At 38.8% G+C, this 288,358-nt stretch overlaps 6 protein-coding genes across 29 annotated transcripts; 4 read left to right on the top strand and 2 right to left on the bottom strand.

The window, feature by feature from the left end:
• Positions 1–286: 286 nt before the first annotated feature.
• On the top strand, positions 287–44,359 carry shtn3 (shootin 3). Of its 9 annotated transcripts, none has more exons than XM_041990889.1 (20): positions 287–528; positions 10,619–10,679; positions 26,912–27,006; positions 27,370–27,541; positions 27,818–27,886; positions 28,266–28,319; positions 30,144–30,241; positions 30,370–30,451; positions 33,264–33,358; positions 33,920–34,066; positions 35,372–35,525; positions 38,613–38,781; positions 38,869–38,939; positions 39,070–39,173; positions 40,441–40,455; positions 40,810–40,872; positions 41,329–41,458; positions 43,050–43,076; positions 43,295–43,574; positions 43,725–44,359. In XM_041990889.1, the coding sequence occupies exons 1-20, from the start codon at positions 457–459 to the stop codon at positions 43,840–43,842; spliced, it is 2,076 nt and encodes a 691-aa protein (XP_041846823.1). In that variant the 5' UTR covers positions 287–456; the 3' UTR covers positions 43,843–44,359. The 9 variants fall into 9 exon arrangements, with proteins under 9 accessions (XP_041846823.1, XP_041846824.1, XP_041846827.1 ...); XM_041990890.1 differs by having other exon boundaries at positions 40,813–40,872; XM_041990893.1 differs by lacking the exon at positions 43,050–43,076.
• Positions 44,360–50,474: 6,115 nt separating this feature from the next.
• On the top strand, positions 50,475–56,047 carry thoc3 (THO complex 3). The gene is made up of 6 exons (XM_041991226.1): positions 50,475–50,701; positions 52,769–52,925; positions 53,006–53,210; positions 54,871–55,032; positions 55,146–55,246; positions 55,673–56,047. The coding sequence occupies exons 1-6, from the start codon at positions 50,522–50,524 to the stop codon at positions 55,834–55,836; spliced, it is 969 nt and encodes a 322-aa protein (XP_041847160.1). The 5' UTR covers positions 50,475–50,521; the 3' UTR covers positions 55,837–56,047.
• Positions 56,048–86,645: 30,598 nt separating this feature from the next.
• LOC121643022 (complexin-2) lies at positions 86,646–169,852 on the top strand. 3 transcript variants are annotated; one of them, XM_041990177.1, is made up of 4 exons: positions 86,646–86,805; positions 141,180–141,334; positions 157,701–157,876; positions 164,194–169,852. In XM_041990177.1, the coding sequence occupies exons 2-4, from the start codon at positions 141,304–141,306 to the stop codon at positions 164,389–164,391; spliced, it is 405 nt and encodes a 134-aa protein (XP_041846111.1). In that variant the 5' UTR covers positions 86,646–86,805; positions 141,180–141,303; the 3' UTR covers positions 164,392–169,852. The 3 variants fall into 3 exon arrangements, with proteins under 3 accessions (XP_041846111.1, XP_041846113.1, XP_041846112.1); XM_041990179.1 differs by lacking the exon at positions 86,646–86,805 and adding an exon at positions 86,935–86,959; XM_041990178.1 differs by lacking the exon at positions 86,646–86,805 and adding an exon at positions 130,151–130,238.
• Positions 162,524–190,742, top strand: LOC121643020. 3 transcript variants are annotated; one of them, XM_041990175.1, is made up of 6 exons: positions 174,560–174,569; positions 175,315–175,317; positions 187,897–188,335; positions 189,033–189,243; positions 189,350–190,012; positions 190,662–190,742. In XM_041990175.1, the coding sequence occupies exons 3-6, from the start codon at positions 188,060–188,062 to the stop codon at positions 190,691–190,693; spliced, it is 1,182 nt and encodes a 393-aa protein (XP_041846109.1). In that variant the 5' UTR covers positions 174,560–174,569; positions 175,315–175,317; positions 187,897–188,059; the 3' UTR covers positions 190,694–190,742. The 3 variants fall into 3 exon arrangements, with proteins under 3 accessions (XP_041846108.1, XP_041846109.1, XP_041846107.1); XM_041990174.1 differs by lacking the exons at positions 174,560–174,569; positions 175,315–175,317; positions 190,662–190,742 and adding exons at positions 162,524–162,538; positions 178,132–178,135 and having other exon boundaries at positions 188,036–188,335; positions 189,350–190,575; XM_041990173.1 differs by lacking the exons at positions 174,560–174,569; positions 175,315–175,317; positions 190,662–190,742 and having other exon boundaries at positions 189,350–190,575.
• On the bottom strand, positions 175,883–229,978 carry slc25a48 (solute carrier family 25 member 48). 12 transcript variants are annotated; one of them, XM_041990162.1, is made up of 19 exons: positions 229,110–229,978; positions 226,986–227,029; positions 225,979–226,050; positions 225,221–225,473; positions 222,893–223,180; positions 221,066–221,199; positions 208,409–208,524; positions 207,481–207,594; positions 207,255–207,368; positions 206,759–206,872; positions 205,642–205,720; positions 205,281–205,503; positions 204,546–205,163; positions 179,106–180,282; positions 178,843–179,016; positions 178,309–178,482; positions 177,998–178,171; positions 177,235–177,281; positions 175,883–177,112 (listed from the first exon to the last, which is right to left on the bottom strand). In XM_041990162.1, the coding sequence occupies exons 1-19, from the start codon at positions 229,192–229,194 to the stop codon at positions 176,532–176,534; spliced, it is 4,581 nt and encodes a 1,526-aa protein (XP_041846096.1). In that variant the 5' UTR covers positions 229,195–229,978; the 3' UTR covers positions 175,883–176,531. The 12 variants fall into 12 exon arrangements, 11 of the variants coding, with proteins under 11 accessions (XP_041846096.1, XP_041846095.1, XP_041846094.1 ...); XM_041990161.1 differs by having other exon boundaries at positions 179,106–179,910; positions 204,174–205,163; positions 229,110–229,977; XM_041990160.1 differs by lacking the exons at positions 175,883–177,112; positions 177,235–177,281; positions 177,998–178,171; ... (1 more) ...; positions 178,843–179,016; positions 179,106–180,282 and adding exons at positions 195,408–196,461; positions 197,567–197,613; positions 197,751–197,924; ... (1 more) ...; positions 201,430–201,591; positions 203,097–203,270 and having other exon boundaries at positions 203,366–205,163; positions 229,110–229,344.
• LOC121643021 lies at positions 190,579–194,555 on the bottom strand. Its single transcript, XM_041990176.1, has 4 exons — positions 194,493–194,555; positions 192,464–192,514; positions 192,232–192,340; positions 190,579–192,149 (listed from the first exon to the last, which is right to left on the bottom strand). Exon 4 carries the CDS (start codon positions 191,875–191,877, stop codon positions 190,624–190,626), a length of 1,254 nt encoding a protein of 417 aa, XP_041846110.1. The 5' UTR covers positions 191,878–192,149; positions 192,232–192,340; positions 192,464–192,514; positions 194,493–194,555; the 3' UTR covers positions 190,579–190,623.
• Positions 229,979–288,358: the final 58,380 nt, after the last annotated feature.

Raw genomic sequence — 288,358 nt, forward strand, 5'->3', positions numbered from 1 at the left:
GTCAGTTTTCAGTTGACTTTCAGCTAAAATTAGATGTTTTTGTGGGGGTCATCAGCACTTGAACGCACCATGGATCCCCCAAGCTTTAGCTTGCATACATTTGAATACAACAGTTTAATCAATTAGCCTATAAACTGGTATTGGGCCTTATGGAATGGCTGTAAGACTATAGGCCACTATTCAAAATAAGCTCTACACACATGCGCACATGGTTTGACCATGAGGAAGAGGAGGAAGCAGGGATTGAGAAGGGGGGCAGACGATGCTGTCAGTGAAAGGAGGAGGAGGAGGATCCTGTCCGCCGGTGTTCCGGCAGCAGCTGCGCTCCATCCCATGTGTTTCACACCAAATTTAGACATGTGCTGCCAGACTAACAGCCCAGCGTAGATTTATTTCTTTTTAATGAGATTATTCGGTGTATAGAGTGACAGTCGTTGGGCTATTTTTTTCCTGGAAATGCTGCCCTGCTCTTCATCCGCGCAGATGGAGGGATGCGAGGAGGAGAGGGAGTCACACATGCAAACAGAGGTAAATCCGATTTTACAAAGAGAGAAAAAAAACTAACCATTTTCTTTCACCCCCGTGATATCGGGTTTTTATGCGTGTGAAGCGTGTTAATGTGTCATAAAGGTCCGTTAAAGCGACTCTGTGGCTTAGATGGGACATTTTACTCTAATTCACCGGTTTCTGCTGGAGGTTGTAGACATGAAAGAGCCGGACCCCTCCCTGAATTTGTCTCCCTTCTCGCCATTTAAACGAAGAGAGGATGAAGGTACAGGTTGAATTTCTATCACAGCTGCACTCATAGCTTCATTTGACGGATAAGTTTCAAGATTTATCTGTGGTTTCAGTCCCTGTGGTAGAGAGAAAGATACTGAATGCAAAGAGCCGGTAAGTCATGTTTTGGGATGTAATGTCTGACTACAGATATTAATAGACAGAAAGAGGCATGCTTCAGGTTTTAGATTTAGCTGGGATGCATATATGTACCTCAGGTGTATATATATATATATTTTATACAAACACACATAGACGTGTCTTTACTCAAATATTATTTTTGTTTATAACATTAATCATTATTTTCATTTAAAAAGAAACTGAAATGAGTAAACACAAAAGTTTTTTTTCTCATTTCATTAAACATAAAGTAATAATAATACTAATACATTTTATTAATTGGGTGCTTTCAGGATGTTCAAAGAAGCTTGACAGCAGGAGAAATAAAATGCAATACATTTAATAATAAAATCAACTAAATCAAAAATATTTAAAATTCGAAGGATACCTCCTAACTAAAAATCAGTGAAGATTATTGAATATATATATATATATATATATATATATATATATATATATATATATATATATATATATATTTAAACAATGTTAGGTCAGGCTAATCACGGATGTCTTTGGGGAGTGAGTTCCAGAGAGTAGGGGCAGCATTTGAAAGAGCTCGGTCCACCCAGGTTCTGTACTTGGTCATGAAGAGAATAGAAAGAAGGTTGGTGTGGTGATGAAGTCAAATAGGAGGGAGCCAGTTTATTGAGGGCTTTGAATGTGAGGAGAAGGATTTTGAATCGGATTTGTTATGGAACAGGAAGCCAGTGGAGTCTCTGGAGGACAGGGTGATGTGGTCACAGGAAGATGTGTGAAAGAGGAGGCGAGTGGTAGAGTTTTGAGTGTACTGAAGGTTGTTTTAAACACGATGAGCTGTACAGGATGCTATTGAAGAGGAGTCTAGAAGTGACAAAAGCATGGATGAGGATTTCAGCTGCAGAAAAAGGAAGAGATGGATGGATAAGGGTGGTGCTCTTTAAGTGGAGGAATGCTGCTCTGATGATTTGGTTAATGTGTTGCTCAAAGGAGAGGGTTCTGTCAAGGATGATACCAGTGTTGTGAATATAAGGGGAAGATGGGACAGAGGAGTTTTCAGTACAGACATTCTCTGTAGTTTTGGTGATGGATTTAGGGCCAAAAATAATCATGTCACTTTATTGAATTTGAGGTAGTTGGCTTGCATCCAGAATTTGATTTCAGTCAGAGAGCTGGTCAGTGTGGAATGAGTTGAGGGTTATGGATGTAGTAGATATGTAGAGATGAATGTCGTCAGTGTAGCAGAAAACATGGAGACCATGGTGATGGATGATATTTCCAAGGAGGAGTAATTGAAGTATGAACAGTAAAGGACCAAGCACAGAACCCTGGGGGACACCATGAGAGAGTGGGGCTATAGATGATGAGCAGTTGTTGATGTGGACAAATTGTTAACGATTTGTGAGATAAGACCAGTGATGTTTAGTGAGGATTCCAGATGGGAGTGGAGGATGGAATGATTAATGCGGCAGAGCGATACAAGGGAGTGACGATAGCCGGATGTCCAGAGTCAGCGGAGATAAAGACGTCATTCATCACAGGTTCTGTTGAGTGTTTTGTACAGAATCCAGACTGAAACTGTTCAAAAAGGTTGTTGAAGACGAGGTGGGTTTGGAGTTGGGAGAAGATAACATGTTCCAGAATTGTCCACAAGAAATGTAGATTGGAGATGAAAGGAAAATGAATCTTGTGATCAGGGTTGAGACCGGGCTTCTGAGAGTGACAGCAGACACTCTGAGGTCTGGTGGAACTGAGTGAGAAATAAATGATAGTGGGCAATAAGGGGAAAGTCAATATTTTAAGTACAAAGCAAATGTGAGCAAATTAATTAGACTATTTAATTAGATTATATTTCTCTAAAATCTCAAAAGCCATTAGAGGGCAGCAATACGGCAGTATGATACCATTGCTGCCTGATCTCAACACAAGAAGAAGAAGTGTATGTGCAGCTGCGGCGAGGACGTCTTTTTATGTAACTCTGTACTTTCTGCCCGGGATCAATTTAAAAGTTTTGTGATAAGTCTTTTTTTTTTTTTTAAATCAACTGTCATGTAAAATGTTTTCATTTCACATATATTAATCTGTGAAAAAAGGGGGTAATTTTGGACAAACCTGATTCTAAAGAGTTGTGAAAAAAGTTCTTGCTAGCTAGCTTTTGCTGCATGATGCTTGGGAAAAGCACAGGGAGGTTCTGTAGTGATGGCACTATATAATTTTACTTGTAGGGACATAGTATGTTTCTTTTTACAAATTAAAGTATTTTAAATAAAAGATAACTGAAGATTAATTTTCTCTTAACTCCTTATGCATATAAGGGTTTGCCACAGGCAAGGTGAGCCGTGGCTCTGAGGGTGGGTAGCGGTTCTTTCCTATGTACTTTTTTTTAACTTTTCTTCCTCACACTTGCAGTTCTGTCAGGTCATACACTATTTATTTTACCATTGACACTTGCAATAGGCAGCATCTCTTCTGTCATATAAGGTGTTGCTAAATCTGCACTGCTACCATATTAACGGTCATAACTACTGTATGAAGCAATGATACAACGTCTTCCCACTGTGTTTATAAGAAGTGTAAAACAGCACAAAGTCCCACAGAGGAAGTAATAGAACTTAATATTTTTAGAAGTAAATAATAATAATAATAATAATAATAATAATAATAACAATAATAGAAAAATAATACTAAATACTTTCGTATATCTGGAACATTGTGTTGGGAAACCCTGAGAAGAAGATGACTATTTCTCTTTTTATACATACACACATCATCTTATTTCAGCCATAGTTTAGGTGCAGCAGCATGGTACTTAATTGACACTATAGTTTGTATTCTGTGTTGGCACGTAAATACATATTATGGCATTAAAAGTTTGCCTTTATAAACAGACTTTAGCAATATGTGAAATTACATATTTGCCATATTTTCTTATTCTTTCAGTTGAGCATGCAAATGAATTTGGGATTGTGTAAAGTGTGCAGGGAAATCAGCTGGAGGTATAAGTTGCTACAATGTGTCTCCAACCATTTTTAAAGTATGTTTCAGATGTTTTGTACAAGTTCTGACATGAATGCCTGCATTGCCTTTGCACATAATCTGCCTTGCAAAAGAATTCACCCCCCTTGGCATTTTTTGTGTTTTGTTGCCTCACAACCTGGAATCGAAATGGATTGTTTGGAGATTAGAATGATTTTATGTACAGAACATATAAACATTAAATATGTAATTTTTTTATTGTTATTTTTATTGTGAAGCAAACAACAAATATGAGAAAATAACAAAAAACATCAATGCACATAACTAACTTCACCCCCTTCTAAAGTCAGTGCTTTGTAGAACCGCCTTTTGCTGAAAACACAGCTGCAAGTTGTTTTTGATAAGTCTCTATAAGCTTGCCACATCTTGCGTCTGGGACGTTTGCCCATTCCTCAAGGGGAAACTACTCCAGCTCCCTCAAGTTTGGTCTTTAAGTCTTTAAGTCATACACCCAAAACTCACATATGTAAAGTCCTCTGAGTTATCTAACTTTCATGCTAGTTGTGCACATGTCACACGGTGTTAAATTAAAGCAAAAATGTAAGTAACTCAAATGAACATTCAATGACACAAAACGGCACATTTTAAAACATGTGCATTTAACAATTAAAATTCATTTCACACTAATAAAAACAGAACCTAATCTCCATATTTTAGATGATGAATCCACAAAAAAAGGTTTATCTACAGTGATGTGTCATTTAGTTAGCATTGCATTACTATTAGCTCACTGAGGATATTGACGTTGGAAAAAGTTCTGTCATCTGGGCTTATTTTGTGACGTCATCTAAGTGTGAAAATTATATTAAATGACATGACACCTTTCAGTGGCATGGATTTCTGTTAGCTATAGTACGTCACACAATACACACTAAAAATAGTTGTTTGCAAAGCTCATTAAATGCTTGTTTTTGAGGCCTTGCTCTTTTTTCTAACCACACCTCTTAAGTTTTTATTCTATATCACCACTTCATTTGGTAGTGCTGTAAACATATCCCACGCAAATAGTTCTACAAAGTCAGCTGTGAGGAGGTCACTTTTTGTTTAAATGGTCAGACTAAAATTTGGTAAAGCAATATACTAATTAAATATGACAATTGCAGACTTTACATCATTTTTTTTATTGCAACTGAATATGCAATGCCTTCAATTTCACCTGTGGGATTAAGATTGCGTTGTAACATTTATCTAATGAAACTGGTACCTGACCTTTGCATCTTTTTACTAAACAAGTTCAATGATCTGGAAAAATCTATAGCCTTGATGAGTGCTTTCATAAACATAATTGTAAAAAATGACTTTTCAATATTTTGTTTTCTTTTTAACATACATTTTCATTTCTTATTGCATAAAAGTTTAAATAAAAGTTTGGTCAAAGGCAACTTTTTACATGGAATGTGTGTAGTAATATTGGATGGAGACTTCACATGTAATAAAAATCCATAAAGTCAACCATTTTTTGCCTGTTTTTTTATTTAGTTTTTGTAGCTGTGGACAGGCAGGACTTAAGTGTGCTTAAGGGTCTTTCTAAAATAGAGGCTAATTTTGGCCAAAATATCCTAGAGTCACAAAATATTCTAAAACAAAACACAGTGTGACAGTGGTTATGCAAAATGAATATTATGAGGCACAAAACAGCCATAAAAGATGTAAAATGGTAACAAAGTTAATCCAAATTGTAAAAAGCACCAGTTCTCTTTAGCAATCATGAGACACTTCATGTGTAAGATACAGAAGTGGGAAACAATAATAACTCAAATATAGGCAATTAATGTGGCCACATTGTTAGCCTCACTAGTAATTATGTTGGATGTGGTAAATCAGCTCAACTTCCATGGTGAGCAAAGCATTCAGTTGCTCTGCTCCCCAATAATTGAACTGACTTCCCCCTGACATCTGCAATATGACCTCACTCCCACTCCTCAGATCCAAACTCAAGACTCTTCTTTTCACACTCTGCTACTTTCTGTGATCCTCTGGCACTTTTATTTTTTTCTCTTGTTCCTTTAACTTATTGTATTTTACTGTATTTTATGTAATTTTATTTATCTCTTTTTGTAAGGTGACCTTGAGTGTCATGAAAGGCTTGCTTTCCTGTTTCCTTCACTGGAAAAAACAAAGCCTTTCAATTATTCAAATTATCCAGTAAGTGGTATTTTTATATCAGATATTTAGTGGTTTGTAAAGCTAAAATACAAATAAAAGTAATCTTGATAGCTAAATATTCAGTCACGATTGAGAGACAACACACACTTACATTAGCCCTGCTAACAGTTGCTAACTAACAAAAACTGCTCATTTGGGGCTCATTTGTATTAATTTAATCACAATTAGATGACTAAACACCCTCTTTAATTATGTTGGATTTTAAATAGTTAATTTTTTGTATTTCTGTATTGTATTTTGTGTTTTTTTTTTGCACCGTGTTGTGTGTAATTTTGGCTGTTTTATGTTTCAGAAATGTGTTGTTCAACAGTTTGTGTGTGGTTAAGCTACCTTTAACTCACGTGTTGGAACATGAAAATCCTTATAGAAAAAAAATAAGCAGATTTAAACAATTATGGGTTATTTTGGGCTTACAACCTGGTACATTTCTATTTGTTGATTCAACCTCTTGTTTTCCTTGATCGCATGACTGAGGCAGAAATTATGGCTTTCAGCAACATTTTACAGTTTTCTTTCTTCCGTGAAAAGACAATTAGCCACTGTTTTAGCAAAAACAGTAACTTGTGGTTGAAAGGTCCAACACTGTCATTTACTGAATGTTTAAGGGCTAAAAACATATTGTGCACACTGTATTTTTAGCAAATGACCAAGGTATTGCTTTATTGGTATTATTATTTTGCAGCTTGGAAAGCATCAGCATTACATGCCTGCTTGAAGATCTGATAAGTGGGAGGATTGTTGTATGTTTTATATATTAAAGAACAAAGTGTAGTTCTCACCGGGCAGCCTCAATGTCTTACTGTGTGCCGGTGAACCCGCCGTCCTCGCTGTGCTCCTCAGGGAAATCTAAACTGACAGAGTGAGACTGCAGGTAGAGCTGAGCAGAACTGGGCCAAGAGTTTCCTGCAGCTGCAAGAAAGAGTGCAGTGAGTGCTGAAAGTCCTTTTCATCAGCTTATACCGGCTTAGTTTTGCTGCACTTTTACTGTTTCAGAAACTTGAATTTGAATGAACATGCGAGTGCAAGCTACAGCTTGCTTGCATGGAAAACAATATCAAATTCAAACATTTTTTCATGAAACATTTTTCATGCTTTTGATTATTTTTGTTGCCCAGTTTTTGCTCAAAGCAGTCAGCTTCTTAAAATCTGTTTTTTTGTCAGTCTTCATTCAGATAGTCATTTGTATCAATGCACATATATGTTATTGTGTGAAGATCTGACTTTAGGATCGCATGTCAGTCAGGTAGGCTTTACAAATGCAGCTACTCAGACCAAAGCTAATATGTTATTTGGATTCTCCATGGACTCATAAAGTCAGAAGTTTATCACTTGGAATTTGTCATCTAATAGCAGTATGACTTATTTGTTCTTGTTGGTCTAATTCTGGAGCTGCTATTGGATTGGTCTGTTGGTGGGATGTATTTACCATTGACTGATCACCACCTGACCACAAGCCCCTGATAAATACAGCATAGTCACTGTGGGACTCTTTGCTGACAGCCCAAATGAATCATGGCACAGCTGATGAGCCTGTGGCAAATACTAAAATCCCACTGACTCTATTTCTCATTTAACAGTGTTTTAATGAAACTTGTTTAACTTCATAGCAGTGCTAAAGAAGATTAAAACAATGCTCTGCCATGGGTCTGAGCTTGATGAACTGTCGCTGGTCTGCAGCATCCGCAGTGCTTGTTTTTTCCCCCTCACTGCAATGGACCTGAAAACAAGCTTGGAGATACGAGTGCTCTCTGGAGGTCATTTGAACCCAAAGGGACAATTTTCTTTGTCTGCACTGTTGTTTTTACTACGCAGGAGGTCACTGAATTCTTTACGAGTTCCAATTACCATTTGAAATGAAGCATGTGGAGAGCTCAGGAGCGCTGCAGATGTCCCACTATTGACTGTGGTCACTCAGTTTCATTCTGCATCTGTCCTGCAAAGAAGAAGAGGCGCTTACTTGAATTCTGGTCATAAACAAGAGGATGACGTTCACTTGTTAAGCTGACATTGGATGAGTGATTGCAGTCACATATTCAAGTTGAGGTTGGGCATCAGCAGAAGAGATTAGTCTAGTGAAGGATAACCAGCCCACTTTTATAAAACTGCATCTTGTGATTTAAAGCATAGGACTCCACTGTCATCCTAATCTATTTTGAAAGCACATTACAAGGTTTTTGAGTTTCTTGGGGAAGCAAGCTACATCTAGAAAGACTTTTTTTTTTTAAACAGACTAGAATTACTAAGAATAATGAACTCATTGACATGTTCAAGAAACCAGTTGGAGATAATTTGAGCTTTGTGACATGGTGCATTATCCTGCTGGAAGTAGCCATCAGGATGGACATGGTCAGCAACAATACTCAGGCTGTGGTGGTTAAACCACGCCAAGTTGATACAGGCCAATAAAATATCCCCTACATTACACTATTCACAGCAGCAGCCTGAATCACTGATACAAGGTAGGATTGGACATGTTTTCATGTTGTTTCTACCATCTATCATGTGATTGAATGATTAAATACTGTATTTGTGTTTACAAGGAGTTATATATTCTAAGATGGTCAATTCTCAGCAGTAGAACAGAGATTTCATCCCACAAAGTCAAGTTAATAATGGTTATAAATCTACTGGGAGTGGACATAAACATTTGACAATAATTCCAATGATTTGTCTGTTAGTTATTATTTAAGAAATATTTATCTTAAATTCTTCTTGCAGTATTTCCTTTTAATGTGTGGTTATTTGGGTCACGTATTCATCTCTGCTTGTGTCCATGTTATCTTTTTGAGGTACCCTAAAGTTGCCCTAGCTTACATTTAGAAAGTACTTATTAATTAAATTTAAAATTAGTAAAGCTTAATCTTAAAGCAGCACCATAAACTAAGCTTTTAATGTTTGCTGAGCTAAAAAACTTGCAGCTTGGAGACCTGCACTACCAATGAAGTTATTTGGGCAGCATGCCGTTAGGTGTGTGATATATAACCACCTCGTTCCCTGGAATGGCTCTGAACAGAGAATAAGGGCAACCAGCTGCTTTTTAGATGCAAAAGCTGCTGATTTTAAAGTCTGAATGATGCCTTAGATCATATATGATTGGATACAACCAGAATTAAACATTATATATGAGAAAATGCACAATTAAGATATGACTTTGGCTCGATGGAAGATAAAATTAGGTTTCAGTTTTGACTATCTGAACTTTTTCAAAGTTTCATCATTTATCCAGACTAGTTCTGATTACAGCCAGCAACTTTGTTCCGGTTCATTTCATTGTTGACTGCAGCTGTTATTGGATTCACTGGGTTTTATTTCTCCAACATCCAAACTTCTACACTGCTGCCTCTAAATATAGAGCACAAAGGCATGCATCAGATCCTGAGAATGAGAAAACAAGCGGTTCTTCTTGTCGGGCAGCATCAAGTCAGCAGAATCTGACTGAGTCAGTCTGTTATCAGTTGTGATGGGCTGTTGGTTTTCTTACTGAGGCAGAGGGCTGCATAGCCCTCAGAAGGGAGGAGGATTTGGAAAAATGAATTCTGCTTGTTCTGCATCTTAGTCTTTGTCTAGATAGGAAAACAAACTGAAATTTTGCTGTTGTGGATGTTCACCCTGTTGTTTCTTTTCCACCTTGAGTTATGTTTCTAGTTAGAACAACTGCTTTATATATGTATGTATATATATATATATTTATATATATATGATTTTCTTTCAGGATTGTCCTACATTTTCCTGCATACATCTTTCCTCTGTCCTGACTAGTCTCTGAGCCCCTGTTGTGGAATAACATCCCAACCAAATAAAGCTGCCATCACTGTGTTTGACTGTAGAGATTGTGTTAATGTGATGAGCAGATCCTGGTTTCCTCTTCATCAGCTGTTGTCAATTGTTAAGTCTTGTTTATTGGAAACGGAGGATTTTGTGGTTACTGTGTGGATTTTAGTGAGGAATGTCTTCTATCTGCCTTCTCGATCACAGCTGGACTGCTACACAGTTGGTTACCTCATCTCCACATAGCAGTTCTGTTTAAAACCTTCACCTAAAGTAACATGTTAAACTTTTTTTTTTTCTGAAGCTCGACTTCACCCAATGAACAAGCTGACTGAAGCCTTTCCTGTTGCAGCAACTCTTAATTGTGTTCCCGTTGGCACTGAGCTAAGCTGGAGCTGATTACAACTTGCACCTACGACAGGGTCATTTAACCCTTTCACACTTCACTCAAGAGCCAGATGTTTGAGCAGTAAGACCGGCTGCTGTGTCTGCTCAAAGCTTTTCATTTCTAATGACTTAGCTTTGGTTCTAGACATCATTTTTATAATTTCCTCAGTTTCTCAGTGTATGGCACCCATACACTTTCCTCTTTAAAGTAATGATCTGTTGGCACGATTGTGTATTTAAGTTGTACTTGTCAGTTTTTAGCATCTAACAGTGTGAACAGTGTTGGTGTCAGACTCACCGAGCATCAGTGTAACTGTATCTGCTGGTATCAGTGACCTGTTGAGGAACATACTCTAACGCTTTGACCTGCTGTCTGCTCCCGCAGTGCAACAGACTGACGGAGGAGAGGGACGAGGCCCAGAGACAACTCAAGCATATCAAGAGAGGTGAGTCCTGCTTATTTCCCTCTCTGACTCCTCCATCAACGCAGTCGATTACATTTGCAGCAGAAAGAAGATTTATTTGGACTTATTGGATCCATCACCAGACTTCCAGTAACTATTCTTCGCTCTTATCTTTCAAGTGGTCTTACTTATTTACCTGTTAAAATACTTCTAACTGAAATTGTCCTTTAAAAGAGACATTTTTATTATCTTTAAAGACACATTCACTCCAAAGCAGACAGACACATCATCGTCTTTACAACCTAAAATCCAACACCTTCATTTCCTCCCCCCATCTCACCCCTCACACCTGCCCTTCTCACCTCTGATGTGTGACATCACCGACACCTATTCTTCTGAATGGGTGTGTTTAAGCGAGAAGAGGAGGGCAGGGTTTCTTTGTTTCTATGGCAACTACCAGGTTAGATTGCTAAGTGCAGCAGAGCGTTTGTGTTTAGTAGAGTTTAACCTCAGACAAGAGCACAAACTAGGCTGATTGCACAGCAGCTCCGGTCACCATGACTATTCACAGAGGTAAGATGGCTAATGGGTTGCATCAGATATTAGCAGACATAGAATGTAGTCAGATGTTCGGGACAGCCAGCCTGTCTAAAATACGTTTTATTCTACAGAGGACATAAACAAAATATTAAGTCATAATAGTTGTAAATATTTATAATCTACCTGGCTGTTAAAGGAGAAATAATTCTTTCCACCATCTGCTAAGCTTTCAGCTAGCTTCTAACAGTAATAATAGTAGGAAGTAGTTATTTAGACACCTCAGAAAAAAAATTATTGCTGCCAGTACATACAGATGTAAACTATTTCCTCTATCTTTATATTTCTTATCTTTTCCGTATTGGTGGAAACTTTCCAGTGGAGTCAGTAAATTCTGTGGTTGAGTGAGCCGTTATTGTTCCCAAGGTAACCAGAGAACCAGATAGTCTCCATCTGGAGCTTCACCTCAGTGTGACATTTCAGATGCTTTCTAAAAACTGCTCCCCAACTGGCTGGAAAGAAGGAAAACCGCCTCTACAATTACAACAACTCCACCCTAATCTACTTATTTGATTGACTGCAATGTTTGTTTGTTTGTTGGTTTTTAATAAGCACCATTAGGTTTATTTTATGGGTTTGGGTTTATAACTAATTACTGTCTGAAGGTCCAGTTTAAGACATAAGTTTTATTTACAACTGACCTTATTTGTTTTAAAGTAGATAAATTCCAGTTGCCTAAATTAAGCCATCTTTCCCATATTAGACACCTGAGAATCGAATGATCTATGAAGCATTTCACTGGAAAAACATGTGAAATTGTGAAATAATACTGGGGGAAAAATCACTAAACAATAAACCAGTCTTCAACAATCTTTTTTTTAATTATGCTAAATTTATATAAAAAATCATTTGATAGTTAGCTGCTACAGAAGTACACCAAAATCAGAGACATGAAGCCTGGATGAACTTGTTTGTTTGTTTGATATGTTTATTGCTGCCTGGTACCTGAAAAATAACCTTAGTTCTTAACATTTTTATGCCTCTAATGGTTGTTAATTTCACCTCCTCTAGAAATGACTCCTTTTAAAATTGCTGATTGTGGATTTTCAGGAATTGATTGATCAACCAAATCCTTCAGCTGTTTAGCCTGGACGAGTCCCAGGATCTTAGGACAGGACTTCTATACCAGCAACATCACAACCCAGAAGCAGAACTTTAAATTACTGCATGTTGTAGCTTATAAAATCTGTTTCAGCTGATGTGTTTGTGCTCAAGTAAAGAGTATGGCTCAGGAAATAAGGATGTAGGTCTGAAATGACTAATTAGATGGATTGTTTCATTCTCGGTCTTCTGAGAATGAATCTGATTAATTTTGTGGAAGTCCAGACTTTCTGTGCCACTGCAAAGAAGATGTTTCCTTGTTTTGATGTTTTGACATTTGATGGAGACATTTGATTGTTTTTCTTGATCCCCAGAGGATGAAATACAATCCTACTGACTTTATCTCCAGCACCACCAACAGCTCAGACTTTTTACCAACGCTTATGAGATGGAGAAATGAGGTTATGTTGTGTTCACTTACTGGATGAATTGTGGAAAATTTGTAGGTTTATTCAACGGTTAAAGGATGCAGAGCTGTTGTTTTTTTGTTTGTTTTTTTTTTGTTTGTTTTTTTTGGTAGAATGAATTCAGTATATAATGATGACAAAGTTCATATATATACAGACCAAACTCTAAGACAAAGCAAGTTTATTTGTTTAGCACATTTCATTTACAAGATAATTCAAAGTGCTTAACATAAAACATTAAAAGCCTGGTGGTGGTGCAAAGAAAGCATCAAAAAATAGTGAAAGCAGCAACAAAAAGCAAAAATCACAATGAAATCATATTAAAATCCTAAATTACATTAAAATAATTAAAAGCCAGATCAGCTAAAAGTTAGTGTGCAGATTTCATACATAGGTGCATGAGAAAAGAAATGTTTTTAACCTGGATTTAAAAATGTCTACATTTGGGGAAAGTTTAATCTCCACTGGCAGTTTGTTCCACTTGTTTGCAGCATAACAGCTAAATGCTGCTTCTCCATGTTTAGTCTGGACTCTGGTCTGGACTAGTTGACCAGAGTCTTTGGATCTAAGAGCTCTGCTAGGTTTATATTCTCTGAACATATCACAGATGTATTCTGGGTCTAAACCGTTCTGGGATTTGTAAATGATCAGAAGAATTTTATAATCTATTCTGTGACTGACTGGAAGCCAGTGTTTTATGGTTTGATGTGTTCAGATCTCTTAGTCCTGGTTAAAACTCCAGCAGAGTTTTGGATGATCTAGAGGTGTTTAAAGCTCTTTTTAGGAAGTCCTGTTAAAAGACCATTACAGTAATCCAGCCTACTGAAGATGGATGCATGGATGAGTTTCTCTTGGTCTTTCTGGGAGACTAAACTTTTAATTCTGTTGATGTTTCTGAGCTGGTAAAAAGCTTCTTAGTGACAGCTTTGATGTGGCTGCTGAAAGTCAGGTCTGACTTGATCAACCCTAAATCCAATGACTGGCTGAAACTAAGGCTGAGATCTTCGATGCACTCAGCAGAAATACTGATCCACTTTTTCATGGCGAGTCTCGTCACTTCATGCCCCCACTCTTTCATTCATGCACTCATTTATTCATTCACCGTACTCCCCCCAGAGAGAGCAGCGGTCGCTCTTGTCATGTTATTTCCATGAATTATTAAAAGCTCCAGACATGAATTATTCAACAGCAGAAGATGAGTGTGTGTTCGGGGGGGTGGGGGGGTTTACTGCTCCTGCCCGCCTATTTGTGCTCCTTCATAGAGCCCCTCCACCTGCTACTTATCTGATGGCCATATTTTAATGGCTTTAATGAGGGAGGGGTTTACTGGCAGGCAGGTACTTGATTTCAGGCTGGTTTGAATCACAAAGGCCACTCGGAGGGACTCCAGCAGAGATTAAGTGGGAAAAAAAGTGAGAAAACTTCACCTTTTTATCACCCTACAATATTATTTTTTTCATATATATATATATATATATATATATAAGTGGGTGTGAGTGTGTGGGTTAAAAAATATATAAAACCTATATTTTTTACTAGTAAATCACAGACAATGCTGTTGCAATGTGCATGTATAAACAAAAACCTATTTAGATTTATCTTGATTATAAATTTATTAGAATCTTCTCTACTTTCTACTTTTTTTTTCCATTATTCTGATTTTGTTTATTGTGTTTTTTTTTTAATCTTCCTTTTTGAAATCTGGACTTTATAAATAAACAGACTAGCCAAGAAAAAATTATGCTTTCATTCAGTTACATTTTTAACCACCCAATTTGTCAAAAGAAAGAAAAAGAAACTGTAATGAATGATAATAGGTACAAAGATTAGACCATACTTTAGGTGGACAGTGATCACATGACCTTACACACTTTTACTGGTCATAAATAAGGTGATGGTTACATAGTTGTGGAGTTGTGGTTCCCCAGCTCATTTCTTTTTGACGCATCTCGTCCACAAACACACTTAGACTTTATTTTCTGTATGTGTATAAATCTAATTTTGAACAGCTCTGTGAAAACATGCACAGCTCTTTACTTTCCACTGGGAATAAATTATAGTGGGTGATATGTGAATAAATCGTGGGTTAACCTTTTGATGCATAGTGTCCCCTACAGAGGATACATATTTAAAGGCTGTTTTTAAATGTATGCATGGGTGTGGATTGTACATTAGCAACCTCATTGGACATTAGTGAGTCACCAATACTCTGCCACATATAAAGAATAAATATATTTAATATAGTATATATACACACATTGTAATTACCGAGTTTGCCTCAGTGATAAACAGGACAAGAAAATGATCCAAGTGTTTTTATAGAAAATTTATAATATATTAATATGACAAGATATTATTTTATAAATATTTTCATAGATAAAATAGAAAAATCAACAAACTGAGTAAAAGTTAAAATAAGATTAAAATATCTAAAAGCATCAATGTGCATGTCTGTAGAAGTAAAGTATTTTATTTTAAAAAATGTGGTACTGTTTTGTAATAATTCATGCACCAGAGAGTTAGTGTGACTTCACCAAGTTTCACACTGGACTGTTCATCAACATGGGTGCTGTGTGTGACTAGAGGGGAACTATGGACCACTCGGCTTGGCAAACTGATCCCTGCTGCACTGATATATTTCACAGCCCAGTTATTCAGTCCACTGTACGCTGATAAAAGCCTGTGGCTGCACTTTCCCTGCATTCACGTGCTGACAGAAATACAAAGATTTCATGCCGAGAGCAGACAAAGGTCCAGCAAGCTAGTAACATGTGACCAGGAACTTTCACCTGGCAGTCGTGGTGCTGACAGGGTGTAGGATTTTGAGCGTTATATGAGTATAATTTTATATTGTAGAATGTCTCATATTTGTGGGGCTTTATACAGATAGAGTTGGCCATAATGACTCGGTCTGAAAACCACTGACGTCTACATGGTGCTGGATTCAGATCATCTCAGGATCCAACAAATTAATATTTAATACATTTTAGGCTTGTTTTTAGGCAGATTTTAGGCAGTTGCATATATTTTGTCCAATCAGCTTTCAGATTACACTTGGTCTTGCACCACCTTCTTTTTCCAAAGTTGTTCACTGACTAGCTGCATTCATGAGGGCAGGATTGCTGGCATGATCAGTATTATTAATTAATATGATGACTTATCACTGAATTATTTAGCCTAAAAATGAATAGTAATGTGTAAAATGCCCCAATGAGGCCACAAAGCACTGGGTGACATTTTTAAATGGCAGAGTGTAATATCTGAAGGTCTAAAAGTGGCAAGCTTTTGACGTTTTCACTTCTTGAATAATTTAAATGTTTTTTGTTTCAGAATATTTCAGAAAATGCTCTATAATGCTATATAATTAATTTTTTGAATAATGGTTTCTGTATTACAGTTTATCCCAGTAAACACTTTAAAATGTTTTTATTAAACTGAAAAGATCATGAATGATAAATACAAACTGGTTATGGTGTAGTCTGCATATCTATGAGGACTGAAAGGTAGAGAGAAAATTGTAGCAGTGTGCAGTACGATACCACCTATAGACCAGTGATTGTATTTGTTAATAAAACATCATAAAGAAGTGCATCATATTTTTAGTGACCATGGCTGGATAAACCTCTGTGGGTTATTCGGGGCAATTATTTATGGTTTTAACTCCCATTGACCCTCTCTGTTCATGTTAGTTTTACTTTTTCAGAAACCCAAAGAAACCTCTGCTCTACAGCTGAGACGGTTGCTCTAACCGGTTAATGGATGTATTGTCAGTAGGCCTTAAATTGGCAGAAAAGTTCCTGCTGATTAATTATTGAAGTTATTGGAGCAACATTTGACCCCATGGCCTTCGTAGAGCGAGCGCTGATATTTATCTAAAACAGATCATATTCCACCCACTTTGTGTGAGCAGGTGTTGGACAGACACTCCCACATGGAGTGTCTCCCAGTCATTGATAATACTTGGAAGTTGTGTACAACCACCAGAGATGTTGAAGCTAAACATCCCCCCACACCACTCCACAAACTGGGAGCATTTCTTTTACATGGTTTACAGAAAATGGCAGAACTAATGAATGAAAACATGAATCCTGAAGCTTGAATGACTCAGCTATTGATTATTTAATCCTGAATCCTCTATGATTAGTAATATAACATCTCAAAGCTGCTTTAGCTTGATAAAATTACCAGCTATTTTATTAGATTCACTGTTTAACTGCTTAGTAACAAAAATTAAATCAATCATATGGCAGCAACTCAGTACATCTACTTCCAACTTCCTGAAGTTCAAACTGAGCGTCAGAATAATGGGGATAAGGAAGGAAGGGAATTTAAGTAACTTTAAGCATGGAAAGATTGTTGGTTGTTAGAGTATTTCAGAAACTGATTGGGATTTTCACATGCAGCCATCTCTAGGGTTTACAGAGAATAGTCTGAAGAAGAGAAAATATCCAATGAGCAGCTGTCTTCTGGACCAAAATGTCTTGTTGATGTGAGAGATCGGAGAAGAATGGGCAGGCTGGTTGGAGATGATAGAAAGACAACAGGGACTCAACCATGAATGCAGAATATAATCTCTGAACACACAACACACCCAACCTTGAATCAGATGGGCTACACAGCAGAAGCACACAACACAGAGGAACAGGAAACTGAGGCTACAATTCACACAGACTCAACAAAACTGGACAATAGAAGATGGAGAAACGTTGCTGGTCTGACGAGTCTCCATTTCAACTGCAACATTCAGATGGTAGGGTCATAATTTGGTGGAAACATCATGAAAGCATGGATCCATCCTGCCTTTAATTAACAGTTCAGACTACTTTTGGTCCTTAGTACCAACATGGCCTGGTTTAACCACTACAGCCTGAGTATTGTTGCTGACCATGTCCATCCCTTTATGACCACATTGTAGCATCTTCTGATGTCTACTTCCTGCAGGATAATGCACCATGTCACAAAGCTCAGATCATCTCCACCTGCTTTCTAGAACATGACAATGAGTTCACTGGACGGTGTTTCCACAGTCACCAGATCTCAGTCCAACAGAGCAGCTTTGGGATGAGGTGGAACGGGAGATTCTCACCATCAATGCAGCCGACAAACCTGCAGCAACTGTGTGATGCTGTCATGTCAATATGGAGCAAAACCTCTGAGGAATGTTTTCACCACCTTGATGAATCTAAAACTCCAAGAATTAAGAAAGTTCTGAATGAAAAAAAGAAGTCTTACCAAGGTACGTGGTAGGAATACTAGTAAGGTGGACCTGATAAAGTGGCCTGTGAGTGCGCGCTATGAGATCTTATCATTGAGACAACAGCGAAAGGCCTAAGATTCCTTGTCAAAGATAACTTCCCGCATTAAAATGTAGCCTTGTCAAGGTGAAAAGTGATGATTAAAAAGCTGAGCGGACTTTAAGCTGAACTGAAAATATGCCTCCACTTTCACAAGGATTTATTTTGTTAATATTTTTAACCAAAAGCTCGCATATGCACAATAAATCATATCTACTCTAAGTCTCTGCTGCAGAAGCTTAGTTCGGATTTTGTCCGACTATTGTTCACAGCTTAGCCTGTTGTTATTTTTGCAGCTAAGCACCACTTTCATGACTATGTGCTTATTAATTTGAACTTTTAGCTGTAAAACCTTCATAGGCAAACTAGTGACTTTTTTGTCAGCAAATTCTTTTTTTTTTATTTTTTATTTTTACATACAGACATCAGGCTAAAACAAAACCACTGCAAGCAGCCATCAGCTCTTATTTTAATTCCCTGTCCAACTGTTTAAACACTGCTTTTGTTACTGACAAGTGTACAAACCGTTGGCTAATCCAACAAATGATCTGTTAATAACAAGCTTCGACACTTAAGCGGCTTTAGCCAGCTGGTGAAAAACAAAAGCAGTGCTCTTGTTTTTTTGCCTGACAGATCTTTATGCAACGGGTTTAAAGGGAAAGTCATTTATCTCATGATGCCTGTAACATCATCTCATTATATATGCTGCTGTAATGTCCCTAGAAAAGCTGAAAGTGACCACAGTCTACATTGTCACACAAACGTAGTGAAATGCAATGATGGACAGAATTTCAGCAGAAAGTCTTTATAGTAAATTTAAAGGTTAAATGCCAAAAATTCCTGTTCAATATCTTTGTTTTATATTTTCTGACATTAAACCGAGTTGTTTTAGGATTCCTTGTTACACAAATGCAATAAGATATCTGGATATGTTATTTATTTATTTATTTTTTTGGTGTTAGAGGTCTAATCAGGGCTCAGGGGAGACTTATTTTCGCGTATGCACTGCAACTTTGCACATCACGTGCATATATATTAGTGCACATAACACGGTCAAAAATATGGTTACTACCAAAAAGCCCCTCTGCTACTACTGTATGAAGCTTGTTTAATCAGAAACAGGGATGGAAAGTTTGAACAGCCACAAAAAGAAGCATAAGAGTCAGTTGTATGGAAGCTCACAGCACACAACAAACAAACAGTGCTGCTAACCACGATGCTGAGGGGAAACAGAACAAATCGCCTGCGTGGTTTGGAAGATTTATTTAATTAAATTAAATAAATTAATAAACACAAAGCTGACAAATGAATGTTATTCTTTTCAAGAAACATCAGGAACCTCTTCAAAAATTAAATGTGACTTGTAAGTGGATTTTTTTAAGGCTCTCTTTTAAAGTATCAGCTGAATGTTTTTAGGGGAGCTCCCTGCTTTTTAGGGGAGCCGAGCTCCCCTTAGCTCTCCTGTAATTTAAACCCTGGGTGTAATGTTACTTATAGGTTATAAGGTGCTTCTCAAAGTTAGTTAGTTTTATTGTAATGGGTACTAAAGGATGTTAGCCATATCGCAGCTACAATAGAAACACTTTAGCTTTAATAGAGAGCCAGTTTCTACTAATTCTGGCATCCAGAGAGGACAAAATAGTTAGCTAGCTGGGTTTAAGATAGATTTTAGCATTTAGCAATTTTAGCTTTTTTTTTTTTTTAAAGAATTGAACAGTCACACTAATGACTGTTTGTTTATTTTGTTTTGTTTAATTTCTCTTTTTTTCCAGGTCAAAACAAAAATTAAATGAAGCAATATTGGCATTTCACCTTGACAACTGTTTTCTGAGCACCAGCTGTTTCCCTGTGACTTACCAGCTGTTGGCGTCTGTAGTTAAGCAAGTCAAATAAAACCAGAAGCATAGATAGGAGAGAATGACCAGCTCTCCACCATCTCTGCCTCCTGACCCAAAGAGCTGCAGTTGAACTGCAGTGCAGCCGAGCAGAGGAGGATCCATTGTGGCATGTGGGTAGAAGCACTGTTTGAAGCGACTGAACGCTTCTCCGAGAGAGCGCTGAGGGTTTATATGAGTCTACACCACCTAGGCCCATCCATGAGCGTTAAACTTTGAATAAGGATTAAAAATAGACCCAGAAGCCTTCCCCAGCCTCCTCTCTTATCATCTTTTCTTTTCTTACTTTTCCTCATTTAAACCCACAGCCTCACTGGATCTAAAGTGATGATGGGAACTGGGTCCTTGCCGATCTTTTTTCTCTAAATATGGGATGTAAGGTTGTATTTATGTTATAGAAAGTAATAACTTATACACTTGCAATCAGCAAAAGCAGTAAAAGACATGGGAATCGGCACTGATTGGGCTGAAGGCAACAACGTTTGCACTGAAATTGGATTATCTTGAACTTCGTTCTGCATCATTTTAAACTTTTTTATTTTATAAGTTGCTTCAATTTCCAGATGTCTTAATGAAATGTTCGTAAGACACTTTGGTCAAAATACCACAGAGATACAGTACACGTTTTTTTACTAGTGTTTTCACAGCTCTGTTCACAGTAGCAGGTTTTAGGGGGTGGAGTTAACCACCTCAGTCTATCTTCTGTTTGAGGTGTCTTTTATCCTATTACTACTTTCCCTTTGAGTAACTAAAAAAACTTAAATTTTGGCACAAATTATACTATATACAATAATTCTTGAAGAACATTGTTACAAGATAGTATTCCATAATAATTATGAGAGCTCACACTACCACACACCAAAATGATAGAAATATACGTCCTCACGGTTTTATTCTGAAAAACTTACAATGAAAAACTTGAAAAACTTCCCTCATCTGCTCAGCCATCAATGGTTGGTACTGATTCCTCTTTCAGGCACAGTCTTAGTGATCACGTATGTACATAGAGGAAACGCTTTAGAGCTAATATCTCTATCAGATATGGACGTTTTTATTTGTTTTTGACTGCTTTCTGTTTAATTGCATTTGCTATGTAGAAAATAAAAAACTGACTGAAGCGTTAACCGAGGCTCATCTTAAATCAAGTTAGTAGTCATCAAAACATACTTGTGAATATTTGAATGAAACAGATTTTTACATTTCATTGTATCTGTCATGATGGATAATCACACTTGTCTCATTAGGGTTTCATTTCTGCATCATGACTCTCTGTTGTAACATCAGTTGCAGAATTTATTTTCATTTTATGCTCCTCTTTAAATTTTTGCCTATGATTTTTTTAGCTAACCTCTTTGTGGACGGTCATCTTCTTGGGTGTCTGTCGAGAGGTGATAGCAATAATCTTGCAGATATGGAGAAAAAACATTTACTTTAGGCTTCATTATGATCTCTCTTTAAATCTCTCTCTCGCATTATAATTAACCTGCCCTTTGTGCTGAGTTCTTTATCTGCACTGTGTAAATGTTCTTTCCTGCCCTCTCCAACCAGCCTCATCAACATGGCCCGGGACCACCCTATGACTCTGACACTGGTTCAACCATAAACAGCCCACCCCCCACCCACCCCACCCCGCCCCGCCCCCGCCCGTTACATTTACGTTGAATAAATGCTGCCACAGTCTGAACATCGCACATCTTCAGTTCAGATTGTGCTACTAATTTCTTTTAATTTTTTTTTTTTTTTTTGTATATACAGTATCTGCTCTTGTTGGCACCCATGCACCAAAACAAATTCTCTGTACGTGTAAACCTACTTGGCAATAAACCTGATTCTGATTTGGATTCATCATCAGGTAGACCTTCAACAGGTTGCTGGTTCTCTATTATTCCTGACAGGAAGTCACTCAATTTTGCTTTGTCATGGTGGTCCACCACCAGTATTAAACTCTCCTGTGGTTTTTGCCTTTTATTTCTTTTTATGCCAGATTCAGGTTCTTCCAAAAAATTATGAAAGCAGGCATCATGTAATGTAAGTGATGTCAGAGTATAATTATGAAAAATGTGGAACAGATATTAGTGACATACCTGAAGTTGTTCTGGTTACATTTTCATTTGTGTTGTAGTCACGGCATTTTTTTCAACTGCTTTTTTTTTTAACAATTACAGAAAATTCTGTTTTGGGGAAAGCTTGGTTTGGGAGATCATGAAAAAAAAAAAAAAAAAAAAATTATTAAACCCAGAGGGAAACTGCAAAAAGATCAGATCTGCCAATAGAAGAGGCAGAGTCCATGCCCTACACTGCATCCGGATGTTCTGAGCTATTCTTTCAGCATGTTATCCCACCTTGGCTTCTTGCAGTTAGTTTAACTTGAATTAATACAAGTAATATCCCGCATGCTTAGCCTGAAGTCAGTGGTACTGGTTCTGGAATCGACTAAGAGAAAAAAACACTTAACCTCTCTGAAGACATATTAGGTCAGTGTTTCAGCGTGATGACTCACCAAGAAAAGATAGTGAGCAAGTCATCTTTCTCGTTGGTTTGTGTACAAATTGTACAGCATTACACAGCATTACACAACATTACACAGCATTACACAGCAGTACACAACATTACAGTAATACAGTCATTGCAGTAATTATAGTTGTGTTTTTTTAAGAAATGGTTCAGATGCCACTTTATGGTTAAATCATATTTTTAAATAAGTCATGGCATCACATGCTCTACTGACATTACATACCTAACTCAAGTAGTGGAGCTGACTCAGGTTTGCTTCCACATTTGATAAAACAAAGTTCCAATAAACTGTAGAGCAGGACATTAAGGGATTAAAATTAGGTTGTCTATGCTTTAGAAATGAAAATAATATTCCAACAAGCTGTGGTTGTGCTGTAGCTGGAGTGTGATGTCCTTATTGGTGAAAGTGTCCCTGTTCACAGCCACTCACATTAAAACCAGCCATGCTCATCAGTGTGTGATTGTGTAGGAGTTATTGCATCATGGACGGAGAAGCATTAGTCATGTTGGCTGAAAGCTTCACCTGAGTAACATGTGAGGTCAGGTCAGTGTAATGGGCTCAGACGGCTTCAGGCTATCACTGACACAGATGCAAGTTTTGGTTGTGGTCACGGATGTCATAGTGACCGTTCTGTTGTTTTCCCCTTCTCAACATGATAAGTTAATAGCAGGTCACAGCAATGTGATCTGACATCTGACATTTTCTGGTGCTTCTTTTCTCTCTGGGAGAAAAAGCTGAGATAAATCGGAGCTGTATGAATCACACAGGAATTTTCTATCATTTCCGCATTACAGAGAGGCTGGATGTGAGAAAGCAAACAGTCTTTTTATTTCTCTCTCTCTTTTTTTTCTTTTTTTTTTCCTTTTGGAGTTTACCTGGTGAGAAGTCTGTGTGTGAACACAACAAGTCATCATCCAGAGTGTTTATTAAGACTGAATCTTCCTCATGGCAACAGTTTCTGCTTTACACTCGTCTTCTTCTGTCATGTTAGTTTCTCTCCACTGGCCCATTGGTATTGTGGGTAAATCTAGACACATGTAGTATTTATGTTAACACAAAAACATCATTTTGGAGAGGTAGGTGGACTCATCTACCCTTCTTTTCACATTTTAGTCTGCTTCCTGCAACAGTACATTCTCTTTTTCCACTCAGCACACAACAAGAGGCCTTACTGTCACTTTTCAAGGCATTAACTGCTCTATGGTTGCACGTTTCCAGTTATCACTCTGCATTAATAGTTAACAGAAACAGGAAATGGCATCCTGTTGTACAGAGTTAACAGCTAATATCATCCACTTAAGTAGGTCAACAGGGAGGAAGGGGACAGACGTCAGATTCCCAAGTAAGAATAGTATTTGAGACAAAACATAATTCCCTTCAATTTTACTTAATTTGCTTTAATACTGCTTATTTTTCTTATAAAATACAAGTACTTGGTGAAGGTTCAGCAATAGAATTGCAGATAATACATAATTCTTTGTAACACTTGAAGATTTATATCTTGATATGCGATCACAAGCAAATTTCTCAACAAATTTCTTAACTAGTTAAACTAATCTGAACATGGAGCTTAGTTTTCTTTTATAAAAACATGAGTGAGGCAGAATACAGTAAAAGTCTCCATCAGGAAGATTAATAGCTACATTTCAGATCTTCTTGTTGTCACTTTGAAATGGGACCATGTGCTCAGCAGCACAAGAGTTTCAGCAGCCTAAAAACCAGTCTGGAAAAGGTCTGACAGCCTGTCATTAACAGCTGAGCTGATGTTTGCGTACAGAACAGACCGTTACTCATGATGTGAATATGCTGTTTGTACATTCATGACATAACCAATCACCAGGCCTTACAATCAGGTAAATGCAACCTCAGATGAACATTAACACAACATATTACACTGTCAAACAAAAATGAAGCCAAAATGAAAAATCAGTGTGTAAAAAACTGTCCACCTTATGATCCAGCCAGCAGTGAGTTGAGGTAAAGGTTTTCTTTATTATGTCTCTTACATGCAGGGGTGTTGCTAGACATGGAGCTCTAACGAGATCACGTGGTGTTACGATTTTTAGGTCTGTTGCATTCAGTTTTTCAGATCTTCACAATCCGGAGAGCCTGAGATTAAACCGGGGTACAGATCTCTTCTACCAGGGCACGTGCCACCTATGCTCACATGGTTGTGGAGGAATTTTGGTCTGCTCTTCTTTCCTACGTTGCCAGATCATTGACGTTTGCAGCATTGGTTTCTGCACAGCTCTCTGAAGGTCCCAGCATTTTAATCAGGTTGAGGTCTGCAATTTGACTGGATCATGTCAACACTTTGGTTCTTTTCTTTTTCGGTCATTTTGTTGTAGATCTGCTGCTGTGCCTCTTATTTGACTTATCTGACTTTAAACAGAGGAGTTCATGATCCACTCAAAAACTGCAAGGTGTACAGTCGCCTGCAGCCCTTCATGTTCAGCCTTTTTCTAAGTGTACTGTGACAAACTTAAACATTTAACTTGGTATATGAAGCCTAACAGACTTTGTAAATGAGTACATTTGGTTGAAAACCTGCAACAGAACACATTGTAGGAATTACAGTCATGAAGTTGCCTGTTTGAGGCAGAAGCTGCTTTTCTTTTGCCCTCAGATATGTGAGCATATTGTGTAATCAGATTTGGGGCTTGTGCATCGACCATGGGAAACTGTGTTAATGGATCAGGGATGCTGGCGGCAGCTTCCTGCCAGCTGTAAGAGCCAAGGATTGATGTCCGTGTAGATTCTCAGTCATTTGATAACCCTTTGTCTTTTGAAAGAAGGCAAATGACTACTGTACTTGGTTCTGAGGGACAGCAAAATTAGAAAAATAATGTGAAACAGAGGTTGAGACTCAGCCAGTTAGTTTCTGTAGTAGGACTTTTATGGTGACATACTGGCAACAATTTTGCTATTAACAAAGTATTTTAAATATCACATCTAATAATCTAAAGCCAACATTAATTTAGGTAGCCATACAAATGTGTCGGTTCAACCACATACGGCTGTCTCTTGATTCTTTACATTAAAAGCAAAAAGGCATATTTAGTCTGTTAAGTAAGAAAGATAAACTCCTCAAAAAAATTTGGAAATGTTATTTTGGTCCATTATTTCTACTCTTTTCTAATGCCAATTGATATTGTATTATATATTGTTAGAAAGCCTGATTAGTCACCTTTACAACGAGGTGTAACTTGTGAGGATTGTACATTTGAGGACCAGGCAACACAGCAAAACACATGATTAGTGCCTCCAAAACTATGAATAAATATCTCAAGACTTGTGCAAATTACTGTGCAATAACCAGCTGTGAAAATTATTTATGGTACCTTAACTTGGACATGAGTGATATTTAAAAAAATATTGGTGAAGGCTAACAATGTGTAAAACCTTTAAGAGAAGTTCAGCTGTCTTCTGTTGAAGCTTTTAGTCAAGGACTGACTTTGGCATTAAAACCATGAATGATGGGATCCAGTGAGAAAAACTTTCAAGGATTTAATGTATTCATATGATTTGCTAAAAATCAAACTAATCCCTTAATTTTTTTTATTTATCTTGAAATGGCAAAGCTACTTATTCACATGGAGTTTTTCTTTTCACTCAGTTTTCCTGCAGACTCCAAATCTGGGTTATTTTAAAATAACCAAGGAGTATCTGAGCTCTGAAGACATGTTCTACAACTACGAAAGCCTGACAGCCTCAGGCTCACTCTTTTTTTAGCCGCTGGTCTTACTCTAAAGCACACTGCTCATCATCCGCACGATAAATCACTTCACCTTTGAAGGAAGGTGGTTTTTCACCATGAGTAACAAGTAAATCTCTCTCCTTGTTCTTTTTTTATCTGAGCAAAGTAAAAATAAAATAAAAAAACTTCCATTTATCTGAGACCCATGAGTGAAAAAAGATGATATAAAACTTAAAATGTCCACTAAACTGATCTTTGTTTTGCAAAATTAAAAATTTTTCTTTGGTTCTCTTGGAGATGCTTTGTGTGCTTTTTAAAATATATGCTTGCTTGATTATTTTGTAATATTTAATGAAATTAAGTTCTTATTTCACTTGGTTTCTATGAAGAAAACTGCAGTTTACAGCCTATCAAGAAATCCTATGAAGAAAAAGAAGGAAACGAGACTAAATTAGGTGTTTTTGTGTTACATTGCAGACATTTTTATGAATATAAGTAGAGTTAAAAGTGAAGTCAACCATTAAATACTGTGCTGGTTACCAGGATGGGCTCTGAAATGGGAGAAAGACGCTGAGAGTGAAAGAAACAAACAAGCTGTTTACTTTGATGTATTGATGACTTGGACCACAAAAAGGAAAATAATCCGGTTAAAAGGTTTAGATGAGCTTCCAGAAAATTAATGTTTGACAGGTCGTAACTGCTGGAGGATGGACACATGACTTACAGTTTCTGTGTGTATGTGTGTGTGTTTGTGTGTGTCCTCAACAGTGTCTCAGATGGTGATTGAGGAGGTGAGTGTTCTGCAGACTCAGCTGGAGATTGAGAAGTCGTGTCGGGAAAATGCAGAGGCCCTGGCCACCAAGGTCTGTCTATCTTTCTCTCTCTCACACACACTTACACACACACATGCAATAATCAATGCAATAAGATTAGCATTATCAGCAGGGGAATAGGGGGGAACAGCGGAGTCAGGAGAAATCTGCAGAGACAAATTGAATACATAATCTCTGTGTCTATAGGAACTGTGTACTCATATTCAACTTTAAGAATGTATAAATGTAGATTTTACATATACTTAATGTATTTATATCCTAAAATTAGAGAAACCACACTGTATACAAGCTCTACTAGGGTTTAAACTGGTAGATAATAGAAAGGGAGTAAAATTAGTGTTCAGTCTATAAATGACGATAACAGGTTGTGGCTCTGATGCGTTTGACCTCCAGCTGAACTGTGAGAACAGGAAGTTGAAGTATTTGAGTTTGTCATCACGGCCATGTTTGGACGACCTGCTTCCCAGCATCTCAGACTGCATCCCGCTGGAGGCGGACAGAGATGCTGCAGACACTGTGGACAACAGCCCTGATGCCTTCACACAGTGCCAGCAACAGGTCAAAGGTACAGCACTAAGACTGCACATTATATTCAAAATGTTTTCATTTTCACAATATAATCATGACTGACTTAAAGAAAAGGACATGCAAAGCTGCCTCGATGAAGGTTGTATTCCAGTTAGAGGGAGCACTGTTTAGTTTTTTTTGTTTGTTTTTTTCCTGACTACACTTTTGAACCATTCAACTTTTCCTAAAATCGCTCTTTTTGCTATACTCATTTCCCAAGTCGTCCGATTTTCTGAATTCTTCCTGTCTGTCTCATATCCTGGTGCTGCTGAAGATTCACATGCTGTAGACAACAGCCCAGATAACGTCACATTGTCCCAGCAACAGGTTTCAAGCTTTGAAGGTATTAAGTTAACTTTTTACATCCGTTTTCCATATCTTGATATTTTTGAGTCCTTCTGTTCCCCCACCATGACCTAAGCACGTCCCGTCCTCTGACCTCTCCTGATGCTGCTGACTCTCCGGAAGTCATCCCACTTTATGAGCTTATTGCCACCTCTAAACCCTGAACATATTTCCCAAACTGTCTTAAACTCACAACTTCTCCTGTTTTTTGTCCAAATTCTTGAACTTGTCCGGAGTCAAAGAGCCAATCCTCTGAACTCATCCCTATAACTGTCCTGAAATTCTCCTGTTTTCCTGGCTTATCTTGAACTTATTTAATCTTTTTAATTCCTCTTATCGCCTAAATTCATGCTGTTTGTCTAATCTTTATGCTGCAGACTCTGTAGACAACAGCTCCAACACCTTCTCACTGGACCAGCATCAGATGAAAGGTACAAAGGATGAAATTGTTTCACTTAGCAAGAACAAGATGCGAACTTTGTGCAAGACCGACTCGAAGTTTTATCCTTTCTCCTTAACCTACTTCATCTCCTGAACTCTTTCAGTCTATTTAACTTACCTGGAAGGTTTTCTACTTTCTACTTTCACTACTTTTTTTTAATCATTTGGACTTTTCGTCCACATGAAACCAGCACTTCTGGAGCCCAAAACCCCCATATTTTTAAACCAGTTCCCAAAGTGAATAAATCTGAAAACGCCACTATTTTGTTTGCATGTTTACAAATCTTTTCTGAATCAATCTGTACAAAATCTAAAATCCACAGTCTTCTTTTTAGCTTGATATTTTGTACATTGTTCCACTTAAAGAGGCAGTACTAAAGTTTTGCACCCCTCTCACTGGCACTAATTTAGCATCCATCTTGCATCTTACCTGTACTATGAGCTCTCTCCATACAGTAAAAAACAGTCTTGACTTCTTTCTTGCTTTTTCTCTGGCTCTCTTTTGTTTCCTCTCTTCCTCTGATAATGTCTTCTAACGTGTCTTTGCTGAAGCAGCCACAGTGTGTTCAAAATGGCCGGTTTCTTTACATCAGCTTGTTAAAGTGTGACACATGCGCAAATCAAAACTCAGCTGCAGCATCACGCAGCATCCCAAATGAAAATGGTATATAGTGCATTTTCTCAGCTACGGGATGCTGCTGGGCAGCGATGGCTTCAGAAATGGACATAATAGCTGTCAGTGAACCATCAAACGAGTCTGGAATGAAGAGTTTTTAGGTTGAAAAGTTACAGAGAGAGAAAACTAAATCTGTTCCACCTCTGTCTAGATGTATCCCAACTGCAGACTGTATATATTTGAGTTTGTTTATTATGGCCCCATCGCATGGAGACAAAACTGATTAAATTTTTAAAGTTTTTTGTAAAGACAGACTAACTTCAAGAAATGGGTGTGTCCACACAAACCCATTAAAAATGCTTTATTATACACTACCGTTCAAAAGTTTGGGGTCACTTCCCTATTGAATCCCATGGCAAAGTGACCCCAAACTTTTGAACGGTAGTGTATATGCCAGGCCTGTAAGTGCTGTAACACTACAAGAGATTTAAAGTAAAAACATGTAGCATATGCAGAAACTCGTGTTGGTGAGGTTTGCATATTAATGGAGAGATATGGGGCAATGGCATCATCAATTTAGGAAAGAAGTGTTCAAATTACAAAACAGATTAAAGAAATATGTTTTCAAATTTAACCACTTTGGGACCCTGTTTTAAAAACTTGTATTTTTGGGGGTCCCAAGACACTGTTCCATTAAAAAAACAGTGAGTCTACCTCAGCTTGTCTCCATGTCGACATGGCCTTGTACTTGTCTAAAACCCACAAGAATCAGATGTCGAAAGTGTGAGTGAAACTAAATGACAATTCAGTCAGAAAACCTTTAACTAAAACTGAACCAAAATTTGTTGTCAGAATTTAACACTGCTCCCAGAAGCCGACTGAAGCTACGACAATTAGAATTATTTTTTTACTCTTAAACTCATAATTATTTTTTAATCTCCAACAAACCCACAAATTTTCAGGCGGAGTGACATTAAATTTGAATTCCGATCAGTCCTCAGGTTTTCTAACTCCATCTACTTGACACCTCCTGTTTAGTAATAAATTCCTAGCCTCAACTAATATTTCAAACTTTTTCTGACCGTGACCCAACTTGTTTAATAAGTATGATGATTAATATTAAAATGTGAAGTTTATATAGGCTACTAAATTGAATGTATATTGAATAAAAGTACAACTTTTCACTTTCTTTCATCAGAGCTGAGGGAGACAGTGAACAGTTTGTTGGAGGAGAAGAAAAATTTCGTCTGTCAGATTCACGAACAGCAGCGACGGATAGAAGAGCTGACCACACAGGTGAGGGCAGAACAGCAGAAATCACCACAAACTGTCACATGATATCATGTCATGTCTTTAAATCAGTGAACCTTTTTGTTTGTCATAACGGCTCCTAATTTTGTCTCACGTTTCTTCGCTGTCGGCAGTCAGAGAAAGACCAAGTGGAAATGAAGCAGCTTCGAGAAACAGTTGAGCAGCAAAGCAAAACCATCAAAAGATTTAACAGAGGTGAGTTAAAAACCAAGAAAACTTTTATTCTTTATATTACACAACTCAGTGATATAAAAATCTAACGTGTCTCCCAATTTTAGGCCCATTCATCATGTGATAAAATAACTATAAAAGGCAAAAACGTGCAGTTTAATCTAAATTTATAGAACATCAACCCTTTAACGCCTGACCCAAAAAAAGCTCCTTTTTTTTTTTAAATCTGAGGTCTTTACTAAAGTATTTGACCGTTTAACAAAATTTTAAGGTAAATAAACAAAATATTTGCATGTATGCCTGCTATACTGTGTGATATATTCAGAATAGTTGTAGTGCAACATGTATTCACCAGGATGCAACAAGTATAAAACAAGGTTTTTAACAAAGGGCAGTGGTTCCCAAACTAGGGTATGCCCTCCACGGGGGACCCAGAGTCATGACAGGGGGGTGCAGCAAGGCTAAATAAAATTGATTGTTTTTGTACTGGTAGGAAACCATGGACACATTTAGTACCAATGGACAAACGATGATAAATCAACAACAGAGATTTCAGCTATCAAAATAAATATATATATCAACAAAATATGATGAGGCGTGTCTTGCCCTAGGCATGGCCAAGGTAATAGTCAATGGTGGGTAATGAAGAGAGAGTACAGTGTGTTGTATTTCTCAAAATATTAGCATCTGACAGTATGAACCCCATCAAGTTGCAACGCTACTTTGGGACACAGAAAAGCCTGTTGATTACTTTAGAAACGGGGGTGAAGTGGACAGCCTTAAATGGGTCAATTTGAACAGAGGTCGAAATTCATGCTCAGAAAGTGACCTGTTGTAATGTCTTTCTTTGATAATTTGAAACCTGTCACAGACATTTCATTTAGACCCTAGAAGGGTCCGGAAAACAAAAAGACTTATTTGGTCCACCTTAAAGCACTAAAACTTTGCATCAAATAAAAGTACATTTTGGATGCAAAGGCAGTGCAACACAGTTGGGGAGGCTAGCAGAATTATGGCTATAAACCGCTTATAACTGTTTTCAGGTCATTCTACACTAACAAAAAACAAAAAATGAATGTTGTAAACAAAAACTTTTAAATATCCAAGTTATGACATTTAAAACTAGCTTTAAAGAGCTCGCTAACATTAGCATGTTGCCTACACTCCAAAAGGGACAAACCAGTCACAGGCACCAGAGTGGACCTTTAAATTTGATGCAGCCACCTGATGTAGAGGTGTTGGAGGTATTTAGTTCATTATAATTTTTTAATGGTTTGTGCTAGCTGATGTCACTATATTTGTACACAAAGGTCTTCTAACGCTAGAACTGCTAGAGGGAATAATTTTGACCAGCATAAAAATTATAAACATTTTAAACATAAAATAACATTTATAGAGTTAGTATTTTGTTTCTTTGCAAAAAAATAAAAATAAATAATGTAATTAAATAATTAGCATGTGGGATATATTTGTCTCAGACTCAAAATAGAAAATGTCAAATAGGCCTATTTACCAACATACATCCAACTAACTGAAATTATTTTTAATGCTTTTTTTTTTTTTTTTTGTAAATTATTCTAGGTGAGCAATTTAAACATTGATGCAAAAAAAAGGATCATATACCAGAGTAACAAAACAGAGTGATGTCAGCTGTGATTATCACACATTGAAAAAATATGAGGCATCAACAAACACTGAAGGAAACATTACATTTAAAGATTATTAAAAAGACAGACATCTAATTTATTGATGTATTGCAGCATGACACAATCAATGAGATACATAAAGTCTCTGTGAGGGTTTTCAGTCCTGTGATGGGCTCATGTGGTTGGCCAGCTTTCTCCATGAGGATGTTAAGTGACTGTGCCGGCTACGTAAAACTTTATCCTGTTCTCTATTCCATCTTTGACAGACTCAGACAGACAGGAACTGATCCTCAGGAACAGACACTGAGAACATAGTTATGTTTACCTGGTTGTGAAGTTTCCAAGAAAATAGCTAAACTACAACTGAGTGTGTTTCATACTGAGTTGACCCATCAGATTATCCATAACCAGCTAACAAGGTACTGCTGTGTGGTCCCTCCCTGTTACCTGAAACCTGGGCCTTTTTGGGCACATTGGCTCATCATCTGAAGTGGAGAAATTCTCATCTGAAGAAAATATATGTTACTGACAACGTCTGGTTCTGAAAAGTTGAGAATCTATCCCCCTTTTGAGTTATATAGAAATTTTAGTCAAACATTTATAATTCATCTAAATTTGTTACTAGTAAAAAAATCAGTAGACTAAATCAAATCTACTGAACTCTGTCATATGTCAATCTCTGTCATTTATTGCAATCACAGCACAGTTGCCTAGTAATGCCGACGCTGTGGCATCACAGCTGATCGCAGCATCGTACATTGTTTTCTATTGTTGCTACTAGGATCTGTCACTACTAATGATCATAATTCTTTTATTTTGTATCATAGACATCTCATAATTCATAGTATGAAAAAATTGTCATTTTAGAAGAAATTGTGAAGTATGAGATGAGAAGGGTTAAATTTAACAGAGTTACCTGACGTTGAAACTGCAAGTGGGTAAAAATGACCCTCTCTGCGGTTCTAGTGTGAAGGGACCTGGGAATTTCTCAGACCTCCATTGGCCTCCATATTGGTTCAAACCCAGCAAATATCAACTTTTCTGGTTCATGTGGAAATAAGTCATTTTCATTCAAGTGATCAGACACCCATTCCAGTTTATTAACACCTCTGGCAAAAGGCTGACTATCAGACAAAACACAGCATAAATGAATGCTTAGTTTTAACCTATGTCTTTTGTTTTCTCTGCAGTCTCCATGATGGCTGCTCAGGAGTATGAGGGGATGAAGGAGCAGCTGGACTTGGAGCAGAACCTCAGAGTCAAAGCTGAGACTTATGCTCATGAGGTGTGTCTGTACTTTGGGCGAATGTGGTTCTTTACCTGCAAAATGTTTTGCTGTTTTGAGAAGCTAATCACCTTCTTTTAGGTTTCAAAATAGCATTTTGTGTCTTCCTTATTTTCCTGGTGAAATTAAATGCAATTACCACTTTTTATTGAAGCAAACACCATGTTTCTGGCTTATCTTTCATGTGATTAATACCTAAAAGTTGCTCATTATATTTCTTATCTTCACATTTTAATAACCTGCATGCAGAATTTCTTTGATTTTACTGCCTCGGCTCTGAAGTCAGATAATATCACTAATTTCTTCCTACAAACTGAAAGCTGCAGAGAGATGCCGCTGTGACCTGCATTAGCGTGTTGAGAAATGATGTGTGAGTTAATAACCTGATTAGTAAAATGTCCTGAATCTGCTGTTTACTGACCTGAAAAGTGAAAAGCCTGCAGGATTCAACCAGACTCTGTGTTTGACAGACTATCCAGGCTGATTTGTTGAAAATGCAGGCCTACTTCTTTTCTATTATTTGTTTTTCACTCTTCCTTCTTCTTCCCCCTCCTTCATCAGATGCTGGTTAAGCAGAAGGAGGCCAACAGACAGAGCATGCTGCTGCTGCAGAGTGCTGAGCCCAGCATTCAGCTGCTGAAAGCTCTGGAGGATGTTGCTGCCATCACAAAAATCCTGGAGGAGGAGCGTCTGCAGCATCAGCAGAAGGTAAAACACCAAAACAGTTTTTATTCTGCAGCCTCACTTAAACTCTGAGGAGAGTGGTTTTCATATTGGCCCACTTTATGGTTTGGATTTCCACCCAGTTTCACAGACAACATTTTTAAAACTCAGTGGAATATTTAGATGCTTTAGAGCTTGATCTGTTTTCCTTCATGAGATTCCTAAAGTTATCAGCCAGTCAGGACTGGGTGATGGATAATCCAGTTTATAAATCCAGCCAAATGCATTTAATCATGTTTTTCTTTAAATTGACTTTTCATTGACTACATCCTCTCAATATAACAATAAACAAAACCACACAGCCAATGGATGGAAGATACATTATGGAATCGTGTTCATGGGAATTCACAGGTGTTAACTTAAAGCCCTGGACTTGACATTGAGGAAAGCCAGTAGCTTTCTTATTCGTTTTCTTATCATCGTTTTTACCTGTCATTAACATATATATATATATATATATATATATATATATATATATATATTTATATAGTTTTTGGTTTTTTTTTTATTTGAATTTGAATTTGAAAGCTTTACAAACAAAAGCAAAAACAAAGCCAGGTTTGGCAGCTCAGCTCATGCCCTAAAGAAATAACACATCAGACAAAATAAAGTCATTTATTCTAAAAAAAATGGATTTTTATAAACTCGTGTGAAGCTCATGAAAAAGAAGAGTCCACACCAAATACATTTTCAACAACAAAGCTGATGACTTTTTAAACATTTGCATTGGCTCTGAAATTGAGTTTAAGTTAGTTCAACATAAGTTCTCAGCAGCAGAAGAAAACAGATGATGTCAGGTTGGGAGATGAATCAAATCCAAACGTTGCAGGTGTGTCGATACTAAAGTCAGACTGAAAACTTTATGATTGTAACTGAAAAATTACCCTAAATCTTATTTAATATCAGAAGATTCCCCGAGAGTTTTATAAGCAGCTGTCACCACTACAGAAATCTTCATCTTTGCTGGCAGTGAGTGCTCTGAGAGGTGAATGGCACTTTGCACTAATGGCTCAAATTAGTCAAATACAATTGCTTTCAAAGGTTGTGCAGTTTAGTTTGTTTTCTCAAAGAATAAAAAAATGCATGTATTACTATTTGTTTGCAAACACAAATATGCATGTCTCATTCAGATGTTGCCTTTAAGACCTGCAGGTTATTATAGCTATCCAAGGAAGCATTTCATTATAGCAACTGTTTACATGTGTCACAGTTGCCATTCAGACTCTGAGGGTTACCAGTCAGATAAAACTTCATTCTGATACACTGACCTGCATCTGTGTGTGTGTTTAGGTGCAGAGCCTGGAGGCCCAGCTGGAGCAGAGCTGTGTGAAGAAACAGCTGGAGGATCTTCAGAGGCAGCTGGAGCTGCTGGAGGTGGAGAAGAAGGAGGTGGAGGGTCGACTGGAGCAGGCAGAGAAGAAGAACAAGGAGCTGGAGAACAAAGGTGGGCAGTGGTGCTAGACACACACACATAAATAACAAAAACAGCAGCTGGATGTTGAAACAGAACAGTACAGATGTATCACGTAGCAACAAGAGATGCTTTTTTAGAAAAAGCAGATGAGGACTGAAATTATATCTTTTCTGTGGTAAAGAGAGTTTGTTGAAAATAAAACTGTCAGATCTTCATTCGTCTTTTCACCGGAAATTTCAATACAGGCAATAAAAACAAAAACAATCATCATTTATACAGTAAGAGTCATTGTACTGGTCATTTTGGGAGCTTTGAACCTAATCAACTGATGCATGCAAAGATACATGTTTATTTATGTATTTATTTCTTCCAAAAAGCATCCATGAATTATGCAGAGAAAAAAGCAGAGCTAATGTGCTGCCAATTATACACAAAATAACTAAAAGTTGGAGGCGTAGGAGGAGGATATGGTGCATGTAGAGCAGCTGCAAATAATAAATGAAGGTCAGGAAGAGAAAACAGTTACATGGAAGAATTTACCCATCGCAGCCCTCAGACTGAAAATACAAAAATACAATTTACAGATGCACATTGTCCAAAGATGTGCATTGTTGCAGAAGCTGTGGCTAATTTCAGTCTTCAAACTTACCACTAATGTGGTGTTTTTACGTGATCCGTGGAAACACAGGAAGCTTTTCATGTCCGGCATCAATTGGACCCTGTCCAGCAGCTACACTTATTAGATAACTTCATGGAGAAATTTGCTTCCCTTTACAACTCTATAGTCTCTACAGACTGTTTTTGTTATTGATAACACAATCATATATTTATAACCTTAGTGTTCACTTCCCTAGAAATATCTAAATATTCCTTAAATTCAATTAAACCATCTTGTATCGAACAAAGAAAAAAAAACAATATGGAAAGCATTTATTTCATATATGACTGTTATTTGTTGTGTTAATTTTACTAGCACAAATCATTGACCCGTGTACTGCAAAAGCTGCACATTTCTACTTGTTTCAACATAGCATCTGTCAAACGTTATTTAAATGGGTCACATACAGGGTCAAATCCACCAACTTATTTCAAGAAAAGCTGTGATGGTTTGTGTCTCCAAGCCAAGCCGACTTTAATTTAGACTACCTTAAAAACAGTAACATAATAATAAAATTAGGTTTTTCCGTGAAATAAAATGTGTGAATGGTAAATGGTCTGTACTTATATAACACTTTTATCCAAAGCGCTTTACATGTACATCCCTTTCACCTTTTCACACACACATTCACACACTGATGGCGGAAGCTGCCAACCACGACCCACCAGAAGCAATTAGGGGTTCGGTGCCCTCGCTCAGGGACACCTCGAAATGAGCTCTCCGAGCCGAGATCGAACCGGCAACCCTTGGGCTACAGGACAACCACTATACCCACTGAGCCTTTAGTGGCATGAAATTGTTAAACTGAACAAAAAACAAATTAATAAAAAAAAAAAAAAAAAAACAAACAGATAACCAAGCTTTAAAGGTCCAGAATGTAAAAAAAATGATAGTGAGTGACAGAAACATTTAATATATTATTAAAAACTGTTTTTCAATTGGGATCTAATCACTTTACTAAAGTGACTTTAAGGTTTTTATTCTGTTAGAATGAGCCATTTATATCTACTTACTGTTTATATTACCTACATCGCAGCTGCTATATTTGTGCCTTCATTTTTAATACAGTGTCTCAGAATGGACAAATATCAAGAAAGAACCCTCTGAGCATTACTGCAGTACCAGCTTTGTTTCATAGGCACTAGAGTACTGTTTAAAATAAATAACACCCCAAAAGGCACATAGAACTGTTTGAAGTAGTTACCTGTACTGCAGTCATCATTGCACCTGAGGCCACTGGATCCACTTGCATGATGAAAACATTGTTTTAATCGAGTAGACATCTGTATGTTTTAGGAGTACATAAACTTCACTATCATCTGCATAACATTGGAAAGCAATTGTGTGCTTTCTAGAAATGAAACCAAGGGGCAACATATACAGAAAAAAAGCAGAGGGCAAGTATTGACCCCTGCGGGACTCCACATGATAATGAAGCAGGTGAGGATGCAAAATCATTTAACATTACAAAAAAAGTTCTCTGAGCCAACTATGATTTAAACCAGTGGTTCTCAAACCTACATTCCTTGGGAACCGCCCACTCATGCAACTGCCAAAAAGCCATAATCCCCATCATGTTTGGCTCTATGCTTTTATTAGCTAGCTTCTTACTACAAATGATGCATTCTGTCTTTCTGTCCTTTGATAAAAACCAAGGTTAAGGTAACTAAGAACATATAGCCTTACATTTTTTTCTTTACTTTTTTAAATAGGGATGATGCATCTGAACTGAACAGTGCACCAAATCGTACTATTCGTATAAGCAGACCATGGTCCATTTAAAAAGGACCAAACAGCTGTAGTGTGAACTCGCCATTAGATAATTGAACCATTGGTTCCTTTAGTGATCTCAGTTTTTTTGTGCTTCTTCTGTAAGAAACCTGGGTTTTATATTTGATTCCTGTTTTAAGTTCAGTAAACAAATTAGCTGGGTGGTCAAAGCAAGCTTTTGTCGTGCAAGACTCTTGGCTAAAGTCAAGGCCTACCTCCTTTTATCTCAGCTAGAAACAGTGATCCATTCTTTTATTTATTTAAATACTGGCTCCCAAAACCAGGTTGCACCTAAACGAAACATCCAAATGATAAAACACTTAAGTTGACACTGACAGAGCTGTGCCATGAATGCCTACATAGTGCTCTAAACAAGAAATTAAAATATTAACATCCACAGTTTCAAAGGCAGCTCTTAAGTCTAAAATAACTAAGATGACATATCTGTAGCCAGAAGGGTGTTATTAAAAACACTCAACAGCATAGATTCAGTGAAATGGTGAAATTTAAAACCAGACTGAAAAACTTCCAGAGCATCATTTGAAAAATGCTTTCAACTGAGTTTCCAGAGATATTTTGAAGGGTTAAAAATCTGGACTCTACAGGATTATTTCAGAAAGCGCCACCTGAATGTAACGATTAAATCTGATCTGTCTGCAGCATTAACTGTTTTTATTTGCTCCCCACAGTCCATGAGCTCGAGGAGATCCAGGAAAAGATCGCCAAGACAACCCACGAATGCACCCCAGCACCTGGGGTCGCCCCGCCTCCTGCCCCTCTCCCACAACCACCTCCTCCCCCTCCTCCTCCCCCTCCCCCACCTCCTCCACCTCCCCCCTCCAGATGCAACCCCCTCAGGTGAGGAAGACAAACCAGAAATGCTTTGTGATGAAGGATTCCTACAGATAGTTTCTGATCCAGGTACTGTTGTGTTCTGTGGTACAGCTCTCTGATAGCCATCATGAAGAAGTCCTCAAAAGGCTCCAAAGCTGCTGTGAAGGTCGAGGAGCCTCCAGGTGGGTGTCTGTTTATATTCAGATGTTGTAGAGAGAAATGCTCGACCTCATTCAGCATCTTTAGACCTTTACTAGAACCTTTTAGATGTCAAAGCTAAATTATAATTATATTATTTGTTTCACTCTGCAGCTGCTGAGGGCGTGGACGACGTGAAGGTGAAGGCTGTGAACGAGATGATGGAGCGGATCAAACATGGCGTCGTCCTGCGACCCGTCAAGAGTCAGGACAACAAGGTGAGGACCAGCTGTTTCTTCTCCTTGATCACAAAATCTGTCCATTCATCTTTTTGTGAAGGATTCAACAGTCTGACAACAGGAATTATAGGATGTGGGTTTGAACTAAGAACATTTAATATGGTTTTCTGTCAAATTGCCGAATTTGATATAAAAAAACTCAATTTCCTGAGAATTCAGGTGAAAAAAATCCAGATACTGCTTCACTGTATTCACTGTATTACTGACTATATAACACTGTTACTTGTTCTTTTCTGTCTCCCAACTACTTCTTTGTTTAATGTCTCATTATCATAAAATTTTGATCAAATTTCAGATTTGTTTATATTTTGTAAATACACAGGATTTTCTCAATTAAGACTGAAAATCATCTCTTTCATTTGTGCTAATGAAGGTCAGCACAAATTAACAGATTACGTCAGATAACTTCCTAACTTATCTGGAGACGAGATTTGTATAAGAAATTTATCAAAAAAAATTATATATGTATATATATATATATATATATATATTCTTTCTTTATTTGGGTCTTTTTTCTTTCCTATTTGTTGTATTGGGTCCTATTTGTCTTTTTGTGTTCGTTTTCAGGTCGTCGTGTGTTTTTCATCTCTTTGCATGCTAGTCCAGTGTGTTTTGTGGGTCATTGGTGTTTCTGTCACATTTCCTCTTCGTTACTTTTTTTATTTTTGGTCATGCAAAGTCTTTGTAGTTGTTTTACGGGTGTCTTTCTGTCTCTTATGGTCATTTTTAGGTGTCTTTTTGTGTTCACTTTATATTTCTTTCTTGTCATACTTTACCAGCTTGTAGTTGTTTAACATTTGTCTTGCATCTCTTCATGTCTGTTAAATGTTTCGTGTCATTGTGTGTCTGTTTGTGGTAATTAGTATCCCCTCAGTCAGAAACCTCGGGGTCAGTATTCAGTGATGCATCCATTGGATGTCACAGCTGACAAACTCTGTGACCATGTGTGTCGATGAGAGGAAGAAAACAGGTCTAAAATGTCATATATACCTTCCTTAAATTTGGGGTCATAAAGACAATCAGTTGTAGAATTCCTCCTTTTTTTTCTAAACCTAAAACAACAGTAAGAGGTTATAAGTCAGAATTCTGTGACCTTAAAACAGTATTCCTGCTTCATCATTCCTCTTCCCTCCTGGCTCCTTTCCTCCTGTAAAGACCAGGAAGTCCAGTGACTCTTTCAGGCCTTAGTATGTCTCACAGTCTGCTTGCTCTTTCCTCTTCACGTCTCTTCTTTGTGCTGCCACAGAGAGTAGCAATAAAAGTGAGTATATTGACATCTGTGTTCATCATGTCAAGTCATTGTCCCTCCCTGAAAAAACAGACCTTTCCCTCCCTCTGATCTCACTAAGCCAACACAATAACACAAACTGTGGACTACTCAGTTAAACACACTTAATCTAAACATCGGTTTCAGCTGACATCACCAGCTGGACCCTGAACTGACTGCGTTATTCCTGTCCTAACAGTCTGACACTAGGAAGTTACAGTGCAGGAAGATTTAAATGTGAAAGTCAGGAAAACATGCTTTCATAATCCTCTGTTCTGTCAAAGCTGTACATTAGGAATATCTATACAATAATAAGGCCTACTCATGATAAATATTCTGTTTTTCCAGCAGCCTCCACCGTGTGAGGAGAAACCACAGGAGAGCGCTATGGATGAGCTGAAAGGAATCCTGGTAAAATCAGATTTGTGGTTACAATGAGTTCTGCTGTGTTTTTAATGATCAAACTGCTGCTATAACAAAAAAAAAAAATATTACTGACAAGTCCCACGATGGGAAAGCTAGTTTTCTTGCATCCATAAACACTTTTTTTCCTGTATAATTTTGGTCTAGCTTGAGCTATAAAACCAAAATGTTTAAGATAATTTATTGTTACACTATGCTTTTTGTTTTTTTATCTGATCATTTTAACAATCTTTATAGTTTTGGGTTGATTTCTATAAAAGAAGAATCATAATATACTTCGTTTAGAGCTTTAACTGATTTATTTGCTTATTTCTAGCTCGAATGTAAAAACTGAAACTTTAAAACAGGTCCCGTCAGATTGTTTTTGTTTTTTGTTTTGTTTTTTGTTTTTGTTTTTTTTTTGGTTCATGGACTACTCATTGTGACATTTATGTCCTCCTCCAGGAGACAGTAAAGAGGAGCCCCAGCCGCGGCTCCCAGGATTCAGGGCCGCCCCCTCCCGGAAAGAAGGACAGCGAGTTGGAGGTCATTCTGAGACGTCGACGTAACAAGGCTGGAGAGGCGGGATCGGGAGGTAAAAAGCCAGCAGAACGCCCTCATCTCTAACAAATTCAATAGTTAATCAGCTAAAAACCCTGGACTCTGATGAGGTCGTCTAGTGTAATGTCACGGGTTTGGGACTATCTCTCCAGCAGTCTCATTACATCAAAAGTGAAAATAGCATGGCAGCAGTTCCAGTTTTGGAGGTCAGATCCACCTTCTGCTGAACTTTAAATCAAATCTGGCTCCATAATTCCTACAGAAATACACATCCCGGAAATAAACAGAAAGAAACTGTCTGATGGAACAAAGTAAGTGAGGATTAAAGTCTCTTGCAGACAGCTGTGTATCAGAGGAACAGCAGGAGGTTCTGCTCTTTATTCATCATGTTACAGTGTCGGTCAGTTTCCAGAACATGTGGCCTGAACACCGCAGAGATCAGAGCTTCCATGTCTGCTGAGGCTGCAGTCAAAAAGATTTCATGCTTCAGGCTGACTCTGAGCTGCTCTGTGTGTTGGTGTCCAGCAGAGGGCGAACTGCACCACATGATGTTGTAAGAAACTGCTGCAGATTTTCTGACTGATTACCTTTAATGTCAGAGTGAACAACTATACAGACAATCTAAACTGTGAACTGATCTTAAAAAATATCTGAACAAGGATGTATTAAAGGCAAAAGCCGTGTAACCAAGAAAACAACGAGTGAGAAAAGTAAAATATGTGGTGAATGAATACATTTTACTCACTGGACTCGTTATTAGGTCCACCTTGCTAGGACTAGGTTAGACCTTTTATCTTCAGAATTGCCTTAATTCTTGGTGTCAAGGATTCAACAAGGTGCTGGAAACTTTCCTCAGAGGTTTTGCTCCATATTGACATGACAGCATCATACAGTTGCTGCAGGTTTGTCGGCTGCATCCATGATGAGAATCTCTCGTTCCACCACATCCCAAAGCTGCTCTACTGGACTGAGATCTGGTGACTGTGGAGGCCGTTGGAGTCCAGTGAACTCAATGTCTTGTTCAAGAAAGCAGTTGAAGATGACTTGAACTTTGTCATATTATGCATTATCTTTCTGGAAGTAGCCATCAGAAGATGCTACACTGTGGTCATGTTCTTTCCATCTAAACGTAGACTCAGACAACATGTTTCCACCATCTATTGTCCAGTTTTGGTGAGTCTGTGTGAATTATAGCCTCAGTTTCCTGTTCTTAGCTGACAGGAGTGGTACCCGGTGTGGTCTTCTGCTGCTGTAGCCCATCTGCTTCAAGTTTGGATGTGTTATGTGTTCAGAGATGCTATTCTGCAGACCTTGGTTGGAACCAGTGCTTATTTGAGTTCCTGTTGTCATTGTGGTCCAGACAACTGCTGCTCACTGGATATTTTCTCTTCTTCAGACCATTCTCTGTAAACTTTAGAGATGGTTGTGTGTGAAAATCCCAGTAGATCAGCAGTTTTTGAAATACTCAGACCAACAGCCATGACATGTTCAAAGACACCTAAATCCTGTTTTTCCTCATTTTGATGCTCAGTTTAAATTTCAGCAAGTTTTCTTGACCATGTCTACAGTACATGACTAAATGCACTGATTTGCTGCCATATAAGTGGCTCTTTTTTGTTGACCAGGTGGACCTGATAAAGTGGCCAATGAGTGTAAATTTCTATATTTATTATATCACTATAATAATTTAGTGTCACATCTGATAGTCTGATTTGGTGCATTGAGATTTTGTTTAAAAAAACAGATTTTACTTTTTACAACTTTGCATCAAAACCAGATTTTTTTCTTTTTTATTAAAAGCCAAAAAGAACTATATGAAAGTGAAGTAAATCTTGAATCTGGATCTTTCCTTTCTTTCCTTCCTCTTCAGCAGAGCAGGAGGGCCAGCTGAGCCACGTATCGTCCTCTGACAGTCTGAACGGAAGACGCACCAGCAGCGACTCAGGCAAACATCCAGAGGGAGCTGGTGGGCTGGTCGTCCCGTCTGACCACGTGGGGCCCAGGGTCAGCCCGGAGAGGCGGGGGTCTGGGCCAGGACCTGTGCTGGCCTGGAGGAAGAGCTCTGACACGGGCAAGGAGAAGATGCCCTGCAGCTCTCTGTCTGAGAAGAAAACAGCAGAGCCCCCAGTCAGCAACGGCTGCATCAACAGGTAAAGCATCATCGCAGAGTGTAGAGAAAATAATCAGAGGCTTCTTGTTTCTATCATGTTTCAGGCTCCAGAGGCTTGACTCTAAGCAAACAAACACTGCTAGACAGTTTTGGTTGTTTTAGGTCTGACACATTTGTTTCTCCCCCACAGTGTTGGAGAGGAGGATCAGATCAAGTCAAACGGTGTCAACCACTCAGAGGCTGGGGGGGACACACACACCTCCATCTGCACCGACCCGGTCAACGGCAGCACTGATGCTGAATGCTGAGATGGATTCTGAGGATCCTAATTTCTTTCCTGCAGTCTGATCTGTCCGTTTATTGATTTGAGAGAGATCAGATCACATGATTTAGGGAGTGATAACCTTTTTGCCTTTTTTGCTTATTGGATCAAAACCAGAAAGAAAAAGTTATTTGAAAGCATCTCAAACTAACCTTCTAAAAATAAACCACAGTAGAACTTGCAAGCAAAACATTCAAGTTAAAGAGTAGTTGTAGCTCATTTACTGGACTAAGATATTTCTGGTTTAAATGCACTGATGTGGATTTCAGATAAAGACTTCAGAAAGTGATCAAAGAGAAAACAAACTGACATTCAGCCGCTGCAGAAAGCCCAATAACACCTGAAAACTATCATTCAAAGAACACTGGAGGATAAAATACCTGTTAAACTTAAATTTGTTGAAAAAAATCAAATGTTTCTAGAGAAAAAGTCTACATTTTACAATTATTTTTAAGGATGTCTCTTTTATTTCAACTTGTGTCCCTCGCCTCAAACCTTTAGCAAGCAAAGAAGAGACCATTCTTAACTGTGTGCGCATTTCCTTCTTTCCAGAACTAGTTCTGGAAAGCTGGAAAGTTCAGCTGCACGGTCTCATTAAAGGTTAAAATAAGCAGAATACTGAAGCTTAATGACAACAAAAAAAGAAGAAATATCACACAGAAAATGTTAAAATTTCAATCTGTTACATCACAAACAAACATTGGCGATAATATTTTCATCCAGACTGTTTACACTTAATGAAGAGAATGTAAAAGTCATAAAACCATCAGATGTGACGTCCGTGCAAAGTTAAACAGTCGATAATGCTGAAAAGAAACCGACTATTGGTTTGGCCAAAGCAGGTTTATCTAAATATCAAAAGCTGTGTTTCAATTCAGGGTCTGCACACTTCCTGAATTGGGTCATAGCTAATAAGTGTTTGTACAGCAGTGATTAAAGTTATACAATACAGGATCATCATTAAAAAACAATTGTTGGTTACAAAAAGAAGAAATCCTTTGCTTTTTGCTGTTACAAATTTTGAGTGACTTTTTACATTAGATGACCAATGTAGTTGTAATAATAATCAGTTAATCACTCCAAAAAATAAATAATTAAAGGCTTCATATACATGTGCTGCCCCTTTTCCCAGTTGGTGCCCCTGCCTGGCCCCCATCAAAAATGTTCTAGACATGTCCCTGGAATTTATAAATCCAAAATGTTTCACTCCGCGATCATTTTAATGTTTTAGAAAATTTTCTTTGGAGATTGTTGAAAAAAGAGCAATTTAAGAAATACATGACATGACTGGATGAACTATCTGTCACAAATATACACCAGTCAGATCAACATACCAGCTAAACTAGGCAGTACAACACATTTTTACTGAATCTAGTGAAGATTAAAGCAATCTATCATCTAGTTATCATCAAGAGATCAAACTTTTATCCATCTGTTTAATTAAGATGATTTTCTCAGATTTTATTCATCTTGTTTTACTGATGTAGGCAAATTAGAATTTAAATTAGTCCAAAACACAACTAAATTGGTAATTAGCTCAAAGAACGAGACAGTTATCTTTTAGTGCTGTTTCTTTTACATCCAAACTTCTTTCAGTGGTGACTAAAACCTCCTTTAGTAAAACTGAAAGGGATTGTTTTTTGTTTTGAGGGGTTTTTCTGCAGTGGCTGACTGAACAGAAGGATTTATCATCGGGGGGTTTCTGGATCCAGAAAGAAAGATTGACTGAATTGGACGAGGGAAGCTGCAACTATTTGCACAGAACCTCACTTTTCTTCAGACACTTTGACTTGTTCGATTGCAGAGTTTTAGGTTTTTGTTTTGTTTTGTTTTTCTGTTTGATGCACAATGGCCGTGCTCCGGTCACTTTGTGTCATCAGAAGGAATGCACTATGCTGTTTTAGCATCCAGCTTCTGCTTCTCCACCTTTTTTCCCAGTGTGGGTTGCACAGTTGTTTAATGTGTGATTGTGCTGCAGTTTGCGTCCCGATGACAGCACTGAAGCTCATTTAATGAATTTTGCAATGAGCAAAGGGCAGTTCATCGTCTTTTAGGGTTGACTTAAACTATTTTGCTGGGGTTCATTTTACATCTAGCATGGTTTCCACTGGAATGTTCTAAGTGAAGAAAGTATGCTACACTAAAATGATTGTTGTTTTTAATTAGAGATGAAAAAGGAAATTAGTCTTTGGGCCAAGTGGTTCTGTCAAAGGAGATTTTTTTAAGTTTCCTTCATAGTGGTTACATGCAACTCCTTCAACTAAGGTAGTACTCATTTCCTGTCCAATCAGGTGTTACTCAAAGGCTAATTTTGCTGTTCAGAACACTGATAGACCAGTTCTGTTAAAACTACGTTCACATTACCAAGCTGAACTGACTCAAAAACAGACCTGGATGCAGAAATTATAATATTTTAAAATTTCACATCAGGTTTATGTTACTTAGCGTGCGGTCCAACATACCTGACACATGGCTGTGAGTAATGAGTGAGGACATTTATATTGCTTGTATTCACATGAGCAGTTCAGTCCAGGCCAGTACAGTTGGAAAGTTTTAGAATGGTCCAGCTAATTCAGATGAGCATTCCTGCTCCAAGTTGGACCGCCACTGGGCCTGCAGGATTTAGACCAAATGTCTGCCTTAACTGTACCATAGCATTTTCCTATAGACCTACAACCGAAGGGGGTCCATAAATGGTGTGGTCTGGTTCGGTTGTATGGACCCCTTTTATAATGGAAAAGACACAAAACAGCGTACTGGACCGATGTCACATCTGCTTTATCAGTTCTGTGTAACATGAAGTGGTGGTCTACCAAGCTCATCGTAGACAAGAGCGTGTGTGGTAAACATCGTGATTGCTAAAAATTGCCTTATGTTGACAGTATTTTGGCTGTTCCAGTTGCATTTAATTGCATTTCAGTTCCAAACAATAGAATAAAAAATATCAAATATTCCTGCCAAAAAAAGAACAGACCTAAAGTTAAAGTGTCATTTTAAGTACTTTAACTAACAGCTCCAGCTGTTCTCTAATTAAGAGTCTACAACATGTTACAGTACCTTTAACTTTTTTAAAGTTTTCATTCAAACTTTTCATTAAAAGGCATTAATATTTGACGGTAGACCAGGGAGGGATCAACCAGCAGCAGCTTTACACGTTTCATTTTCAGTCTGGTCATGGAGCAGAGGTGAATGTCTCCTGCTCCGACTGCTGCTGTGAGCGCTAATGGACGGGGGAGGGGCGGAAGCGCTGCTCATTGAGAAGAAGTAAACATGCTTTCATGTGAGTTTCCAAGTGTCTCAGATAGCAGCAGGAAAAAAAATCACTAGATTTGTCGCTAGTTACTTCTCTGAAATAGTCACTAGATGAGCCTAAAAACTCGCCACCAGAGTAGTTCTATTGGCAACACTCGTGCACTGACAAATGTTCCGCATTGTTTGGAATTCAAACTGCAATTAAATACGTTAATTTTAATGCATTAATTTCTTTGGAATTAATTAATCATAATTAACTCATTAAAGTCCAACCCCTAATTAACATAAAAAGAGCAAACTCATTTGGACAAATAAGAAATTGTGATTTTTTTTTTAATATAATTAATGTCTATGTCATTTTTACATTTTCCAAATTCATCTTGCAGGGAAAATTGGACCCTCTGGCAGGCTGGTTTTGGTCCCCCAGCCCTAAGTTTGACACCTCTGCTTTACACCAAACATGCATAGCAATGTGTACTTACAGGAGCAGAAAGAATACAGGATTTATCATGAGGGGTCTTAATCCCAACTGCTTTCACCTATCCACACACCAAGAAGTTTTTTCCATTTTTCCTCTGCTTGGTCCTATAGAAGCTCCTCTGAAGCATCAGATAGTTCCAGATATTAGAGAATTGATGGGTATTTGTCTAATTCAAAACAATTCTTTCTTATATAGTGTTGTTTTAAGGATCTATGAAATCACAAAGTTCCACTTTTTAAAGGTGTTTAATATGTGAACTCATACCCAAAACATCGGGCATCTTCCTTGTTCAACATTAGCCATTTTAGTTTGTTTGACCAACACTTCATTCACTAGACTGAGCCTTCCAACGTTGTGTGCCAAGCTGTCTATGCAGCTTTTTTGATGCTTAGAAACCTGCAACACTTTCTACAGCACTGATAACAAGAGCGGCTAAACTTTAAAAGCTAGCTGTGTAGCTTTTCTTGTTCTCAGTCTTCTTCTGCATAACTGGACAATTGATTGCTGTCCTCTAAAGCGAAATGTTTACTATTTATTGTCTGAAATGGTCTCACTAATATAAAGTTTTCTGTTATTGACACTGAATGACCAGGAAAGATGATCTAATGTACATGCTGTTTCAACAAGCAGTTGTGTTCATGTGGAAATTAAATCAAAACCATTTCCAGTTCTGAAAATGAACCATCAAATCTGATCTGTACTGGCTGAATAGAAGTTAAAAAATGCGGCTGGTAATGTGAACGTAGGCTGCGTTTTTACTTATGAGCAAACTGCAGCCACTAATAAAGATTGTGGCTTTCAGAAAGGTCCAAATAACAATGAATTTTTTTAATCTTTCTTTGAAAATGCCTTCACGTGTAAGATGCTCTAATTGTGCAGCCCTGACAGTAGTATGATAATGAACTTCCTTTCTAAATCAGCCTTCTCCTGGGTCTAAATGGAGAGAAGCGGAGTGAAAACATCCAGTCCAGGGTCCAGCGTGATGACTATCAGTGTATCATAAGCCTTGTCAGGTGGGAAACATGGAATCAAATATGACCAATATTTCAGGGTTTAAGAAACACGCCAGTTGTAGCACATCTAGCAGAAATGTTCTCAGGGTCCGCAGGACAAACTTTCAGCATGTCAGGGACCATAGTGAGCAAACACAAAGCCATTCTTCTGGTCAAATGAACAGCAGAGTAGAAGTGCTTTGGAGGAATGAGGTGCTTGTGTATTTTTCCTACCTCTCCACAGACAGCTACCTGCCTCTATACCTAAATGTACTGAATATGATTTTGTGGCGTTAAACTCATGAGACACTGTCATAGTCCCTCCACCAGAAATAAAAAGTCTTCCTGCACTGAATCAGCACTGAGCCCAATAACCTGTATGCACACGCACCATCACCGTTTCTCACTGTCACAACTCACCGTGCATTCCTTGACTTTTTCTTTTGTAGGATCTACTGTTCACAACATAATTATATAGCTTTCCTGACATGTGATGCAGCAGTATGAAGTTTTGAACAGTATGCAATTACATAATGCATATTTATATGATGCTTTCACACTTGTTGTTCCTTCTTAAAACACAGACTCACGTTTAAAACTGCATTTGGTTTTGTCTGTTAGGTGTATTAACTGTCATGCAAAGGATGCAACACATAGAAAATCTGCCACAGGCCTGAATATTATGCATACTGAGGCCTTGCACAAACCTCCAGATGGCAGAATAGTTGAGTTGCAGCTGGGGGAAGTTTTCTGGTCCTGTCATTGATTGCATATTTTTCAACCAGGTGGCTACTTAAAGGGATTTACTGTGTCTGACTGGGTAGATATTGTGTGATTTTGGATATAAATGGAGTGTTAAAGGTTTTCTAAAAACATGGATTTTCATCTTAGCAACACTTGAAATAAACTACAATTATAAAATTAAATCAAGTGGTCTTTGCCTTCATTTAAAAAAGAAATGAATGTACTGTTGTCATGGTGCCTTGGCTATGAAGATTAGGAATGGTGAAACCTTTCTAATATTCTATTAAATTTATGAATGATAACATTATTAAAAAAATAAAAAAAGAGGGGATGGCATGTGGGCCTTTTTTCACTTGGGAAATCTTATATCTCTGGTGTTTTTAATTCCCCCAAACAGATCTCTAAGCAGGTGCAAAGGTGCAAGCAAATTTGTATGGATGCTGTATGACCATATTACTTTTTCTTTGCCATCTCAGTCTGGAAACATGACCGATGTTAGGTTATTTCCTATCACATAAAATTTGTATTTTCAGCTTTTCATATTTTGCAGTGTAAAACATGTTGGGGTACTAGCTCAGAGGGACAAACTTTGGCCTCTAAGCTTATATTGGCAACTAACGGCTCATTTACAGCAGATGTTATGGACCAGATGTGTCCCAGATATTAGCTAGTTTTGACAAGGCGTATACTCCCAGATGCTGCCCAAAGAAAATTTAGATTTGGGCCATATCTAGTGAATACTGAGCTTAAAGGCAACCACACTCACCCTCTGCAATTTGTGGTAATGTGGATTATAGGAAAAATAAACATGCCCATATTTAGGCCAAATTCATATGAAACCAGAGCTTGTAATAACAGGTACATCTACATAGCTGTATGGCCTTACAAGTTGTTTATAAGTACCTACATACAATTTGTGGAATATAAAAAAGGGTCAAAGACTACAATTTTTAACAATAAATAAATTTAAAAAAATAGCTAAAACAGCTTTAAGTAAAAAAAAAACCTGAAGCAATTAAGACTAGCAAAACTGGAAAGATTATGAATGTTTAGCATACACTTCAATAATATGGATTTCCAAGGGACATGAACGTTTTAGTCTCATTAAGTACTCCGAGACACAAGATGGCGGTAACGTCCACTTTTCCCTCCGGTTCAACAACAACCGCCGCGAAGATTTGACGTAGAATTTCAAGATGGCGTCGCAATACTACCTGGACATGCAAGAAAGCTTTAGAAATAACAACAAAAGTCGGGAATTTCCTGCTCACACAGCTAAAGTCCACTCAGTTGCGTGGAGTTGTGATGGCAGAAGACTTGCTTCCGGGTCTTTTGACAAAACAGCCAGCGTTTTTGTCCTCGAAAAGGACCGTTTGGTGAGTCGCGGTGCGGTACTCTGATAGCGTGCTAACGTTAGCCATGTTTCAGCGAATGAATGGCTGTGTTTTGGGCTAGTTTGACCAGATAACTTTGTTTAAAAATTAGGCATTTTTCTCTACATAACTCATTGATTACATTATACACACTCTTTGTAACAACAAACTGCTCCAGCTTATCTTATAATGAGAGTCAAGACATTTAAGCATGTAAAATGCACGATTTAGGGGAGGTATGCTAACATAAATTGAGATTATTTTAAATTAGATATAACAATTTTAGAGTCTAATGAATCACGATGTAAACTGTTAGAGGAAGCAGATTGTAGCTAATTACACGTGATGTAAGTCAACTTCAATTTAAACGTCAAATTTAACGGTTGTGGTTTTAAGCTTCTATCAAGTTTAAAAATGGTAAAATGAACACAATAAAATGTTCAGCACAAACTAGTCTTAAACTAATAGTATGACCTGTGATCAAATTATTAGAAACGCAACAGCATTTTAACACCATCACTGTTCAAATCTAAAGCAATAATGGTCTTCTTTTCAGAATCTTTATTGTCCATTATACTTAAAACGTTTAACGAAATTAAGCGCAGTTTCAGTGTAAAATCATATGTATAAAGAATATGAAGAAAAAAAATAAAAGAATAAACTAAAATGTATAAAGATGTATCCAAATATTAAAAGAAGCATATTTGTATAACACAATTTCTATATGTAATTATTTTGTCATATTTTTTTATTTGTTCCTAATTTAAGCCAGTTATAAGTGAAATGTCTTTTTTTCTAACTTTTAAGTGTTACAGTTTATATATATATATATATATATATATATATATATATATATATATATATATATAAACTTGAGTGTTGGTGATGTTGATCCATTATTTTATGCTTCACAAAGTTTTTTTTTGCAACATTTTATTGATGAATCCCTGAAAAAATCAGTCTCTATAAGGCTAAAGCCTTTTGGAGTTCACATCAGGTAACTTCTTAGTTTGTATATTTTATATTGCCAATTCACAACAAAACAACAAGCATCACAACTCTAAGCCAGGGATAAATACTGAGAAAGAAAAAGAGAAACACAAATTAATGATAATAATGTCATATAATTACATATGGTGAGTAAAGAGAAAAATTTAAGAAAATGTCACCACGCCCACCCTAACTATAAGATTTATCAAAGAGGAAAGATTGAAGGATAATCTTAAAGGGAGATCTTACTCTCATAATCTTACTGCAGGACTTTGGATCAGATGAAGGTGTTTCAGCACAATCCCAATTCCTCCTCCTTCGTTCTACCCCTCCGTTTTGCAGGAATATGATTTTCTGGAGAGCAAGGAATTGACAAGCAAGGCCTTGAACTGGGTTTTGATGGTCAGTTAGTTGGCTATTTAACCAAGTTCTTAAAAAGGCTTTAGAAAAAGTTAATTCTTTCAGCTCTGTTTGAAAAGATCTGTATGTTAATAAATACGCTGAAAATCTTTTCTTTCTTTCTTTCTTTCTTTCTTTCTTTCTTTCTTTCTTTCTATTGTTTCTCTTTAATAAAGGTTCATTTGAATTGGCAGATAACATTAAGTTTTTTCTATTTCATAGAATTTCCCAAAATTTCTTGATGGGTTTTTACTTTCTATATTCAATTTGTCCTTTAATTTATGTGGAATATTTATGGTCAAACAACAGAATCATAAACAGCCCATAAAAATGTAATTTTATTCATTTTTAAATTCAAATTTTATATAAATTATTCAGGGTTTCTTCCAGGATATTTTTAATATGTGGGTGATGGCTTTATTATGGTTCATAATTATGCACAAATATAGACTTTATATTAATATGGATCCAAGCATACAATACAATTTACTTTTATAACATCTGAGAAAAAAAAATAATTCTGAAGGTATGGGGAGTTTTATTTTGCCATGGCGGTGTGCCATGATCCTTTACTTGTAGCAAAACCCTTGTTATTTCCTGCCTGTGCTGCTTGTTATAACACTTAGTGTCATGGCATCTGTTACCTGGGTAATTTAACTGGACTTCCTTTCCTGTCACCAGGTGAAAGAGAACAACTACAGGGGTCATAGTGACAGCGTGGATCAGCTCTGCTGGCATCCCACCAACCCAGACCTGTTTGTCACAGCATCAGGAGACAAAACCATCCGCATATGGGATGTCCGCACCACCAAATGTATCGCCACCGTCAACACGAAGGGTAGGGTCATACATCCACCGATGCCTTCTGTAGTACCAGCAATGCTCCAGTTAGAAAATTTCTAAAATCTTGTTGTTTAGGTGAAAACATCAACATCTGCTGGAGCCCCGACGGTCAAACCATCGCTGTCGGAAACAAAGATGACGTGGTGACCTTCATCGACGCCAAGACGCATCGCTCTAAAGCAGAGGAGCAGTTTAAGTTCGAGGTGAACGAGATCTCCTGGAACAATGACAACGACATGTTCTTCCTCACAAACGGCAACGGCTGCATCAATATTCTCAGGTAGGACCCCGACGGGACATGACGGGAGGAGGAAAGTGGTGCTGTGACTGCTTGTGAACGCTGTTCTGTGCATCAGGAGAGATTCACACGATAAGTGACGATAAAACATGAGTAAAGAGTGTGAGCCTGTGTCTTTCCACTACTGTTTTAACCTCATGTAAAGGTTGACCCTCAACTTTTTGGTGGAGGAAGGGCATTCCACTGCGTCTGGCTTTTTTAAAATCCTTGTACTCGCATAGATTTTATTTATCATAATTATCCAGCCCTTGCCGTAAGAGAGTCTGTGCTGCTCTGAACCGGTTTAATTGGCTAAGACACAGCATCCATCAAACTTCATGTGTCTGTTTTAAGATGAGAAACTGAATTCAGACTGAACAGTTCAGCAGCTCTGTGGAGTTTAGAGGAGGATAACATACCTTTAGGAGCTTTTTCTATGTTTGTAATCACGCCACAGATGGGGAGACTCCAGTGATGTAACAGCCAGCTGATGCACATGACGAGTGAAAATCATGCTTCAAAAAGACAAACAAAAAATGAAGAGGTTTCACTGTAGCTCCAGTCATGTGCCTTAAGTTTTTTATTTGCTAATGTAGGTCCCCATGATTTCCACAATGTGGTAAACATAGACGAAATGGCTGAATTTGACAATGAAAGTGGAATACTGTGGAATTTTCTCATTTGTTGGTGTGATCTGTTATCCACACCAGTTTAAGAGTTGTTGTGTGCCTGAGCCAAATGAACAAGAAATGCTAGATGAGAGTTGAATGCATTTTGACTGTTGCAGCATCAGTGTAACATCACCCCTCGGCAGAGCTGAAGTCTGCATGAAACTCACCCCTGTGTGCTTGAACTGCAGCTGGACGCTGTTCTGAAGATAATCAGTGAGAAAATAAATGACCAATTGTTATTTGATGAAACTACTGTACTGTCTGGTTCTGCACACGTCTGTTTGACTCATTAATTTGAATTAGGTGTGATGCAGCAGGAAAACATCCACTACCTGCACAGATCTTTGAGGAGCAGAGTTGCTGATCCCCGGAGTAAAGTCTACTCCGGCTTGTTCTCCTGTCTCAGCTGCACTCCGCAGGGATCCAGTAGCCTATTTTCAGCATCTACCTAACTTAGAACATGAGAAACTAACATGTCAAACTGAATGGAACTGAACAGCTCGGAGGAAACAAAAGCATCTTTAGTTTGGAAGAAGTTAATAATGCTTGTTTGTTTTTTTTTTAATTGATTTAGAAAACTCTTTTTTTTTGAGGGGGGATTATCAATCAAATTGAGAAAAACTGAGCTTTTTTTCTCGTTTAATTCAGAAAAAAAATTTTTTTCTATTGAATGCAGTATGCTTCCATAGAGACTCCTGCTTTAAAAAAAAACAAAAAAAACCTTTATTTACTGCTGATTGAACAGCCCCCCCTCCCCCCAATCCTAGAACAGCACAGTTATTCCTAATGGAAAATCAACCCTGGTAAATAGTTGCCTTCAGGGTTCTTAGGGAAACTTGTCATATCTTTCATCTGTTTTGGAGACATGTTTCGTAGCCGTGTGCACCTGATGTCAGGATGCGGCTTCGTTTCATCTCTTCTCTGTTGCTGTCTGTGTAAATGTTGTCTTTGTGTTGTTTGGAGTTGAAATGAAAACGGTGTGTTTGTTCCAGTTATCCGGAGCTGAAGCCCATTCAGTCCATCAACGCTCACCCGTCCAACTGCATCTGCATCAAGTTCGACCCCACAGGGAAGTACTTTGCTACAGGAAGTGCCGATGCCCTGGTCAGTTTGTGGGACGTGGAGGAGCTGGTGTGTGTTCGCTGCTTCTCCAGGTTAGTCTGTGTTTCTGTTCATGTCGATTTATATGATATGGGAAAACGGTCCCTTGTGCAGACTCTGCGAGGTCGTCTTCCATGGATACTGAGTATTTATTTTTTTGCTGCAGACTGGATTGGCCGGTGAGGACGCTGAGCTTCAGCCATGATGGCAAGATGTTGGCCTCGGCATCTGAGGATCACTTTATTGACATTGCAGAGGTGGAAACAGGTGAGCATCAGTTTGATTATTCACATTGGAAAAACCTTGTTACAACAGTTTGTGTGTCATGAAATAAAGTTTTAAGATTGCAGTATGTTGAACTCCCAGGGCTGTTCATTTAATGACCATCACTACAAAAAGAACAATTTGATCTGCAAATTTAAATTAGCCTGAATCAAAGTGGGGATTAAATTAATTCTAGTTTATTCAAACCAGTGAATATTTATAAGATTTTCCCCTCTTTATGTTGCATGTTTTTGGATTGGGTTGAATTATTGTTTTTTTTTTTTAATTATTATTAAATGTTGCACGTTGTAGCACTTTGGTCAACTTTGTTGTTTTTAAAGTGTGTGTAAATAAAGTTGCGGTTACATTTTATTTTGTTTTTTTTTTCATTTAAAGCCTTTGACTCCTTCTTCCCCTCACATGTTTTAGGAGAGAAGCTGTGGGAGGTGCAGTGCGATTCTCCAACCTTTACAGTGGCCTGGCATCCAAAGCGGCCCCTGCTGGCGTACGCCTGCGACGACAAGGAAGGCAAATACGACAACAACCGAGAGGCGGGCACAGTCAAACTGTTCGGCCTCCCCAATGACTCCTGATGGACATCTACTGTTTTGTCCTGGAAATAATGCAGGGAAATCCCAAAGCGGCTCCTACTGCAGTAACCTTCTGTCACCAGCAGATGGCGCCGCTCTCCTTAGCTTCCTTTGAAATGGCTGACATGGCACCCTGGTTTTGATCACAGATAAAAACATAATTCCCCATACTGTAAGATATTTTTATGTAAAATAGTGTTTTTTTTTATTATTATTATTAAACTGATGTCTTTATAAATCTTTTGTATTTTCTGATTATTTCATCTTGTGATAAAGCAGTGGAACTATCTCAGAGGTTTGGGGAGATTTAACGTGGTGGTTTATCAAGATTTACTGAGATCAAAGTCAGAAACACATTCTAAAAGTTTCTAAAAGGTTAACATCTTGTTAAACTTTCAGTACTTCCGAAGCAAAGCTGTGGAAGGACGCCTGCTTCGTCTTTGTGTTGTAGCATCAGAGCAGGTGAATACTGGAGGCTTTAGGCTCTCTGGACTTTGAACCGTCACAGCAGCGTAGGTCTGTGTACAAGATGAAGAAATGATGTTAAGGACATGAAATCTACAGTAACTGAACATTCCCACATCTGCTGTTGCCCTTGATTCAAACAAACTGATTCATTGGTTGGAATCAAAGGAAGAAAAGTGTTTATGAAATGGTTTATTGTTTTTCTTTTGATGCTTCTTTGAACAGAAAAAAATGGCTGCTGGAAAAATGGCAGCAGTAAATTGGATTGACTTGTTAAACTCTTTTCCAGTTATGCAATTCACAGGAAGTTTTTTTCCTCCTCCCTACACCACATTTAGACTAAAACAGACATTATCTGACAGTCCTCTCTCCTGTGATCACTTTATCTTCCTCCGGCCTGACATACGTACACAGTGTGAACCAACATGTGAGGACATCAGTTTGGGCCAGTGGCAGCTGGTCGCTCCCTGTCATTGGAGCCTGAGAGCAGCAGGCTGCAGGATGTCTCCACCTCGCAGCTTCCTATCTCTGAGCCTCCCGCTGTCCCCCTTTAATTTATTTTAATTTGGTTCAACCCTACAGGGGTAATGTGCCGTCCAAGAAAAACAAAAGAGCCCAAATGTTCCTGCGGAGTGAAGACCCTCAGCTGACTCATCCGACTGTGCTAGGCCTGAAATACACCACAAGTAAATGCTTCTATTTTTAAGGGAAACTATTGGCTGTCACAAGTGCTACTTTAACCAAAAATCACATTTTCACCTGTTACAGCTTCATTCATTATGCCTAAACTTAATCAAGTCATAATTAACAGTTTGGCGGTCGTGCCGTTTAAAGTTTGTGGAGTTGTGAAATACTTCTAAAGTAATGGAATTTATTTTTATTATTTATTTTTTGATTATTTTTTTTTCCTTTGTGTACTGTGAACTTGGGTATTGAAAGGCGCCAAGAAATAAAATTTATTATTAATATTATTATAAAGCAGAGTTCATGTTCAGCCAAATCAGTCCAATCTAACAGAACACTGTTAGATTGGACTGCCAACAAATGTTGCACCTTCCTTTGGGTCTGTTTGCTTTCACACTGCACTTTGCTCAAGTGGACCAAACCACCTGAACAATGTCATAGAGTTACAACAAATAATCAGTGTTTCCCCCTATTGACCAAGGACAAAGAAAATCTGGCTAATTGATTAGCTAGGCCCTAAAAACAATGGAGCAACACCAAGTTTATGTAGTCTGGTGGTTTCTGTTTTTACTTTGGTGTTCAAACCTAATAATAATAATAATAATAATGGATTAGATTTATATAGCGCTTTTCAAGGCACCCAAAGCGCTTTACATTGTGTGAATCCATTATTCATCCACTCCTCACTCATACCTGGTGATGGTAAGCTACGTGTGTAGCCACAGCTGCCCTGGGGCAAGCTGACGGAAACGTGGCTGCCAGTCTGCGCCTACGGCCTCTCCGACCATCACCGAACATTCATCCACACATTCATACACCAGCAATGCCAACACTGGAGGCAAGGAGGGTTAAGTGTCTTGCCCAAAAACACAACGACAGATGACTGCGGGAGCGGGAATCGAACCGCCGACCTTCCGATCATTGGACGACCTGCTCTACCGCCTGAGCCACTGCCGTGCACACTAATGCACTTTTTACAAGAAGCTTCCCAGTATGACCAATCAGAAGGGGACTCGATGTCACTTCCTCTCTTTGATTTACTGGATGGTTCATTTCCAAGCAAACTGCCCCAGAATTCGCTTGCAAGTGAACTGAGACCCCCAGTTTTCTAAATATTAAGAAGCCTGTCTAATAAAGAACACTTAATTAAGTATACCTGTTCTACTGCTTAACACAAATATCTAATCAGCCAATCACATAGCAGCAAGTCAACACATTTAGACATGGTGACGACGACTGGCTGAAGTTCAAACTGAGCATCAGGATGGGGAAGAAAGGGGATTTAAGTAACCTGAACGTGGCATGGTTGATGGTCTTAGTGTTTCACAAACAGCTGGTATACTGGGATTTTCACACACACCCATCTCTATGATTTACAGAGAATGGTCTGAAGAAGAGAAAATATCCAGTGAGCAGCAGTTGTCTGGACCAAAATGTCTTGTTGATGTCAGAGGTCAAAAGAGAATGGGCAGACTGGTTGGAGATGATAGAAAATCAACAGGAACTCAAATAAGCACTGGTTCGAAACCAATGTATGCAGAACAGCATCTCTGAATACACAACATGTCCACAGATGGGCTACAGCAGCACATATTAGCTAAGAAAAGGACTCTGAGGCTACAATTCACACAGACTCACCAAAACTGGAAAATAGAAGATGGAAAAGCGTTTTCTGGTCTGATGAGTCTCTATTTCAGCTCATCATTTAGATGGTAGGGTCAGAATTAGGTGAATAAGGCAGTTCTGCAGGAAAAAAGGGCAGTCTAACCCAGCATTAGTAAGGTGGACCTAATAAAGTGGCTAGTGGATGCATATAAACTATAAAAACAGTGCAATATTTCAGTCAACATGACCAAAAAAAAAAAAAAGAAATACTTAAGTTGATTTGTCCAAGGATCAACATTTCAAAGCCAATATGCAAATGAGTTGAGTAAAGTACCTGGGATTGAATTTAGCTTTGTGGCCCTGTGCAGTTGGATGGCCCTTGAGCGCGTCATCCCATCAGTCTCCCTGTGATCCCAGCTGTTATTTATGTCGCTGTGTGGAGCTCGGTCAATATTCATGGATGTGATTGCCTGTGAGTGTCATGGGACAATGAATCAAATATAGCTGCCTGCAGGGTCTCCTTCATCTGCCTTTTTAGTCGTGTGAGCGGGAAGGTCTATCTCATTTGACTTTTAATGGTCTGATTTACATTTTATACCTCACCCTTGCATTTACCCTTGGCCTATAAATCACTGTTGTTTTGGCATTTTTATGCAGCTCCACAGCCTGGTAGACAGAAAACAGTGTTACTGAATAATACACTTAATCGTCTCTAGTTTATGAAAAATTGTCAAGGAGGTAAACAAATTTGTTAACAACCTAATCGTACTGTTGATAAATGCTCTTCTTGTTGCCATATGACAGCAAGTAAGTAAGCCTTCTGTAAAGCTCATGGACACAGAAAATCTGTTTTAATGCTACTTTTAACTGTTTTAATGTCATGAGATGTGAGATTTAAGTATAAAAAAGTTGGCCTTTTATGTCTGGTTCTTCTTGTATATCACAGAAATGTTTTCTCTTTTTTTGTCATTGTTACAGCTTTTCCAAAGCTTGTGGAAGGCTGATTTAAGATCTGTTTTAAATTTGAAATCACAGTGATGAGCCATTTTAAAAACAAACAAACAAAAAACTAGCTAGTTTTGTCTAGTTTACCTAATCTATGGGACATCAATGGGAGAAAAAATAGAGCTTCAACATAGACTTAAAATCAAAGCAGTGATTTTAGCAGAGGGTGATGTACCTCTACAGTTACTGTCTGGTTATTCTAAAACCAAACTGGTTCTTAAAAATTCCAACCATGAATTGGATCTGATTGGAACTTATATCAGTCCAGCCCTTGATCCAAGTAAAAATCTTTCAGTAAAGTATATCTATTTTTTTAATGAAGGGTTGCAGGAAGGATGGGGCCTGGACAGCCAGCAAGCTACTAGCACACTGGGATGTAAGAGACTCACATATAAAACAGTACAAGTCTAAATATCATAATCATGTGGTCATGAGATATATCAGACTCACATTTTATATGCCACACTGGATTTATTTTAATAACTTCTTTACAATGAATTAAAGAACTTTCTGATCCATAGCTAAACTCTGACCTGTACTGTGATGTTATTTTACATATTTTGTCAAAGCCCATGTCTGGTTGCGACCAGCCTATGGCTGCTCAGGCATCAATCTGCACTGCTGCAGCCAACTGGATGATGCCATTTAACCTCTGTGTTCTTCAATCTAATTGATACAGACTGTAGCTGTGATTTTGCCTGCAGCTATCAACTCTTTTATGGGAGCTGTACTTCAGTTTTGAAAAATATAGCAGTAGCTTCCATGCTGACGTGGCCCTCAGTCTTTTAACATTTGTTTCTTCTTAACAGTGCAGGAGGTGAAATGGTGTCAGGGTTGAGCTCGCAGCAGATGTCAGGTTTCACTTGGATCAATATTCTCATTCATTGAACAGCAGCTTTCCCCGAGGTGATCGTCCTCTGTTTAATCAAAGCGAGCACTCAGATTGTGCTGCAGCATGCTGATCAATCCATTCACATACTAATGCTTCCAGACATGGTGTGTTCCCGTGTGTGTGCACGTGTATCAGGGATCTGTGGTCTTAGTCTCTGTGTGTGTGTGTCAAGGAAGGGCAGCTGCATGCAGAGAGATAATCAGACACACCCGTCCATTTGTTTCAGTCAAAACGAATTAGTCTCCAGATCCGTTAAAGGGCACTTCCGCTGTTGTGGATAATTGCTGGGCTGCATTGATCAGAAGTTTCCTGATTGATATGTGAACTTTTGATGAGGTGTGATCTGGTGAAACTCAGACACTTTACAAAATGTTCTTAGTTTCATCTGAACAATAATGATATAGAAAATATATTTCTATAAATATATGAAGCTTTTAAATTGCTTCATTTTCATCTCAGTCTTAACTAGAGATGTAAATAAGTTTGATCATGACATAATATATTGATCCTATGAATAACTCAATGTTTGTTGCTGATATGACAAATAATGTCATGGTATGACTTTGATTTAATATGATTAGATTTGATTTGCATGTACCAAATGACTACTGTATCACTGTTTAAAGCTTTCTGGTGTATCCGTGGTGCTGGCTCATTGATCATTGAATTGATACGATGATGTAGATTGACTCAAAGTTGAAAAACTTGATTTTGTCCAGGGACACAACTTACCTTTTGATTTTTTCCTTGTGCATAAACAAACAAACAAACAAAAAAACTTCTCAACTATAGAAGAATATAGACATATAGACATTCTGGGAACTGGCCCAGCAAGGAAAGGTTAAGGTTATTGTGTGATATATTTTTAAGATTCTTAGTTATTGCTGTTGCTTCTATTTTCTTTGTATATAGCATTATCTCAGTGGCTGATACTGGCTGATTTTGAGTTGTTAAGCAGATTTCTTTATTGTTTTTATTCTCTTAAGCAGCATCGCTAACTCCAACTCCCTTAGTTCTGTTTTTCACGTTGTTTGTACCACATCCCCTGCCGCAAAAATTAAAGCAATATTGTTTCACCTTTAAAACCTTGCCACAGTTCTCCTTTTCGTCTGTTAAGTTCTCAGGAACCCCTGTACAGGTGGTCTGGACTGGCTCTCCACCTATGAGGGCCCAAGTATTAGACCCACTAGAGCAGTACCCAGTTGGGTATGGCCTAAAGCCTGGCACACACAAAGATTATGGTGCTGTTTTTGTCCCGATTTTGCCTCTTCCCGACCAAGGACAGCAAGCGCCAGATTATCATGAGTATTAAAAGATTTTCCTGTACAGTTATCGTTTAGTCTGAGGTGTGTTACGAGCAGATTTGTCCCAATCATCGGCTCCGAAACGGGTCGTAGGCGAGAATGGGAAACATTAAACATGTTCAATATTTACGACCCGATATCTTCATGGGTGTGAGGAAAGCCGACGACTCATGAATTGTGACTGCCTGGATGGTGACATGGAAAGGAATGTAGCCAATCAGAGAGCGACCTGGCAGGGGAACAAGAAAGGACATAAAGTTCGTGTTCACACTGTTTCCAGTCTGTTATTTTTTTTTTTCCAGTTCTGGCTTTTTCTCTAGTCCCAAGACCACAATCACTCCCCCGTCCTGTATGTCCCCTTCCATGCTGTGCTGTGTGTTCTGATTGTTGCCAGTTGTTTCTATGGTTCTTCTTCTACGTTTTTGTCACATTTGGTCACGTGTGATCTCTGCCTCGGAGGACTAGATTGTAGATCAGTTGTAGGACAGCATCATTATGTGTGTGTTGTTCTGTGATCAGATTATTGGAGCACACCACACACATTATGATCAAAACTGTTTAATGCCTGATTTTCTTTTCTTGACGTGTGATGTCTCTAACTGATAAAAGATCTCATAAGATAGATGTGAACCAGGCTTAAGACTACTTTAAGCTGGTGATGAGGAGACATAACCTCTAACAGTCATCATCTGAGTATCCATCTTCCTTTGGTAACACACCCTGCTAAGTGACCCTTTTTGGTGTTAGGTGCACCTTTTAATAGCAGCTCTCCTCTCACAGATCTCATGCACTTGTTGGTTGCCAGGAATCATCTAATGGCCTGTAAGAACGATGTGGAGAGACGTTATCAATAAACCACTTAACGTTTTAAAGCCCTACAAGGAATCATGAAGTTAATGGCCACATTTCCTCTGACATACCTGCCTTTAAAAGTCATAAAAACAGAAAATGCACAGTTTGTGTCATGATGAATACCACAGTTTCAATTTAGTGGCTATTTTACATTTACTATGAGACCAGGATGGTACACAAGTGTGAATGTCCTGTAATAAAAACCTTGTGCTTAAAATTGTCCTTGAAGTAAAATCCTGCATGTCTGATCAGAAAATGTGACATTAGCAGTATATATTACATCACTGAACAAGGAAATATGGGGATGGTATGGGAAATTAAATTAAACATATATATATATATATATATATATATATATATATATATATATATATATATATATATATATATATATATATATAAAGATTCAAAATTCAGCTCAAAACAATTTTTTTTATTATACACATATTTTTATACTTTATACAGCCACACATTCCACAACAACTGGGACAGTCAAACGTTTCCCGGTCTGTAATGTTTCCATTCCTTCTCCCAACACGTAGACATTTTTGCATTTATATATGCGGACATACACTTTCCTTCATTATATGCTTCATTCTGCATAAGTTAGACCCTTTCTCTTTAAAAGTGGATCGTTTTCTTTAAAAGTATGCTTGTATGTTTTCATCAGTGTGTCTAAAGAAGACTTTGTGCTGAAATGTGTTTAATTATTTTTATCTTTGGTGTGAGCTGAAAAATAATTCAATTCTGAGTATCTTTGTTCTCCATTATTTGTATGTTGAGATTTGCTACCCTTCATTGTCACCTTTGAAACCTTTCTGACGTTCTCAGTCTAAGTAGTCCTGTGCGGTACTGAGTAAAGGGCTGTTCAGTAGAATCTCGTGTATGGTGTGGGATGTAATTTTTTCCTGAGCCTGCAAAAAAACGTAGCTGATCTGCAGCATTTCACACTTAGCTTCATACTTTGTTTCACACTGGCGACTTTCTACTTTTATCTTGTAACATTGATCCATTCTCCACATATCTTTTTCTCAGAAACTATTATTTATATTTATTAAATTTATTATGCACATATTCTTTTCAAACATCATGGGAAAATGAAAAATGCACAGAAAGAGGACACTAAGTGATGAAGAGTTTTAGTTATTTCGTCCATTTTTTCTGAAAACATGTCCTAAGCTGTTAAATGGTGCTGGGTTGTGACTATTTCTAAATTCTACAAAATTCCTAATAAGAGAAATACTGGAGCTGCAGAAAGGCCAGAGTAGTATCTGTACTCTCTTCTTCCTCAGCCATGCCTTTGTAATGTGTGCAGAATGTGCTTTTGTATTCTCTTGTTGAAAAATGAATGGACAACCCTGGAAAAATGTGGTCTTGAAGGCATCATGTGACTTTTCTGCGTCAATGCTTCCTTTACAGAAGAGGAAATGAGCTTTACCAAGGACACTGATATAATCCCATGCCGTCAGAGAGCCTGGCATTTGGACTTGTCTGGACTCCTTTCTGTTGCACCTTTTTCTGATTTTGAGTTGCAGATATAATCCTAAACTCCCAGCTCGACAGCAAACAAGATCCAGAATCAGAGAGCAGCTGTAAAACACCTCTGACAATTTAATAACTACATAGACTCTGATTTTTTTCTCCAGGAGCTTAAAAACAAGTTGTAATCACAACTTGTTTCTGCTGCTTTCCAACTAGCCAAAAATAATTAGTTTACATGGTGAGTCCATAAATCCAAACATTTGTTTACTGTCATGAAAGATAGAGCTGCCTGCCTGATACAACTAAATTCAAGTCTCATTATTTTTGTGTTTGTTTATAAGCAGCATTAGTCAGTGCAGCTCATTTTCTTCTTAATGTAAAAGCTGCCTTGATAATTGATTACCTTGTTCATTACTGATGAAACTGGAAGCTGAAACCTGATCATAGCAGAGTCACCAGCTTCTCACAGGCCTTCAAGGCACTTACCACAGGGAGAGTTAATCGTCTGCAGATTGAAATGATTGACATTTTGGGGGAGGAAATTAGATTAAAGTAAGGTTTAATTTGTATTTGAAGTCTTATTATAATTTTTTTTCTTGCAAACTTCTTTTCATAATTTGTTTTCATATTAATAAAATTATATTTTCACCAATATCTCTATTGGATGAATCGCATTATCATTTTTGTTAATACTTTGGGGTCTTGAAGTGTTACCGTACAAACTGAATAATAACAATCCATTCTCCAATAAAACACGATCAAGGCTTATGAAAGCTAACAAACTGATTCATTTTAACATCAAAAACATTGTAAATGTGCTAAACAAGATGATTTTGGACACTTGGCCACATTCCAACCTCAGGTTTATTTACTGTTTTCCAGTAACCGTATTAGCTTCTTGCTTCTACATGTCACTGGTTAATTAGTTTTTAAAAACTGACATGAAATCAGATCTAAGAGTGTAGTCCAGAATTAAGAAAAAAAATATCTTTTTCAAAAAGCCAATTTGATTAATGGAAAGACTTTCACACAATAAAATGGCCTGTTTTACTATTTAGCAACTCAGTTGTTATAACAGAATATTTGGAAGTTGGGTCGACATAATGTTTGGCCGGGTCTCATTCACTTTAATTCAGTTTTTGGTTTGTCAAACTCATTTTACAGCAAACAAAACACTGTTACACTGATGTGATACAATAGGATTTCTTTTAGTGAGACCAGCTTAAAGTGTTACTAGCCTCACTTGTACTAATGTGAAATAGTTCAGCTAACTAATTAATGACACTGAAACAAACCTAATCTTAGTAAATAAACTGTCAACAGTGCACACTGTAAACTACCTACTAGTTTTTAATTTTTGGTACACCAAGCAAAACCAGAGTTATAATAAAAATGTAAGGGATACTTTTTTGTGTCTGCTACTATCTTATTTGATGTGTGTTTGGTGTAGGAAGAAACAGTAAAAACGTCAGATTCTAAGGAAAAACCTCCTCACACCCCTTTTCATATTGGCGGAAAATGCATGAAATCAACCAATCAAAAGATTAAGACAACATAATACATTTAGTTGCTGAGAAAGAGGGGAAGTTGTGGGAATGATGGCAACCAAAATCCAGCAAAGACGGATTAAAGTGCTGCCTCCTGGCATGGCCTGGTAATGCAGTCCAGTGTACAAATAAAGACTTTGTGGCACCAGTGGATGTGAATAAAGCAGGCTAACAGAGACATCCAGACTTTCCAGGCAGCTTCCAGGTGTAAATACCTGACATAATGTTAATGTGATTCAACAACAGCTGAAATAAACACAGGTGTAAAGACAATGGCAGAATTTTTCTCTGTGAAGATAAGCTGTGCTCAGCAAACCCTCCAGGGAAAAATAAAATGTGCTGCAGGCACAGAGTTTATCACAGACAACAATATGACAAGTTTGAGTTTCTAATTTGTGGCTTTGACCTCGAGGGAATAAGCAGCTGAACGCAGATTACTGCTTTAACTGAAAGTGCAGGAGTCAGGAGTTTTTTCAGCAAACTGCTGAAAACCAGCTCGGCCAAATGCTCCAGATAAAGACAAGAAGCATGAGGATGCACACACAAGTGAAAGCAGGGAGGAGACAAAAATGCAGCATTGCACATTAAAATAAAATGTCATTTTTCATTTTTATTGGTCAAGAGCTCCTTTGTTTTGCAGCACATTCATTCAGTCGGTGCACTTAAGATCATCTGAATTATTTCAGACTGAATAAATAAGTACACCCTGTTTAATGCAAAGGAAAATGGGCTTAAATATAACACAGCTTGTCTACATACAGTATATTTTCAACTTGGTGAGTTTCCACAAAGAACATGATCTGCATAATCTTTCAAGTAAATTATAAATCGCTACAGAAAAAAATTGTGCTAGTTTATTTGATTTTAAAGAAAGACAATGGCCTGCAGGGAGAATGCCAGACTATTTAAATGACATAACCTGTTTTATTTTTACACATTAAATATCCAGACACTAGGGATAATTTAATTTACTTTCTATTAAATTCACCATTGATTCAGAATAAAGTCTAATATACGTTATGCACCAGTTTCAAACAAGATTAGTGTTTTTTATTAAATGTTGAGAATTTGTCACCATCAGTCTAAACAGCAGCATGTTATCATGCTGATGTTGTTATTTAGCCTGAAGCCCTGCTGTTAATAAGTAGAGCCTCACTACCAAAACTAATGACTCAATGCAGACTTAATGATGATTAACTCACTATTATCATTGCTATATTTTCTCGTTCTAGGAGATTTAATAATCTGTTACACTGTTTTCTGAGTATAAGTAGATTTTGTTTCCATAGATGAATACAGAAAAGAAATGAATTTGTCAATGTTTCTGCCAGGCCGCACAATGGTGTGGTGGTTAGCACCGCAGCCTCACTGCAAGAAGGTTGCTGGTTCAGCTGGGGCCTCGGCTGGGGGATGGTTTGCATGTTCTCCCCATGTATGCAGGGTTCTCTCTGGATACTCCGGCTTCTGTGTGAATGGTTGTTTGTCTCTCTGTGTTGGCCCTGCAATGGTCTGGTGACCTGTCCAGGGTGTACCCTGCCTCTCACCTGTTGCTCCAGCTTCCCCGTGATGGATTTATATTTATGTGGCGTCTGCGTAGCTCCGCGGAGGCTCGACACGCACCTCTTCCAGACCTGACATGCACCCCTGCTACGCAGATGTTATGAGGAAGTACTCCTTTATGATTGGTCAATTGGGATTATGAGTTTCTGGATTTCTGGCTCTTCTCGCTGAATTTGTGTAGTAACCGCCATTTTAAAAACAACACTCAATGTACAAGTTGTTAAGAGGCTGATTGAATTATTTGTTTTTCTCCACAAGCTAATAAAGACACTGAACCAAACTGGATGCTATTGTTGTTTTAAAACAGAAAATATGTACTGGAACTGAAGTGAACCATTAAAAGAACTCCGACATAGTGAGTTTACCGGCCGGTACCACCCCTGCTGCCACCTTCAGATTAGGAGGAGAAACTGCAACACAACACCAAAATGATGTGTAACCCCTATGGTCGAGTGCGAGACCAAACTCACCTGCGTCAGTTACGCTGTAACCAACTGCACGCAGGCGCTGCACGAGTATAAACTGTACGAAGCGGTACAATGAATGAATTAATGAAAATTTATGCCCTTAATTTGGTTGTGCATTTCTATATGGGGACATTTTTTCCATATTTTAACTTAACTGTTGGTTAATTTCATTGAACTTTTACTCAACAGATGCAAATTCTAAAGAAATTATTTACTGGCCAACTTTACTGTGTTTAGAAAAACATTTTATGAAACACACTAAAGAAAAATAAAGTGATAGAAGCACGAAACAGGAACATTTTTTAAAATATCCATCCATCCATCCATTTTCTGCCGCTTATCCGGAGTCGGGTTACGGGGGCAGCTGCCTAAGCAGGGAAACCCAGACTTCCCTCTCCCCGGCCAAGTTCACCAGCTCATCTGGAGGGATCCCGAGGCGTTCTCAGGCCAGCCGAGAGATGTAGTCTGTCCAGCATGTCCTGGGTCTTCCCTGGGGCCTCTTTCGGGTGGGATGTGCCTTTACCAGGGAGGCGTCCAGGAGGCATCCTAACCAGATGCCTGAACCACCTCATCTAGCTCATCTCGATGCGGAGGAGCAGCGGCTCTATTCTGAGCACCTCCCAGATCACCGAGCTTCTCACCCTATCGCTAAGGGAGAGCCCGGCCACCCTGTGGAGAAAACTCATTTCGGCCGCTTGTATTCGCGATCTTGTTCCTTCGGTCACTACCCACAGCTCGTGACCATAGGTGAGGGTAGGAACTCAGATTGACCAGTAAATCGAGAGCTGCAGAGGCCGCATCACTGCAGATGCTGCACCGATCTGCCTGTCCATCTCCCGCCCCATCCTTTCCTTACTCATGAATCAAGACCCCAAGATACGTGAACTCCTCCACTTGGGCCAGGACGCTATTGCAGACCCGGAGAGAGCACTCCACCCTTTTCCGGCTGAGGATCATGGTCTCGGACTTGGAGGTGCTGATTCTCATCCCAACCGCTTCACACTCGGCTGCGAATCGCTCCAGTGAGAGCTGAAGAACACGACGCGATGAAGCCAACAGAACCACATCATCCGCAAAGAGCAGAGACCCAATCCTGAGGCCACCGAACCGGATCACCCAAGCTGCGCTCTGCTTAGCCCGCCAATATCCATCAGCTGCCTCTCGTGTCCCACAGGCCAAAAAGGCCCGATAGGACTCCTTCTTCAGCTTGACAGCATCCCTTACTGCCAGTGTCCACCAACGAGTTCGGGGGTTACCGCCACAACAGGCACCAACGACCTTATGACCACAGCTGGCCGCCTCGACAATAGAGGCACGGAACACAGCCCACTCAGACTCAATTTCCCCCGCCTCACCCGGGACATGGTTGAAGCTTTGCTGGAGATGGGAGTTAAAACTCTTTCTGACAGGGGACTCTGCCAGACGTTCCCAGCTGACCCTAACAACATGCTTGGGTCTGCCAGGCCTGACCGGCTTCCTCCCCCACACATCTGCGCCAACTCACCACCAGGAAGTGATCAGTTGACAGCTCTCTCCTCTCTTCACCCGAGTGTCCAGAACATGCGGCGGCAAGTCCGAGGATACGATTACAAAGTCGATCATTAAACTACGGCCTAGAGTGTCTTGGTGCCAAGTGCACATGTGGGCACTCTTATGTCTGAACAAGGTGTTCGTTATGGACAGTCCATGACAAGTACATTAGTCCAACAACAAAACACCACTGGGATTTAGATTAGGGGAGCCGTTTCTCCCAATTACACCTCTCCAGGTCTCGCTGTCATTGCCCACGTGAGCATAGAAGTCCCCCAGCAGAACGAGGGAGTCCCCGGAAGGAGTGCTCTCCAACACCCCCTCCGAGAACTCCAAAAAGGGTGGGTACTCTGAACTGCTAATTGGTGCATAAGCACAAACAACAGTCAGGACCAATCCCCCCACCCGAAGGCAGAGGGAGGCTACCCTTTCGTCCAAGGCAAAGGGCAATAAGCATGCCCACACCTACTCGGCGCCTCTCACCGGGAACAACTCCAGAATGGAGGAGGGTCCAGCCCCTCTCAAGGACAGTGGTTCCAGAGCCCAAGCCGTGCGTCGAGGTGAGTCCAATTATATCTAGCCGGAACCACTCAACCTCGCGCACCAGCTCAGGCTCCTTCCCCACCAGAGAGGTGACATTCCACGTCCCTAGAGCTAGCTTTTGCAGCCTAGGATCAGACCGCCAGGGTCCCCGCCTCTGGCAGCTGCCCAGCTCACACTGCACCCGACCCCTATGGCTCCTCCTGCAGGCGGTGAGCCCACAGGAGGGGATTGTATATTTTTTTAAATATACGATTAACAATATTTTGCAAGATTTTCTAATCTGTAGATTACGTTGATAGCACAAAAACTCCATGGCATAGTCATAGTGACCTTAAAAACACTAATGCGTTTTAGCCCACTGGTCGTTGTCGGAGTCGTTTTGACCGGATTTATTGTGAAGGAATCCATACATTCACCTGATGAATCTTCAGTGTGTTTTCTCTTAAAAAAATCACTGATTTACAAGTCATTTGTTGTTGCCTTTAGCAGTAATGAGACGAACAAGCTGTTGCAATTAATCTCACGTTTTTTTCACTGAATTTTTCAAACAGTCAATGTGACTAAAAACAGTGATGGATCGTTTGCTGAGGCAGGAGTGATGGCTCGTTTTCCGATGATGAACTGAACTTCTTTCTGTGACTAATGGACCAACCAGAGCTGTAAAGCATCGCAGCAGATTAGGCGGAAACAGACCAAAAATAGTGGAGGCAAATTTAGAAGCTGTGTCAGGTTGAGAAAGTTAAGTTAATAACAGGGTTTCAGTGCAAACTGTGGTGCTTCCTCTGCTTCCTCTCTGGTGAAGCTCCATAATTATTTTCTTAAGGTTATTCTCCTCCTATTGCTTTCATTACCCAGAATTCATGTGAAAAGAAGTGTAGCATTTAAAATGTAAATGACAGAAACTGCTGTGAAACTCTCAGACTTAGATTAAATCTATCATATGTACCGTATGTTTTAGCTTAAGTGTGAATGCCTTGTGGGTAATTTTACTGCTGCAGGAGGGTGGACAAAAGAGGATTAAAAGGAAGGAGACAAAGATAAAGGAGAGTGGAAGAAGAGGAGAGAAGAGGCAAAAATAAATCAGAAGTACAGAAAGGAAGATGCTGTAGGGGGGATGGCAAGAAGTACAAATAGAGGACAATAAGTCAGAAATGTGAGACCGGTGAATAAAGTTGTCATACGAAGGACAGAGGACTCTGAGTGAGCTGTCCATGAAGACTAATGTGACATGGCTGGTTTGTGATGGTGGGGATATAATGTTATGGTTTCATTTTTATTAAAATAATTGAATAAAATCTCTGTAGGGGATTAATTAAGTTTTTTCTTTTTTTGTTTATTTATTTATTTTTCATCATGATCATACAACCTTTGTATTTACATTGATTACCTCTTCCATTACAGTTTTTCGTAAAATAAAATAGATATTTCTAAAATTTCGACAAAGTGCAATTCCAATTTACAGGTGTTTCCATTGAATAGTGTTTAGTGCATAAGGTGTTATTCTCATAAAATCTTGTCTCACGAGAATTCACTTTGAGGAGGGTGGACATTTCTAATTCTTCGTAAAACTCTGTATTTTGCTGTTGTTTGCTGTCTAGGATGGCAGTTAAATTGTTTTTCTGTAATTATTTGTAAAATGACTTTGGTCTTCTCCTGCGTCTACTCATAACACACCATCGTTATTTGAAATTAACTGGTCACATGATCCCCTACATTACATCCAGAACGTGTAAAAACATGGTGAAAAAGGTGTTTCCATTTTACTTCTGAAAAACCACCTCATGGGAGCATAAAAACTTAGTAATATATGAAAGGTTTTTTTAAATTTAGGTGTTTCCATTACCAGTTTTTTATTGCGATATTTAGGATTTACACAATTTTAGGGGTAATTGAAATGCACCTATGTGTTCTCATTTACAGCTAAATCTGTACTTTCTTTTGGAAACTAAGGGTGTTTCGTCTGGATCAGAAAATTATTTTCTTGTTTTATCAGGCTGTGCTGGAGAGCATCATTAGGAAGGGATATCAGCATGGTACAGCAATCTTCCAGCACAGGCTAAATCTAAACTGCTTTTGTCTGGTACAGTCTGACATGAAGGTGATGGGGAGGATTGGAAACCTCCCCCTTCAGTCTGCCCATGAGCAGTCTGTACTCAGACAAGCATAGAGTTTTATCAGACCCATCACACATACTTTACCCTGAATATTGAGTTATTACCTTGTGGTAGAAGGTATCGACTTCCAAAATGCTAAATTAATTTTAAAAATTCTTTTGTCCCCATTTCTGTTAAAATCGAAAATACTTTTAAATTGTGTCATTTTTGGCCACATAGAATATCCATTTTGGGTCTGTAGGGTTTGCAAAACAGCATTTTATTTGTTTTTTTTGGTTTGTTTTGTTTTTTTTTTTTATGATCTTCTAATTTTGGCTTTGCAATATATATACTGTATAGGATATGTGCTGTATGGCTGATGGTTGTTTTATAGATTACAGTGGTTTGCCATTGTGTGGTATAAGGCAGCTAATGTAACAGCACTATAATCCAAACCAAGTTTCCCTATGGGGACTATAAACTTTATTTTAATTGTAATCATCTCTTCAGAGGAATAGAGCATATCTCTGTTGTTTTCCTGTATTGTTCTTTCTACAATAATAAATTGCTGCTTTTTATCACAAGAATTTACTATAATTTCAATCTGATTCCTTGTAATTGTGTTATCTACTCTTAAAATACAATATAGAAACACTCACTGGCTCCTTTTTAACAACCACTGCTTATCAGTCAATCTTATGGCAGCACAATCTCATTGTATCTAGTCAAGAAGACATCACCAATTTGCTGAAGTTTAAACTGATCATCAGAATCAGGAAGAAAGGGGGTTTAAGTGAAATTGAACATGGTATGGTTGTTGGTGACAGATAGGCTGGAGGTTTTGGCTGGCCCAAAGGAATGAGGAAACATGGTTGGTCCAGTGGAAGGAGGGAGTCTTGCTTGTCAGATGGAGGCTGTGCTTAGTCCAGTGGAGGTGGTGGGTGGTCAGTGGAGGTTTTAAGGAAAAAGGCTGAGGTAGATAGCTGTGATAAACAAAACAAGGCTCAGGTTCAGTGACTGTGGAATGGCACTTGATCACTGAGCAAGTGGCAACACACAATCTGGCAAAGGAGGAGTCACATAAATGGGCTTAAATGCAAAGAAGAACAGGTGACTAGCATGAGAATGATTACAGGGCAAAGGTAGGACTAATTAAGAGCTGTGGCAAACAGTGCAAATTGTGACAAAAAATACCTGAATTGGTTTACATTACATAATTTGTTTAATTTGTTTTTATGTTCTTCACTTGCCTCCAACACATGGTCGTACTGCACCACCACTAAGTCCAGGAGTTCATTCGGCTTGTTGCACACCTCCAGCATCTGAAGAAATGGGTTACTGATGTGGGGCAAGATCAAGCTTTTGGGGGGAATGATGAAGCAGACTCTGAAACTCAAAAAAAATCTCATCCCATTTAGGTGGTTTCTTAATGTCATATTATCCACAAGAACAGAAATCTCCCACTTCTGAGCTGAAGAGGCTCATGATGGCCTTTGCAGCATTGAACACCAGTGTTGTGTTAGTTACTGAAAAAAGTAACTAGTTAAAATTAACAGTTACTTGAAAATTCCTCAATTAAAGGGACATTGTATGTAACATTTTATGATGTTTACTGGCCAAAATTGATGTATTCATGTACTGTATATATGTGTTATCATTGGTGTATTATGGCCTTCACTTCTGATGTGACACATTCTCATAAGCGAGGAAGTTTAGATTTGTTCATACATATGATGAGTAAGCTAGTAGGGACACGCCATGACAGTCTGCCATCTTGAAACTACAGTTGCCAGCAAGGGACAAATAGTACCAACATGGAATCCCGTGCACAGTGATTGAGAGAAGAAGAAATACAAGAGCGGCTTACTACTTGGAAAATCTATTAAATTATTCACAAAAATGCAGAACCATGCATGTTCCCAAATTTCCCTGAGGGCTCTCCGAAGGGATTAATAAAGTATTTCTATTCTATTCTATTCTATTCTATTCTATTCTATTCTATGTGCAGCAGCAGCATGGAAGCCATTTCCACCATTGCCAAGAAAGGGCACTTAAAAGGAAGGGTGACCAGACTAGACAAAAAAGGAGGATCAGCATCAAGCTAGCCTTCCCCAGGTGGAAAGAGCTCAAAAAAGGAGAAAGATTTTAAAAGGGATGCCAGCTTTCTCGTCAATAGTACTGTTTAAATGAGCCTGAAGCTAACTTTTTTCATTTGGTTTTGTTAGTGTTGCTCATTACCATGGGCAGCATAACAGTAGTTTCTGCTAAAATATACCAGTTTAGATATGGTAAATGAAGTTGCGGTAAAGCTGGACTAAAAGCAACCTCACAGAAAAATGAGCTCAACAAGCAGACTTTGCAACACTGCTCATGACGGGCTGCATCACTACTGTACACCAGAAGCTGAGCAGAAGCTCACAGCTGCTGGCCAAAATGTGTTAATTTAGCTAGTAAGGGACAAAGGCACCATAGGGTAATGGTAATTGAGTTACTTTGTTTAAATAGTAATGCATTAGAGCATTACTTAATGACAAAAGTAACAGGATTACAGTAATGTGTTACTACCAAACACCAGATCTCAGTCCAATAGAGCAGGTTTTGGATGTGATGGAATGACAGATTCTCATCATGGATGCAGCCAACAAATCTGCAGCAACTGTGTGATACTATCATGTCAATATGGAGCAAAATCTCTGAGGAATGTTTCCACCACCTTGTTGAAGCTATCCCTTAAAGACTAAAGGCAATTGTTGTTAACTGTCCCTTTTTAAGTAACTTGATATGTGTAAGAACAATTACATAAGGGAAAATGGGAGTCTAATACAGCGGCTGAGTGATGCATGCAGATTCCTGCACTTCATGAGAAAGATGAATAAACCTGAACACATTTTTAGTAAACTGAATCTAAAACAAATGCCTTGTTTTCCTCAAAACGATTGTAGCCTTGGTCTATGGTTACTAATTCACATATTATAATAAGTAGTCCCCTTTGTGAAAATTTATCATCATACCAGAAAATTAATTTGATGTTTTTCCAGCTTTGTTCAAACTGACCAAAAGTGTGAACTTTTATTTGACTTACTGTATTACTGTAGAGTGGCAATGTGTACTGAGATGCAGTCTGATATAAACACTGCTGATTTTTTCTGAGAAAATGTGATAGAAATGTCGTTCGGGCTGTGGGTGAACAGATGGAGAATGAGCAAGGCAGTGAACACAAGCAGGATTTTTCTAAATGAATTATTCACCATGATTGAACTTCATAAGTTTCTTTTGTGACATGCAGTGAATGAAAATGCAGCCACTGCTTTGAGAGTAATTTTATTCATAGAAAACAGTAGCAGCAATTAAGTTTCACTGCAGAATGTTTTTAATCCAGTAAGCAGCTCCCACAAATGTGTTCACAGGAGCTGCAAATAAAATGACTGGACCAGGAGTTAGTTTATTATTCACCACTACAATTTTACATCAAACATATAAGCTATAATTTTAAATAATTTGAGTTTTGTGCTGCTTTTGACTTTCTTTCTTTTTTTTTAAACATAAAAAACTGAGAAAATCTATATAAAACATATTGAAATTGATAAATAATTGCAGTTTTGCAATATAATTATACAACCTAAATTCCAAAAATGTTGGTACGTTCACTGTGTGAAGCTGTAATTTGTATTAGCATGTCAGTGCATTGTGGTTATATAAAATATAAAGCTTATGAAAGGGCTTATCAGTTCCTGTTGTTATGTTGACGCATGCAACCTAATGTCGACAGTTACTACTGACTTGAATAAAAACAGCTGGTTCAAATTCCACCCTGCACAATCTTTTTCACGGTTTACTTTTTTCTGTTTTTATTTAGTGAACTACATTTTCATCTCATCTTTATTAGTCCATGAAAATGCCTTTAGTCCCATTTATTGTTTATTATTTGGGGTTTTAGTCTAGTCTAGTTTTCATCCGGTGAAAAATGTACCACAATGCCAACAGAGGTGGACAACGTCTGCTGCCAAGAAACACATAAAGTAATGATGCCATTTGCTAACACTTTCCTGCATTGTTACACTATAGTTAGCTCTATTTCTAGCCACTCCATGTACATCCATTGTGTCACGTAGCTAATGAACTGGGTGTTTTTAGGCTAGTTGTTATGTTTATAGCATTTCCATCTACAGTGTTGATCGTTAACTTTCTAGTCATCATTACATGTGTGTTACCTGCTGATAGCAATCAGGTAAAGTATGTGTGGGTTAATTTCTTTAGTTTGACTGTTGCTCACACACTATCAAAACAAAACAGACAACTTATTCAGTTTTACTTACAGCTTGTGGCTTAGAATCGGAAAATTCTCAGCTAGAATGAATAATTTATGGTAAGAAGCAGGTAATGAAGGCGTAAAACCAAACATATTGTACGTGGGATGGGTGGGGTGTCCACAGCTTTTTGGTGGTTGCAGGAAGGAGGTCCTCAGGGAAATAGGTTGTGAATTACTATGCTAGAAGGTTGCAACACAAAAACACCTAGAACTCAACAAAACAGGAAGAATTATGGATATATAAACAGCACTGGTTTCATTTAAGAGAAAAACACACATTTAGTTGGCTATAAAACAAGACTGAGAGAAATAACAGCAATTGGGAAGATCAGTCAGTGTTGCAAAGATAATTTATAAACACCATCTACTGTTTAAAACAGCATTTATTAACCAGATAAAAGATTGATATGACAAGGATTTTTTTTGGTTTTATGTGTAAGTGTACATAATATGCTAATTGTACACCATGGGTTTATTATAACCCATTTTACACACACGCACACACACACACACACACACACACATATATATATAAAGACTGTTCAACTTTGAACAGTATAAAAATTAATTATGTGTATTTGCTCTGTATCTATATATTTAGTGCTCTCATCATAAAATCCAAGTTGATTTGTTTGCTGTTTTCCGTATGGATACTGTGGGTTTGTTTTCCTAAGTTGCAGCAGGCAGCACCTGTCTCTTCTGTTTGCAGTGTTTGTGCACATGCATTTGTGTGTGTGTTTGTTCAGTGATGAATGAGGCTGGTAATGACACTTTAACAATGAGTGCATTAGTGTTCCACCAGGCTTTACATCAGCAGCCTCCAGCTACACAAGCTGCAGCGCCGACTGCCCTGAAAGCTGATGACACCTGAAAGCAGCAACAGAAGTGTTTTTATTTATGAAACTCTGAAGCTCCATCTGTCCCCTGAGCATCTGTTTCACTCCCAGACTTCTGAATCTTGTCCTAGAGCTTTCAATATGGGTGCCAGTGTTGTAAGCATAAAGCACACATAATACTATCGCTTTGTCGGGACCTTCTGCGTTTAACACCCGCAGCTTCATCTTTACCCCATAAAAATTACAGTATATCAAAATTTGTGTTTCAATTGGAAATAGTGTGCTATGACTTTTGCTGCACAAAAGTTTAAAGGTGTTTAAGTAATTCATAAAAAACGGCAACTTTTTCTCCCTTACGAATGAATAGGATTTGGCCAAAATGAGCCAAAAGCCCAGTCTACTTTGGAAACTTACAGCTCAGGCCTACTTTCACCTAGAGGCATCATTCAAAGCTTCAACTGGTCAAACAAGATAAAATCTTGCCTCACTAAAAGGACATCTTTATATCTTTTATGGATTTGACACAATCACAGGTTACATTTTAGAAAAAATCAGAAAATTGCCCAAAATCCCTTTGCACTCTAAATCTGACCCAAAATATTATTATGAAAATTTCTCAAACAAGTGTGTCCCATGCTCAGAGTTTTCCCTCTATATAAACAAATTATATATCAAACCACAGGAGTTCAACACACAGTTTACACCGGGTGCGTGTGCACCTTGTCACGGCTGTGCCACGGCCTCCGCAACTTTTCATGACCATTTTAGTCAACAATTTGGTTCACATTGGATGCAGTGTTGCCAACTTAGTGACTTTGTCGCTATTTTTAGCGACTTTTCAGACCCCTCTAGTGACTTTTTTCACAAAAGCGACTAACAACAAATCTAGCGACTTTTTCTGGTAGTATTGGAGACTTTTGGAGACTGACGTGAATGAATGTAGTTTAGTCTTTTTAATGTGGAGTCAGTGCTGCACAGGCTCCTCCCCCCTCCAAAAGCACTCAGAAGACGCTTGGTACTCATGTAGCATCACACAGCTCTGAGCTGCAGGAGATGACCGCCTGTTTCATAACCAGGCTGAAAATGAAATGTGCAAAGCTGCTGCTGGCTGATCCCACGCTGGCTTACAGTCAGATAGCCATGTCTATTAATGAAGAGTGCGGAGGAAAACATTTAAAATTTTAGAAATTTAGCAAACTCCTACTTAAAAAAACAAAAATACAAAACTGTTAAGCCTAATAAAACTGAATTTATTAACCGAAGAATTTATTTTTATTTTATCATTAATCATTTTTCTGTGTGTGTGTGTGTGTGTGTGTGATCAAAATATTTTTAGGTTGTGTTTTCATCAATTTCTACCTTTCCCCCAACATTCCTCTCCACGACAGCTTCCATTCTAACTAAATGTACCAGATTTTTTATGTAAATTAGGCGATGACATCATTTAGCGACTTTTAGGACAGCCAATGGCTACTTTTCTTACTGAGGAGTTAGCAAAAGTGTTTGGGTGCGCCACGGCGTGTGTCAGAAGCATCCCAGAAGTGCCTTGTCGCGGCTCTCCACTAAACATAAACACAAAGCAGATTTGTGCTCGCTGAACCAGATAAACATTATGTCTTTGATTAGTCAAAGTTCAAGGTTCAAGGAATTTGTTGTACAGCCAGCAGTAAAAACAATCAGTCACAAACACACAAATAGAAATAAATATTTAAAAGGACTTTGATAAAAATAAATAAATAAATAAATAAGAGCTACTTGTTCAACAAGGCAGTGGCTGCAGGGACAAAAGAGTATTTGTTCTGTTAGTCCTGCATTTTGGCAGGATGTTTCTGCACCCCGATGGAAGCAGCAAGAATCCACGAGCCAGTGGGTGGCTTTGATCCGCAAGGATTTAACGAGCCTTGTTTAGCACTCTGGTTTGATGCAGGGCTGAAAGGTCATTCAGGGAGATCCCTGCAATTTTCACACAAAGTCTAACAATCCCCTGCAATCTATTCTTGTTCTTGGGGGAAAGGGAGATGTACCAACAGATAAAAGAGAAGGTTATGGGATTCAATAAAACAAGAATAAAGCATTTGCATAAAAGTCCTGTCAAAGTGTCTGTTTTTTTTTCAGTGTGGATGATGAAATGTTTATCCTGGAAGTGCAGGATCACAAGATCTCCAATTCTCCTGTGATTTTGTGATCTTGCAGATCCAGGTAGGCACACTGCACTCTGACACATTCCTGGTGTGGATTGACCCACCACGGAAGTCTGAACGAAACCGACATGCGGCACACACGCACCTGGTGTAAATTAGACATAGGCCGGCTTTAAATGAACTTTGGGTTCAAAAGAGCTGGGACTTACTAAATTTTTTGCTCCACATCAGAGTGCAAATGCACATTCACACTGTTCCAAACAAACCACAGTGTCTGAGAAAACAGACCAGGAATTATTTAAATCAGTAATGTGCCATGAGGTTCATGACTGGTGAGTCACTGACTCCATTGAAGTCAGATAAGAACTCAATATCTATTCAACTGGCAGCATATTGACCACTGGAAGCGTTTCGTATCTCGTCCGCCGTCCTCTCTCTCACACCAGTACAAACACACACACAGGAACATATTTGGCCTAGAAAGAACATTTCTTTTATAACAAGAGACGATGAATAGAGCAAATTTAATGTGTTCTAAACAATTCATACTCATTCTGAAATAATAAAAGTTTAGATTTGTGTCCAACACAAATCCAATTTTTATCCTCAGTTAAATTCTTAGTTGTTTTTAAACTTTGAAATTCTGGTGATTTAATGGATTTTAATATAGGCTGCTCATCAAAAAAACAAAAAAAACCAATAAAAAGTGGAATAATTCACTTAAGGTCAAAATTTTGTTTTTGAATATTTGATTTTCGTTCATTTACTTAAGCTGGATTTATACTGTGTCTGTGTGTGGTCGGCTATAGCTTAGTTGACTCCGGTGAGTTTGCTCTCGCATTCGAGCATAGGGGCTAAACGTTGGTTTGGTGTCGTGTTGCAGTTTCTCCTCCTAATCTGAAGGCAAGGCAGTTTATTTATATAGCACATTTCATGTACAGGACAATTTTAAGTGCTTTACATAAAACAAAAGTATTACAGATATTAAGAAATAGTAAAAGGCAGCAACACATAGCAAGAATGACAATAAAATCATAAATTACATTAAAATGATTAAAAGCCATTAAAAAGTTACCGTGCAGATTTCATGCATAGGCACATGAAAAAAGAAATGTTTTTAACCTGGATTTAAAAATGTCTACATTTGGTGAAAGTTTAATCTCCACTGGCAGTTTGTTCCACTTGTTTGCAGCATAACAGCTAAATGCTGCTTCTCCATGTTTAGTCTGGACTCTGGTCTGGACTAGTTGACCAGAGTCTTTGGATCTAAGAGCTCTGCTTGGTTTATATTCTCTGAACATATCACAGATGTATTCTGGGCCTAAACCATTCTGAGATTTGTAAACAATCAGAAGGGTTTAAAATCTATTCTGTGTTAGTGTAGTAGGCAGTGTAAAGATTTCAAAACTGCCTACTGGGCCCACCAGACATCTGATGGTCGTGCAGATCACGTCTGTATTGTATCCGTCGGTCCATGACAGATTCTGGACGTCTACACGACATGAAAACAGGTCTTCTATTTTGATGTCAAACCATGACCCCACTTGGACATCAATATGCAGTTTAACATCTGAATGTCAGACTCGGTAACTTTTTTGGAGATCATATGGACGTCTAACACAGGTGCAGGAAATTGACATGAATGCTGCATTTTTCATTTAAGACAAATCATCTCAAACTTGTTAACACCATTAATTGATTCAACATTATTTGTTAATTGTTTTTTTTTAACTGAGAAAATTATATTTTACTTTACATTTTCACTTTTTTCTGTACTGATTTATATTGGGATTTCAGACCGCAGTTTGTGGTAACCGTCTGGCTCTAATTGACATCAGTATGCTCTGCACCCTCTTTTTAAAGACAGTCTGCGCCTGTTATGAAGGACCTCAAACAGACAGATCAGAGATGACCAAGGTTTTTTTTTACAGGTACGGATCTTTAACACAGGAGCTTACGACTGGGAGTAGTTAAGGAGAAGACACTGGAGTCTGGAGATCTGCCAGGTGAGTCAAGACCGGTAAGGGGAGAGCAGATAAGTCCAACAGAGTTGCAACGAGGTCCGACGAGGAGTGAATGTGGAGTTGGAGTATATATGGTCCAGGGATCACATTGATTGCAGGTGCGACTGATTAGTATTCAGGGGATTGACTCCGACGATGCATGGCAGGTCTGTCCGTGGCAGGGCCTGGTGCGGGTGTAACAGTGCCACAGTCTTATGCTATTATGTTTCCACAACCAAGCCCCTGGCTGAAGTTTAATATGCGCAAAATTAGCGCTGAGCGCTGAGGCAGCACATCTTCATAACTCAACCATCCTTCAGAACTCAACCAGTCAACGGCGGTTGGCCACTGTTACCAACTTAGTGACTTTGTCTCTGTATTTAGCGGTTTTCAGACCCCTCTAGCGACTTAAAAAAAAAAAAAAAAGCAACTTGTGACAAATCTAGCAACTTTTTCTGGTATTACTGGAGACTTTTAGAGACCGACACAACTCTTCCCAATGAGGAACGGGTGCTACACAGACCCCTCCCACGTCCAAAAGCACTCATGTGGCTTGGCCTTCACCACACAGCTGCATTCAGAGCAGACGACGTTCTCCTCTGTTTCATGACCAGGCTGAAAATGAAACGTACAAAGCTGCTGCTGGAGGATCCTGCACTGGCTTACCGTCAAGAGGAATGCCTATTAATGAAGAGTGTGGATAAAAATATTTAAAAAGTTAAAAGTGTTGTGGCATGTTGCAGAGCCCCAATTAATAAACAAACTGCAATTAAAAATCTGATCTAAAAAACAAAGAAAATAATGACAGAATTATTATTTTATTTTATTATTTTTAGCTGTTCTAAACATTTTTAGGTTGTCTTTTCATCAATTTTTGCCTTTCTCACGACATCCCTGTCTAGGCAGCATCCATTACAACCACATGTACTAGGCTGATAATTAGACAATGACGTCATTTAGCGACTTCCAGCGACTGTTAGGACAGCCAATAGCTGCTTTTCTTACTGATAAGTTGGCAGCAGTGCGGTCGGTCTGCAGTTCTACGGCTGATACTTTAGCTGAAGCAAACAACTGTTCTCACATCATTCCTATCTGCTCAGAAGTTGAAGGTGAGCTCAGTCAATTTTACATTTAACTGGGTATTTATAGTGTCAGTTCCAACGTATAGTGTTGTTCCAATGATCAACCAGTGTCTAAAATATATTTACATGTGTGCATTTACAGGCGCAAAAAAGCGACTTGGTCAGTTGGCAATTATTTCTCAGTCACCTGGCGGTTATGGTCACGGTCAAAACATTGGCATCTGAGATTTAAACTGTTATGCTCCCTGGTGTGTTAGTAAATCAAATGATTTCTGAAAAAGTGGACATTGTTGAGATAAGTGTGAAGACGATTGTCAACTGTCTTGCTGCTATGACGCCAGAAAGAAGTTTAAAAAGAAAAACACAAAACAAAAAACAATTACAAATGTCGACCATGACGATCTTAACATTTGCTGAGATGGTTTTGTGCAGCTGAGGTGATCAAATTAATGTATAAATAAAGTTATTTTGTTATGTTATTTTTTAGTCATGTTGTGTCCACCCCCTCCACAACACCTTGACAAGTCAGAAGCAGCTGCAGTGGGAGGCTACAGGACACAGGTTCAGGAGATCCTTGTTCTACTAGAGTGTATAACAGTTATTTCGAACATGTTCCCCATAACCTAAAATGGGGAACTAATATATCTTAATCATTAGTGATTCTACTTTTTTATTTTAATTACCTTACGGTAGAATTTGTCACTTTAGGATGAATATTGCACAGAGCTCAGAAGCAGCAAAAAATGTCTAAAATAAGTTCAAATATGACGTAGAAAAGACGTCCACAACAATCACATTTTGACTACAATTAGCCCCAATACAGACGTCCCATAAACATCAGTACTTGACGTTATTGTGACGTTGGAAAAATATGTAAGGCCGAATGGACCCAAACATCTATTTTGACTTTCGTTTTAAGACGTGCATTTTTTACATCTTAAGACGTACAAAGTTAACGTCTTAAGATGTAAAAAAAATGGGTGCAACCACTCCATCAGTTTCTGAGGGGAATTCCTACGTACAATCCCTGCAAATGATAAATTGGTGCATTTTTTACACCAGTGGGACCTAATGACACAGCACAGGACCTACAGACAGAGACAACCTGAGTAAAAAAGAAAAGTTGAATAACAAATCAGTGTCCTGCAAACTACTGCAAAAAAACACAAACACATGCTCTCATTTTGTTTAACGGCGGTTGGCGTCCAGCTTATCGGTCTTTGTCAGACACATGACCTAACTAGTCCCCCCCCATGTGTGTCTGTGTGTGTGTTTAGGTCTTTTTGTGTGTGTGTGTGTGTGTATGAGATTGTGTGCATGTGTAACTGGCAGTGTGTCTGTGACTCACGTACCCTCCCCATCCTGCTCAGCCTGGCTGATGCTTGTCTTTCCGGGGAGAGGGGCAGAGAGGCTTCCTTGTCCAGGTACTCCTGGTGAGCCTTCTTGTGCAGCTTTTCAAATGGACTTTTAGATTTGTGTTTTTTTTTTTTTTTCCTCTTCCACATATTGTATCACCTGTTTTTTCTACAAGGCACTTTTATCCTTGGCATGGTCATAATGAAAGAAATCCCAAATAGGACTTTGCTGCTTTCTCCAGCGGGCAGACACGCTGTCGACACATGACGTCACGGACATTCAGGTGCCGTGCGATGCAGACACCTGGTGTAAATCCGACAGAGCGAAGTAAATAGATTTCATATCAACCCCAAGGGGTTATGTATGAAATAAATTTACAAAAAAAAAAAAAAAAAAGGACATTTTTTACTTTCATTTTAGTTCGTTTTGTAAACACACAATACAGTTTCAGTTTTCGTTCTTTTTAAAACTCGTTTTTATTTTTATTTCAGTTAACGAGAATGTTTTTTTTATTCTAGTTTTCGTTTTTTCCTTAGTTTTAACTGTAATAACCTTGGTATGTTCTAGAAGGAGGAATGGTGCACAATCTGGGCCAGCCATCATAATTTCATAAGGTGTGTCCCAATTCAGGGTCACCACACTACCAATTCACAGAATTTGAAGGACCGTCCGAATCCACCCTTCAAATCTGCACTTCGTTTAGCCTCAGACTTCGAAGGGTGTAGACTGTGGAGGACACTCTGTAGCCTACGTAGTCTGCACACTCCAAAGTGTGCACACCTTGAATTGGGACATACCTATAAGCTGGTTGACCTGCAATCACATATTTAGTGTTATTAGAAGAACTAGTTAACCTTGGATGCTTCCATTACATTTCACAATCTTAACCACTTAATCCAACCAGTTAACCATCCCATCAGATCTCACAGAGCACTCTTGGTATTTACCTGTATCTTTAAAATCATTCACTTTGGGACGTTTTGATATAAGATGATTAAATAAAATAAACACTGATCAAACACAAACAGATGAACTCATTTCTATTTCCCTCCCTCTTTGCCTGTGGTTTACAAATGAAATTGGCCAATGTGAACATAGTGACTTTAGAAAGCCAAATAAAGCATCATTAACATTACTTACACAAGAAAACAACAAAAACAACAAAAAACTCTCTTACTTGCCTTTATGAAAATGCTGAGAGCAAACACGCATGAAGGGAGATGGTGTTGAAAGTGATGTCCTTCCGTCTCACTGCTGCAACCCAGGCCATCCAACGCCTCAGTTACATCCTCAACAAAACAGTGAATCACAGTTGCGTATATAACAGGTGATAGTACATAGCCCAAACATATCCACTAGTAGGAGCCCACATGACCACAGCGTAGATAAAGTACAGCCCAACTCGGCACCAACGTACAAAGAGGGGAGGGTGTATTGATGCCAACCAATAGGATGGAAGCCTTCAGGTCCAAACGTCTTAACACGTTTATTTTGTACATCTTAAGATGAACGTCAAAATAGACGTTTTGGTCCATTCGACCTTCCATAGAAAAAACACGTCTTCTGGCGTCACAGTCTGCACGTCGTGGGGACCAAAACTGGACGTCCGATATGACTTGGTAAAGACGTAGTTTAGACATCACCTTGTTCAGTGGGTGGTGTGATGTGTTCAGATATCTTAGTCCTGGTTAAAACTCTAGCAGCAGCATTTTGGATGAGCTGCAGATGTTTAATGCCCTTTTTAGGAAGACCTGTTAAAAGACCATTACAGTAATCCAGCCTACTGGAGGTGAATGCATGGATGAGTTTCTCTTGGTCTTTCTGGGAGACTAAACTTTTAATTCTATTGATGTTTCTGAGCTGGTAAAAAGCTTCTTAGTGACAACTTTGATGTGGCTGCTGAAAGTCAGGTCTGAGTCTATCAACACTCCAAGGTTACGAACTTGGTTGGTGATTTTAAGAGCCCGAGTCTCCAGGTGTTTACCAATGCTGACCCTCTGAAGGTGGCAGCAGCGGTGGTATCGGCCGGTAAACTCACTAGGTCGGAGTTGTTTTGATTGTTCACTTCAGTTCCGGTATGTATTTTCTAACAATGGCATCCAGTATGGTTCAGTGTCTTTATTAGCTTGTTGAAGAAAATGAATAAATGATTTGATCAGCCTCTCATCAACTTGATTCATTGGGTGTTGTTTTGGAATTCATAATCCCAAATTGACCAATCATAAGGGAATACTTCTGCGTAACAGTCTGCATAGCACGGGTTAACATCAGGTCTGGAAGAGATGTGTGTCGGGCCTACACTTACATTAAAGACATTACACAAACAATAGAAAGTCATGGTGTAAAATAAATCTTTCTGTAAACTTTATACTGTCGACATGCTGACAAACAAAAACGAGCATGCACCATACAACCCAGTTTATAAGGGATCACACATTCAGCTCGACTCACCTCATTTCTGGTTTGTCCTGATCAACCAGTGCACATTTCCTGATCATATGTTTTAAGTATTTTCTTAAGAAAATATAAAAAAAAATACGAGTCATTCAGTAATTACATTTACAGGACAGATCAATGGACAAATATTAATACTGGTTTATGTGGTCATTAAGAGTATTTTATTTGGCATGACGACTGCACATCACTGATTAAAGTGGACCAAACAGGGCCACTGTGCTTGCACCCTAAAATGCTAACATGATGCATTGGCACACATTTGTTTCGCTCTAAGGACTGGGTGTGTAAAATTATCCATGAAAGTGGGCCAAACAGGGCCAATGTGAATGCGCCCTCAAGAACTTGTTCTCACGTTTTGCTTTGAAAGACTTTTATTATTATTTTTTTTTCCTGAACATTATTACCTGATGTTGGTGATGCTTTAATGAACTGTTTTCATTTTCTACAAAGACAAGAATAAATTGATAAATAAATTAATAAATAAACAAATAGGTAAATGATTAAATAGCAGCATCTTGTATCAAGACATTTATTTATTTATTTTTTGTAGAACCATTTTCGGGTTCAAAATCTATCGCCATATGCTTCAGCTCTCTCTCCTGACTTGGAGGAGCGAAGAGGAGGCTGTGAGGTAATGGTGCGCAGGAGGGGGGGTGGTGGAGGAGAGAGAGACGGGATATAGGACAGGCTTCAAACGGAGGTTTGGCTGCAGACTGATCGGGATCCCTTTCGCCACCTCGCTCCATCCAGACGCATCAGGTCAGTAAAACCAAACGCACCGCGTGCTCTGCAGCATCCAAGCAGCCGGGCTGGGAGGGGCGGCAGGAGGCTCGATCGCTTGTTGATCTGCTGTTGCCTGCCGGTGTCTGTCAGGGTTTGCATTTTTCCCTGCAGCTCGGATTGTTTCAGCGAGGTAAAGATGAGCTGTTGGAGGGCGCGCACAGGTTTTTAGGCGTGAACGCTTGTTGTGTATCTTACTGGTGCAGATAAACACATTCAGGAGACAGACAGACTGCAGGTCTCAGTCAGCTTCACCTGGCTGGATGTTGTGTCACAACATGCGGAAAGGTCCGACACAGAAGGGCGCGCTTTCTGTGCACAAATCGAGGTTTGGTGTTCGTTTTGGCACACGGGTGCAAAAGCTGCAGAGGACCCCTCTATTTTCCTCCCATCTAGCTCACATGTCCTCTCTTTCCACCCAGGTGAAGGCGGATCTTCTCGCCTCTTTCACCGCTCACATGTAAAGGTGTGAGTGATGAGACAGGGAGGAGGAAGAGGAGGAGGCTTTCACTGGAAAATCATTGATAGGGAGGAGGAGGAGGCAGAGCCCGGTCTGCTGAGGGAGGAGGGCCTGGCCGGCTCTGGTCCTCCGCAGTGCCGTCAGCAGCAGCTGCTGATGGATTCTGGAGAACCTGAATTATTTATAGCAGCCAGAGCATTGATTAGCTTGATGTAATGCGCCCCGGAGCTGAGAGGGGCTGCCGGAGTGGAAGGCGTTGTTTGTGCGCGTTTGCATCAAGGAAATTCAGTTTGAAATCAATACTGTATTTGTCCCTACGCACGCGCCTGTGCGAGAGCACGCATACGGATAGTGATAGGTGGTGTGTGTGGAAATAGGAGTCACTCACAGCCAATCAAACGTAGAGACATGAGCCATAGTAACCCCCAGAGCCGATCGGCTGCACATTTTAAAGGAAAATCACGCAAAATAATAATCAGTAAAGAACCATTTACTCAAAAATGTTTTTGTCCTACAAATTATGTAATTTAAAAATAACACGCTAATTATTCTTAAAAGATTCATGGTAGGAAAGTTAAGATAACATTTTCCCCAAACATCAGTAAACGTAACATTTATACACAATTCTGTGTAAAATTAAGTATATAATTTTTACAAGTAGCCAAACAGACAAATACTTTCAACTTTCACAGTTTTATTTGGACATTGCTGGCGTCCAATTAACCATTTAGGTTTCAAGCCTCTTAACTTTGATTTGACTTTATTGTCATTCAGCATTATTCACAGTGAACACTGGAATGATATTCTATTCCAGTGTCTCCTACACAGTACAAATAAATGGGGAAAATACAATAAATAAAATAAGCAGTAATAAAACAGCTATAAAAATATGACAAAGTATTCTCATAGAAAAATATGTTTGTATACAGTTCAGAACCAATGTTGTATCGACAAATAAAAGGCAATTAAGGAATGAGAAAAGAACCAACCTAAGTAAAGTAATTTTTCTTAAAAGCCCCACTATCAAGATTTCATTATTTTACATTTGAATTTTACAGCGGGGGTGCAGTAAAACTCGTTGACGTAGTGAAGAGGCCAGCAAAAACACTCAGCAACCACCAAAACACTAAAACAATGGAGCCGCATACAAAATCTTAGTCAAACAAGCACACAAAATACAAAAGAATAATTTATTATTTACATTTTAAAGCATTTGAATGTGGAAAATCAATACATATACATCTATATTACTGCACAGAACCTGTGGAAATTCTGCAAACTTCCTGGATTTTGGTATGAAATTTGTAGAGAAACATGTTTACATATTAGGCTGAGAAAGGACTAATGAGGCTAACAGGTGGGGACACCTTCCTTGTGTCTGAAAATGGGAGCGCTTTTCAAATAATTTATCTTTAGGGAAAAATCCAACCACTTTATAAGATTAGTGATTGTGCATTCACATGTAAAAGAATTTGTTCTTTTTTCAATACCAGTGCTGCCACATGTCACATATTACTGTCTATTTTTGTCTGTTGTTGTGCTGTGTTCCTGCACTGTCAACTCTGCCTGTTATTGGTCCTGTTTATGATCTAAGATTGACATGTGTCTTATCAACCTAGTGTCTCTGACTGTGGGAGCTCGGCTCATGGATCTGCTCCATCCAGCTCTCCTGTAGCTGAAGTTTCTGTAGCAGCAGTCACGGCTTTGCTTTGTTTATATCCATGACTCCATATGTTCGACTGGAAATTCAGCTTCGGTCGGAGCAGTAATCAGATCTGCAGCCTCCACCTGCACGTGCGGAGCAGCAGCAGCTGTGCTTGCAACCAGTGGCTTCATACTGTCAAATCTTTGCCTTTTCAGAGGAGTAATGAGCAACAAAGCGTTATTTTTCCTCTCTGTGGTTTGTGCAGAGCATTTCCTGAAACTGCCAGTGCACTGGAGAGAACATATAATGCTGAATTTGAGCAAAGTTCCACCTCCACGATTAACATTTGTGTTGCTACTGAATTTGTCAAGACATTACTCACTTATTTAGGAATTTTGTGTGTGTGCTGGCAGGACTTGGTTAACGTTCGAATAAAGATCTAGCTGTTGGCTTCATTACCAAAACAAAAGTTCATGGTTCAATGCATTTCAGTCACAGTTGATATGATTTCAGTACAACAGATTCAAAATAAACAGCAAACTGTAGAAATGCACAATTATACAAATTAAAATCACAGTTAGGCACATCAGTGTTTTTTTGTTTTTGTACTTTCATGTAAAATGAGAATATTAGTTCACATTAACAGTTATGAGCTGATAGGGGGCATGTTAATTAAATAAAAGCTATAAAAATATTAAATCATAGAAGGTACTAAACGCATAAGGCTGGATTTCCATGTGCACATTTCAGAGGTCAGTGTGTGGCTTTACATTGACGTGGTTTGGTGTGTTTTGTGACTGTATGGAACTGCAGTTCTGTACGCTGTTAGCACTGCTTGTGGCAGAAAGGTGAGAAACATTAAACTTTATTGTAGGAGCAGATGAAAGCCAATCACATTATTCTGATGCATCAAAGTTCCATTAACCTGTGAATCCTACTTATAGAAGCCCTTTCGTGAGTAAGGTGGTCAGTCTTCTCCTTATTCATGACTGAACATTTAGCCTTTATTTACCAAATGTCTCCATGCATCACTGTCAGCAAAGCGGTTCGCCATCATTCTTTTGATTGATACATTTGAGTTAAAGGTTGTCGGCGAAGCTCTAAATGAACTTTTTTTTATCACTATAGTTTGGCTAGTAGATTTCTAAAGTTACAGGCCAGGCAGATTTTCCCCTTCCAGATTTTTTGGGAGGAAAATAATCCAGATTATAAGCGCAACTGAATGCATTAAATAAAAAAATATTTCTTTAAACTATTTTTATTGGCTTTTTTCCATTAAATTATGCTATTTTATGGTTTTTATAAGCATTTTCAGTCATAATTTTTTTTTATTAAGCTCCTTTTTAACTCTGTTTAATCTGTTTTAACTGCCAGAGAATGTGGTGTTTTTATGTTGTTTTTCTGTTTTTATCCATTGCAACATAATTTTGTCTGCACTGGTGTTTGAAATTACAATAAGAAAAACTAAATCGTGAACAACAACAAACTTCAGTCTCTGTTGTCTTTTCCAGCAAGGAACAAAGTAACTTATTAATCAGCTTTGTTCTTTACAGCATCCAACCGCCATCACTTTCTTGTTTTTTTTGTTCTACATTCAGTTGCTGTGTTTAAATTTCTCTCCTCATTCAGCTGCACTTTGTTCAGCCAATAGCTCATGACGTAAACATGCAGCCAATGGGCGTATGATACCGCATGAATCGGGATCACAGGAAATGTGATTTGCGGTCCATCTATTTTCAAATATTAAGCTCTTTTAGAGGAGCTGCTCTTCATTTTATATAACTTGGACCTTATATTTTAGCTCTCATTGTGGTTTTGTTAATAATTTTTATTTTATTGTGTTTTAATGAAAGGCCTTATTTTTATGCATATTTTGTTACAAATACACTACCGTTCAAAAGTTTGGGGTCACTTTGCCATGGGATTCAATAGGGAAGGGACCCCAAACATTTGCACGGTAGTGTACATTCCCATTGTTTAGCATTTTAATCAAACCTTTAAACAAACCACACAAAACCACAGCAAACAAATCAAATAAAGAAATAAAGGCCAAAGTCTGAACCTTTTTAGTTAGTCTGATGTGTTTGCATTTAAATTTGACGCCCCCATCTCTCTCACTCACTTTGTTAATCTGGCTGAATCTTTGTGGTCCAGTTTGGGGATAGAAATGTTAACACTGTGGTAGCTGTGTCATCTATATACACGATGTGATGGAAAATAAGTCTTGGAGATAAAGAGATTGCAAGAACCGGTCAGCCCCAGTTCGATCACGTTATTTCAGTCATCATGGCTGTACTTGAAATACAAGTTGAACTTTCTACATTTTGCGGGGTTGGTGCAAGCTGTGGATATTTGACTAATAATATCTATGACAGCATAATTTACAACATTTATCACATTTATGGTCTTAGCTTGACCGGTGAACTTTCATCTCCATCTCGATTAAATGCACTTGAAATCTTGCCATACAAACGGAGTGGTATCAGCGGTGTGATTACTGTAAAGCTAGCATCATAGAAATGGTGACGGCATCTAAAGTGCCCTTTATTGTTTCTACTGCTGTTGTAAAAGAAAATTAGTGATCTGAAAATGTGCAGCGAACTCTGAAGTACTCTGAAGAGCCTTCAGGCCTCTGAATTCATGATGTGAAGCATCTTGGGGGTAAAACTGTCCCTTTTTCTTCCACCACTATCAGCTAACAGGGATCAACAACTGTGCAGAATGGAGGACTTTTTAACTGCTGCTTTTGCAAAAATGTGTAATGATGTTCCATCTCATGGTTGCTTGATCCTGATACGAATGGTTGTATTTAAATAGCAAACAGAGGGATTTACAGCCCTGATGGATGTTGAGAGTCATCAACCAATTTCCCCATTGTGGGATCAACAAAGTCTTATTTCATCATACAGAACTTTACAAGCACAGTAGTACAAAAAGAAAATGCAAAAAAACTCCCAAAATAACTTAAAAGCGTATAAAACAAGTCCACAAAAACAACAAATGTCACCATCTTCCACCCAATTCATTCATTTAATTTATTCTTATACCATATGTGGACCGTGCCATTATTACGGTTTTGTGATGTTAACATGAAATTAAATGAAAAATACTTTAATAATCCAAAAGTGAAATTGTAATGAATAGTTGACATAACTGGCATGAATCGCTTTTAAGCATTACATTAACATACATTAAATACTTAAACCATTCCAAACAAAACTCACATTTTACACCAGTTTTTAATGGGTTAAACTCTGTTCTTCTCAGTACCTGTAGAATATTTTCTTTCAGTATTTTTCTTCTTGTCACCCTTTCCTACTTATAAAACCATAGTTTAGATTTTTTTTATGACCACACATCAAAAAGCATGTGCGCCTTTATAACTAATCACCACAATACAGCATATCAACAAGTAAACTATTATCTGCTTCCTTTTCCTCTGCTGGGAGCGTGAGGAGAATGCATTTCCATTATCAGCCCTGCATCACATTTTTTGTTCTCATAATGGAAAATGTGGCGGCGCTCAGCAGATGAATGAAGCTAGAGCATCGCTGGCTTTGTGCTCCTGAGCAGTGAGAGGTTTGAGCGACAGCCGCACACAAAGGTTCGCCCGGCGTGTTGGCTTTCTCGCGCTGTCTGTCACTCTGCTGATGCCTTAAACAGACTTCTGCACACGTGAGCCATCGCTGTGCTGATACGCCATCAGCTCTAGAGATCCTGTCTGCACTTTCACTGCACAAGCTGTTCCCTGAGAGGAAACTCAGGAGTTTCTGTTGCACAGTTGTCAGTCACCAAAAGCGGAAAAGTTAATAGTTTAGTGAAAGTGGATGGAGATGAAGTGGAATAGGTAGCTGACATCCTGCACAAGGAAGTGGCTCAGACTGCTGTCAGTAAAGTGATCTTAGTGGGTGAATTTATTAAATAGCTGTTCTCATCATACAGAATAACTTGACATGTACTGATGCACATCTTGATGAATTTAATGCCGTCTTACAGAATAGTCCTGGAATCAAACATACACAGAGCAACGGCTGCAATTAGTAGTAGCATTATTTGCATTGAATTTGCATGTAGGCAAATTATTGCGTCCTTATTGTCTCACATTCTGCCAGTTTACATATCCAGAAAAATCTCGTTAGAATACACTAACTGGTCACTTTATTAGGTACACCTGTTCAAATGCTTGTTAACCCAAATATCTAATCAGCCAAATAGCATTACAGTAACTCAGAGTATTTAGTCATGAAGACATGGTCAAAATGATACTGTGACCAAATCAAACAGCCGTTTAAATCTCTAGATATTTTGACATTACTTGTTCCAATATTTCACTCCACATACAGACACACAAAAACGCTTACGAGTGGTTCAAAATGAAATTCATAAGAACTCTCCCGAATTAGGATTGAAAGGCTTTTGGTTATTTTAGTTTTTACATGTTATAGGATTTCCATGATAATTTACTGTCTGTACATAACATGCAGAATGTACATTTTCAATTTGGACACCTTTAATCATTATTTGTAGTTCTGTAGAGTTTCCAAACATCATTGCCTTCATTAAATTTAATAATAATTTATTACTTTCCATCCACTTTTTCAGTCTGTTTAATGTCTTGTTTATTGTGGTTACAAGTTCATTCAGCTATGAATGGTGGAACAACTTGCAGCATTTCACATTTCTGCTCATCGTATGTTTAAGTTGGTTTTCAGCTGCAAACATTTTTATTTTACTTCTACAAAATTAAGTGTGTTTTGATTATTTGTAAAATAAGAAGTGGACGGATGACAAGGTCAAGGTTCTTTTAAGGCGTGTTGTCAAAGTTAACATTCAGCATTACTTGAGATGGCAATTCAAAGTGACAGAGTGTACAGAGAAAAAGCCGACACGCTGCCAGAGCTGAATGTAGGACACATTTAGAAACCTAAACAACATTATAAGATGATAAAGACCCCAACAGCTGAAATTGGTGTTACCACTGTACGGACAGGTGGTATCAGCCTGATTAGAAGGAATTTTCTGGAACTTTGTGGAGTGGTGGAAATGCAAACCATTTCATCTCCAACTGCTTTCTTGAACATAATGAGTTCATCGTACTCCAGTGGCCTCCACTGTCATCAGATCTCAATCCAACAGAGCAGCTTTGGGATGTGGTGGAACGGGAGATTCTCATTAAGGATGCAGCCGACAAACCTGCAGCAACTGTGTAATGCTGTCGTGTCAATATGGAGCAAAATCTCTGAGGAATGTTTCCAAGATCTTGTTAAATCTTTGACACCAAGAATTAAGGCAGTTCCGAAGGCAAAAGGGGGTTCAACCCAATAAAGTAACCGATGAGTTTACTTGTACACCATTTAAATAAGCAGATGAATGTGAATTTTTCAGCTGGTGGACAATTTAAACTTTAAAATGAGTTTCTTTTGTTTAAAATACAAGCTCAGAACAGGAAGAAGATTTCAGCACAGGTTCAAAGTAACAAAGTACAAATACTTTTTTCTTATTTTGCATCTTGCTTTTTGAATATCCAGATTGATCCACCCACACAGTTGTGGAAGTGACATTTAGAAAAACCAGTTTCTTCGTGTGTCGGCATGTGGCAGATGTAACAAAATGTCACATTACATAACAGACTAAAGAGAAAACTGAACCAAATGCTGCGCTGGATAACAACTGGGGGTTTTATGCTGCTTTAACTGCCTCTGGATATGGTTGTCATGATTTTAGTATTTAACTGTGGCCAAAAGCAGACATGATGATGCTATTGTTGCAATACTGAAAAGGAACAAGTTATGTTGTTTAGAAAAAAAGACTGGAATTTTACTTTTATATTCAATGTAGGAATTAAGAAACTGAATGTTGTGTTATCAACGTGAAATCGATATTCCATTCATTACTGTCATAAATACAGGTATCTTGCCACATCCTTGTTTCCAACTGGAAATTATCGAACAGAACCACACCGGAATTTTCCGTTTTTGTTTCCTTGTTAGGAACATTTTGTTTAATTTCCCAGAAAGCTAGCTTGTCAAGTAATTTTGTTGTTCTCGGTCTAATAAAAACGGTGCAAAGTAAACTATTATTTGCTAATTACTTTTTTAAATGAACTGATTAAGAAAATATAAACACATATAGCCAAAATTATTGGCACCTGCCTTCACTCTTGTATGAACTTAATGGACATCCCATTCTTAATCAGATGAGTTCAATATGATATCCTTTGCAGCTGTAACATCTTCAACTCTTCTGGGAAGGCTTTCCACAAGGTCTAGGAGTGTGTTTATAGGGATTTCTGACCATTGTCCCAGAAGCGTATTTGTGAGGTCAGACAGTGATGATGGATGAGAAGGCCTGGTCTCAGCTTCTGCTCTAATTCATCCCAAAGTTGTTCTATCTGGTTGAGGCCAGGGCTCTGTGCAGGTCAATCAAGTTCATCCACACCAAACTAGCTCATCCATGTCTTTATGGACCTTGCTTTGTACTGTGTTGCACAGTCATGTTGGAACAGGAAAGGGCCATTCCCAAACTATTCCAACAAAGTTGGAATCATGGAATTATCCAAAATCTCTTGGTAAGCTGAAGCATTCAGAGTTCTGTTCACTGGAACGAAGAGGCCAAGCCTAGCTCCTGAAAAACAACCCCAAACCATAATACCCACTCCACCAAACTTTACACTTGGTACAATGCAGCCAGACAAGTACTGTTGTCCTGGCAACCGCCATATTCAGACTCTTCCATCAGATCACCACATGGTGAAGCGCAATTCATCACTCCACAGAACATGTCTCCACTGATCCAGAGTCCAGTGTCGGTGTTTTGTACGCACCTGATTTCAATTATTTGGATGGGTGAGTGAATAGCGTTGGCAATATAGTGTACATTTGGATATAAGTTAATAAGATAAGTTAGCATTTACTCCCCCCTCAGTTCTGACTGATCTTTGTATCCCTGCTCCTATAAAGTTTTCCCACAGCATAGTGCTGCCACCACCAAGACCATCTTGTCAAATCAGACAAGATTATCTCTTTCCTTAAAATGTTGACCTGGAATCAGTTACCTTTACTGTGATCATAAAACATTTCTGTGATAAATGACTTTGTTGTACTCTGTCATGAAAATTGCGTAAATTAGAAAGATTATTTGAAAAGACACTAAGCTTGGTAGGGTAAATAAATCATTGGGTTTTCATTTTCTGTGGTTGAGGATATCATTAAATTTCATTGGTCCTAACTAATAATGGATAATAGCAACAACTGAGTTCAATGAATAAAAAAAGTTGTGCTTTATTACATGTACAGTGCCTATCAAAAGTTTGGAAACACCTACCCAATAATTTCAATGGGAAGCTATGTCCAAACGAGTTTTAACTCTCTGTACATCCTCTTGTAATGTCCCTAACAGGAAGTGTTTAGAGAAGATTCATCATGTAAAAAAGTCTATTAATTTTGAACAGAAATGTGTTCTGCAAAGATGTGATTATTTGTATCTTAAAAGTCTGCAAACATGTTAGTAGGCTCACAAGACAATAGGAAAATACCGTTATTATGGAAAAAAAACAAAAACAAAACATTGTTATATGTTAAATATTTGTGTGAGCACATTGAGCTAAAGCTGACTGCTGTGTGGGAGAAAGTCCAAGCTCATCCTTTGAAGCTGAACATTTGCATGCAGATAATATCAAACCAAGTCTGTGTTTGTTAGTGCGCACTGAATAATTTCACACTGCAGGAGCCTCTCTCCAGGAGCAACTGTGGTGGCAAACTTTCATTAAAATGCATTATTTATAACTGTGGTCTGAAAGACCTTCACTTAAGAGTTCTGTATTTAGAAACAGTTTCACAGTTTTCATGCTGAGACCTCTGGCCTGCTTTCTAGTAGACCTACACATAAAAACAAATATCAGGTGCAAGATTTGTTCACAGATTGTGAATTTATTTAGACAATTAATAAGAAAATATTAAAAAATATATCAAACTGTTTCGAACTGAATCTGTAAAATGTGACATTAAAATCTGACTCTTGAGATGATGCAAACTACTCAGCATAATGGGAAAACCAGTCTCAAGATTTCTACCCATCATTTTTAATTAATTAACTCTTTAAAGTCCGATCCAAGAAATAATCGCCAGAAATATATATATATATATATATATATAAAATTGTCCCCTCGCCCTCCGTGAGGCCTGAGAGCTTGAGGGTTTTGCGCAGTATCTTCACTGCTCCTAGGACTACACTATTCTGGACCAAGATGTCTGAGGTTTGTCTTGGAATCTGCTGTAGCCACTCTTCCAGTTTGGGGGTTACTGCCCTGAGTGCTCCGATGACCACGGGCATCACTGTTACCTACACTTTCCAGGCCTTCTCAAATTCTTCTTTCAGGCCTTGGTATTTCTCCAGTTTCTCATGTTTCTTTTTCCTGATGTTGCAATCGCTTGGTATTGCGATGTCAACCACAGCGGCTTTCCTCTGCTGTTTGTCCATTACCACAATGTCCGGCTGGTTTGCCATTACCATTTTGTCGGTCTGGATCGGGAAGTCCCACAGGATCTTAGCTCGGTTATTCTCTACCACCACTGAATCTTCCTTTGGCCAGCTTATCATTCCCTTAGGGTATCTGATGACCGGCAGGGCATAGCTGTTAATTGCCCAGACCTTGTTCTTGCCATTGAGCTGACTCCTTAGGACTTGCCTTACTCGTTGGACGTATTTAGCTGTGGCTGCTTTTCTTGTGGCCTGTTTGAGGTTGCCATTTGCTTGTGGGATTCCAAGGTACTTGTAGCTGTCCTCAATGTCTGCTATTCTGTTCTGTGGATCAGTGAGTCAATGTCTCGCTTGCTCTTGGCGTACAGCTTGATGTCATCCATGTAGAGGAGGTGACTGATGGTGGACCTATTCCTGAGTCGGTATCCAAGCCAGTCTCGGTGATTATTTGGCTGAGGGGGTTCAGACCTATGCAGAGCAGCACAGGGGACAGGGCATCTTCGTGGTATATGCCACATTTGATGGACACTTGGGCAATTGGCTAGCAGTTGGCCTCAAGGGTGGTCTTCCACTGCTGCATTGAGTTTGCAATGAAGGCTCTTAGAGTCCTGTTGATGTTATACATCTCCAAGCATTCCATGATCCATGTGTGTGGCATTGAGTCATAGGCTTTCTTGTAATCAATCCAGGCAGTGCACAGATTGGTATTCCTGGTTATGCAGTCCCGAGCGACTGTTCTGTCTACCAGTAGCTGGTGTTTTGCTCCTCTGGTATTTTAACCAATGCCCTTCTTTGCTGTGCTCATGTATTGATCCATGTGCCCACTTATCTTAGCCGCTATGATGCCTGACATGAGCTTTCATGTGGTGGGGAGACAGGATTTTGGCCGATAGTTGGATAGAACTGTTCCCTTTAGGGGATCCTTCTGGATCAGGATTGTCCGGCCTTTAGTTAGCCATTCAGGGTGGGTCCCATCCTTTAGCAGCTGGGTCATTTGTGCTGCCAGGTGCTCATGGAGTTCAGTTAGCTTCTTCAGCCAGTAGGTGTGAACCATGTCAGACCCTGGTGCTGTTCAGTGTTTCATACCTTAGACTCTTTGTTGAATGTCTGCCACTGTGATGGTTACTGGTTGTTGTTCAGGGAGGTTGCTGTGGTCTGCTCTCAGATCCATCAGCCACTGTGCACTGCTGTTGTGCGATGCCTCCTTCTCCCATATGCTTCTCCAGTATTGTTCAGTCTCCAGCCTTCTCTGCCCTGTTGTTATTACCCTGCCACTGAGAGTACACTTTAGCTGGTTGAGTTGAGAACAGCCGGTTTATTCGCCTTGCTTCAATTTCTCTCGTGTACCTCTATAGGCGGGTGGCCAAGGCTTGGAGTCGTTGTTTGGCAGTTTCTAGGGCTTCAGGTATGGGCATCTGGCTGTACCTCCTCGGTACCTGTTTTTATATTGCACCTTTGTGGAGCTCTGATAGTTGGCTATCCGAGCTGCCTTGATTTTAGCCTCCAACCTCCTCTTCCATGGTGGATATGTATCTTTATGGTGGCTTTTTGGTTGATAGCCAAGCACCTCATGGATCACTGCTGCTGAGGTGTAGATCAGCTCATTGGTTTCAGTGATGGTCATTGTAGGAATCGTTCTCAAAGCTGCATTCACATCTTCCAGGAGACTTTCTGATGGTGCTTCACTCAGCATCTGTAACTGGCGTCGGGGTTGCCTGATGTTCATTTTTGTCATGATCTTATCTCTTAGGTCAGTCGTTGCCTCACGCAGCATGATTGTGCTTATTGGGGCTTCGTACCCAATCTCTGGATGGGGAGTTGTTGTTAACTCCCCCCTGACCTGGCGTCCTGGCTCCCCCTTGCCGTAGCATTTGTTGTATTGTACCTCGTCAATCTCAAGCTGTGATGGCAGTTGCCGTCTGTGGATGTTGGACGGTTGAGCTACTAGCTGTTTGGCAGTGAGTGTTGATTGTGGGTTTCGAAGATTCCATATTTCCCACATTCTCTGCATGTAACCCCTCTGACTGGAGTAGTAACATTCCAACAAAGCCTTGTTCTCGCCTCTCGTCCATTTCCGTCTTGTTATATATACATATATATATATATATATATATATATATATATATATATATATATATATAAATATATATAAAGTCTTTGTTTTGGCCTATAACAAAAAGAAAAAAATTGAAGATGTGTACCATAATACTATGTGATGTCAGAATTTTTGTGATTAAAATTATATCCACCAGGGAGCAGAGTTCAGCAAGTATTAGATTGTGTAAAAACATGACTTTGAGCAATTTTTTTTTTTTTTTTTAAAGTGGAGCAATAGGTCTCGGAAACAGTATCAAGTCTGCATCAGATCTGTATCAAATATCATGTAAATTACAATGAAGGGTTAAAATGTCGCTTGGGTTAACAAAGCTATCATTCTCTCAAAATTTTGTAGAGGTATGGCTGAGGAAATTAATAGGATAGATTTATTAATTAGCATAACACTGACAAGTGTATCTTCTGAGACCAACATGTGCAAAATAGCATTAAAATGTATTTACAAACTTTCACATTATAAGGTAAGATTGTGGTGATTTACTTACACAAGAGAGCATGCATATTTATTAAAAAAAAAAAACAAACAAGAACAAACAAACAAAAAAATTTTCCTACCCTGTGACATTATCGATTACATATTAAAGGCTCTTTTGGCCACAATTATAACCTACACAAAGTTTGGTGAAATGCTTGAATTTAGCAAGTGAACCCGTTACTTTTCTGCAGATGCTGTTAGACTGGAAGGGAAGTGTGTGTTTGGGACCAGACCTGCACAAAGTCATTAACTACAGACAAGTGTTATCTTGACTGTTTACTTGTTTGCTTCAGATATTTGAATGAAGTTGGTGTACTATGGAGCACTTTTTAAGGATTAATAGTTCTGTGACAGTTCTCCATGCCCATCCCCAAAAAAAAGTTTTATTTCTCAGATCATCCAACAGTTCTTTGACTTAATTTCTGGTCATTATCCCAATTTAGTGTAGATTATGGGCTCTTACATACAGTTTTCAACCCTTGTTAATCAGACTAGTCAGGACTTTATAGATACTATCAAAAACTATGAAAACCTTTCAACCAAAAATGCTGCCATTGTAGGTTTTTGAGCATAGATAGAGGGGAGGAAGAGCAACCATCTCAAGCAGAGCATATGCAAAGCTCTAAAGTTGATTCCTGTATTTGTTGTTCCTGTCTACTGAAGACACTGTATGTGAATCTCAGATGCCAGCTAATGCAACAAAATGTCAATATTTGATGCAATAGGAGTGAAAACATGTTGAAAGGAATTACCATTAGTCTAGCTGAAGCAACCTTGCAGAAATACAGCAGAAACAAGCTGGAAATGTTGGCATTTTGATAAAATTTAAATATATGTATTCAAGATGACACACAGTACACACTGTTTATTCCTCAAAGCTTCAGACTTCCCAGTTGCCATTTCAGCTCCATGACATTTAAAATATAATCTCCAAAGTCAGTGCCCACCACAGTTTGACCTGAACACAGGAGGAGAAGTAGTCCTACCTGCCTCAGAGCTGCCGTCCCAACCCTCTTTGTTAAGGCTGTTACTTAATCCAGCAGCTGCGTTGTCAGAGGAGTCCGACAGTAGCAGGATGGCGTGTTTAATCTTGTTTAAATATTACGCAGATGAAGCATCTCAAGTTTCACGTTGCAGTCTGAGGAGGCTCGGCTGGCGTCTTATCATCTTGCTGCAGAAGGATGAAAAGGCCGCAGCAAAGGGACGAATACCGGCTTGACACGACCTCAGGCACACATATGAATCCTGTCATGTGACCTGTAAACACGATTTGTGTAAATATGCATCCAAGCAGGGTTAAAAGTTCAACTCACAGTTGTTGCCTTCATGTCATGATTTTTCAGGGGTATTTAGTTTTTCTGCCTTTTAATTTTTTATTCATGATAAAGGAAGTGGAATGAGGTCACCTTTTCAGGAGACACTCTGAGGAAGTTCAGGTGCTTTGATGGAAAAATAATCACTTGAGCTTTCACTTTGAAGTTCTTTCTTTCAGCTGAAAGATGCTGAGCAATTTTTCTCCTTTCTACCAAGTCTATTTCTCTTCTTGTAGAAATGTTTTCCCTTACATTCTATTGTGTATGAATACAAATAAGATCTGCTGGTCATCATTTCAGTTGGCAAAATATGTTCTCCATAGTGTGAGAAAATATAGGCCAAATTTCCAATCCAATAGGATGCCTTTTATCAATTGTGCTGCAGAAATTCTTTTGCTTGCATACCTTATGTCTCATTGAAGTGTTAAGCTCTGATAAGGAATGTCTAAAGCTGCGTTTCCATCAAGTGGTTTAGCTTGGGGACGGCTGGCATGTCTTTATGTATTTATGTGTTTATAGGGGTTAACACTGGGAAGGATGCTAGGTGACTGAATAAATCCATAGTATATCACTGTCTATCTTTAGCTACTTCCACCAATTATCAAAATGACTGATGCAGTTGGTAAAATCAGACTTTTAGGAGAACATAATGAGAAACATAGTTTTTGAAGAGAAAAATAAAAAAAATGTGTACAATGCTGCACTCTTTAACCTTCTGACTTTAAAAATGTGTGTTTCTGACTAATGAAGGCACAGTGAGATTATGTACTTTCCTGGAGCTGTCATTGCCCTATAGAGTGCTGAGGCTGAAAAACAGCCCTTCAAAACAATTTTTTGACACTACATCACGTTACAACAGCATTTCACTTTACTGTGTCACACACCAGGACCTGGATATCAACACTCTGGCCGTTTTGAACATGCACCATGTCTGATTCAAGAAGACATCAGAGGAAGAGAGAAAAAGAAAGAGAAAAAGGGACAGAGCAAATTAGACTAGAGTTACTATCTCACTGACTTTTACTGGCTAGAGAGAGCTCAGAGAGGAGACAGGCTGCAAGACGGATGCTGAATTAGCCTTCGTTAGGGGGTGTGTCACTGAGAAAATCGCCAAAATTCATTAGTGCTGCTTTAAATAACAGCTTTATCTCATGCAAGCACCCAAAGGTGGCGTACAAAATGGCCAACCATAAACAATCAGTCCAACTGCTCGGTATCTATGGATGCACACTGAAACAAAAAAGTTCATAAAGAAAACATTTTGTCTGTGTTGTAGAACACATGAAACAAAGTAAGGGAATAGTGTATGCTGTATGCATTTGTTATGATGATTCAAGATAAAGTAACTGTGAACTTATAGTCAACATGATGTTGAGATCAGTGTTTCCTGCTTCAACACACCTGACTCAAATGAAATGGATCCAACAGCCAATTAAGTTTTGCACAATTACTCATTAATTTGAGTCAGGTGGTTTTGGAGCAGGGACACATTGAAAACCTGCAGGATTGTGACCCTCGAGGACCGGAGTCGGACACCGCTGATGTACATGAAAGCAGAGATAACTCCCAGGTCTGTGTTAAAAAAAAAATAAATAAAAAAATAATATATATATCTATCTATCTATAGATATATATATATATATATACATAAATAAAATAAATAAATACACTGTTCATTATCTAATTTTTAATCTTTATTTAGTAAACAAAATATTTGGAAAAAATAAGTGTTTTTTAGTAGTAGACAGTTGGTTTTTGTTTTTTGTTGTTGTTGTTTTTTTGTTTTTGTTTTTTTTTTATTGTTTGTGTTTTCCATTTTCCGAGCACAAAATGAATAAAGTTCTCTTTCAGATCATTTAAGAAAGTAGGGCGATTTTTGTAAGAGAGTTTTAAATTTTAAACCACAATCAGGATAAGTGGCGGTGAAATAGCATGCTTATAGTAGTACTTCTTCTGTGACTGCAGCAGACTGAACCTATTTGTGCTCCTTATATCACCAGTTATTTACCCATCTGTCATCTCCACGCCTGGTTTCTGCTGCCAGCCTGTTTGTCCACGTATTTGTCTACATGTCTGTGTTTGTGTCTGTGACCACCTGTCTGTCTCCTCCTACCTGCTCGGGTTAGCTGCTCAGCTCATAAAGCCTCTCGGCTCAGAATTGATGACTCATTTTAAAAAGTGAGTCACTGACGCCTCTTCGGCTCATTATGAGTCTCACACCTGTACCACATTTCATTTTTATCCCATTCCCATTATATGAGTCACAGTAAAATATTTGACATTTATTGCCTCTTAATGACCACTCAGAAGTTTTAATGCACTTTTGGTGGACTTAGGGTCTGTATTACAGGGACGTCATTTTCACCTCTGAGGAAAAACTGAACTTCCTCCTGGTTTTGTTCATCTACCTGCAGTTTTAACTCACACACTCACTGCTGTACCAGACACAGATAAAAGATGATCCCTCTGACTTCAGGTCCTGCTTGAAAACAGACACACAACTTTTTAGGTTGAAACAGGAATTTGATGCTCTTGACTGTTGTGATCTGGTTTAAGCACAGCTACACCACTTCTCCCACTGACTCTTGTTATAGTTTAACAAGAGTCACTGGTAGCAGTTTACTGTGTTTTCCTGCCTATGTTGTTGCTTCTGAAACTCAGCTGAACTCAGGAGCCTGTGTGTTGTTGACGTCCTCTCCTTAGCTATAGCCCTGTAGCTGATGCAAAGTGCTTCTGTTGCCCTGGTAACGACCCTTTGGCACCTGTTGCCGTGGATCGCTGTGTCCGCGTTTGCCAGTCGGCCATGGTGCAGTTGATTTGGGAGGGAGAACAGATGATAAAGCAACAGAGACAAGGAGAGCTTTATCTCAGTGTGTTTTACTGCTCTGCTGTTAAAGATCCACTTTAAGACACCTTGGTAACTTATTCCTTCTCCATCAATGACTGGTTTTCCCCTAAGCCATACCTAATCATACCTGCAGCAAGGGCAGTAAAAAGTTCTGTCTTAGTATTGTACTTCTCCCAAACATGCAAATATGAAACTTGCAGAAGGCATGCACTTTATTGATCTTTCAGAAAATGCATGTAGTTTTTTGTTGTTGTTTTTGTGTGTCTGGTGTTTTTGTTCATTGCTGTGAATTCATGTTTTCTTCAGCTTGTCTCCTTTTATACACAAAGTCTTAATCTTTAAACTTTGTTAAACAAGCATGATGATTCCGAGTGATGTCTTCATTTTACAGTGAGCTTGAATACTTTTCCATACAGATTAAAAAAATAAGAAATAATTTAATTAAATGACTCTGGCTAAAATGCTGACTGAATAAACACCAGTCGACAGGTTGGTGACCAGTACATGGCCAGTGAATGGTCATTAAATCTCAGACTTAAACAGAGAGCTCATGCTGACCAGCTTCTCTGCCTTCTAATAATATTAAAATTAAAATAAAAAATAATATTAAATGAACTTTGTCAATCTCTTGTTTGCAAAACTTAAAGGTTGCAACAAAATCAAAGGTCAATGGCAATGATGAAAAATGTGACATATAATTAAAAACTGTTTCTATTGGTATCTAATTACTTTACTACTCTCATGTATCTCTTACTCTTATGTATTCATTCTCTTAAAATGAGCTATTTATATCTACTTGCCGTGGGTCCTAATAAATGTTAGCTGCCATATTTGTTCCACCATTTGTGAGGGGTTAAAACTTAATTATGTGTTTTGCTCGAAAGGTGCTAGAGCACCGTTTGGGATAAGTAACACCCTAAAAGCCACATAGAAGAAGACAGTAAACATATACACAATATTGATTACCTGTAGTGCAGTCATCGCTGCACCTGAGGCCACTGGATCCACTCGCAGATGAAAACATGTTTATGTCGGGATGAAATGGACAGCCACGGTTTATTCATAACTGCTTGGCATTTGCAATCATGTCTATGCCCTTCCTTACCACTAAGTAATTCTGACACACTGTACCTTTAAATGTTTTCACAGCAACAGGATGTAAACAGAAGCAAAGAAGCAAGAAGAATTTATTTATGTATGATATTATATTTATGTATGATTTACATTAAATCCAGAGATAATGGATAAAGACTCATATTTAAAGCTGCATTCTGCAGGAACATGCATTTACAACTCAACAGTTGCATGTGAAAGAATAACTAACTGAAATATAGTATGTTTTAGAATAAGTAATTAGATGACAAAATGATCAGTTCAGTATTATCATGATTCAGTTTGGGTTAAACAGTTTAATTCAGAAAAATGAATTTAGTTCTTATTTTCCTTTAAACAAAGGTTTTATTAAGAGTCCTATCCAGTGTTTTACTTTCTGTAAGGGATGTGTGTGTTTGTGTTAGAAATATTGTTTGAAATGAGAATACAATCTAGAAAGGATTGAGTAGGATTTTATTCACATACAGTACCTTTATAATGTTTATTCCTTTTTATTTTTTTTTTCTTCTCAATTTTGTTGTATTAAAACCTGAAATTAAAACGAGTTTATATTTGATGAACTCAACATGTCTGACACTATAAAGACACAAAAGATTTTTAATTGAAAATAAACATTATTTAATTGAATTTAATAAGTATTCAATCCCCAGAAGCTGACCTCTTTTTTAAGTTTTCAAGATACTGTTTGGGGTCAAATCTGACCATATACTACAAGAAAATCACTGATTTTACAAAGAATAATTATGATTAACAAAACGTTTTGGTGGGCCTGAGGTAACCGTCCACAGATAAATAATTTCCCATATTTTCTTCTGAAACACATCAGAGCTTAGAGTGTGTGTCCCCTGAGAATTCTCAGCCTTTAAACTTCAACTCCAGCTTCACTGAGTCCCTCATGTCACCACTCAGAAAACACAGATTAATTGTTCAATCAGCCATGTAATGAATCCCACCATCCCGAATCCCCAGCTCATTAACTGCACAGCAGGTTCCACTGCTAAGTTAGATAACTTGTGTCTGGTCCACACAGTTTCTGCCTCACGGCAGAGATAATTCACTTAATTCCAGTTTGTCATTTCAAGTTTAACTGTCTTCCTGTTTTATGTTGTTTTTATGCAGCAGAGGAAATTGTGTCACTCTGAGTACTCCAATATCCTGTTTAACATGCCGATGTCACTGCATTTATCACGGAGCTCCTCACGCTCTAGGTCAGTGACAGGAAATGGGGTGAATCTTGGCCCTGTTACACTGTTCATCACCATGTTGGCAGCGTGACAGCAGTGTCTCATTTCACTGTACGAGGCCTGAAACAGAAAAAGGGTCATGAGTTAGAATCAGGCCAAAGCTATATATGGACAATCAGTGGCTCAACTGACATCTAACTTCCTACAAGATATGTTCACATTTTCTGAGGCCATTCTAAACATGACTGTGTGTGCAATGATAGTTTGACTTCCAGCATTTAGGTTAAAAAGAGTTTCCTCCGTTCACAGTGGCTGTGCAGAAATCCCCTGAGACTCTAATGTAACAGCTGGGAGGTGAAATCTGCCAACTTCATTTGGTGTAAAAATGTTGCAGCTAAAAACTAAAATGAGAAGCTGGATTTCAAAATGGGAGAAACTTCTTCTGTCGTAGGGCTGCAGACCTCTCAGGGTGTCCCCAAAATACCTCAAACTAACTAAACACAGAAAACCTGAAGCTAGATAATCTAATTCCAGAACTAGAGTGCTTCCATTTTCCTCACAGGACGTCCTCCACGCCAGGACGTCCACCTGCTTGGTCTGCTGGATCGTTGCCATGGGGAGGGCTATGGTCTGGGCGGCTGAGGGACCTGGCACTGCAGCCCTAATGGCCCCAGCCTGCCCAGACCTGGGCTGTCCCTGTGGTGGCAGCCTCTGTGGTCATGGTGTCTCCTGGTGTGTGGTGGTGGTTCCCAAAGATATGGTTTCCTCATAGTAGTGTTAAGCCAGATAATATTCTTATTATGTTAAATGACAGGAGGGGAGTTGGTGTGGGGGTGTGTGCATGTGTGTGAGAGAGAAAGAGTAGAAATGGATTTTTAATTGCTGTTTTATATATAATTTTCCATTTGCAAACATTGTTTTTGTCTGCATTTTATTATGTATAGCACTTTGCCCTACTTATGTAAGGAAAGAGGTTTATAAATAAATTTGATTTGATCCGAATTGATGGGTGGCTTCAGGGTCTCAAGTTTGTAACTGTTTTTCTTTTAGCGTGTAATCTCCAACTTCTCGCTGAGGGTTTTCCTTTTTTTTTTTTTTTTTTTTTTTTTTTTTAACTTGTCTTGTCCAGCATCGTTGCAAACAGAATGATTGTCTGGCTGCTGTCTGGTGCTGGGCAATTTTACTCTATCAAGCAGGGATTTATACTACATGTATAAAGTCCCTCTTGATGACATGAAAAACTTTATTAAATCAGACTCTTAATGCTGGACTCGACCGGAGGGGACAGAGAGAGAGAGAGGTAGAAAAGAAAGTAGAGAGAAGAGGGAGGGGAGAGAGAGGGACAGAAAGGGTGTGGGGAGTGCGGGTGGGGACTTAAAACATTATACAGAAAACCATGTAATCCATACTACTTGCAACATATATAGCTAAGATCATCCTGGCCAGTAGGTCATTACACAACTAGTTGATAATAGTAACAATAATAATAATCACAATAATAGTAATAATAATAATAGTAGTAGTAATAATAATAAGAGTAAGAGTAATAATAATAATAAGAACAGAAATAATAAAAAAAAGAAAAAAAAATATGATAATAGATATAAGTGAAACTGCTGTATTCAAGAACACGCGCAGAGAAACCTGTGTGGATATGTTGGAGAACTCGGCCACATGGCGACGCAAAGACTGTGTGGAGACGTTCAGGAAGGAGTGACCATGCAGAGTGATCATGCAGATGCCACCTCACTTGAACAGAGGCCAGAGTCAGGCCAGCGGTCCCGAGACCCAGGCCACCAGCCCCCCCGTAGGCTACAGATCCCGACCGGTCCACAGAGACGACCACTCGCCCGCCCAGGAAGGCAGCAGCAGGAGACCCCAGCAGGAGCCGCCCCGCGGACACAGGGCACCGGCCCCGGCAGGCCGAGGCCAGCAGTCCCCGACCCCCCCGGGCACCGGCCGCCCGGGACAGACGGGGCAGAGGGCCCGGGCCCAGGAGCGCAGGGACACCCCCCACCCCCACAGGCCAAGGGCCAGCACGCCACCCGGGGGGACCCGGCCCGCCCAGACGGCCACCGCCAGAGGCCAGCCCCACACCCCAGCGCCCAGCCGCACACCCCGAGAACCAGTCCTGCCCCCCCCCCCCAGACCAACACACACAAACACACACACTCTCCTTCCACTCCTCCATTCATCCTCCCACACATACACCATCCAACCCTTACATACTCTGTCCTCCCACACACACACACCATCCTTCCACCATCCATCCTTCCACACACACACCATCCTTCCACCATCCATCCTCCCACACACTCACCATCCTTCCACCATACACTCTCCCACACCTACCCCATCCTCCCACACACACATCATCCCTCCACCACTCATCCTCCCACACATACACCATCCTCCACCTTCACACCTCCCACACACACACACACACACACCATCCTTCCACTACCCATCCTCCCACACATCGCTGAGGGTTTTCCATATACGTCTGCAGTGTCTGAAAGGGTTTTAGGTTTTTAATTTTTTTTTTTAAATTTTTCTTGACAGGCTTTTTGCAGAAGTTGTTTGGGGTTGATGTATCTGTATCACAACTGAAGCCATTTCATGCAAACTCTGCAGATGTTCAGGAGAACGTGCAGACAGTTTGGTCCAGTCTTGTTTTGACCATTGCTGTTCACACAAGTACTTCACTGTCTTATTTGTTTATTTAGATTGGTTGGAAAATCTCAGACAGAAGTTTGGCACAGATGTTGTGAATATTTGCATCCTCACATCCCACTGCACTTGACAATCTTAAGAATTTTTTCAGGACAAGTGCATGTGAGACAGTCCTGTGTAATCTGGACAATTTGGATCCAGCTGCATGTCAGGAGCAAAATTCTTCCAGAATCTTTTGCTTTGATTTGTTCTCCTACTACTTTTGGGGAAATCTGTTGCATCCCATTCTCATAGAATCAGAGATGTCTGTTTGTCACAGCTGTCCACTATATTAAAAGATCTGATACCTGCAACATTAAATGGGATCAACCCAAGCTCACTGGATTTAGTTGATATTCTAAAAATATTGAGCAGCTGCAGCAACAGATCATGACTAGAACCGTATATAGAACAGGAAATGACTATATGAAATTAACCATTAATATGAACATGCATAGATACCATAAACCCATCAGGGGCAGTTTATGGTTGTAATTGATCCATCTGCTGAGCCACAGCTGGCCATCATGGCTATACACTTTGCAGAAATTGACTTTAGTTCAATATCTTTTGGCCCGTATTTCACTGCTATTTCCCTGGAATGTTTTGTTTTAGAGACGGGGCCACATTTAAAGTAGCACTCAGCCACTTTCTGACCTTAAATATGTGTTTCTGACTAGTTTTGATAGCACAGTGAAATTCATTATGTACATTCCCTTTAATGCATTGCAGCATCCTGAGGCTAAGACACCGCACTTCACAACTTTCTTCTCCAGCTTGGAACATTAAACTTTACACACATGCCAGCAACTGGATATCAACACATGGCCTGTTTTGATTCATGGAAGTAACACAACAGGACATTATCAAAGGAAGAAAAGAAAAGAAGAGAGAAAGGTGCATAGTAAAAGAGAATGCAAGCCAACACCAGACTGTCATGGAGAGCTCATGGCAAAGGTAGGGTCTTGTGTGAATAAATAAGTAAATGAAAAGAACTTAATAATTTCTAGTTCAACAAGGGCATTAATGCACTCTTAAAAGTTTCCCCTCATAGCTGATGGCAATCCAAACATTTATACCAAGTTTACATGTAAATGCATGAAACGAAACCCAAAGTCATTCTTAATTTTTCTTTGATCTCAAAATCCACTACCTTTGGATGCAAAACTGTCAATTTACCTCCTATGAAGCACATTCCAGGTTTAGTTTAATCCAGTTTACATGTATGAAAAAACCAACAGAAAAGACAAAAAAAGACATAGAAACATGCATATCCTAACATACAGTAATTTAAGTGGAGGAGATGGAGGAAACAAGCAAGTAAAGCTGTTTGGAAATGACAGCCACATCATTAAATATATCAAGAATCATGTTGGGAAGTAGTTGGAATTACACCTGTGATGGCCCCTGGGTTTAGTCACAGTATTAACCTGTCTTTGCTTATAGGTGTGCCAAACGGGAAGCTCCTCTACACTGAATGCACCTGTTCTTAGTGCATCCGCTTATAAAAGCTGCAGTCTCCCTTTTTCTCTCTCTCCTCCTGCAGCTGGTTTGTTCACCACTGACACCACCAACCATATACTTTTACAGGCTGCACACTTATCATAGATATTTTAAATAATAAAATATATATTTTTGCATTATTTGGCATGTCCTTTCCTCATTTTCTCATGGCCTTCTACACCATAAAAGGCAAAAGGACAAAGACAAGGCCAATTTTTTGCCTGTACAGAGCGCTTTTCTTTCTCAACCAGGGCAACTGGTATGCGGCCTCACTCTGCAAGTAAATTTTTTGAGGAAGTCGGCATCAGGTTCACAATGTGCCACATCATCTGACATCTGCTGTTCAGAGCAATCAGCAACAGCAGAACCCTTGCCAGAGGCTTTAATGTCTTCACTGAGAGGATAGCAATGTCTGTATGCACTAGCATGCACAGATAGAGCCTTGGTGGTGGGCTGAAAAAGTGCCCTTTTTATCAGAATCATTTTTTTACATACTGTATGTGTCCCACTATGTTGACGCGATCACACACCCCTTACACATACGTGCAAGCGCGTGTATGCCCGTTTCGTTTCCGTCGTTTCTTTGGCAACGTGATCACACAAAGCGGGCGCCAATGTGGCACATTGTAAGCATGCGCATTGTAGCAGCTGCACCGTCCACGAAGTTCCCTCCCACCGCTCCACCTGCCACTACTCAGGTAACGCTGAACTATTTCAAGGGCACCTTTTGCTCCTAAACTAAGCCTGATGCCAAACTATTCGTCCCTGTTGTAAAGCAGCCTGTCTATGTCATTACAGCCTGAACGGCTGAGTCTAAATTACGAGCTTGGCTCTAGCCATAATCAGTGGTACGTTGCCAAATATTAAGCTAAGTGGTCACTACAAACGTGGGTATGTTTGGCTTTTTCTTCTGTAAAGTTTTCATGACACATTCGTAAACCACTTCGCACAGCGTTCTCCAGTTGTCCATCTCTTTTGTCGCAATAATCGTTTTTTTCTTATTCCAAGCAGCATTATTCTAAGCATTCTGTAACACTGTTGACCTAGGCTTTTATCAATTGCATCATGCCTAAAAAAGAGAGATTAAGAAAACAGAAGTTAAAGGAGCTACACCAGGCAGCTCAGGGAAGCAGCTTTCTGCTGGCCTGGATGAAGCCATCAAACACCAAGGAGGATGAGCTTTTCTAGACACTCAAAGTACTTTACAATGATTGGGAGACCTCAGGTTTTTAAATATAAACTCTTCCACAAATTTTATTGAACCATGTAACTGTCCACAATGTGGTTTGGCATCTGGTACAAGCTATATTAGCACAGTACATTATTCTGTAGCCCCACAAATATAAGCTGTTTCCCTGTAAGGCCTTACAGAATTCACAGTTATCTTGTATTTACCATTGTAGGCTAATAATGAAATGTTGACCATCATAAATACCCAATTAGAATTTGTCTACAGAACACAGCTACACAGGCACTGAAGTCAGACTATGGCAGTTGCAGACTGGTGTTAGCTTTAGTGGTGTAATGCATTGACTCATGTCACTAAGCAGTCTTACTCAAAGATGCATCACTCTATTCTCTCTAATGTCCCACAGTGGACCATCTACCAGCATGGAAGATGAGGAAGATAAGGAGAACAGTGTCAGATCAGTACCAGGTTCATGTACAGTAACATTTTTCAATCAATTTGCAAGTACATAAAAGCCTTTAATGTTTTTTTTTTTCACACTATAATTAAACATAGGTGGCAGTTCCATGCACTCTGCAAAGTGCCCTTTTTTTAAAAAGAAAAACAAAAGCCCGCCCTTCAATATGTCTGTGCACATCACTGTTTGTATGTAAATTCACCACATTTTTCTGAGACATTTGGTTGGATGCAATAACCGCTACATCTGTAGGACATACCTTATGTAAAACTATGAATGTGTACTGCAGCTTGTTTAATGTCAGATCTTTCTGTGGTTGTGGGGCAGTAAGTGACCCGCCACAGGGCTGTGCTTAATGTTAATTATCCATTGTTCCTCCCATCACGTCCACTTTGTCAAGATAGAAGCAATGTTGAGAGTAACCAGATTATGTTCCTTCAACCAGCAACAACCAGCATATTAACGTGAAACAGGAAAAGCTTTTAGAGCTCTCCCTATAACAGCAAAGCCAGACATGAACCTTAAAGAATAAATAAGATTCTCCATACAAAATGACAATTTAAGGCTGCATTTCAATGTTACATAGAAGAACTATATATTGCACAAAAAAATATTATTAAGAATGTGAACTTTTACAGCCAATTTCCTGCTATTTCTGTTACTTCTGAGAACTATTATTACAATTTTCTTTTTTATAGCTATCAGCTTAGGTTTTGCAAAACTGTTCATTTTGGTTAATTTGTGAATTCAAATAATGAAACACATCAGAATTAAATCATGAGTGAAATAATGCAGTTATCTAGTTTTCTTTTTTTTTTTTTTTTTTTTCCAGCTTAGCCCTCCATCTCTCAGTAGCATTCATCACTGCACTTCAGGATTTGCCAGGCGTAACAAACCACCCGCCCACACAACCTCGCCGCCCACTCTCCCAGCATGCTGCTTGGCCACTTACCAGCCCTCTTAACCCTGATAGGGTGAAGAGGAATGGTGGCAAAGTGAGCACTTATTGACAGGAAAACAGCTGAAGGATGAAACTAAAAGCATCCATATTCAGTACTACAAGATGTCACAACATCTCTAATATTCTGGTTCAGGTTGGCTGTTAAAAAATACAGCCTACTTATCTCAAATCAAGATTCATTCATTTATTTTTTAACCTCTAGGTTAATTTTTCATTGTGGTTACAATGACTCTAAAAGCTTAAAAATGCAAAATAATTTGTGTATCTTGCAAAACTAAATTAAAGACACAAATTCTTCACCCTGGATTTCAAAGAGAATGTTTTTCAGTGGGAACTTTTTTTCACATTTGTGTATTTCTGCATAAAATGGGTTGGACATGTAAGCCAGAAAAAAGATAGAAAAGGATTAGCATGCTCAATGAGTTCTAAGATGCTCTATTATAAGGCAAACTGTGATGTTTCCCAAACAGTTAACAGCATTGTGAAAGAATTTATGAAAGTTGGGGCTGACTGATTATTTTTGCAGCTTTCAATTCAGGACCGTGGTTATTTCAGGGTCAAGGTAGACAGACAGTTAAGGTGGGAAGTTATCAAACTCACTGATGTGTGTTAGTCATCAGGCAGACAGTTCAATCTATCTGGTCAGTTAATGCAGCATGTAATGTACTTCTACATGTTGTTCTAAAACATCTCCATCATATTCTAGATCATAATTCTGAATTAAAACTTTTTTTATACCAACATTGATGGTATAACTGATGATCTGGAAAAAAAACAGGTTTTTCCTTTTATCATTGAAGTGTGAGTGTTGGTGCAGCAGTGATAAAAGTCCTACAGCAGCATCACCCAAAGTAAACAACTGCTGATAAATTATATCATTGGGAAGTTTTTCTTCACTTTTTTCCATTAGATGATCACTTTAGTCGTAATAATCAGTTCAATATTTTATCAAATCTAGACCTAAGAAAGGTCTAATTTGTGCCCCCCTGGTCAGTGCTCCTGCCAGGGCTCCTGCCAGAACTTTTCTAGACCCGCCCCTGCATAGCTGAACTCCTTTCCACAGCTACTTTCTGTCGTCAGCTACTTTGTTAGAGACGGTCCTGCCAAAAACAACTTTGAGGTGAATATGTGACGGTGTGAACCATGAATCGCTAGTTTCCTGCTTCTCAGCTGATCCGTAAACACACGTAACAAAAGAGAAAAGTCGACCAGCTGATCACCGACAGCCATTGAAATTCACGGAGCAACATAAGTGGAGAGGGAAGAAGCAGCTGTTGCACAAATGTGGAGACGACAAGAGATCCTTCAGAGCAGACACGCTCCATCCACAGAGCCAGCCGGCTGATCTTTTACATCGTGGAGCTTGTCATGCGTTAATTACGTAAAAAATTTTAACGCAATTAATTCCATAAATTAATTAATGCCGTTAACGCGTTATTTGTGACAGCCCTAGTTATAAGTTTATTTTTTGTCAAGATAAGGGTGAAATAAAAACACACATAACATAAACATTATAAAAGAAATATTACATTACATTTTTCATTTCTGTCAAATGCCTTTAATACTTAAATTAAACCAGCCTTATATGGGATTTAACCATTTTCCTATTGCTCTGAGTTTTACAATCACTTTATCACAGTAACATTTGTGCTGTTTGCTTTGAACCTGTGTCCTGACAGCAGCTGAATCAATATATCAACCAAGTTACAGGCATGCATGCCAGCTGCTTTCTGAGCTTTTGGAGGCCTTATTACATATGACATCTTTCTTTATTAATGTCTCTGGAGGAGTCTTACTTCTGAGAAACACTGTGTTTGACCCAGATCTGTCCTGCACAGTGGAACAGACTGACCGAAGACAAACTAACAAATGTTTACGCGTTAATGTTTATCTCCCTATGTCATTGTGGGCTTTCTCCAGATTGTGGACACGTGTATTTAACGTGTAGAGTCATCAAATATAGTCAGTGTTCTTTCATTTGACATTCAAAAAAGAGAAAAAAAACTAAATTGTAAATATTTAGAAATGAAGAAATATGACCAGCAGAAGGCAATCTAGTATTGGTACCTTGGTCACGTCTCGATGAAATGTTTTGTTTGTTCCGTTTCTCTGAAAAAATGTAGGAAACCAGCAGCAAGAACAATCTATGTCAACAGTCAGAACAGTAAATAACATCAAAATCATGTTTGCAGATTTTACACCATAAACGGTATCAAAATGACAAAGATAGGGTGGTTTGTCAACTTTGTTTAATGTTTTATCTATTCTTACTGTTCAGCACTTTGGTCAATACTTACTGTTTTTAAAGTGCTTCATAAAAAAGGTTTGCTTGGCTTCAAAGCAGATTTCATTCTCAACAATGACAGCTACTCCGAAGACTCACTTGTTATTTTATTCCTGAAGAGAGGGAGTGTAAGCGCAGCATATAACAGAGTCAGCGTCAGGTGTTCAGCATCGTCTGCCTGCCTGCTGTTCAGAACAATCAGCAACAACAGAACCCTTTCCAGAGGCTTTTATAAAAGGCCATCACTAAGAAGATTGATCTCTAAGTAAGATTGTAGCTACAAGACAAAGATAAAGGAGTCAGAGCAGGGGCAGTGGACCTGTCGGCGCTACAAGAGGAAGATCCCATGCATTAACATTACTCTGTTTTTCATAACATGTATTTCAGCTGATTTATCAAGGGAGGTGGGCGACGGATTCGAAATAATTATCTAAGCGATATTTTTGCGTCAGAATGCTTGCACCCACCCCCACTGAAAAATCAGCTGAAATAAATTATGAAACACGAGGGAAAGCTCTTGGAAAATATGTCTGAAAGATGCACACGGTCGCCTACTGGTATGACTGGTCGCCTACTGGTATGACTCCTCTGAAGCGTAACAACAACTGAAAACTGTTGCAATGGAGCTTTTCTACTGCCGGCTAACTAACAAATTAGCCGTTTCTGCCATTTTATATAACAAGTAATAGTAAATGATCTGACTTAACCAGAAGTATAAAGTAGTTGCTGGACTACCCCGCCCTGTTTCTAACACAATGCCAAATTAAACTTCACTGTTTGATGGATTTAACTTACCTATCCAGCAAAAAAGTCTGCAACCTCCGCATCCCTCTCCTTCATCAATTGCCTCCATCTGGTAAATAAAAGTGTACATCGGTGAGATGTACACTTTTATTTTCTCCCGGTTATTTCTTTTTCTTTTCTTGGCTATTTTTTCCTCCGTCTTGTGGGGCAAAGAGTATGGATGGTCCTCCATTTCAATGTAAACTGGCAAGCTGAATGATCCATCTGTCATCTTGCCTTGTTTACACCACCCCTGCCCCCTCCCCTGAAACAGCAGGGACTCACAGGCTAACAAGTTTGTCCCCTTTCGGCTACTGTATTCAAAGATGGCAAAGCAACATGGCAGCCTCCGGTTGGGTGTGCCGCCACCTGCGTATTTATAAACAACTCATTCTAAGCTACGACAACGCTATCATTTGGATGTGATTGTGATCAGACTTTGGTAAAATACATATTTATGAAAGCGATACTTGATTTTTGCTTACAAAAAAACAAATAAACTACAAATTGTACCTTTAATATTTGGAGAGAGGGAATCAAGTCTTCAAATTGAGAGCAATCATCACCTTTTTTGAGTGTTTATGCCCATAAGTAGTATCACGCATGAAAAAGTGTATAGTTCACACAATTAAATAACAACATAGCCCACCTCAGAACATTTGGGTGACTGGTTTAGATGTATTCAGTATACAGCACAGACAGAGAAATATTGCAGAAAGATTGGACTCCAGAGCAACAAGGCTCCACAAAACTGCCTACTATTAATCAATTCAAAGCTTCTGGATCAATAACTCATAAAATCCCCTCATTGTAAATACACAAGATATGTCTCTTTCTAACTGTATGAAGTCTTCCACCAAACCTGAACAATAATACAGCAATATTTTTATAATAAGCAGTAACAGGAATATTACAACCAGACCAAAGTGTAGCAAAGTGTAGCATCCCTTACTTAACTATATTAGCCCTGGCTTCACAGAAGGCTACTTTCTAAAAGGGTAATATAAAGCCAGTAACAAATTCATGTACTATTTTAATATTTTAGAAGACATGAAGACCAACTCCAAACATTCTCCCTGTAAGATTGCAAAACTTGGACATCTCAGCAGGACTGCACTCTTAAGGCAGATTTATACTCGCATGGCATCTGCATCACCACTGTAGGCACCACGTATGTCCACAGAGGCTCGACACGCATCTCTTCCAGACTTGACGTGCACCCCTGATACGCAGATGGTTACACAAGGTACTCACTTGTGATTGGTCAGTTTGGGATCACGTGTTGCTGGATATCTGGATTTCTCGCTGAATTTGTGTGGTAACCACCGTTTTTAAAAACAATAGCCAGTGGACCAAGTTGATGTGAGGCTGATCGAATTATTTCTTTGCTTTCTTCCACAAGCTAATAAAGACACTGAACCGTACTGGACGCCATTGTTGTTTTAAAACAGAAAATACCTACCGAACAAAAGTGAACCATCAAAAAAACTCCAACCTGGTGAGTTTACCGGCTGATACCACCCCTGCTGCCACCTTCAGATTAGGATGAGAAACTGCAACACAACCCCAAAACGACACATACCCCCTACACTCGAGTGTAAGAGCAAACTCGCCAGTATCAGCTAGCCGACAGATGCAGCACGAGTATAAATCTGCCTTTACTTATAATTCTGTTCGACTACAAATGACATCTTCGAAATTGCAGATTCTTTCAGAATCATTAATTATCAAATGTTGAGGACTTCTACTTCCTCAGTCATATTAAATCAGCCTGGCTTCTGTTATTTGAACACCACTGTTTATATTGTCCAACAGTTATCAATGCAGCGCTGAGCTGTGTGTGACCAGGAAAGTGCTTTGTGCGGCTGTTATCAAGTATCTTGTGGTTACGGTAACCACCTTGGGGCTGCTAAAATGCTCTGAAATTAGTCAGAAATCAGACTCAAGGAAACTAAATTTTATTTTGCTGTAAATTATATGGTATGAAATGTAAGGAAAGGCAAGGGAAATTTATTTCTGCAGCACATTTCATGTACAAGACAATTCATGTTCAAGACAATATTATGGACTAGCTGAACTGAGTCTTTGGATCTAAGAGCTCTGCTAGGTTTATATTCTCTGAACATATGACAGATGTATTCTGGACCTAAACCGTTCTGGGATTTGTAAACAATTAGTAGGGTTTTAAAATCTATTTTATGACTGACTGGAAGCCAATGTAAAGATTTTAAAACTGAAGTGATGTGTTCAGGTCTGCTAGTCCTACAATGGTGCAGTTGATACTTGGACTTCCTTTGTGACTCTAACGGCCCACCTACTTAGTTTTCTTACAGTAATGGTTGTTTACTTCTCCTCCATCTGTCATTTATTTTCTTATTATGTCATTGTCTTCTATTTTCCACACATAATTTTCTTCATCTGGACACTTGGTCTCTGTCTTCTTTTCAGACCTCATCTACATTTTCATCCTTCATTTTGTTTAACCATCCATTTTCCTTCTCTTTTTTCTTTCAGTCCCTTCTTCCGTCCTCATTTCTCTCCTTATATATGTATCCTTGCACCCCTCCTCCTCTCAGTCTTTTCATTTTTCTCTTCAGTCACCCAACTGCAAGACAAATGGACGAATGCCTCATTGGTGATATATAGCCTGCTTCCTCCCCCTCCATCCTCTATTGCCTGAGGGAAGGAGGCAGGGAGGTCTGCAGCTACATGCGCTGTACAGTATATCAAAAGTAGCCAGAGCTATTGGGTCATATTTATGTGCCTCCAATTCCAGACATTATTTTTGAGACTTAAAGTGACAAAATATTCTCTTGTTGTACACTTTGTTAATTTTGTCTCCATATTTATGTCCACAAACAATACATTTATCAGTCTGCTTAAAATACATAAAAATTATTTCTTGAGTGCTTCATTTTCACATGACAGGTTATATTGCCACTAAATAAATATTCTCGAATACTCTGATTTTAAGATTTTAAATTACTATTTTATGTCTACACAAGCGGATTCATACATAATATGTCTTAATTTTGCACTGAAGCTTATTATCAATACTGGTTTGACTCCACCTCATGGTTCTAGTCTTTTTTTTTATTTTAAGAACTTCTCAGCAAATCATGCCTGAGGGCTACATATGAAAACTTTCAACCCAACAATAGACAGAGATGAAGCAATGAAGCAATCAACTGAAACCATCTAAATGCAACGTCAGATGAAAAACAGCACATCCTGTTCCTCTGCTCTATGATATATTTAACTAAACTTACCCAGCGTGCAGAAACAATAAGTGAAAAACTAAGTCCACATTTACTGCTTTCATAACTCATTTGATTAGCTGCTGCTGCTAAAAAAAAAAAACCTGCTTGATTAATTGATCATAATCAGTGCGAGCACCTCTATGACCAGAAACATTTGGCAGTTTGCTGGTCTGGAGCATTCGGGTATGTTTTAACACAATGGCAAAGAGAAAAGACATCATCAATGATCTTAAACAACGATTGCTGCACATCAATCTGGGAAGGGTTATAAGGCCATTTCTAAACTATTTGGAGTCCATCATTCTTCAGCGAGAAATATTTTTTCACAAATAGAAAACATTCAAGACAGCTGTCAATCTTCCTGGGAATAGATGTCCCACCAAGTTTAACCCAAGGTTAGACAGTGCAATGCTCAGAGAAACTGCAAAATACTCAAGGCCTACATCTCAGTTCATGACAGTGCAATTAAAATAAAGACTAAACAAATATGGCTTGTTGAAAGGGTCGCACAAAAGACTCTCTTGTGTCTACAAAAACATGGCTACATTGCAAAGTTTCATCCAAACAAACTAAAGAACAATGTCCTTTGGACAGACCAGACCAAAGTGGAGATCTTTGATCAAAACACAGCAGCATATTTGAAGACAAATGTTGACAAAGAAGAGGCAACAGAAGCTATTTAACCTGGCAACAAAAACCAACATTATCCACTGGAGTCAAACACCAGATGTACTGTAAGTGGGTGCTGGATTTTTGTCCAGTGTGAAAAGTAAATGGGGAGACTGGCTGTTGTTAGGAAGAGTGCACAAAGAAGAAGATAGACAGCCAAGACAGAAGGATGGATGGGTAAATGAATGTTGCTCTGGATCAGTCCGCGGTGTAAAATATCAGCAGATGATTAAATGTCAACAAATGCGCAGCCCCTTTTTCTGTACGAGGTGAATGTGTCGGCAGCGTTGGAGGATCTTTTGTCTTTCTGAGTCTTTTGTCTTTAGGCTGAATAAGTTCACTCTGAAAATGTCACCCGCTGTTTGGTTTCACTCCATCACCAGCTCCTATTTCTTTGGTTGTTGTTGTTTTGTTTCTTTGTTTGACTTTTTTAGCTTCTACATGTTTCATGGAAATGACAGTACCAATCATACTCTCTTCTTTTACTGCCACATTTCTCTATTCATCTTTATTCATAAGTAAATACTTAATTTTTGTTTGTTTATTTATTTATTTATTTATTTTCATTTTCCACAGTGTCTCAGCCCTGCCTGAGTGTTTGGCCTTATTTTCCTCATGAAAATTGTCTATTTGTCCTTTGAGAGTCTAACGACAGACTTCGTTTGAGAGAATCTTAGCTGATTGGAAGCTTGCATTCTTAATTTGTTCAAATCCAGGTAAAAATTAAGTTTCTTCTGTGTCTCTTAGTGAAAAAAGCTTGGTGCGTCATTTTTTTTTGTTTGCTAAATATTGGATTGCCTGATCCTTCTTTGGATCCACTTTATACAAAGCTTTTCAGAGCCTTATGCACTGTGTCTTAGCAATTCTCAATTTAACCATGGTTTTACACTTTAAATGAATCTGTGTACTAAACAGCATGACTTCTAGTACTTTCATTGGGGGCATTTCAACAACTATGAGAAATACTGCTTGATCAAGAAACAAGCATCTATCCTAAGAGCGTAAAATGTAGGGGTGCTGCAGGGGATCAATCAAGTATTGGACATGTGCACGCACTAACTTAATCAGCAATGTTCAACTGGAAACGTTGACTGAAAAGATAAGAATTACTCAAGAGTTGCTTCTGATATTCCAACCCATTGCCTACAAAAGTCAATAAACATATTATTTTCTACAGTGTCGAATGTAGAGCTGAGATCAGCTTAACAGTCTCCTGCATCACCTTGCCTCAGTAGGTCATTGAGCTGTTTTAGTTGAATGCAAATGATGGAAACTGAACTGAAATGTGCCAAAGACATTATGTTCCTATAGGACAAGGATCACGAACTCCGGGCCTCTTGGACCAGTGTCCTACAGGCCTTTTTTTTTTATGTTTCAGTGTTGCAACACACCCGGTTCAAATGAAATGGTTCTCCAACAGCTTGTTGTCAAGTTCTGCACAAGCCTCTTAAGGACCCATTGTTTGAACCAAGTGTGTTGCAGCAGGGAAACATTGAAAACCTGTAGGACACAGGCTCAAGAGGTCTGGAGTTGGTGACCCTGGCTCTAGGACATCACTTAGCTGCTTAGTGGCTACTTTTTCTAATATCTTTGCCATTAAAGTCAATTTGGAAATTGGCCTTTTTTTCTGTGCAGGGCAGGATCCAGGTTTTGTTTTAGAAATGGTTGAACAGCAGCTTGCTTGCAATATGTGGGAACACATCCAGAGGTCAAAGATTTATAAATTATTGTGAGGATATAAGGGCCAAGATGTTATTAAAATATGCTGTTAGGTTACAAAGGACTGAATGGTTAGGACCAAAATACTTTCAGAATCTTCTGCTTCCTTATGAACCAACCAGATCATCAGGGTCAGGTCTACTTTCTGTTCCCATGTAGAAAACTAAATATGGAGCGGCAGCATTCAGTTTTTATGTTCTTCACATGTGGAACAAACTCCCAGAAAATTCAGAGTTAAAAACCTTTCTATTTGCTGCCTACTGTCAAAACAAGTGTTAAATTCCCCACACTGTAACTTTATTTCTTGAATTTTATCTATTTTATTTTTGCTTTTTTATCTTTCTGCTTTTATTTAATTTCTTTTAAAGATTTTTTCATGCACCTGGTATTGCTTCCTGCACTCCTTTGCTTTTAGTATTTATGTAAAGCACTTTGAATTGTCTTGTACGTGAAATGTGCTATACAAATGAATTTGCCTTGCCTTAAAAAGAAAGTACTAAAGAAATCAAACGGACTTGGAGCAATTTTCATGGAGTTGACCAGCTTATTAAGCTCATGCAGGGAAATTGCAGACAAACTCAACTCTAGGCTAATGGTAAGGCTAAAGAGGGCATCTGCTTTTTGGGAGCTGGTTCCACAGAGAGTGGCCTGATAATTGAAGGTTTTGCCTCATATTCTACTTTCGTAACAAGGAATCACAAGAAAACCTGCAGTCTGAGAGTGCTGTGTGTGAAGTGCTGTGTTGGGAAAAGATGTAACCATGAGATCTTTAAGATCCAAGGAAGCTTGGTCTCTAAGAGCTTTATATGTGAAGAGGAGAGTTGCTATGTGTAAGAGATTTCAGCAGTTCTATCAAGTGAATTTTACATGAGACTTGAAATGGAGTTTCCTTAGTAAAACCTCACAGGTGTCATCTACTGGAAAAATATCTGGAGACTTTTTTGCAAACAGAGGTGACATGTTTTATGTAAGTTTTTGGCAGTTATATAGAGAAATAGAAATTCTCTCTTTTGGCTGAAATACAAAAAAAAAAAAGTTTTATAATTCAGGTAAACAAAATGTCTAAAAGAAATGCATTTCTTCATCATCATAATAACTGACTATGAGTGAAGTCAGTTTGTGTTGATGGTAAACTGGTGAGCGCATCACTTTAGATCAACAGCCTCTTCAGCTCAGAGGAGGAAGAAATCAGACGATAATGAAATAATATGTTAATGAAATGATAATGTTTGTTTTTCTGAGTTTCGCTCTGTTAATCCAGCTTCAGATTATCCTGAAACACCTGCATGTCTTAATCACAGCTTTACCAAATCCATGCCATTGCTGTATGTTGAAAGATGTATGAAACCCTTTACAAATCAAATTTAAGTGCCCCAAGAGTTTTATTGGCCACAGTTCTGGTAGTTTTGTTATTTAATAGGGTTGAGATTTTGCTGTTCAGTTTGTGTCTCATTACAGTTTAATTATTATTATTATGACAAATACAGGACCGAGCACTTTAATTTTCATTATTTGTTTCCTTACACAGATGTAACTTAAGTTTCAGTTCATCAGCTCTTCTACATTCTGTGTACATAGCCACATGTTTATACAGGATAATGTCTTAACCCATATCTTGCTACTGTTCAATAGGCCACAGGCATATCTTAAAATCCACTTCCAGCACAATGTTTCCAAAGTCATTACTTTTTGTCCCCTTCCCGCTCACTTGTACTTTTCTACTGCCCAATTCACCCAATACTTGTTCATGTTTGGAGCGGAATGAAGAAATGTTAAGAAATTCATTATTACAGAGTTGTCCATGGTTTTAACTTTGATCATGATGGAATTTATGATGATTCCCATCATATTGTGAATGCTGTCTGACAGAAAGCAGGAACTTAGGGATTTATTGTTATCTCACACTTTATAACCATGGATTGTACACTATATGGGCAAGTGGACATTAGACTTGGTTTATTGTTTGCAAATGGAAAAGGGTGGAGTTCTGCCTCCAGGTTGGGAATGAGTCATTGCCTTAGAGCAAGAGATGGACCAACATATTGGGACTTCATCAACAATAATGACACCACTTCCCCACTCTGTTGTGGTGAAAAGAGAAACGAGCCAAACGGCAAGATATGTGTTGAGACATTATCCTCTTGATTTATTGGTCTGTTTATGCTCAAAGCACCATCTATGGTCACCAGTGTTTGGGTAGTAAACAAACAGACATGAAAATGGGTCAGGGGTGAAAAACGTGAGAAGGATATAACTCCTCCAGGGGGATCCCGTAAGAAAATTTTGGGCATTTTATATTTAAAAGCATCACTCTGGTGAATTTTGAGGTTTGTGGTTGTTCACACTTAGTTCAGACATTATGTTAAACAGATATCTGTTCACTTGAAAAATCTGATTTCAGAAAACACATTTATACCAATAGTAGAAAAGCACTAGCCTACCCTAACCCACAAAGTAAAACTCTAAATTGTTTGTCCCATAACATTAGTTCTACATATATAGTTGGATTTCAGATTGAAAGGCAAATGTATTTACAGTTACAATATGATGAATAAATAATATAAGGTAAAGTACCATAATAGTATGAATGCCCAGCATCCACACCAATTTTGTACCTTCCAAAGAACATCACTTATTTGATATGTCCTGTGACATCTGCCAGGGAAATTACGAAAATTTGCATACATAACCTAACGTTAATTTGTTGACTTTGATTCTATAATGTAGCTAGCGAGTGTAGCCACAAAAAGCTAATGTTAGCTTGCATCAGTTAACGTTACCTTTAGCCTCTCAAGCTGGTTCCCTCAGCATCCACCTAAGTCCAAACCAATCTGCGAATGAGTCGTAACTGTCATCTGCTCTTAGTCTCTTAGTTCAAGTCTCTCTTCACATGTTCACAGCTCATTGTAGCTCTGCACCACCCTTGTGTACAAAAACGAAGTCCTAATAAAACTGTTTCTGGTATAACTCCATGTCCCATCCATACCCCCTCCCCTATCAAAAATATTTTTCATTGGTTCGATACGATTTAAGTAGGTCACCTATTCTGGATTCAAAGCAGCAAATTTCGCCTATAAGTGAGGGATTTTCTTGTCTGCCAAAGGAATATGAACACAAATACAAGTGAGGTGGTGGTTCAGGCATCTCATTAGGATGCCCCCTAGTTGTCTCCCCATGGAGGTTTTTCAAGCTCGAGAGGAGATCCCGGGGCAGAGCCAAGACTCACTAGAGGATTATATATTCCCTCTGCCTGGGAATGTCTTGGAGTCCCTCAGCAGGAGCTGCAGTGTCACAGGGGAGAGGGATGTCTGGGTCACCCCCCCTTAACATGTTACCTGACCTTGGTTAAGTGGCAGAAAATGAACAAATGAATGAGACTGGGCTGTAAGGAAATCAAGTTTCCATGTCCTTTGCAGAAAGTTTAGGATTGAATATACAGTAAAATAATAAGGAAGACTGAGTTAACAGAATAATTTACATCACTGTCTTAAAATAAAATTTTATTTCTTGACTTTACAGTTAATTATTTTTAAAATCTTGGAGTATAGCGAAGCCATTTCCAGGAAGTGACCAAAATCCCACATATATTCCTGAACTTATTCTTTTAGCTTCTTCACAGATGTGACAATGACCAGTGATAGCCAGAACACACAAACTGCTTTTTACAAGTTTACCTCTCACATTTTGGGATCTTGAGAAATAAAGCTATTGTGATTGTGAAAGTACAGCGGGTACGAACAATAGGTCGCCACAAATCTAAGATAACAGTATCAATATGGATAATGGGAAGGACAGTTGCCCTTGGCTTTGGACAATAGAAAACTTAGATTTTAAAGGCTAAATCTTTTTCAAATAGATGGCATAGAATAGTGATTGACCGCAAGACAGAAAAAAAAATAAAAAATATATATATATATATATATATATATATGTGTGTGTGCAAGGCAAGGCAGTTTATATGTATAGCACTTTTCATGTACAGGACAATTCAAAGTGCTTTACATAAAACAAAGGCATTACAGATATTTAGAAATAGAAACACATAATCACAATAAAATAATAAATTACAGTTAATATGCAGATTTCATGCATAGGTGCATGAGAAAAGAAATGTTTTTAACCTGGATTTAAAAGTGTCTACATTTGGTGAAAGCTTAATCTCCACTGGCAGTTTGTTCCACTTGTTTGCAGCATAACAGCTAAATGCTGCTTCTCCATGTTTAGTCTGGACTCTGGTCTGGACTAGTTGACCAGAGTCTTTGGACCTAAGAGCTCTGCTAGGTTTATACTCTCTGAACATATCACAGATGTATTCTGGGCCTAAACCATTCTGGGATTTGTAAACAATCAGAAGGGTTTTAAAATCTATTCTGTGACGGACTGGAAGCCAGTGTAAAGATTTCAAAACTGGTGTGATGTGTTCAGATCTCTTAGTCCTGGTTAAAACTCTAGCAGCAGCGTTCTGGATGAACTGCAGATGTTTAATGCTCTTTTTAGGAAGTCCTGTTAAAAGACCATTACAGTAATCCAGCCTACTGGAGATGAATGCATGGATGAGTTTCTCTTGGTCTTTCTGGGAGACTAAACTTTTAATTCTGTTGATGTTTCTGAGCTGGTAAAAAGCTTCTTAGTGACAGCTTTGATGTGGCTGCTGAAAGTCAGTTCTGAGTCTATCAACACTCCAAGGTTACGAACTTGGTCGGTGACTTTAAGAGCCCGAGTCTCCAGGTGTTTACCAATGCTGACCCTCTTCTCTTTGCTACCAAACAGAATAATCTAAGTTTTGTCTTCATTCAATTGTAGAAAATTCTCCCTCATCCAGGTGTTTATTTGTTCCAGACACTGACACAATAGGTCTATTGGACTGCAGTCATCTGGTGACAGAGACACATAAAGTTGTTTATCATCAGCATAACTTTGATAATAAATGCTATAGTTCTGTAATATTTGACCCAAAGGGAGCATAGACAAGTTTAACAGAAGAGGTCCAAGGACTGACCCCTGGGGGACTCCACAAGTCATGGTCACTCGCTCGAATTCATAGCTGCGGATCATAACAAAATATCTCCGGCCTTCTAAATAGGACCTGAACCAGTTAAGGACCACTCCAGAAAGTCCAACCCAGTTTTCCAGCCTGTGCAGCAGGATTCTGTGATCTACAGTATCAAACGCAGCACTGAGATCCAACAGAACCAGGATTGATACTTGACCAGAATCAGTATTCAACCTAATGTCATTTAACACTTTGACCAGAGCTGTTTCAGTGCTGTGAGGAGGTCGGAAGCTGGACTGAAATTTATCAAGATTTCCACTTTCATTTAAAAAGTCATTAAGCTGGTGAAATACAACTTTCTCAATAATTTTGGAAATAAAAGAGAGAATATATAAAAGAAACACCAGAATGTCCAGTGAAAACAATGTGGGCAGAGGGAAACAAAACAGAGGAAGATAGAAACAGATGGAGAGACGACTACAACAGAGCAGAGTGTGAAAAGAAAAAAAGAAAAAACCCTTATTATTCTGTTGTGTTGTATTCAGGGCCATGTGTTAAAGAAAATTTATCATAGTATTTTTTAAATGATTGTTAGGCTCTAGTGGCCTTTATTTTAACAGACAGGAAAGATGAGTCGGAGAGATCAGGGAATGAGCTGCAGGATGGGGCCCCAGGCCGGGAGTCGAACCGGGTCCAGCTGCAGAGCTGTAGCCTCTGTACATGGGATGGGTGCTTAACCAGTTGAATGACACACTGCCTTCAGCATAATATTTTCAATGATGCTTTCAGGAATGGGGAGTTAATCTATTGATGGACTACTTATAAAACTCTGGTTAAAATCAGCTCATGCACAAATTTAAGTGGCTTTAACTGGATCATATGTCTGTCATTCTTTCCTTTTTTCAACACAGTGAAAACAGATCTGGAAGTTGATTTTATGTTAGATTTTTTTTAAAAGTCAACAGAGATTTTCCAGAATGTGTGAATGTATAAAGTGCTCAGGAGCAGTCAGTGTTTTCCTTGCAGTAGACAGCAGTCGGAGCCGCTCAGACTGTAGAAGTGAAGAAAGCCAAGCTGCCAGCTACCTAAATGCCTGAAGAGCTTTTTTGCAATTTTAAAACATCTCAAACTTCACAAATGTGATGGCTGGTTCAGCTGCGAGTGCTCAGATTGCCATTTCCTGCAGTAATTACTCTTAAAATGCTTCCCTTAAAGACATGTTTACTAAGTTTTCTTACTGGATTTTTGTCATTTTGGATGTTTTATGTTATGTCAAGAATGATGCTATCTATTGATAAGGTTACCATGGCTACAGATGCCTCTCTGGTACAAGGTCAGGTTGTTTCAAAAATATCTTGTGTGAGTGTCTGTCTTCTATTCAGTCTTATTTCACATCTGTTAATACAAAGAAAACCATCTTTGACTAATGATGGTACTTGTGAATAGGGGGAAAAAATTTATAAAGACAAGACATAAAGAAGGGAAAGTTTCATATTTTAATCTGGATGCCATCTGGAACAAAGTTGTTCAGCTGAAGTCACACTCAAGACAGATCAAAAGGGCTGCCAGCATTAAATATTCAATCAGATCCTGAACAGGAATAGTTGTAAATTTGTAATGCAATTGTAGGAAGACAGAGCTAAAAAAAGTAGCTTCCTCAAGCTTAAAAGTATTATTAAAGTCTTCAAGTTAAAATTAGCCAGCTCATACAGAAGCACTTTTTTAACATTTAAGGCAGGCCAACAACTTGTAAAGAGGATAAATTAATTGCAGCCATGTATCCTCTTTTTTTCCTTGCAGCCTGTGCTGAGGGAATAATTTGTTGCCAGGAAGTTACATTAATAAATAATGTCATCGAGTGCTGGGGTCGGTGGCTGGCAGATCTGAGAGGGAGGCACGACGTTAGCAGTTCATCATTAATTCATCCACCGATGTCTGCAACATTTATCTTCTGACTTTGTGATGGTTGCATCATGAATGTATAATTTTGTAATGTGGACAGAAATATTTCATTCCAGACAAAGTAAAGTTTTTTGTTCACCACATGTACCACATTATGTACCACATAAATAAAGTCTCACACACATACTTGTACACCTGAGTGAAGTAGCTGTGAATGAAAAATTAATATTTTTGTGGTTTTTTTCATGGTTTCTGGACCAAGAATTTTGTAAATCAAATTTCTTTCACTTTTGTCTTTGATTCATCATGATTAAGAACCAAATATTAAGCAACATAAGTCTGAAAACAGAAGGATGCTTTATGATGCTGTAAGTGGTTACAGTGAAAAAGAAGATTTTTTATTGTTTAGGTATTAAAAAGCCAAAGAAAATGTCTAATATATATATATATATATATATATATATATATATATATATATATATATATATATATATTTAGGTGAAATTTAAATATGATGGGTTAAGCGTAGTATTCTGAGAAGTGGAAATTAAAAATAAATGTTAAAAACATACATTCTTGTGAATTTGTTATGTGTTATATTAAAAATCAAAGAAGTATGGGACTAAAGAAAGTCTGACCTCATGACAGCACCATATCAAACATCTGCAGATCAAAGTTTGTCTTTTAAAAACTTTCTAGATAAAGTTTCACTCTGAACATTTGCAACAAACCTTCCCCCTTGTGGATTTAACATGAATCACCATAATTATTAAATTTTTCTGTTAGTGAATGTGAATGTCTGCTGCAAGTCTTACAACAGAGTCTGAAAAGTCCGAAAAATTTATGGGGCTGATCCTTTGAGGAGCTTAAATTTCTGCATGATAAACTCAAGTGGGGGGGACAACTGAGAAGCATGTTGCTGTATTAAAAAATATGCCCTTGAATGTAGCATTGCATGCACCCTCCATTAGGGCTGGGTAATAAATCTCTGAATAGTTAGTATGAGTATCACATTAACATGCAACTGCCTTGATTTAACCAGCACTACCACCACAAGATGGTGCCAATTTACCAAGCAGCTTACCAACCGCTAGGAAAAACAACAGCTTCAAATCCAGTTATTTAAATAAATAAAAATAAATAAATAAAATAAAATACAAGTTTTATCAACAGTATAGGTGGTTGTCGTCATAGTTAAGTAATACTGTGTTGTTCACAGCTAACAAAAAAAACACATTTTTGGTGCGCTACGCCCCATTAATGGAATTTGTTTAGCCCGAGTTTATTGTCCCATCAAGAAAAACCATCAGCACAAGCCTGAAGGAAAGTGAAGGTGAGCTGAATACTCAGTAAGTGTTGAAAAGTTGTCTTTCAGTCACAGATTCATGGACAAAGTATACAACAGTCGTATGTAACTGTATATAATCTGCAGGATATTTGAAGAATGACTAAATAATTCTCATTAATATCAAACTTTTTTTTTTTTTTTCCAAATGCCCAGCATTTGCTTCAACAAGTGAACAAGCTGCACAAGTGAACACAGGGATTGTCTTATTATTATGTAAATGAAGGTTTTTATTAGAATATTTTGATTTTTAAAACTACTTATGACAGGAACTGAACGAAGATTTTTGACCTGGGTTTCAGAATGAGATGGACCTTATTTTTAAGTTCTCTATTTAATAATGAATATCAGCACCTTCAAATCTGAGGCCAGGGTTCTGTCTCTGAAGAAATTGCCCTGCCCTGTTCAGAGGTAGAGTTTAATTACCCCTGGGTCTTTGCAGCCGATTGGAAAAGAGATCCAAATTGATTTTCACTTCGTGGTGATGCAGTGGTCCACTGAAGGAGATGAATCAGAAACTAAAGCTCTACTCAACTTAAGTATCCACTCATGTTTCACCATGACCTCTCAGTAGAGCCAAAAGAATGATGCAAATGCCCATAGAAGGTTTTCTTTGAATGGTGGCTGGACTTACTCTCTAAGACCAGTTTAAGCCAGTGTTTGATCTGGGAGGTTGCTGAGCATCTTCCCCTGTTAATATCATGACCCTGAAATGCAATAAGCAGTGTGGGTAGTCAACAGACATTTTCATTAAATTCAGGCGCCACCTTCTTGACCTCCTCAGAGTAACACTAGATCTTTAATTTATGAAGAATGCAACCCAGTCGGATAAACCCCAGCTTGGACTGCGTGAGTTAAAACTCACCACCAAATAAAAAGTGTTTTCTGGCATTCCCTAGAGTACTTTATTCCTTGACAGATGAAGACAGAGTGCTGTGTTAGAGGCGTTGAAGCTGCTGTGTGAGAAAAAGAATCTGCTGTTAGGCATCCATCTTGGTCCATTTGTCCAGCTGTCAGTATCGTGTCCCCCAAAGGATGAAAGCTAGCTGGGGGCAACTGTGTGTGAGCTGCAGCCATCAGATGACTTTGATTTTTCTTCCATCTGTCCCTGAAAATGGTTGATGGGGACAGCAGAGACTCACCTGTAATTTGTCTTCTTTAACTGAGCGTCCAGACGAGGACTTTCTCCCGTGGTTTGTTTTCAGTTCCATTGTTACAGGGACCAATAACTAAAACTAGATGGTACTGTAATGTAGGTGATGTTTCTTATCTTCAGTACTGATTTGCAAATGCCTTTCGTTCACAAGGAGACTTTGCAAAAACTTGGAAGATATTTTTTAAGGCTAAAGTTGGACATTTAAAGAAATCTTTCAGGATCAATATTTGAAAGGGAACTACTAGAGTTTTGGGAGATTATTTTCCATCGTGGTCATTATAGAAATTTAGAATAAGGAAAACATGCTGAACAAAGGATTTATTCTTCTATTATTAATTTACCGCTAACATTAGTAACAACTAAAGGTTCAGTAGGAGCAACCAATAAGGTGGCCACATTGAATGGGCATGTTTAATTTATATATTTATTTATTTTTCTTCTTTTTCCAACCCCCAATCAAATTCTGTCAAATTCTGCCAAATATTTTTATCTGTGGCAGGAAAATAGAGCAACACAATATTCAGTGTGGTCAAAATTACCACTTGTGGCCGAAGTAGGAAGAAATAAACATATTTCCTTCATCCTTTATATACTAAATGTAAAAAACTAATTTGAATGAAAACGTAAATAGTTTTAGTAAAGGTTGAGGACCAGCAAGAGTTTGACATTTTATCTGAAACAGCTATTAAGAATACATTTTCTAAACAGTCTGAATGTCTGTGTCAGCTGTTCTAGTGTTAAAAATGTTTCCACATGTTTGATGATTTCCTGGCTCACAGACAAAGACGCTGGTCTTTTATTTTATCATTTTACAACCTTAATTGGAGTCAGTTTGCTTGAAACTGACACAGACTGGGTGTTGAACGATGATTGGAGTTTGGGTGTTCTTTTTTATTTGCTGCTAGTGTTCATTGAAATTAGCTCCTGCATAACACTGTGTTGTTTTCTCATCATTTAAAGAAACAATAGCAGCCCTGCTTTCTGGATCCACACGTGGTTGTGAAGCCAGTAATGGATCTGCCGTCTCTGGACTGAAATCACATACATTTGAAACTTGTCCTTGCCTTTTCTTCTGTCTTCTTTCAAACAATCTGTCATAAACATGTTCCTCTGACAGACTCATATGCGCCTTGCTGAGCCGCTCCAAACCTCCTCTTCAGCTTTGAAACTCGGAAACAACTTCCAATTAACTGGATAGGATCAGCGAGCTGTCCTGCCTGGCCCTGATAACATTATCGCACGTCACGCGCTGCTGCCAGCACCCGGATTATGAAATTAAAAAAGAAGAAGAAGAAAGGGTGGTGGAGGAAATATGGTTGGGTGCTGGTGGAGGCTGTGATGAGGCGAGGTGGATGGGGTGGGGGTCAACCTTGGGTGCTGTCATAAGTGACTGTGTGGTATATTTGGCCCTCTTTTAAAAGGAGGGTTATGTAAGGTTTTAAAGGCCCTCCACTCTCACCAGAACAGAGAAGTTCAGTATGCTGGAGAGCTGCTTCAGCTTCTGGTCTAACGCTAACCGCCCACCGATAAGCTGTTACATAACCAGCCGCTGTTCTGGTCTCTGGTGTCTGAGGAGGATGTAACTGGAGGCAGGTAGCAATGCTCCTCTGCTTTCCATGATAAGAAAGGATGAAATATTCCCGCCTTTCTCATGTGGAGGGTTATCTAAGGCTGTGTTCCTGTTGTGGAGAGAATGTCGACAGCATTGTTTCTGTGTTTCTGTTCTGAACAAATTTTCTCTGTGGAAGCTGAAATGTCCCCAGTTGCTTTGCAAGAATTGGGAACTCAAAGCAAAGCAAATTCACTTATTAAACCAAAATGAGGTCTTAGAAGCTCTTGCAGATCCTGAAGGAAGTGAAATTTTTCTTACTTAGATTTGACTACATGCTAATACCAAGTACAGACATGAGTACTAATGAATCCCATTACACTTCACTGGTAAGGTGAAGCAGAATGTCAACTGTGACGACTAATTGTGTGATATATCAAATGATCATCCTGGAGACATACTCTAAATGTAATGCTGGAAAACTGTCAGAATCTTCAAAACTAAGGAGGATAAAGTGGTTTTGGGATGTGACAAAACGCTTACATGTCCAAAATAAGGTCCTCTCACCAAGATAAGCCAAATTCAGATTTTGAATACATCAAGGCTTGTCATGCAGTGTCATAATCAACTCATCAAGTATTTGACAGATAGAAGGTGATACAGATTCACAAGGAACCTTTATTTACTTTTTCTCAAAAGCTTCATATTTACTTAAACAGCACCATGTTGCTGACAACTAGTCAAGTTTTACACTTGACTCTCTTCTGTTGTGTTCTTCTTCAAAGGGTAACTTGAGTGGTTAGTTTGACAGTCACACTCCAAAGAAACAAAAGACTGGATATCTTTATTCTACATTTATGATTTGGCCATAGTAAATGCAATGTTTTCATGCACTTTCTTTTTCTGCAAAAAACTTGTAATTTGTAAAAAAATCTGTAAAAATTTGTAATGAAAGCAACGTTACAAAATAGTTGCTTCCACCAAAATAATGTTGTTGTTCAAATTCTGTGAAATATCAACTTTAAATGTGATCTTTAAAGTTTTAGAAAACCTAAAAACAGAAACATTAAAGGGTTTAAAGAATGTATCACTAAATAATTTAACCCATAAGAGCCCAACATGACATATTTGTCACATACAGTTTCTGAGACATTTTGCTTCAATTTATGCTATAAACTTTGCTCAAAATCCTGTTGAACACAATCTGATACTTGTCTTCTGTCCCCTAATAGATACCCAGAGGCAGAAAACCATATTATAATATTTTTAAACTACCACATGGTAATAAATGGTAGATATCCCCCCCAAAAATTGTTAATTTTTTTGTTACATTTTGTTATAATGAGTCAAATAAAGACCTCATATTTAAAAAAAATTGGACTTTTCTTACCATTTTTTCATGGGGTGGGCCTTAACGGGTTAAAATGGAAATGACAGAAACAAAAAGTCAGTGGTATACAATTTTCATCATAACAGCATACTAAATAATACTGGCTTAATCTATTCCTATTGCAGGCCACTGCCTCTGTCTGGAGGAGGCTACAGCAGCACTGCTGCTCATTGAAAAGAGGAATAAACGATACATGCTTTCACATCAGTCTCCACAAATCTCTGTTACACCAGAAAACGTTGCAAGATTTGTCACTAGTTGCGTTTTTGAAAAAGAGTTGCTAGAGGGATCTAAATACTCGCTAAATACAGCAACAAAGTCATTCAGTTAACTACACAGCAAGCTATTGGCTTTTTACGTACTTGCACAGGTGCACATGCAGTAAAACATTAACTCTACTGCTCCAATTTTATGTGCACGAATGTGCACATTCATGTGGTATTTCGAGCCCTACTTATCTCATATTAAATACATGTTTAATGTCACTGTACAATTATCTGGACAGATGGAACATATCTAACAACAATAAACTGGTGCACTATAACTTTAGCATTTATAAAATACAGGTTACATCATATTGCAGACTTGCGGGAGTATAATGAGTCAGAAGGTTTGGAGGGTTCGGAAGAGCAGGAGTGAGAAGAATATGGACGACTGACCAAAAACTCATCCTAACCCCAACAATGTTGGAAAAACTCTTCTGTCACAAGTGTCTATTGCAAACATGCATATTTACTGGATTGTAGTTTTTCTGTTCTTGTGACACAGGCAGTCCCTAACAGTTGCCTCTCCGTCAGGTTGAATGTGAAAAACTAAACCTGCTTTACACCAGGTGACGTTTTCAGCCATTTTTAATTCGGAAAAAAAAAACATTAAAAAAAAAAAGAAAAGCCTAAAACGTCAATTTTCTTCACAAGATGCTTCATTCACAGTGAATTCAATGAAAAGCTTAAGAGCTACAACTAAGTGTCATTTGGCCGTCTAATGTAAGAGAACAATGAGTTGTACCAAATGGGATTTAAATGACAAATTTATTGTTCACATATTATCAGTAAAAAAAACATTACTGTGCAATGCTTTTTTTTACTGATAATATTTGAATAATAGTTTGAGTTGATTAGAAGAACATTGCTTTGGAAGTTTGTTTTCTGCTGTTAGATATTTTCAGATGCATTCGTTTCTATTGGCAGTTTTATCAGTTTGCATCAATCTCAGTCTTTCTGTTTTCAGATATTTGTTGTGGCTGTGCAATTTTTTTTATTTATTTTTATTTTATTTTTAATGGTTACTTCAGTGTTGAAATGTCCTGTCCTGTCTTCACCGCGGGACAGTTGGAAACATCATTTTGATTCCTTTGTATGTCTTGTACATGTAAAGAAATTGACAATAAAGCTGACTTTGACATTTGACTATATAGTGATGCCATATTTTATCGACATAATGAATAACAACCCATTGTTTACCGATATCACAAATCTAATTAATTCTATTCAATTTGGGATCCAGATGATAGCTCATGCTGATGAACACAATCACTTCCATTCACATCAAATCACAAAAACAAACATCAGCCTAAAATGTAAAATATCAGAATGTGATTTTCTTCCTGAGCTTAATCAGACTTCAGCTTGACTTTGGCTTCAAAAATGAAAAGGAACGTGTTGTTTCAACAAACACAGATTGCACCACATTCTGGTTTTAAAATGTTCACATAAAGGAAAAGAAAGCTGAAAGAATAACTTTTCATTTGTAGACATCAGAGCAGGATATGGTGTAAATTAGGGATATTCAACTCAACTGTCCTGCAGGTTTTAGATGTTTCCCTGTTTCAGATTATTGGGTCATTGTGTGAAACTCGATAACATGCTGTTGGATCCATTTAATTTGAATTAGGTGTGTTGGAGCAGGATATAGTGCAAAGCTTACTCCAATTTAGAATCTCAAACCAAATATTTTTACAAGTTAAAGTAACAAAGGTAGTACAGTCTGACTATTCCACACCACACCTGTGGATGTGCGCCTTTTACTCATCAGATTAAACTCAGACATTTTGGTTAGAACAAACAAAATGGAAATCCACATTGTCTTCCTGAATTTTGACTTACAAATTGTTACTATATCTATGTTTGATCCATGTTTCGTTTGGATTGATGCACCAATGTACTGTTACACTTGAATCCACCATGTCATATCAGTGGCAGCATATGTTGCTGTAAAGTTTTGGTCATTGGGAGGTAGAGTAAGGCTGTCATGATGAAGGAATCTAATAATGCTGTTTTTTCCTGGAATGAGGACGGGGATGTTTTTCTTGTGTAAAATATGATGTTTACATCATAACAGCATCATTTTCAGAACTGTAAGTGCAACATTGAGGACCTTCAACTCTGATCTCTCTGCTTTGACCAAAGGACAGAGAAGGAATAAATTTGGATGGCCAAATGAAGGCCCCAAGAGACTTGATCTGCACACCAGGTTTACATGGCAACCGATTTCAAAGTTATGAAGTATCAGAGCTTTCAGGACATCTGATGTTTGGATCTGGATTGCAATAACTAGTGAAGTGTTAGCTGCAGAAAGTGTTTCTCTTTCTCTCAATGACAAACCATTACATCTCACCTGGTTGCACGATAAGACCTGCAGGGTCAGTGGAAGTGATGAGATCCAGGCAGCCATGGACGCCCGTATACTTCGCGCTGAGTCGATCAGCTACCTCTGCTACATCAGACTGACTACAGCGTTTTTGGCTTGATATTTCCAGGGTCTAGCAAGCCAGCGTCGTTTAGTCCAATGTCAAGGTTTTGTACAAATGTCTTTTTTTTCCTTTTTTTTTTTAATGCACATGAAATTAAAAAAAGGAAACATATCAGGCATTGCTGTTGCTTAGCAACCCATGAAGTTGATGCAAGAATAACTGTTAATAAATTAATTTTGCAGCAAAAAGAACTATTGATCAGTTGTCATGACAACCGCTTTCATTAATTTTTTTCTGGATAGAATAGAAATACTTTATTAATCCCTTTGGAGAGTCCTCAGGGAAATTTGGGTACCAGCAGCAATACAACACCAACAGTAAAGCAAGATAAGCACAAGATATAATATATACAGGTATAAAGTAAAATAGAGGCAATATTTTAATAACTTTTTGCATATTTTCTGAATTGAGTCCATGTCTTAAACAAATGATGGACTTCTGCTTTACTTTTTACTTACTTACTATGAAAAACGACTACAGTTAAAGTTTGTTATGTTCCAACATAACCGTGACACAGTATAACTAAAGACACTATTTGAGGAAGAAACCATGCCAGTTAACTTCAGATAAGGCTGGAAACTAGTCCAGGCTCCAGCGGAGTTGGTTAAGATCCTGTCAGTTGTAATGACTTTAGGGAATTTGCATTACTACATAAATTTGTTTACTGCATAAATTTAAAAGCTTTAATAGTTAAGATGTTTTCTTTTAAATGGTATATTTAGATAGCCCATGAATACAGCGAAACTGGTATGTTTGCATGTTGTCTCAGCCCATAATGGGACTGGTTATTGATATACTGAGTCATGAAAAGGTGAATGTGGATGCAGGGATGATGAATTTTTATTGAAAACAGCAATAAAAAATTTGAGAAGGGAAAAATGAAACAAACCAGAATAAATGAAACTAGAATAAAAACCTGATCTTGAGGATTGCTAAATTAGGAGAGTTGTACTAAACTGAGTTTTTCTTACATTTTATAACCGTTGTGTGGGAGCATATCAAACATTTAATGTCACACATGATGAATGTGAAGGTTAGAAACTGAACTGTCCTCAATGCACGGTGTGTGTGTGTCAGTGTGTGTGTGTCCTTTCCTTGCAGATGTCCTTGTTGAACAGCAGCATCTTTCCTTTGTTTCATCTTTATTCCATTACTGAGTCCTTGAGTGCTTTTCTGAAAAGATAAGAGCAATGCTCTCCTGCCAGACCACACACACACACACACACACACACACACACACACACACACACATAAAAATCCTACTTCCAGTTTGTGAGATGTCTCTGCAGCTGATCAAATAAGACAAAAACTAAACATCTGTTCTGCTGTGCCAAACCAAACAGAAGAAAAGTTTCACATATGAGACTTTTTCTCGGTTATTTTCATCTGAGCTTTTTTAAATATGAAATGTTAAACACCAAAGAAAAAAAAGGAATAAAGTCGTGATCACTGAGAAGCTAAGTCAATCTGTCAAGTAAAGACAGACATTTATAACTGTAGTTTTTAATGTGAGAAGTTAAACAAAATCATCATTTATTAGAAATTCACAGCATCTAGGATTGGCTACATCAAAATTTGAAAAGATGTTTATTTTAACTTTTCAGTTAATTTATAATCTGCCAGTTTACAAAAAGAGATTAAGGACACTTTACAGAGACCGTAAACAATTTCAATTCTCATCCAAATAAATGTAGTCCAGCTCAGTCTAGTAAAACTCAAATTTTAAAAAAGGTTTTTGCAACTACCACATTTATTTATTTATAGTAATTTATTTTACCATTCAGTATAACGTTTCTATATTATCAAATGCAAAATAAAAAAAAGATCATAAATAGAAGGTTAACATTTTAAGTTTTTAATTTACTTTACTTTAAATTTAGTTTTTAATTCATTAATTTTCCAGTCACACAGACTTCTGATTCAGACAGCTTTTTAGACTGCTTCTTTACACACGTATGATGATTTGTTGCACGTATGAATCCAGGCATCTCTCCATACGAGGTTATGTGTCTAATATTTGTCTGATTGTGCGGCGGTTTATATTTGCAGCCTGTTTAATCTGATCTTCAGCATGTGCTTCTGTCTGCATGTGGGAAACGAGGCGTCTCTCCTCCTGAAGCTCTCGGTCACAGTTAAAAATGGATTGTGGTCCCACTCTGCCTCGTCTCCCCCGTTACCTCCCAGAATAAGCTGTGCGGCTCAATCTGCCATCCCATCCTATTTCATCCCGGCTCCATTCAGCTCAGGCAAATATTGCCGAAGCAAAATGACACCGGGCACTCTGAGGAGGAATCTGCTCACATAGAGATGCTCTTCTGGTTTGCCAGGGCCAATAAATGTGGAGGATTTCATCTTGGTTCACACTGAGGCAGTTAATCACATAGATGGAGGCGCAACAGGGACAAAACAGGAACACAGTATTCATGCTGTTCTTCTTCTAATAATCACTGTCAGACTAAATTAGGATTTTAAAAACTAACTTGACATTTAAAATTACATTTAGTTTTTCTTGAATTCTCTCTGCTGCAGACCTTTTCTCCTCTTTCATTAGTATTTTGCCTTTTTGGTACTAAATAACTGTCACATGTTGCTGTAGTTTAGATAAAAGAGAAAAGTATCATTTATACCGGATCAGATCATGCTAGAAAAAAAATGTAATTAAATATTAAAATGACAAACTTGAAAAACAAAACCATGAGAGAAGTGATGCAAAGTAATAAACAATAATAGTAATAATACTAAACTTTATTTAGTAGTTTTCTTTATAATTGCCACAAAGTACTTTACACACCAGAAAACAAAAACAAAAAACAAACAAGAAAACTAACAACATGAAACTAAATTTGAGGCCAGCTTTAATATTAGTAATGATAAGTAAAAATCCTAAAAGTCTAGCGAAATGGAGAAAAGTATTCTGATAAGACTTAGATTGTCAATTTAATATAAATTACTACTACTACCAATAGTAATAATAATAATATTTATAAAAAAAAAACACTAATGAATTCAATAATTTTCATCACTGGATTAAAAAATTAAATTAAATTAAATTAAATTAAATTAAATTAAATTAAATTAAATTAAATTAAATTAAATTAGCAGGGAGATCAGCAGGATGTTCACAAAAACAAATCCCAGCAATATTTTTTTTTTTTCAGACATTACCAAAGGCCAACCCAGAAAGGGAAGTTTTAAGGTGGGATTAAGTTCCAGTATATTTGTTTTGTACTAGAGTTCAGTGGGCAATGGGTTCTATATTGTAGAGCTTAATGGAAAAAGTCTAATCTCCACTGTTTTGTATCTTTAAAACGGCACAAAACACTTAAAATATCAGTTCTTGTTGCATCCTGTTAACATCCTGCTCATCAGTTCTCCAGAAAAGCAGAAATATGCTCAGCTTGTTAAACATCACCTGTTTCTTTTTGTTTTCTTTTCATCTGTATATCAGCACAACACTACGCAGCCCAATCAATGAGTGTGTACCTTTTAAATATGACGTTATACCGACTCTGCTGCTGCTGTCGACCTGATGATTGTCATGACTGAACACAGCAAATGAACAGTGACTCAACAGAATTATATACACAACATCTGGGTTACATACATTAGGACTGGCATGCAGAGCAGTATCTGAAAGTGAAACCAGGTCCTCATAGTATATGAAATGTTACTGAACCAATGCGGATATTTTTTTTCTTGGTTGTAAAGAAGATTTCCATATTTTTCCATTTCTAGTGGGCATTTGTTTTTGAGCAGCATTTCCAGCTTATTTTCTCCTGCATGTTGGGTGCTTTGAGGAACAGAAAAGCATATATTTTTTTTAATTTTTAATTAAATATTTACAAAATGTATAATTTAGAGGTGACTGATCTGCTTGTAGTGAGTTACAGAGAAGTGACTCACGGGAAAAGTATTGGTTGCTAAACATGCATATTCCTCTCAGAATGAGATTCCTGCCACAGGGTAAAGAAGATCTCATTAACTTGTTTTTCAGGTCAGCGCTGTTTAATACTGTTTCAATCTGATAACTGTTTTTGTGTTTATTTAATGTGCAGTAATAAAGGTAATCCTCAATATTTTGTTATTTCTATCCAACAGAGTCACTAAAGACACCCAACATCCCATCAGAGGAAGCTGAGACGGATCCAGACGTCTTCAGGCGGCTACATGCTCAGTGGTCTTTGACTTTAAAGGAGAACATCTGAACAAAACAGCAGAAATCATGGATTTTGTAATGAAGCAAGCTTTAGGTGGTAAGTACTCAGCTGCTCCTATAAATGCTTTTCACTCCTGACACATATATGAAGTAGAGAAGATTTTCACACACATGCAGTCCACAGGAGGAACGCCCACATCTTGGCTGCTGGACATTAACTTAAACATTTGCGCATCATGACATCAGGATCCATGTGACCATAAAGATGTGGAAACTGTAAATCTGCCTTTCAGAGGCAAGTCTGTTGTGCTGAGACTAATGTGTTGGTTTTCATCTGCATGACTGGACAGTCTGACACTCATTTACTGCACTTCAGTCCACGTCTTTGGTTCTTTTTTTAGTAAATGGTTGAGGACAAAGTTTGTAATGTTTCCTCAGCTCAGCTAAACACAGCAAAGATGCTACTAGGAGTTTCCCATCATGATTTTCTTTTGCAAATGTGTAGAACATGAATATAAAACATAGAGAATACGCACATCTTCAGGTAAAGAGTCCCCAGTTATCACTGACAATGTTGTATACTGTTGTTTTGTCAGAAATCTCTGGGATTTTATCGGCTCCACGAGTTGTCAATGCATCAGTTTTTTCCAGGAAATCACAGTTTTGTGTGGAGAGTTTGTAACTTTCCTCCACTTCACCTCCAGCCACTTTTTGAGGAATTGTTCACTTGATCTAATGATTCCAGTGAGACATTTACTGCAGCTTTCAGCGTCTAAGTGTTCACCTGTGCAGGCATCATCATCATCATCATCCTCATCTCAGTGACCACCATATGCTTATTTCACAGAACCATGTGGTTTTGACAAAAAAAAAAAAAAAAAATGCAGAATAAGAAATAAAAATAGGAAAAATGTGGATACGCAGCTGAGGGATCTGAGAGGATGTGCATGCTGATCTCAGGTCAAGTTTTAAATATCTCAAGCCATGATCAGAAGGGTAATTAGGTGTATCAGTGATGGTTGCAATAACCGGTTGGATGTGGAATCAAGACAGAGGTTGTCATTAGCACGGTTTAATAATGGAGAATCACTGGGACAAGCTGGGAAGAAGACGACCTGGCCACTGCAGATGTAGAATGACACAGCCAGCCAATCACATGTTAGTAGCCACTTACAAAAATCTGAATATGTAAACTTAAACCCCTGCATGGGGTTAAATCTCTAGGTTAGAATTAAATAAGGCTGGATTCATGTACAAAAACCTGGAATCTGTAAAAGATAAAGGGAGTTCAAATGACCTAAACATCACAAATAAGGCCCATTTATGTTCGACACAGAACACAGACGGACAGATTTGTCCATCTTCTGCGTTGGTTACGTACGTAATTTGGTCCATTTTCAGGGAGCTTAGTTATCCGTTGCTTGAACCAGAAGACAGAGCAGTACCACCGGAAATCGCGGCGGCAGTGTTGAGCTAACATGCAACCAGTGAAAGGAACAAACCAGAGAAGAAGGAGAGGAACAGGAAGAAGATGATGCAGAACCACCAAATAAAAAGCACCCAAAGAAGAAGAAGATGCAGCCGAAGAAGAAGCAGAAGTTGAGAGAAGCTTCCTCATTGTGGTTTCTTCCTCTTCCTCTTTGGTGTTTTTGGACAGTTGTAAAAAAACTTTATAGCGGTGCTTTACTGCCACCTACCAGGGTCAAAATGTGGAAGTGAACTTTGAACTCGGCATTGCCTATTTGTGGATGAACTGACGTATTACCCATGGAAACGTAAAAAATGTATGGAAGTATGAGGGCGGCAACGTATGACAAAACTGTTCGTCAGCAGTGGTGCATTCAAGGTCCGGCACCTAACAAATCCAACAAAGATACACAAGTATTTTAAAAACTCCTTCAGTTCATAAAATGTAAATAAATAAAAAACATCTGTTGAAAAAAACTGCACAAAGACTGACTACATACATATTTCCTTTATTACTCTCCAAACCAATTGTCTTGATAATTTAAAATCCCTGTTTTGCATTATTTTTTCAAATCCTGTTCAGGATGCATTTACATGTTTTCTCCCCTTAATCTGCAGACCAAGCAGCTCACTCAAAGACATCACAGAAAATTCTTCCAACCACCTCTTTGTTTGATTAGGTCTCAGTGTGAATGTGACAAGAGGTCAAATGCACAGAAAAGCTGTGTATGTGAATATTCTGTGTTTTGGATCAGCTTCAGTCTTTGCCTGCTTGTTCCAGAGTAAAGTGTTTAATGCGTGTGATGGAGGATGAGAAGTGAAGCAGGAATTAGCCCTGAGCATTGAGTCAGTGGGTGAGTATTTTTCTCCATCTCCAGATTTATCATTCAGCACCACAAATTCAACACAAATAAAAGAAAACAAGACACAAGAAATCTGCTGTTGAAATACAAATATACATATTACAAGAAGAATCATATGATTATACATGTCAATATACTGAAAAGAAAATTAAAAGAAAAAGATTCTTCAAGTAGAACTTTGTTTTTGTGCTAAAGAGCTCGATTAGCTACTGAAATGAAGCTTGGCTCGAACTGAAATGTATCCCGTCAATGTTGCTGTGTGCTTCCTGATGCAAAGATAACTCGTTTCGACGTTTGTCCAGCCTTAGGAGAGAAATGTACTCCGAGTGTTTTTCAGGTTTGCAGTGATTTGTTTTAACCCAGTAAGCACTCTCAGGACAAAATTATTATAATGGAAACATTGAGCCAGTCTTTATGTGAGGAATATTTGGTGCAATAACCCCCTGATATGACAGCTATGAGGATAACATGCAAATTTAGTTCTATTTAGTTTTTGCTGCAATAGCACAAGTTTTTCTTTGCTTCCCATTCACACGCTGTGGTCTCCTCAGGCTGGACTCATTTACTAAGAGGAACATAAAAATGGCTTTGTGAATGTTTTTGTAAGTGAGGGGCCTCCGGGGCCCAGAGGTCATGCCTCTTTCATCTAATTTCATCAGCTCAGTGACCACCAGCCAGAATAAAATTAGATTTATTCCTTTACAGCTCAGCTTGCCCTTCGTCTTATGCAATCCCCCCAATGCCTTCCTGTCCATCTTCATCTTACATCCCTCCTTTCTTCATGTCTTCTCCTCATTTCTCATCCAATCACATCTTCATTTTCCTTTTCTCTTGTCTCAATTTCCTTTCCCTTGAACCTCTGTGTTGCTCAGCTCATCTTTTATAAATAAATAAATACAGCTGCTTTTATGAGTTTTAGTGTGTTGCAAGTCAATTCTGTTACATCAGTTTTGTGGGTTTCAGAGCAAACTGTAGTTTATAGAAAAATTTAGGAAAAAAGTGAAAGGATGAAATGATGCTGTGGACATGAAAACATTTTAAGAAGGTCGCTGTTTTCTTTCAGGCCATTAATTAGCTTTCAGGATTTTCAAAAATCTATAACTGTATTCATTTAATGATGAAAAATCAAATAATAAGTTGTGGCCTTTTTTTTCTGTCCAGCATTTTAGCCAACAGAATGATGGTCTGGCTTCTGTGTTGTACCAAACAAATTTCTCCGAAGGTGCTAATCAGATTTTTTTTTCTTTTTTTTTAATCTTATTTATTTATTTTGAATGAAGGAATCAACATTATTTTGTTGGACCTGACCGGAGAGGACAGAAGAAGAAGGCTAATAGTGAACAGAAGTAATAAGGAAAGTAGAAAAAAGAAAGATACAAAGACAGAACAGATGACTTTTCAGTCCAGCCTAACACCAGACAACCATCTGCAACAACAGAACAGAAATACAACAGAGAATTTCTAAAGACTTTTACAAGCAAGCAAAGCTGACAATCATCAGGAGTTCCCAAAAAATAACCAAAACAACAACAAACAAATACATAAATACATATATCACAAGAACCAAAGTACCAGAAACACACACAAAAAATGTAAACAAAATGATCTCTTAGTGTATAAACCCACTGGACAACTCAGTGTGTCATGTGTCAGCATGCACAGGATGAGGAATAAGGAGTGATCAGAGATGAGTGTGTGTGGAAATGTGACCACTCCTCTACGGAGGCTAGAGGCAGACTAGGGCGGCCCAGAGACCCGGGCCATGAGCAGCAACCCCGGAGCACGAACCCAAGCCACCCCATCATGCAGATGACCCCGGACTAGTTTTGGGTTTGTTACTCTATAAAAGTAATTAGTTACTAGTTACTCGTTGCTTCTGTAAATTGTAATGAAATTACTCATTACTGCATTTGAAAAGAAACACCACTACTTATTACTTTACTTTACCATTTCTTAATTCACCATGTAGACATGGACAAACATCATAGCTGAATTATCACTGCCTGTCTGCATAGTGTTTACTGTGTATTGTAAACAAAATGGCTTTAAAACGATAAGAACAACGTCCCTGTCTGTGGGAAGAAATGGCCACACTTGTCTCATAATCATTTTATCTAGTATTTTTCTAAACATGGGTGATTCGATAGTCGACAGGGGGAGGATGTCTCCTACAATGAGCCTGCAACTAGCTTGTTAATTTGTCTTACCGACTGCTGCTCTCCAGGAAATGTTGAAAAAAGCTTAGCTTGTTTAGGCGGGTCGGCTGTTGAAGGACTCCTTCCACTGACCGGCGATCAGGATCTTTCGCCACAAGTTTGGACTGAAACTGGACTGAACTGAAAATAATGTAAATATTGCCTCTAACCAAAAGCCCCTGTTTCCGTCTCTAGCTGCATTTTTTCTTTATCCTTGATCTACATGTATTTATCACATTTCTACATACATGCAGAAACGTATACTTGTTGTGTGATGTATATGTGCAATTGATCTAAAAGTGAAATAATAAAATAGAAGGTATTTTGCAAAGCACTGGAAAATGAGTGTTAGAACTGAGTGATAGACTCAAAATCAGACTGCAATTAATAATAAGCATGAGACATCAGAACACATCAGTCCAGTAGTTTGTGGAAATGCGCCTTTAAGCTGGTTGCTAAGCACCAAGAAAACCCAAAAGTTAAAAACTGATAAACAAATGAAAATATACAACGACTGAGGAGGGAAACCTCAGAAATGTAGGAGAGACTGAGTGTAGCTGGAGAGATCCACAAAAGCGGGGCGAGACTGAAACCGAGCTAATCTTCTCAAACTGTTGAAGCACAGTTGACAGAAAAAGGTCCCATTTCATCAGTAATATGGAAGCAATTTTGATTCAGTAAAAAAGATGAAGAGCAGACTAATACATTGGTAGGTGAACGGCAAACACGGACACTAACGTGTGGGCTAATGAGACCTGCAGTACGAGCATCAAACACAGAAGCATCATGTCATCATTTGTGACTTTCTCCCTGCATGAAAAGAATTTAAAACAATGGAAGGACTGCAAAAGCACTTGCAGGCAGTTTCATAACAGACTCAGGGACTCTTGTTTGCAGAGCAATCAAACTGTAACCAAGCTTTGGGGAGGAAGAACATGGGGAGCAGAAGAGCGCATTCACAGAAACGCTGAACTTTTGGGACAATTATTTAATATTTACTACAAAACACATTCAACTACACTTACTGTGCTATACAGTGTGCAATAACAGTCAACAGGTAACATTTTTTATGGTTTACATTAGGGCTGAAACTAATGACTATTCTGATGGTCGATTAGTCAGCCACTACTAAAACGACTAGTCGGCCAATCGGATTATGTATCTTATTATTATTATAAATGGATCTTATTTCACTTTCAGCTTTGAAATCTTGCATGAGGTTGTTAAGTAAGTCCGACATGCCTCCTCTTTAAATGTTCGAGCATTGCAGGCGTACTTCCGTGGTACACAAGGCCCGCTTTACAGATCTCATATGTATTGAATTTATTTTGTGAGTTTAACGTGAAGTTATCCCAGACTTTTGACGTTCTCTGCCACCGTTTTGCTCCCTAGTCCGCCACCATATTTTTCCCCCTTTTGAAATTGACTGCATTAACCAACTCCAAACTGCAATCAAGATCAAGATCAAGAGAGATGAATGCAGAAAATAATATTTAGATATTTAGATTCTACTTCTTTCAGTGTCACTTTATTTTTCCATCCAGCTATCCAGCCAGCCATCCAGCCAGCCAGCCAGATAAAAGCTGTAATTTACCTCCTGTGGAGGTGCTGTCAAATATAGTTGACCTTTTCTCTTTGAAGAAACTGCCACTTATTTCAGTGCTGGATGTTCATAAATATGAATAAGTAACCAGGCAAACTCAAAAAAGAAAGAAAGAAAGAAAGAAAGAAAAGAACATCCAACATATATGGAGGAAAAAGTGAGCACATCTATGTGGATCACTACTGAATGGACTTAGACCATTTTTCCACTGCATTTCTGTATTAACTACAGTTGGTTGGTGGTCTTAACTTCATCTATCTTCATCTAAATCTATGTGACACAAGCTAACCGAGCTAAGCTTCTATCAACCATCTGCTACGGCTTGATTGAAGTTAGGACCCTTTACATAATTAATTTAAAATATGAATTAATGTAAAGTAATAAATAAATATTATTCATTCTGACAAACATGATTTAAATCAAGACATGAATAATAACTGTCATTAAGTCAGAATGTAACAGTATTCCTCATAATGCAAACATTTCCCCCTCAGCAGAGTTCAGTTACCTCATTTTCTATCAAAAGAATGATCAGATAGCATAACTCAAATAGTCTCCATTTGATTGTTTATAGACAAATAGGATGCTGTTTCAAAATGTTCCCTTTTGTGCTGCAACACACACATCTCAGAGTCAATGAATTTTAGACTTATTTTTATCCTAGAGCTTATTAATACATCATGTTTGAATCCTTTTGGATATTCGGCTTTTAAGAGGAAAATTATTTAATCTAGATGAGCTAAACAGCAGTAATACACATTAAATTTACGGAAACATTGCTGAGAAGCAGATTTATTTCAGATCATCCACAGCTGACGTTTTAATTCCATGAACTGCTGAAGCTTTATCATGTTTCATTAGAGTTTAGAGTGCAGGGCAACATTAAAACATGCAAGGCCAAATGCATTTACTTTAGAATGTAATTTGGCATTCACCGTTAAAAAGATATAATTAAAGTGGATATTAAAGCTTGTAATGAGTTAGAACTGCAGTATGTGTCTGCTACTCGTTGTTCCACCACTTTTGTTCCCAACATCAACATCCTGTTTATTCTACCTTTGTTAGGATATGAAACCTCTGAAGTCTTACCTTTTCTCATAAAGAAACTCAAATGAATGATAAAATGATAATCTCTCAAAGATCAGAATGACCTGGTCCTGACCAGGCGGGTCGAGCTTACTGTTTCATTTCCTGTGCAGGCGGAGTGAAGATGAGCAGGCGAGAGTGCTGCACAAACAGGAAGCTGCTTGGTTGATAGGTTGATCAGAGACTGTGCACACAGATCCAGACAGTACCAGAAGAACCTGGGGTCTTCTAAAGAAATCAGGCTCCAGCAAACTTTCCACAATGCAGAGCCATCCTGCATGCATGCCAGACATCTGATGGATGCTGCAGGTTTTTAGCAATTCCAGGAGCCTATGTGACTTATGAAGGGCGTATTTTGGCAATGGGGTGATCCATTATTTAAATGAGCTCAATTTTTCAAGCTCCTCCACCCGAGCAGCACTGCCATCCATCTGTCTGGCTGGAGGAGGAGTCAGTGGTGCATGGCTCATCGCACTGATTTAAACTCGCTTGCCCCCCCCCCCCCCCCATCTATTCTAATTTTCTATGCAATTTTCAGCTCAGACTCCTTTCCTCCTTTCTGTCTCCTCCTGTTTTTTCTTCTTCTTTGCACCTGTTTGTCCTGAATATGTTTCCAAGCAACTCTCAGGGCAGCCCACTCATACCTCAAAATATTTACCAGCTACATTGGCCCACAACACATAAAAGTTTAACAAGTAAAGTTGAAAATTTGTGAAATACCTGTGGTCCCACTTGTACTTTAGTTAAATTACTCTCATTTACTCACAGGTACAAAACTGGTGGAACACCAACCAGAGTGATATTAACCATGAAACACTGCAGAAACAAGAGGTAGTAGAAGTAGAGGAGTCACAGGATACACAAATATGAGACCTTGTTTTTTTGTTTTTTTGGGTTTTTTTTTTACTTTTGTTTTTCTTCTCAATTGTTGACAAGCCTTTCTATTAGGTTGAGTCATGCCCTGTCTCTCTGGCTTCCCCTGCGCTTCCTGGGGCCTGTTCCAGAAAGGAGATTTAACTGAGTCTAGTCAGAAACTCCGAGTTAACTTACTCTGAGCTGAGCAACTCTGAGTTTCGGTACCAGAACAGCTTCTGTAAGTATGTTCAATCAACTCTGAGTATCTTTGCCCAGAGTTGTGAACCACAATAAAAAAAAAAGCATCATCAATAGAGTCTCATTAACTGGATTCACCATGGCAACTGCTGACAAAAAGCTAGTTATTTTACACAACTGAACAAGAGGTTCTTATTGAAACATAAAGGCAACACAAAGAGGTATTTCATAAAGAAGATACTCTGCAGAAAGAAAGCTGCTGCCTGAGGTGATGTGGAAGTTGGAATCCACTTATCCACTAACTAAGGAAGCAGATGGGTCAAAATATTGGTGAAAATAACAAAATTTAAGTTTTATTTAGGTTTAATCCCATTGAGGAAAAAGCATATATCTAAGCAACTAAAGATGAAATATAAAAATATCTTATAGCAAAGTAAGATAGACCATGATTGTACATTATGTCTATCTCACCCCTTTTCTACACACAAAATATATATTCAGTGGTTAACAAATGCTGTTTTAAGTCATAGTATATTTCACCTCACCTGATGACAGACAGACTAGATAGATAGATTTGTCAGAAGGTGGTGCTTTTATACTCCTAGTAGTACATAAAAAGACCCTGGCTTTGTAGTACAGGCCTCTGGTTTTGCTCAGTTTCTCCTCCCTCTTATACCTGCAGCTGCACTTAATGGGATTGTTGCACACCTGTCTGACATCAACCCATCAAACTCTACAGCATAAAACCTGTTTTCTCCAGTCTCTCCTTGCCAGTCTGTTATAACACTTCCTGTGGTATTGAGCCCACTCTGGTTATCTTATTCTTGCCTTTGTCCGTAATTCTCTTTTGTTAAATAAACATTTGTTTTTTGCATGAAGATTAGACTCTGTGTGGAGTCTTGACAAGTTGAGAAATTCAAGTGAAAGGATGTCTTTCTGATCCATTAATGCAGTTTCAACATATGACTTGGCCTCCTTGATAGTACCATGGTTCACCTTTTACCTTCAGAACTGCCTTAATTCTTGGTGATAAAAATTCAGTAAGGTGTTAGCAGCATTTTTTGGTGACTTTGGTCCATATTGACATGATAGTGTCACACGGTTGCTGCAGATTTGTCGACTGCCGTGCAGTGCATGATGAAAATCTCTTGTTCCACAACAAGTGACGTGATGCATTATTCTGCTGCAAGCAGCCATCCTTAATTGTGGTCATAAAGGGATGGACATGGTCAGCAACAATACTCGAGTAAGCTGTGGTGGTTAAACCAGGCCACGTTGGTACTAAATGGCCCAAAGTGGGCCAAGAAAATATTCCCCACACCATTACACCACCAGCTTCAATTATTGATGCAAAGTAGGATGGATCGAATTGTCCAGTGTGGTGAGTCTGTGTGAATTGTAGCCTCAGTTTCCTGTTCTTAGCTGACAGGAGGCACCCAGTGTGGTCTTCTGCTGCTGTAGTCCATCTGATTCAAGGCTGGACGTGTTGTGTGTTCAGGATGATAGGATGAACTCTTTTTTTTTTTTTTTCTGTATAACACCACAAGGAAGGCACCTAATTTTGGTGTAGTTGTTACAATGACAATAAAGAAATTCTATTCTATGTATTAGCTGAGTGAACAAAACACATTTTCATTGGAGATTACAGTAACACTGAGATCAATAATAAATTTAGCCTAGAGTTAACAATTAAACAAGCTTCGTTACATTTAGTGGAGGAAATGAATAATCGTTAAACCTCTGAGACTTGAATAATGTGTGGGAAGATTTTAGTGTTCATACTGGGTGATGGTTTGACATAATTTGGCTGGGAAAATTATTCGTTTTCTACAGACGCTGTACACACTGAAATGAAAAGCTGTTGTTTACAGATTCAAACATGTCTGAATCAGTTTTAAAATGTTAAAAAGAAAAGAAAATTATTATTTTTTAGACATAATTCACAAGAGGAAAATGTGTTTGGCATTTTCTATGAGGCAGAAACTGTTGTCCAGTGTCAAATTTTTATAACTGAATGCATTTAAAACTAACGTTCTTCAGAGGCTGTAGACAGCAGATTACCAAATGTCACACTGGCATAAATTATTGTATCTACAGATATGTTTCCCATCATTGGTTTATTCAGAAATACTGTTGCCTTTTCGTATGTAAGAAAGAAATAAAACAACATATTATACTTCCAATGTTTGTTTTCAACTTTTTTATTTATTTATTTATTTATTTTATAGTATGAATTTCCCTCTACTGACATTTAATTCTCCACATTCACTATGTGTACATATGAAAAATTAAAACATTTTACAGATTAAACACAGGGATGAAGGTTTCTAAATCTGCTTTGTGTTAAGAAAATGATTTCTCTTTGCTATTATATTAAAGGCTAACATTCATATAGTAACACTGTACGTTGTAGACTTTGGTTTTCAGTTTTATTCATGAGTAATTTGTAAAAGTACTTTAAACATAAGGTTCAGTTGGAGGTTTTATTCCTGGACCTTTGTTTGTATTGATGGTTCACTGGATGTAGAAACTAGGGCTGTTTGATTATAGAAAAAAATCATTATGAAAGGGAAGAGCGGCTTTTACTTCATCAACAGAATGAGGGAGTCAGTGTGTCTGCCAAAACAAACACAGTGACTTTATTTTCATTGTTTCCATGCCACCATCATGTATTTTAAATGAGGTTGCGCTTGTTTTACATATTTTTATTAAATGAGGCTGCAGGTGAACTGTCAGGACTAAACAAACATTTTCAGCTCTTGTTTACTGAGGAAGCAGCAGACACATCAAAACCAGTTAGTTATACAATACATGTCCTGGCTTACACTGGATGAATTAATCATCCAGTACAAAGATAAATGCACAAACAGCTGCACAAAACTTATTAAAAAGAAGGTTAAAATTTGACATGGCAACACCTTGTTTTGGTCATTCTCAGCAAGGGTAACAGACACCTGTCAGCAGCAATGACACAGTCAGCTTATTATCATGTGAATGACTCTGCCTGACGTTATCCTTCTATGTACAGCCCAGAAATTCATACAAGATGCCTTAACCAGCTCTAGCCAGCTATGGTAAATGAGATCTTATCCATAGGGGCTCTTCTGCTCAGTTGCATGCTCTAACTATTACTGCTGTGCATCTTCATCACTTCAAAGCCAGAGCTTTTCTTGGTTTAAACCTTTGTGGCCAAAAGCCATGACCCAGGAAAAGACTGAATGGAATAATGAGTGAATGAAAGGACAAAATGAGAACTGGGGCTGTTTGAGCACTTAGCCTTGAATTGTCCACCTTTGTCCACAGAGTTGAGTCTGTGAGCTGACTCTAAATGAACTGATGGGGGCGGAGAGAGACAGAAAGAAAGGAAAAAGCATCATTTCAAAGAAAATCAGAAATGAATGAAATTCCAAAACAGAGCAAAGATGGATTGTAGCGGTTAAAAGAAGATGAAGAGCACTTAGAAATGCGTCCAGAAATTTTAGTTAGGCTTGAAATATAAAATTAATAGAGAGAAAAAAAAAGACAAATGAAAATAGAGGACAGGACTTAGAGCAGGGATACGAAAGTCAGTCCTCGAGGGCCTCTGTCCTGAAGATTTTCCAGTGTTTCCTGCTTAAACACACCTGACTCAAATGAAATAGATCCAACAGCCTATTAAGTTTTGCACAATAACTCATCAATTTGAGTCAGGTGGTTTTGGAGCAGGGACACATCAAAAACCTGCAGGATTGTGGCCCTCGAGGACCGGAGCAGGGCATCCATGATTTAGAGCACCAGAGGATAAACAGGACACAGGAAGAGAATAAAGGATGGAATATGTAGTGTAAAGGCGCTGACTGGTCATTTATAATGACCCCACCTTGTGCAACTTTTGTCCTCTTCTAGATTATCAGGATTTCATTGGTCCTGAAGCCTTGTGTTTACTGTACTAACACAAGGCACAGATGTTTGTAGGTGGGTCATTAGCTTTGTTGATCAAGATTGAAGGGATATCATCAAACAGATTTTTTTAACATTTTGTCCAATTATTTAGGAGGTGCTTCACGGTGGTGTGGTGGTTAGCACCATGGCCTCACAGCAAGAAGGTTGCTGGTTTGAGCCTCATCCGGGGGAAGGTGGCCTTGTGTGTGGAGTGTGCATGTTCTCTCTCTCAGTAACCTGAGCTGACTTTGTGTATTTATTGTTGGTGATTTCAACATTCATGCTGATAACCTTCAGGACAGAGGAACTAAAGAATTCTGTTGTGTTGATAACTTTGGTCTAACTCAGCATGTGAAAGAAAAAACTCACAACAGAGGACACTGTCTGGATCTAGTCCCCTCTAAAGGTCTGAACAGCTGTGGTTATGGTGATGGATGTCGCTCTGTCGGATCATTCCTGTGCTTTCTCTGAGAATTATGTTATTGTGACCAAAAATTCCCAAGCACTCCCAAGGTTATTAAGATGGTATATTGGTGAAAATACCAGTGAAATACAAGCCTTGCCTCGCTTTTCCACAGCTACTAAACACTGGGAACTAAGTGGAAGAGTAACAACATGTGCACATGTTAATTAAGATAGGTGTTACATTTTACTAATAACTGCCATTTTTATTGTGCTTAACATTTTCCATGAATGCACATACTATGCTCACACAAGTATTTGCATACACACTTTCACATAGTTCTAGCACATATGTTGTGTGTTTGAATGTTTTAAAACACTGAAGAACCCACATTAGACAATATGACCTTAACTTGACTCCCCAGCGAGTCCCAGTGAACATTTCACTGCCTGCACTTCGCACCAACTGAGTGGCAATTTGTCACCCTCAGGTTTGCTGCCACCAGACTGCACTACGGGGCCATTAGGGCCTCTGCATGAGGCTGCTGCAAAGTGACAGGACCTGCCGCCCCTGGGTTCACAAGCCCAAGAGGGAGTCCTTCAAGCCACATTTCTTTAGAGTAATGTACTCAGAATTGTTCTCATTTGGCTCCTGTAGGCTCTTTAGACATTATGTTTTTACAACCACATAACTCCAAACAACCCCAATATATCCATGGAAGTTGATAAGGTTGTATATTATTAATGACCCACATGGCTTCCAAAATTCACCCATTCCACCCTTTGACTGTTGCAGTTTACTTTTCACAAATTAAAGTAAAACTTAATCTCTATGTTTTATCCAGGGAAAAACTAAAAAGCCAAAGGGGTTTTCCCAACCCTTGCATGTGTTAGGGACAGGTTCCATGTAGAACGAGCTACTTTCTTTTCTGTCAGTCTTGCTTGAAGGTAACCAAGTAGTACAGTAGATGAATGGCTGCTGTCATGAGGAGAGGCAAAGGCTTAAAATAGTAAAAGGAGGCCAGAGAGTCCTTTCAGAAATCCTCTCCTTGAAGGTATTCACATTAGTGCGCTTGTTTGAACATGAAGTGACAGATGTCTTTATATGAAAGTGAAAAAGAGTACACGAGGACATGGTCATTGGCTTTGTAATGTGTGCAAGTTTCTAAGAGGGTTTGAAAGCTGAATAAATGCATTCAGTCATTCCTGCTATCAGGTCATGGATGTTATTTTCACAAAAAACTTTTAGTTTATGTTTTTTAGGCAGAAAATATCATAAATAAACCAACCACAGCTGATAAATACTTATTTCATCAAGTCTGCTTGTTATTTTGGTTTTTATCCATCCATTTTCTATACCTGCTTTTTCCTATGCAGGGTCATGGGGTGCTGGAGCCTCCCCCAACTGCAACTAGGCGAGAGGCAGGGTACACCCTGGATATGTTGCCAGACCATTGCATTTTTTTTAATTAGATGGATTATTTCCCAACTCCCATTTATCCATTTGTGGCCCAAACACTAAAGGTGTTCCAGTAAAGCTGTAGATGTTGAAAACTTGCACTACAGCCTGCCATCAGTGTTGATGTGTGTTGGTCTGAGTCTGAGTTAGTTGTTTGGCACCAGTTAAGATTCTAAAACATGCAGGACACCAGCCCTCCAGGAGCAGGACTAAGGATCCCTGTCATTGTGACACCAGCCCATTTTAGCCCACTAGCCTTCCTCAGGAAGTCAACAGACTTACTGGAGTCCAAGGTACTTTTATAGAGGAATTCCACCAACAGGAATTCTCCCTTTGTGATACATTTTTCCATCAGTAGAGCTCCTCCCATGAGAGACTAATAATAATAATAATAAAAAAGATGAATAAATACAATATGTTGTATAGTTTGACCCACAACATCATCACACTAGTAGTCAACAACAAAACATAATAAACAGTAAAATTAAGAAATTACCATTAAATCAGTACTACCTGTTCAATTAAAAACTATTTACAAAAACGAGTAAAACTTAATTCCTCATTCACGCCTGGATATTTAGTAGCTTATAACCTATAATTGTTTAAATGTTTTAAAAAATAAATGAATAAATAATTCAATAAAATTTAATTAATTCAAAATACATAAACAGTTTTTAACATTAACCTCCAAAAACAGAAAAAAATGGACTGACAGTAGAGTCGAGGACAATGGGTGAATGATTGGAGAAAATAAATGGATAGATTACACTCTGGTTGGCCACCACGTCCCTTTGATGTTCCTACATGTGCTGCAAATGCAACGAAAATCCCTGAATGTTTATTGTACTTTGTGGAGCTGCCCTGTAGCTCTATGGGCTGATATCACACCCAGTATTGTGTCTTAGTCTCATTTTCATATAGGACCAGAACATTGGTTCATTTTCATTGACGGGCTTTCGGTGGTTGTTGATCTACATGGTTAAAGTTTAGTAGACTGATCATGACTGACTGATGTTTCATCCTTTAACCTGCTAGTGATGCTTTTTTTTTTTTTTTTTTAGTATCTGATTGACTTTTTTATTAGGAACGAAAACAGCCAGACAATGTACAAATAGAAATAAAAATGGTATTAAGGTGACATGAGAGAGATTTACTCTGGGTGATAAGGGATCCACTGGTCCTTTAGAGAAATTTCCCTAATTATAAACAAATTAAGTCTCCATTTCTTTCTTTTTTTTTTCAAAATCAGATTTCTGGTACCACTTTCCAGCACCGGGGTGCATTTAATACATAAGTTTAACAAGCTTGCATCCGAGCATCACGCTAACCATGGCATGCAGAAATGAATCTGTGTACTGGTTATATCCTTGCCTTTTCTTGAATGATCACCAGTGAAAAATATTCAGCCCGTGTTTTTGTTTTGGCTTAATAAAGACATTTGCTGGAAAACCAGGCCACCAGCCAGGATCTTCCTCTCAGCAGCACCTGAGAGGAAGATCAATACTCAGATTAGGTTTTTTCTCTCTCTCTCTGCTGGACAATCCATAATTCTTACACTCTCGGGTGGCCATGTATTTACTATTGATCTGACAACAGCATGCAGGAGCCACTTTGACATCTGGAAAGCTGCTCTGTCACAGATGAAGATGTGAGTTTGCTTGAAAAGCAGACGGAAAGGAAGTGGAACGGGAAATGTTGCAGAAGTTTCATTCATCCTAAACCCTCCCATCAGCCTACACTAGATACAAATCGTCTGCCCTCATGATACACATTGAAATATTATACATATTGAAGAAAATGAGGATAACCGTGGATTTCTAATTATTTTCCAGCTTGTTAGAGACTTTATTTTTACCTTTTCCAAACTTCCCGTGGAGTTTTGACATGTGTTTCTGCTTTAAAATTTCCTTTTTGATCTCTAATTAACTGATTATTTTAATGTTATGCTAAAAATGACTTTTCAATGGGTGTTTTGACTTACCCTCCGCATGCTGTTAGGGGAAGTGTAAACTTATAGCTCAGTAGAAGTGTATTACCTGAAGGTGGAGGTAGACGTAGGGCTGACAGATGGCTGACACCGGATGGAAGAATGAGTCTTCCTCTGTCTCCGTTATTTCTTTGAAACTTTTCCAGCTGGCTGTTCTTCCTTCTTGTTTTTAGGACACCTTTAGGATCGTCATTTAGCCGAGCACTTAATCCTCTACAAACATGAGTTTTAAAGACAGATCTAGGTGTCAAGGTACATGTCAGCAGCAATTTTAATAAATCCTTTTCAGTGAAACATTTTTTTTTGATTAAAGCCAATTTTTGACAAAAAAGACTTTAACTCTTGCCTGTTTTGGCTCAGCAGTATTAATAAAGAATAAGTTATCGAGCTCCTGTTAACCAGAAATGTTGCTTTGATTCCTATCCAGGGGCCACCAAAGACATGGGTAAGATGCTAGGTGGGGAGGAGGAGAAGGACCCGGATGCTGCCAAGAAGGAGGAAGAGCGACAGGAGGCACTGAGGCAGCAGGAGGAGGAGAGGAAGGCCAAACATGCCCGTATGGAAGCAGAGAGGGAAAAAGTACGGCAGACAATCAGGGACAAGGTGAGGAAACACTTAATGATTGATCGTAGAGAAATAAATTCAAATTTCCAAATTGGAAAAGCAGTAGGGTTTGTTCTTCATTAGGCTAGCTTATCTAAATATGTAATTTGGAAGTTATTATGACTTGAGTAATATGTTCAGAAGTTGTAGCGTGTATCTGTGACTCTTTAACACAAACCAGTGAATGCCAATAAATAGTTGCATTTACCTCCTGGGAACTTGAAAAGCTTGACTTCTGAGTTCAGTAGGGGCTCATCATTAAGTTTGATGTATGCTTTTCCAGCAGGACCTGGAAAAACTAGTCCATGCGTTCATCTTTAGTCGGCTTGATTATTGTAACAGTGTCTTCACAGGTCTACCTAAAAAATCAATTAGACACCTGCAGCTTATTCAGAACTCTGCTGCTCGAGTCCTCACTAAGACTAAGAGAGTGGACCACATCAGTCCAGCTCTGAGGTCTTTACACTGGCTGCCTGTTCGTCAGAGAATAGACTCTAAGGTTCTGCTGCTGGTCTATAAAGCTCTGAATGGTTTAGGACCAACATACATCAGTGACCTCTTGACCCAGTATGAACCTACCAGAACCCTCAGGTCATCTGGTTCCAGTTTCTTATCAGTTCCCAGAGTCAGAAACAGACATGGAGAAGCTGCATTCAGCTTCTATGCTCCACATGTCTGGAACAAACTCCCAGAAAGCCTCAGATCAGCTGAAACACTTAGTTTATATAAATCAAGGTTGAAGACCCACCTGTTCTCTGCTGCATTTCACTAGTTTTTATTTCGAAATCCAGATCTGCATTTGGTTCTTTTACGCTGAAATCCTAACTTTATTTTGTTATCTGAGCTTTTTCCTGCTGTTTTTATGTAATCAGTTTTATCTTTTTTAATCTTTGTTTTTCTTTCTTTATTTTTTCTTTCCCTGCACCTTGCTGTAATGTTTTTATGTTTTATGTAAAGCACTTTGAATTGTCTTGTACATGAAATGTGCTATACAAATAAATTTGCCTTGCCTTGCCTTGCCTTGCCTTTTGTTAGGTCAGTCCTAAATAAGACACTCATCAAAGTTACTGGACAAAAATGTTGAAATTTAGAGAGTAAAAGTATAATTTAATGACATTACAAAACAGAGAAAAGAAAAGGGATGTGTGACCAACAAAGTCATTACATAAAACAAGTAAAACAGCATTAATCCAATTTAATCAAATGTATAATCCACATTTGGCCAGTTTATTATAACTGTGTTCAAATAGGCCAATTCATTAAATTTTTTTTGCCTAGCTGGAAACCAGTTTGCATCAGCTCTTTTCTTCATCATGCAGCAACACTGGAGAAGAAGAACTCCCTTTAACAGAATGGAAAACTTTCTGCAGAGCAAGCCTCATATGCAGTAATTATAATGTTATAATTATAATGTTATAATTAGTTCAGTGTACTTGTTTGGTTCTCAGAGGCATTAGATTTAAGGCAAATTTTATATAAGCCTGTTTATAAAGCGGTTCACAACCTGTATTACCCTTTTTTGTGAGGAACTTAAAGGTTTAAAAAGCAGCAACATAGACTTTGCATAAATTACACATTAATACAAGAATGAAGCTTTGACAGCACAATTTCAACTTGGATACAGATGCAGGAATACTGGTGGAAGAATTACTACTTTAAACTTTCACATCTTCTGTTGACAGCCTCTGCAACTGCTAGCTTCAAAAACAGTGCCAACATTTCCTCATCTCTAAAATGTTCATAACTGAGATCATATTTCCTCATCAGCTACTTTTTACTCCAAACTTTAGTGTTTAAACTGTGTGCCGCTAAACAAGGTTATAAAAGATGCCAAAACATGAATATGTCATCCAGATGGAGGTACAGAGTCAAAGTTTTTCCACCATCACGACTCCTAGCGCCTGTGGCAGGGACTGCAAACTATAACGGGCTACAGTAACAGAGCCCCCGCTCTAGTGAGTGCAGATGATGCTTTGGCTGAGGGATACTTTTTACACATGGTTTGAGGCACTAGCTCTGTAGGTGTTAGCATGCTAGCTGCTGCAGCCGTACTGCAGCGGTACTTTCACTCACCCTGACCGAACATGACGTGAAGAGAACACTGAGGAGAATGAGCTGCAGAAAGGCAACAGGACCTGAGGGCATTCCTGGTTGGGAGCTTAAGTCCTGTGCTGACCTGCTAGCTCCTGTCTTCACGATGGGATTAAACCTTTTTCTGAGGCAGTCTGTGGTTCCTGTCTTCTTTAAAAGAGCCACCATCATTCCTGTGCCAAAGAATGCCTCTCCAGCCAGCCTTAATGACTACTGTCCCATGGCCTTCACCTCGGGGCTCATGAAGTACTTTGAGAGACTGGTCAGGGGGCACATCTGTGCCTCCCTCCCTGAGTCTCCGGACCCACTTCAGTTCGCATACGAGAAAAACAGATCCATGGATGACGCCATCTCCCACCTGGACAAGAGCACAGGGGAATATGTGCAGATGCTGTTCACTGACTTTAGTTCAGCCTTCAACACTGTACTGTAGTCCCCACCATGCTCCAGTCCAAGCTGCTCAGCTGGGCTGAACTCAACCCTGTTTGCCTGTGTGGCAAGATAGGTTGTCACCTCTCTCACTCACTGGAGTGTTTACCTTCCCTCCTCCGCTTTGCTGCGACAGGTGTGGCCTGTTGTGGTGATTGCTGGGTTGAGCATGCAGCCCTCTTATATGAGAGCAGGTTTCTGCTCTTCAGGATGCCTTCACTCATTTGGCTGTGTGTCAGCGCTTGGTTTGGCTGGTGTTGCCTTGGACCCTACTCTGGATCGTAAGTGTCATTTCTTGTCTGAGTGATTGGGGTGTGTCGGTCTCTGGGTGTTACACCTGCTCAATCTCCCTGCAGTGTTGTGGTCTGTTGGCTGTGGCTGGGTTGATCTGCGTCTTATGTTCAGCTTAAGTGAGCTGATTTTGGTCTGAGCCCTGGACGTTATCATCTGGCTGTGTCTCCTTCCTCCCTGCGTGAGGGGGAGCTTGTCACCTGGTAAGACTCCTAACTGTAACTTCCTGATCTATTTTGAACAATAAATTAACATACTTGTTCTTCTTTAGGCCTAGAGGTTGACTGTGCGCTGCAGCGTGTCGTCCCCCCCCTGCAGTGCTCCTGGCTGCGCTGCTGTCTTGTCTGGATTTGGGTTTTACTCACCATGAGTTTTATGCATCTTAATTACTGCTTTTAGGAACCGCCAGTTCCGTGCCTTCTCTCCCGGAAACCCAGCAATACGTCTGGTTCGCCAGCCGTGGGTCCAGGGGGGTGCACGTTCGGACCCCATCTACCTCTGGTGACTAAGGGCGAGATTGAGCTCATTGGTCCCGCTGTACAGCCGGCTTGATGGACTTTTGTGTGACTTTATTTTGTTGGTTTGCTGTGGTTTAGTTTGAATTGTGTTAGATTAATTTTGGTCCATTTGTCAGGTTGTTCGCTGTTTACCTCACTGTTCTCCATCCCCTGGTACCAGGTGGTCGAATTCTTTTAACTGTTTTATCAGTTATTGTTAATAAACTTATTGTTAAGGTAAATCACATTTTGTTGTCTTGGTGCATCGGACCTGCGTGTCCTATTATTGGAGTGAAATTCTCCAGTTGGCGTTGTCAGGTTTAGAATAGTTTTAATTTCTTTTATTCCGCTTTTCCCCCGCTCGCCACACCTGGATCCTGGACTTCCTATCAAACAGAACTCAGGGGGGAGTGCTACATGTAGACAAAATGAAGGAGATGGTTGTTGACTTTGGGAGGAGACAGCAGAGGAGCTAACCCCTCTGAGGATTAATGGGACTCTAGTGGAGAGGGCGAGCAGCTTTAAGTACCTGGGTGTGCACATCACTGAGGATCTGTCCCAGACTCTGCACATAGAGAGCCAGGTGAAGAAGACGAGGCAGAGGAAGTTCAGAGTCTCTCTCTGAAAATCATCAGGATCTTCTAAACTGGAGTGGTGGAGAGTGTTCTGACTGGTAACATCACCCAGTGGTACGGGAACAGTACTGGCCATGACCGGAGGGCCCTGCAGAGGGTGCTGAGATCAGCAGAACGTACCATGGGTACAACACTCCCCACCCTCCAGGACATCTTCATGAGGAGAACAACAGACAGATTCAACAGGATCATGAGAAACCATCATTATCCTAGCAATGGTCTGTTCAAGTGGCTGCACACTGGCCGGCGCCTAAGGCTTGTTAAGGAGAACACAGAAGCGAACTCAGGAGGAACTTCTTCCCTCAGGACTGTGAAATCTACCCTGTAGTACAGGACTCTGGCCAGTGTCCTACCTTCTGCTAAAAAACACAGTCATACACATATTGTGTGCACGTGCATGCACATCACTGCACATTCTCATCATTGCACTGTGGCTTATTATATTTATATTTATTTTCTTTTTAGTTTATTACCGTGTTGTGTTTTTTGTTTTTTATTCAAATAGACTTTGTTGTTGCAGAGACATAATCATTTTACTATGGGTATGCAATATCTCAGCAGGTGACTAAAAATATAGGCACAGGTCTTAAAGGGTTAAAATTTGTTTAAACAAAAGCCGATCTGACTGAAAATCTCAGACTTTTAAGACAGACTTATTTTTAGAACGTGCTCATTAAAGGTTTGTTTTTTTTTTTTTTTTTTTTTGCTTGACGGCTCCAGTTATCAGTAGTTGTTCTTAAATGATCTGAAACTAAAACCTAAAGTGTGCCTCATCAGATTTTTGGGGACTGTATCAAAAATAGCTCAATCTCATCAGCTCTGCTGTTGACAGCCTGAAGTAGAAATACAAAGTGAAATTAACTCAACGTATTTCCTTCCTTAACTCATTCAGAGTGTATTCATCTTATAAAAGATCTTTTTTTTAATCATCAAAAGATTATTTTAAAGAAACACTAAAAGAAAAGATTCAAAAGGAAAATGTTTGTCGAGTATTTCTATTTTAGTTCTAAAAAAAAAAAAATCCTGACAATCCTGCCGTGTGTTTCAGATAAGCCTTCAGGTGTGAGGAGGATGCTTTTAGTTAGGTCTTAAAATGCCTTTTTAAAGGGTGATTTATTACCAAAAGTGTGAATTTGGTGACAATGATATAATTAGAGACTGAACTTCACTGCCTTCTTCTTGAGTTTGACTTGTACTGACAGAACATCTCAATTCTTTTATACGTGCAAAATGGCCCTGAATTGTATTTATATCTTTATACAACTGTGTGCATCTTCCCAACATCCAAAGAATTACTTCATGCAGATGTACATGGTATTTAAACCTGCATATCCCAGCAGCCTTGTGAGTATCCGTTATTTTTTCTGGCATCCTGGATGTGTCATTTTTTAAGGAAGGTCTCAAGTTGAAAAGGGTTCAAAGAATCAAAGATAAGTCTATTGACCAAAAGTGCTCAAGTCCAAGGCAGGATTCCAGTAACAGGAACTCTAGGATTTGACAACAGACTGGTGAGTGGCGGGTAGAGAAACCAGGCTTTTATTTGTACCGATGATGAAGGTGATGAAGGACCGGTGTGCTTCAGTCTTGTCGACGCAGCTGCAGGTAGAGAGGGAGGAGAAGCTGAGCGAAAACTAGGAAGTGTGGGGAGAAACGGGACAGAACTGTCTCCCTACAGGATGTCCAAATGTGTATAAACTCAGTGATGACAAGTTAGGGGTCATTCTAGTTTGGTCCCCCAGATTTAGTCATTTCTACTGTTGTCTTGAAAATATTTCAGATAATATCACCCACTCTGCTGGATAATATTTTATTTTAACCTTTAGTTTTGATAATCATGTCAAGTTAGTTGTTCAGGCCTTTTTTCCAGTTTATTTCTTTCTAACTTACAAAGAGTTTAGCATGCTCTTGTTTATTCTCACCTTGACAACTATAATCCATTGTAGCATCAGTCAGAGTTCCCTTTACTGCCTCCAAATGATCCGAAAGCTTTGAAATTTATCCTGCTGACTTTTTACATTTTAACAAATATATCCTGAAATTGCCAACCTTCATTTTCATACAAATGTCATTTTATTACATTCATTAATTTGATTTACAATAAATATTTAACTGTTATTGTGTGTTAAAAGGCAGCTTTATTTTGTATTGGTAACCATTTTTCTTAATTTTTTTATCTTTTTCTCATTTTATTTATTTTTTTTTATATAAATGTGCTGCCCTACAGTTGTCTTATATTCTGCATTGTTGTTTTTGTGTTAAGTGGTTTTGTTTGATTTTAATTTGTATCTACGGCTATGCAGTTTGTAACATTTGGCATTTAATTTCCTCTCATGTTTTCCTCTGTACATAACCTTTCTGTCCTCCCTTCGTCCAGTATGGGCTGAAGAAGAAGGAGGAGAAAGAGGCGGAGGAAAAAGCTGCTATGGAGCAGGCCTGCGAGGGGTCACTCACACGCCCGAAGAAAGCGATCCCGAGGGGCTGTGGAGAAGACGACGAAGAGGATGAAGAAAGCATCCTCGACACTGTCCTCAAGTTTCTGCCTGGACCCCTACAGGACATGTTCAAGAAGTAAATCGAAAAAGAAATCGGATGAAATGAACCCTAAGTTCAGGGTCCGGTCTGGCCTGGGCCAGGCTGCAGGGCAAAGGGACTGGGGCTGTTGGGGACTGGAGGGTGAGTCAGGAGGGACTGGGGGAATAATTCTGGGTATTCTTAAGTAGGAAGGGTCTGATTGTAGATTGTAAAAGTTATTGAGGCAACATGAAAAAGGGAGGGGGGGGGTGGGATCTTGTCAAGCTGTTAGAGGCTACACACTGCCTTCGTAGAGATCCTTTAATTTCTTCTTTTCTAATCCTTGACGGTTGCGTCATTCTTCCTCCTTTTATTTGCCACAATATCTTTCAACTGGCGATTAGCACATTTCTAACAGTTGGTATCAGTTTTGTCTTTTAAAGATTCATTTTACACTCATCCAGGTCAGACATGTTGACTGGTGTTCCTGTGGAGGACAATGGACTACTTCTGTGGTTCCGCTCTGCCGCCATGTTTTCCAGTAGATAGAGCATGTTTTTGTTTTTGTTTTTTTTCATTGTGATAAGTGTTTTATACTTTTATGAGCCTGGTAGAGGTGTTTCTAATTGAAAAAATAGATAATAGATCATTTGGGTTTTTAGCATATGTGCCTTCATACCATGTCCTCTAGTAGAGGAATTGTAAATGAGGGTTTAATTTTAAGTAGCATGCAGACATCCGAAGATAAAACGTAAGACACTTTTGAAACAATGTTTTTCAGGATGGATGGATGATACTCTGGGTTTTCCAAGACCTTTTCTTTTTTTAAAAAACACAGCTTCTGAAAATCCTGGAAAATTCCCTAAAAGTCAACAAAGATATTTAAAAAATACAGAATTAACCTGCAAGGCCACAAGTTTATGATAGCTGCTAATTCTTTGTCAGTTCCTGAGACTGCCATCATGTTAATAACATGAAAGCTGTTTTGAACATGTTCAGATCTTATGTGAATATATATATATATATATATATATATATATATATATATATATATATATGTATAGTAGACAGATTTCTTTCTATCTTGTTTGAATCATATTTACAGAATTAAAGGACAGGTTAAACTTACTTATTATTATCTGATTCCCATAGACAATCAACACACTGACCAATGGGAAACTGGGGGTCATAGGTATTTATGTTATCTTACCCTGTCAAGTTCATTAAGCCCTTGATTAATCACTTATTTATTCATCATTTTTTCATTTTCTCACTTACACATCAATGCAAATACAAGGCAATGGGTGTTTTTTTTTTTTCTTTACTTTATTTCTAACATTTTGCCAGATTGTTTTAATGCAGCTGAAATTCTGAGCAGAGCTAAACTTTCCCCTCATCTGTTAATGAACACATTTATCACAACTAAAGCTCATCGACATCAAGACCAAAGAAATACTGGTGAGACCTTACTATTTCTTTTTTCAGCATCAGTTTGCATGCCACAATCGGTTATGAAAATGTACCTGCAGGGGAAACAGTCCATTCAGCGTGTGCATGCATCCCAAAGAGCACCGCTAAACTGAAACTGAGACCAATCCATTACAAAAGTATCCCACCTGATCATAGATACTGGAACTATAGACTGAGGAAACTGGACTGTGAGTTGTTGCATCTCACTGCCTAAAGAGCTGAATATACTCTGCATCCTGCATCTCTTAATCCAACAAAAATACCATAGTGATTTGTCACATAGTATCTAAATAGATGTACTTTAAATAAAAAATAAATCTTTATTTAGTGGAAGTAAATTGATATATGGACATTTATTAATAAAATAAAGCATGTTGGTGATTCCTAAAAGACTTGGTGGCTAATTTAGTGGTTAGTTATGCAACAGTGTTTGATTAATGCATTGTTCCATGAGTTTGTAACTAAGAATAACTTTAGGGATTAGTAAGACAAATGATGAAGTTGTCATTCACACTATAAAACACATTGTTTTCTCTTTCAGATAGGACTTTTCACTAGACAAAGCCATATTGTTTAGATTGCAATAATTACTTAAAACTATAAAAAACAGAATATTTCAGCGTTCAAAGTTAATTGTCTGTTTGTTTTCTGTAAAAATAGAAAAAAGATGTTTGCAAATCTGTTTGTAATCTTCACCATTCTTCTATCTTAAACATGTATACTAATGTATACACTAAGAAAATGTATGTGAAAAAAAAGAAGCCATTGTTATGACTGTCTCAGTGTACTCTGTGTGTACTGTAAGTGTGTGTGTTTCTATGTGCGTGTCTTTCTACATGTCTGTGACGTGAAACCATGTTGTTGAATCATATAGTCCTGGTTTATATGATGTACATGTGTCTTTGAACTCTTACGTGCACAGGCAGAAGCGGAGGCGGCCTCCTAGTTGTGCCATGTTTTTAAACAAAAACTTAATACATTCCTTTTAAAATGTTGAGCATGCACATGTTTGTTAGAGACAAGAACACTTGACAAATGTCAAAAAACTAAAACAAAGTAAAAATTTGATGAATTCCCGTTTCTGAACGAGACTCCAGGCAACAGAATCTGTGCAACGGATCCAGAAAGATGAGCTCTGTGATGGGTTTGCGAAGTGTTGAGGCGTGGTGAAGCATAAGGTCATGATCACATTCTGTAGTTTCTTCTGCAGAGATGTCAAGCTCATGTGCGAGTGCTGAGAGCAATTTTTTTTTAAAAACTGACACAATTTCAATATTAATATTTTATGTAATATATCGCATACATAGTGTGAAATGCTACACTAAACTCAAAAATTTCATGCTATTATCAAGCAACATGATATGACAAGGCCTTATTATGAGAGCAGGGTGGGGTAAGTAAGCTGGTAATGTGATGTAACGTTAGGTTGCAGTTTAGACTTTTGAGGTTTTAAGTTGGTAATCACTTAAAATAGCCAAATATATGTCCTCAAGCAGAGAAAAAGATTAGTAATTTTTCTCCTTTAAAACTTTGGTGATTGATGGTTGATTTTCGTCGCTTCCAGTTCTAGATTCTCTGTATGCTGTAATCATGCGGATCAATTTTATTGATTTATTGCCAAATTTCTACAAGTTCCAGCCAAACAAATATTGTAAACTTAACAGTATCAAGATATTTGGTTAAACTGCAACAAGGCTTACAGTTATTGGCAAGGCTTATTGCAGAGCACTTAGAAATCCTGCAAAACCAGTGTACTGTATAAAAAGACATTTTTTTAATTTTCATACAAATGAGATATTTATAAAGTAGAAAACATATAAAAACTTCACAAAGAATTTGACCTTGCTTTTAGTGCAATACAGGCATGTGCAAAAAAAAGAGACAAAGACCTTGTGAACCGGAAGCTGCCATGCTACAGCATTTACAACAAAAAGTAAAATAAATAAAAAGTCTGTGTTCTCTTCTGTGTGGAGGTGTCTCAACACATGCTAGAACTCAACAGTGTCCTTTTAGCTTAATATCAGTACAGAGAAAAGATGCTATTTTGTTTCCTGAACCGGCACAATCAAACACCATAGCTTGTACAATTGTCTGTCGCCTTTGCAGAACCTTTGCTTTGGGTGTGAAGTTTGGCCAGTACGTTCTGTCAATGTGTGCCAACCTAATTTGCTAGATAAGAAAACATTTGACTCAGTCAGTCATCCATCAAACTAACTCGTCCCAGCAGAATGAGAAACTGTCCGCTGTGATCTTGGCCTTATGAAATTACCCCTGTGATGTATTTGAATCAACTATTAGAAGGAAAAAGAGAATATGGGGGACATACAATTCAAAATAGATTCTTTAAATATATATATTAGGTGTAGTAATAGGTTTTATTTAATTTAATCCAATGTAAATTATTTCATGCATATTCTCATGTCTGCAAAGACCTGCAGAGATTTATTTCATTGCTGTTGCATTGCTCAGTACCATATGTGAAACAAAATGTAGGAGTATATACAGCTTGTGCAGAAATCTAGACTGTTTTTAATCCTCACAGGGAAATTCTCATAATTTCTCATGCTCCCAAGTCCAGGCCACCTTTACTTACCACACACGGAATAAGCTGAAACAAACCTTGTTTCCTTCCCTGGGGGTTAAAAAAAGGGGGATGTTGATCCTGGATAGGCTTATATCTTGGGCCCTTTGTGGAAACTACAGCCATACATCCTCTGTATGTAACAGTCTCTCAGCGGGACTCATCTCGAGGCATCACAGCTTGTGCACTGCCTTTGAAAAGGGCTAATACCATCTCATCTGTGTGTGAGGATAGTGGTACTATATCTCATCTGTCACATCTGTGCTCATCCTGGAGTTATGTGGCGTTTTAATTCATCCATGCTTGCATGAGATACTTCAGTGTGAAAAAACAAAAAACTGTCTGTGGAGCGATGTGTTAAAGAGCCCTTGTGGTTTCACAGTTTAGATGAATCCTCAGTTTGATAGACAATACTGTATAAGCAAGTTTTTATTGTGAGTAGGTGCTTAGAAATAAATAGGAAATCACAACTGTATGTTTAATAACAGCAGCAGATGTGGATGAGTGAAATAGATAAAAACTGAAACTGTAGATCTTGAAAAGGCCTCAAAGACATGAAAGAGTTGCATCAAATCCTCTGAAACATCTGAGATCATAAATATATCTCAATGGTATGATATTAGAGGAAACTAAAACAAGAAAAAGTGGATTATCAAAGCATCTTCTGTTGTCAGGAGCCCAGAAACTGCCACTGAAAACCACAGTTCATCTGTCATCCAATAGCAAAGATTCTACTTTGTTTGCTTTATTTGCAATTTGACTCTGAACGATGATGAACTCTAATGAAAGATGTCATAACATTCGTCTTGTTTGTAACATTTTTCCTCATACTGCCCTGCTGAATCCTGCCATTGAATCTAGAAATGAAAATAAATGTAATCAGCACATTTACTGATGCTGTACCGGAAGCTGAAATTTATGGGGACCTCTTGTTTACTGCGGTGAAGAACTATGAATACATTCCAGTCTTTATGGCATTTGCACTAGAACACGCCAACATGTTACACCGACAGCTGTTATGACATCTGCGACTCCCTCTGATTTATTTTTTTACCGTCCACCCATTATCAGAAGGAAAAAGTCAGAGGTGAAAAATAGAAATATTTGCCCACCAACACAATTGGCAATGTTCAAAAGTTTGAATGGGACTTCATGTGGAGAGGCAGGATTATACAAAGGAAATGGAGAAATAATTCATGATTATTAGGAAGAGATATTAACGGAAATGGATTTTTACTTTGCTTTAATTGATTCAAGAAGGTCTTTTTTATAATTCAGGGTGAAAATAAGTTCAGGGTTCAGAGGTTAAGAATGTAAAATATGAGTTTTTATTCTCTATGTTTTTCTTTTCTCAACTGCATGTCATAAACTCTGTGGAGCCCAGTCACTGTAAACTGTATCATCAACGGAACGGAATCATTCTTTTTGGAAATTAAATGCATTACACTAATAAAAACAGTGAAAAGGTTTACAAAAATCTACCTGTTGTTTGTTCTGTTCTCCTTACTTGTATTTCTGTGGTTTAAGTGTTAATTTAAATGGGTCTTAAATTCATTTGTGTTTTTCTCCTAAAGTAAAAGCTCTGCTGTAAGCACACGCTAACCATTAAGCACTGGTTTTACACTGGTGTTGTTTTGGAAATGTTTGCGCCTCTTTTCTTATGCAAAATCAGTTTTGTGTCATCAAAGTTGTTTTACTTAGAAAAGAAAAACTGTTATGTTTCCAACTAAATGGCACACAGAGCGGTAGCTGCTGGATAGGCTAAATATAGCTGATATACACTCCACTTAAGGTCCAGCAGTTTAATAGTTAACACAAATATCTAATTAGCCAAACACATTACAGTAACTCAGTGTTTTTAGTCATGTAGACATGAGCAAGACGACTTGCTGAAGTTCAAACTGAGCATCAGGATGAGGAAGAAGGGGATGTAAGTGAGTTTAAACATGGAATGAGTATTTTCTGCTGATCTACTGAGGTTTTCTCACACAGCCATCTCTGATTTACAGAGAATGGTCTGAAGAAAATGTCCAGCGAGCAGCAGTTTTCTGGACTAAAATGTCTTTTTGGTGTCAGAGCTCAGAGAATGGGCAGACTGAAGGTTTTAGATCTTTTCCCTGCTATAAAACATCTGATTAAAGCTAAATGAACGAAACAGATTATCAAGTTCTGCTCAGTGACTCATTAATTTGATTCAAGTTTTAAAACAGAGAAACATCTAAAACTTGCAGGACTGGGCACTTGAGGCCCGTAGTTGCCTACCCTCGTGTGGGTGATATCATCTTGGCACACTTTGGGCCCCCTTAGTACCAATTAAAGATGGTGCAGCCTACCTGAGAGTTGTTGCTGATCATGTTCACCCATTAATGACCAGTGTAACATTTTCTGATGGCTACTTCCAACAGGATAATGCACCATGTCCAACACGGTACAAGCAAGGTGTATATATTAAAACTGTACATATATATATATATATATATATATATATATATATACTACACTGATCAAATCTTTTACATGCTGGCATGGATAAAAGGGTTTCTGATGCCTGTTACTAATATGTATAGTATTATTTTAACTCCTGTTAACTGAATTGTTTACAGTTTACATTACATGTAAACAACTTTAATCTACCATAAACTTGTTTGGATTCATTTTTATTTTCTGAAGCTAGCTGAGGTGCAGTTTTGTCCACATTCTTTATATTTCCATATATTCACTGTGTCCAGTTTAGTCAGTCAACTGTGGTCAGTAATTTCCTCCTGCTTCGCTGCTCTGCTGCAGGTTTTTGTAACGGGTGAGTTACCAGCGGTGATTTGCTCTTTTACAGTCTTGTTAATCCTGAATGAAAGACTCGCCGGCAGATTAGTGTGTTTGGGCTGTTTGTAATTTCCAAAGACCAAAATAGTTTTCTTGTTTAAGAGATTTGAATGACAGAAAGCACCGAAGTAGTGGAGAGAGGGATTAGCTGCTCAGTTCACTGAACAGAAAAACTGAAACTACCAACAACAGACTTTAGTCTATATGTGTTTTCTCTAAGTATTTTTCTACAGCTCTGTATCTCTGTAAACAGATGTAATTATATTCCCACCATTTTGCTTAAAGCCTCAAATTAAACTGATTTATAGATTTTGTTTCTGAAAATGAGGAAAGTTTTTAATGACTACAAATCAGCTCACAATATATATTGCAAATATATTACAAAAGGAGTTTCGACACCAAATGCAAAACAATCCTGTTTTAGGTCTCAGCCGAATGTTAAAATTAAGAAAAGCATTAAGCCTCAACTTAATTGTTTATGTTAGCAGGGTGAAATCCTCTGTTCCACAGAGCAAAGCTGGATATGTAGCCTTACAAGGACATTTATTTGTTTTAACTGCTGCCTAATCTAACTATGTGTATATTTTCCAGATTAGATTTAGATTTGTGTTGTAAAATTAGGCAACAGTGTTGGTTGGAAACAGTTCTGTTCCACTTAGAGTTGCTCACTTTCATTCATTTTGAAACGGAAACCAAAAAAAAACAAAAACAAAAAAAAAAAAACAACACATGACCAATGAAAGTCATTGCACCATTAACTCTAATCTAAGTCTTATTTGTGATGGAAGCAGAGTTAATTATAATGTCTGAGAGCTTAAATAAGACAGGGACTTCGATAACGCTCCTGCATACATTTAGGTTGCAGCAGCTTGTCAGTTAATGATGCTAACTTGGTTAGCATCCATCTCACATCAGTTTCACTGAGTTTAGGGGGCATCCCAAGACAGAGGTCAAGAGGGACAAACTAAAGTACATCTACACGCACAATTTTGGCATTTTATGTCATTCAATAATTCATAATTAATGCTCAGACAAGTGGTTAAGTTTAACTATAACTAAGATGACAATGCAGCAGGAGGATGCAATATCAGTTATTTGTTACAGACTAAGAGAAACTAAAACATCGCTTTTCAATTACAAATAATTAATTGTTCAAGTATCATCTATACAAACAACACATTAGCTGAAATTAAACAAAATCCTAAATTTAGTCGAGCCTTTCGTCCACAAAGTGCGGAAGCTGTCATAATCATTCAGAACCACAAGGTGACAGTGTTAGAGCAAATGTGTTGACAGCTCATGAACTCTAAGTGTGGGCCTCATAGTAATTAATCTACAGAAGAGTAAACAGGCCAAGAACAAGTCTGTTTGCTCTGTTTCTGTGGATCAGCAGTTCTACAGACATCCCTCTCCGGTTTGCCACTGCACAAACGGTGCAACAGGTTTTAAATTTACTTCATGATATTCTGCAGTCAGATGAAGTTCAAATAAGAGTTTTATGGTGGTTGTGGGAGGACAATCAGTCATTTCAGTCTAGAAGAAAATTTTTAATTTATATGTTTTCATTTAATGAAATAAAACGGTTGTTTGTGGTGTCAGTCCAGGATAAACCAACTGTGCTTTGCCAAGACCTGTATTGGTCAGGTTGTTATGCTGACCTAATGGACTAACATGGAATAAAACGTCTAAAACAGCATTTTGTTGATATATAGTATTCTTTAAAATTCCACAGCTTTAAAAAATATTGTCATGTTTTTTTTTTTTTGTTTTGTTTGCTTGATGTTAAAACTGTTCTTTCTTCTACAAACTGAGATCTTGAAAATGGTGATAAACAGATGGTAGCACAGGGGGAAGACACACTGGGATGAAATATTGTCAGTATCACATCTTTTCCCATAAACAACTGCAACACAAACAGTCATTAAGACGATGAAAGTCGTCCCAAACATGTCAGAAAGTTTGACATCAAAAGTAACTTGATACATAAAAACTCATGGTAAGTTCAAACCTGATTCAATAACAGAAAGGTAAATAAAGAATAAATTCATGGTTATTATTTCATTACCAGCTTTATATACTGTCCATCTTTGTGTTTCAGATGACCCCTACTGTGATGAGATATGGCAAACACTGCATTGACCTGTTTCCTTTCTAACAGGTAGAGGAGGAGATGGGTGTTGGGTCATTGTGCCCATCATCAGAGCAGATCCGACTCCAGAACTGATCATTCCATCCAAACAGTTATTCATGTTTCCCCTCTTGATTCACCATAACTGGCTGAGATCCATTCTACTCGACCTCCCAGTATCCATGACCAGTCACATGATCTGTACACAGCAGCTGTGGACAACAGAACTCAGATCTATCTGTGTGATTGGGATATGCCTGAACCTCCGCTTCATATGCTACCTTCTTGTTATCTCCAGACAGTTTGATATATCTGTTTACTGTGTTGCTGTGTGAGTTTACAGGAATCTGGTGGAGAGAACATGTTCTCACACACAATGCAGCTGCTGTTATTAGTCGATCACATGCTCCTTTTAGCACTAACCTGCAGCTTTTTTTTTTTTAGGGAATCTGACATCGGGGGAACACGTTTGTGCCCCTTCTGAAAGTGCAAATCTGCGTGTTTCAGTCAAAAAGTGGTAAAGGGGTCTTTACTACTCAACCTTTGTTAGTTTGAATATGGAAAAACTCTGAATAACTACATAACACACAATCAGAATTGAATGGGTAGAGTAGGGGTGAGTTAATTTCACAGCTAACCAACATGCTCCCATCCCTCCTCTGGTGTGTTTTATAGAAAGACAGCTTTAAAAACTAACTTCTTTTGATGTACTCCCACACACACATTTCTATTCTATTTCTAGTCATTTCTGTTGCTGTCTAGGGTGTTTAACACAGGCATAACAGAATGCTTTTGCACAGGGAAAACTGATTTCCCAAACACCTGTAAAGATTTGGTCGTGTACTTTTAACTAGTCTTTAACTAACTCAGCTGAGTTGAGCTGCAGCATCACGGGCAAGCAAGTGGATATTAACACACCAGCCATTTGAACATGCTGTGGCTGATTCAGCAAAAAAATGCAAGAGGACACTATCAGAGGATAAGAAGAAAAGAAGGAGAGAAAGGGACAGAACAAGAGATAACACAAGAGCTGAAATAAAACTTTTTAATGGCTGGGAAAAGCTAAGTACGGGTACAGGATAGATGGATGCCAAATTAACAGTCCATAGGGGAGCTTTACTGAAAAAAATCTGCTAAAGTTCTATATTGTGGTTTTAACTCGGGAAAGTTAATTTGTGGACTTTCAACTCACACATCTGGATAAAGTTCCAGCAGATTACGATATCTGATAGATCCTGAAGTAAAAATGGTACAAAGGAAAATTAAGTTAGTTTATTCCTGCTTCTGAAAGATGGAAAATATGTTAGGCCTAAAACAGAACCAACTTTCATAAGAGCTTGGCTTCAGCTTTCAGTGTGATTAATGATGGTGTGTGGGGTAAAGTCATGAACAATTACAGATGTTTTTCTCACCTCTGAGCTCTGGTTTTAGAGGGAGGGATTGCCTCCTTTTTTGTCCTCGGACCAATTTATCGCAGGGTATACACTAACTGAACAGCACATGGAAAAAGTAAACAGACTCTACTGCCCTCCAGTGGCGACTTTAAGTCATTACAAACAGCACTTCCTGTAGGCTGCACTTAAAATTCAAATCAAAAGTGGTACAGTTTTGATCATGTTTAAAAGATTAAAACAGATTTAATAACGTTCATCAGCACCAAATGATTTTAGAAGTCTTAAATAAAATATTCGTTTACATGTTTAATCTAGACTTGAGTAAACTCATTAAAGAGACATAAATATAATAAAGCATTATTTATAAGTTTCCATCATGATTTTCTATGCCTCATGCAAGATTTTGTCCACTTCCTCTCTTTTCACATGACAAAGTGAGTCAGTTTCACTTCCGTCTTGTGTCGAGTCTGTTCTGTAAAAAGCTTACTCTTGTCTCATAAATATTCTGCCTCTTGGTGGTCATCAGAAGCTTATATAAAATATTCCACCGTTTTTCATATCTTTTAAAAGCCTTTTAGTATTCTACTGAAGTAGGTAAACAACTAGGGTATTTCCCTTATTACTGCAAAATGGGAGTTCCCAATCATCTCACTTTTTATTTGAGGCTCAATGTCTTTTTATATTTTTTTTATATTTTTATATATGTATATATATATATATATATAGAGAGAGAGAGAGAGAGAGAGAGAGAGAGAGAGAGACCACCACTCCTGTCTGCTAACAACAGGAAATTCATGCTAAAATTTGGATAATTTGCATAATAAGGGGTATGGAAAGATGGAAAGATATAACTTTTCGAGGATGCTTTTGTCTGATGGCTTTAACTCATTTTCAGTTCTCACCTTATATAAGTAATATATTATATTTCTTATATATCATTTTATATATAAATATATAAGTAAGTTTCACTATAAGTAAGTTTTGTTTCATAGTGTTTAATTCCTGAAATACTTTGTGGACCTTTGTGCCTGTTGCCACAGATTCTTGGATCAGATCAGACAAATCTAACAGTAAAGATCACTGCCGTCTTAAACGCAGTCAGGTCTAAAGAAATGTCAGAAAAAGCTTAAAGGACCTCTAACTGTTTTTAATGTCTGGCAGTGTTTAAATCAGAATCTTTATTAAGTTTTCTGTCACAAATAAGTAGGACACAAACTTCATTATAAACATCTTTGTTAATTAGAACTGCTGAGTGTGATGCTTCTGCAGAAACATGAGAAACGTTTACATTTTTACATGGAAAATACTCAAATATAAATAATAATAAACAAAATAAAGGGAAAATGTATGATAAAGAATATGATTGCAGCTGAAACTAATGAACTTATGATAAAACAAAGAATGAAACACTAATATTGCGTTAATAACATACACATCAAAATAGTAATCTTATCAGATAAAAATTTCATTTTTGTAGATAATATTTTTATTTATCAATATTTAGATTTATATTGATAGAAAATATGAGACAAACTGCTAAAAAGACTAAAAGTAAGTTAGTCTTCAAAAATATACATTATTTTCTTTTACTATAGCAACAATTATTGCTATTGACCACGATAAATATGGAGCAAAAATCACATATCTTTACAGCCCAAGGCCAATCCTCCAAACATGACAGACGTTCAAAGAAAAGAGGAGGAACATTTAGAACCATTTATCATGTAGTTCATTATACAAAAGTTATCCATGTCAGGTTTACATGCTGAATTTACAACTAGCAAGAGATGAGTTGACACAACATGACATTAGCTGTGCACAATAACACCACTTTCTCTGGACACAGGACACAGTCGCACATAAGAGCCAGCACTGTGATACCAGACACCAAACCCGGGATAAACAGCTTCTGTGAACGTGGTATGGAAGGTGTGGAGGTGGATCCCTGTACCAGAGGAGACTGTGTAGAAGGACAGAGTTCCAGCAGCGTAGTCCACATACACTGCCACTCGGTTACGGGTGTAGCCGGAGGACGAAGAGGGGACAAAGATGGAGGTTTTGTTGTTGTTGTGAAAGGCAGAGTAACCGTCATCAGTGCAGCCCAGACTCCAGGAGTGAGTGTTCCTTCCAAACACACAATTATCGATGTCTCCTCTCCTTCGGATTCTTCTGTAACTCACTGCTATAGTGACATCTCCTCTCCACTCGACTTCCCAGTAACAGCGATCAGTGAGGGCATTTCTACTCAGCAGCTGATGACACTTGTCAAACCTCTCTGGATTGTCTGCATGTACCTGAGCCTCTTCCACATATGAAACCTTCCTGTTGTTGTCAGACAGTTTGAGGAATCTGTTTATTGTGTTTGTGTCAAGTGTGAGTCTACAGGAATCTAAGGAGAGAAGAAAACACAAAATGAATCTGTCATCTGTTTAATATTTACACTTTCATGATGACTCATTAGATTTTAGATTGAGGAAAGTTGAAAGTATGTCAAATTAAAAGCACACTTACACTTCTCCAGACCTGGCTTCAGCCAGTGGACTCCACCAGGTTCTAACCTGAAAGGAAACAGTTGTCAGATTGACATATTTTCTTTACACTGCTTTCATCCACACACTTATTCTCTGCAAATGTAACACGTATCACTTATTATGAAACAGAAAATAACAAAAACATATACATTCACACTTTATTCCACCTAAATGCCACCAAGACCTCATCTTATATGGGCCCAGGAGCCAAAGTAGGAGTACAATATCATATGTTCAATTAATTAAATTTTGGCTCCTTCCTTTGTCGTTGAACACTGAATTGATGTATCAATGACCCTAAGCCACAGCTGGCAGAGTGGGTTTTCTCCCCTTTACATGTTGATATATTCTTTGGTAAGATACTGAGCCTCACATTGGTCCAACATGCTCAGTGTGAGTAGAGGTTTAGAAAGAATGGAATTGGTAAAACAATTATTTTACCAACTGTTACATTATCCCTTATAAAAAAATCTTTTCAGTTGATCTCGCCTGCTTCAGTACTTTTAAGGTGAAAATGATTAAAATTAGCATTCTTTGCTATATCTGACATGTTTGCATTATGCTTTTTTTTAACGGATGTTCATTATTCAGCCCTGTCCCAATCAAATAAACAAATAAAATAAATAAATGAATAAAAATAAAATGACTTCATGTATTAGACTGAATTGATCTAATGAGAAAATATTCCCAGCTCCGCCTGCTGGATTTGACATTGTGTGTGACCACATCACGTCTCTCCACACCTGAGTGTCTCCAGTTTACAGTGCGGATCCTCCAGTTTCTCAGACAGAAGCTTCGCTCCAGAGTCTCCGGGATCGTTGTAGCTCACGTCCAGCTTTTTCAGATGGGATGAGTTGGAGCTCAGAGCAGAGTGTAGCGCTGCACAGCCTTCCTCTGTGACAAGACAGCCGGACAAGCTGCAAACAAGTCAAACATTACATTTCACATTGTGCAGGACTTGTTAAGTTTTCACTCGGTTATTTATAGACTAATTAGAACCACCTAGTCTGTTAATAACTCAAAAGGCTGTAAGTTGAACAGGTTAATTGCTGACCTAAGTGTTTCCAGTCTGCAGAGTGATTTTTCCAGACCAGCTGACAGCTGCTTCACGCCTGAATCCTGGAGGTTGTTGTTACTCAGGTCCAGATCTCTCAGACAAGAAGACTGAGAGCTGAGAACTGATGACAGAGCTGCACAACTTTCCCCCGAGAGGCTGCAGAAACTCATTCTGGAGACAAAACCAATGTTAAATTAAAATCACACATGACAGGCAACAAGCTGATACCCGACAATCTGTATGTTGTATGAGTGTCATGGATGATACAGCAACTCAGAGTTAATAACAGCAGCATAACTTAGTTAAGAAAACATTGTATTCTGCTCTTAATTGTAGTTGGCACTCTGTTAAGTTATGTCCTCCTCAAATCCAGTTATAGTGTAGATTGATTAATTGATTCGTTTTATCACTGGCAAACAAGTTACTCAACAAAAACACCTTTACAGGTTTAACAGAAAGTGATTTGTTCTGTTTCATTGTTAAAGTTTAAGATTACAGATGCATTTGGAAGCTTACAGGTCAATACTGTACCTCAGAGTTTCTAGTTTAGAGTCTGGACTCTGTAGTCCCTTAGACAAAAGGTTCACTCCGGCATCCTGCAGATTGTTGTTGCTCAGGTCCAGTTCCCTCAGACAGGAGGACTGGGAGTTGAGGCCTGATGACAGAGCTTCGAAGCTTGTCTCTGAGAGGTCATAGACACTGATGCTGTAAAAACAACAACATATTAAAACCATACCCGCCTGTTTCATGTCAGTGTATAACAACAATTCCATCCAACTATCTTTTGTACGTACAGAGCTTTGCGGGAGGCTTTGACCACTGGCAGCAGCCTCAGAAGAGCCATTTCTGAGGCAGAGTATTTCTTCAGGTCAAACACATCCAGATCTTCCTCTGAGGAGAGCAAGATGAAGACCAGAGCTGACCACTGAGCAGGAGTCAGCTTATCCTTGCAGAGGTATCCTGATGTTAGAGACTTTTGGATCTCCTCCACCAGAGAAGGATCGTTCAGTTCATTCAGACAGTGGAACAGGTTGAGGCTTTTCTCCACAGATACACTCTCATTGATTTTTTTCTTGATGTATTGGATTATTTCCTCATTGGTCTGTGGGCTAGTTTCTGTCTGTGTCAGCAGGCCTCGTAGGAGGCTCTGATTTTTCTTCATTGAGAGACCCAGGAGAAAGCGGAGGAACAAATCCAGGTGGCCATTTGGACTCTGTAACGCCTCCCTTATACCACTTTTATAGAAGTGTGTATCTGTACATGCTTTGGTTTCAGGTTCCTGGGAGGTTGTTTGAATTTTTACCAGCAGATTGTTTCCAGAGTCGTACGTCAGACGGACATGAAGAGCAGCCAGAAACTCTTGAACACTCAGATGCACAAAGCAAAACACCTTGTCCTGGTACAGTCCTTGCTCCTCTTTAAAGATCCAAGTGAACACACCTGAGTACTTTGATGCTGCCTCAGTTTCAATGCCACACTCTGTCAGGTCTGATTCGTAGAAGATCAGGTTTCCTTTCTGCAGCTGCTCAAAAGCCAGTTTTCCCAGAGTCTCAATCATCCTCCTGTTCTCAGGACTCCAGTGTGGATCTGTTTCAGCTCCTCCATCAAACTTGATAATCTTCCTCTTGGTCTGAACCACCAGGAAGTGGATGTACATCTCAGTCAGGGTGTTAGGCAGCTTTCCTATATTTTCACTTTTCAACACATCATCCAGAACTGTAGCAGTGATCCAGCAGAAGACTGGGATGTGGCACATGATGTGGAGGCTGCGCGATGCCCTGATGTGGGTGATGATCGTGCTGGCCTGCTTCTCGACTCTGATTTTTTTTCTGAAGTACTCTTCTTTCTGTGGATTAGCAAAACCTCTGACTTCTGTCACAATGTCAACATATTCAGGAGGGATCTGAATGGCTGCTGCAGGTCGTGTGGTTATCCAGATTCGAGCAGAGGAAAGCAGGTTCCCCCTGATCACATTTGTCAGTAGCACATCCAGCGATGTGGACTCTGTGGCATCAGTCAGTTTCTCATTGTTTTGGAAGTCCAGAGGAATGGAGGATGGATGGTGTATGCGTGGGAGGATGAATGGAGGAGTGGAAGGAGAGTGTGTGTGTGTGTGTTTGTTTGTGTGTGTGTTGGTCTGGGGGGGGGCAGGATTAGTTCTCGGGGTGTGCGGCTGGGCACTGGGGTGTGGGGCTGGCCTCTGGCGGTGGCCATCTGGGCGGGCCGGGTCCCCCCGGGTGGCGTGCTGGCCCTCGGCCTGTGGGGGTGGGGGGTGTCCCTGAGCTCCTGGGCCCGGGCCCTCTGCCCCGTCTGTCCCGGGCGGCCGGTGCTCGGGGGGGGTCGGGGACTGCTGGCCTCGGCCTGCCGGGACCGGTGCCCTGTGTCCGCGGGGGGGCTCCTGCTGGGGTCTCCTGCTGCTGTCTTCCTGGGCGGGCGAGTGGTCGTCTCTGTGGACCGGTCGGGGTCTGTTACCTACGGGGGGGCTGGTGGCCTGGGTCTCAGGACCGCTGGCCTGACTCTGGCCTCTGTTCAGGTGAGGTGGCATCTGCATGATCACTCTGCATGGTCACTCCTTCCTGAACGTCTCCACTCCGTATATTCGGTATGTTGACACAGTCTCTGCGTCGCCGTGTGGCCGAGTTCTCCAACACATCCACACAGGTTTCGCTGCGCGTGTTCTTGAATACAGCAGTTTCACTTATATCTATTATCATATTTTTGTTTTTTGTTTTTTTTCTTCAATATACCTTTTCTCTCTATTCTTATAATTATTCTTAAAATTTTATTATTATTTCTGTTATTATTATTATTATTATTACTCTTATTATTATTATTATTACTATTATTATTATTATTATTGTGATTATTATTATTGTTACTATTATCAACTAGTTGTGTAATGACCTACTGGCTAGGATGATCTTAAATATATATGTTGTAAGTAGTATGGATTACATGGTCTTTTGTATGATGTCTGAAGTCCCCACCTGCACTCCCCACACCCTTTCTGTCCCTCTCCCTCCCCTCCCTCTTCTCTCTCCCTTCTTTTCTCTCTCTCTCTCTCTGTCCCCTCCGGTCGAGTCCAGCATTAAGAGTTTGATTTAATAAAGTTTTTCATATCATCAAGAGGGACTTTATACATGTAGTATAAATCCCTGCTTGATAGAGTAAAATTGCCCGGCACCAGACGGCAGCCAGACATTCATTCTGTTTGCAACGATGCTGGACAAGACAGGTAAAAAAAGAAAAAAAAAAAAAAAAAAAAGGAAGTCCAGAGGAAGCCGACACTCATCCAGACCATCAAAGATGAAGACAACCTGGAGCTCTTCAAATCTGCAGATTTCTGCTTCTTTGATTTCAGTAAAGAAGTGATGAAGAAGTCCCACCAAGCTGAACTTCTTGTCCTTCAGCACGTTGAGCTCTCTGAAAGTGAATGGAAATGTGAACTGGATGTCCTGGTTGGTTTTGTCTTCAGCCCAGTCCAGAGTGAACTTCTGAGTTGGGACTGTCTTCCCAATGCCAGCCACTCCCTTCGTCATCACTGTTCTGACTGTGTTTTTTCTGCCAGGTGGAGTTTTAAAAATGTTTTCAGGGGAGATTTTTCTTTCTTGTCTGTCTGATTTACTGGATGCTGCTTCAATCTGCCTGATCTCATGTTCTTTATTGACCTCGCCAGTCCCTCCCGCTGTGATGTAGAGCTCAGTGTAGATCTGGTTGAGGAGGGTTGGGTTTCCTTCTTTAGAAATCCCCTCAAATACATGCTGGAATTTCTTCTTCAGCTTGGATTTCAGTTTACTTTTGCAAACTGCAGAATGATGTACTGAAAAAACACACAAAGAAACAGAAATAAAGATCTCCAGAAGTATCTTACGGTAAATATGACATTTCTTTCTTCTTAACAGTGAATATTTAAATGATTGTTGGTTCATTTAAAATATTATTAATCTTATTTACAGTACAATGCAAGTAAATATTTAGAATATTCCTCTTACTGCTCTGTAGGCGGTCAGCCAGCACCTGTTGGTTCATTTTCTTCAGGAAGTGCAGTGTGATCTTAATAAAGGCCTCTCTGCTGCTTCTCCACTGTTCTTTATCCTCATCATCCAACACCTTCTCCTCACTCAGACTTTCTAGGCATCCTGGATAATCCAGTTTCAGAGCCTTCTTGATTGTCTCCAGCTCGTTCTTTACAAAAGTGACAATGTTGTCCTCCAGCTCCTGAAAAATACCACCACATTAAAGACGCAATCTTATTAATATCTATTTTCTTTCCAGGTATGGAATGCTTTGTTTGACCAATGTCAAGTTATCTAAATATCCATTTAGATATTTTTGCAGAAAACATTTACACTTCTCAGTGTATTTGGTATCACAAAATAATTTAGTACACTAGGAGCATGGTCTTAAAAGCTTTAATCAGAAAAAAAGGACGGAAGACAAGTTTGGTAATACTAATAAAACCCCCAGATTAACTAACAACAGGTCAAGTATACCACTTTGTGACAGTCAGGGCATTCACGGAGCCAAACAATCAAGCCATGCTGATTTGAGTGACATTCCTTCAGTCTACAGTGTAGAGGTCAAAGTAAGCTGTTATACAAGTACATACCCTAAATACTGTATCCAGATGGGGTTGATGCTGCTGGGTAGACTGACCACCAGGAACATCCTGGCACTCCACATCGTCTCTGTGAAGCAGACATTAAATAAAAGTTCTCATAAGGCTGTCTAAGTGGTTTACTTGATTCATTTGTTTCGATAAAACAGTCACAAAAGGATCCCAACCTGAATTCACAGCATAAAGCCCACAACCTCTACAGGCATTTGACACAAACAGTGAACATTCTCAGATCTGATAGGAATGTCCTGGAGGTGTGAATCCAGTTCAGTCAGGTTATTCTAAATGACTTGCCACTGACACCATAAAACTGCAGCCAGTGATTTGGCCTAATGAAAGACAAAGCAACCAGATGCCTCAGAACATTTAAAGAAGCTGGAAGCAGTTAGTTTAGCAGCCCTGTCCAACGGACCAATTTGTAAGTTATAGGATTATTATCTCTTTTTTGCTGGGACATATCCAGGTCTTTGGGTGGGCCAATGCAATTTCTACTATATAAAGATGCTTTGATGCCCCTCACTCTGGATTTCTGTGAGCCAGCCCATTTCACCCCATTTCTGAGGAGAAGCAGCAGGGCCATTTCTTTGTTATGGATAGCCAGAAACAAGCTTAAACCTAGTCCAAGGATGGTTAGAAAGACAGCCTACATCTGGCTTTTGGTGATGATTTTATTACATTTACATCCTCTAAAATAAAGTATCATAAACATTAGCACCCATATAGGCAGCTGATGAGAGGATGGTGCATGAAAGCTGCATTGTGATCTACAACATGGTAGTGGTAATGTTGAACAATGTACTTCACATGCTGCATTCACTTGGACCAGGACATCTAAGGTTTGCCCTGGTAAAGGTTATTTTACACTAAATATTGTTTTTCTTGAGGTGGCACCAAGAGGCTAGTAAGATTTAAGGAGTGCTTTGTGCTCCCTCAGGCCACCCCTCTAGCACCACCCTTGGGTCCACGTCATCCTTTTTAATGAAAGTTAGATTTCCATTGGCTTATCTAATTACATTAAAAATAAATAAATACAATGATTAGTCTAAGCAATCATCATTTGTGAGAAGTAAAATAAATATTTTAAAAAATAAATAAATATATCAGCTAATGTTAATGGAAGCTTTCATGAAGTTTGCCATCTGTGCTCGAAGCTCTGAGAGTGGGAGTTGACTCACTTCTAAAGTCAAAGCAAACTTCTGACCTGACCTCCGGTTTGGAACTAGATCATGTGTTCTACAAGCTATTTTTTCCACATCCTGTTTTTTAATCACAATGAGTGACTATTTTTAATTGTTCTACCATTTAATGCATAAGCTTGCATACTGGTGGTATTGCAGAAAGAGAAAACTGAGAATTCTTCACGATTAATTTTTGATTCTTTCAAAAGTCAGATCTAAATTAATATGCACAAATGGAACTGGACGCAGTCCTCTGCTAGCAGGAACAGTGAAATCAATAGTTTAAAGTATGTATGTGTGTGTGTGTGTCTTAGACTTTACTGAGCAATCACCACTTGTGAGAACAGAATATATATATATATATATATGTGTGTGTGTGTGTGTGTGTGTGTGTGTGTGTGTGTGTGTGTGTGTGTGTGTGTGTGTGTGTGTGTGAATGTATAGGCCTATCTCACCTCTCTTCAGCTGAATCTAATTCTTTAAAGTCAGGAACAATTTCCTTTGAATGGTCGAATGAATGATGAAGAAACCTTGATAAAACTGATGATCTGGATAAAGTGTAAGTGTTTGTGCAGCAGTGATGAAAGTCCTACAGCAGCATCACCCAAAGTAAACAACTGTTGATAAAATAGATCATTGGCTGTTTGTTTTACAAGTTTTTCTTCACTTTTTTAACGTTAGATCAGTGGTTCCCAACCTGGGGTCCAGGAACCCCTAAAGGGATCCCCCAAAGAGCACTGGGGTTCCCCAAGGTTTTGACCATTCAAAGCCATTGTGATTAAAAATGTTTATCTGGTCAAGCTGTTTTAATCATCTGGGCATGTCATTTACATGGAACTGGCATTTTGGGAAAAGTAAGGCTAAATGTTTAATTTTGGCTTGATGGAAGGACAGAACTCAGCCAGAATTCAGTATTTATGGTGAGAATCTTGCTAATTAAAGCATGAAACCAAGCATGGGTTCAGCACGGGGTGGGGCAGGGGGTCCACACCTTCTAGTATTTGCATGAAGGGGGTCCTCAAGGACAATAGGTTGGGAACCACTGCGTTAGATGATCATTTTAGTTGTAATAATCAGTTCAATATTTCATAAAATCTAGACCTAAAGAAAAAGAGTCTTGTTTGTGCCCCCCTTTTTCTGCTCAGTGCTCCTGCCTGGAACCCTCATCAGAACTTTTCTAGACACGCCCCTGCATATCTGAAGTATAAATCCTTTCTACAGCTACATCCTTTAGTCAGCTACTGTGTTAGAGAAGGTCCTGCCAAAAACAATACTTTGAGGTGAATGCTAGTTTCCTCCTTCTTAAGATAAACAAATGCAATGAGAGAAAAGCTAATCAGCTGATTACAAACAGCCGTAGCTGCACAGAGACGATCAGAGAGCTACTAGAGTAGACATATTGGTGCAAAACGCAGCTGGCTGTCGCAAGTTTACAAAAAATACGGGAAAAGTGTGGGACCCTTTTACCGAGGTGACACCCATGGTTTGCTCCATGGTTGTATTTATTCTCAATTCCATCCATAGAACCACCAGGCTGATCTTTTCTATCGCGCTTCTCCATGTCCCGCCATTTTGACAGAGAAATGACGGATGTATGGGGATTATCATGCTGCCCATGCATTAAAAAAATTTTAATGTTAAATTGCATTAAATTAGTTAATGCAGTTAATGTGTTAATTTTGACAGACCTAATATATATATATATATATAAAAATTGTCCCCTCGCCCTCTGTGGGTGGTCCCTCATCCATCCAAGCTCGAGTCCTCTACCAGAGGCCTGGGAGCTTGAGGGGTCTGCACAGTATCTTTGCTGTTCCTAGGACTGGATCGAGATGTCTGAGGTTTGTCCTGGGATCTGCTGTAGCCAGTCTTCCAGTTTGGGGGTTACTGCCCCGAGTGCTCCGATGACCACGGGCACCACTGTTGCCTTCACCTTCCAGGCCTTCTCAAGTTCTTCTTTCAGGCCTTGGTATTTCTACAGTTTCTCATGTTCCTTTTTCCTGATGTTGCTTGGTATTGCGATGTCAACGATAACGGCTTTCCTCTGCTATTTGTCCATCACCACAATGTCCGGCTGGTTTGCCATTACCATTTTGTTGGTCTGGATCTGGAAGTCCCACAGGATCTTAGCTCGGTTATTCTCTACCACCTTTGGAGGTGTTTCCCACCTTGACCTCTGGGCTTCCAGTCTGTACTCCGCACAGATGTTCTTGTACACTATACCAGCCACTTGGTTATGACGCTCCTTGTAAGCTTTCCCTGCCAGCATCTTACACCCTGCAGTTATGTGTTGGATTGTCTCAGGGGCCTCTTTGCACAGTCTGCACCTGGGGTCTTGTCTTGTATGGTAGATCTGGGCCTCTATTGCTCTGGTGCTCAAGGCCTGCTCCTGTGCAGCTTTGATCAGTGCCTCTGTGCTGTCTTTCAGTCCAGCCCTTTCTAGCCATTGGTAGGATTTCTCGATATCAGCCACTTCAGTTATCTGTCGGTGGTAACCCATGGAGGGGCTTTTTCTCCCACGATGGTTTCTCCATCACCACATGATCTGTTTTCCACTGCCTGAGACATTCACTGAGCACTTCGTCCGTTGAGGCCATATACATATATACGTATATACATATATATATATATATACATATATATATAGATATAGATATAGATATATATGTATGTATATATATATATATATATAAAGAGAGAAAGAGAGAGTGATGTATAGATGTATGTCCTTCTTTTAACCAGTTCTTATTGGTGGTGTGTGCTGCTGCTCTAGACTTTGACACAAAACAGTGGTTATTGAGGGTGCAGTGACTTCAGTTCCTCCATATGGAAATGTCATGAAGTTTGCATCTCTGGTTCTCGTTGTTTCCCACCCAGCATTTGTGGATTTGCTTTGGGTTTCTATCACTCAGATGGAGGTACTGCATAGTCTGAAGTCTAGATTGTTGTAATGTTTGTTTAGGTTTGGTCTTTGACTTTGGTTTCTTTTAGAATTTTCTCTATTTTCTTGCCAGTTTCCACCCACCAGAGGTGTTTATTCTTCTTTATTAAAGCTCTACATTTTCACTTTTATTACTGTAGTAAAACACCCTCCACAAACTTATCACCATGGTTTTATTCATATGTCTAGATTGCACTTACCATTGCTAAATTATGTGTACTTCAAGTTTATTTTATTTACAAATCTTGACTTATTTTTATTTATTTTTTTTATAGTTAATAAACTTGCATTTTGATGGAATTACAGAAGTAGAAAACTGGCAGTTGTCTATGGTTAATGAAGTTCTTTCAGAGGACACAGATCTAAATGGACATGCAAAAAATAAAACCGCATGCATTCCTCTGATGGCAGGAGTGTTTGTTAGATTATACTGAGCAGTCATCACTTGTGAGAACTTAGTTAAATTAGTAGTTTAGGTTTGTTAGAGAAAGTTGGATGTATAAAGAGGATTTTATGGGCAATCATCAATTACAACACTGGAAAAATGTAAAAAAATAAATAAATAAATCATCTTTTTTCAGCTTACTTCTTCTCAGTAGATTGTTCTTTAAAGTCAGGCATAATATTTTTTGATTGTTGACTCTGGAGGGACACACAGCTGGGAGTAGGAGATTCTGGTCTTGAATCGATGCTGGCAGGAAAACAACAGTGACAGATACAGATGTTGATTAAAGTTATTTTGGATAAAACATTAATATAATATTTGTGAACCATTTATTTTCTTTCTTTGTTTTTAATCTGAAAGGCTTCGTTTCTCACCTTCCTTCAGCATCTGAACGAGCTTCCAGGACTGATCACGAATGACGTCAAAATGCTATTTTTAGAACAGCGTACTGCGCAGGCGCCGCCGCCATATTGGATTCGGACAAACAACCTGTAGAGCGTGTATACTGTGTTTGTACGAGCAAAGTTGCATTCCGAATATCCGAATATTTCTTTAACAAAACTATTATGGTAACAACTAAACACTGCTGCTTCGGTGTCTGCCGAAGTGACTCGCGATATAGTGACCGTGAACATATGAAGGGAGTTTTTTTCATTCCATTTCCAAAGCCCGGAAGAGAACCAGAGAAATGCCAACGTTGGGTACGAGCTTGTAAACGGGAGAGATTCACTGAGAAAAATGTGACAAAGGATACATACATTTGCTCTCTGCATTTCCTCGGTGGAAAAGGGCCAACAATTGATGATCCAGACCCAATACCAGCAACAACAACATCTGGACAGGTAGGTTCTTTGCCTTTTCCGCGGCAGAATGGTCATTCATACAGTTCATGATATCCTTTTTCCGTAGCTGGTTGTCCAGACAATTGCCTCTACGCACAGCTCCACTCTTTACTGAACTTAAGGCAACTTCTTGTCTTTCATTACTGGACGAACTATTATAACTATTATTAATTATAATGTCTCGGATTCAGATGAATTTGAGACATTAGTGAGATCCCACCTGTTAATCCCACTTCTCAAGTATTGCTCAAGTAGTTATCTCAACTCAACCTCCTTTGTCTCAATGTCTTTTCCCCTTTTTTGCTTGCCTCTTTCTCCTATGGTAACCTTAGGAGAAGTAATTCAGCAACAAATGATCACAGAATGATACGAGTATGAGAAGCTCAAACTAGTCTCATGAGACAAGAATGAACAACAGATGATAAACTTTGCTTTACTGTGGGTAGTTGTCATGGAATCCAGTAGCTGAACACTCCACATTTTGTAACACAGGCTTTTTAGACCTTACCTCTCAAAGCCACCAAAGTATTAAGACTAATGGGCCACTATTTATTTTTCTTTGACCTGCCTGTCAGCTGGGTGTCAATAAAACAGGCCAAGCTTGCTCAGCCAATGTTCTATTGTCATGTTTTGTTTTGTGATTGTGTTTTTAAACCAAATGAGGTATTATCTTATAAAACTCATTTTCTGTTTCTAGGTGGAGAAAATAGCCCGCAAAAGGAAAGCTCCTACCCAAAGAAATGAGGCTGTTTCTGAAGCAAAGAGAAAGAGGAAAAGATTGACCCACAACAACACTCCATCGTCAAGCACACCGAGTAGCCACGAGACAGAACACGAATCGACTGATCTTCACATAAATGATGATACCACAGCTGCAACAGCCCTTCTGGACCTTTCTTCAGTTTCAGGTTGTGTGATATATTTTTTCAAAATTAAGAATAAAAATATATTTTTAATCTGTGTCTTTTCACACTATCAGGATGGAAATTAATTGTTTCAATTTATATTTTTCAGATCTTTCAGCTCAAATCATCACGGATAGCTTTGATAAGATGGACCAATCCTGTCAGACCGATGATACATGTGATGAACTGATTAAGTTAAAACTGGAAAACAAGATTCCAAAAGATGAACTCTCAAAGTGCAGAGAGCAAGATGTAAATGCACAGCAGAAAAGCACTTTTTCTGTTGATGATGTCAGAAATGATGACAAGCAGGCAAAATTCTACACTGGTCTGACATGGCTTCAGTTCATGGCTCTCTGGAATTTCCTTGGACCCTCTACAGATAAGTTAACATATCACAAAAGCACATTAAGGTCAGAAATATCTCCAAGTAAAAGGCCAGGTGTCAAAAGAAAACTGGATCCCATTAATAAACTATTTCTTACCCTAATAAGACTGAGAACTGGCTTACTTCATCAGGATTTGGCATTTAGATTTGGAGTTTCTGTTAGTTTAGTCTCAAAAATAGTCACCACTTGGATTCAGTTTATGTATCTTGAGTTTTCCACATTGAGAAAACAAATGTTTGCATCTCGAGAAATTGTTGCCAGAAATCTCCCTTCGTGTTTTAAGAGATTCAAAGGGATTAGAACCATTATTGATTGTACTGAATTTTTTGTTGAACAAGCCTCTAATTTTGAGCAACAGGGTAATCTGTACTCATCGTACAAAAGTCATGGGACATATAAAGTTTTAGTAGGTGTGTCCCCCACTGGCGCTGTTATGTTTGTATCTGATGCATACGAAGGGTCGATCTCTGATGTTGAAATTGTAAAGCAAAGTGGATTTCTTGATAATCTTGAAGCTGGGGATCTTGTTCTAGCTGATCGGGGTTTCACAATAAGGGAAATTTTAGCAGAAAGGGGGGTTCACCTTAACATCCCACCATTTTTGAGTGGGAGAAAACGGCTCACGCCAGAGGAAGAAATTTACACTAAAAAGATAGCAAGAGTAAGAATCCATGTTGAAAGATGCATCGAGAGAATAAAAAAATTTAGATTGCTCAGTAAAGTTGTACCCCTGTCACTGCAGCCTGTATTTTCACAAATGGTTTTTGTTGCTGCCTGCTTAGTCAACTTTCAAGAACCACTTGTAACATAACAGGAAAGATGTTGAACGTGAGGTAGCAGTGAAGTTCTTGAATTAATTCATACATGAGCTGTTGAATTAACTACTCTGTCATGAAGTAATTAATTGTAATAGAAATGAAGTTCAAATAAAAACATTTCAGATGCATTTGTTTTTTTTATTGTGACTGATAATGTTCACTGTGATCTTTCAGCATCAATAGTTCAAACTCAGAATCGGAAGGTGTCTAGGAAGTCTCATTTCTACATACTCTGGGCACAGGTAATTACAGTGGAAGTTTCTCAGAACAGGAACCATAGAGTCAAAGAAATCTTTGTCAAACAATATTTTTTTAACTATCATTCCTTTTGGGCTCCAAATAACAAAGTAGGACCACTCTCTCTGTAAAACGCCCATTTGCATCTGCACCTGGTAATAGTACTCATGTTTTTTACTTATGGTTACCTCATCCCCATCTACCTTCAAACAGAAACCTGCCAGCTGTTTCTTGCTCAGTGCTGTGTAGAAGTCTTTTGGATGTGCTTCTTTCAGTGATATGGGGCATTTTATTTCCAACACCCCGTGACTGTCCAAGTCTCTGTCATGCAACAGGCCATCTGGTGAGGCAGCAAGGTAGGGATACTCAGAGTTTACCCACAGTCCAGTCTCTCTAACTGTCATGTTCGGGAATTTCTCCACAAAGCTTTGCCTTGCCTTAGCCTCATTTGCATGGCCATACTCCAGACTAACAGCTTTCACAGGTGGTTCCCATAGCTTTCTTTTCACCAGGTTTGCTCTAACACAGTCACTTGAAGCTGTTACTACTGATTTGGCTATAGATGCAGTTACCCTAAGTCTGCGCTCAGCAAACCAAGTCTCATCCCCCTGTACAGAACATAGTTCTGTGATACCACTCACACTGGGCATCAGATTTTGGCAAATTATGCCCACCTTTTGTTGTAACAAGCCTGTTTCATCAATGGAGAGGGTGTAGTTGTCATAATGCATGGGGATGATGGTCTCCCACATACTACCCTGAGGAGAACTTGCAGTTTGTAGATCTCTCACAAAATTGTTCATCTCCACATGTGTTAGCGATGTCCTCCGCAAAGAAGTAGGCCTAGGGTCAAAGTTTATTACAGCAGACATCTTCCGCTTTCTGTTTGGATACTGAGCATCTGTGATGGACTTTGGGTTTTTGCCCACCTTCCTGCCAACATTCCAGGTGCATGGTTTGCTTGTACAGGATTCATCACTTCTGGAGTTCTTACAGTCATCTATTGCAAAGAGAACTGCAGCCACATGACTACAGCGCCCAAGTGAGGAAGCCTTACACTCACAGGAAGCATTTTGCACAAACCCAGTGTTCGTGGAGAGAACTATCACAACATTGTATGTGATCTTTCGCATGCTTCCAAGAACTTTTGCTTTAACATGATACTGGTTACCTTGATATAAATCCTGCATCATGGTCACATTTTGACTCTCAAACAACTGTCTTCCTCTTCTCAATGGTTTTGTTGTTTGACAGTGTAATCCTTCATCTTCCACATCACTATTTTCTTGCACTGATTCTATGATGTGGTGATAAATATGTCCAGAATTGAAGCAAACCGGTATGCCGCTTTGAGGAAAACCTTTCCAGTTTCCATCCTTTGGTTGAAGATCCTCATTTGCTGGACTTGACCCTCGCTGTGATGCAGCTTTGATGTTATACCATGCACCCCCGTCTGGACTTTAAGCTGCAGCACAGGCATGAAAGTGCAGAGGTTTGAATACTGAGCTTTTACATAAAGAACAATCAGGTAGAGGTGGTCATCTTACCTCTGAGCTTTTTTCTGGCTCTCATCTTCCCCAGATAAAGTAGCTTCAGAGGGATGGACTCCATCTTTTCTGTCTTCAGACGGATTCATAGCAGCTCCAACAGCTTCACCTAAAAAAACACACAACAACTCATGACAAGCACACTGAGCTCCAGTTACAGGAAAACTGTAGCTTTGGTCCAAATTAAACTAAATACAGTCATCAAACACTTGTCCTGGGTGGATAGTGTTACCTTAAATTATGCTGAATTCAGTTTCCATTCCCCGAGATTTTCTTACTTTATCTGTAGAGGAAACACAGAGGTGACGCTGAAAACGGAGAATTTCTCCCCACAGGAACAAAAATGTTTTCACCTTCATTCCAGACTCTAAGTTCTCTTTCTTTTAAAATATACTTTTTTGAAAATAAATAAGTAAATAAACTCAAAATGACATATTAATGTTGGTAACATTAAAAACGTGTCTACAGTTTTTGTGTGTGTCTTCTACGTCAGTGAATTTCATTAATATTTATTGGAAAATTGAATAATAATCTACAATCTTTTGTTGTTTCTGCCAGTATTTAAATGCAGATTGAGTGTCCAGAAACAGACAGAACTAAACACACCTGTCAAATTCCTCCAGACTGTTCACCTGCAGACCTGTTGCTCACACAAATTAGTCATGTGATCCTCAACCGGATGGGCAGGTTTAAATGAGGTGGAAAGATAGGGGGTCGTCCAGTGTAAAATAAGAAAAGTTGAGGATTTATCCCTCTTTGCTGGTATTAAATTGTAAAGCAGTTAAATAGTGTCTCGGGTTGCAACTTTCAGAGTGAAATGAAGCTACAGGTGGGTTGGTCTGACATCAGCAGTAATGTGGGGACTGTACCAGACCAACGTGGGTCAAAGAAAGTCAAAACTGTTCACTCCATCCTAAGCCTCATAAGTCACAAATGAGTTTAATAACAAGTGGCCATTTCTCCTTTTCATATTCTGGGTTTCCCCTGTTAAAAACAGAATTAGGAACTCAAAGAAAAATATTCTTATGTACAGTTGTAGGAGGGCACAGCATAAGAGAGCTGACACGGAGCGAGAAGCAGGAAGTCACGCGAGTATGTCTGCACCGTTTGGTCGTATTAATCATAAACATGGTCATATTATGTGTGACCTAAAGTCCCCCATATCTAATTTCCTGTGTGAGTGTGTGTGGGTGTGTATGTGTGTGTGTGTTCAGGCTGCTTCCAAAGTGTTTGATTTTTTGCTAGAAGTAAAAACCACAAAAAAGCTGAATTAAAATTAGAATAAGTAAAAAAATCCATCAACATTACACATCACAAATGATATAAACCACACTGATGTTTAAACATGTACATGCAGGCAGAACATTACACACACCTACGGTCACCTTAACAATCCAGTCTGACCAGTTGGAGCTGCCTTCTTGGTTTAAGTCATGTTAACTATTCACAACAGACAGAAACATTATGTCTGCTTTACTTTCTGTTGTCAGTTGTGTCCCCATTTTACACTTTAAGTTACAACTGCTATGTCACAAAAAACTTCAAACATAAATATTTGATTTCCAGTACATCTGCCGTGATCTACAGTTAGCACAATGGTGTATTTTTTTTAGATTAGAATAGTAAAAGACTGAGTAGAAGTAGACATAAAGCAAGACTGAAGCACAAATAAAATATAGATAAAAAAAAATCTTATTACCAGATTTTTTTTGTCATGGGACTTTTGATTGTGATGGAGGGACAACTGGTGGAGGTGGAACATTTTCGTATACTTTTTAAATAATCTGTATACACATGACATCACAAATCACGCAACAATATCATCATTTTGATGAGTAACTTTCTTTTTTTCAACACTTGGAAAATCCCAGTGTGAAATCTGGTGGTTTATTTTTCAAGTCATTTCTGCTTTTAGCAGAATGTGGTTACACAGCTTATAGTAAAAAAACAAAACAAGTTCAGTTGATAAAACTGCTGGAGTTTGAGATTAAAACAGACCACAAAAAAAATGAGCACCACCGAACTGACTGACAGAATCATCCAGTCACACCACATTTTTATATAAATATCCATTCAAATCTAAAAACTACTTAAATTTATATTTAAAAAAACCATCCAAAGGAAACACATTTAAAGAATACAAATATCAAATTAACATTTTTTATAAAACACTGAAACTATTAAACTCCTGTAACTTTATCTAAAGTTAAAATACTTTTAAAGAAAGCTGAAATTGTTTATATGAAATAAAACAAACTTACAGTCCAGCGTGTTGAAGTTAAACAGTGCACCTGACTGTAGAGGAGGAAAACGCCAGCTGCAAGGACTCATGGCTCCGCCTCCAACAGGCGCACACAGGTAAGGTAGGAATGTGAGGTTACCTGTTCTGTACTGTGCTCCATTTTTAAATAGACAACTTTTAATCTTGTTTCAGTTTCTATAAACAATGTGTTTTTCATTTACACACAACAAGGACAATACTGATCAAAAACTCCTAGATTTACCTGAGCTCCGCGGTGTCCCTGTCCTCCTACCTCTCATGTTATAACCCCCAGAACAAGCTCTAAAACAGGGTTAGGAAACTATCTGTTACACAGATGAAATATAAAGCTGACCTAGAGATTACACAACTACAAATGATGTATGTTGATAAAATGGTAATATGATGATGGTAGTTCTTCTGGTTTTGCCGTTTGCTTGCTGCTCTTTACTGGTTCCCTGTTTCAGGATCCAGTCTAAGATTTTGTTACTTGTTCTTAAAGTTTTAAATGATTTGTGTTCATCATATTTGTCAGAGCTGCTACACCAACACGTTCCAGTTAAAGCTCTGACTAACTTCTTTAGCTTTTATCATTTAATTTTGCTATTTGTATTATTGTGTTTATTTGTTTGTTCTCAGGTTGTTGTAAATGTGCTTTATAAATAAAGTTAACCCTGACTGATTCTAATTAAGGTAAACAATGTTTTTTTTAATCATTTCTCATGATTTGAGCATGATTATTTGATGTTAAAGTACACAATTATTTTGTAGTGATTATACTAAACAACTTGAAGTAAACCTTGATGATCCATGATGAACTTTACACGTAACAAAAAACACTATAACACCGGTGGCTTATTCTCTCAGTTATTTGCTTAAATGACAAAAACTACCAAACAGGACGAACACCCCTTCATGACTTTTACTGCTTATTTTATTATTAATATCAGAATTATATTAATTGACGTCAGTTTTTCTGCGATAACATGGAGTGATTTACTGTATTGTGAACATGTTTTTTTATTTTGTTTTCAACAGCTGATAAATACAAGGAAACAACACTTTAAACATGTACAAAAATGAAAAGAGAGCCTTTTATACCAAAGAACAGAAATTATACAATAGTAACAGTCATTTTAATATAAAATAAAACTGAAGCCGAACCAGCATGCAATAAATATAAGGATGGAAATGTACACAGTAAAATTATAAAAGTTTAAACCCTTCAGCCATTTTAACACAGTTACAAAAAATAAATAAAGCATGAACAACCGTACCACTTATTTTATACTTAATGTTAGAAATGTAATCTCCAGTGAGGAATGATGCTGGATTGCTGTCAGTGACAGCTCAGTTTAATGGCAGTCTGCTCTGCAATGATGTGTTTTTTCTCTGATAAGAGGAGAAAATCTCCTACAGAGGACTGAGACACACTGAGGAAGCATGAGGTAGGCCAGACCAGGACCACAATCCAAATCCTGGAAAAAGAGCTTCTGTGAATGTGGTGTTGAAAGTGTGGAGGTGGATCAGTGTGTCAGAAGAGACTCTGTAGAAGGACAGAGTGCCAGCAGGCTTGTCCACATACACTGCGATTCTTTGATAGGCTGAGGAGGAGGAAGAGGAGGAGGAAGAAATGGGAGTTCCTCTCTTATTGTGCCAGACTGTGTAACCACCGTTAGTGAACAATGACCAGGACTGATGATTTCCTCCGAACCAACCATCATTTGTCTCTCCTCTCCTGCTGATTCCTCTGTAACTCACGGAGATGTGAACTCCTCCAGTAAACTCAACCTCCCAGTAACAGCGGCCAGTCAGAGCACGTTCACACAGCAGCTGATGGTTCTTGTTAAATCTTTCTGGGTGATCAGGATATTTCTGATCTACCTCCTCAAATGTGGCCTTTCTGTTGTTGTCAGACAGCTTCACATTTCCATTCACTGTGTTTGTGTTGACTTTGAGTTCACAGACATCTGAAAGAAATTAAAAAAAGTTGCAGTTCTGTCGATATTCATGGACTTATTATGGACACCTAAAGATTATTTCTACTGTTTAAAGATCCATTTTATCCATATCACAGTCATTGAAAGGCACTTTAAAGTTCGATCAAATTCAGTCCATCTCACCATCATCCAGTTATATCAAGTTAATTACAATCGGTTCATAAAAACTGTATTTATACAGTATAAAGCCAATTCAGAAAGCATTGCCTAGCTAAGGAAATTAAAGTATTGCCAAAACTTATCCTTGATTCATTATCCTGTCCTGTGCATAGATAGGGTGATATTAGAGGGGAAAACTCCCTTTAACAGAAATAAAATTTTCCAGCAGAACCACTCAGAAAGTCTACTTTACCCACCAGAATATGTCTGAACGAAGGCTTTAACAGTGTCTTTTATTTTTAGAAGACATCAGAATAAATTCAGACAGAAATGAAAAATGAGGACAATACTGACCTGTTGATCAATCACTGATGATTGGATAAAACTTTCTCTAACTAATTTAAGAGATTATTAAAAATTACATGTGAACAGCAATTATAAGTCCACAGATGACATAAAGAAAGTCAAATTACTTGTTTTTGTCATATATTAATTCTTGTGGATATCAACAGTACCGATAGTGTCATAATAATAATAATGTCACTTCCCTTTGTTGCTGTGGTGTGAAGTAAAACTTAAGGATAGGGAGTGATTTTCTACATTTAAAGCACTTTGGGAAACTAAACATTTGGTTATTTATAGTTTAAATTTGTTATTAGTAATAGTTTTCACAAAGTACCTAAAATTGTTGTTTTAAGGGGGATTAAATCTCACAAATTGCTTACAATTTTGTCACAAAACTGGCAAAAAGCAAACAATGATTATTTTTTTATCACCTTGGTGACAAAGTTGAGGCAATGGCTAACAAAAAGAAAAAACCTGGATGCTTATAAAGGCGGTAAGTATTCGCGTGTTATTGGAATCACATGACTATTGTTGTATTTTTGTGCCAGTAACCTTTAAAAGGCGTTTTAAGCATGAACAGCAGCTATTTGAATCTGATTGCTTTCATCACTTAAATTAGAAATCCACTTACATTTTGTCAGCCCTGGCCTTAACCACTGGTCTCCAGCAGGCTCCACACTAAGAGGAGTGGGTAGAGGAGAATTTTTATTACAGTAAAGCTTCTTCTTATTGGGTGATAATTATAACTAATTAGTAAGATCTTGTTTCTTCTGTTTATCAGACATTGACTGTTGCTGCAGCAGATCCCTCCATACCTAAGAGTGTCTAGTCCGTAGTTTGGATCCTTCAGTTTAGCAGCGAGAGCTTTTACCCCTGAGTTTCCTGGATGGTTGTACCTCAAGTCTAGCTTTTTAAGATGGGAGGGGTTGGAGGTCAGAGCTGAATCCAGAGAAGAGCAACCTTCCCCTGTGATCAGACATCCCGTCAGCCTGCAAATACACAAAAAAAGACATAATATAATGATGCTGCAGAGCTGGAAAAATCAATTCAGTAATATTAGGGGTCAATGATTCATCAGCAGTCATTGCTTTATTATTTTTAGACTGTTTTAGTCTGTCTTATGTGATGAGATACACATCCTTGTAAGCAGCAGAGTCTCTGTTTGAAAAGTGCCATTTCAATGTATTATTATTATTTTATCATTATTATTTATAATTTCTTTATCATTATTTTTTTTTTTTAGGTCAGTGGTTACCATAGAACACAGGGGTCCCGAGGCTTTGACCACTCAGAGTCATTGTGATTAAAAATTCAGACCATGTCCACACATTGACAAGTTGAAGTGTGTCCACTCAAGTTTTTTTTTTAATCATCTGGACATGGTGTTCGCATGGAACTGGAATTTTAGGATCCTGAAAACTCTAACTTTTCAAACCAGATCCAAAAGTGAATAAATGGGGATCATCAAAATTATTTATACAATATTGTTACACATGTACCCTTAGTCAAAAAAAAAAGAAAAAAACACTTTTAAGGGAACAATTTATGCCTCCAATCATTTGTCATCCATGTACTGTGAGGTCAGTTAGCAGGCGGAGCTACAGTAACGAAGCGTCTCACTTCTATCCCGGTAACCTTGATTTTTACTGCAACATTTAATTAATGAAAGAGAAACACCACAGAGCTGATGATTTGTCCCTATTAAACAATAAAAAGTATGGCTTTATGTTGATTATTTAGCATACATTATTTATGGTGTGAATCAGCATGGGTGGGGCAGGGGGTCCACAGCTTTATAGTATTTGTATAAAATGGGTTTTCCGAGAAAAACAGTTTGGAAAACACTTATTTAACTAGTGGAACCTGGGTTTGCACAGAAGGGTTTTGATATTGAGGGGTAAGTGATATAAAAAATATGTGATATTAAGCCAACTTTAAAAATGGTCATCCAGTTCATAGATGCTTACCTGAGAGTTTCCAGCTTACAGTGTGGACTTTTCATTCCTGCCGACAGTAGCTTCACCCCTGAATCCTGAAGGTCGTTGTTACTCAGATCCAACTCTTTCAGACAAGAAGACTGGGAGCGGAGAACCGAGGAAAGAGCCTCACAGCTTCTCTCTGAGAGGTTACAGACACACAGGCTGGAGAGAGCATTAAAAAAAGAAGAATAACTATAAATAAATCATTGCATTGAAAAATCCCACTTATTACCAAATGCAATATTTTGACTGTGAATGTTTTCAACATTTTTAAATTGTTTGGTTTTCTATTACAGGTGAAAATGTGACAGTAAAATTGTACATCTGCAGAAAAATATAATTACAGTGTGTACAATAGCAGCAATTTTGTAGATATCAGAATTAAATCTCATTTTAAAGGTGCAGTGTGTAACAAAAACACAGGTGTGTGGCATAAATGAATTTAACGTTAAAAACTGCGTTTCTGTTGGTATCTTATCACTTTACTAAAATAACTGCTATGTTTTTATTATCTGACAACAAGCCATGTATCTACTTGCCGTGGGTCAGCATACATGGCAGCAGCCATATTTGTGAAAACATTTTTTACTACAGTGTCTCTGAATGGACAACAACTCTGTGTGTGAAGTGGGAACCTTTTAAGCTTTAAAAGTCCAGTACTGCCTTTGTTTGACAGCAGCTAGTGCACTGTTTAACATAAGTAATGCCTTAAAATGCACATTGAAGAAGATGGTAAACATGTACATAATTCTATCACTTCACCTGAGGCCTGGATTAATTTACAGATGAAAAAACATTTACATCTGGAACATCTTTGACCACTGACGGCCTCCATTCACAACTGGGCTTGGCATTTGAAATAATAATTTCTTTGCTAATCTTTACCACTAGATGTCAAAAATTCTTATACACTTTAAAGAAACTTTATACCACTACTTCTATCAGTGAGGCCTGTGTGATTGGAAAGGAAACCTTACTTTACATGGATCAGAGAATACAATTGCAATTAGAAGCTTCAAATCAACTTAAATCCCCAGAAACTCCCTCTGTGATTTTTCCTTATACAGATGCATCTCAATTAGTTAGAATACCATCAAAAACTGTTAATTTATTTCAGTTATTCTAATCAAAAAGTGAAACTCATTTATTATATAGATTCATTTCAGAGTGAAATAGCTAAAGCATTTATTTGTTTTCATTTGGATGGTCGCGGCTTATAGTTACTGAAAACTGAAAATTCAGTGTTTCAGAAAACTAGAATATTGTGAAAAAGTTAATAATGTCAACACTGTGTGTCACACTTTAACCAGATAATTAATCTAAAATGCCTGCAAAGTTTTCATGAGCCTTTAAAGAAATACTATGGAACTTTGGCAGATTTTCTTAGTGATGCACCAATGACAGCTAATGTGACATCCAGCTAGCATCCTACGTGTACTCTGAGCTCTCTCCAACCGGTAAAAGTCAGTCCTACGTGGACTGTCGTCTTATCTTTTGCTCTGTCTCTTCCTCGGATCATGTCTTCTAGTGTCTCTATGCTAAATCAACCACTGTGTGCATTCAAAACGGCCGATGTGTTTATATGTGTTTGCTAGCGTGTGATACAGTGCGTAAAGAGAAATTCAGCTGCAACGTTACATGTCGTCCCCGAAGCAAAAGTTGTGAAGTGCGTTTTCTCAGCCTTGGGACGCTGCTGAGCAGCGGCAGCTCCACAGATGCACATAATAAATGTTAATGTGCCATCAAACGAGTCCGGAACACAGAGTTTTAAGGTTGAAAAATTACATAGCATACCTTTAAATAATATATATACATATATATATATATATATACACATATAATTGGTTTTATGTAATTCTAAAACTTTCTGAGATATAGAATTTTGGGTTTTCTTTAACTGTACCAACAAAATCAAGATAAATAAATGCTTGAAATATGGTGTGTAATGAGGCTATATAATAAATGAGTTAAATTAAAGAAAAACATTTTTTTTTAGAAATTAAACAAATGAACTCTTTAACAATATTCTACATTATTAGGACACACCTGTATAAGAATAGGATTTGCGCTGACTACTGCAAGCAAGTGCATTCAGAAGAGGCAAGAATGTGAAGAGTTGTGAGATTAAACTATCCATATCACACCGAGTCACAAGAGGAATTAAAGAATAAGTTGTTGCTGAGATAGCATGTCATAAGGAGACAAGCATGAAGTTGGATTTCTACTTTGATTTAACATGAAATGACATAAATATTGACTTACTGTATATCATGCCTCATAACTGATCTCTAAAAATAAGCATACAGTTCGATTTAGTCGACAGCACAGCTCAGTGTACAACTAAAAGCAGCTAAACAATACAGCTGCAACAAGAAGTAATAACATACAGTTAGAGTATGCACATAAATATTAGAATGGCATTTCCCAAAAAAGTAAATAAAAATCTAGAGTGGATGTAAACTAGGAAACTACAGCTTTTGACTTGTTTTTTGACAGTGTTTTACTCCAGTCAGACCTGAGAGTCTCCAGGCTACATTGTGGACTCTTCAGTCCATCTGACAGCAGCTTCACTCCTGAATCCTGCAGGTTGTTGTTGCTCAGATCAAGTTGTCTTAGAGCGCAAGACTGGAGGCTGAGAACACCAAGACTTCCGTGTGAGAGGAAACAGCCGCAGAGTCTGAAGTCAAATGAAAAAAAAAGAAAACAAAAAAAAGAAAATCTGTGTTTAAATTAAATATGTGTTATAACTTTAGCAATTAGGCACTGGGCAATGTCTCATGTCTCTATGGAGGTGATGCTCAGACGGGTCTATGTTCCATCAATGACTTTACGTGTATGAATGCACAATTAATGCAGAGGAAAATGCTGAAATTAAAAGATATACTGCCGACAAGGCGGCATCTTCACCAGCCTGGTGGTTGTTTAAGCAGGATGATGCCAGATATCATTCTGCATGACTTAAAAGTGCATAATGTAGAACTGGCTTGCTATCTGTTTCCTATCTAAAATGATTTTGCAGCATAAAGAAGAAACTCAGCTGACTATTGTTCAGCATTTTAAATCTTGCATTCAGCAATAACAGATACAGGTCGTTAGCATTTTTTACTGAATGTCATAAAAAAAGGATATAAGACAATGTTATGTGTTCCTCTTATTATTTTGAGTTTGTTACTGACATCAGGTAATATTTTTTTTATTTAACCTTTATTTTACCAGGCAGATTATCTCTTTTACGAGCATGGCCTGGCCAACATGGCAGCGGTAACACAAATTAAAACAAATGTTTTAATATAGTAAGATATTCAATATCTAACTATATTAAAAACATACATTAAAACGTTACAACAATATTAGAACAAAGAAAATTAACATGTGACATGATAGACATCTCCCATCAACATGTCTGAGTTTTAATCTGAGGGAGGCTAACAAGGGTTTTTTTTTATTTATTTCGTCCCAAGTAAAGGGAGCTGAGTACATGAATGCCCTCTTCACAAACTCAGTGCGAGTTCTGGGCATTGAGGCAGAAAGACAGGCCTGGGATCGCAGATTGTGCGTTGAGTTATATTTAAACGAAAGATAAAAGCAGAGCTATGGAGGGAGTAGTCCAATAATAGCTTTATAGATAAAAATGTACGGGTGAAGAAGCCTTTTAGCGGACAGGGACAGCTAGCCAACCTTAGCATACAACGTACAGTCATTGTGGTATTATATTTACTAAATGAAATGACTTATTTCATTCGCTTTGTACTGGTGTTTGTTCAGAACATGTTCAAACAACTAAGTTATGTTTCATTTAAAAAGCTTCCCATCTTTTACAGAAGTGGAAAATTGTTCTTGAATGATGTTCAAAAAGTTGCATCACCTTGGAATTTCACGGCACTGATGTCATCTTATGTTAATGACTAGCATTATGAAAGCTAACTTATTTTTAAACATAGGCTTTCAAAATAATCATAAAATCAACTTAATCCAGCCTTGTGCAATTATTTAAACAAGAAAGACTTTAGAAAATAGTTCACCAGTACATTTACATTTTCACATTAGTCCTATTAAAACCACATGACGGTACAAGTGTAAACAATTTGCCAGGTACAATCAGCAGGACAAATACTACTGCTAGAAAGCTCTACTTTGGCACAACAATTTATGCTGAAAAAAGCCCAAATATATTCATCTGACCTGAGAGTTTCAACTTTACAATTTGGGCTGGTGAGTCCATCAGACAGTTGCTTCACTCCTGTATCCAGCAGGTTGTTATTACTCAGATCAAGCTCTGTCAAACTGGAGGACGTAGAGCTGAGAACTGAAGACAGAGCTTCAAAACTTTTCTCTGTGAGGGTGCAGAAGTTCAGTCTGAAATAAAAAATGTGAAAAATCATAGAATTAACATGTCTTTGCAGATTTAAATATTAAAAAGTGATATTTTATTCATCTATGTGTGTATTTACAGAGCTGTGCGAGAGGCTTTGACCACTGGCAGCAGCCTCAGAAGAGCCTCCTCCGAAGACGAGTACTTCTTCAGGTCAAACACATCCAGATCTTCCTCAGAGGACAGTAAGATGAAGGCCAGAGCTGACCACTGACCAGGAGTCAGCTTATCTGAGATGCTTTGTGATGCCAGTAACTGCTGGATTTCCTCCACCAGGGAACGATCATTCAGTTCATTCAGGCAGTGGAACAGGTTGAGGCTTTTCTCCACAGACACTTTGCCATTGATCTTCTCTTTAATGTACTGGATGGTTTCCTTGTTGGTCTGTGGGCTAGTGTCTGTTTGTGTAAGCAGTCCTTGAAGAGGTTTCTGATTGGTCTCCCTTGAAAGACCAAGCAGGAAGCGGAGGAACAAGTCCAGATGTCCGTTTGGACTCTGCCGGGCCACATCCACAGCACCAATGTGAAGATTTTTCAAGTGTGTTTTGCTAAATAGCTTAGCAAACTTTGAGGATGTTTGTTTTTCTTTCAAAAGATTGACTCCAGAGTTGATGAAAGTCAGATGGACATGAAGAGCAGCCAGAAACTCTTGAACACTGAGATGGACAAAGCTGAACACCTTGTCCTTGAACAGTCCTCGCTCCTCTTTAAAGATCCGGGTGAACACACCTGAGTACTTTGATGCTGCCTCAATTTCGATGCCACACTCTGTCAGGTCTGATTCGTAGAAGATCAGGTTTCCTTTCTGCAGCTGCTCAAAAGCCAGTTTTCCCAGAGACTCAACCATCCTCCTGTTCTCAGGACTCCAGTGTGGATCTGTTTCAGCTCCTCCATCAAACTTCACCTTTTTTATTTTAGTCTGGACCACCAGGAAGTGGATGTACATCTCAGTCAGGGTCTTGGGCAGCTCTCTTCCCTCGCTGGCTTTTAAAACTTCCTCCAGAACTGTAGCAGTGATCCAGCAGAAGACTGGGATGTGGCACATGATGTGGAGGCTGCGCAATGCCCTGATGTGGGTGATGATTCTGCTGGCCTGCTTCTCGTCTGTGATTTTCTTTCTGAAGTACTCTTCTTTCTGGGGGTCAGCAAATCCTTTGACTTCTGTCACCATATCGACATATTTAGGAGGGATCTGATTGGCTGCTGCAGGTCGGGTGGTTATCCAGAGGCGGGCATATGGAAACAGGTTCCCGATGACAAGGTTTGTCAGTAGCACATCCAACGATGTGGACTCTGTAGCATCAGTTAGGATCTCATTGTTTTGGAAGTCCAGAGGAAGCCGACACTCATCCAGACCATCAAAGATGAAGACAACCTGCAGCTCTTCAAATCTGCAGATTTCTGCTTCTTTGATTTCAGTAAAGAAGTGATGAAGAAGTCCCACCAAGCTGAACTTCTTGTCCTTCAGCACGTTGAGCTCTCTGAAAGTGAATGGAAATGTGAACTGGATGTCCTGGTTGGTTTTGTCTTCAGCCCAGTCCAGAGTGAACTTCTGAGTTAGGATTGTCTTCCCAATGCCAGCCACTCCCTTCGTCATCACTGTTCTGACTGCTTCATTTCTACTTGGTGAGACTCTAAATAATTCCTCCTGCGTGACTATTCTTTCTTGTGTTTCTAGTTTCCTGGCTGTCTCTTCAGTCTGTCTGAAATCATGTTGATTGTTGATTTCTCCAGACCCTCCATTAGTGATGTAGAGCTTTGTGTAGATCTGATTCAGAGGGGTTGTGTTTCCTTCTTTAGAACCGCCCTCTAACACACACCGTACCCTCTCTTTCAGCTGACATTTGAGCTTACGTTGACAAGTTGCAGTGCAGCTTTCTGAATGAACACATAAAAAGATCAATTAATGTCTTACAAAGAAAATATTCCAGGATGTCTTGAGACATCTGTGAACATCTTATTAATTCTTTGGTTTAAAAATAAGTAAAATCTTACTTTCCTGCAGATGGTGAGGCAGCTCATGTTGCTTCAGTCCCTTCAGGAGGAGTTTGAGCTTCAGAAATGCTTCTCTGTTGCCTCTGCACTGTTCCTCATCCACTCCATCCAACTCTTTCTGATCTTCCCTTTCACTTTCTATGCATTCTGCATAGTGTGAGTTCAGAAACTTCAGGATGTTATTTAACTCGTTCTTTGTAATAGTAACATTGTCCTCCAGCAACTGGAACAGAGTTTTATGTAAATAAGAAAAACTGACCAAAATCATCAGATTCATGTTTGATAACATGTTTCACAACAAAGCTTTGCATGATGATTGTCAACACAACGAATACAAAGTGCTTGATGTGCACATACAGACCGTATTTATGTAGTCCAGATATGCTTGAGACTCCTTTGCAGACAGATTACTGGGAACTTCCAAGATCACTGGTTTAACTCTGCCATTAAAATAATAAAAAATAATTACTTTACTGCACAATTTTTTTGTAAACAGAAATAAAGAAGTAATATTGAGTTAGAAACTTTTAACAAGTCCTGCTGAGCTCAGAACTAGTTAGTCTACAGTTGTTTTTAGCCTTCAAGCACTACATTACTTTATTACCTTAAAACTTATTCTGATGGCACAATGATGTGTATTATTTAAATTCCTGGAGCTGCCAATACCCTGCATGTCCTGAGGCTGAGAAACTGCAGTTCACAACTTTTTATTTATTTTTCCCCGCAGCCTAGAGCATCACTTTAAAGCCATGTTTCACTTCACTGTAGCACATGACATGCCAGCCGCTGGATATCGGCACACTAGCCGTTTTCAATGCGCATCATGACTGATTCAGCAAAGAAACTCAAATCAACTTTAAGAGGAGGAAGAGAGGAGAAAGAAGAGAAAAAGTGACAGAGCATGAGATAAGACATTAGACTGACATTTACTGACTAGAAAGTTGAGCACAAAGACAGGATGTAAAATGCTGAATCAGCCTTTGTTAAGAGGTGCTAAAATGCATGTATCAGCCCAAGTTCAGTAGTGTTGCTTTCAGCTCATCTACTCTTTTGATACAGCTATCTTCAACGCTCCATTTAATGGGTATGCACTTCTAAAGATATTTGCTTATGATAAAACTAATAATGCAAATTTATTTCTGCTCTACTAACACTGTAAATGCTTTGCATACCAAACTAAGAATGTTAGCTCTAACTCTCGCTTGCATGTGCATCCTCATACACAGCAGCGGTGTGTACAGAAAGGTTGCATAGAAAACAGTTGACCATCCAACAGTGAGCTGTTGGAGTTTTAAGGGTTACAAGTTTCAGAAACTACATTGCATTGACACTGAGGTCTGTAATGTCATTAAACTATTATTTTATGCTCTGTTACTTTTCTTGCATCAAACTGCAACAAAGAATTGACTGAAATGCATGGAAATAATTTACCCAAAAACAAAACATTTTTTGTTCTCTTATTGATGGAGACAGCTTACATTTCATCAGTAGATGAGAGTTGTCCATTAAATGCAAGGGGTGTCCTCTTTGACCAGTCACTCTTGATAGACACAGAGCTAGGGTCAGGGGGGTCTGGTCTTGGCCTCTGGACTCTAGGAGAAAAAAACCAAAAAAAAAGTTCAATAAAAACGAACACAACCCTCAAATTAAAATGACAATTTCTTGGTTTTCTCCAGTAATTAGGTACTTGAGGATTCAAACTGAAGTGCTATTTGCTTAAATGATGCATTAGACAGAGATAGAGTGTGTAAAGATGAGGGTGGAATGGGAGCTGTGATACTGCCTTTATTATTTTTCTGAAGCATCCCAGACATTTTGTCAAAACCTCAGGAAATGTGAAAAAGAGCCAATATGTTTATTTCAATAAAAATTCTATGTTAAAGAGTAAAATGTTAATCTGTGTTTAAATTACAATAAAGCATCTATTAAACATTGCTGCACGCTTGAAAAGTGTAACTGTTGGAGACCCCTTACATTTGGTTAATAGATGAAGGTTGTCCTTGAAATGTGAGGGGTGGGTCCTTTGACTGATTACTCTTCATAGAAACAGAGCTAGGGTCAGGGGAGTCTGGTCTGAACCTCTGGACCCTAGGACAAGCACACATTTAATATGCTGAATAAACACAGATGATATTAAGGTACTAAAAGATTTAAATTAAAATCAAGAGTAGACCAACTCTTATCGTTGGAGACAGCTTACATTTCTTTAGCAGATGAGAGTTGTCCTTGAAATGCGAGGGGTGGGTCCTTTGACTGATTACTCTTCATAGAAACAGAGCTAGGGTCAGGGGAGTCTGGTCTCGACCTCTGGACCCTAGGACAAGCAAACAAATAAAAACAACCAGGCAGATGATTCAAGCATACCCTGCTCCAGATCAGTTAGGTTAACAGCTGCCCTGGTGATCCACCTCCTTAAAAGATGAACCAGTTTTTCTGTCACTGAAAACTGAGAGTTAAACCTGACGTTAGCTTACTAAAGCCCTCACATCCGCATGCTCATTTGGTAAAAATGTTCAGTCTAATGGTTGTTCAGTATAGTGAATGAGTGCAGGAGAAGGTAGGCAGCGGCCATGACAGGAAGCCAATGTTGACATGTTACACACTCTTCTTTCTTTCCATCTTTAATTCTCCAAAACAGGCGACACTTTCCTAAAGACGCGGGCATGTTGAGAGGAAGAACTGAAGACCAAACCAGTAATCATGACCAAAGTCAAAGTCAGCTTTATTGTCAGTTTCTTCACGGTCATGGTGAAGAAGACCATCTCTGTTTAGCATTACAGAAAAAAAGAACAATTTGCTATGTTGCTAAGTTTAAGCTCTTTTTCTAGGGACGTGGCCTGGTGTGTGTCATGCTTTTGCAACTTTGACGCATAAAGGGTTAATAAGCAAAGGTTGTTTTTTTTTATGTAAAGCACTTTGTGGTGCTCATGAATGAAAAGTGCTTTAAAAAGCACATTTAATTTGATTTTATGTGATAGTCCTTCTGTGTCTGTTTTTGTTATGTTTTGTACACTGTCAAAACCCTTTCCTGCTATTTCAGAACAAGTCTACCTGTGGGTGTAAATAAAGTCACCTTACATGTTTGAAATAAATGATTTAAACTAAACTAATCTTGACCTTGAGTTTACCTCTGAGCTTTGGTCTGCCTTTTATGTTTTCCAGGAGTTTCAGTGAAGGGGCCTCCCTCATCTTCATCCTTGGTCGGATGTTTGCAGAGTCCACCATTTTGCACAATCATGATAACCTGCAGGAAAAGTGCAGATAGTTTTTCTACTCACTCCTTTCAAGCACATCAATAACTCCCAGAGCACTGACTGAGTGGAAAGTTTTAAAGCTTTGAGAAAGCTCTTTAATCCTAAAACTAAATACACTAATCGGGCATGTAAATGTACATTAAAAAATCTTGTTGCAAAGTCATTCCTAAACTACTGTATTTTCACAAGGCTTTTTAATTGTTTAGGACTAAAACTATCTAACTTTATTTTGGATTTTAATTGTCTTTCTTTTCAACAATTTGTGTACCTCGCATTCAAATCCCTGTTCAACTCATTTCACCATCATTAATAACAAATATACAACAATGCAATATAATAATAATAATAATAATAATAATAATAATAATAATAATAATAATAATAGAATAATAAGCTACATTTTATTGGGCACTTTATCTGGACACTGTTCTTAATACTCAAGGTCATCTTACAGAAAAAGAATAAACTTTTTTAAGGACCAGGAGCAAGTGATCACAGGAAGTAACAGCTTAAACAGTCTGATTTCTTATTTTTAAAAAGCAGAAATGAATCAGTGTTGATAGACCATTAATTACTATTGTTATTACCTGCACACTGGAGCTGAAGTTTGAGAAAACCCAGAATTTTTATTTATTTATTTATTTTTTTGCTACTTAACAAAAACATGCAGCATATAGTTCAAGCATGAATTAAACTTACATTTACGGTTTTATATGTTTATAATTTTGCTTGTTTGTGACTTTTGTGATATTACATACATATTAACTCACCTTCTGTTTTCCCATTAAGTGTGAAATGACTTCATCTGGTTTATTTAACCTGATTTCACTAGAGATGCTTTAACGTTTTCCAGCATGACTTGACGCTGCTTTTAAGGTAGCAAATTTGAACTTAGTTGTCCAAAGACGTTTTTGGCTCACAGCAAGAGGTCGCTGTTTCGATCCTTGGCTGGGGAATGTTCGAACATCTCCTTTCTATGTGGAGTTTGCATTTTCTCCCACGTTGCATGCATGTTAGGTTAACTGATATCTCTAAATTCTCCCTGGGGGTGTGTGTGAATGGTTGTTTGTCTCTCTAAGTTGGCCCTGCGATGGGCCGGTGACCTGTCCAGGGTGTACCCTGCCTGTTACCGGCTAAATGCTGGGTTAGGCTCCAGCTTCCCCGCGACCCTTAATAGACGAAGCGGCATGGACAGATGAATATTTTCTTTTAAAAATGTCACTTAAACACAAAGCCTGCACATGTACTTCGCTTTTCAAATATCTATATAACTCAATGCAAGCATTATAATCATGGTGTCGCGTTACTGCGCCACTTCCGGATGTTAAATAATGTGTAAAACATTTCACAGAAACGTTATCCCACTATCAAAAGTCAAGCGGGAGACACTTGTGTGTACTGTGGTTACTTAAAAAGCGGTTTCTTTTTTTCCATTCATTTAAAACTCCTCCGGTTTCATTACAAAACAAACGAACAAACTGAAGCGCAGCTTTGGTTATGTGGCCACTTTTTGTCAAAGGCACCGCAGAATTTTTTTAAGGTTTTGAGTTCAAGTGATTTAAGTTCAAGGTGATATAACTTTACTTTACGCTATTTAATGAGACATAGCAGGGTTTAAAACAATTTAATAAATGCTTTCAGTTTGGCTTTGAGTTATTTTGTTTTCTTTTTCTTCATTAGCGGAAGCAAAGCAGACAGTTAACGTGTAATCTAAACGTGTTTTACCATGTTCTATAAAGGTATAAACATGCATATCGCTTACCTTCAGACGGAAAACTGTGTCATGCCGGCTGTCTTTGTTTTCATTAAGTAAAACTATACGCATGTCCGGACAGGATAAGTGTGATGGGGGAGGAAACCCAAACCACAAATGAAATGATGACGTAACGCTGAAGTTGGCTTCCGGGTCTTTGCCCTACTTAATGTTCAGATCTAGACTGAATTATTCTACAGAGAATAGATTCATTAAGGTCCTGATTTGTAAAATATTTACCGTCTTTGTGGAAAAAAAGAAGAAAGTGTAATTGTTTATTTATTCTCTCTCTTTTTATTTTTATGTTTTTTAGGATCTACTTATTAGACCGGATTCTTTTACAAACTATAAGCTCGTTACCATCTTTACTGAATTATTATAGGGATCATGGGGATTTTCCAAAATAGGGTTTCTGATTTCTGAAATATGTATTATATTGTTGATTTATTTATTTATTTAATATTTCAATAATATTAGCTCATACCTGCTTAGCTTAGCTTGCTTATCGATCCCAACACTGAGAAATTACATATTACAGTATCTTTTCCTTGTATAAAAAAGGAAAAAAGGTGTATAATAACAAAACATTAGGCAGTGTCAGTCTGCCCAACTGAAGTTAGTTAAGTCAACAACACACACACACACGTTTCTTGATGAATCCCAAATAACACCGTGTCATGTAATCTATCTTCTTTAGGATATATTTTTTGAATTGCCCTTTAAGTATAAAATCAAATCAAACTTTATTTATAAAACACTTTTCATACAAAACCAACGCAAAGTGCTTTAAAAAAACAAACTAAACAAATTTTGAATATATATATAAAACCTTCACACACAAGTATAAAGTTCAATAACACACACTATTGCGGTGTACCAACTTCAAATCTAAAACGCCGCGGCAGGCTAATACTTAAGGATTTATGTTCAAAACGTGTCACGCTAACCTAGTTCACTTGTCACGATGCTTCATTGCTTCACATCCATGTCACAATCTCATGAAACAGCCACTTACTTTGTTTGATGTTGTTCAGGATGTGCAGGGATATAAAACAGTGCGTTTAGATGACGTTAATGGTATATACAATGACAGTGTCAATGATAATGACGATGGTGATGACGGTTAATAGAAAATTTCTCCCCAAGCTCCCCCTGCCTCCATGATTCAGGCCCCAAACCAGAGACAGGTGAGCGTACCTATTAATGAAGATAACACACCCACAGTGTCACCCACAATCACCGGTGATGTCACCACGCTGTGCGCACATACATTATACAGGAAAATAAATAACCCCACATATGGCTCCTACACACACCATCACACTCAGACCCACACAGTACAACCCCCACCCCTTCCCCACCCTCTACACAAACATAAACTCTAGTTTCTGTCTCCTTAACTGAAACATCAACGTAAAAAACATAACTAAAGATAAACATCTGGAGATAAAAATCTGGAGTGACGCTGAGGTGAGGTGAGGAAACAATATCTTGGGGATCTATAATAATAAAAATAAATTAATAAATTAAAAAGTACAAATCGGAAGCTAACTTCAACAACTTTAAAAATAACTTTCATCAGAAAGCAGAAGCAATGAACTCATGATCCTCAAAGTTAAAACCAGAGGCAAGAAAGAGAAAAATAATTAATTGATATACATTGTTAAGTGGCTCAGACCTTATTTTCAGTCCGTCAAAGTTGTTTGTCAAAGTTGAGCCTGATTTTCATCTTTTTTTTTTTCTTTGTGGGGAAAAAGTTAAAAAGCAAAAATCAATCACTTGCTTCTCAAGATCTAAGGTTTATTGTTCCAGTACATCAATCATTATTATTATTTTATTTTTTAGTAATTTTTTTTCAGCCTCTGCTAATTGTACACTGATTGAGTCAGCGAATGGCTCGACTGACTGGCGAACCTTCATTCTGGCCAACAACCGTGTTTAGTCTGTAAAATTCCTTTGTTCTTTCATGCTTCCATGGGCCCGTATATAATAACCAACCTCACCCTTCGACATGCAACACTTGGCATGAACACAAAATACAAGTTCAGTCAGTTCCTTCTAAAGATTAAAATACTTTAGTTTCGCTATGCATGAAATTTTCCACTTATAACATGTTTTAGTGTTCCATGACTTAGGACTGTTAAGATTTACTTTCTGTTACACAGGTTTAAAAGACTGATGCATTTACTGAGAAACCTTTTACTGCTGTTGAATAGTTCTTAAACTTAAAAATAATCTTTAAAAATATTATGAACTCAACTCATACTTTTTTAGTAGCTGTCATACAAGGCAATCTTATCCAGATGTTTGTGAAGGACAGTCTTAACTTGAAATTGTAGCTCTTTGTTTTATGTCTTTATGTCGCAGCTGCAATGTGTGCTAAATCCTTTGGTGTGTTCAAGAACGACCTCTAGTGGACATTTATCAAATTAGTTGGACACAGAAGATGACAACATCATAAGAGGATTTTATAGGATAGCAGGAAAGAAAAATTACAGGACAAGTCTTAACAGTCATTGTAGGACTCATTGCTTTGTGTTACAGCTTTCCCTAATTTCACCACTGCGCTGGACTGCACCCACATTTTATTTTACCTTTATTTTACCAGGCAAAACATTAATAACAAATTCTCAATTACAAATTTAGTCTGGCAAGTACCAGAAAGAACTGGTAGAGCAGGGAAACAAAGAAAATTTAACAATAATGCACAGAAATTTTAATAAATCGCCACATCAAAGTAAAACTCCCTTTAGGTGCCCATTAGGAGGATTTTGTGAATAGGAAATCTTTCACTGCATTAATGTTCAGCTGAACATGACTTTTTCATGTTGTCCGTTAATGAAGACTGTACAGTGCTTGTAATGGGCATTGATTGGTTTAATAATCTAAATCAGGGGTGTTTTAAATTTTAAAGAGGTAGAATTAGAGAAAAACTATTGGAGCCAATTTCCAGGAGATCACAATAACTATTTGTTCATTATCTGTACCTGTATTAGCTGGAGCCTTTCCCAGCACTTTAGCAGTTGAGAGGCAGGGTGATTATAGACAGGTCATCAGTCTATCGCAGGGCCAACACAGAACAAGACAAACAACCATTCACACACACTCATCCCTAGAGAGAATTTAGAGTGCGCAGTTAACTGAACATGCATGTCTTTAGACAGTGGGAGGAAGCTGGAGTACCTGGAGAGAACCCACGCATACACAGGGAGAACATGCAAACTCCACACAGAAAGACCACCGCCCCTCTGGTTCGAACCTCCCCCCAGCCGAGGCTTAAACCAGCGTCCTTCTTGCAGATCAGGTATATGTATAAATATATATATTTAAATATATATATATATATATAGCCCCATTGTCTGAGGAGGCAGACATCTCATTACTGATGTGGTCTGAGACAAGATTTCTGAATCAATTAATGCTTTGTTTGTTTTTGCTTCCGATTAATGAGAATAAGTTTCTTTGTAATACATAAGTTAGTGAAAAGCACATATGTTGTGTTAATTTCCAGAATAACATTGCCCAGGTAGCCTAGTAAACATAGAGTGGGACAAGCTGGAATTCTACATTTGAGCCATGTTGATAAGTCTTTGATTTGATTTGCTTTCCTGTGTTAACTTGACTGAATCAGCCAAAACTGAGCAGCAAAAAAGCAACCAAAATGTTAAATCTAAGACACTGATCATGTTGCAAGCATCTGACTGAAGCTGCCCTAATCTTTTACTGGTCTTATATGGGTGCAGCATCAATGAAAGCGAAATCTATAGCCAGTAAAATTTGAGAAATTTGAGAAATTAAAGCAATTTGATAAGAGAAAATATAGCGCCAGAGAAACAATGACATGCTCTACTTTAGTCTCCTCAAGGGGGCGCTGAAGTACATCAAATGACACAAACTCACAAGCTTTGAATTTTCTTTTTTAAATGGCAATCTGTATAAAATTAGAAAAATCGAATTAGTATAAATCAAATAGTGACTAAAAGAGCAATTTTAAATAAATAATGGAAACTTTACACTTTTAAATATCTGAATAGGAAACAAAGAGCTGCTGCATTACTTTTTCTGATAAATGCTGCCATCTAGTGGACAGAGTAAAACCACAGGTCGGGGAAGCAAAGGTCAAGTCACACTTTGTGTTGCAACAGTGACCTCAGAGCTTCAAGGCTCTTATCAGTAGTCTGCAGGCAGAAGGTCAAAGCGAGGCTGCTGAAGTCTTCACATCAGGTTCGGTTGCATTCTGTAACGCCAACAGCTTATCTGGCAACCAGCCATTATCTTTAAGTAGCGCCACACAGACATCACATGACAAAAGGTCACCTGACTCACACTTTATTCTGCAAAAGGCAGATTGAAAGAAAGACGGGGACCACTCACATGTTTCAAAGCTTTATTATGTACAATAAAACACTTGCAGCTCATCAGCATTTGGAATAATATTTAACATATTTACACATATTTACATAACAAGAAATTCATATAAAGTACCAATGTTTGACGTGAGCAACTGTTAGTTTAGTAGTCTTTGTTTCATAAGTTTCAGCACATAATTACAGGATTTTAAAATAAAACTTGTGCATCCATAGCTGTAATTATACTGCAGACTATAAAGATAAACAAAGCAATTTAACTGCACTGTAGAGGCTGTAAAGTTAATATGAATTTAACATGATCAAATAATTCTCATTTACTTTTCTTAATATAAGAAACAGATAAACAGATCTACAAATGGATGGCATGATGGGATGCACATGCATCCATGTGTAGTGGAAGGCAACTTTTTCATGAAGTTAAAGAGCAGATGTCTCAGTTTCAGTGCTACACAGTACTTTTAGCACAACATGACAAAAGTCAGTTTCCTGAAAACTGATTTTAAATATGATAAAAGGTTTAAAATTGTACAACACATTCATAAAATATGTTAAAATCAAATTACAATTGCACCACATAAAGGTATGAAAAACAATAAAGAGGCAAATGTTATATTCATGACCAACATTTGTGTTGAAAATATGACCATCACTATAAATGTTTGTTATTCAGCATGAATTCATAAATTTTCATCCTGTTGAGTCAAACAGCGTGGCTCCCTTCTAGGTAAAGAAAATATTTCTTCCAGGCCATACAATGACCAAAATCATTGGTTTGTTGATTTGTAAATCAAAAGACATCTACATGTCTCTGTAAAGTGTTGGTGCATACATGCCTGTGTTACATATTAGTTTCACAATGACTGAAATTCTAATATTTAAATGTTAAATATCACCACTGCAAGGATCTGCTGAGTGATACTGTGCAATAATGCAACATTTCTGTACATGGCTACTTTTCACAGACAAGACGATTTTAATAAAAATGGTCTCAAAAAGAAAACCCACAGATGTGCAAAGACTGTCATCTAGGCAAGATTCTGCTGGAAAAAGACAGACTTTTCCTGAGATCGACGTCCCATCATCTCCCCAAAACTACCGTACAAGGAACACAGAGTTCTTTGGTAAATTTGCAGCTGAAGAAATAAAATGAATGTTGACAGCAAAGTCATCCATCTGTCTTCGATGCGTAATAATTAGATTGTTCTTTTTTTTTTTTTTTTTTTTAGCAGACTCACTGGATTGACAGTGACCAGGATGTAATTTTGAGCGCAACAAACACTTTTTACTGTAACTTTTCCTTGTCCACACTGTTGCCATCAGAATAAACGTTCCTTACCAGACTTCCAGGCGTGCACTGAGCTACATGCCCATGAATGCTGTCTCACCCTCCCTGAAACCAGTTATCATCTGTGAGCTATGACAATAGCTTTGTTTGTAAATTCTATTGCCATTTGTCTTTTAAAGGTATTTCTGGAATGAAGTTATTCTAGTTTTCAGAGCAAAACAGAAACAAGCACCCATCAACACAGCATTATACACTAAATGACACACCTGCAGAAAAATCCCTGGATTTAGTTTAGTTTCTGACTCAAGTCCCTTCTTTAACGACATATCTTACATTTTTCCTGCTGTCCAGAGTTTTCTGTTGCTACTGAACACAAACACATATTGGAGGGATGACTTTGCTGTCCTAATTGTAAAAATCTAGGGCCTCTCAAAAATGAAAAAAGGACGTTGCAACAAACCTTGTGACAAAAGGTTAGTGTTGGCTCTGTGCTAAAATAATTATATTAAACTAAAACCAGTCGATTCACAACTGCTGTAAAGTGCTAACAAGTTATAGCTGCTCTCCTTAAAAACTCCTGAAAAACTTCAGAGACATTTCATAGGCCAGGAACATGGTAGAGCTCATCGGGAAGCCTCGGATTGCATTTACTGACGCTCCCCGAAAGAAAACCTGCAAAAACAAACAAGAAAAAATAGCTTAGATACTTTTTTTTAACTTAAGATATTTAAATGCTAAAAGTTGCTTTTTTACTAGAGATATTCTGAGCTTTCAAAGTAGTAAAATGGTAAATTTGGGTTAACTTGTGTGTCCCAGATGGCATACATAGTTTCCTGGAAATGAGCCCCTTTGTCTACTGGTTGCCTGGTAACCTATTAGTGATGCCCAGATTCCAGGAAGACGGCTACAATAGCTTATTATAATACACTTTCAATAGCTTTAGCTTAACATTTATAGTGGCAGATACTGTGAATTATGGTTCTTTAAAAAGAACTAGTAGCTGGAGACTATACCATGGCTAAAGCTGATGATAAGCTGTACTGATACAGAGAAGCTAGTGGTAATAACTAAAAAAAAATTACTTCAATTACACAGACAATAACGTGGGTTTAACACAGGATCACTTACAACCATTACTCAGCATTACTATAGCAAAGCTAGCAGCTAACATGTCTATAAAAGTTAGCTACATGATAAGGTGCTACCGCCTTAGCTAGCCATTAGCATGTCATGGCTAGCAACCTTTTAAATTTCCTTTACTGCTCTTGTGGTTAGCATGCTAAAGCTAAGTACTGCCACTAGCTGTGTGTAGAAAGGATACATGTAGCATCTAGCTACAAGTGTGTTTCCTTTATTGACTTGTCAATTTTTTCAACTCTTCACTTAAAACTTGGCCATAGTGTTTAAGTTCAAATGACTTTGTTAAGAATGACCAGATTTGAGTTGGTAAAAAAGGAGACATTTGGTGGTGATGGGGTAATAACATTTTTTTTTTTTTTTTTTTTTTGAGTTTAATACATTCCCAAATCTTTCTGACTTGTGGTTGGACATCCTTTAGTGTAGACATGGTCATACTTTTGACTATTTGTTGGTATTAATCAGGTGCAACTAGAACTTGAGACAAAGCATTCGGTGATATCCCCTTTCTTCTCAGTACCCCACAGTAAAATGTAAACAAATTCTGATTTAACTTATCTTTCATAAATTATTATAAATATACAACTCATAATTGAGTGTGACATTGTTGGAAGTGTTTATAGCCCCATTATATGGTAGATAGAAATATGACGAAAAGGCTGACTTTGCACTGAACTTTTTTTAACTTTTATTTTTGGCCAATGATTCAATAAAGTGTAGAGCTAAATGTGTGTCATTTTGTTCAATGTTTACATCTTTATAAAGCAATAATGTAAATAAATAAACATAAACAAACACACACACAAAAAAAAAAAAAAAAGAATAAAAAGAGAGAAATCTGTCTTTGGGCCAGCCTGATGTGAGCTTCCAGCTCCCTGCTTTGCATGTCATGCACTGAGCTTCCCTTGCATCACCACCAACATGAAAATGGGATTTTTCCAGTAGTTCATCTGTGAATTTACATTCATGTTTCTGCATTTTCTAGCTTTACCAGATACTGGACACCCAGATCTAAAACTCCTAAACAGTTTCTTTCCCAAGTAATCAAAGCTATCAGTCAAAAACATGAACCTCGTCTTCACCTCATCTTTTTAAGGTGTGCTTCAAAACTGCAGAGAATGTGACGGAGTTAAAGCCTCTCAACCGTAAACGTTTGAGTGTTCCATCCGAGATTAAGAGGGGAGATTAATACACACTTTTGTCTGAAGTTTTGACGCACAGCTTAAGAAGACGAGGTAAAGACGACCTTATGAAAACACGTTATGCTGCATCCCAGTTTTCTTGCAATTCCGAGCAGCCGAGAGTAGGTGACATCATTACCAGGTATCTCCGCGCTGCATCTCCCTCATCCTCCTCCCTCTCCTGTTCCTCGTCGTCTGAGAGAGTGGATAAAATGAGCGAGTGTGGGGAGTGAAACGCAACACAAATCTGATGTAAACAAAACCACGGACGAGTTTGAAATTCTGGCCGGACGCATTTTTTACCTCTTAAAAGAAGACATTTGGTCGCGCTACACCTACTAGCAAATAACTTGCTAACATATCTGCTACTTGACGATAATAATAATAATAATAATAATGATAATAAATCAAAGTTATCACTTATATGAATCTTTACTGACGGCATGGCACTGTTTAAAAACATGCAAGTGAAGTCATACCACGCTATTTTAATATTGGGATGCTGTTTAGTATTAACCTGACTGACTGATGAGAATCAGTCACATGAAGAGTTCAGTCCATTTTCTCAGAATACTGATTATCTTCTGATATTGATCGCTTAGGTGCTGTTTGCCAGAACACATCCAATGACATTTCCTCACACTGGAAGCCAGGACAGTTTGTCTGTATTTTGTAACCTTTTATACAACAGTCTGAAATTGATCTTTTGACCAGTTTGAACATCTGGACCCAGATTAGTTGTCAGTTTTAGACCAAAAAGCTGCCTGTGTTGCAGTCATTTGACTCTTTCCATCACTGTTTCTGAGGAATATCTTTACACAAACTCACTGATTAATGGCATTTTTCAAACCAGATAACCACTTTCTCTCTAGTAAGGTGATTGTTTTAATGTGATGATCGTGGATTTAATTCCTCGTCTGGCAAAGCTGTGAAATAATGATGCCATATAGATGCTGAGCTTCCATAAAGTTTTGTGGTGCAATCTGTTTCCAGGGAGTCAAGTTTTGAAAACGCAGCTGGCCATGGTCTGGGTTATACTTTTTTCTAATGTTTTAACTTGTAATGATCAAACTATCAGGGGCAGGAAATAACAGCCAGAAATAACAGAAGTGTAAATTATACAGAACAGTACATATAAAACCAATAGTTCTCTATTAAGGCATTACAGCACTAAAACGCTCTTCTGCATTAAACGACTAACAAAAATGTACTGTACTGAAAGGCTACATACATTTGCTGTAGTTGACTGTATAACTGCAAAGTCCATAGCAATCCAAAACTGGTTAAATGTAGCTCAAGTGGTCATTTAGCTGTATGTTACAGCACCAAGGTCATGCTTGCTGGACTGTTTTGTTCTTTCACCAAGGTGAGAGCCAGGGCAGAGCTAAGTGATCATCAGAGCTCAGTGTTTCCCCGAGGTTATCACCCTTGAAGGGTCAGGTCCAAAACAATCGCTAATCCGTTTTGACTCTTTAGTTTCATACGTGTAACTTAGATACAGGCTAAATGGGCAGGGCGTAAACCTCAAACTTAAAATCAGCTCTCTGAATCATGGGAGTCATGAACTGTGCAGCTATCTGCTAACCTGCCAAGCATTGCAGTGGGAATATGATATGTGATGACAAAAAAAAAGCCTTTTTCACACATCATGTAACAACTAGACTCAGTTGTGAAGTCACATCGCATTTCCAAACTTCAGCACAGACCACTTTACCCATAAATGACTGAAATGTGGCGATAAAAAAAAAAAAAAAAAAAAAAAAAGAAACATTCAGCTTGTTCAGCTGTTGTTCCTTCAATGGACATGAAGTTCTTAATTAACACCAGAGAAGAAGAAGTACTCCGTCTGTTCCTCGCTGGAGCGAGACTGTTTCCATGTTCACCTCTGTGGGAACTTTGTCTGATTTCCAGCTTTTCGAAGTGTTTTTAGATGCACACACTCTGTCTGCTGATGGAAATGTGATCACCAGTGTGTGTGGCATCAGGGCAGAACTCTGTCATGGTCACATAGAGCAGCTATGACATTAACATGACCTTCTAGTGGGGGTGGTGAGTCTCGTTGGGGGCGGGGTGCCCTCCCAGTATAGTGGTAGGGGAAACACTAGAGCTTGTCTGTCTGCTAATAATACTACATGTTTGCTACAATGTACTTGCTACAAAACTTGAGTTTTTACTCAATGTTGAAGGTCCACATAAAATGTTTGCTGTATCCATGTGTAAAAATGGGATGGGATGATCCGGCGTTACATGACTTTTGATATATTTGTCATATTTTTTCACGGATAAAAGTTGTCAAATCAGCTGAGCCTATTCACCAAATTTTCAGATTTTTCACATTTGATTTCTGTGAAGTTTTAAGCCCAATAATTTAATAAAGTAGACTATAGTGGAAAAGGATTGCAGAACAAAAAAAAAAAAAACAAAAAAAAGATTTACATTTTTTATGTTGCATATGAAAGTAAAATCAAAAGTATTTGAAAACCAAAATAGGCTCAGATTCCATGTTGTTAAGTTTTCCCTTTTAACAGCAGTTGTTTAGAGAGAAAAAAGTTTTAGTGAATATCAGTTTCATTCAGATAATGTTAAACTTAACGTAACCATGGCAACCTCAACTTCCCAAAAGACAGACATTTGATGACACATAACATAATGCTCCATTTATAGCTGTTTGAGAGCTCCTTTTTGGTCATTTCATGAGTAACTTTTCCTATTGGAGAGGGACATGTTGAAAACCTGCATTGTGTAAAGATGAGCAGAATCAAGTCTGTAATAACTAACGTGAACATGTCTGAAACGGCTGCTCACCTGTGCCCCCTCCGTCTTGTAACTGTGGATGATGCAGTGTAAAATCCCCTTGTACTTCCTCTGCAGCTGAGCATCGGCCTGCATCCGACTCTTCACCACATCGGCCGGCGTGGCGGTGACCCAGGAAATAGATCCTGAGGAAAAGGAGAGAAAACATCAGAACAATTAGGTTTTAGGTCCATTCATTTGGGTAATTCTGAAATTCATTTAGCTGATGTTAGAAGTACAAAGCTTTAATTTGACTGTTCGTGTTTCTTCATTTTTAGAATCAACAGGAAATTATGTGTCAACGGTTGTAGAATACAAAAAAAACCCCAAAACTTTAGCCCATCAAAAACTTCACTGTAATCAATAACTTGCTACCACTGCAACACATGAAGGAGAGTGTCCAACTGGAGCTCATTCAGCTCTTGTGTTTCAGTTGGCATTGGCTTGAATTGGGGCCTTATCGATTTACAGCACATGCTTTTCTGTGTACCACGTTTTGTGTCTGTTGTGTGCTCACAGCTGGCTGGCCTGCATCTGGAAGCAATCTGTCCAAACCCTGCAGTGTTTATCCACACTGTACACACACATCCCATACAGCCACGCTGCAACACACGATCAGCTGAACATGTACACGCCCCTTCGTGTGGTACATTTCTGTGCAGATAAGAGGAATTTTAACTTTTGGAGTCTTGCACGTGCAAGAGAATATCAGATTATGGTTAGTACAGCACCTAAAAAGGTTGTTGTACTAGTAAAGCTACAGATCTACGTCATGCCGAGGCCATTCAGTAAATGAACATACAGATAAGACTTCAAAATAAACAGAAATAACCTGGAATGGAGATGAGGCCTGATATGGAAGGTTAGTTTTACTATAAACAGTCCATGTACATAGCAGCATTGGGGTTACAGTGCACAGAAGGGTGTTAAGAAAAAATATTAATACTATAATAAATCGCTTGAACCTGTTTGTAGTCCTGATATAGCTTAAGTTCAGTTGCTAGAGTCAAAGCAGCCTAAAAACCTGCCAGCCAAATAAAACATGCAGATTTATTTGAATATGTTTTATTTTGGATCCTTAATTGCACTAATTTCCAAAATGATTGTCTTTTATGCTGCAACAGTAAATGTTAACAATCGATATATCAATTCACTTAAGACATCACAATCTTCTGATGGCTACTTCCAGCAGGATAATGCACCATGTCACAAAGCTCAGATCATCTCCACCTGCTTTCTAGAATATGACAATGAGTTCACAGGACTTCAATGGCCTCCACAGTCATCAGATCTCAATCAGAGGAGCTTTGGGATGTGGTGGAACAGGAGATTCTCATCATGGATGCATGGATGTGCTGACCAACCTGCAGCAACTGTGTGATGCTGTCATGTCAATATGGAGCAAAATCTCTGAGGAATGTTTCCAACACCTTGCTGAATCTATAAAGCTACAAATTAAAGCAGTTTTGTAGGTTTGTCTTAGTTATCAAAGCCAAAACTCCAACTTGAATTTTGCTGATTACAACACAAAGAAGCTCATGATATCAACATATAAAAAGGTTAACAGTAATTTTAGCTGCTTCCTGTTGGCTCTCTTGCTCCATTAATCACTCATCTTCTTGCACCATGACCCATGATCCATCTCATTGACATATAAAAAGAGAAGAGTTACATAATAATGTCAACCTTCCAAAAATTGTTGACTAGTATTTGAACATGCTGCTGGTGGCTACGGCACTACAAAGACAACTTCATTTAAACAAACTATATGACTGATGCAAATGTCCTGATGCACGTTTCACTGATAATCACAAACGGAACATCAGTTGTAAACTTTACCTGCCAAACCTCCAGCGAGCCAGATGGAGCATGGATGAGGGCTTGATGAGGCGTCAGGGGTCAGCAGGTCACAGAAGATGGTGTAGGGGATGAAGTAGAGTGCGTATCCAGGAATGTCCCTCAGGACCATGGCCCCGGCCCCTCTGTACAGGCCCCGGAGGCCCTCGGTCTCGAGGATGGTGCTGATGCAGTCGACGGGGCCTCGGTACAGTCTCTGGCTGGGGATGTCAACAGAGTGCAGGGGGATGCTGGAGCCGCTCGACATGTTACCAGCAAGGTGCAGGTTCTCTGTGGGAATGGAGGTTAAACACAACAAGAAGGTTATTACAAGGAAACCAACAGATAAACTTTTGTTTTGAATTGTTTAAATAAAGTTTAAAGAATAAGGTTAGGATCAGCAGGGATGTGTTATGCTGTTTTCCACACAAACAAAGGAAACTATAGTAATCAAAAGGAGCCACTTATCACAAACACCACACACTACATTTCTGAGCAGTTTGCAGTTAAAATGACCACTTTTTATTCTAGTAAAAATCTCCATGTTTCCTATTTGATAAGGCACAGTATTTCTGCTGAGTCAAGTCTGACTAAGCTTTCTGGCACTTTGAACCATCATAAAATAATCAAGGATCTGTTGATTGTCAAAGCCAAGATGTCTTTGAGGAAGTTCATAAAATAGGTGAGAGCAATTGCATGTCTGGAATTGCAAGAGGCGTGAGTTTGGTAGTTATTGTGAACACAAATTGGTCATAAATGTTTCATGTGGGTTTTTATCTTAAAACTGAACTGATGTGACCTCAGTTTTATCAGTTTACTGTTTAACAGGCAGGCACAGCCCAAATAACACAATGCCAATCACAGGTATGACCCAATTACAGATCGATAAAATAAATCCATAAAGTCCATCTATCAATTCCTAGGTCTTAAATCTTCAAAGGTCCTAAAATTCCAAAATATACTATATTGTGCATTTTAATTAATTTTTGTGTGACATAAATTTGCAACATCAGAACTTAAATGAAGACAACTTGACTTCTTTTTTTTAAAAGGTGAAGAGAGCTGAAAGATAGTGAGAATATTGGACTGGATATTGGACTTCTCCAAAATCCTTCTTCAGATCTTTCGGCTCACTTCACCTTTTTGTGAAGCTGCCTTCAAATAAGATAAACTGCAGATTTCTACATTTAGTCAAATCTGGCATCAGTATGAGCCCCACTTAAATTAAAGTTTATAGGTCACATTATCTGCTGCAGACGGCCTTAACCCAGTTCAGTCAAACATCATTCAGTCCAGATCACTCAGTGTTAGCCAACCAAGCAATCTGTTCCAGATGCTGGCAAAAGTTTAGTCTCTTACTGATTGAATATCGAAGAGTAGATGACAGGTATGCTACATTATACAACTTTGGGTGATCCACCAAAGCCATGATGAAGGCTTCTTCCAATATTCCCATTGGAAAACAAAAAATTGCATGTTGAATCGTTAACACTATGAAAACTCCTGGGTCACCACCTCAAATGTTTGATACCTGGCTTCTCTGGTAGACATGTCAAAGCGTCCTCTAGCAAGACCCTGAACCTCAACCTCCCATCATCCCTAATGTGTCCGTCACTTGTGAAACCCTACTGGAGTCCATGCCTGCTACATAACAGTTTAACTGCTGTTACTGCAGCATTTTTAGAAGATTAAATGCTGATGATCAGTAAGTTTTTTCTCAAAACTTTGTTTTTGTTTTTGCATGTATGCATCCTTTTGCTTTTATATTGCTGTCATGCTTAAATAAAAGGTTATTATAATAAAAATGGCCAGTCGTGTTCTTGATAAAAAAAAAAAAACACCCAGTAAGTCAAAAGGGACTGGACCCACCCAAGTTAATTCAACCCCATCTCTTCCAAATGACAAAGTCTGTAACAAAATCTATAGTAAACAAACAAATTATAGGTGCTCCCAATGATTGTCTGCTGTGATTTCTTACAGAGGCTGTAAAATATTTTCTGTTGAGTTTCTTTCCAGGTGTAGTAGCTGGTTGTCTGGTTTCTCATTGTTTCAGTACAGTTGTTGCTATTACTTTTTATCTGTAGTACCTTTTTTTCTCTTTTTCTCTATTTTCTCTTATTTAACAATAACCAAAATAAAGAACGATACTGAAATTTCAAGGAGAGCCTTAAGGTTTCATGTCCTTTATAATCATTAAGCTCCCCATGGCAAAGAAAATCTGTTTGGTACAACTTGGCAGCCAGAACATCTTTCTGCTTACCATGATACTAACCAACACTAGTTAAAAAAAAAAGAAAAACAAAACAAACAAACAAATAAACCGTGATTTACCTGCTAGAACCATCTGTGTTTGCATTTGTAGTCGAATCTTGACCAGATCCACCGGTGCTCCCAGGCCCACTGACATCAGTCCAGTCAGCATGCTGGCCACCGTCAGGTCCAACATGCTACAGGGATGCCGCCCGTCGCCATAGCGATACTTCCTTATGACTCTTTGAATGTTACTGAAGAAGCCAAAGACGACCGAGTTGTAGACCGTGATACTGGCCAGCGGGAAAGACATGCCCTTAAAGAACCCCGCCGCCTGAGAAGTGCAGCCAAGAGAGAAAACACCTCAGTGTGTGACATGGATGAACAAAATAAATACATTGGTAAGAGGGTGAAATGTGGACTGTACAGCTAACATTTTAAACTCAAACACTCAAACAGGAAATCAGCCAGCACAACAATGCACAGAGTGATGAATGGGATGCAGCTGCTGCCAGATATTTTCACTCCTTTGTCTGTAGAAAGTTGTCTCTACTTGCAGATGTGAAATTTGTGCTATAGGGAGACATATGTGGAAACTAAAAACACAGCTGAATAAATCATGTGACCTCAGAGAGAGCATGCCTGTGGTTTCTGACAGAGCGCTGAGCTGAAAACCAAACATCTGGAGCATCAAAACAACAATAAAATGTACAAAATCAGAACAAAGCACAAGAAGGATTAAACATGGTTCGTTTTATCTGTGTGCGGACGATTAAAGTATCCTTTAAAGCATGAAAGATATCAGCAGTTAATAGAAAAGAAGAAGTTTGGATGTTTACCGTTTCCTTTCTGTAGATGGTCAGAATGCAGTGAAGAGTGTTTTTGTAGCCTTTCCCCGCCTGGAGCCGCGTCTGGAGAAAAGAAACCAACAAAAGTCAGAGTTGAAAAATGGTAAAGACGTAATTATCAGGGTTATTTTTTACAGTCAGCCACAGGAAGTGTTTGATCTTTCTCTTATTCTATTTTTCTTTTGGGAAACTGGTTCTACGACCGGGTAGGTTGAGTCACATGCATCATTTACCTGCCAAATAGAGCCAAATGTTTGTTAGTGTTGGTGTACTCACTTGTCAGGCCAGATTGTGTATTCTCATGTATAGTTGTACAGTATGTGCAGGTTAAAGGACTCTGACTGATCCTGCATTAAGCTCAGTTATGTTTTACTCAAAGCTGTGAAATTATTGCCGTTTTAGCCTTCATGTAAACTTGTGACACTGGATTTGATCTCATTTTGTTTTTCAGCCTTTTTTCTTTGTTGACTGGTGTTTAGCGCATTAGCTTTTATTATCATAAGATCTCGCTATCAAGGATGGCAGTTATATTTCTTTCTTTAATTATTTGTAAAAACATTTCCATGTCCTCCTGGATGTACTCATATTATGCTATCTTTACTTGAATTGAACTGGTTATGTGATCTCCTACGTCATGTCTGGGGACGTGTAAATGCGAAAAAAGTGCTTCTATTACACTTTACTTTTATACTGACACATCTGAAAAACCATCTCATGAAAGCGTAAAAACTTTTTAGCGATATTTAAGAGGTTTTTTTTAAAAATGCAGGTGTTTCCATTACTGTTTTTTATTGCAATATTTAGGTTTTGCAAAATTCTAGAGGTAATGGAAACGCACTTATTGTCACAAAGTTTAAAGATTTATTTGGGCCTCACAAGTGTCTAAAACCCTCAAGACCTCGTTTTGTTGCTCCTTTATACAGCAGCTGTAATCAGAATGAGACTGTTGTAAAAGTTGAGGAATGGTGTCTTAAAATTGTGTCAGAGGCACTAAATACCTTGACTGTGTCCAGCGGATGTCCTACAACCACACTCGAGGCTCCTGCAGCCAAAAGAAAAGAGAAGAACAAAGAGAAAGTATGAATGCTGAACATACCAATGGAAGAAGAAAGAGGGAACATGTTACAGTGGAACAGATATGAAAGAAACGATCTTTGTATTTTTTATACCACATTATTTCTAAGTTTATCTTCTGACCTGTGAGCCTTTGGTTTGCAAATAAGTTCACTTCAAAGACAAAAGTGAGGGAGACTTTGAGATTTACATTCAAGATAATTGCTTAACGATAGGCTGCAGTAAGTTTGCATACTCTTCATGGGCTCGAATACAGCATGCCTGCTAATGATTAAAAGTCCTCCAGTGAACTCATTATGGTGCAAATAAAGGCTACTGTGGCCTTCTTGACCCCCTGTTCCTGCCCCTCTTTGGGCAGTTTGTATGCCTGACTGCCTTCAGCAAGGACACAGACAAACAGCAGCACAACAACTTATACTAAACCCCAGCTTTCTGTCTCTGGTGAACTTCACTGACAAAGAGGTCCAGCCAACTAGATTTAGGCTCAAGTTGAAGCCTTCTTGACTACTTTGGATGGCGAGTGAGAGAATATAAAAGTGCAGGATCAGTGCAAATACAGCTCACCTTTAAAATATGTTGAGAATGTGCCAAAAAGAAGGAGCGGTCCAACGGGAGGCAGTGAAACATGAAAACCTTTTTGTTTTATTAAGACGTCTTATGTTGCGGATGGCTGCCACAAGAATGAGTAATTCGTTTCTTAGATATTTACTACAGATTTTTTTTTTCTTTGCTTAATTTAAAATCTTTTGAGATAAACCACAAGAGCCCTGGTAAAGACAAACGAGATGTGGACTTTAAGATGTAAATATAAATCTTTTCTGGTTGTGTCACTGTCAGCTCAACACTAAAAAAACAAAAAACTGAATGAGGAGTGTGTGAAGTAAGTAAAAGATTGAATGTTGAATCAATAAATCTAAGGGGGAGATTGAGCCATTTTAGTGGCAAAACAGTAGGAAAGCTAAAATCCTAAAGTATTATCTGTGAAAACGACAGTTTTAGTTAATAATTTAAGTGTCAGATTTTGTGAACTCTCAGTATCCTTCAGCCCAATTAGGCCACTCACACTTTACAAGGACACTTGTAAAAAAAAAAAAAAAAAAAAACCCACTAAATTAAGTAGTTTGTAAAGTTGCCTCACAGCTGACATCTGCAATCTGTAAAAACAAGTGGTTTGGACCTAACTCCTGCATTATGTGCATTGTGCTCTGGAAACATCATTTTTGCAAGAATATACACATGTTCCTGCAGAATTAGACTTTTAACTTTATCTTTAAACTCAATCTTATCTGCTGAATTTTAGTCACTGTGTGCAAAATGTTTCTTAAGCAGCATTCATCACAAACAAATTAGTTTGTGTTTGTTTACATCTAGTTCACAGAAGCTTTCCACTCAGCTTGAAAAGTTATTTTACTTTTCATTTCTAATTAAATGACTAATCAAACACTTAGATGCGTTGTTTTTTAATAGAGCTGCTGATTGTATGAGGACGCAACGAATGAATAAACACCCAACCTTACTCCTGTATCATATCTACTTTATTCAGTTATGCAAAGTAATAAAGCAGCAGCGCCCCTAGCGGCTACTAGTGCTACTGCGTGCATTGCAACTAAAACACCGTGTCTTTATTAGAATGACAGTTCTAAGTTAACCAAGCAGCAACAGTACCTGGATACATTGAATACATCTTTGGATAAAGTAATAAAAATATTCGACAGCTCTATTTAAGTTCTACTTAGAAAGAGTAGCGGTGAGAGTGTTTTAGGGTAGGAAAAAAAAGGAGGGAGGCGCTGGATTCCTCTGCAGACCCCTCTTTGTTTACACAGGATGTGGATACATGAGGGTCTACAGTTGTTTTGCACCTAAAACAGTTCTCGTTATGTAGCAGCATCTGACCGTTTCTGAAGGCTATTTTTTATTGTTGTTTTTTTGTTTGTTTTTTTTTACTAAAAATGCGGCTATGAAAAGCCACAGAGGGAATGACCCTCACATCAACAGATTCACAGTTAAAGCCAACTAACTGCTTCTGTCTGAATTAATTGGTCACCCACCTCCGATCCATCCTGCAATGAAATCATCCAAGCGAAAACTTTTTGAGGACTGCATCTTCAACTCAGAGTCTCTCATCTCTCTCATCGGTCCGTGGACAAAATCTCCCCCAATATCCACTGTCAATGCTCTGGGAGTCAAATAAGCATAGGCTTTTTATCGATATGGTGTCGGTTTAACTTGTTTCTGAGAAAATAAAAGCAAAAGACTGTCTGTTGACTAAATAAAACAAGGCAGGGACGTAGGCCTCTGCCTCAGCCAATGAGAACAGAATGTGTTTTTACAGGACAGAAGGTCTGACCAATCATGTGCGAGCTCGTAAAAGCAAACAGCCTATGAAGAACAGTCATGGAAATGAGCCATGAGGAGGAAAACCGAGCAGAAGTTGAGTCTTCAGTCGGCTGTGTACACTCGAAGAAGGATCTTTGCTGTATTGTTAGACACTGAGAAGTTTCTGGGAGGAGTCAGACATGGCTAGCCCTTCCTTTTACAGCCAGATGTAACAAAATGCTTCAGAATAACTACTGATATCACACGGAACCTGGAGAAAACTCACATACATGGGAACAGAGAAAGTAAACTAATCTGGTATGAGGATGATTGAGCCACAGAGGATCAAAATGTGAGTTTTCAGTGGACACATTGTCTCGTCAAATAATCACAATCCAGCTGCTGCATCATATTTAACAGGGGAAAAAAAGTCTGACGAGTTATTTTTTTTAAAGTAACTTTAAAATTTATTTGTTGGATTTGGCAGCTGTTTGTTTGCACTTTCACTTACTGTCTTGTTACAGTTTTACACATTACAAGCTATTATGGTAAAGTTAGGCTTTAAAAAACAGGTGTAAAGATGCATATATTTGGCGTTGAATAGTTGATGCAGTGTAAACGTGGTTACCATAGCCACATATCCATTAGACACAACTCAAATCTACATGCTCTTTGGACCACATTGGCCTTAGCAATACTTTTCAACCTCATTTTAAAGCATATGTCCACAACAATATGAGTACATAATACAAGTCTGGCCCAGTTTATATTTTTGAGTCATTTCTGACTTACAAAACACTTGCAAATGTTGTAACTAAGAAGAAGAAGATTATATATATATATATATATATATATATATATATATATATATATATATATATATGTATATGTGTATATATATATGTATTAGCTCAGATTAGACCCAAACATATCCCCACCATGTTGCACCTATAAACGAGATGGTTTAGGTTGGGAAAAATCAAGCCTAGTATTGTGCACACAGTGGTGGATCTACAGGGGGGCAAGAGGAGGCAGCTGCCCCCCCTTATTTTTTTATTTTAGCCAATAGTGAATCACTTTTATGCAATTTGTTAGAGCATATTTCCTTAGTTAGATATTTAAAAGGCTGAAGGTCCATGTCTGTTCAGGCAATTCATTCTTTTGTTTTAAATCAAAATCAAAAAATGGAAGTACCATCATTTTTCTGTTGACCCTGAAGTTAAAATAAATCAAAGCCATGATAAAAACGTAATGTTATGCAAGCACACTGGATAATTTTAAACTATAGATGCATAAATAACTGCACTGAACCATATAAAATAACATTAAGATGTTCTTTCGGACTGGCAGTGACCCCGAGGTAATAATAATAATAATAATAATAATAATAAAAGCTATGAAAATAAAAGCCTATTTGATAACAATTAACCAGGATTACAACAGACTGTTCATCGTTTCTGTAATAAAAAATGTTGTGAACTGCTAAGTTAAGTTTAACTAGAATTTAAGCTGGAATTTATCTGTGCTAAGCTGCCATATTACATGGTGGATGAACCAATAAAATAATGTTGAACTTAAATGCTCATATTTTCTCGAGAAGTGTTTACCCAGTCACGATCTCATCTAGTGCAAACAGTGCAGTGCAAACTTTCCTTATAGTTTGATTAAATATTGTCTCATTGTCTCAGGGACACACATCTGAGTACATTCCAACAGTTTTCAAACACGACCTTTTCACAATGACATAATATTCACCCTTATAACAGGCATCAATAATATTAAGTAGTCTAAATGGATTCATCCTTTATTCCAGCTGGACCTAATCCAGTAACTGTCATCTTCAGCTCACCTAAAAGAGATAGCTGCTATCTGTACTGTACTTTAAGTTCATTTTCTGGACTTATTTTTCAAGTGTAAGCATACATATTGTCTATGTTTTCTTAGAAGGATAATGATCAAAACAGTCCGTGTTTTTGTAGAACTTATTTGAAACCTTTTACATATAGAGGACGATCAATACGTTCACATTGACAAATATATATTCTCTCCGACTGAAGTCAATCTGATCAGAAATTCCAGCCGACATTTGCATGTTTACATGATGGAGAGATTTAATATGATCATAACACGCAATTTAGACCAATCTGAAAGTAAGAAAATGACAAAAAAAACTATTCAAATATCTGCTTGAACAACTCATTGTTTTGAGTCTTTTAACAGCCACTTTTCAGATCTTTTCTGAAACTTATCATGTCACTTAATCTCCACATGGTTCAAGGATGAGCAGAAACATCCATCACAGAAACCTTCAGAATGAGCAAAGACATGCTTTTTTTTTCTGTTGATCAGATCGTTCCAACTCCCTCTCGGGATTGGACTGAAAATTAATTCCAATCAAGGACAATCAGATAAACTGATGAAACAAAATAAAAAGAACACATGCAAAATCCTACAAATGTAGATCAGGATATATCACAAACAATCTTCAGTGTAACCAGCAACTAAAATCTGTCTCATACACATAAACAGAGCCAAACGTAGCCTTTAGATCCCATTTCACCATTCTGAATGGTCCAGTTTCATTAAATGAGACACATTTACTGTTGCACCATTGTGGCTTATGACAGAAATCCATATTTTTTGTTGCCTTTTATTATCCAGAGAGGGAGGATTGTTCCTGTAAAGGTCAGCTGACTGGTCATCCCGTCATGCTCCATTTAGCTCACATGTGGAAGAACTCATCAGTGAATAATCTCACTTTTGGGCAGTGGTTCCCAAACTTTTTCTGCAGGGCCCCCTTTTCATCGACAAAAATAATGTCAAGCCTTGCTGTGGCTTCCTGGCATAACTCTGGGCCTCTCTTAGGTGGCTCGCCCCCCAGTTTGAGAACCACTGGAGTGGTCAACAGGAACTGGGCCAGATATAAGCAAAAGAAATCATTCAAGACACGATAATACTTTTTCACATGTTCCAGATAAGGTCATTTTAAATGTGCATTTGTGGTTCATGTGTTGAATGTGCAGGTGAACTTGGGTTAATGATGAGGGTCTGATCACTGACCAGAACAGTTCTGAGCCAGAGCATTCCTAAAAATGTGATGATGAAGGATATGTATGCATAATTAACTACACCTGTATTTCTACCACTGAGCTAGATATTTATAAACCCTCATGACTTAAATACAAACCTTAATAAACAATCCAAGACTTAATTTAAGCAAACAAGAATAAAATTTTGCCAGAGCCATCTTTATTTCCATCTTGATGCAAAGACTCAGTTGTTGAACGATTCACATAAACATCATGGATATTAAAGAGTTAACCTGCATGTAAACACATGGAGCCTAAATCGTATAAGTTAATGTTTCAGGCTTGTTATGAATGACGCTGCTAGTTCCCTCCTTTTCCTCCAGACAGGCTGCACCCTGAGATAAGACACTGATAAGAGACAAATACATTTTAATGTTTTGTGGAAAATTACCAGAAAACAACAGGAACCAAGAAAATGCAGCCGTTTCTCTGCTGTTAAAATTGAAAACCTGCATTTACTCAGATTCTGTTTCTCTTTAAAACTACAAGTCTGCTTGTATTTTCCAGAAAATATAAAATTTTCATTGTGATCTGGAAACTAAACCACCCCAGTTTTATATTAATTTATATTTTGACTCTCTTCGTCACATACTGCTGTTTGATTCATGTTCCCTCCATTATGTTGCATTTTACTTTCTGCTCTAGTTTCAGGACCAAGTGATGAGTGATTAGTTGCCTTTTTCCTGCTGTAGACAAATTCTTTTACCCAGAAAATAAAACTTTTCTTTTTCATCCAACTATCCCCGTAAATATTGATGCTCAAGAAAAAGTAGCTAAATTCAAAATTTTCAAGGCAACCGTCTTCTAAAATGTTAACACAGGTTTAATAATGAGGTTTTTATTTGTATATCATTGAACGTTGCTGGTGGCCAGAGTTCAGTTAATTCAGTCATGCTGGAATTACTTTAGTTCAAATTTATCCCAAAAGTAAGTTGTTTAATACCAAAACCTCCAGTAATCCAGTTACATCAACACCTTACTGTTCACAAAGAAAATTAGAGCAAAAATATACTACACATAAAGTCAGTAGGTGCAGTAAAATACAAACAAACAAAAAAGCCCCACTTCATTTATTCTTGATATGTAGTTTCATGAGGCCAAAGAAATATATCATAAATAAATCATCTAAACCTAATCCTGACATGAAGCGGTGGTCAACCTGGCTTATTGCAAACCACCAGAGTGTGTGTGTCAAACATCTTCTTGATTGCTGAAAACACCTTCTGTTTACGTTGCTTTGGGCCATTTCTGATTGTTCGAATTGTGAAGCTTAAGTTTATTTCGGGGTTTCTTGTGAAGTTGTGAGAAAAGGATTTTATGGAAAGACTTTAAGAAAAGTGGTTTGCAAGAGTTTGGTTGGGATCAAAAGGAGTTGAGTCAAATCACGTCAGTTTTTTGTTGTATTTTCTTGGTTAAAGGTTTGAAAATGACTTTACTTCTGTTGGTTAGGGCCCTTCTCTGTGAGCTGCTGGTATTTTTGTCTAAATTACAGCTGTAACTTCTTCTTTGCTTTGCTCATCAAGATAGTGGTTGCGAAGCAATAAGCCATCGGCATGTGGTGGCTTGGTTTCGGCTTGGTTTCGGCTTCATTGTTTCCAGAATGTCCTTGTAATCTTTCTGATGAAAACATCATAGATAGGGTTACTACAAAGATATAGAGTTGATAGAGTGGAACTGTGAGTCACAGCTGGTTTACACAAACACATGTCACAACAAAGTTCTGAAAACACCTAAATGTGTACTTACAGGAGCAGAAACAATGCAGGATTTGTCATAAACACTGCTTTAACCAACACACACACCAAGAAGTTATAGACTTCCAACATTGTCCATGTTTTAATCTGCTTGGCTGTGAACAAGCTTGTCTGAAGCAGCAGATAATTCCAGATATTGGGGAATTAAATTGACAGCTTTTTTTTCTGGTTCAAACCATAAATCCTTCTTGAATATCAGAAGCATCTGTGACTTTGCAGAGCTCAATTTTTTCAAGGTATTTAGTGCATAAATATACATCTAAATGTTAAAAAATACTCGAACGGCTTCTTGCATCCTTCTTATACAACATTAGCTTGTTGGTCGGTTTTGACCACCGCTGGACACGAGTCTGCTGAGCTAACTTGTCTGAATATAACAGGACTGGTGGTAGTTAACTAGCTGTATGAGCAGCGTGAGCAAAGCAGGGACTAACTGAGAACAACGTAATAAATTTAGGATAATAAACAGGAATATGGGACATAAAACATGAATAGGAAATAAACTGATGCATAAACAGACATAGCTGAAATCCTAATGTGTGGTCTGGTCTGTTTTGCCCTGCACCTTTTCATTATTACACCTCCAGTGCATCACAGCAAATCATAGCTCCAATTATAAATGGAATTAAATGAAATGAACCTTGTGAGGCCTGTGCCTATTTTTTAGGCCTCGATTAAAAATGTTGATGCCCATAATGAAATGAGTATATCTGGAGCAAATCTCTTGACAAATAGATTTGTTAAGATGTGTAAATCTTAGTATAAATGTTACTTGTGAAGAATAAATGAAGATGGCACATAGCACAAATTTAAGTTTCAGGCTTGCCTAAAAGAGAAAGAACCACTTTTCAGGATGAATAAATCTTTATTTTGAATATTCCTGCAGAATGATGGAGCCGTAGCTGAGTTTCGATCAGTACGTTATCAGACAGTTCAGGAGAGGTATGCAAAATCATCATTTTGCTCTCTTCCACTTTCAGTTTTAATAATTCACTTTTGTTTTAGCCTGAGTGACTTTATTGTTGTGGCATTATCACCAGTTCAGTTTGGAGGAAGAGTTCAGATAAAATGTAACATTTACAAAAGACACTGGTTGAACAGATGTTCCTCATTCCTCCAACCTTTGGGTGAAAAAACAAACTTTGCAAACAGAAATTTTCTCACCTGTTGAAGAGAAAATAAAGTTTTCCCACAAGTTTGCTCAGTTGTATCAGGTTGGATTATTTGATTACCTGCTCAGTCACCAAATTAAAGAAGGATTATTTAATGTAATAATAATAATCATAATTATTTACTGATAGGCTTCAAAGCTGAAAATTATCACGCTGAGTTCATGTATGTGGAGGAGTTGCAGGGGAGGTGCAGCTGCTGATACTCCATCACAATTTTTTCCTGAATTACAGTGACTAAAGTGCGTCACCCAGATTGTTGTTGATAAGTATTTTCCTCTCTGAGAAGTGGACCACAGTCTTCTCTGTAATTATATTAACTCTGCATATAACTTTAGTTGGCTATGAAATTTAACTTATTTACTTTATAGAGTTTTACCACTTCGTTTATAATCTTTAAATGAAAATGTTCACATGTCAAAAAGGACAAATATTTTTGCATATATGTTTTCCTACTTATTAAAAACTATTTTTGAATGACAGTGAGGTTGATGACGTCATCCCAGAAGATAACACGGGTTATGGCGGTGGAATAAGTCACATGGACTCCTCTGGATTGTGGCTATACATCCCATAGGTATTTCTTCATAATGTTTTATCACTAACACTACTTTTTTGTTTTTATTTTTAAGAAAAACATTTATATTTAGCTGTATCTGATGAAGTTAATCTGGTCACATGAAACACAGACTTGATTCCTACTGTGGTGACCCACTTTGTAACACCACTGTCCACCCCATCCTACCTCCTCATCAAAGTTTCGAACATTTAATCCTCAGGCTTCATCAGATTTAGACAGTTTAGTTTCTGGGAACCACAATCTCTCGGGATCTGAAGTGGACTCCTCACATAGACTCTGTGAGGAAAAAAGTCCAGCAGAGGTTGGACTTCGTCCAGTCTGTTCTCTGCACATCCATTACTGCCTGGTCTGGATCAACCACCAAACTGGACAGGCACAGACTGCTAAGATAATTGGGGTTGACCTACCCTCCATCCAGGGCTTGTACCTGTCCAAGGTCAGGAAATGGGTGGATGACATCTCTGCAGACCCCTCACACCCTGCACTCAAACTTCTTAAACTCCTCCCGTCTGGTAGGTGCCACAGAGCTCTGTATAACAAAACCACCAGACACAGAGACAGTTTCTTCCCTCAGGCCATTACCCAGACAAACTATACCCTGGGGCATATTTGCATTTAGCACATACCTGCACATACATGCACATACCTTCACTACCTCAACCTGTAAAGATGTAAATCTGTATGTTTATATTTATATCTATATTGCTTTTATTTTCTATTATTTTTGTTTGCTTTAATTTTTAATTATTTTTTACTTTTTGTGCTGAAAGTACAAAGAGAACAAAGATTCACCGGAGTCGTTTGTGGTAAATTTAGTTTTTGTGCATGCAGGAACATTTTAGGTTATGCAAAATAAAAGCATGTTGTGATTTTGAAAGGCAGAAATAATGATTTTGTAGTCTAAGAAGTGTAGTAATTTTACAACTTTAGGGTTTGTTACAGTCCAGTTTGACCTGATGGTTCCAGACTTGCTTTACACAGCCTAAACTCAGCTTGTGATGCAATTGTGTGTAAAAAAAAAGCACTTTTGCATCTGACTCATGTGTCAAAAAGTGTCTTCTTTAAGGTGAAAAACCTCAGATCTTATAGAAACAACAAGAAAAAAGAATAAAAGAAGTAGAAATATGAAAGTAGAAATAATGATGACCATTATTAGAAAATGAAATAAACTGTAAACTATTTCTTTCCTGGTTTTATCAAATAGACAAAGTGATGATGCCACTTTGAATTTCACAATGTCTGCAAAACAAGTGGACATGTTCTGTTTGTCTTTGAACTCTGTGTGTGCGACATGCACGTGCGTGGTGTGCACTGATTGGTGGAGAGTTGCAGGTGTGGCTGAAAGGTTCACTTCAGACTAAGTTCACCGTCTCATGAGGTCAGTGGCAGACAGTAACTCTCTGTAATGTGCAAACCTGCGTCACTCTGTGACTGACACACACACACATCACAACAAGTTGTGTCAAAAACAAGATACAATAGGACACAAAACGAAAAAGAAGTGATCAATTTTATTCCCGCTCTCTAGCATAATGACATTAGTCTCAGTCAGAGACAGAGGCACTGTGTCACTATGCCTGCATGAGAGGGTAAACTCAGCCTGAAGTGAACCCACATTTTCAGCCACACCTGCATCTCACCACCAATCAGCACTCAGATTCAGTACACACATTTTCAGTAGATTGCACAATTTCTTTTCACAATGTTGCCAAACTTAATGAAAAAGCTCTTCAGTTTGTGTTACATTTTAAAATAACTTTTTACTGGAGATAACTGGAGAGATAGGCGTCTTAGACCAGAAAGTATCAGACAATCTATGAGACAATGTATGGAGAAATATTTTCATGGTGTCAAAGTTGTGCTTCCAGGAGAGTCTGGAAAAAAAAGGAAAAAAAGATTTTAATCCATCTTCAGTGCTCTAGAATTGTGACATGTCTTCAGTAAGAATAAATGAAACTCACATATTTGCCATTTTTAAGATCTCCAAAAACACTTGGCAGTAGGTAGGAGGGGGTGTGTGATACTCTGCGTAATGTCTGACAATGTTAATCCACATTGTGAGTTCTCCATTACTTCACATAAATACTCCCCTAAATAAAATGTAAACAAAAACGTTGACCAGGTTGTCCCAGTTCTAAAGCCTTCAGTAGTTTCTATTTAGTGGTTACTATTGATTTTCACAAAAGGTGAAACAGTATAAATTATAAATAGTTCATATGTTCAGTTCAGGCTTTTTTTCATTATTATTATTTTCCCTCGGTTTGAAGAAAACATGATCCACATCATGGGGAATGGAAACAGCAACTTTTCAGACGGTGCCTGACCTGGTTAAAATGGAAATTATGTGACTTATCAGCTGTTTCTAGTCAACAATCAACTCAACATAACATCTTCCTACATGTGACATAATGTGATGTATTCTGCTGTGGATGTCCACCACATGTGTGTGTGTGTTTTTTTTAATTATTGTCTCAAGATGTTGGCTTCCAGCAACTTCTTCTTCTACTGTTTGAAAGTTACTAGCAACATCATTTACCTGCCACCCTCTGGTGATATTTCACAGCTGTGTGTTTTTGCTTGAAGCCAGTATATTAACACATCTGCAGCTTTTCACCATTGTGAATAACATGTGACACTGGTCTCATTATGAATGGAGAGTCTGTAATTGCATTATTATTAATGTTATTTCTAAAAGGGGCTTTACAGTGCATAGAGTAGGCAACAACCTCTGGCCTTTGACCACTGATCCAGATAAAGAACTAATTCAGATTTGTGATGTAGAAACATGATTTATTTGCTGATTGTGTAGATACGCTGGCCTGATAAGATTTGAAGATGAAAACTGAGGGATCTTTTTTTCTATATTTCTCCTGTATTGATGTAAACTTAAAACCTGGGGTCACAACATCACGTGACATCCAAATGTCAATATTCCAACGTAAAATACTTCCACAGCCAAACAGTGAGAGCTCCAGTGACACTTTGGGGAATTTGAAAAAGCATGAAATCACTCTGCTGCTATCACCAGGCCACTGTGAGATCACACTTCTTCACAAAGGAGAGCCACACATTGTTTCAACAAACAGTCATTGTTTCTGAAAATAATCTGTCACATCTCCTTTAATCAGAGCTGTCTCACATGCTACCTTCTCACAGTGGCAGCAAGTCTGATTCTATTAGCAGAGACTCCTTAGACCCACAACAGACTCTACATATAGATTTTGTAGGAAAAAAATTACTGTAACATGCGAACATTATGGCCTTCCTAAAATTATTCTGAAACACATCTCTAGAAGTCAGACTGTTACACCAGATAGGCCCAGATTATTACTCCTGCACTGATAACATTTGGTTGGACTCATCTTCATCCTGCTGAAGGTGTTGGATCAGGTGTGTTGGATCAGGGAAACATCTACAACATGTAGGGCGGTGGGTTCTGAGAACCAGGACCCTCATTTATCAGCCGTGCCCCGATGTGTGTGTAATAAATGTGTAGGTAAGAATGTACTGTAAATGTGGAATAGAACAGCTTGTACTTTTACATGAGAATGTCTGCAAATACAAGCATGGCTCTGGCTGAGTGGACAGAATCTAGTTGCTGAACTGCAAATATAAAGTTATTTATCTTCTTGAAATAATTCCTTGGAATCATGTTTAGTTAAAAACAAACCTAACTGGTTTCAAAAACATACAAAGGACATCTGCAACAAACAGCTAATTGTAAACTTGTCATGGCTGATCTGTTATTAAACTGTTTAATAACAGCAGTACTTTCTGAGCAGATTTTGCTTATAAAAAATCCTATTTAATCTTAAAGGCTGCAGAGATGTTAACTGCACAAAAGTCGGTGCATCTGTGTAGGGTTTTGGTCACTGGCATAAGTTAGGAGACAGATATGCATTTCCCAACTATTGTTAGAGAACCTTCAAAACAGGAAACAGAAGACAGGTGCAGCATAACAACAACACAGATGGTTTAAATGGATGATAAATGGACTTGTACTTATATAGCGCTTTTCCAGCCAGTTTGACCACTCAAAGCGCTTTACACTACTTATCACATTCACCCATTCACACACACATTCACACCCCGATAGGCACATCGGGAGGCAACGTGGGGTTAAGTGTCTTGCCCAAGGACACTTCGGCATGTAGTCAGTGGAAGCCTGGAATCGATCTGCCTACCTTCCGGTCGAAGGACGACTGCTCTTCCACCTGAGCTACAGCCGCCCTAAAAGGCCACAGGTGATTCCCAGAGCTCTGACTTTTCTTTTTATTTACTCTACTTACACAACAGCTCACCAGTGATGGGTGGTTGATGTCACGGCAGGGGTTTTAACAGCATCAGAATTCGACCTGCCTAACCTGTCTAACCACCCTGTCATCACACAGTTGTTTTTATATCTGCAGATTAAACCAGTAATACTCAGTGAAGGGCCCTCACTCTCAAAACAAAAACATAAATCACTATTTACAACCTAACGCTAGGAAAATCTTTTATATACTACATACACTGTGAATAACTAAATTAAGTACATAAAAGAAAAGCAAACAAACATCCAAGCAAAGACAAACTTAAAACTGTCCCTCACTCCCAACCATCTCTGCTCTAACTCCATGGTTTGCCATGAACAGGTGATTATTAGTCAATCCACAGCAGCTTGAGTGTCTGCTGACACTAGGGGGCAGTATAAGTTCATATTTGAATACCAGGATAGACCTTTAATTACCCCTCCGTCCTGCCTTTTCAATGTCACAGTTTCAATTATGGACGACCTTTTTTCTTTGCACGGCAGCATTCGTGTCACGGAACGTGTGATTTCGATGGAATTCCTGATGCAGCCTGGTAAATATATCTGACCTCAGCGCAGATGCACGCTATGAGAAATTACTCTGAGGCTTACGGAGCCCTGGAAGAACGACATGCATTTAAAAAGGTCTCGGCTGCCTTTTTCTGCAGCTTTATCTGCCTTCAAGCCAGCTGTGCACAGACTGAACAGAAAATATTCTGATAGAAGCTGCAGCTCATGTTGAAATAAGGACTTGCTTGTTTGTGTTCATCCTTAATATGGGTTAATAACTGAGTGAGTGGTATACTCTGTATATGGAAGATTATTTCAAACATTAATTACAGTTTTAAAGGAAGCTACATTTACTACATACAGCTGCAGCCTTTTCATAATGAGGTGGATAATTAGAACAGAAAATGTAAGAACCCCACCAATGCACTTCTGTGCGACTGATCTGATTAATCATCCTGCTGAATTCAGAAAAGACAAAAAAGAGAAAACCACATTTCATGAATTTATTTTTTGTTTTTAGACCCTGTAGAGCAGCAGGACCCTAAATGATTTGCTGCCTTGTTATGAGAGGGCCCATAATGACAAAGAGTGAAGGCAGCAGGGTGAATTTGTGTGTTCAAGACCAAGATTGTAAGACATTAAAAATATTATGAAAAATGATGAGATTTAGCCTCAAAAACACAGTGGTGAAAATCTAAAGACAGCAACTGTTTTTATATGAAGAAACGTCAAATCAGAAAATGTTCTGAACTGTTTATGGTGGCTGGCGTAATTGTTTGTCCTTCTGGGGGCGTGAGGGGGCGAGATGTGGCCACCGAGCAACTCGTATGAAACTGTAGTAGCTTATTTCAGAGGAATTCAGTCACACATCATAACTGGCTTTTCTGAAATCCACCCACAAAACAAATTTTTTTTAACATAAGGGGTTATTCTATGAGGGGCCGTATAGGACAAAATGTCTTGCGATAGTTTTGATTTGGTAAGTGGTGAAGCAGTTGCTTTACAAAGCAGGTTAAAGCAACATAGAGCTTGACTCTGTCAGGAACATTAGATCAGTTGCAAAACAATCCCTGCAAAGGAAGCGACTAGCATTTTCAGCTGAAAGACTGAAGAGAGTATTAACCTACAGTATCTGACCTGTAACTTACTCTATAAATGGTAGAATAAAGAACGTTTTTCGGGATGAGTCTGGGGAAGGAGGGAAGATTTAAGAGAGTCTAAAAGACAGGGTCGAAATATGTGAATAGGCTAAGCTGCACAATTTACCAGATCCATCAGGACTGAAGTAATAGTTTAACATCAACATCTCAAGGTCGAGGTGGTCTCAGTGGATGCTGTTTGCCATTTCAGATTTTATAGAATTAGCACACACTCTTTTCTTTATTATCAGCCATTAGAGGAAAACGAGCAAGGATAAGGCAAGTATGCTGCAAGGCACCACTCAGTGAAGCACATAAAGGACAACTGGAAAAGGAATGACTTGTTTTCAGCTTTCAAAAAACAGAACAAAAAAGAGACTCACTATTCATCCAGCAGATGATCACTCTGACCTTTGTCATTGAATCAGAATTCAGTATAATTTCCCTTACTCCCTATGATAATATATGTTGCATTAGATATATGTTCAAAAACAGTCTACCGTAATGCTATTATTCTGTTTTTTTCCACTCAATTAGTCAAAGATCAAATCCAGTTCTTGAGGGCCACTGCCTGGCAGGTTTTAGAAGTTTGCCTTCTAACACTAATGTGGCTCAAATTATTGTGTCATTAATTATTATTGTGTCGAACACCACACAAAAGAGGTTTAAAAAAATCCTTTGATAAAGCTTGTGCTCAAGCTTAACCTGCATTGTCAGTTCCAAAACACTGACTATGAAGTAACTATCACAACTCCATGCTGGTTAAGCTAAACTTATGAATGGCATCACCCACCGAACCATCCAAGAAATGATGAAAATGGCCAATAAAGGAAAACAGTTGCATCCGCTACTGCCAGTTGTGATGCTTGGTGAAGGATTTCCAGTAAAGTCAGCACACAAGTGGATGTTAAACACATGGTGGTCTAGTTGGCATGTGTTATCTAATTACTAAACTTAATAAGCTTATATTATATTATATCAAGCATACCTGGGTCGAACTGAAAGGAAACTATAAAAACATTGTTCAGATTGGTAAGAATTTCTTATCTGTACTTTAAAAAAATTCCTCTGGTAGCCAATAATTTCCGTAGACTCAGTGCAAATGGATATACCTGTTTCACAGCTAGTAAGAAGACGCTGGAGGGATGGAAGACAGGTTTAGGGTAACCTCAACAACCCCTAATCCCTGTGAAGGAGCTGGCGATGAGCATCATCGGGGACCACCCGATGATGAGGGGCTTCCCGGGGGGGGAGGATTGCGTCATCAGACTGCAAAGTAACTCTACAATGTCCACCTACAGTGCCAGATCACAAAAGCAGACCTGGAAATTAAATACTTAAAACTGAAGATGAGAAATCCACGGAGACACTGGCTAAAGTGTCCATGAATGATGACATTGCATAACAAACTGTTTCTCTTTTCAGGCAATGAAGCATGTAATGGGGAAGCTGTCAGATAAAAATTTAAATAAATATGTATATATATATATATATATATATTGAAAATGGAGTTGTCTGTTCATTTCTTTAGAGTGGTTGACAGATTTGATCGTGCATATGGTGACCTTCCCTCAAATCATTATCCTGGAGATAAGTTGGGCATAGCCTGAACAAAACCTCCTCCATACCAGGCTATGTTCACAGCAAATGTTTCCATATTAACATATTAGCCATTTTGGAACAGAAAACCCAAGAATACGGTTTATTCTAGGTCAGGGGTCTGCAACCTTTACAATCTAAAGGGCCATTTTTCCCACCGCGCAGCAAAAGAAAACTTTAGAGCCGCAAATGTTACATTTTTTTAACATTTTTGATAAATATCCATAGAAAATTTGAAAAAAAAATAGAAAATTTGTTTTCATTTTTGAAGAACCACCTACTTTATTTCTATTTTTAGGTTTTAAAATAAAGAAAAATATAAAACTTAAAAACATAAAAGAAAATAAATAGAGATACTGATGCAGATATTTGTAGAAGATTATGCAAAAAAAAAAAAAAAAAAAAAAAAACGCTCATAATTTCCAACAAAATGAAGAGGAAAAAAGATTAGAAAAAAATACTGGTGCTTTTAGTGTCATTATGTTGTGGAAATTTAATGCAATTATTACTTAAAAATAGAAGAAGAAGAAAAAAAAAAGAAATATTTAAAAACATTAGCTAATTCTTTACCCATGTATAAAGTGCAATTGTGGAAGGTCCACAGAGCCACTTGTACGCTGGAGCCGCAGGTTGCGGACCCCTGGTTTAGGTTTACATAGGCAGCCAAACCAGTAAACCCGCTTTCTGGAATACCCCCCCCCCCGACTCAGATAAATTGTGACTTGGAGATCCGTTTCTGAGATTAGCACCAGTGTGACATGCCTAATCCATTATATGTCTTACTGTAAACTCCCATTCCTTAGACAAGAAAGCCAGCCTATCAGCTATCTAACTAGCTAAAAAGATTAATCTAAATGGTTAAATCAACAAATTTTTTATTATTTTATTATTGTTCTACAAATCTTAGGCTCAACAGGAACCAAATAAGTACAGTAACACCTGACTATAAAATATTTAATTATTTTAACAATGAAAAAAATGAATAAAACAGATATAATTTGCCCAAAACCTTTATCAATATTTTTGTTTTCCACCTTGAGGACTTAATTAAATTTCATTGATTATATTTGCAGACTTTAAATTGGTCCATTTGTAATCTGAGGTGTGTATGGAGATGAAGTAATAAAAGAGACAGTTTTTTTTTAAATTTGTAAAAGGGATCAGAGATCTATATAGAAAATGACTTTAATAAAAGACATGTTTAATTTAGTATCAAAATATTTTGTGAAATGATTTATATTTTTAATACCCAAAAATCAACTATTTATTTCCATGGAAATTCAGGACAGCTGAAGGCAGAATATAGATGAGCATCATGGCGAATGAAGACGAAATCTGCTGACTGTAGACGTGGGGGAATGTAGGACTGCTGCAGGCCATGCTGGGAGGTTGGAACAGGAGCAAACAGCTGCGCTTTATCCGCGAGGACCGTGCGTTGATGGATTGCACACCACGGGGTCGTAACGTCAGAAAAAAAATCCCCAGGGACCCTCAGAGGCTGGCCGTACACCAGCTCCGCAGACGAAGCCTGGAGGTCCTCTTTAGGGGCAGTCCTGAGGCCCAACATGACCCATGGGAGCTTATCAACCCAGTTGCTGTCCCTGAGACTGGCCTGGAGAGAGGCCTTCACGGAACGATGGAAACGTTCACACAAGCCATTAGCTTGTGGGTGATAGGCCGTGGTACGGTGGAGCTTCACCCCTAAGCCATTTGCCACCGCGTTCCAGAGCTCCGAGGTGAGCTGTGAGCCCCGATCTGAGGAGAGATCAGATGGAGTGCCAAAGCAGGCCACCCAAACACCAATGAATGCCCTTGCCATCTCCGCAGCTGTAGCCGATGTTAGCGGAGCAACCTCAGGCCGGCGGGTCGTCCTATCCACCATGGTAAGGAGGTAAGTGAAACCAAGAGAGGGGGGAAGGGGGCCAACCAGGTTCACATTCACATGGTCGAACCTCCTTTCAGGCACCGGGAAAAGCGCCAGGGCAGCTGCAGTGTGGCGGTGAACCTTGGAACACTGACAGTCCACGCAGGTGTCCGCCCAGTCCCGCACGTCCCTCTTTAGACCACGCCAGACAAACTTGGATGCTACCAAACGCTGGGATGGTTTCCTACCAGGGTGAGAAAGACCATGTACCACATCAAACACACGGCGTCTCCAGGTGGTCGGAACAATGGGCGTTGGACAACCGGTGGAAACATCGCACAACAGCGTGAAGCTGCCCTCACCAAAGGGGACATCCTTCAGTTGAAGGCTAGTAGCCTCGGTCCTGAGCGACTGGACCATCGGGTCGGAGGTTTGATCGGCTGCCATGCGGGCATAATCGAGCCCCAGGTGGACGACCCCAGTCAAAGCGCGGGAGAGGCAGTCTGCGACAACGTTGGTCTTGCCCGAAACATGTTGTATGTCTGTGGTGAACTCTGAGATGTAGGACAGTTGCCATTGCTGTCGGGCAGACCAAGGTTCAGACGCCTTAGACATAGCAAAAGTGAGAGGTTTGTGGTCAAACACAAACCAAAACACAGTTCTACCTTACGGGTACCAAAAGTTTGTATGGGAGTACCATTAGCGGCCTGTAGGGGGGGGCCTTGCCCCCCTGCTAGAATGTCCAGTCTTGATGTGGGCAGGACGCTCCTCTGCGCGCCGGTGTCGCACAGAAAACGGCGCCCCGAGATGACGTCATGGATGAACAGCAGCCTGTCAATGGAACCGGCACTCATGGCCACTACTGAGCACCGGCTCTGGCGTTTCCCGTCCCCGTGTAGCCGCAGAGAGCATGGCAGCGCTTGGCTTTGGATCCAAAACGTGCATGATAATAACACCAACTCTGTCCGGAGTGGTGGTGGGGGGGGGACCGTCGCTGCAGTGAGCGCCATGTCGCCGGAGACAGTTGCGGCAGCAGAGAAATCCGTGTCCGGTGCAGCAGCTGCGAAGGTGGCGAGTGCAGAAGGAGCCGGTCCGTGGTGTCGGCTTGCCAGAAAAAAACAATCGGCTTCCTTAGCCAGGGCACGGCAGTCCGTGATGCTGATGTTAGCCAAAGCGGCTCGTACCGGGGAAGGCAGCTGTCTCAGAAAGAGTTGGACGAAGAGGAAATCGGGTGCATGGTCCCCCATGAGATCCAACATCCTGTCCATGAGCTCGGAGGGTTTACTGTCACCCAGACCTTGCAACAAGAATAGACGACTGGCCCGCTCGGCATCAGAGAGTTAGGTGAGCTTTGATTGCAGCATACTTATTGTCCGCCGGTGGGTTCTTTAAAAGACTGACCAATCTCGTGGCTGTAGCACTGCTGAGTGCCGCGACAACATAGTAGTACTTGGTGGCGTCCACGGTAATGTCACGCAAGGCGAACTGTGCTTCAGCCTGGGCAAACCACGCCGAGGCAGACGACTCCCAGAATTCTGGCAGCTTCAGAGACACCGCGTCATCGTCATCGGGAGTTTGTGGAAAACGTCCAAGTCGGGGTCACCAGTGTGGAAATTGTAGAAAGGAAGCGAAGAGCCAATTTCTCACTTTAACTACACAACTCGTGTCATTTTATTCAAAACAGAAGAACAGACTTTTTTGGAAAACAATATGGAGTCGCCAGTGGAGACAGACAACAGGAAACCCCAGATACAGTCCTGGGGTTACCGGGTAACAGTGAACAACTTGCTATAACGTGAAACACCAGTCTATATTACTACACGGCGAATTATGTACTTAAGAGTCCACTACACAAGCACTTGTAGTGGGATATTCAACATGTATCTTCCTGATGAGGAGTAAAGGCCTTTGGAGTGACACTTAAGTTGTTTGTTTTCCTCTGAGATGAGGAGTCATTTCCTCATCTTAGATTAAACTCCAAGTTAACGATTAGGGGTGAGTGTCTGTGGTTGTGTAGCCTCGTGCCCTATGGCAGCTACAGCCCCTTAGTTACCCTGATTTAGACAGTCCTTCCATTCATCTATTTTCTACCATTAATCAAAGGTTGGGTCATGGAGGCAACAGGCACAGGAAGGAGACCAAGACTTCCCTCTCCTCAGCAATACTCTCCAGCTCTTCCTGGGTGATTCTAAGGCATTCCCAGGCCAGAAGTGATATATATTCCTCCTAGCCTGGAAAACCTCCAAAGGGGGGTAACAAGGAGGTATCCTAATCAGTTGCTTGAAACACCTCATGGGGCTTCTTTTATACACAGGAGCTGCAGTTCTGCTCCAAGCTCCAGATTTTTGAGCTCCTCTCCTGATCTCTCAGGCAATGGGCCACTTTCTGAAGGAAACCTGTTTTAGCCACTTGTATCCACAGTCTCATTCATTCAACTCAGCTCTCAGATTACCACATTGGACCAGAACAGCCCCACATCCCTGCTACTGAGGTATAATCTGATTGGCAGCTCGTTAGCTCAGTTGGTAGAGCGTTGACAGAGCATCAGTGTCCCATGTGGTAGACCAGGGTTTGAATCCAAGCCGACAATCGGAAATATCGAACACACTGGATGGTGACATGGTATGGAATGTTGCCAATCAGAGAGCGAGCTGGCTGTGGAACAAGGGAGTAAATAAAGTCTGTGTTCATGCCGTCTCTATTCTGTTTTTTTTTTTTTTTTTTTCATTTCTGTTAACAATAGTCCCAAGACAACCATCATTCCCTCGTCCTACATATCCTCTTCCATGCTGGGTGTTGTGTTTTCCGGTTGTTGCTATGGTTCTTCTACATTTTTGTTAAATCACGTTTGGTCACGTGAGATGTCTGGCATAGAGGATTAGATTGTAGATCAGTTGTGGGAAAGCATTGTTATGTGTGTGTTGTTCTGTGATTTGATTATTGGCGTTGAGCACACACACTGTTAAAAGCCAGATTTTTTTTATCTTCACATGTGTGGTTTTGACCAGATAAAATATAAGATTAAAAAAATCGTTATGTATGTACCAGGCTTTAGTCCATCTCTTACTCCACCCTGCCATCACTTATGAGCAGGATCCCAGGATACAGTCCTTAAACTCCTCTGCCTGAGGCAAAGACTTGCTCCCAACCCAGAACAGAAAACAGGTACAGAAATGAATAAATGTCAGTAAAAGTAGCAGCACAGAGCACACTAAATGACCTGCTGTGATTATTGTTTGGCACACAGTAACATGTGCTTACTGTAGACTGGATCTGTTTGTGGTTCCACTTTAGTTTTTATGTCTTTGCTGCAAAGGCGGAGTTGATTATCTGTCAAGTCGACACATGCTGATAAACACCATGTGCCTCTTTGTGATATACACAAATACATTTAAAATGTGTAGTGAACCTCAGCCATGTGTGTGATAGCTTAATTATGATATATGTGGCATGTTCTGCTGTTAGAGCCCACCTCAATCTCACAACTGTCTGCATATTAAGAAGCATACGTATAGAGAATGTCTGCAGATGGCTGCACATTTCAACATAACTCACAGCTATTGAGGCAGAGTTGTTTTTTATTTCTTCAGCTTCTTTCAATGCACATATTGATATGAGGCAGTTACTTTTGAAAACATGCATTTGTTCATAAATGTATTTTTTATTGATTCTTTGGCAGCAAGCAGTGGTTTATAATTTGCAAAAACAGTGCAGTTGTGAAGCCTCTATTTGTTTTCTTTTTCTTCTTCTAAGACGCCCAGCAGATTCTTTACTTGGTCAAGATGCTTCTGCAAAACCCCAGATTAATTTCAAGAACTGATCTAACATAAAATGACCAAATAAGTTGTTTGTATTTAAGGAACTGAACAATCTGTAGAGGTTTTGTTTAAATTACAATCCATACAAGTCATATAAGTCTTGCATAAGTGTTTCCACATGAGAGCAATTGTTATTCTTAAGCGCTTCCTAACAAATAAAGATATCTTATGGCCCTTTCCCAGTAGTACCCACTTGAGCACCTTGCATGGCAGCTTCCGGCATCAGTGTGTGAATGCGTGTGTGAATGGGTGAATGTGATGTATATTGTAAAGCACTTTGGGTAAAAGCACTATATAAGTAGAGACCATTAGCATTTACCATTTAACCCATTAAGGCCCGACCCATGAAAAAATGGTAAGGAAAGTCCCATTTTTTTAAATTATGAGGTCTTTATTTGGCCCTTTAACAAAATGTAACAAAAAAAACAACAACAAAAAAAACAAACAAAAAAAAAACCCACTTTAAATATATATATATATATATATATATTTAAAGTGTTTTTTTTTGGTTTGTTTTTTATATATATATATATGATTGAGAAACAATCATAAACCATGAACTACCCAATCACATTTGACATATTTAACCATACAACACTGTTTATGTCTCCATGACAACATCACTGTCAGAACATTTATGTTGTCAAGGAGACATCAAGGCGGTTCTATGTGTGTGATGTAATCACTGACATCATAAAGGGTTTAACTCTTTTCTGAAACAGTTCTGAAGCTCATTTCGCCATTGTACTCAAGACGAGAAGGACGTTTGGACAAGGTATTTCAATATTCAGTTTTATCATTTCAGTTAAAAGCTTTTGTATTGACAAGATGTTTAGAAAACTGTTTAAATACAACAAGCAGGAGTCTGGAAAAGGAAACATCCAGCAAGATGATGATAAACTTAAAACTGCAAATAAGGAACTCCGCAAAATAAATGCAGAACTTCGCAAAGAGCTGGAGCTTTCACGAAACCAAAAGGCTAGGAATCTCAAGCTACAAGTAAATCATCTGTTAAATATCAATCAGAATTTTTCATCTGACGTAGACGCGCTGAAAAAAGCCAACGCAAATCTGTTGACAGAGGTGGTAGCCCAAAACCAAAAAAACACAGAGACACAGAAGAGATTAGAAGAAGAAAATGAGAACAAAAACCTAACGAGGTTACAAATAGGAACTGAAAGCGATCTCCAGCTACAAATAAATAATTTGTTAACTGTCAATAAGGAGCTTTTGTCTGACATGGACGCACTAAAAAAAACCAACACAACTCTGCTGACAGAGATGGAGGCCCAACACCTAAAAAACATACAAACACAGGAGAGATTAGCAGAAATGAAGAATGAGAAAAAAAACCTGAAGTGCTTAAAAAAACTAACTGAAAGGGATCTTCTCCTACAAAAGCTACAAATAAATAATTTGTTAATGGCCAATGAGGAGTTTTTGTCTGACATAGACGCACTGAAAAACACCAACGCGACTTTGCTGACAGAGATGGAGGCCCAAAATCTAAAAACCACACAGACACAGCAGAGATTAGAAGAAATGAAGAATGAGAATCAAAAACAGAAGGTCTTACAAAATCAAATTGAAAGGGATCTCCAGCTACGCATAAATCATTTGGTAAGTGTCAATAAGAAGTTGTCGTCTGAGATGGATGCGCTGAAAAAACCCAACGCAAATCTGCTGACAGACATGGAGGCCCAAAACCAAAATAACACACAGACACAGGAGAGATTAGAAAAAGTGGAGAATGAGAAAAAAATCCTGGAGGAAAATAGTAAAGCAGAAAAAGAACTTCTGGAGATTGAAATTGTGCAGCTGATGGAGGACATTCAAATTCGAGAAACTGCTCTGGCCAGTACACTCGCAGTAAGAGATTTGTTAAGACAGAAACTCAGCAAAATGGTGGACGACTATGAGAAAAAGACACAGGAAAATGTAACTCTGCAGAAGAAACTCGATCAAGCCAAATGGTCACCTTATCAGGACGAACAGTTAATGCAGGATGAAAGAGATGAAATCCAGAGAAAAAACTTGGTACTTAGAAAGCAAGTTAAGAAGCTCCAAAAGGATTTAGAGGAATCAAAGACCAAGTGTGCCACATTTGATTCATTGAAAAATAAAATCAAACTACTGGAGCAACAAAACAAAGAGCTAGAAGAAGAAAATCTGAAACACAAATATTTAAAAGAACAGAAGCTCCCAGACTTCCCGTCTGACTCACGGACAGACAAGAATAAAATGCTTCAGCAACAAAATCAAGAGCTCAAAGAAAAAAATGAGAAACTGCAAAAGGATTTGGATGAATTGAATGATGATTTAAGGAAACAGAGGCTGAGATTACTGCAGAAACTAAATAAAGAGCTAAATCAACAGGATTCTAAAGGATGGCAGTTCTTTATATCCACATTTAACTCCGTGCAAAATGAAAACAAACTTATGCAAAAAGAAACCAAAGACCTCAGAGAACAGAATCAGGAACTGAGGAAGGATTTGCAAGGACTAAAATTCATTGAATCCACATGTGATGTGATGGAAAGCAAGATTAAATTACGTCACAAACAAAATGAGGACTTTAAAGTGCAAAATCAAAAAATTCCAAGACGATTTACAAGAACGAAAGTTCTTGGAATCCACATGTGATATGAAAAATAAAATGAAATCACTGGAGAAACAAAATGAGGACCTCAAGGAACAAAATCAGAAACTAAAAGAGGCTTTAGGATCGCAGATATTTTACCCTACAATCGATGAAATAGGCCGAGTTACTGCAAAAACCAAAACAACGCAGGCAAAGAAATTGCTAAACTTCAAGGCTGTTTTAAAGGTTTGTAGAGGCGAACATGAGTAAAGTTTCATCCATCCATCCATGCATCCATCCATTTTCTTCTGCTTATCTGGAAGTTCAAGACAGAAATTCAAAAAGAGCTCCCACGCTCCAACAAGAAAGAAACATTTTCACACAAAAAACACCAAAATGACTCTGAGCAAACGCACAGAAGATCTCCACAAAAAAACATATTACGATTGTTTAATTAAGTTAACAAATGTAATTAAATGTGTCAACAAATAAATAAAAAACAAACAAACTAAAGCAATTTTTCTTTTTCACAGTAGGTTAAATTAAAATTGTTTGACAGTTTTCTTATATTCTTTTGTGACATGTAAAACAATGGAGCAGGGCTACTCAATTCCATCCTATGAGGGCCACAGTCCAGCAGGTTTTCCATGTAGCCCTGCACCAACACACCTGAGTTGAATTAATGAATTACTGAGGCTGTCAGAACCACTTAATTTGATTCATTTATAATCTGTGGCGAAACAAATAAAATCTCAACTAAAACTGCATCAAAAACAAAATGGCTGCACCCGACCCATTAAAACACATGGCCAAAATCCCACAAACAGGAGGACTAGAGAAGCTATCGGCACCTCCACACAAAAACAAATAGACACAATTCTGATTGGGGACTCTATAACACAGCATGTGAGGATGGCAAAGACGGAAAATCTAACACTTTTTGATACATCAGTCAGGGAACTGACAGAGATGTTGCCGACCATTCTGTCTTCACATCCAGATGGTATGAAGATTATTGTCCACACAGGGTCTTTTGATATTCTGAGGAGGAAAATTGGCTCTGAGATCCTGAAAAAAGACTTTTCTCTGCTGTTGGAGAGACTGTGTCAGTTTGGAGCACACCATGTTTACATTTCAGGACCCATTCCTACAGCGGGTAAAGGAATTGAACTTTTCAGTAGACTTCTTGGCCTGAACACATGGTTATCAAACGCATGTATCACCCATGGGATGAAGTTCATTGATAACTTCAATATCTTTTGGAACTGTAAGGAGCGATTCAGACCTGATGGTGTGCATCCAAATCTAACTGGATGCAGATTACTTGGTGCACACTTGCGTCATGCTGTTGGGACGGCAAACCCAAACATGAGTGTACAGATAAGAGCGAAGGACACAGCAGAGAAGCGATCAACTGCCAGCTCTCCCCCCTCACCAGACCCTCTTCTCCACATCACCCAAGGTCTTAAAAGGATGTCTCTATCCAGGTCTGAACCCCAGCGACCACCATCTACCAAGAAATACAGGGCTCCCCCCCCTCCCCCTCCTCATCCTCCTATTAGATCATCTGTCCTGACCGAGCAGGGCATGGGAGGAGGTTCCCAGAGCAGCAGAATTCACAACAAAGATAACATGCCATGATGCGTTCAGGGTCCTTGCTGTAGTTTTGCTACTACTGACAGCTGTTCTGAGATCAAGCCTGGACCCAGTAGGATTCCTGTGTTAGTTAGTAAAATAAGGAATCGAACACGGTCAGCTTGTGGGGTGAATCGATCTAATCTGTTAACTGTACCTTGTATAACTCAGAATACAACAGAGACCAGTGCAAACTTCATAAAGCTAGCTGTACTAAATGTTAGATCTCTGTCCAACAAGTCACTGTTAGTTAATGACTTCATCATTTCTCACAGTTTAGATTTTCTTTTTCTGACAGAAACATGGTTAACAGAAGACACAAGTGCTACAGTTCTTAATGAAACAGCACCCCCTCATTTTAGTTTCATGAATAAATGTCGAAACGGGAGGAAAGGGGGAGGAGAAGCTGCCTTATTTAAAGATTCATTCCAGTGTAAAGAAATGTCATTTGGTGATTTTACTTCTTTTGAATATCTTAGTTTTATTTTAAGGGGCATTCCTAAAATCCTATTTCTAATCATCTACAGACGTCCAGGACACTGTGTAAATTTTATTGATGAATTTTCTGAATTATTGTCAGTTATCTCTACTGATTTTAACCATTTCTCTTAACTGGGGATTTTAACATTCACATAGATAACATGACGGATGGTAATGTCAAGGAATTTTGTTCCATATTGGACATGTTTGGTTTATGGCAACATGTAAAAGAACCGACCCACATTCGAGGTCACATTCTGGACCTGGTTATTTCAAAGGGTGTTGATATTTCTTCTGTTGCGGTCACTGACTTGGCCTTGTCTGACCATTTTTGTATTTTGTTTGATTTATTAATCACTCAGAATGTCCAACCAACCTGCTTCTCCGTTAGGAAGAGGTACATTAATGAAAGAACAAGTGCTAAGTTTGTGGAGGCCATAGCTATGTTACCAACAACCAGTGCAGAGTCAGTTGATAGACTCCTGGATAATTTCAATCTGAAAATCTTGAATGTAATGGACGCTGTTGCACCGATAAGAATCAAGAGCAACTTGAGCAAACAGAAAACACCATGGAGAAACACCACTGTGGTTACCAGCCTAAAAAGAGAATGCAGAAAAACTGAGCGGAAATGGCGGAAAAATAAACTTCAAATTTACTATGAGCTGTACAAACAAAGCCTACGTAACTATAACAATGAGCTGTGCAAGGCCAGAGAGCTGCATTTATCTGAAATGATTAACAGGAATGTCAACAATTCTCGCACTCTGTTTGCTATGATTGAAAAACTTACAAATCCTCCTAAACAGATAAGCCCAGAGCTCCTTTCCACTGAGAAATGCAACCAATTTGCAAACTTTTTTAGCCAAAAAATTAAAACAATTAGGCAAAATATTAATTCCACACAGTCAAACAAGAAAATTAGTCTGTGTCTAAAACCCGGAAATAATTCTGATGTCATGTCGCAATTTAAAATGGTGAATTTAAAAGTCCTACAAGAAACAGTTTGGCATTTGAAATCAACAACATGCACTCTGGACATGATACCATCCGACTTTTTAAAAACAGTTTTTACCTCAGTAGAAAGTGATCTCCTACTGATAGTTAACAGCTCACTGGCATCAGGCATTTTTCCCAAGTCACTAAAGATAGCTGCTATTAAGCCACTCCTAAAGAAAAGGACTCTAGACGCCTCTATAATGAACAACTATAGACCTGTCTCTAACCTCTCTTTTATTTCCAAGATTATTGAAAAAGTTGTATTTCACCAGCTTCATGACTTTTTAAATGAAAGTGGAAATCTTGATAAATTTCAGTCCGGCTTCCGACCTCATCACAGCACTGAAACAGCTCTGGTCAAAGTGTTAAATGACATTAGGTTGAATACCGATTCTGGTCAAGTATCAGTCCTGGTTCTGTTGGATCTCAGTGCTGCGTTTGATACTGTAGATCACAGAATCCTGTTGCACAGGCTGGAAAACTGGGTTGGACTTTCTGGAGCGGTCCTTAACTGGTTCAGGTCCTATTTAGAAGGCCGGAGTTATTTTGTTACGATCGGCAGCTATGAATCCGAACGAGTGGCCATGACTTGTGGAGTCCCCCAGGGGTCAGTCCTTGGACCTCTTCTGTTCAACTTGTATATGCTCCCTTTGGGTAAAATATTACAAAACTATAGCATTAATTATCAAAGTTATGCAGATGATACACAACTTTATGTGTCTCTGTCACCAGATGACTGCAGTCCAATAGACTTAATGTGTCAGTGTCTGGAGCAAATAAACACCTGGATGAGGGAGAATTTCCTACAATTAAATGAAGACAAAACTGAGATTATTCTGTTTGGTAGCAAAGAGAAGAGGGTCAGCATTGGCAAACACCTGGAGACTCGGGCTCTTAAAATTACCAACCAAGTTCGTAACCTGGGAGTGTTGATAGACTCAGATCTGACTTTCAGCAGCCATATCAAAGCTGTCACTAAGACAGCTTTTTACCAGCTCAGAAACATCAACAGAATTAAAAGTTTAGTCTCCCAGAAAGACCAAGAGAAACTCATCCATGCATTCATCTCCAGTAGACTGGATTACTGTAATGGTCTTTTAACAGGACTTCCTAAAAAGAGCATTAAACATCTGCAGCTCATCCAGAACGCTGCTGCTAGAGTTTTAACCAGGACTAAGAGATCTGAACACATCACACCAGTTTTAAAATCTTTACACTGGCTTCCAGTCAGTCACAGAATAGATTTTAAAACCCTTCTGATCATTTACAAATCCCAGAATGGTTTAGGCCCAGAATACATCTGTGATATGTTCAGAGAATATAAACCTAGCAGAGCTCTTAGATCCAAAGACTCTGGTCAACTAGTCCAGGCCAGAGTCCAGACTAAACATGGAGAAGCAGCATTTAGCTGTTATGCTGCAAACAAATGGAACAAACTGCCAGTGGAGATTAAACTTTCCCCAAATGTAGACATTTTTAAATCCAGGTTAAAAACTTTTCTTTTCTCATGCGCCTATGCATGAAATCTGCACGGTAACTTTTTTTTAACTTATCTTGCTTTTAATCATTTTAATGTAATTTATTATTTTATTGTGATTATGTGTTGATTATGTGTTGATGCCTTTTACTATTCTAAATATCTGTAATGTCTTTGTTTTATGTAAAGCACTTTGAATTGTCCTGTACATGAAATGTGCTATACAAATAAACTGCCTTGCCTTGCCTTGCCTATGATATTGATGAATGCTTTTATTTAGTCTGAGAAAGGTGCATATGGTCTCCTAAATTGGCACTGGAAACTCGCAACACAAAATGTATTTTATTTGAACGTTAAGCCTATAAACATAAATAGGCAAATAAATAAAGTGTTTTAAATAAAATTAAATAAAATAAGGGTTATTTTTGAGACTTAATAATATCAGTGCAATACAAAATAATAAAAAAACAGCTAAACTTTAACCCCAGGGTCCCTGCTTGAACGAACAAAATAGGTAAAAAAACATTTTGCCACTTGTATTAAACATTTTTTAATCAATCTTATTACGCTTATTCAGCGGTGTGCAACTGACTCCAGCACCGGCAGGCTTCAAAATCTGCTCTTACAGATCAACCAAAACGACCTCCATCTATTTTTTCTCTCAAAGTAGCTGTTTTAATTTGGGCGTTTGCCTGTAGCGTGCAAAAAATGAATAGCATCAACTGTCCCGGGGTTCAGTCTGTTTCGCCTGGACTCACCTTCTAGCCTGGTGTTGGTGAATTGTCAGGGTTTATATTTTTAACTGTGGTCTTTTAAGAAACATTAATTGTTAAATAAAACATTTCTTTTTATACGGGAATCCGCCTGCCAAGGTGCGTTTATTTGAACCTGCATCTCAGTTTTAGATTTACTGGGGGTCAAACTCCCTCAGAGTCAACTCTGCCACATAATGTTGTTTGCCATCCTTCACTCGCCTCATATTTTTGTACATGCCCCTGTTAATAGGTGTACATGTGGCAAATGTACCACGATGCTGACAGAGGTGGAAAACATTTGTTATATTGGTAGGGACATGTCCATATTGTCCCAAATGAATTCTACACCCATAGTAATATGTTCTCATGAAGCTAAAGCCTCGGGCAAAGCTAAATGTCTTCTGCTTGGTCTCACGGTAAAAACCACCTAACTCATTTGGTTCCCTACTAAAAAAAAGATTTATGAATCAGCTTTCAGCAACCGAAAGTGGCTCGGAAAGAATTGTATGAAAATGCAGTCACTGTGCTGAGTGTGAAACATCTCTGATCATTTAGCTTTGTATGTGACTCTCCAGCTTCCTCTGGCCAACTGTGTGTATTAGGGTTGATGCAGCATTGGAAGTTATAAGACAAGTGTTAAGTTTCATATAACAGAAAAATCTATTGGACGATGACAGTTTATAAAGTATGTTCACCCATATCCAATATTTCCCTCCTTTGTTGCCCAAATTAAAGCACTCTCCAGTCGGCGGACCAGGGATCAAAATTAGGAATCAAAAATTAAAGTTTTGAACGATTCTGGGAGAATTAGAAAATAAATTCCAGTTCCAATTGATGCTTGATGCCCAATCCTAGACCTAACCATGGGTGTAGAATTGGGTAGGGATGATAGGGACGGATCTCTACCAATGTCCAGCAAGTCCTGAGTTGTCCCTCCCTGTTTCTATCACACTGTCAGCTGAGATATCAGCACCACACTGCAGTGTCTGCAACGTCGCAGACACATGTCCCGCCTGATAACTCATTTTAGCTGTTATGAGTGGTTCTGCCCTTTTCATAAAGAAAAGGACCACAATGGTTTCAACATGCTTTTAAATTAAAATGTGAATCTTAATTATGTCAATATTAATATTCCCTTCTTATATTACATATTGAATGCAACTCCAATGAGTCAAAATGATTACGTAAAGGTTTTAGTTTTCCAATTTTTTCCAATAAAGACAATGATGCACCTTCAGAAGACAGCCTGTGCATGTGAGGTGTCGGTGAGGATGAGTGTTGGTGAAACCCCCTTTGAGCCGATGTTAATCCCCTCAAACAGGAGCTGTACTAAGAAAAGCTGTGGGCTGATCACAGACTGGCATAGCTGCCTCAGGATAGGGTCGCATTAGATGACTGAAGGCGAGATCACACCTCTCGTTTCCTCAGTACAAAAGAAAGAAAGTAGACTTTGAATTGTGTTGCTGCAGAGCACGGTGACTCCTGAAAATAGAGCAAGGCATAACTTTCATCATTTTATTTGGCTTTTAAAGAAGCCGAGCTCAGCAAAAATGCAAGAGAGTGAGAGATTGTTATCAAAGCTGGTGGTATTCTCTCAATACCACTGTCTGAAACAGTTGAGAGATACAAAATAAAAGTGAAAGAAAACAAGAGGGTACACTTCCAAGTGCAAAATCCTACACTTATTAAAATCTGGTAAAACAAAAAAAACAAAAAAAAAAACAACAACAAAAAAAAAAAACAAATTTAAAAAAAAATATACACAAACACAAAACCAAAGCAATTAAAATTTCCCAGTTTCAAGTTATATGATGGGCAAATATGTAATTTCTATTGGGAAGAAGGACACAAAAACTCATTTTTTAAAGTTTCTGTAGCATAGGCTGATAAGTTAATTTACTAATTATCTTAAGGGTCATGCTCAGTTGTCCCAATTTTTAAATATCAGTAATAATAGCTGCAAAAATGTTACTTGTCACATGCCTGTATAAAGATTTTTGCATGCTCAAGCAGCTATACCATTTGGCTTTTTTCCTGGCTCTGTCCCTTCCACTAATCCTATCTGAATAGATTGTTTACAGCATTTACAGAGTTACCTAATGAACTATTCAGCCCAGAGCATTCATCTTAAAACTCTTAAAGGGCTTTATTATAAAAAGGACCATGTATTTCATCAACAAACTTACCTGTGACTCATGTTTCCTGTTGTTTCTTTGTTCTCATGACAGCTGTAGACATTTTACTTAGTTTGTTCTTAGATGGAATTAAAAATGGCTTTTCCCCCTTTTTTGTCTTCCATTTTAAATGACCTGCCAATTAAAAATAAACAACTAAAAAGCAGAAATGCATCAACGCATTATATGATGTGGTAGAAACAACTTAACTGAGCTAACGCTAAAAGCTGATTTCCTCCTAAGTCAAGGTTTAAAAATAAAACACATGGTGTGGTGGTTAGCACCGCAGCCTCACAGCAAGAAGGTCGCTGGTTCGAATGTCGGCTGGGGGGGATCGAACCTTGAGGGCGGTGGCCTTTATGTGTGGAGTTTGCATGTTCTCCCTGTGTATGCATGGATTCTCTCCGGGTACTCTGGCTTACTCCCACCGTCCAAAGACATGCATGTTAGGCTAATTGATGACTCTAAATTCTCCCTAGGAGTGAGTGTGAATGGCTGTTCGTCCCCTATGTGTTGGCCCTGCGATGGACTGGTGACCTGTCCAGGGTGTACCCTGCCTCTCACCTGTTACTGCTGGGATAGGCTCCAGCTTACCTGTGACCCGTATTAGTCCAAGCGGTACAGAGAATGATGATGTTCTGACAATATCTCAGATTAAATAAAAAATAGATTTGCAATAAAAATACAGTTTGAAAAAACAAGTAATTTTAAAAAATGGCATAAATTTGAAAACTTACAATGAATTCAGATGTGGATACACTTCCTCTGTATTTACCTGTTGCATAGCCTCTCATTCAGCTGCTTTGCAAACATTTAATTGTGATTAATTTGCTTTGGTAGAGTAAAACGTGTTTACAAGTGGTTTCAACTGTTAACAAGTTGGAGGAAGAGGGGCCATGCCCCACCTGCCCACTGAAGTCCACCAACGTTAAGAGTCATATTCCAGAGCTATTCCAAGTTAGAGGTGCTCATCTGTTCCTCTGGGTTCACAGACTAAAGTCTGTGCTTCCTCTCTCCCTAATAAATCGTAAAGGAAAGACAGGAAACGACAGATTTTTTTTTCTTCTTTTCTTCTTTCTTTTTTTTTTTTTTTTTTTTTGCTGAAGCCTTGATTCCAGTGACATGTCACATCATTTATGTCATTTGTCTTGGCAAGGTGGCACATAAACTAAGTTAAATGGAACCTGATTTCCATCTGTGTTAAAGCCCTGCTTTGACAGCTAAAATCAGAGATAAATGGCCAAGCAGAGATAAAGGTAAAAACTGTGGTGACTTTTAAACAACTTAATGAGAACCATGAAAAGCTGGGTGCATGTTTGGGTGTGCTTGGGTACAGTGAGTATCTGCATGTATGCTGCTTTGGGTGCATACAGTCATGTTAAAACAAAAATCATCTTGCCCTTAACAGGTTTAACATTTTCAGGATTTTCTTGAGTGATCTGGTCTGATTAACACTAACAGTGGAGATCTCAATAAGGATACAACACTGGTCATGGACCCAACCAGATGTTCTGACTATAGGTATGTGTGCAGTCTTGTAAAAGGGGTGCTGACAGCAGATGACAATCAAATACAACAGGCTTAAGGCAAACAACTGGTTCAGCCAAGACAGGAAGGAAAGATGACAGATTATGGATACTATGTGAAAGTGTTGATCAAGATCACAGCTGCATCATGAACCTTTTCATTCCTGTACCAATTTTTTAGGCCTCTGCAGTTGAAAAAAATTGCATACCCATAATGAATTGAGTATCTCTGCAATCAAAAAAGTTTATTTGAAAACTGTGGAGTCATTTTAAAGGGAAATTTGTTAAGATGTGTAAATATCAATATATGTGTTACTGGTGAAGAACAAAGGAAGATGGCACATAGCATAAATTAAAAAAAAATATGGCTTGCCTAAAACACTTTCAGCATGAATCTAATAATGCCTTTGGAATGATGCAGCTGTGTCTGTAAACCTCTTTCAGATCATAGTACAAAATGTGAACAACATCTCTGCAAAGTCTGACTCTAACCAAGTGAAGCAGAGCAACATCAGAGGTTTTAGTGCAGACAGTTCAGATGAGGTCACCAACATTACATTTAAAGTAAAAGTTCATTTTTTTGGCATCCAGACTCTGCTTCAGAGCAGGTTTCCAGCATCAGTCACCATGGCGATACAACCCAGTAAAAAGTGAAGCAGCCTTTTGATACCAGAAATCCCGAGCTGATCCAGAAGTTAAGATGAGCTCAAATGAACAGCAACACATGAAATAATTATCAAAGCAATATCGTTCCATTACATCACCAGTAGCTCTGAGTGCATGGGTTTCACTGTCTGTACTGCATTAAAGGTTATATTGGGTGAAATAGGCAGATTTTGGTCCTAGAGCTCACACACTCATTTTAGGGCATTGCATCTTCTACATCCAACTTCTTGTACTTTTCAGTCCAAACCCTCTTTTTGTTGAAGTTTGTGTGTCTGCATTTTTATGACACCAGACCAGTTTAACACAATTAAATCTAAATAGTTGGCTTAACTTCGATAACCGACTTGAACTATCTTGGATCTGACACCTGCAGCATCCTCATAATGACTCCGGCTATTTGAGGAAACGTGTGAGATTTATACGTATATATGTAAATGTGTGTGTAAGTGTGTGTGAGGTGCTTATGTAAAAGAAGTTTACTGCTGCAGCCTCCAGCAGGCTGTTTGAGGGTGAGCATCCTTAATGTGGAGTGACAGTAGTAAAAGTGAAGAGGCTGCCTGTCCTGTGGCATTCATGTGTGTGTATGTGTATTTAAATATGTGTGTGTTGGTGAAAAATAATGTGTTGACTCTTAATGGTAGCTGTGAGGTTGAAAAGGAGCCTTTCTTGTTGAGGACAGGAGAAAAAGGAGCAAAGTTTAGTTTCTGCCTCTCCTGTGAGTTGTTTCTGCTCAGAGGTTAAGTTCTGCAGCGTTTTCAAAGACAAACAGGATGCAGATTAGTCAGATACGTGTCTGTTTGAAAAGTAATGTTTGCCGTTGGTGAAAAACGAGATTCCAAAGGACTGTTTGTAAATCAGAAAGGATTTTTAATGAGAACAACTCGTCACGCACTCTAACAAAGAAATGCTTACCTGTGGGCATTGGACTGTCCTGTGTCACCGCTGGATCATTCTCAGCACATTCTGGGTTGATGACGCTCCTTTCAGATGACTACTTCGCTCATTTGCTCATTTTTCTATGATGAGTTTTGTACGTCTAAAATGTCAGCACCATTTATGACTGTATCCTGAGGTCAAAAGAAATACAAATGTCATGAACTCAACAGGAGTTGGTATAATACCCAGTCAGATGATAAATGAGTAAGATAAAATACTGTTTCTACTCCAAACTAATAATGCTTAATAATCTGACATCCTTTTGCCTTTTTGAATTATACAATGCACTTTTATAGCAGCTAAAAAATAAAATAAATCAACTGACTTGTGTACACTTTTCACTATTAACTTTGGTTTGAGGTTAGTCACCTTCCCAATACGTCTGTTTTTGAGTAAATAAAAACACATGATTTAAAAAAAATAAATAAATGTCAGAAACTACTAAAAATTGATACTACTACTACTACTAATAATAATAATAATAAAAATAAAAAAAACAATGTGTAGAAATTATTTTATAACCTCATTTTGACTACAACCTCTTGTATAGAAGGCAGCATGCATTGAACATGCCAGGAAGCACCAGTCCTAACATGTAGCATATCTAAATGATGGTGAGACCCTCAGCTAAAAGACACGCAAATGAAACACAACTGAACCCCAATTAACTTATTCCAGCAGGATAATGCACCATGTCAAGTACAAATGAAGACAGAAAAGAGGTAAATGCTGCCATTGCCTCTCAAATTTGATGTCAAAACTGCTCAGTCCATGAACAAACTGCACACAGAAACCACAGAAAGCTTCTAGTGCAAAAAGGTCCTTGTTTGTCCAGGATACCTTTTTCCTTTTAAATGAAAAACAAACAAAAAAAAAAAAAAAAAAAAAAAAATTTTCATTTCTATTGTATACAAATTGGAGTTAAGAGATAAACTGTAAAATTTTGGACATAATAAACTATCAAAGCAACAAAACAAAACAAAAAAAAATCTAAATCATAGTTTTCTTAATGAACAGACAGAACAAAGTAAAGAAATGTGGCACATGACTTCTCTCAGACGAGCTCTTGTCCATTTCCCATTTTCATTTTGAGCCCAGAAATGGTTTAATATTCAATATTTCATTTTAGCGTCAAAGAAAAAAAAAATTTAAATCTTTCTTTCAGTCAGATACATTAACTTGATGAATCGGAAGAGCATTGTCTTTGACCACGCATCAGCCAACCACACTTTAGACAGCAGTTTGGAGCTTTTACTCTTGTTTTCTGCTTTTATAATCAACAAAAAAAATCTGGTTATATCTCCATTTCTTTTACACTGACTGGAGCTCAGTTCAGTTTCTCTTTATTTTACTCTTCTTCTCTACTTTCCTTTAGTCTTTTCCCTTTTCATCACTTATTCTCTCATTTTTTCACCTTGCCTGAGGACCACCAGGATGAATAATAAAGTAAGTTCTCTGCTTGGTTCCTTCAGGTTGTCTTGTTTTTGTGTTTGGTTGTGTGTGTTTTTTAGCTTTTTTTCAGACAACAGGCCCTTGGGCAAAGACAGTCCAGCCTTTGACTTGACATCTGAATCGTGATCCAGTGATGGACCTGAGAGCTCTGAGACAAACTGTAGTCATGTCAGCTCTGTCTAAACTTGTGTTCACATGGCTCACTGGGAAAAACACTGTACTGTGCATAAGATACCCAGTGCAAAAGCACAAAGTTTTAAGGTTGGCAAGTTTTAAACAATTTTACATATTCAGCTTTAAATTATTAATAGGTTAAACTCAGTCGAGTTAGCAATGAACAGAATGAACAGGTTTAAAATTCCAGGAGCACTCAGACTCTGACCTCTCCTCGTGTGATATTTACTTACATTATGCTGAGAGTTCAGCATACCCCAGGACACAACACTCAACAGGCTCAAGCCAGTGATGGTTGTTCCATGTGGTTCACACTGCAGCTCAATTCAGATTTTTTGTCCATATGTGGCTCATTTTGAATTTTTTAATGACAGTCTGAAAGGCTCTAATCAGCTTTTTTCAAATTCGACTCAGGCCACTTTCATATGTGGTCCTAGATTGGATATCTGTGTGGAAGCAACCTCAGTCTAAACGGGCATGTCAAATTTCACCCGACTTTAAGGTCACATAAGTCAGACAAACATCACAATTCTACTGTTTGACAATATTTACTGTTCTTGTCCTTTCCTGTTTTATTGTAAATGAAAACGACAACAAAACAACACCATCACTTTAAATATATGAACTAATTAAGCAAAATAAAGCAATGAAGGGAGGGACGGTGATGTATTTACACTCAGAATATGTGAAAGTGCAGGTTGGGTCACGTTTTATATCTTACATCGTCGGGTCGGGTCCAGATTTCACTGGATGATATCCACAAGGAGAATTTGGTAATCATCCTAACAGATTCGGGTGGGCATTGTCTGTAGCTGTTCTGACTCAGCACTGTCTAGTACAAGATCTGAGGCCGCTCTGAGAACATGAGGTCATGGTTGTGCTACACTCTCCCTTCTTTCTGTGGATACTGGATACCTGTCAATCAAAAGGATGCTCCCCAAATTTTGCTGAATTTCAAGATTAAATAACATCCAAATGGATGAGTTAGAAAACAATTAACCCCCTTCACAGTTGTCATGAAGGTAAACTTGACTTATTAATCCTAAAATGTTTTGTGTTTTTACCGGGCTTTAAACATGTTTATTTCTGCTGTGAAGTTGGTCTTTTTAACATTTATGGGGTGAGGCGTCTATGGGGGTTTCCTCTGTTTTGGAGCCAGCCCCTAGCTGATAAGGCGTGATCTGGAATTTTTTGCACTTCTGCATAGACTTCACATTTTACCGCCAGAGGCTGCTGCTTGGTCCAAACCTGCTGTTTGCAACTGATTTTGTTGTCGTTCCAGGGCAGCTGTGGCCTCCCCCAGCAGACATGATGGAGCTCTTCCTGCTGTTTCTAACAGTCTGTGGTACCAACACAACTTTCAAGCTCTACTCTTCTCTCATGTTCCAGTGTCAGAAGAAGAAGAAGAAGAGTGGCCGCTGACGTCACTGTCCTGCGCCGCCTGGGATTTTGAATTCAAATAGAATTTTGCAACATGTTTTGCGGGAAAGACATGAAAACGAAAAAGCAATGTCCTTTGAAAACAAATGTTTTCTTTGTAGTTGTGTCATAAAAAGAGCTGTTTTGAAGTTGAAAATAAAATGCAGTTTGAATGATCTATTATTAATTTTTATTATGAGTCAAATAATGCACCGTGATTAAATCTTAAATGTCATTTTCTTTATCATTTTAATTAAGATACAAAATGAGCAGTCTTGGAGAAAAGAGAAAATGCAGCTATATTCTGAAAATGAAAAAGCATTTCTGTTAATCTATTTTAAAATCAATAAGGTACGGAATCACTTCCATATCTGATCAGTACAGCAACTTGATTTGACCTGGCTCCACCGTGCACACCTTCAACAGGGAAAAGAACAGAAAAACTAGTGGACCCCATGAGAGAGACCAGGTACATGCTCCGGCTACCTGGACATAAACCGCATTGTAACAGTTTTTACATTATATTGAGTGGAGCACTTCCCAGACTCACCTCTCCTCAGCCGAGCTGCTAGCAAACTGAGGAGCAGAGCGTGGACAGGAAGTGACATCACAAAAGGAAACAGGATCACATGAGAAAATAAAAGCTCCCCAATAAGATAAGTGCTTTAAAGAAAAATAGAAAAATAATGCAGAACATAATATAAACTGATATATAAGGTGGATTTTTGGTGAAATATAAAGTATTTTAACACATCTGTTACATCTGTACATGCCTCTACACAGAGTAGGAGCCACTGCTCCACAAAAGGCCATTGTTAACATTTGTGCCCCCTTTTTTCTCAATCTCCTTCTTTCATTCATCAATTGACCATACTTTGATCGGTTCAGAGTGGGCAAGTACTTCCAGACTGATAACAGATGTGAAGCATCAATTAGATCTATAAGTACTACGCACTGTGTGACGTGTTATCCTCTGCACACGCATGTCACTTCAGGGCCACATACTGTTCACACTTCAGCATGATAACAGTCGCTGTGAACAACAATGTGAACAACTATACAAAAAAATAAATAAATAAAAAATAAAAAAACAGATTTCCAATAAAATATCAGATTTGAGCATTTAGACCTGCAGTCTGAACGTAGCCGACTAGACTAGTGCAGATCCTTTCTGTAAGCTTGAACGCTAAGCTGTTTCCACACTGCAGTTGGAGGGTTGCGTCTTCTGACCTCATCACACCAGCACAGAAATGGGTTTGATTTGATTGGTTATGATATCGGTGGAGATTTTTGACATTTTCAAACTAGTCCGTGACGTGACAAAGTGACTGACAGATGGAGAGTCAGAACATTTTGCATGAATTAACAGAGATCTTGCTGTTTATTGTATCAAAGAGAGACAACCCTGGATTCATCAAGGCTGATCCAGATAAATCCAGAAACTACGTTCGGAAAAATTAACTCTGGCGTCACACGGCTGCTTTTTTATTTACATCTCTATAATCTTTGTGTTGGGGTCTTTTATGTTTGACTGTCGATCCATCTGTGTCTGAGTGAGCAGCATGTTGGACGATGGCAGATTCCTCTATTCTGGTCTAATTTTAAGTCTTTGTTAGCATTTTTAATTTTTAAACAGACCAAGAAGCTTGATATTTGTTGTTTATACCCTTCGTGTTTTCTACACTTTTTCCCACTATTTAGAGTCTTGAAAGAGGACCTAATGACTCATCACAGATTGATCTTTAGAACTTTTTAACATTACTTTGTCTGACTTTAACAACTTTTTCTGTATATTGCATGATTGGTGTTTTAAAAAAGTTATGAGTAATGACATTTTATAACGTTTAACATTTACACTACCAATAAATAAAAGAAACAAGTAAATTGTTTATTTAAGTAAAAAACAATCTGGTGAATTAGCACTTAAGAGAGAGTTTTATTAACTAGAAATAGCCTTGATGACGACCAAAGACTTCCTATTTGTTTATGTTGCATGTGTTATGGCAGCTCTCACATCAGAACAAACCTCTTATTCCTCCTCGCAGCTCAGGAACTTGTCTATCATCCAACGGAACAACAAGGATTATCAGAAGCTGAAACCATCGTCATTCACCTGTCAGGGAATACAAAATATTCTGGACACAGCTGGGTGTAGGTCTGCAGGATCCGGGAGATACGAAGCCTTCCAGAGCATCTGCTGACTCACAGTTTATCATCCTGTTCTGAGAAGATGTTCAAGACGTGCTTCTTGAAGGCTGAGGAAGTGAAAATGAAAGTGTTTTAAAGTTTGAACTGTTATTGCTTTGGTCTTTTGTTGCATGCCCCATCTATGATGTTTCTGCTTATGTAGAGCCAGTCAGTAGCTACATTTACAAGGACGGATAGTTCATCTATCTAACTTTCTTTTTTATTTCAAGGCTTTTGACCGTCAAGATACTTACTATTCCTTAACTGTTTCAGTTTTCAAAAAAATAAAATAAAAATAAAAAAAAAAAGAAAGAAATAAAAGAAAAAGAAAACAAATCCCATACTGTTCCTGGTGTGTCTTTTTTTCCTGTTCCTCAATGCCTGTGTGGTCCAAAACTATGAGACTAAAATACTTCAGCATGTTTTATGGGGCCCAACCGTTTTAAAAGAGGCTTTGGACAGCAGGTTGAGGGTGTAACTGAGGCATCGGATGGCCCGGTTGCAGTGGTGAGGGAAGGACATCACTTTCAGCACCATCTCCCTTCATGCGTATTTGCTCTCGGGCATTTTCATAAAGGCAAGAAGGAGAGTTTTTTGTTGTTGCTGTTGTTTTTATTGTGTAAGTAATGCTAATGAAGGTGCTTTATTTGGCTTTTTAAAGTCGCTAAATTCCCATTGGCTAACTTCATGTGTAAACTACAGGCTAAGAGGGAGGGAAATAGAAATGGGTTCATCTGTTTGTGTTTGATCAGTGTTTATTTTGTTTAATCATCTTTATATAAAATGTCACAGAGTGAATGATTTTAAAGATACAGGTAAATACCAAGAGTGCTCTGTGAGATCTGATGGGATGTTAACTGGTTGGATTAAGTGGTTAAGATTGTGAAATGTAATGGAAGCATCCAGTGTTAACTAGTTTTTTAATAACACCAAATATGTGACTGCAGGTCAACCAGCTTAAGAAATGATGGCTGCCTCAGATTGGGCACCATCCCTGCTTCTAGGACACACATCAGTTACACCCACAAACTCTGCATGGTCTGCAAGACGAAGACGATGGATCAGCTGAGGAAAGACACCGCATGCAGCAGGGATGGAGTCCACCAGGATGCAGACACTGGAGCGCTACAGACCATGAAGAGGACACCTGATGCTGGAGAGGATGGTGATCAGCTGATCAGAGGATAAGACACATGATGACGATGATGTATGTGTACAGTCAGACAGTTGGAAGTTTTTTTTTATATTATTTGTGCAGCAAATATGTGCAAGTATTTTGACTTTTCGTTGCCTCTTAAGTACATAAATAACCAGTGTCAGTTTTGATAATGAAAATTACATTAAATTTTAATTACATAAAAAAAATCTTGTGGAGATAAACACTGAATAGAAAACATGACTGTTAACCAGATGAGAAGCTTGACAGTTTTACTTTTTCATAAAAGTTTTTATTGAAATTCTCAGTCAGAATAAACAGTAGCAGCACAACTGCAAACAGATAAATTTTTAATAAGAGAAAATAGAGAATATGCACATGTGATATATACTAACACTGAAGTTGTAGCGTAATATCTTCAAGTAATGCAGAGAGAGAATTTTACATCTTTGCATGGAAATTTCAACACTGAACCAACATAATGTACAATTGTGGTAAAAGAAAAATAAAAACAACTATGGGCAAATTTGTCAACAAGAGGAACAATGAGAGCAGATCCAGAAGTCTTCTTTAGCTGCTGCATGCTGTAGACCTCCATGATGACCCAGAGCTTCAGTGGAGAGTCAGTCAGGTGCTGGGAGTGCAGGACCTGTAGACACACTGACAGGCAACAACCGTTTACAACAGTGTTCAACCGTTTGCTATATTTAGCTTCATTTATAAGGACGTCTATATTATTACTGTTTCTGGTTTACAGGCTGATGCCAAACTGACATATTAGCTGAGTTATTATGTTGTATGAAAATGTGGTAGGATTATTAGATCATTTAAAACTTTTTCTGAGTTATGGAATATAAATATGAAGTTGTTTCTTTTGCATGTAATGAATATTAATCATTTATGCTCAGAGTTTAAATAAGTAAAGAAAATCAGACAAAACAAGTAAAGTAACCCTAACCACCAGTCATAACTTCACTTAACAGCAGGTTAGCTTACCTTTGCAGTGAGACTGTGTTGTGCAGTCCTGCGGTGGAAGTGTGAACAGATCCTGCACCCAGCCATACCAGAAATGTCCGTGAGCTTCCAGGGATTTGTAGTTTCCGAACTGTTTATACGTGTAAGCACAGATCATAAACGGGGAAGCTTGTTATGGCCAACGATGAGGTTGGAGGCAATAATGTAGCATCGGAGCTCCATTCCTTCTAAGTTATCTAAGTTATTGAATGTTTGGCCAAATACCGATCCCGGACCTCCTTGATAAGCTTGTCCTTGTATAGTATCCTCTCATCATTCTTTTTCTCCATACTGGCGACTGAGTAAACGGTTTTAAAAACGTACTACTGACTAAAATACTGCTCGTTGTATTGCTTGCTAATATCCGAGATGCAAACCAGCATTGTGCGGGAGGGGGGTGACGGCTAGTTAGGTCACGTGTCTGACACAGATCGATACTGTCTTATACATGAAATGTGCTATACATATAAACCTCATCTGGCCTTGCATGAATAGAGCAATTGGTCCAGTATTTTGCTACTGATTTTAAAGCTTCTAAAATCATGGTTCAAAATGTCTGACGTTTGGCTGGAAGTATCATCAAACCTGACGTTGATGACCACATGCTGGGAGCATTCATCCAGCAGGTCAGGAACCAGAGCCAGAATGTCAGAGATCTTATGACCTGAAAACACTGGGCCAATGGCAGATAAATCCCACATTCCTGTGCATGGAGATGTCAGTTCACATATCTGCAGTTATCAGCACCTGGCTGTTACCATTCCTGTTCATCCTATGGAAATATTAGTTTTGTTGTTTTAGGTTTAAAAATAAAAATGCTGTTTGCAATACATGGTGGACTTCTTGTGGGGGAGTCTGTCTTCCCTTTATTCCTGTCAAGCTGCCCAAATGACTTCCTAACCTGTCACACAAACAGTGGTGTTCATACATTTCAAGGTTGATATAATCTGGATCAATAAACTCTCAAGTCACACAAAAACAAACGTGTCACAGCAGACTTAGATAATGATCAGGGTTGATCTTGCATTGTCCCGGGAGAGGGCATGCTTGTTTTTCCAATGTGTGTGTGTTTGTGGGGTCTGTCTTCACATATCTTTACCTGCAAATACATCTGCAGGTGTGAAAACAACACATTCTGGGTTGTGCACATTTAATCTGTCTTTAAATTTTATTTAAATTAAAGTTCAGAGATCATTACTGGACAGGTTGAGGTGACAGAAATCTACCTGTTTTTAGAGAATTTGTGTGTTTTCTGCATTTCTGACAGTGTTCTCCCTAAATATGATGCCATCTTAACACAGGACATTAGCAGATATTTGTTTTTTATGTTTGAATTGCGAACTCACTGTTTTCAGTTCAGCAGTTGTTTTTACCATTTTTTGTGTAGACATGGATTTTTTTTATCAGTCGTTTGTAGAAATGATCCTAAATTGTTAGTAAGTAACCAGCTGTAGATAAATTACCTATGTTTTTAATGACCTTCCTGTGGCCCACACATGGTCATTTGCATTCAGAAACGTCATCATAAAGACAACACTTTAGAAGTCTTGCAGAAACCACTATTGGAGTGGTAACCTAGTGGTTAAACAGGTGGGCTTGGTTCTGGAAAACCTGGATTTGAGTCCCCGTAAAAGGCAGTCAGGAGGGCTCTTAGCTCTTAGACACTGAATCTAGCCGTCCACTGCTCCTAGTGTAACTAGTAATGGGTTACAAGCAGAGGATAAATTTCAGTGTGTTTCGCAAGAATATGTAGTAATAAATAATGAATTTAACTTCTCAGAGTGATGGAGACAAAGAAAGAATTATTTCTGCTAAGTCTGAACCAACCATCTCTGTTTAGTTACTTATTCTTATTTAAAAAAGATACATTTGAAGCTCACTTGGAAAAGTTAAAGTACAGGAGATAAATATTGTTTAACAATCCTCTGAAACAACATGTTGCAAAAAAAATTCAACTAACAAAGAATAAATGCTGCAGAAAGAAACGTGTGCAGTACATGATTTGGGATCAAGGGAAGATCTGTGTCATTTATTTTTGTTTAGTTGTTTTTAAGGGAGAAATTATTAAATTGTCTGATATCAAACTTTTTAAAAAATCAAGAAAGATGTTTTAAAAAGCGTTGCAGCACACAGTATATCTGCAGCTGGAGGACAGAATCAACAGAACTTGGATGTTGTATTCTTGTACTGTGAAGCTCTTTGTTTAACCTCGGTCTGTTTTAAATGCTGGAAATGTGTAGAAATGAAGGAGACCCGATTTGACGTTACTTTAACATACATTCTCAGCATCATTGCAGCACTCTCCTTTTACCTGATTTTGAATTATTCAAGAGAAATAATTGTGTTTTGGTCTTGAGGAAAGACTACATCCAGCACGAATGGTGTAAGGCAGCTCAGTAATGGTCAAGGAATGTCAAACCACCTGGATATTCACTGAAACTGTTAATATAACTTTGCAACACAGATCCCATTTCTCTGCAGAACTAGGATTCTTTGGAAAGCAGCATCTGGTCAGAAATAATCTCAGGAATTAGATCAGCTGGTCGTCTGATAACGCTGACAGAGCAGCAGAGTTTTATATTTGATATCAGATTAAACTACAGCTCTGTTTATTTAATTTTTTTCTAAAGGTTTAGTAAATGAGTAGGGGTGGGTGATATATTGGATATACTCAATATATCCCGAGCTGTTTGACCAGAGATATATAAAGAAGTATATTGCGTACATCAAGTATAAACAGTCAAGCCGACTGCTCTGCTCACAACAGCAGACAGCACTCGCCCTGCCTGCAAAGAAAACACTCCTGCGCGCATGCGTGTTGTTGTATTAGGTGAGACGGGAAAAGAAACTTGGAGATAACGGAAGTGATACGTGGGATGGAAGCTGAACGTGGTATGTACGATTTGGTTATTAAGAAAAACAGCTCTGGATCTATCATCTGGCAGTGATTCGGGTTTCGAAAGGAAGATGTTAAACAAAATGCAGATATTTGCAAAGTATGCCGTAAAATCGTTGCGACAAAAGGCGGCAGTACCACCAACTTGTTTCACCACCTGAAATGTCACCCTCAGCAACATGAAGAATGACTCAAGCTCTGCGTGGTCACATCTCCACCTACACTGAAGAAATCATCAGACGAACAGGCTGCAAAACAAATGACTTTGGTTTTTTCGTTGCTAAATCAATCCCATATGACAGAAAAAGTTAAAAATGAAGAGAGATAACGGCTGCAGTAACAAGGTACATTGCTAAAGACAAGGCCCAGTTAGCGTTATGGAAAAGCCTGGATTCTGAGACGTCATCAAAACACTTGACCCAAATGATTTGCCTTTCACAGATTCTTTGCAGAAAAAGCGCTACCAGAATTGTACATTTCATTGTGAGAAAAGATGGCAGAAAAACTCAAAAACATGACCCACTTCTCTACAACTATGGATCTGTGGATGAGCAGAACATGTGAGTCTTCGACAGTTGGGAGCTGAAAAGTGTGTGCCATCAGACAAGTTTTTTTCCCTGATCATAAAGCAGAATTGATTGCACAAGGAATGCAAGATGCTTTCAGTTCATGGAACTTGTCAGAAACTCATCAAGTCTGTGTCACAACAGACGATGGGACTAACATAATTAAAGCTATGAGTCTGAATGGGTGGAGAAGTCTACGGTGTTCGATTGCACCTTGCTATTCAGTTGGAACAGGAGGAGAGACCTAGCCACTACACAAAGAGAGCTCAATATTCCTGTACACCAGCTGATCAGTGAGTCTCCTACCAGGTGGGGATCCCATCAGAAAATGATTGTGCGAGTGCTGGTGCAGGAACGAGCCATTTCTCTGGTTATGTCTTCAGACAACAAAACAAGTCATCTTGTTCTGGCCTGGCAAGACCTGGAAGTTTTAGAGTCAGTGCAAAAGGCTCTAAAACCCCTTGTGGAATTCACTCATGCTCTGTCTGGTGAGGACTATGTTACAGTGTCCACAGTCAAGCCTGTGCTTCATCTTTTCAGCTCCAGCACCTTGGCAGTTCAGGAGGATGACACTCCACTGACTTAGTCCATCAAAGTCTCCATTCTGGATTATTTAAGAGAAAAGTTTGCTGACCCTGCCACTGATGCCCCGCTAGACATGGCATTGTTTGTGGATCCGTGGTTTAAAACCACATATATCAATGCAGAGAAGGTGGAGGAGATCAAGTCAAGAGCCATATTGGAGATGAGACACAGGCCTCTGTCTGACCAGGGCACAGCACGGTCAGCTGCTTCACAATCTCATGAAACAGCAGCAGTGGTCGAACCAGAGCCACCAAAAAAAGAAAAATCTTGGAAGTTTCTTTGAAAAGGCAGCAAACCCCTCTTCCACAGCTACATTGCCACTCAAGCAAACAATGAAAGCAGAATTGTCCATCTACTTGCAGAGACCAAGTGGTGACACTGAATCTGATGCCCAGCTGTGGTTGAAGGACCATGAGGAAATATTTCCAAACCTGAAAAGTTTAGCAAAAAATATCTGTGTGTGCCTGCCACTAGTTCCCCATCAGAAAGGGTATTTAGTACCAGTGGGAATGTGGTCACATGTCACAGGGCATCACACAAGCCAGAAGCTGTTGACAGGCCAGTGTTTTTAGCACAAAACCTCTAGACACATATTTGTGCTGAGTTGTTATTGCAGATAAGCTATAAACAAAACCATGCCACCCATTTCTGTGATTTAAAGTTTTTTTTGTTTGTTTTTGCATTTACATCTTGGACTGCCATTTATCTATTATTTAGTGTTTTGTTTTTTGGGTCTATTACAAACTTGAACAAGCAGAAAAAGTGCACCTTGTTTTTTTAAAATGTGCTAGTCAAGAATTCTTGCTGATGCCTTTTTAAAAAAAAAAAAAAAAAACAAAACTTGATGGGAAAATATTCCTACCTCCACAGCAACTCTGACCCAGGCATACACACAAAATCTGGGAAAATGGGAAACTGTGACACCAACGGTACAGAATAAAACTGAGGGAATGCTGTGAAATGTGAGACATTTGTGCACAATCCACTATTACCTTTCACACCACATGTCAGATATTAAAGCTGTTTGCAGAAATGAATAAAGGTGCAAATTCCATATTAATTCTCCTAAGTGCCCACGCTCGGGGGAAAAAAACAGGATTTTCAGGAAAAAGGGAGATGATGTTAATATGAACTTCAACCACTAAAATATGTTCTGTCATTGTGAAACAAAACTTACATGTTATAAAATACATTCAGCTAAATAAGGTGGACAGTCTGCTGCCAGGTGTGAAAGTCATTGAGCAGAGCGGGACGCAGACTGGAGACTGGAGGTCTAGAAGAAGTGATGCAAGACTAATGAAACACACAGGAGGTGGATTTCCTTTTATTTATTTATTCTTACACAATGCTTTTTTAAAATTTTTTGTCCCAATTTCTGTCCAGACGGTCTCTATTTCCCGCAGCTCCTTGTCCACCTGGTTAATAGCGGTGATTGTGTCCCTCTGCACTGCCCACCCAGCTGGAGCACCAAGCAACTAGAAAGAAATATTATTTAACACCAAATAAACTGCTGCCAGTCTGAATTGTATCTGTACATATTTGTTTTGTAAATTAAAACAAAGGACTAAATTTCCCGAATGTGGTGCCTTTGGTGTGTTTTGCCCTCTGACACAGCATTAACAGCATCTGCCACCTGCTGCCATTATCTGCCTTTCTCACACTGGTAATGCCCACGCCATCTCCACCAAATAAAACCTTTCAACATTTTTCAATGTGGTCTATCAGGATCACAGTCTCATATTCTGAAAAAAAATCACTTCTTCCCTCGTTTCCCCTCCTGAGCCATCATGGAAATAATATGAATATTTATCATTGGCATTAACCTGACCTTTTATAGCCACCAGGTGGGGCAAGGCAATCCCCCACGTTTGCCAACTTTAGAGTTGATTCTGATTTATAAACAGAAATAGGCATGGGATGTGTATACGCTCTTTTTTATAAATCTGATTTTTTTTCCCTACGTGCACCACCTATAGTCTGCTTTGCTACACACAGTTTTATAAATGAGGCCCCGGGTCTTTTGCTCTGTTTGATCCTACTAAAAAGATTAAATGTGCACTGTTGCCACTGAAGGCACATTTTTTTAAACCAGTATGCTCCTTAGAAATATAAATGTTAAAATGATTTATAAAAAGTTAAGATTTTCAGCCAAATCAAAATTGGACAAAAAAAGGAAATTAAAGATCTTTTGGTCAGCATCCCCATCATGGACTTGACCCCTCCCAGGCCAGCTAAGACTTATTGGACTTAAACATGTTCTCCACCTTATCCTTGTAATTCATCCTGGCAATTTTCAGTTCTCTCTTTACCTGCTTTTTTTATACTTGTGGCATTGCTTCCTTGCATGCAGCCCCTTATGCTCCAAGTGCCGATCTTCCACGCAGAAACCTGTTTGGACTATATCTGTGGGAAGGGTTCTATGGAGCTCACACTGGAGTCCCACAATTGGAGAAAGAACTCTCAACCATATTGCAGATGCACCTAGTCATCAAAAAGTACCCAAAACAGGACCAGAAAGGTGTAAAAAGTAACAAAAAATATACTACTAATGGCCAAGTCACGATTGTTGCTTCCTACTGTCCAAAGGGAACACACATCCACACTACTACTGCTATTGCTGCCTGTTGCCAGTGCCAAGTGATTTGATTAGCATGTATATAGTATACAGTGTTGATGATGATTGACAAAAAGAGAGAGAAAAAATCTGTTCAAACACTGCTGTAAAAATACTACCTGCCATAAGAGGAAGCGATGTTGTGATGTTGAAAATAATGATCACGGGGTTGTTACAGGTACTGTTCATTGGTGGACGTGATTGACAATTTGTGATGAAAATCAAGACTTTGTGTTTGTTCCCAGGACAAACAAAATGAAAGCAAAAGGTGTCTGGCTGCTCTGTTAGCATTGCAGTAAAGATGCTAGAGGTTCACAGCTGTTATTATCCATGCAATCGTCTGTTAAAAAAATTCTAAAATACAATCTGTTCTGTCATTAAAAGACACTGAGAACTAGGTCCATCTAAAATGTTTGGAATATACACTTTTGGTAATTTCTGGAGTTTTAGGTAAAATGTGAATAATCAAGTATCTACAATGGTTTACTGTACTCTCCCTTTAGCTAAAATTTCAGAATGAACTAAGAGATAGAACATTTTTATGAAATATGAAAATTTAGCCAATAAAATTTAACTTTTTAAAATGGTTTTATTTGTTTTGTTTTTTTTATTTTATTTTAAAATGAAAAGAAAAACTGAAAAGCACGAAGCTGATTAGCATGATTACATCGTTGTTAAAGGTCTAAATCTCAGAGAGCAACTAACACTTTGGAAAAGATAAGAAATTAAGCTGATGATCAACAGCTGTGCCACCTGAAGCGTGAGTTTTATTTAAACCTCAAATGCGCCCTTCTCCTTCAGTTGGTGGCTGGAGCAATGGGGTTTGTTCAGGTCCTGCTTATTTGTGTGATAACCAGTTGGCTTGGCCAAGGTAGTATAAAATGTTTGCTTTGTGTCTTTTTACGTTTATTGCATAGTCTGGTTTACTTAAAAATGACTGATTTTGATATGCTTACAGGGTCACCTATGCCTGTTGATGAAATAAATTGAGTAAATGAAATGCAGAAGATAATGGGGGTAAGGACATGGGAGCTTTTTTTTTTTTCCTTTCTCAGTAAACTGTAGCGCAACAACTTTTATTTCCCCCTATTGTAGCCCTCTCTCCTGAGATTTCTCTAAAGAAAACCATCAAATTTCTCCAGTTGCTGGATTCTATGTGGAAGTAATATAGAGGTGAGCAGCATACCTTGAAGTTAAATTCTCTTGAATTGAACCTCAAAACTGTATATTGATCATTTTTGTCAGTTCAACTGCACTCCAATGAGGTGGAAGCTAAGAGATGTGCTAGACGTACCCCCGCCCCCGTTGACACCCGCCGGCAACGACGCCCGCCGGCGGCGACTCCTCCATATTTGGTACTCTTTAGAATAAATGATTTACTCTAAGCCCGCCTACCTGTATTTGGTTCCTGGATCACTGTTCTGACTAGAGTTTCTACTCTCCTAGCTATATTTCTCCTTTGTGTTCTGGTTGTTTTTGCTGTGTTTTTCCTCTGATCAAATGTATGCTTAACAGAACGTTCAATTTCCATGTTTGTCATTATGCTCCAGCGGATATCTCTCTATACTATGATGCTAGTGGTTTAGAGTCCTTTGAGTAAATTTTCTCTTTATGTTTGATTAAAATGTTGCATTTTAATCAAAGGGGTGGATTGTAATGGAAAATTTTATACACATGCACTTTGTATTGTTACAAAACCTTGTCTTGTGTTTTACTGAGGAAGGAGGATGACTTGTACCCAGATAAGAACTGAGTGAGTTCCATTTACTTCCCCTTCCAATCTCCTAGCATTCCTTTGAAACATAGGACTAATGATTTACCTTGATGTGATCAGCTCATGCTAGTTTATATAAACCAGACTCAAATGTATCTGTTCAGACTCGCGCAGCCAAAGCTTCTTTGACTGTGGGACTCTCATTGCTGTACAGCTCTTAATTAAATACTTTGTTTGATTCTCACTCAGTGTGTGTGATCTTTGACAATAAAATTCCACGACATCTGATACCAACATTTGAGGGTCATCTTCAGCTCATCCAAAGCTTTAGAATGGCCAGCAGATTAGCTGCTGTCATGGAAACTTCAAGCAGTAGTTTTGAGGATACTTTAGTTTGGAAAGATCCATGCAACTAAAAGGAGCCAGTCAAAGTTGAGATCATTGGATTCGATCCAGCACAACAGTTCTGAGCCAACACAAAGTATGTTTTCAAATGACTTAACTGACAAGCTTCATGCTCAATTCTGCTAATTACATTCAGGTAAAGACTGGCTGCTTTGAAATGTACATGACTGTCGGTAGGGAAAAGACATTCCAGTTTGATTTGGATTTTAGTCAACTTGTGCAGACAACCATTACAAATTACATTTATTCTGAGTGCATGGCAACTTGCTTCTTGTTTCATGCCTAAACACACCCAAGCACTCTACTATCCCCCCCAAACCCCCACACCTCCCCTGCCCCCGGTCCATGCCCTGGGTCCCGCTGCAGCAACCAGACATCAGCGAATGCACCAAACCACCCTGTGGCAGCACATCCAGATAGGCCCAGAACACCCAGCACTAACCGACCCCTCCATCCCCAAGAGAGAGGGTCACCCCCGGCACCAGAGCCCAGGCCCACCCAGCCCACCCCAGAACAGCTCAGCCATCCACGTCAGGGCCAACGGCCAATGACCCAGGCCCCACCAGTGGCCTTGCTCCACCCCAATCACAGACCTCCCTCACAGCCCCACAGAGCCGGACACAAACCACCAAGGACCCGCAGCCATTAGGTACCAATATCCAACCCCCAAAACAACAAGGTCACAATTCTTCACCTACACTAAGTGATGAAGCTTATCACAGGGGACCAAAGAGAGGGAAATTCAGCTGATTCTTTGGAGGCAGACATTTTAGTAAGAGGTTACTAAACTGCTGAATACACTGATTATTTTTGGTTTTCCAGTTCACAAGGATATTTTACTTTGCGATGCATAAGACCGTGAGGATCATGTGAGCAGAGTTAATTACCATGTTACCTGCAAATACCAGATTCTCTCTCGTGCTCTGCGCCTGCAGATCAATCACTGTTTGTTTTTTGTTTTTTTTTTATCTTCTTGTTTTCCTCAGAGTCTGATCAACTTCTGGTGAACGATTTCACCGACTATCAGAGCTGGCGTTCTCCACAGCCAGGGTTTCCACCTGTTCTGGTTGAATTCCAGTGATTTGCATAACACCTGGAACTCCATCCATCCATTCATCCATTTTCTGCCGCTTATTCGTAGTCGGGTCGCGGGGGCAGCTGCCTAAGCAGGGAAACCCAGACTTCCCTCTCCCCGGCCACATTCACTCATCCGGAGGGATCCCGAGGCATTCCCATACCAGCCGAGAGATGTAGTCCATCCAAAGCGTCCTAGGTCTTCCCTGCGGCCTCTTTCTGGTGGGACGTGCCCGGAACAACTCACCAGGGAGGCATCCAGGAGGCATCCTAACCAGATGCCTGAGCCGCCTCATCTTGGTCCTCTCAATGTGGAGGAGCAGCAGCTCTACTCTGAGCCCCTCCCGGATCACCGAGCTTCTCACCCTATCTCTAAGGGAGAGCCCGGCCACCCTGTGGAGAAAACTCATTTCAGCTGCTTGTACTCGTGATCTCGTTCTTTCGGTCACTACCCACAGCTTATGACCATAGGTGAAGGTAGGAACATAGATCGACCGGTAAATCGAGAGCTTTGCCATTTGGCTCAGCTCCCTCTTCACCACGACAGACCGATGCAGAGTCTGCATCACTGCAGACGCCGCACCGATCCGCCTGTCGACCTCCCGCTCCATCCTTCCCTCACTCGTGAACAAGACCCCAAGGTACGTGAGCTCCTCCACTTGTGGCAGGACCCTATTGCAGACCCGGAGAGAGCACTCCACTCTTTTCCGGCTGAGGTCCATGGTCTCGGATTTGGAGGTGCTGATTCCCATCCCAGCCGCTTCACACTCGGCTGCGAATCGCTCCAGTGAGAGCTGAAGATCATGGCGCGATGAAGCCAACAGAACCACATCATCTGCAAAGAGCAGAGACCCAATCCTGAGGCCACTGAACCGGATCCCCTCAACGCCTTGGCTGCGCCTAGAAATTCTGTCCATAAAGGTTAAGAACAGAATCGGTGACAAAGGGCAGCCTGGGCGGAGTGGAACTCTTTGTGGAGAATTTCTACCAGACTCAAAAAGTGTCAAAACTGCTTAGTTTCTTATTTATAGTGATAAGAACGTCCATACAGCTGTTACCCAGTTGTAAAATTGCTCCAGCTGAATCCTCATTTTGCTGTCTCTTGGCCTTGGTTTAGGTGGATAGGGTTGATGTTAGGTTTGGCTTCCCCATTAAAAATTCTGTCATAGCACCGATCTATAAAATCTGTTAGGCTGCCCAAATCTTCCCCGCTGTACTCCAGATTGCATTTTAAAAGATACTATTTTCCTACTTTCAAGAATATTTAGATTAGACTGATGAAAAGACAGTTGAATGAATGAATGAATGTTTGAGCGCACTTGGTTTGAATCTGCCACCTCAGCGTCCATCTTGCTTTTAATCATTTTAATTAAATTTGTGATTTTGTTATGAGTGGGCTGCATGGTGGTGTGGTGGTTAGCACTGCAGCCTCACAGCAAGAAGGTTGCTGGTTCGAGTCTTGGCTGGGGGGAGGTTCAAACAGGCCTTGTATTTTGTAATTTCCCAGTTTCAAGTTATATGATGGGCAAATATGTCATTTCTATTGGGGAGAAGGACACAAAAACTTTTTTTTAAAGTTTCTGTAGAATAGAATAGAATGAATAGAATGCCTTTTATTGTCATTATACACATGTACAACGAGATTAAGCCATCCCCAGTGTCAGTGCAGAGAGAGCAGTATAGAAATAAATAATAAATAAAAGATCTAAGGTATAAAATATTTACAGAAATAAAACAGATGTGCACACTCTAGTTATTTGCAGATATAAGTATGATGTCTATGTCTGAAAAAAAAAATATATTGCACGTTCAAAGTATTATTGCACGGATCATGATATGTTGTACATGTCATGTGACAGAATGTATTGCACATATGTTGTTAGTGTCCAGCGTATTTCAGATTTAAATTCCTACAGGAGTTCAGGGCAGTTATTGCTTTTGGAAAGAAACTGTTTTTGAGTCTGTTTGTTTTAGTCCTGATGCACCTGTAGCGCCTCCCAGAGGGCAGCAGGGCAAACAGATCAGAGCCAGGGTGGGAGCTGTCATTTATGATGTTTCTGGCTCTGCTGAGGCAGCGGGAGGTGTAAATGTCCGTCAGGGAGGGGAGAAGGCAGCCAATGATCTTCTGTGCTGTCTTTACCACTCTCTGTAGCCTCTCCTTGTCTGCTACAGTGCAGCTGCCGTACCATACTGTGATGCAGTATGTCAGCAGGCTCTCAATGGATGAGCGGTAGAAGGTCAGCAGCAGGTTGGAGTTCAGTTGGTGCCTCCTGAGGACTCTCAGGAAGTGTAGCCGCTGCTGAGCCTTCTTGGTGATTGACGTGATGTTCTCTGACCAGGAGATGTCGGCCGAGATGATGACGCCAAGAAACCTGATGGTGTGGACCCTCTCCACACACTCGCCATTTATGTAGAGGGGGGCTGGGTCTGTGCTGAACCTCCTGAAGTCGATGATGATCTCCCTGGTTTTCTTGGTGTTGAGAGCGAGGTTGTTCTCAGAACACCAAGCAGCCAGCTTCAGGATCTCCTCCCTGTAGGCAGCCTCATCACCCCCGGAGATGAGTCCGACCACTGTAGTGTCGTCAGCGAACTTGACGATGAGGTTGTCATTGTGGGCCGGCCTGCAGTCATGGGTGTAGAGGCAGTACAGGAGGGGGCTCAGCACACAGCCCTGTGGGGAGCCGATGCTCAGCGTGCTGGTGGAGGAGAGGTGGGGACCTAGTCTCACAGTCTGGGGTCGGTCTGTTAGGAAGTCCTTTATCCAGGCACATGTGAGAGGGGGGAGGCCAACAGTGTCCAGTTTTGTGCATAATCTGTCCGGGATTATTGTGTTGAACGCAGAACTGTAATCCACAAAGAGCATCCGGACGTAGCTCTGCTGCTGCTCCAGGTGGTTCAGCGCAGAGTGAAGAGCTACAGCTATGGCGTCCTCAGTGGATCTGTTCGCGCGGTATGCGAACTGGTGGGAGTCGAAGTCTGGGGGGAGATGGTCCTTGATGTGCTGAAGAACAAGTCTCTCAAAGCACTTCATGATTACCGGAGTGAGGGCCACCGGTCGGTAATCGTTCAGGCTGGTAATGGGAGATTTGTTCGGCACCGGGACAATTGTGGAGGATTTGAGGCAGTGTGGGATGACTGCCTGAGCCAGGGAGAGGTTGAAGATCCTGGTAAGGGTGGGGGCGAGCTGGTGGGCGCACGCTCTGAGCACCTTGCCAGGTACTCCGTCTGGGCCAGTAGCCTTCTTGGTGTTCACCGCCAGGAGCACCCGTCTGACATCGTGCTCCTGGATGGTGAGTGGGGTGGTGCGGGAGCCAGATGGGGGTGTCGGTGTGGGTGGGGGTGGGGGCATGGTTGGAGCAGATGCATGCTGCTGAGAGTCGAACCGGGCAAAGAAGCAGTTTAGCTCCTCTGCCAGTGTTGCGCTCTGATCTGCTGTCGACACATCACAACCTCTGAAGTTAGTGATGTCCTGTATGCCCCGCCACACCTCCCGAGTGTTGTTGCTGGACAGGTGGGACTCTATGCGCATCCTGTGGTCCGCCTTGGCTCTTTTTATGCCTCTTTTCAGGTCAGCACGAGCAGCACTATACAGTGCTCTGTCCCCTGACCTGAAGGCAGCGTCCCGGGCTCTGAGGAGTGCGCGGACCTGGCTGGTCATCCAGGGTTTCTGGTTAGGGAAAGCCCTGATGGTTTTGTCCACAGTCATATTCCCGATACAGAACTGAATATAGTCCAGTACCGTTCCTGTGAGTGTCTCCAGCTCCTGTTGTTCAAAGATGTCCCAGTCTGTCTGTTGGAAACAGTCTTGGAGTTTGGCGAGGGCATCTTCAGGCCAGGTTGTTACAGTTTTTGTGGTGGGCCTGTTCCTACGTCTGAGGGGGGTGTAGGCTGGGGGAAGCAGGAGGGAAAGATGGTCTGACTGTCCGAGGTGGGGGAGGGGTACGGCCCTGTATGCATGCTTGATGTTAGTGTAGACATGATCCAGGGTGTTCTCCCCCCTTGTAGCACACTTAACATGCTGGTAGAACTTCGGTAGTACAGTTTTTAAGTTGGCCTTATTAAAGTCCCCTGCAATAATGTGAACACCGTTGGGATGAGCCCGCTGTTGTTCGTTTATGGCGTTCAGCAGGAGAGAGAGCGCCGTGTTTACACTGGCGTCGGGTGGCACATACGCCGCTGTGACGATAACAACAGACAGCTCTCTCGGCAGAAAAAAAGGCCGACATCTAACAGACATGTACTCTATGTCCGGACAACAGTGTTGGTCTATGATTGTCCCGTTGTTACACCAGTTGTCGTGCACATAGATACAGAGCCCCCCTCCTCTGCTCTTACCGGAGTCCTCAGTCCTGTCCCAGCGTAGCAGAGTTCGGCCTGCGAGCTGCACGCTAGCATCGGGTATGTCCGGGTGAAGCCAGGTTTCAGTGATGATCAGTACACAACAGTCCCGGACGTAGCGGTTTCCAGCGAGTAGTAATTCCAGGTCGTCCGTTTTATGTACCAGGGATCTGGCGTTGGACAGGTACAGGCTCGGAAGAGGTGGCTTGTGAGGTTGTTTTCTTAGCCGTAGCATAACGCCGGACCTGCAGCCCCGCTTCTGCTTCCTCTCCCTCCTCCGTCTGCGCCGCCTTCCAGACCCGATAACAATCCACGGAGAGTCCGGTGGTCTCGCTATGTCGTCTGGGATGTTGTGCGTGTGGTGGAAGTCACTCGAAATAGATATCTGGTGTTGGTATCCGATATCCAAAAGCATCTGACGGGTGTACGGGATGTTCGCACGGCCAGTCGTGCACAAAAGACAGAAAAACGACAGAAAAAGAAAGAGAAAAGAGCACTGGAATGGGGAGCCGTAAGCCGCTGCATCCATGCGCGCCGCCATCTTCCCGCCAAGACTGATAAGTTAATTTACTAATTATCTTAAGGGTCATGCTCAGTTGTCCCAATTTTTAAATATCAGTAATAATAGCTGCAAAAATGTTACTTGTCACATGCCTGTATAAAGATTTTTGCATGCTCAAGCAGCTATACCATTTGGCTTTTTTCCTGGCTCTGTCCCTTCCTCTTGTCCTATCTGAATAGATTGTTTACAGCATTTACAGAGTTACCTAATGAACTATTCAGCCCAGAGCATTCATTTTAAAACTCTTAAAGGGCTTTATTATAAAAAGGACCATGTATTTCATCAACAAACTTACCTGTGACTCGTGTTTCCTGTTGTTTCTTTGTTCTCATGACAGCTGTAGACATTTTACTTAGTTTGTTCTTAGGTGGAATTAAAAATGACTTTTCCCCTTTTTTGTCTTCCATTTTAAATGACCTGCCAATTAAAAATAAACAAATAAAAAGCAGAAATGCATCAATGCATTATATGATGTGGTAGAAACAACTTAACTGAGCTAACGCTAAAAGCTGATTTCCTCCTAAGTCAAGGTTTAAAAATAAAACACATGGTGTGGTGGTTAGCACCGCAGCCTCACAGCAAGAAGGTCGCTGGTTCGAATGTCGGCTGGGGGGGATCGAACCTTGAGGGCGGTGGCCTTTATGTGTGGAGTTTGCATGTGCTCCCTGTGTATGAGTGGGTTCTCTCTGGTAATGCCAGCTTCCTCCCCCCATTCAAAAACACTCAGGTTAATTGGTCACTGTAAATTCTCCATGTGAGTGTAAATGGTTGTTTGTCTCTGTGTTGACCCTGCGATGGACTGATGACCTGTCCAGGATGTACCCTGATTCTCACCTGCTAAGCTTTGGGTTAGGCTCAAACTTCAGCACAGCCCTTAATGGACAAAGTGGTAAAGATAATGGATGGATTTTATGATTATAACATGACTTTTGCCATTTCTATGCCTTTTACTAGTTTTTAATTTTTTTTTTTTTTTTTTTTTTTTGCACAATCTGTAATGCTTTTAATGTTTTATGTAAATCATTTTTAATCCTTTTGTATCGCCTTGTATTGACATGATCCAGTCAAAGTCCAGACCTTAAGCTGACTGAAATGCTGTGGCGGGACCTTCAGTGCTGCAAACCTTGATGATAAAAAAAATTCAAAACTCTAACTCAGGGATGGGCAAAGTTGGTCCTCAAGGGCTGCAGTCCTGCAAGTTTTGGATATTTCCTGTTGCAGTACACTAGAATCAGATTGCTACTGTTGTAGCAATCTGATTCTAGTGTACTGTCATGGGTTAAGCAGGGTCTGAGTGCACAAGATAACGTGAAATACATTTTCGTTGCCTAACGATTCCACTTCCAGTTTTCACTAATACAAGTCACCTTGAGTTGTGAGAAAATTTCCCACTGGAGGCTGTTATCAAATCTTTGTGGTTCACCCAAAACTGTGTTACCATGTAAACAAGAGGCTAGAACGCAACAAAACTTTTGCGTTTTACTTTCTCAGTTTTGTGTTGCACACAGGACCTTAGAACACCATATTTAAAAACCATAGCTGCAACATGGATGCTCCTGTTGGTGTTGTCTTTTTGCTTCTGTTCTCATGTAATAAACTGTGCAACCCAGTTAAACGAAATAGAAATAAAAAGGTACCTACTCGCTGACTGATGGTGTGGCGCTGATATTTTCTGCTGATGTTCACTTGTGAAAACAGCTTTAATATGCTGGCTCAACACCTCCTTCCTATTCACCCACCCCCACCTTGTTTTGTCATGTCCACTTCACCATCCTAACTGGAGCTGGCAGTAGCAGCCCAACAGGATGAAAACACAAGAACACCAAATTACACTGCAGCAACGTCCCATCGGACAGCCTGATTACAAAATGTGACTGTAGGCAAAAATTGCAAACATGAGTGAGAGCAAAATATTCATGAAAAATGTTTACAGAAGAATCTACTGTGAGAGTTTTAAATGTAAATATGAGGATTTAGATTTTTCTGGTCAGTGTCACATGCTTGTTTTTTTTTTTCTTTTCTGTCACCTCCATCACTGACTTAATTTTTCTCCTGACCTGTCCACAGAGCTGCTGCTAAGTGGATATTTTTATGACCATTCAGTTATCAGACTACTGTCAGTGCTTGATGTGAAAAGTAAAGGAAACATGACTGCTGATGCTACAGAGTGATGATATGACTGATTTAGGTTGTAAAGGTATTGGGATCACCAGGAGGAGTTAAATTAATGTTTACCTCTTTATTAGCATACTGGGACAATTAAAAACAGCCAAAGTTGGAAGATGTCATAGAATTTTACATGAATCCCCACTGGTATAACTGGATGGAAGTAATTCAATATCACTTTTAAATGTGTGTCTGCAAGGACTTGTGGGATGGAACTTTCTCCTTTACTTTCATAAACAATGCTCCAGTGTTTCCAATGCTACAGAAAGTAAAAAAAGGAAGTATAACATAATTCAACCAGTTCTTGATCATGGCTGTCATCTGGACAGGAAGTAGATTAGCTGTGTTGAAAGAAGTCAGCTAAAGACTGATACACACAAGTTTGTTTTTTTTTTAAATATAAAGGGATTTTTTTTTTCTTACTCAGAAAAAGTACCTCACACATGAAGATAAAAAAATTAGGCATTTAACAGTTCTGATCATAATGTGTGTGGTGTGCTCCGATAATCTCAGCACAGAACAACAGACACATAACGATTCGGTCCTGCAACTGATCTAGAATCTAGTCCTCAGAGACAGAAATCTCGCATGACCAAACGTAATCTAACAAAAATCAAGAAGAAAGATAGCAACAACTGGAAATATGAAGAAGATCCATGGCAACAACTGGGACTATTGTTAATAGAAAAATCCAGAACTGAAAAAAAAAAACAAAAAACAGACTGCTTCCTTGCTCCCCAGTCAGCTCGTTCTCTGATTGGCTACATTCCATTACACGTCACAATCCACAGTCACAACTCAGGAGTCGTCGGCTTTCCACACACGTGAAAATTTTTGGTCGTAAATATTGAACATGTTCAATATTTACGATGGTCAGTCATGACTCGTTTTGGAGGTGATTGTCGGGACGAATTCGCTCCTAACACACCTTAGACCAAATGATAATTTTATAGAAAAATCTTATAAGACTTAATATAATCTGGCTTTTGTCGCTCTAGGTCGGGAAGGGGCATAATCAAGACAAACACAGCCCGATAATCTTAATGTGTGTACTTAGCTTAAGGTGGTAATGCATCTGATTTGGAGGCATTCTGGTCACCTCTTTATGGAGGTTTTTCAAACACATCTAACAAGGAATAGACCCCCGAGAAGACCCAGAACACACTAAAAGGATTTTGCATCTGTTGTGGCCTGGGAACACCTAGGGATCTCCCCGGAAGATCTGATGAGTATTTTGAGGAGAGGTATGACTAGATTGTCCCCCTGAGCACAGCACAATCTTGGAAAAGCTGAAGAAAATTGATAAATGAGTAGATGGATGGAAGGACTTGAAATACTTTTTTTGTAGGTGTCACATGACACCCAGCCTATTTTAAACAATAGCAGCAAACAAAACACACTTACTCTGCCTCGTCAGCCCTGTGTTGTCAGTCAATATATTGTAGTGCTTTTTTTGCAAACATTTTCACTAAATTTGAGATACAGACGGATAAACAGGCGGTGGCTAACAAACTGGACATCTCAGTGGTTGACAACCTGATGACAGAGGCAGTAGTGATGTGGGAAGTAAAGGTTACAGAGGAGCCAGTTGGATGTAACCAAAAAACTTGGGGGGTG

This window comes from Melanotaenia boesemani, chromosome 7 (genome assembly GCF_017639745.1).
Source record: "Melanotaenia boesemani isolate fMelBoe1 chromosome 7, fMelBoe1.pri, whole genome shotgun sequence".
Taxonomy (NCBI): domain Eukaryota; kingdom Metazoa; phylum Chordata; class Actinopteri; order Atheriniformes; family Melanotaeniidae; genus Melanotaenia; species Melanotaenia boesemani.

What these genes read in the sequence shown, in the direction of transcription:
- LOC121643022 (XM_041990177.1), top strand. Translation starts at nt 141,304, where the DNA reads ATGGATTTTGTAATGAAGCAAGCTTTAGGTG. An exon ending in AATGAAGCAAGCTTTAGGTG is followed by an intron (nt 141,335 to 157,700) that starts GTAAGTACTCAG and finishes ATTCCTATCCAG; the next exon opens with GGGCCACCAAAGACATGGGT. An exon ending in GGCAGACAATCAGGGACAAG is followed by an intron (nt 157,877 to 164,193) that starts GTGAGGAAACAC and finishes CCCTTCGTCCAG; the next exon opens with TATGGGCTGAAGAAGAAGGA.
- LOC121643020 (XM_041990174.1), top strand. Translation starts at nt 188,060, where the DNA reads ATGGTAACAACTAAACACTGCTGCTTCGGTGTCTGCCGAAGTGACTCG. An exon ending in CAACAACAACATCTGGACAG is followed by an intron (nt 188,336 to 189,032) that starts GTAGGTTCTTTG and finishes TTCTGTTTCTAG; the next exon opens with GTGGAGAAAATAGCCCGCAA. An exon ending in GGACCTTTCTTCAGTTTCAG is followed by an intron (nt 189,244 to 189,349) that starts GTTGTGTGATAT and finishes TATATTTTTCAG; the next exon opens with ATCTTTCAGCTCAAATCATC.
- slc25a48 (XM_041990160.1), bottom strand. Translation starts at nt 229,194, where the DNA reads ATGAGAGAGATGAGAGACTCTGAGTTGAAGATGCAGTCCTCAAAAAGT. An exon ending in ATCCGCTGGACACAGTCAAG is followed by an intron (nt 226,051 to 226,985) that starts GTATTTAGTGCC and finishes TCTTTTCTCCAG; the next exon opens with ACGCGGCTCCAGGCGGGGAA. An exon ending in ATCTGGACTACATAAATACG is followed by an intron (nt 205,504 to 205,641) that starts GTCTGTATGTGC and finishes ACTCTGTTCCAG; the next exon opens with TTGCTGGAGGACAATGTTAC.
- thoc3 (XM_041991226.1), top strand. Translation starts at nt 50,522, where the DNA reads ATGGCGTCGCAATACTACCTGGACATGCAAGAAAGCTTTAGAAATAAC. An exon ending in TCCTCGAAAAGGACCGTTTG is followed by an intron (nt 50,702 to 52,768) that starts GTGAGTCGCGGT and finishes TCCTGTCACCAG; the next exon opens with GTGAAAGAGAACAACTACAG. An exon ending in GGCTGCATCAATATTCTCAG is followed by an intron (nt 53,211 to 54,870) that starts GTAGGACCCCGA and finishes TGTTTGTTCCAG; the next exon opens with TTATCCGGAGCTGAAGCCCA.
- shtn3 (XM_041990889.1), top strand. Translation starts at nt 457, where the DNA reads ATGCTGCCCTGCTCTTCATCCGCGCAGATGGAGGGATGCGAGGAGGAG. An exon ending in ACAGGTTTCAAGCTTTGAAG is followed by an intron (nt 27,887 to 28,265) that starts GTATTAAGTTAA and finishes TTTATGCTGCAG; the next exon opens with ACTCTGTAGACAACAGCTCC. An exon ending in TCCAGATGCAACCCCCTCAG is followed by an intron (nt 38,782 to 38,868) that starts GTGAGGAAGACA and finishes TCTGTGGTACAG; the next exon opens with CTCTCTGATAGCCATCATGA.
- LOC121643021 (XM_041990176.1), bottom strand. Translation starts at nt 191,877, where the DNA reads ATGATGCAGGATTTATATCAAGGTAACCAGTATCATGTTAAAGCAAAA.